The sequence below is a fragment of the Gouania willdenowi genome, chromosome 22 (genome assembly GCF_900634775.1).
Source record: "Gouania willdenowi chromosome 22, fGouWil2.1, whole genome shotgun sequence".
Classification (NCBI taxonomy): domain Eukaryota; kingdom Metazoa; phylum Chordata; class Actinopteri; order Blenniiformes; family Gobiesocidae; genus Gouania; species Gouania willdenowi.
The window spans coordinates 18108041-18394691 of NC_041065.1; the positions used below are offsets into that span (position 1 = coordinate 18108041).

The 286651-nt window shown below is 38.2% G+C and overlaps 18 protein-coding genes across 38 annotated transcripts in view; 11 read left to right on the top strand and 7 right to left on the bottom strand.

Annotated features, from left to right (window-relative positions):
• Window positions 1–37461: 37461 nt before the first annotated feature.
• LOC114456702 (probable G-protein coupled receptor 151) lies at window positions 37462–39163 on the top strand. The gene has a single exon (XM_028438643.1). The coding sequence runs from the start codon at window positions 37625–37627 to the stop codon at window positions 38744–38746; it is 1122 nt and encodes a 373-aa protein (XP_028294444.1). The 5' UTR covers window positions 37462–37624; the 3' UTR covers window positions 38747–39163.
• Window positions 39164–41517: 2354 nt separating this feature from the next.
• On the bottom strand, window positions 41518–46722 carry LOC114455870 (uncharacterized protein K02A2.6-like). Its single transcript, XM_028437169.1, has 5 exons — window positions 46545–46722; window positions 43691–45315; window positions 42051–43036; window positions 41909–42001; window positions 41518–41851 (listed from the first exon to the last, which is right to left on the bottom strand). Exons 1-5 carry the CDS (start codon window positions 46720–46722, stop codon window positions 41518–41520), a joined length of 3216 nt encoding a protein of 1071 aa, XP_028292970.1.
• An 8295-nt stretch (window positions 46723–55017) lies between these two features.
• On the top strand, window positions 55018–63315 carry mavs (mitochondrial antiviral signaling protein). 2 transcript variants are annotated; one of them, XM_028438958.1, is made up of 6 exons: window positions 55018–55111; window positions 57196–57318; window positions 58293–58473; window positions 60157–60887; window positions 62012–62089; window positions 62197–63315. In XM_028438958.1, exons 2-6 carry the CDS (start codon window positions 57196–57198, stop codon window positions 62908–62910), a joined length of 1827 nt encoding a protein of 608 aa, XP_028294759.1. In that variant the 5' UTR covers window positions 55018–55111; the 3' UTR covers window positions 62911–63315. The 2 variants fall into 2 exon arrangements, with proteins under 2 accessions (XP_028294759.1, XP_028294761.1); XM_028438960.1 differs by having other exon boundaries at window positions 58293–58464; window positions 62197–63314.
• A 3934-nt stretch (window positions 63316–67249) lies between these two features.
• pank2 (pantothenate kinase 2) lies at window positions 67250–74770 on the top strand. Of its 2 annotated transcripts, XM_028438699.1 has the most exons (7): window positions 67250–67646; window positions 69043–69395; window positions 70478–70731; window positions 71659–71835; window positions 71928–72051; window positions 73104–73229; window positions 73321–74770. In XM_028438699.1, the coding sequence occupies exons 1-7, from the start codon at window positions 67460–67462 to the stop codon at window positions 73369–73371; spliced, it is 1272 nt and encodes a 423-aa protein (XP_028294500.1). In that variant the 5' UTR covers window positions 67250–67459; the 3' UTR covers window positions 73372–74770. The 2 variants fall into 2 exon arrangements, with proteins under 2 accessions (XP_028294500.1, XP_028294501.1); XM_028438700.1 differs by lacking the exon at window positions 67250–67646 and having other exon boundaries at window positions 69383–69514.
• Window positions 74771–75853: 1083 nt separating this feature from the next.
• On the top strand, window positions 75854–99401 carry loxl3b (lysyl oxidase-like 3b). Of its 3 annotated transcripts, XM_028438109.1 has the most exons (15): window positions 75854–76095; window positions 79064–79384; window positions 79503–79666; window positions 81292–81509; window positions 89020–89227; window positions 89940–90120; window positions 91547–91701; window positions 92503–92673; window positions 93757–93912; window positions 95021–95180; window positions 95913–96156; window positions 96822–96937; window positions 97079–97215; window positions 98436–98547; window positions 98626–99401. In XM_028438109.1, the coding sequence occupies exons 2-15, from the start codon at window positions 79072–79074 to the stop codon at window positions 98697–98699; spliced, it is 2409 nt and encodes an 802-aa protein (XP_028293910.1). In that variant the 5' UTR covers window positions 75854–76095; window positions 79064–79071; the 3' UTR covers window positions 98700–99401. The 3 variants fall into 3 exon arrangements, with proteins under 3 accessions (XP_028293910.1, XP_028293908.1, XP_028293909.1); XM_028438107.1 differs by lacking the exon at window positions 93757–93912; XM_028438108.1 differs by lacking the exon at window positions 92503–92673.
• Window positions 99402–100845: 1444 nt separating this feature from the next.
• On the bottom strand, window positions 100846–103345 carry mrps26 (mitochondrial ribosomal protein S26). The gene is made up of 4 exons (XM_028438025.1): window positions 103016–103345; window positions 102154–102300; window positions 101953–102076; window positions 100846–101244 (listed from the first exon to the last, which is right to left on the bottom strand). Exons 1-4 carry the CDS (start codon window positions 103234–103236, stop codon window positions 101113–101115), a joined length of 624 nt encoding a protein of 207 aa, XP_028293826.1. The 5' UTR covers window positions 103237–103345; the 3' UTR covers window positions 100846–101112.
• A 2306-nt stretch (window positions 103346–105651) lies between these two features.
• On the top strand, window positions 105652–119702 carry ganc (glucosidase, alpha; neutral C). The gene is made up of 25 exons (XM_028438026.1): window positions 105652–105827; window positions 106128–106190; window positions 107940–108042; window positions 108655–108782; window positions 108877–109053; window positions 109174–109177; window positions 109261–109327; window positions 110188–110284; window positions 110354–110537; window positions 110740–110884; window positions 111932–112167; window positions 112239–112365; window positions 112448–112527; window positions 112780–112923; window positions 113967–114063; window positions 114164–114265; window positions 114436–114610; window positions 115281–115349; window positions 116153–116217; window positions 116308–116384; window positions 116458–116532; window positions 116903–117016; window positions 118136–118248; window positions 118343–118446; window positions 119042–119702. The coding sequence occupies exons 1-25, from the start codon at window positions 105790–105792 to the stop codon at window positions 119161–119163; spliced, it is 2706 nt and encodes a 901-aa protein (XP_028293827.1). The 5' UTR covers window positions 105652–105789; the 3' UTR covers window positions 119164–119702.
• A 1033-nt stretch (window positions 119703–120735) lies between these two features.
• capn3a (calpain 3a, (p94)) lies at window positions 120736–136517 on the top strand. Its single transcript, XM_028437750.1, has 21 exons — window positions 120736–121663; window positions 121800–121869; window positions 122394–122512; window positions 122808–122941; window positions 123084–123252; window positions 124294–124377; window positions 124465–124559; window positions 124645–124722; window positions 124813–124973; window positions 125804–125973; window positions 126735–126746; window positions 126895–127103; window positions 128890–128926; window positions 129836–129913; window positions 130050–130107; window positions 131908–131972; window positions 132192–132260; window positions 132397–132475; window positions 133463–133579; window positions 134697–134755; window positions 135991–136517. Exons 1-21 carry the CDS (start codon window positions 121412–121414, stop codon window positions 136015–136017), a joined length of 2142 nt encoding a protein of 713 aa, XP_028293551.1. The 5' UTR covers window positions 120736–121411; the 3' UTR covers window positions 136018–136517.
• Window positions 136518–150523: 14006 nt separating this feature from the next.
• On the bottom strand, window positions 150524–169290 carry znf106a (zinc finger protein 106a). 3 transcript variants are annotated; one of them, XM_028437229.1, is made up of 22 exons: window positions 168962–169290; window positions 167153–167235; window positions 166459–166520; window positions 163402–163596; window positions 161179–162930; window positions 160619–161045; window positions 160475–160544; window positions 160238–160392; window positions 159956–160016; window positions 159086–159364; window positions 157223–157928; window positions 156844–156884; window positions 156480–156625; window positions 156188–156322; window positions 155424–155540; window positions 155107–155298; window positions 154869–154931; window positions 153870–153989; window positions 153711–153782; window positions 152997–153068; window positions 152384–152530; window positions 150524–151612 (listed from the first exon to the last, which is right to left on the bottom strand). In XM_028437229.1, exons 2-22 carry the CDS (start codon window positions 167204–167206, stop codon window positions 151556–151558), a joined length of 4923 nt encoding a protein of 1640 aa, XP_028293030.1. In that variant the 5' UTR covers window positions 167207–167235; window positions 168962–169290; the 3' UTR covers window positions 150524–151555. The 3 variants fall into 3 exon arrangements, with proteins under 3 accessions (XP_028293030.1, XP_028293029.1, XP_028293027.1); XM_028437228.1 differs by having other exon boundaries at window positions 168877–169290; XM_028437226.1 differs by lacking the exon at window positions 168962–169290 and having other exon boundaries at window positions 167153–167894.
• Window positions 169291–170396: 1106 nt separating this feature from the next.
• On the bottom strand, window positions 170397–178227 carry pacc1 (proton activated chloride channel 1). Its single transcript, XM_028437230.1, has 9 exons — window positions 178179–178227; window positions 177462–177597; window positions 176103–176211; window positions 175738–175947; window positions 172238–172392; window positions 172020–172162; window positions 171781–171922; window positions 171598–171705; window positions 170397–171108 (listed from the first exon to the last, which is right to left on the bottom strand). The coding sequence occupies exons 2-9, from the start codon at window positions 177495–177497 to the stop codon at window positions 171022–171024; spliced, it is 990 nt and encodes a 329-aa protein (XP_028293031.1). The 5' UTR covers window positions 177498–177597; window positions 178179–178227; the 3' UTR covers window positions 170397–171021.
• A 1749-nt stretch (window positions 178228–179976) lies between these two features.
• nenf (neudesin neurotrophic factor) lies at window positions 179977–184040 on the top strand. Its single transcript, XM_028437231.1, has 4 exons — window positions 179977–180182; window positions 180261–180321; window positions 181390–181493; window positions 183102–184040. Exons 1-4 carry the CDS (start codon window positions 180042–180044, stop codon window positions 183276–183278), a joined length of 483 nt encoding a protein of 160 aa, XP_028293032.1. The 5' UTR covers window positions 179977–180041; the 3' UTR covers window positions 183279–184040.
• An 815-nt stretch (window positions 184041–184855) lies between these two features.
• On the top strand, window positions 184856–197350 carry ezra (ezrin a). Its single transcript, XM_028437637.1, has 13 exons — window positions 184856–185056; window positions 187062–187145; window positions 188544–188639; window positions 189125–189399; window positions 190602–190685; window positions 190917–191063; window positions 191243–191339; window positions 191939–192102; window positions 193066–193196; window positions 194428–194588; window positions 194824–194916; window positions 195392–195652; window positions 196773–197350. Exons 1-13 carry the CDS (start codon window positions 185045–185047, stop codon window positions 196935–196937), a joined length of 1770 nt encoding a protein of 589 aa, XP_028293438.1. The 5' UTR covers window positions 184856–185044; the 3' UTR covers window positions 196938–197350.
• Window positions 197351–199810: 2460 nt separating this feature from the next.
• kcnk3b (potassium channel, subfamily K, member 3b) lies at window positions 199811–207608 on the top strand. The gene is made up of 2 exons (XM_028437844.1): window positions 199811–200220; window positions 206262–207608. The coding sequence occupies exons 1-2, from the start codon at window positions 199938–199940 to the stop codon at window positions 207149–207151; spliced, it is 1173 nt and encodes a 390-aa protein (XP_028293645.1). The 5' UTR covers window positions 199811–199937; the 3' UTR covers window positions 207152–207608.
• A 6070-nt stretch (window positions 207609–213678) lies between these two features.
• marc1 (mitochondrial amidoxime reducing component 1) lies at window positions 213679–219360 on the top strand. 2 transcript variants are annotated; one of them, XM_028437845.1, is made up of 7 exons: window positions 213679–214454; window positions 216259–216429; window positions 216643–216805; window positions 216893–217036; window positions 217201–217262; window positions 217393–217464; window positions 218810–219360. In XM_028437845.1, the coding sequence occupies exons 1-7, from the start codon at window positions 214216–214218 to the stop codon at window positions 218934–218936; spliced, it is 978 nt and encodes a 325-aa protein (XP_028293646.1). In that variant the 5' UTR covers window positions 213679–214215; the 3' UTR covers window positions 218937–219360. The 2 variants fall into 2 exon arrangements, with proteins under 2 accessions (XP_028293646.1, XP_028293647.1); XM_028437846.1 differs by having other exon boundaries at window positions 216896–217036.
• A 1067-nt stretch (window positions 219361–220427) lies between these two features.
• LOC114456214 (RNA polymerase II-associated protein 3) lies at window positions 220428–232403 on the bottom strand. The gene is made up of 18 exons (XM_028437843.1): window positions 232252–232403; window positions 230509–230561; window positions 228829–228904; window positions 228393–228550; window positions 228194–228274; window positions 228047–228106; window positions 227521–227730; window positions 227229–227429; window positions 227083–227137; window positions 226924–227014; window positions 226714–226855; window positions 225410–225514; window positions 224360–224468; window positions 224110–224284; window positions 223963–224037; window positions 221832–221934; window positions 220936–221000; window positions 220428–220863 (listed from the first exon to the last, which is right to left on the bottom strand). Exons 1-18 carry the CDS (start codon window positions 232277–232279, stop codon window positions 220722–220724), a joined length of 1929 nt encoding a protein of 642 aa, XP_028293644.1. The 5' UTR covers window positions 232280–232403; the 3' UTR covers window positions 220428–220721.
• A 7098-nt stretch (window positions 232404–239501) lies between these two features.
• Window positions 239502–249261, top strand: alms1 (ALMS1 centrosome and basal body associated protein). Of its 2 annotated transcripts, none has more exons than XM_028437289.1 (13): window positions 239502–239708; window positions 240569–240684; window positions 241085–242069; window positions 242850–242957; window positions 243989–244144; window positions 245206–245828; window positions 245913–246057; window positions 246183–246398; window positions 246470–246726; window positions 247485–247656; window positions 247728–247785; window positions 248614–248713; window positions 248807–249261. In XM_028437289.1, exons 1-13 carry the CDS (start codon window positions 239507–239509, stop codon window positions 248849–248851), a joined length of 3183 nt encoding a protein of 1060 aa, XP_028293090.1. In that variant the 5' UTR covers window positions 239502–239506; the 3' UTR covers window positions 248852–249261. The 2 variants fall into 2 exon arrangements, with proteins under 2 accessions (XP_028293090.1, XP_028293091.1); XM_028437290.1 differs by having other exon boundaries at window positions 245913–246024.
• Window positions 249262–249285: 24 nt separating this feature from the next.
• On the bottom strand, window positions 249286–282419 carry dctn1b (dynactin 1b). 12 transcript variants are annotated; one of them, XM_028437284.1, is made up of 31 exons: window positions 282288–282419; window positions 273406–273648; window positions 272379–272457; window positions 271446–271477; window positions 270920–270940; window positions 267572–267589; window positions 265683–265703; window positions 265058–265228; window positions 264197–264394; window positions 263913–264117; window positions 263718–263796; window positions 263238–263397; window positions 263044–263148; window positions 262067–262258; window positions 261858–261974; window positions 261288–261440; window positions 260185–260345; window positions 258968–259136; window positions 258017–258085; window positions 257244–257456; window positions 256996–257157; window positions 255645–255776; window positions 255432–255560; window positions 254646–254788; window positions 254280–254440; window positions 254174–254185; window positions 253793–253914; window positions 253035–253221; window positions 251949–252022; window positions 251780–251869; window positions 249286–251063 (listed from the first exon to the last, which is right to left on the bottom strand). In XM_028437284.1, the coding sequence occupies exons 2-31, from the start codon at window positions 273631–273633 to the stop codon at window positions 250926–250928; spliced, it is 3741 nt and encodes a 1246-aa protein (XP_028293085.1). In that variant the 5' UTR covers window positions 273634–273648; window positions 282288–282419; the 3' UTR covers window positions 249286–250925. The 12 variants fall into 12 exon arrangements, with proteins under 12 accessions (XP_028293085.1, XP_028293078.1, XP_028293077.1 ...); XM_028437277.1 differs by lacking the exon at window positions 282288–282419 and adding an exon at window positions 278000–278370 and having other exon boundaries at window positions 265058–265225; XM_028437276.1 differs by lacking the exon at window positions 282288–282419 and adding an exon at window positions 278000–278370.
• Window positions 282420–284786: 2367 nt separating this feature from the next.
• Window positions 284787–286651, bottom strand: part of nat8 (N-acetyltransferase 8) — a 2836-nt gene continuing 971 nt past the window's right edge. Inside the window, exon 2 of one of the 2 annotated variants that reach the window (XM_028438505.1) lies at window positions 284787–285713. In XM_028438505.1, the coding sequence (XP_028294306.1) occupies window positions 285035–285709 (675 nt within the window). In that variant the 5' untranslated portion in view covers window positions 285710–285713 and the 3' untranslated portion in view covers window positions 284787–285034. Of the gene's footprint in view, window positions 285717–286651 lie in introns of both variants that reach the window. The other variant, XM_028438506.1, reaches the window with a different exon arrangement.

The window sequence follows — 286651 nt, forward strand, 5'->3', positions numbered from 1 at the left end:
TTGATAATGATACATTTGAAATCATCATGAAATAAAAGTCATAATGAAAATTAAAAAAAATTCAGAATTATGATAAAAGTCATAATAGCAGTACTACTACTGCTTTGTACTGCTTTGCACCACTGTTTTTCTTTTTTTTCATGGCTTTTTATTGGTTTAAATTATTCTGGTTTTAGTTCTCAGGGTGCACTGTGGTGTAGTGGGTAGCATGTTTACCATACAGCAAAAAGGTCCCGGGTTCAATCTATGGGGTGGACACTTGGGTCCTTTCTGTGTGGAGTTTGCATGTTCTCCCCGAGCTGTATGGTTTCCTCCCACATTCCAAAAACATAACTGTTGGGTTGTTGTTTTTCAAATTTGTTTTTGTTCTTTTTTTTTTGGCATCCAATGCTGTGAGCAAAATAGAAATTAAATTGTGCAAGGAAATATGTTTCTTTACTGTGCACATGATAATAAACACTTTGAATCTTGAAATGGAGTCTCTAAATTGCCCATTGGAGTGAATGGTGGTGTGAGTGGTTGTTTGTCTGTGTTGTCCTGCAATGGACTGGCACCCAGCCCATGGTGTACCCCTGCCTAGCCCATTGAGAGCTGTAGATAGGCACCAGCAGACCACCGTGACCCTGAGAGAAGGAGAAGGTCAGAAAATGGATGGATGGTTTTAGTTCTCCTTTGGGTCTATGTGTTCCTCCACAGATCTTCATCTTGTCTCTCCCAGGTGAAGCCCATCTTCCTGACTAGCATGCACTACTTCAAGTGTGAGTGGCATCTGTTTGCTGGAGTAATGTCAACCATCTCTGTCATTATGCTTTGTGTGTCTTTTGGGTTTGCATAATTTTCCCCTATCTTTTTTTCATCATCAAACATTAGGAATTTATTTTGTATCCTTTTCTTGAATGCCTGTTCCTTTTTTCCTTCTCAACAATCCCATTACTCACACTCTGACACTTTTTTTTTTTGTAAGATTACCTCAGACTCATCGATACCGCCTGTTTACCTATGGAATGTTAATTTACAACTTTAATACATTTTCTAAAAATTACAACTGTTTCCTGAAAATATTAATAAGAAACCTTTAAGATGGACTCTGGACATGTTCTTCACCTCTGACTTCACAAACTCTGACAGATTTATTCTTAAACACACAGAATCTCTTTATTCTCTATGGACTGAAGTATTTGGCCACACCTGTTTTCAAGGCTTTGGGTCCCTTATTTCTAGTAATATGCAGTCTTATGCTTCAGCGTACCAAGCATTTTGGACAATTCTATGCATCTATCTTTGTGGGAACCGTTTAGGGAAGAACCGTAGTTATTAGTATGAATGTGGTGTGTGAGTGAGTGATGGTGATGATCAGAGGGGCCTCGCTTCTGTCAGTCTGTACCAGGGCAGCTGTGGCTACATTAGTAGCTTATCACCACTAAGTGCGGAGTGAAAGAATGATGCCATGTAAAGCACTTTAAGTCACCAAAATAATTTATTTATTGTCAGATTCTGTTTGGTTTGTGTTTAGCACTTTTGTTCTGTCTTTGTTTATTCTGTGTTCTAGTGTAACTCTTGTCTCTGTGTTCTAGGGATTCCTGCTTGTGGCTCCACCCCCAGTGATGTCTGTGTGCTTGGTTTGTGACTGATTAGCTCCCTCATGTTTCCACCCAGGTGTGGCCCATTCCCAAATAAAGCATCCCTCACTATTTAGCTGAGTGCTTGGACACAGTATGACTGCTGGATCATTGTTTATGTTGTGTGTTGTCAAGCCTCCTCGTGTCCTGCTGCGTTTTGGTCCTTGCTCCCTGTACCTCCTGTCTTGTTGGATTTAAGTTACGTTTTTGGAATAAACACGAACTGGTTCTAAGAAGGCTACTCCTGCATTCTGCCAGCATTTGGGTCCACACCATCCACAAACCGTGACATTTATTTATCAGCATGGCAAATCAAGGACCATAAACACATGGTTTAATGAGTTCTGAGTGGCCTGCACATAGCTTGACAGCCCGTCGAGCACCTTTAGGATGAAGAATGGAGATTGTGGGGCAGGCCTTCTTGTTCAACATTAGTGCCAAGATCTGGATATCAGGATATCCCAGGTCCATGCTTTCATTTCAATTCAAAAGTTATTTGTGATTTTTTTTGTCCTAATATATCTACATGAATTTTTCACTATATGAATGTGTCTAGTTTGGTTTTAAAGAGAACAATAAACAACATTTTTGGACGTTTCCTCTGTGTGGGCAATAAAATGAAAGTTTTTATAAGAGTTTTGGTGATCTAGTTCTGAATAGTAAGAAAATGAGTATGCATGATTTTATTATTCAAAAGCCTCAAAGAACTTCAATCTCAACAACTTTTTGTTTTCTCAGTTCCAACAGGCTGCTGCTGTCCAATCAGGAGCCAGCTTTTTTTCCCCAATTCAGCTTGTGAATGAAATATCTCCAAATGTGCTGGTTTTTTAAAAGATTAGTCTTTCTTTTAGAAGCTTTCTTGGTGCTATTTTGACAGAAGCACTTGAGATTTTCCACTTGGCTAAAGACTAAACACAAGGCACTGAAGACCAGACAAGAGGGAGGAGTGTAGGGTCTGTGAACAAATGTTTGTATCTGTGTGGGTTGGTGTGGCGACGTGAGTGATCGTAATGTATGTGTACGTAAACCTATGTAAGGAAATAGTTGATTTTTGTCTATATTCCAAATTCAATGCCTCCCTCGATGTGACGTTGTGTCTTACTGACTACTGGGAGCAGCTGTTGTTCATTTTACCACAGATTTGCATATAGTAAAACAATCCTATTTGGGTATTTTATAATTATCTGTAATTATTTTAAGCTGACCTCACCCCTCACTTTTACTAGCTCTATCAAAAAAATTAAGCAAATACATTACATCTTGACAAAGCGAATCTATTTTTTTTTAAACCTTGTAAATCCATTGCGTGATTTTAATTAAAAACCAATGTACAGTGTGGTCACAATATTATGGATTGCTGTTCCGTCTCCATAATGAATTGCATGAAAATACCAGTGATGAGGACATTGAATTAATTATTTTCCAAAATACATTTCAAAGATGGAATATAAATGTAAGGGAGCAAAATTTAGAGACAGAGGTGGCAAGAGTAATGTTCAAATAATAAGTCCATGTTAGCAAAGCCAAAAAATATTTTTTTAAAACCTAACAGAAAAAAATAAGGATAAATGACAAACTGCGGAAGGATGACATTAAAGACAATGCACCACCAGACACTCAGGGACAATGTAGGACAATTTTAATAATAATCGGCCTTTATTGTCATATATGTACAGGTAAATACACAAAATTTGTTCTCAGCAATTGACCCATCCCTGAGGAGCAGTGGTCAGCCACGATGCGTTGCCCGGGGAGCAGTTGGGGGTTAAGGGACTTGCTCAACATCCCACAGTGTTGGCCCGGGTGAGACTCAAACCGGCGACCCTCCGATTTCAAGCCCGCTTCCTTAACCACTAGGCCACCATTCCCCTAATTTTCACAATTTTGGACAATGTGGGACATATTTGCACAATTTTGGACACTCTGGGATAATTTGGGACAATACAGGAAAATTTTTGACTTTCTGGGACAATGTGGGACACTCTGGGACAATGTGGGACAATTTTGGACACTCTGGGGCCATACCAGCCTGTCATTGCCCGATCCCGTTAGCTCTCAGAAGCTATGCATGTCTGGGCCTGGTTAGTAGGTGGATGGGAGACCACTGAGAATTCCAGGTGCCACAGTGGGATGGCAGTCACCCCACTGGTATCTGTCCTTGGGCAAGACACTTTACTCATGTTGCCTAGTATGAATGTAGTGTGGTGGTGGTCGGAGGGGCCAATGGCGCACCTTGGCAGTCTGCCCCAGGGCAGCTGTGGCTACAATAGTAGTTTACCACCACTAAGTGTGGAGTGAAAGAATAATTCTGTAAAGTGACTTTGAGTGTCCCAAAAAGCGCTATATAAATTGATGCATTATGGGACAATTGTAGACTTTCTAAGACAATGAGAGACACTATGGGACAATGTGCCGCATACCACAAGAAACTGACAGATGGCAGAAAAAACTAGCGTATGGCAGAAAAAATAAGTGCTGCTACAGAAGCCACTTCATGGTTCTCGACCATACTTTGTCTGCACATGCTGTCATCGGTCAATTCAACAAGCAGTGCAATCTTTCTAAGACAGCAATGTATGTTTTGTTATTGCAATTAAATACTTTTTTTTTATTGCATAATTGTGACCATCACCATCCCTCCCTAAGTAAGGGTAAGAAACACTTTGTTAAAGGGAGAATATAAAAAGAGAGGGCAGTGTTACACCTACATCCATTCATTTTCTGACCCGCACGCTCCTTTTTTCAGGGTCTCGGGGGTCTGCTGGTGCCTGTCTCCAGCTCATTGGGCATTACAGGTACATCTCAAAAAATTAGAACATCAGGAAAATGTTCAATATTTTTTGTCACTCATTACAGAAAGTCAAACCCATATGATATAGGCTCATGACACATAGAGTGAAATATATCAAGCCTTTATTTTTTGAAATGTTGATGATTTTATGGCTTACAGAAAATGAAAACCCAAAATTCAGTGTCTCGGAAAATTAGAATATTACATAAGATCAATAAAAAAAAGGATATTTAAAACAAAAATGTAAAGCTTCTGGAAATTATGTTCATTTCTATGCACTCAATACTTGGTTGGGCCTCCTTTTCCATGAATTACTGCATCAATGCGGTGTGGCATGGAGGCGACCAACCTGTGGCACTGCTCGTAAAATCAGTGTTTATAATGCTGTGTTTGCGGAGAAATGTGAATGTGTACACAAACTTTGCGGATATGTGTTCACAGTACAGAGCCAGAGAATATCCGGACGCCCCTCCCCCTCTCATGTCTGGTCTAACCCGCGTTCAAAATAAAATTAAAATAAACATTTTGCAACACTAAATAATGCACGCACACACTGAAGCTTTGTGCAAGCAGTCAAAAAAGTTTCAGGTCGAACAGAAATTCTCTCCACACATACGCGCACAACTAGTCTGAGGGGCTTCATACGATTCGCTTCAAACTTGGCCAGAACACTTAGAACCCACTGAAGATGAAACACCATCAAGGAAGTTGCGTATCTCTAACGGTTTGGTCGTTGCGCTGCCGCAATTTTGCAATGCTAATTTTTGTGTAATTATAAAATCCCTATAACTCTGACACACATCCTAAATGCACTAATCCTGTAGTTAATAGAGATGAGGAGGAGAAGAAAGTGATTTAGCAGTTTAACACTCCGTTGAGTGTTTGAAACAGCTGACTGACTCCAATGCTGCTGCTGCTGTGATAAACACACACCGTGGAGCAGCGTTTGTCAGACTCACAATCACAATAGCCACTTAAATCGCTATGTGTTTTACTGTAATGTGCAGTTTTTTGTCTAAAAACAATAACAAGAGTGTGTAGATAGCAAAAGAAATTTGCTTTGGTGATCACTGAGAAAAGTCTGCATCTACAGACACGCCCACTCATGCATTTGAAGTCCGCGCAGACGTAAAATCTGGCCTGGCGGACTTCGTTTTGAGGGTGTTTGCCCGAGTATGTGTGAGCCTTAAGCCATCTTACTACAGATCCATACATGCTTTCCAGCCGAACAAGGAAAACACCTTAAAAGAGAGCCATTGGATGTCTTTTACCTTATAAAAGAAGTTGGCGTTGCATGAATAAAACACTTTGCTGAGTAATCGCTACGTCACAGTTTGTCAAACATGTCAACCTCCACAAGTGTGAGTTTAGAATACTTTTATACTATACTATTGCAGCTTCTTAATCTCCTCTCAATCCTGCAAAGGGTACATATAACAGTCATAGGCCATAAGTAGATATACAGTAAGTAGTTATATGAATGTCTGAATATATATAAGAAAAGTGTAAACATATAGATATATATATATATCCTATAATAATAAATGGCATATTGGTTGAGGAAGTGGGCTTGTAATTGGAGGGTCACCAATCGCCAACTTGGGCCTATTGAGCTATTCCCTTAACCCAAAAACCCTAACTGCTTTTGTTGTGTCGCTTTGTAAAAAGACGTCTGCTAAATGAAATTGTAATCTTTGTAATATTTCTAATTAAAAGACCAGGAGAAGACCAACCAAAACAAACAACGACCCAGGGACTTGGGCTATTTTGTATCCACTATACTTACTGTGCCACCACAGCCTAAACAAACACGACACTGATTGTAGATGAACTAAAAGACAATTATAATAATACTTTTTACGTCTTCTCTACACTTTCACCCATAGGCTGCCACAGTGTAGCTCTCGTGGACTTGTCAAACCCCCTGAACAACTTCTGACCACAAGCAACTTATTAGCACTTCTCTTTAAAAATGTAATTATTACTGGGTGAAATCATTTGAATGATGTCGGATTGAGATGTAAAAAAGTTTGAGTTCGTAGAGGTCTCGATTTCTCTAGCTCTGCATGTAATGAGAAAAGAGTGAATACATCTCCTTTAATGTTGGATTAATGCAATGGTTTTATTTTTATTAACATTTGTGTATCTATATATAGTATACACTTCTATTATTTCTTATTTTCTTATTTTTAACATGTAAAAGCCAATTGAAAGGCTAAACAGTTATTTCTTCCTTATGGACATCTTTCTTTAATTTTGCTGCAATAAACAACTAAATTGTCTAGGGTATTTAACTCGGACTTTCAGTCGTTTATTGTTTAATTTTACTGCACTATAGATACTGGGACATTCAGACAGGATTGGAAGCAGACAGCGCCCTCTGTGGGCTTAAATCTGAATAACAAATTTCAGTTCATCAGCATCAATATGAGAGAAGTACTTTTGTGATGCCCTCAGGGCGAGAAGTAAAAAAAAAAATCATACATGCATAAAAATGAAAAGCATTGAACCATTTAATATTATGAGGGAGGAAATGTATCTATCAAAGCAATTTTAGTTGCAAAATGATTAGCAAATAAGTGTATACTGTAAAATGTTTAATATCGGAAAAAAGTAAATGTCTCTACTTTCCACTGTGTGTTTGCTCACTAAACTTTACTTTTTGTTACCCACCATTGGTCCATTGCTTACGTCATCTGTCTGTCATCAGGATGACAGTAAATAGTTAAAGTATCCCAAAGTACATTAACCATGGTGAACAGGTTTTATAAATATGAGATTTATTTTAGTTTTTCTGTAGTGTTTTCTGCCATTTCTTCTTCCAACACAGAAAAACTTGTATATTTATTTCCAAGTTGTTATGAAGCAAAAACCTCTTCCTGCCTCCAGACAAGGGGCCAAACTGTTTAACCATTTTTTTGACAAAGGAATCTGCCAAATTAAGATCTTATCCCAGCCAATCACTCAGACGACAGGGAGATTTCTGCAGAAAGACCCATGAAGAGATCAACTGTGAGCGAGGGGCCCCATCAAAGAGAGATTCTTCATCTATTCTGAGAGCCAAGCTGTCAATCATCCCCTGATCAGACCCTGATTCCTATCAGACCCTGACACCGACAGCTGTTACATAACCACGGCTAATCCGTGTGTAAGAGGCTGTGATTGAACACGCACACATAGACACACAATGAGCTTCAAGCAGCTGTTGAGCACACACACTCTCCTTGGAGCCAAGAGAAACAGATATCTATGCCTGTGATGGATCCAGTTCAAGCACCGGAGTGCAAATGGCCTACTTAGAGTTTAAACTGAGTAATTAGAAACCTAATCAGGCCTCACTGTCTCTGCCCTGATGAACGGAATGAAAAGCAGCGCTCCTGTCCTCCTGTGTGACACTCCCAACCTGACCCACATTTACACACTCTAAAAACAGCTGTGACTGTCTGTAAATGCACCTCACACCTTGGAGTGTGCAGAGTTAGAGACACAACAGCTTCAAATACAAGAAACTCAAAGACATAGATTGAAGATGCTCAGCTCTAAGTTACGGCTTTCAGCCTTTTTTGGATGAGAAGAACAGTTACGATTGAAACACTGCCAATTCTACATAGACTTTAACGTTTCGTTAAGGGTTTCTGCAGCTCCTGAATCAGAGCTGAAGACAAACTGGGCAGGTTAACAGTCCACCAGGGTTCACACACATTAGGCACTTATTGACTGATTGCATTTTATCCCTTAACTGAGAACTTTCCCCAGAAACCACAGCCCTTACCAAAGCTTTTGAAAGAGTTCAGGGCTTTGCGGGTTTTGACCAATGTCTGATTGGATGAAGTGAGGTTTCAGATCGTTTGACCGTTCTACAGCATGACTGGGCTTCTGCGACCGGCAACTTTAAAGTTTAACGGCTGATCACAGAATGCCTGGCGTCTCCAGGGATTCTCCACATGGTGAGTGAGGAGGAAACTGACCAGCACAACAAAGGCCTTGAACCCCTGTCATGTTCAAAGTACATCCATTAGTCATTCATTGTTTATTATAGTAAAGGTGAAATTAGTGGATTTCTCACACTACTGTTTCTTACATGCAAACAGTAACTGTGGGACGTCAGAGCTTGGTTGAAATCCAGAAACAAGCAGCCCTGCCTCTTTGTCTTCCTGTGTGATAACAAACATGAACTTAAAGCGCCAAGAACTATTGTCGGGCAGCGGTTCAGAACAGAGGTCAGGCCACCAGTAAGTAAAAAGTTTAAATAATGTATCCTTTCCCACAATACTTTTATTCAGACTTGCACTCCTGAAATACCTGTGCACAAACACAAACCTGTAAGGGGCAAAGTTTTCCACTTTATGAATGTACAAAGTGCATAGGGTTATCTAAAAGCATCTTGCATATATAAAAAAGTGTATTTACTGTATATAAATATTACATTTACAGTATACACACTTACACACACATCAGACAACTGAAAAGGTCAAAAAGGTTAAAGGTTGAAGCAGAGGTGATTTTTTTCCCCGACGACACCTGAAAGCAGCGCAGCGCTCCCTGATGCGGCGGTTTGGTTCACAAACGCAGCACGGCCTCTTGCTTCGGAGCAGCTGCAAAAGAGCTGCATGTTTTTCTTGGTGGTCTCAGTAATATGGTGTCGATTTACTAGCTCTGTGGACGCAGCTTTCCTCTTTGTAACGCCTAATCAGAGACTTAGAGGCCTCCGTCCGGTTTATATTTTAATTATCTGCTAAACTGCGGCTGAGGGCCATGTGGGAAAAAGCCGAGGACTGACCCCAACAGCTGCCGACAGGAATATTGTTCATCCTCTTCCTTATCAACTCATGACAAACACAAATTAAATCAGACAAACTTGGCCCTTAGTACAAAGTCTTCCAAATGTAAGACCAGTCTGCGTACAGTAAGAGGAAAACCACTTCTAGCTTTTATGGAAGATGCTGTCGATGAACTGCTGCATGATGGGTACCTGACAATCATTTGATCAGCTGATGTCGCAATGATTCTGACTTACAGCTGCTACCCACAGCATAGTAGATGCCTCACAGATCAATGAATCAAATTTCATTTACTCCAAAAAGAAAGGAAAAAGATGAAAATTGCCAGTTGAAAGTTTGTTTTCTTCTCCACAGTAAACGCTCTTTTACAGCTCATTGCATTGTGGGATGTGGAGTACTGTAAAGGGATGCATAGAAATGTTTTTAGTTCATTATTGCTGTGATTTCTTGTGTTTCTTTGCCAGACAAGAAACAGTTTTGTTGCAGTCTTTTACCGACGTTCTCCAAGTAAAAACAATTCTATGAACCCGTCTCCTCATCCCACAGTGCAATGTGTGAAAAGTGGCAATTTATTGATCAATGAGGCGTGTACTATTGATTTATCAGATAAAAAATGTTGGTGTCCGACAGCTTTAATTAAACCGCAAAAACACTAGATATTTTGCTTATGATGTCAATTTATTTTAATATTTCACTTTACCTTTACATTCAAGCACGTTGAGGCATAATGAAAGGTTTCCTTCTCATTAGGTAAGCCGTTGACTCTGCTTTGGGGTCCCCTAGTGGCTTATGGAGCTCTATACAATTGCATGTAGCACGCCTATAGGCAGAAACGCCTATGGTAAGCGACAGGAAACAGTACATTTTAACTGAAAAACCAAAGTTTTCAATTGACCCCATTGTTTTCCCTATCACCTTCATTCAGCAGAAAACATATACATATACATTACTGCAGAGCCCAAACACACCATAAGAGCTACAGGTGATCTCAGCCTCTCGATGTGGCTCACATGTTCCTGTTTTAACACATTAGATATGAGGAACAACGTGGGATTTATTACTGAAGAATTGTTTCATGGAGCTTCAATTTACAGCTCACAAACCCCAAAGAATCCCCAGGTGCCACAGTAAGGAGCTCATCGGCATCCCTGGGTCATATTCAGTCAACCACGATACCATTTTAAAAAACATTTCTGTGCACTTTCTCAGAATTTTCCACTAAATCCATCCGATTGCATGTACTCTACGTGCATGTGTGTTTCCACAGATTCTCCATCATCACTGAAAGTAACCAAGGGGATGTGGGTTAACGTTGGTCCCTTTATAGAGTCAACCATCAACTCTATAAACATGCACGTACGGTACAATGTATCATAATTACAATCGAGTAATCAATCCAGAGTGTCCATTCCATTTTAAGTGAGAGCATGATGACATTTGTCACACTTTTTCTTCTCACTGAGATCAAAATGTGAGGAGACAAAGAGCAGGAGAAGGAGGAATCTCTGGTCTCCAGCTCAGAGAAAGCTCTCTCCTGCTGTCTGCTCGTCTGTGCTGAATATTAAGTGTCGGCCCGATGATTTGTCCTTGTGTTTGTCCTCCGCTGATACTTCCTCTCTGGGCGTCACATCCCCCATGAAGAGGCTAATCTGCCCACAGCAGGGCTTCTCTGGATGAAGAGCTGAGAAAAACACACACACCCGCTATTGTCCCCAAGAGTCAATACAGCCATTACATCCACTGTGGCTCCCAAAATCTCATGAATACAAAACGGTGAGAGGTGCTTTAACAGGTGTGTGTTTTTAATGTCAGCTCTTGTCTGAATAATGAAGGAAAATGTAAGCATTTGTATTGTTATTGTCAATAATCTGCCCTTTTTTTGCACTGAAAATGACATCCTATTAGCCATTAGCACAGAACTGGTCACCTTTAATATACTGTAAGTGTAACATCTGGAAAAAAATTTTGTCAGCTATTTATTTAATTATTTCCTTCTTAATACTCTGTGCTCAGATCTGTTCTAGATCAAGGGTTTTCATTCTTTAGGGTGAATCAATGACAAAATGGAATATTAGATAATATTGCATATCATCAGAAAGTGGAGGAACATGTATTTTACAGTGAACACTGCAAGTAAATGCATAGTGCAAGTTAAGAAACGAGAAAAGAACACGTTCAGTCTGGCCCTTCTTGTACAGAGTGTTGGTGTTATCAGTGCATAGTTTGTTATGGGGGTTATAGTTCTCCTCTATCTTAAACCCTGGACATTCACAGGAATGGGGTGTGGCCTATTCCTCCAGGAATCGATCATCATCTCCTTCGTCTTTGAAAAATTGACAAAATTCCAATACGTTGTTTTCCGTACAAAAACCTAGTCCTCATTTGTTCTAAAACATGTCATTATCTGGTTTTTATATATGAGATTGGCATTTTGACTTGGTGCAGGATTACAATTCAAGATGATTAATATTAGCTTTTGCTTATATCTGATCTCTGATCATTTTCAAGACTTAATTTCCATTATTAACTGATACCGACATATACAAGATCCGCCCTCACCCAACCAAATTTTAGGTCACTTTATACTGTATATTTCCATCAAATTTACATGAAAGCCTATTTTCAATGCTTTTGTTTCATAAATCTTGTTCCTTCACATATACTGTACAATTGCCTGCATCTATGCGATGGTGATGGTGGTTCTGAATTACTGGTGTGTGCATATTGGCAGCATGCTTTTACCATCTGTGGCTGCAGCTGTATAGCTGTATACCTAGAGTACAGTGTGCCTTGACTGTTTTGTAAATGAAAAACAGTTCCTGTAAAGCACATATAAATGGAAAATAAGCCACAAAGTAAGACCACATCACATTATTATAAAGAGCTAGACATGGGCAACTTTGTCAAGTTCTTTACGGCCCCCGCCGTAAACGTACAAAAGGACCCCCAAAAACACCTAAAATTACAGAAAAATACACAAAAGGACACTAAAAATAAATTCAGTTTATTCCAAAAACATACACAAGGTGTGGGGGAAGAAAAATGAACAAACATGACAACAAAAACTGGCAAAAAGACTCCAAAACAACAACAAAAGACAAACAATGAGAGGAACATACCCCCAAATGACTTCAAACACACGCAAAGCAACAACAAAAATACAAAATACTACTTTAAAAATATACAAAATTACAACAAAAATAGATAAGATCACTCAAAAACACACAAAACAACAAAAATAACTAAATTATGCTAAATGACAACAAAAATTTAGAAAATGGATTGGAAGTGACCAACCCCGTATTAGAAAAATTAACAAATTCCCTGTTTTATTTATAATTATTTAATGATGTCATAAAAATGAATATAATTTGTGTACAAAACAGAGATTGCATGAACAGCTACACCAAATTTGTTCGACACTTGATAAACACTTGGTCCTTATAAGTGCGTTTATTGTGTTAAAAAAAAAAAAAACAATCAAGGTGTTTTTCTGTCATGCTTGACTAAAACAGCTCCTCAGAGCAGCCATGCAGCTCTATCTAACACACAGAGCTAATTCAGTGGAACAAAAGACAGGAGCCGATGTAAAGAGGAGCGAATTTAACGGACTCTGCCTGTGTTTGATGTCCACAGGGAAGGAAGAAATCATGTAAGCCCCCTGTAATTTACTGTTTGGGGTTGCCTGGGTAGAGTTAATTCCCATGAGGACCCTGTCCCAGTGTTTTTATAAAGTCTGGATTTGCAAAGCTGCTCTTGTTGACCCCCAGCAGGTCACAGGGCAGAGGAGCAGCGTGACCCTCAATATTGGAGTCTGTGTGTGATCAGACAAATCCACAGGAAGGACTTCTATGCACAATGCGTGAGGAAACATATATATGGAAACACCTTTGTGAGCTTTAGTCTGCAGTAAATACACCTTAATCCACATTAATCACAAGTAATCAAAAACAATTAAAAATACAACAGTTGTCTCAGCATTAATAATTCTGATTAATAGTTTATTTGTGTAAAATATAAACAGTGAATGTTGCAGTGTTTTATTATATATTTTAACCCTCTTTTTTGCCTCTTTATACTTTATTATTGGCTTTTTTTCTTTAACATTAAAAAAAACATGTATATATATAATTTAACAATATTATTCGTTTTGCTCAAGGCAGTATTTAATTTTAGTTATTTGTATTTGTTGCACTGCATTGTTTGCATAACAGGCCATTTAAATGTGATTCATTCTGTAAAATTATTTGAAAAAAAGTTACATTTTGAATCTTTAAAAAGAGGTCTTTCAAGTACTTTCAGTGTAGAATAGAATTGAAAAGCGCATGTAATAGCTATACATGACAATCATTTGAGGATGTTCATTTTGACTTTGCGGAATGTTATTGCAGATATACTATACGTCATTCCAACAAAGTGAAACTATAAACCGTTTCCCACTCAGGTCAACAGGGGGTATGTCATCAGCGGAATCTCAAACATTACTTTGACTTGGCAGAATGAAAATTACACATATCTAAAACAATTTGTTAAAATTCCTGTAGTATTTTCAACTCCCTTTAATTAAAGATGTCTCTTTTGTTCATTTTAGATATTTAAAATTCTGTTTTGCCTTGACGAAATGACGTTTGAGATGTAGGATAAGCATGTTTAGGCATTAATTGTTAGAAGGACTTGCCATGAGAACCACATTTCACTTGTTTAACAGACAAAGAAAGAGTAATTCCATAACCAACATGGGTCACATGATGCCCCAAAGATCCTTGAGTGTACTTCCAATATAGCTCGGTTCTTGGAAAGATAATAACTAAATAAAATAATTAAATACAAGGTCAAACATGTCCCAATGATCCATTTCACGGGCGACCATGGCTCAGTGGGTTGACAATATCTCAGTGGTAGAGTGGGTCGAATCCTGCTCTATCCAAGTCATTGTCATTGTGTCCTTGGGCAAGGCACTTTACCCACATTGCCTCATATGAATAGGTACGAATTGTGCTTGAATGTTGGCGTCGGTGCAAAATGGCAGCCACGCATTATCAAATCAAACTTTATTTATATAGCACATTGAATGCAAGAGGCAACACAATGTGCTTCACAGTCAAAAACAAGTCATCTCAATGATGACTTGCAAATTAAAAATACGATATACAAATTCAGCATAAAAGCTCAATATGTACATAAAAGATTAAATGATCCGCATTAGGTCACGCAAGTAGGTCACACAATATATGCACACAAACAAACACACACTGAAAGCAGGCATCAACATCTAACCATAAAATGTTGCAAAATGGAGAGTTTTCAATTTGCTTTTAAAAGTGTTTCACGTGGGAGCTGCTCTCAGATCTGCAAGTAGGGTGTTCCATTTACTAGGGGCATAAAAACAGAAAGCAGATAAAAGGCCACTACCTGTAGACCTGAGAGTTCTATCTGGTATAAAACTCATCAGCATAACTCTCATGTATGGAGGAGCAAGGCTATTCAGTGCCTTATTAACAAGTATTAAATCCTACTTTGTACTGGAAGCCAGTGGAGGAATCTGAGTACAGGACTGATGTGTTCACATTATAGCTTACCACCACCGGTATGATTGGTGTGAATGAATAATGGTTTCTGTAACGCGCTTTGAGTCTCCTTATTTATACATAAATCCTGATTATTATTATTTGTCTAGCTTTTTCAAACCACAACCTGTCCGTGTTCACCTTACTGCAAAGAAGAAAGACCATCTGTTTCACTCTGAGGGGGTCCAGACGTGCCGGAGAAGTCCCGGCGGTGCTTATACTGTCATGGTCAACCCCTGACCGCTCCAGGAGAAAAGGAAGGTCAGGATTACAAGGGTCTGTTTGCTCTCCTGAGCCCTCAGTAAACTTCAACCTGCCCTCCAAACTGACACAGTGACACACTGACCGCTGCTATTGATGCGTCGGTGTGAGACAACACCACCAAGAACAATGTCAAATTCCATCTCATTGTCATTGGGGGAGAGCGGAGAAGTTTATTAAAGGTATTAGCATCTGCAAACAGAGCCATTTGGTCCAATGAATCAAAATAAGTGCAAAGAAACACAAAGAAAAGACGAGGAAGGGGAAGAATCATTACAAAGCTGTTCTGGATGGTTTTCCCAGTCTGTATTGGTCAGTAAGGCTTCAAAGCAGGAAGACAGACGTGAATAGGTAAATGTTGGTCGACACATGATAGGAAGACATTAAGGAACACATTTCCAGTATAGCATTAGGACATACTGTACCTCTAAGGCGTATTTGTGTATGCAGTATAATGACTCATTAAATGAAGCCGTTACAAGAACACGCCATCTGTTTGAAGGAGGGACACACCAGAAAAACAGTAGATTATATATTTAGTCCTGCATCGCATCACATCTAATCCTCTCAAATCAATGCAATATGATTCAAATTAGCTCAATTAAAAGTAGAAATTGTGAAAAATGTAAGTAAAGGATATCTTGACCTGCAAATCATAAACACTAGAGATGTCCAGTAGTAACTTTTTCACAATCTCTGGTATTGACCAACACTTAATTTCTGATTTACCATAAAAACCAATACTGATATAAACATAAACCCCCTACCCCCAATCTAATTTTAAATCACATGATATATCTCCATGGAATTAACATGTGATGTGATAATTCCCTAAAATCTGTACCAAACCTGAGTTATGGAGTTATTTAATATAAACTCATATTTTGCTAATGATACGTCATAAACAATGCTCTCAGATAACTGAACACAAACACAAACATTTGAAGAAAGTCAATTACTTTTCTGTCAATAAGCATCCGGACCTTCAATAGTTGTAATTTCCCTTCAGAAAATACAAACAAGAATACATGATGAATATTTTCTGTTAGTTAATTAGAGCAAAAAGCTATCATCGGTCGTAGATTAATAAGGCTTCTAGATAACTGCACTTGTAGTTCATTTTTTGTCCAGGCATACTGATAATAAACAATACCTGTAGTGAATTTCATTTGCAAGCTCTATCATAAGGTCAAATAGAGGTTTTAAAAGTCATTGTGGAGCAATCAGGAACGGATACAACCTGATCAAAAACCATTTTGCTCAACCTAGACTGGTAGTGATGTTGGGCGGGCCCTTGCTTTAGCAGTGCTGATGGCTCCATGACACGCACTTCTCTAGCCGACTTTCCTACTGTAAATCGTTTTAATGCCTTCCCCAACACCATAAAAATGGAACAAAAAAGTAAAATCAGAGAACCTAAATCAAAAACTGCACCGGAATCCACAATTTCACATCACGTCTGGGCGAAAATGGCTGCTCCCCATGGATTGTATTTTAAGGTATAAAATTGTTTGTTTTTTAAACAAATGTATTCATATTTTATTAATGAAACAATAAACATGACTAGTACAGATAACCTTTAAGTAATAGTAGATGAAAAGTCTTTAGTGAGTTTGTCTACCTGACCTATGACCAATTAGACCCTGATTAGAAAATGTTCAGATGAACAGATTGCGCTTGGTTAAACTCTTCTTTGTTGATAAAATGAAGGTAACTTGTGAGCTTGCAGGTTTGTAATTGCCTGGACAAAAGGTAACCAACGGCCTTAATACGGCAAAAATGATGATGACGACGAAGCAGCAGACATAAACAGCTTTAATCTGCCGATGAGATCCCCTATAATCTGAATTTCTGCAGTGGCCAGAGTCAAAGCCAAAGGCGTTTGTCCGTTTGCATTCATTGACGGGATCTTTGTGGCTTATTTGTCAACACGACTTGTATAGCTTTGATAATCTCCCCTCCTCGCCCATAGACTGATAGATAATTGATCCTTGTTCAAACAGCCTCTATTTGGGCCACAGTTGCCTTTGAATGCCAAACGAGTCATTTGGCCTTGTCCTCCCTCAGCCGTCTAATCCGATAAACGAATGGGAATGAGTGTCGTCCTCTGCTGATGTCAACCTTTCATTCTGCCATTTATCTCAGATTGTTTACTGATGAGGCCCTCACAGTGATCGAGGTCGCTCCTGGAGGTGGACGCTTTGTCAGAATAAAAAGAACGTCAGCCTTTGCTTAAAGAAACTGTCTTAATAAACCCCAAAGAGTCACAGCTGCAACTTAAAATACCGGGGTGTGTGTTGTGTATGTCAGCAGGTGGGGAGAGAAAGAGATATAGCCTGTTTTTTAACAGTTTAAAATAAGAGCAGGTTTGAGTAGGGTTAAAGGCTAAATTTGAGCTAGGCCTCTATAGCTACCAAACTTGTACTCGTATATTTTTAAGGAGAAACAATGTTTTCAGGCTGTAAATGAAACAATTTCACAGGACTTCAATAAAAAGTCACAGTGTGTAACTTTTGGCCACTCGGGGCGCTTAACATAAAAGTTACAGGTCTAGCCACAAGCGCCGCAGCGCTGTCGCAAAAATCAACAAACAGTCAGTCGGGCCAGCCTCCCTTGTCTTTTGGTTGTGTATGCAGACAGTAGTTGACCTGTAACTTCGGGATAAGGATCCGTCGGGCTGGGGTGCCGCGTCGGTGGCTCTCCCCCCTACTCCCAGGCCTCGTCGCCGTCGTCGGCCCCCTTCGCCAGGGGTCAGCACCACCTTTGGGGTAGACGGGGCACAAGCGACCCGGCGTGCAGTGTCCGGTACCGGGCGGAAGGCGCGTCGGTGGGGGCTGACGGGTCTCGGCGGCCTCCTCAGAAGCAGTTTTAAATGTTTTGCTTGCCTCGGCCATGACCAGGAGTCAATCAGGTGGAAAAATAGCAGCAAAAGCCTGAGCTTAGCTCCATAAGTATATCAGAGCCTGCGGTCACGTGACTGCCGTAAAGTGAAACTTTCTCCAGGCATTCTCCAGGTCACATGACCTGGTGAAAGACGGTCCATCTCCTCCAAACTTACATGGTCGGTATTTCAAGAGGGAAGCCCCGCTAGGAGCAATGATACTATCAAGCTCTGTATCTTGGCCTGAGGAATCATTTAAAATCACTCATATGGGACAACTCTTTAGGTCACAAAGTCCATGGTGTGGCTTTAAGTTTATACCAATACCAATTGTCAAGCTAACCAAGCTAAAGCGGATATGCTATGGAACGTCAAATAGCTAATGTTCTGGCTCCAACAGCAGGCCAAAAGAAACAGCATATAATGATTTGTTGTTAAAATTTGTAATTTTTGAGTCTCTTTCAGTTAGACGGAGGTGTAAGGAGTACTGATTTATCATACATACTCAAAGAAAAAGTACTGCTACTTTACTTGATTGAAATTGTACTCAAGTACATGTACAACTAAGTCATACATGAAATACTCCAGTACAAGTAAGAGGTACAGTAGCTCAAGTCTTGCACAATTGGAACTTCATTCATTTTTCACAAAGGCCTCTGCATGAAATAAAAAGGTTTGTCAAAATGTAAAATTATTTTTTTCTCTAAATAAAGTAACACCAATGAATTCAATTCAAAATGAAAAAATGATCATGCTCTATATAGCGACATTTAGGAACTATGAAACTGAGAAAGTAACAGGCATTCAATGCTGTTTGTGGCGACGTGCATTACATTTAATCTGGTTGGTCGGCTATGACGTGTTGCCATTGATCGTTGTCTGGTCATTTGATTTCTTTGTAGTTTCACAATGTGCGTTGATCATTTTAAAACAAACATTTACAATTTCACTCAGTAACGGTTGGGTGTACAAATGTAATGAATTACTTTTGTAATTACATTAATCCTTATTTAATTAACGAGACAAGGCATATGTAATTGTGGCGCGCATTTCACACACAAAGCAACTCAATGTGCTTCGCATGATCAAAAAGTGCAACAGAAAACATTCAACAGCTTAAAAGTCATTAAGAACATTAAAATTAGCAGTGAAAACATTTAAAATCCTCAACAAACACTTCACATTAAGAGAGCAACATGACCAAAAATCTCCCTCTCAATCATACGCAGTAGAGAAAAAGAGTGCCTTTAACTTTGATTTAAAAATGTTCGCATTGGATGCTGACTTAAGTCACACAACACCTTTCACTTAACAATTTTTTACTTCATTATGTACCAGTATGTTTTTCTCTTTTTCTTTCTTTCGTGTTTATTATTTTTATTTGTATTATTTCTTGAGCTTGGTCATTTCCGCCTGGGATAAATAAAGTATTTCTGATTCTAATTCTGATTTACTTCTTTTAAAACATACTTAAGTACGAGTAAAATTACTGATTTAGAAATAGAATTTTAAAAAAAGTACTCGTAAAAGCAACTTAATTACAGTAACCTCTGCAGCTAGATAGACACTGTACTGTAACACTATACACACAGTCGTATACTAGTTAGATGGTGGACAATCGTGTTAAACAACCAATAATATACTATATAGTCTATTGAAAAAGTGCAGGAGAAACTATGCATTGATATTACATGGGGACCTAATTTTTCATGTATACTTACCCACTGCAGAGAGCTTATGATAATGTGTTCTGTGTGCCAATGTTTCCGCTACTTTTACGGTGAAGAGGATAGGTCAGTCAGTGATCAACTCAGGCCCAGAGCAACACAATTTTATTTGTACGGCGCGACATGAGGGAGTGACATTTAACTTGTTATTATTTCCTGGAACAGATTGATGATAAATTGTCCATTATTTTTCCTTAAAAGTGAAAGATAAGACTGCAGTCATTTGCCCCTGAGCCAGAGTGGCACCTCTATGCAAAAAACGACAGCCAATTATGGAGGCCTAGTTTGGGATAATGACTTTACAATGAATCTTTTGATTGAAATGTAGCTGGGTTGGCCTTGGGCAAAGTGCAAAACAACAGGAAAAAAAAAAAAAAACAGGGAAGGGAAATGAATGGAAAAGTTGCAGAAACAATGAGCACCATAGGACTGTGTCTCCTGGTCTCCCCTCCTGTCACTCCTCTTTAGAAACAGCTAGAAGAGAAAGACAGAGATATGCATATATTGATGAAAAAATATTAAGCTGCAGAGCGCTTGCAGCAAACATAAATTAGCATATTCAGGGTAAATATGCAGACTATTTACGATAATAAGACGGGATTATTCAATTCAATGAATGTTAAATAGATGAGGAAATGGTATGTGTCTTATCTAGTCAAAGCTCCTATTCATTTTAATCTCTTCCCAATTGAACTCTTCATTTTATTCTCTCTGATTTATTGTTCTCATTTCCAGCCGACGATGGCACCCATGGGTCCTGGGAGATTTCCTCCAGTCACGTGGTTTAAGTGGCGTTCACCTTATTCTTGGTGGAAATGGAGAAAGTCGACGTCACCCCGAGGCCAGCATCATGATAAGCACCTTTTCATTATGCACAGAGGCAGATGCACAACTAGATTAACACATCAGGGCAGAACGTACAAGTCATCTAGATTAAATTTTTTTTAAAAAAAACAGCTTTATTTTCACTTCATAAACAAAGCACATTTGGTTTATTATTGTGCGCATTAAAACTTAAGCATAAACAGTTTGACCTCGTCCGTGTGTGTGTGTGTGTGTGTTTTGGAGTAATAAAAAATATGAAATGTGTGAATGTATTCATGTCTGCTTCAGGCTGTCTTTTTTTTTTTTTTTTTTCTTTAAATATACTACAGATTAAAAAAAATCATAAAATGGCACTTTTAGACTGATTACAATGTGCAATTTAGGTGAAGCATTCTTAGAGGAGTTTGTGTCCTCATAGCACCAGCACATAGTTGGCTTATTGTTACAGATGCAGCAGATTTGAATATGAATAAATGAAAACTGCAGAGTTTATTTTTCTAAATGAATTTAGTTTTTAATAACTGAAATTAAAAAGAAGAAATAGGTAGATTTAAATGAAAAATGCTTTGATTTGCGCAACTTTGATCACAATAGAGGCAACAAAGAAGTGACCGATCTTAAGGTCATAGAATAATGACCCATTCGAGCATCGATATACCGTGAAGGTTTTTGTGTGTTTGTGAAGTAGTTTTTGATGTATTTTTTGTGTCTTTTGGAGTCATATTGTGGATTTTTTTATTGTATGTGAATGTTTTGGATTTTTCTGTCATCTGGTGTCATTTATTGTATTTTTGTAGTTGTTTTTGTGTATTTTTCTACCATAGCGTGCATATTTGTTGTCCTTTTGTTTGTTTTTGGAGTGATTTTGTGTAGTTTTGTTGTCATTTTGTGTCTTTTTGGAGCCAAAACTTTGTATATAATATGGGAGCTGCCACATGTGGCCACCAGTTACCCATGTCTGTCTGCCTTATAATATATAAGTTATCTTGTCTTAGATTTACAGCGTTGCCCTCAGTATTTAGAGGCAGGTTAAACACTTATTCATAACAGAAATGGACTTAATTTGGGTTCTCTGAGAATGGTTTGGTGAGTAGTGTATGTTTTTCAGCATTTAGTGAGCTGTGCTCCGTGAAAATGTACATTTGGAATATTTTTGAAGCATCTTTCATCCATCCATCCATCCATATCAGAATCAGAATCAACTTTATTGGCCATATAATCTATGTTATACACATGAGGAATTTGACTTGTTGAACTATATATACCAAATGTGGCGTTAACCAAGGGTTGCAGTAAACCTTCCCAAGTAGATAGAAAGAAAAAAATAGGGTATTATTAGTATATAAGACCACATGTTTACATTTATTATAATTCCAAAATAATATGACAATATTCACAATGTGTAAAAAAAAAAAAAAAAACACATTTTCTTTGCCACCGGCAGTTTTCCTCTTATTAGACACAAGTGGCATGACTCATTTTAATATTCTTAAAATTATTAATCCTTTTCTTTATTTCTACTTCCACATTTAACCCTCACAACTTACTGAAATGTTTATATTTCTTTAATTCTGCACGATCTGTGTAAGAGCTATCATCTTTTATCAGTTTAAAAAATCAACAAGTTGTGCTGGAGAGGTGCCAGGGCACTTCTCCAGCACTGCCGAGGTGCCCTTGAGCAAGGCACCGAACCCCAACACTGCTCCCTTCATTGTAAAGCGTACCCAGAAAAGCGCTATAGAAAACTGATGAATAATAATAATAATAATAATAATAATAAAGATTAGGGATCACTGACACACATTGAAATGTGTTTAGTAATTTTGGTAAAAGTGACTGATTCAACCATGTGCATCAATATTGCTATCTTGATGTAATATGTGTGATCACTTTGTATGTTTTAGTAAAGTGCAATTGGTTTGTGGGTATAATAAAGATACACTAAGAGGTTTTACATTGAGAATACAGTTGTAAATACCAAAAAACATGAACCAAAAACAAATTAGCGATGATCATAAATAATGGAATAAATGTTTTAAATGTCTATTAATGCTGCTCTAGGTTTAATCCCAGGTGAGGGATTAAATACACTGCATTAATGAAGTCTCAGTTTTTGCACATAGTCCAGAAAACACACAAACCAATGTCTCCATCTAGTGGAGCAGCTCCCAGGGTCTCACCACACACACACACACACACACGCACACACACACACACACACACACAGACACACACACACACACACAAACACAAACACATACACAGCTGGTACTTTTTCAGAACCTTCTAGAAGCTCAACCATGGAAATTGGTTTGACAAGTTTGACTAATCCTTCTATTCTGCTCGTCCATCACTATTTACAGCAGGCATCACAACAGGAACTGCTTCTGTAGCAGGTGAACAGAGAATGACAGCCTAATGTCCAGTGAGAGCATCAAACCAATGATCTATCCGCCACTTTACATTTCACACATCAGGTTAAGACCACATGTGTCAAACTCAAGGCCCGGGGGCCAAAGCCGGCCATTTAGAGCATCTAATTTGGCCCAGAGCAGACAGTAAAAATGAAGGAAAAACATGAAGTATTGTGTGAATCACCAAATAATCCAGTTGTAAATATTTAAAATTCACATGAATGCATCATTTTTAATTGCAAATTGTGGAATGAACTCTCAATTATTTTTTTTTTTATAAATCTTGCAATTTCTCATAGAAAATTCCTCTAGATTGGTGGAAAAATGAAGAACTTTTGAAGTGAAATTCCGACAGGGACTGATATTAAAAACTATAGGGCACAATTAATGTTAAAATGCTTCTTTTTCCCACTTTAAATCTGCAGCCCAATTGAGATCAAACTGGTCCATATACGGCCCCAGCACTAAAATGAGTTTGATACCCCTGGGTTAGATGGTTAAATGAATAATTAAAAAAAAAAAAATAAAGAAAAAAAAATTAGAAATTGTAACAAAAAATTGATACATTATTCAAAATTGATCAATAATAATAATAATAATAATAAATTCCTTAATTAAACATAATAACTTATTGTGTTGTGGTGTGGAAAATTTAAGTACTGTTAAAGAATGATCAATTCATTTTCTCAATTCGATTTTGCTCATTTTAATTCTAAAAAAACACATTATGATAAAGCTGAGGTTATCGGGACAAACAGACTTTGAACATATATGTTATATTATCAAAGTTACAAATATATGTTTTATTATTATCATTATTATTATTATTATTATTATTATTATTATTCCCCCGTTTGCCGCATGGTGGCGCTCCTCTACAAGCATTTGCACTTTAGCCACACCTTTGTTGCAGGTCATTCTCATATAGACATAAACTCTATTTATTAGCTACAGATTGATAGTAGTAGATCAGATAGGATTCCCTCTCAGTTATTGATTACACAGGACACATGTAGGAGCAAGAAGAAGAATTATTGTTAGATTTAAATTCATGCATGCAAATCTCTTTCCCTGCATGTATAAATCCTCCCTGAGGAGGAATGAGGTAAAACACCTGTTACAGCCACCTGAGCCTTATATCACACACAACCTTCTAATCACTAGCTCAGTTCTGCAAAGGCTACTGGATCTGATTAGAATCAGATTAATTATACCAACACGTTCACATGCAAATGAATGGAAACAAATTTTTCGAAAACAAAACAGTATGAGGTCATCTCATAAGCAAGGCATAACACTGCATTAAAATTAATCCTATAACAATCCCCAAAGTCAATTTCACAGCACATAGTAATGCATAAAAAGTTAAAAACATTGATGAGCTGAGAGCAGCAGTGCCAAACCTAAGCAATTTGGCGCCCTAGGCCAGATTTTAGGTGGCGCTCCTTTGCACCGCAATGAATTATATCCTCACAAAAGAACACAAATATCTTTTCCGTGACCATTTATTTGATTTTTAATAAAGAACTCAATCAAAGCAGCTACCTTTAAAGCAATATGCATGCAATAATGAATAAAAATAGATGTAAAAATCAACACCAAAAATTTAGATATATGATAAAACTGCAAACAAGTGAATTCAGTTACATTATATCTACAAAATGAATAAGGCACTGCACAAAATAAGATAATACAGACACAAGTAATAACACAACAAATTAGGATTACTGCCTATAATAACTATATTATAATTTATTTTATCCCTCGCAGAGTTTATAACTGTAAACTTAAATCCTTAAAAGTTAACTGTATTAAATATATATAATAATTTATGTGATTATTATTCTTTTATAGGCTTTGCAATATAGTGCAGTGAAATTAATGTGTCAATTCATGTTTTACGTATCAACAACTTCTAATATTATACGATAAAATACAAGAAGAATACAGAGACTTTATGGAAAGTCATTGTAAATCTGAATTAGGTCTGCTTATATGTAGTTATAAAATGTATGTATCTGTTCAATAAATATCTGCATTTAGAAGCGCACTACAATCGCCATAAGATCTCACTGAGCCTGTTTTTAATCCCTTTGCAGGCATTTCAGTTATGAACTAATAGTTTAAGTCAGTAGTTAAAAGTTGGGAAAAAATGTTCAAGCAAGAGAAGGAAATTTTCATTCCAAAAATATGATAAAAAATACATCAAATGAATAGTAAATGGTTGTTGGCTTCATCATCGTCATCAAGAAAAGGTCAGGTGAATGTGCCGTGTTTCCATTAGCCAGTTACCATCAAATGGAAGCTATCTTTAGAAAGTGTCACTCCCACCTATCAGTCGGGTCCCTGACCTCCAGCCCATGCTGTGCTCATCACAAGTAAATGATGTGAGTGAGTGGAGGCAGCGACAATCACTGGTGTATTAATCAAATGCAAAGGAATAAAGAAACGGAGACATGAGCCATTTTACTCCCAGCTGATAAAAAGTCCATCAGCAGCATTAAGACCACTTTGTCTCAGTCTGAGGTTGGTGTGTTTGTTTTTAGTTACTTGTACACATTCACTGATTAACCTTTTTTATGCACGGTGAGTACACTAGTCATACTCAACCGCCCCATGATGCATTGCAAGCCAGCGGAATGTAAAATTGTCCCGTGACTGACTTGAAGCTAAAAATCTCATTTCACCTTTTCAAATTAAAAGCATATCTTCTTCTTGTCTTTCGTTAGTTTTGTAACGCTTTTGTAAATAGGGCTCTTGTTTTGAAGTTATCAGGAAGTTTACTCAGTTGTAAAATGGCGGGTCTTCGCAAATCTCTGAAATGTCGGCATGAAATCAGTTTCCGTGGGTTTATGGATCAAATGACCACATGATATTCTACTTGGTCACTTTATTGCTTAAAATGCTTTTAGAACTTTCAAAGGTACAGAATCAACGCAGATATTTAGCCTCGGTGTGCTTCAAGTTTTTGTCGGTGTCGGTTTCGAAATGCATCTTGGGAAACTTGGAAGTATACCTCAGTGGGAACGCTCATCAGCGTTCATCAACCTAATCATACGAACAGTATAGTCATTGAGTCTGTAGTGTATAGAACGGAGTATGCCATCTCGAACACAGCCATTGTGTAGATTTCCCTCAGGTGTTGCTCATCTCTCTGATTACCTTCCTGCACTGTGATCATATCCTGTATGCTTGTCAGTTCAGTATGCTAGTTTATACCTTTGGTCATCTTCATTTTTTTATTTATTTTTTATTCAGTTTATTTCCGACATGGTTACATTCACTTTTTTTTTTTTTTTTTTACATTTTTTTTTTTTTTTTTGTACATGCCGAAAAAGGAGACGAGAGAAGCAGTTTGCTTATCTGGGTCCCGTCCCCTGTTTTACCATCGCAAATTTACATGGGTTTACATGTCTCTCTGGTCAAACATTCTTGAGTTGTTCTGAACAGTCCTTTTTTGTGTATTCTCATCTGTAGTCATCTGCACTTTGTACTTTTATTTGTTCACTAGTTTGCTCCTCCTCTTCTCTCCTTCCTCACCCTATGACAAGTGCAATGAATCTATTGCAGACAACGGAAGAACACTGCTGGGAACGCTGGTACCTGTTTGATATTGAAGTGCTCGCTTGATTTGGTCAGAAGTGGCAAAAAGCAATCAAAATTTAAATCTTTCAAGAAATTATTTGACGCTACTCTCTCATTCTTCGTTTTTTATTCACTCCCAAATGCCATTCATAGAAGTTTGAATGTTAATATGACTAAAAATCTTTTCGTTGACTCTGCAACAGATGAAATGAGAATTTGGCGAGGGGAATGGATGGATCCAAACAGACGGAGGGAGCATCCATCAACTGCATCAGTGAACCAGCGCAGACTGCTTGTAATGCGTCTTAGAAGAGATGTTAAAAAATAAATCTAGATCCATAAACCTTTATTTATCTCTAAAGGGCAATTCAGTTTGACAGATTCATTCATTTCCCAGGCTGAGGAATAAATAAACAAAAACGATTTTTAAATAACAGCAACTAGAATAAAGAATATGTCTCACTATGACCTGACAGTGAAAGCAACACAAGAGCTTTTTTTTTAATCATTTTTCACATTAAAAGGACAAAGAAATGAAAGAATAGGCACAGATATAATGTGAAAGCGCCGCTCTGAGGACATTAAGGTGAATTAACTGCGTAGGATGTGGTCAGGGTAATTGATGACGTGATTTGTGTCTTTACCAAATGTTTTTTTCCCCACAGTGAACTTAAGCCTTTGCGTGGGATTCCAATAATCCATTTACAACAGGTTGTTAAGGTCGTTAGAGTACAGCAGATTGGTTTAGGCCAGGCAATGGTTCCCAACTAGGGGTTTGAGTACGCTAACGGATACATGAGTCATTGCACAGGGTACGTGGCAACATTTATTGAATTATTGTTTAAGAAAACGCAATTTCCAAAAAGTGCATAACTGAATATGTTTCTATTTCATCAATACTTATTTGCTACACAACTATATAAAGTCCCTATGTCAATAATTTTTTACATCAGTGTTAAATAAAACTGCGCACTTTAAATAGTGCTTCTACTCAGTATTTTTTTTTATTATCATCACGCCTATCTTAAAATAACTTCAACTGAAATAAAATAACTAAAATGGAGCCAGGACTGGGAGAATGACTATATATGCATTGTAATGCATAACAGAGTAAATGTACTAGTCATGTGTATAACATATAGTGTGTTAAATATATTACCAATAACCAAAATATTGCATATTGCAAAAAAAAAATACACATTACATGCAGGCTTTTGAATGGTTTTAAAAAGAATCCACGGGGAGCAGCCGTATTCAGCTGGATGTGACGTCAAGTTGTTGATTCCTGTGAAGTGTTTACATAAAATTTCTCAGATTTTGTTTTAATAAATTGTCACTGTAGAGGTTTTCTCAGTACTTTCTTTCATATATATATATATATATATAAGTACACCAGTAATTGCCTTAAAGTGTGCACAGGGCAGGGTTCAGATAAGGCCTGTTGGTGCAGATTACAAAGTCATGTTACATCAAGAGTAGCTACTCAAAGTAAGAACAGGGAAAAAAAAGGTTGGTATCCACTGATTTAGGATATGTATTCACTTAATTGAATGGGGCCCTATTAGCCTTAAAGGTGCAGTCCGCACCAAACTTTTCAAAGTCCCTCCCTCAGAGGGGCAACCAAGCTAACGCTAGTCCGACAGCAACATCACAGTTATAAAACATGGACTGTTAAAAGCATATTACTGCAGCGCTTCTCTCTGTCTATGTGCACACACCTCAGCAGCAGCAACAACACAGTGTCACTTACAGCAGCCCATACAGAGGCTGCTCCGTGCACACAAACAAACACATGCACCACAGAGTTCTAGTGTAACAATTACAAATCAAACATAATGTAAATCAAGCAGCAGTAATTACCTTTCAACCAGAAAAGTTGCTAATTCCATGTTCTACTCCTCCAGACCATACACTTTAAAAAAAAAAAAAGACGGCGCTTCAGCCACGGAAAAGGGGCAGTGTCTATGAGAAACAGCTGTCAAATTGTCCATCAAACACAATCCTGGCTCTGATTGGTTGTTTTTGCTCGGTCGCGGTGCATTCTGGCAATCTGCCAAAGGCTGCATGACCAGCAGGGGGACTCAATGAGTCTGTTTTTTTTTACACAAACTACGAGTTTCATGTAAAGCTGTCCATACATGGTGACAGCTTTAGCAAATATGACAAAAAGTCACTTTTATAAGAGTTGCAGACTGCAGCTTTAAGAGAAATATAATAAAGAAATCCAAACTATGATGTCAGGATGACTGAAAATGATTTGATATATAATTACAAATAGCTTTATAGGGCAGGAAGAACAAATTTAATATCCATACCATGTCTTTTAAACCCAAGATGTATATTAAAATTACAAAAGATGGGAAAAATAAGTGCAATGATCTCATAAAAGTAAAAGTAAATGTTAGTATTAATGTTCTGTGGCAGTTTGCTGTATCGCACAGTCGTGCAGTCAAGTCTAATGCTGTGCATCCAGGCAGTCGCTTGGATTAGTCTCAGCTGAAGATATCTCCCCCACACTAACAGTTAGACTACGCCTGACATTAATTATGTGGCGTGTAGCAGGTGGGCGTCTGCTCCTTTTCCAAAGGGAGTCATTACGCCCTTCACTTTATAAAGACAATGAAGTCTCCTGCAGTTCACTGCAAAGCCCAAACTGCTTTTCCACACAAGTAAATTGTCTCCTGTCTGAAGAGCACTGCTCGTTAGTAAGTCCATCCACAGGTTGTCGTGGTAACAGTTTGGCCAACACTAAGGGGAGGGCTCTGTTTGATGGAAGGAAGTTGGACCTGAAAGGAGACTTTATGAAAAAACATGGCCACCGCACGCTCCCTGTACCCTGAACAATCACCTGTTACACCTGGAAAGGCTTTGGTTATTCTCATCCCTGTTTTAGCATAAAAACTTTCCTTCATTGAGGTAATATAGGTCTGCTCGTTCTGATCCCTGTGGTGGAAAAAGCATGGCCTACTTCATCTTTGTGTCTTCCTGAGAAATCTCCAAAGGCGACATCAGTGCATTTCATTTAGATTTTAACCCAGCTCTGGGTTTTTGTTCATGTGCTTTCACACATCTATATTATTCCCATTTACTGAGATTCTTTCTGTCCCTTTCCAGCTCTGTAAAAGCCTGGGGGGGAATGTGAGGGATCTGACTCTCACACTAAAGTGCTTCAATCTTGGCCTGAGTGGTGGATGCAGGATGGGGAAAACTCATGCATTTCTCCTGTTTGACTGAAACATTCACAATACAATTTTAATAGTAGTAGTGTGTGTGGTGTGTGTGTGTGTGTGTGTGTGTAGTGTGTGTGGTGTGTGTGTGCGTGTGTGTGTGTGTGTGTGTATGTGTGGTGTGTGTGTGTATATGTGTGTGTGTGTGTGTGTGTGTGTGTGGTGAAGAGGCACTTCGTATATACTTAAATCTGACCAATGTCCTCAAAATGCACACTAGAGTTAAAAACTACAAATGTCTGGAGGCAAGAGATAGAAAGCCCCTGAACAGGGAAGGAAAAATAAAATAAAATTAAATAAAATAAAAAAGAGGAGGGGGGTAAGGAGAAAAACATGAATGAATAAACAAAGAGAGGAAGAAAGGGCAACTGGGGTTGGGATCCTAGGCCCCCTTGCTATTATTATTATCCATCCATGCATTTTTTAGACCTGCTTTGTCTTATTTCAGGGTCGCAGGGATTATTATTTTGATTATTATTCTTCAATCCTTTAAGACTTCAACCCTTTCCTCCTACCTCTCTCTTATTGAAATGCTTGGAAACTGGACATCAAACTGGATTTCTCAACACTCATTTTGTTATACAGCTTTCAAAAGATATAAATCATTGTCAGGGCTCTAACTTTAAGATGCTTTCTGAGGTTAAGCAGCTTCGTTTTCTCTTCTTACCACTGCACACACTAAACAACTTTCCATATTAGACTTGGATAGGTTTCAATATGTATTCCAACACATAACTTCTTTTTATTTTAGTGTTGTAGCTGCTGTCAGAGATTCCTCGTAAAATGCCATTCATTGCTTTCATATTCAGTTAAAAATATAATAAATACATTTCATAATTAAACATGATATTAACGTGTAATTGTGAAATGTATTTTCATATCTTTTTAACTGAATGTGAAAACTATGAATGGCGTTTTACGAGAATCTCTGACGGCAGCTACAAGTAGGCTTTGTAAAGCCCACCTATTCAGTCACACAGGGAGTTGTACCATCGTTATTTTTACTGTGGAAAAGATATAGATCCATAAATCAGAGGAAGCACAAGTGCGATTACGGAAATATCTACTGAGTTTTCACACTTACATGGTGTTCATTGAGCGTTAGGTGGGGGTACACCCTGGACTAGGCGCCAGTCGCTAAATGCTTGTTCATGTGGATCTTGTTGGGTCCTTTTTCTTACTATGGACTTTATATTTTGTTAAGCACACTGAGATGACTTTGCTGTAATTTGCTCTATATAAATAAAGTTGAGTTGAGGGCAACAAATGAATTAATAATCATTATGAAGTTTTAAATGGATATTACAAAACCAGCTCAGTGCAGTTCATATTATTACTATTGTCAGTGCTTCTACGTCTGTAAATGTGTATTCTAATCATCCCATGTCCTATATAGCATGTTACAGGCCTTTGCCATGTGCTCCAATCAAGAGGGTCTTTGTAAAGTACAGTCATGTTCATTTGAGTGTTTCACAGAGTTCCCACTAAATACATATATGTTGGTATTCTCGGCAGCGGTGCATAGTCCACTTATCCATTATTACTGCACAATGTGAGGGCAGCACCCCTGCATGTGCTCTTACATCATCCCTCTAAATACCACCAGAGTAGTTTTTCAACAATCACACCCATGGAACCGTCAGTTCATTAAGACCAAAGCTCGAGAGTCCCTGTAGTCTCACATCTATCCATCCATACCTCGCACTGTACTTCATCCTCACATCTTTCTAACCTCATAATGTGACGGTGGCACCGGTCTCCTAGCAACTGGCCCTCACAGTGAAGGTGACAGCTTATGAGTGGGCACCCCCCACCTCTTCTCAAGCAACCCCCACCATGCCCATCACCATCCTAAGTCAAGTAAACAGACCTCGCACTGCGGTGAAATCTACTCCAGTGTTTTAGGGTCACCACATCAGCCTGATGTCACCCACACTTCAATCAACGAACCATTAAGTGACAACACCTGCTATAGAAAGGTACACATATGATCACTAAAGTGCACTACGCCTGCACGCAGAATGTCAAGAAAAGAAGGAAAACATCATATCTGAAGAAAAACGCTTTTAAAACCAATCTTTTGATGCTTCTTTCACAAGCTTTATTAACTTCATTCTGTCTGTTGGGTTGGCATCAACCTTACACTGAATCATAATCAGGACTCACACTAACCTCATTAGGAGGATTTGCTTTCAGCCATGCTGTGCCTGATTCACATTAAGTGGTAAGGTCAAGATCTGCATTAATAGAAACCCTCTCATTTCCCCCGATAAGCGACAAGAAGAACATGAAGAAACGGGTGAAAGAGCAAGAACAAGAGGTGGGTGGCCTTCCAGCAGGTGGCAAGAGGACGGTGATAGATATAAATAAACTAGAGGTTGATGGGGGAAAATCACTGCAAATTATGATGAAAGAAAACCAGAGATTGTTTGAAGACTCTTTAAAGATATATAATGAGTTTGAAGTTGGAAAAAATGAAATGAAAGATTGGTGAAAACAAGTGGTATTTACAGCTTTGGGACAAATGAGGCACAAAGTTACAAACACTAAAAAACAAAAAGGACGACATTGAGTTTTTGTGCTTCAAGGAGACGATAAGGACACCGTCCATCCATGATGTGCCACACACAATCAACACCGTACAATACAAAAAAGTAAAACAATGTGAAAGAAATTAGAGAGAAAATAAATATTGGTACCTCCAATCTTCAATATCTCTCTCTCTATATATATATATATATATATATATATATATATATATATATATAACAGAGCACCTTGATAAAAAAATGGGCTACTGGAACAAGACTGAAATGGGCGAGATGCGATAACAGGGCTCTGTTGGAATTTGCCTTAAGGAAGGAGGCCGAGGTCTAGTGAGCGTGAGAGCCACTATCTGGAATGAAACATCCCAGATCCATAAGTACATCAAGAACAAGGCTCCAACAGATGCTCAGTAAATGTCTCAGACAATGGGGAACAGAAGATGAGGTGCCGGAGGTTCCGTCATGGGAGGACAAGCCCCTACATGGGATGTACCACTGAAACATAACTGAAGTGGCGGATATCAGGAAATCGTACCAATGGCTAGACAGAGCTGGACTGAAGGACAGCACAGAGGCACTCATCATGGCCACACAGGAGCAGGCCTTGAGCACCAGAGCAATAGAGGCCTAGATCTACCACACCAGACAAGACCCCAGGTGTAGACTGTGCAAAGAGGCCCCTGAGACAATCCAGCACATAACGGCAGAGTGTAAGATGCTGGCAGAGAAAGCTTACATGGAGCGCCATAACCAACACCTCCAAAGGTGGTAGAAAATGACCGAACTAAGATCCTGTGGGACTTCCAGATACAGATGACAGAATGGTAATTACGAACCAACCATTGTGGTGGCGGACAAAGAGCAGAGGAAAGCCGTTGTGGTTGACATAGCAATACAGAGTTACTGCAACATCAGAAAAAGGAACACGAGAAACTAGAAAAATACCAGGGGCTCAGAGAAGAGCTAGAGAAGGCCTGGAGGGTGAAGGCATCAGTGGTGCCCATGGTCATCGGGGCACTTGGGGCAGTGACCCCCAAACTGGAAGAGTGTCTACAGCAGATCCCAGGACATACATCAGACATCTCGGTCCAGAAAAGTGCAGTGCAAGGAAGAGCAAAGATACTGCGCAGAACCTCAAGCTCCCAGGCCTCTGGTAGAGGACCCAAGCTTGAAGGAAAGAGAACGCCCGAGCTGGGTGAGGAAGAGTTATTATATATGTATATATATATATATATTTTTTTAATAACATCCTAGTAACAAGGACACCCTTACCTCCCACTCCCACCCCAATATATGAGAGCTATAGATTTCTTTATAAGAAGAGAACCAAAGATAAGAAAATTAAAAAAATACAAAAAGGTATGTATACAGTATATATATATATATATATATATATATATATATATATATATATATATATATATATATATATATATATATATATATATATATAACAATAAAACAAACAATATTAGCTTTTGTCTGCTGGAAAAAGTATATTCTTATATCTTATCTTAAGTATTCTTATATTAAAAGAGCTTGGAGCTTGTAGTGCCATACAATCCCCCCAGAACACTACGGTCTCAAAATGCTGGACTACTCGTTGTTCCATTTGTCTCTAAAAGTAGTATAGGAGGAAGAGCTTTCAGTTATCAGGCCCCACTTCTCTGGAACCATCTACCAACAACGGTTCGGGGAGCAGACACCCTCTCTACCTTTAAGGTTAGGCTCAAAACATTCCTCTTTGGTAAAGCTTTTAGTTAGGAACCAGCTCATAGCTCATAGTTAAGATGCAATAGGCATAGACTGCCGGTGGGGGGGTCTTGTATGCTCGGTTGGAGAGAGGTTGGAGAGGGCGTTAAGAGAGAGGTCATTTAGGTTAGAGAGGGACCGGAGAGGGTCCCATTCCTCTCTCAAACACTCCCTCTATGTCTGCTTCTTCCCTTGTGTGTTTGCTCCTGTACTCCTTCTGGCTTTTGTCTTGCAGGTCTGTGGGATCCTCAGTGTGGAGTTATAGAGTCTCAACAACTCTGTCTACACCCTTTCCTCTGCACACACCCAACACAGCATGACGTGGATGGCTGTTCATCATGGGAATGGGATCCACACAAGGTTCCTGCTGCTTAACAGAAGGTTTTCCTTGCCGCCATGATGAATTCATGTTGGGTGTGGGATACATATGTATGTGTATATACGTATATATGCATATGTGTGTATCCATAAAATGAAGAGTCCGTCCTTAAGACTGTTCTACTGTAAAGTGTCTTGAGATACCATTGGTTATGATTTGGCGCTATACAAATAAAAGATTGATTGATTGATTGATTGATTGATTGATTGATTGATTGATTGATTGATTGATTGATTGATTGATTGAATGGGTTTACTCAACAATCTGTCTTGGCAGAGAAATACTTCTCTCACAGACTTGAGCATTACATAGAGGCGTAGGGAGAACATGGGGTTGAGGTGAACCTGCCTCTATCAGCTGTTTTTGAAGGACATTGCTAACCATGGATACACTGTTTTCAAGCTTGTTTCAATGTAAGATGTAAAGGTTTTGTGAATCCTTGAGAAATTCTTCAAGCTCCATCAGCCCCTTCTCCATCCACCTGAGAAGGTTCCTCCATCTGCAGCTCCACCGAGCAGCCTGTGTTTTCTTTATCTGCTTTGACTTTATGACTGACGAAGCCACGCTGCTTTTTTTCCCTGTTTCTTTTCTTTGGTGAATCTTCAGACCTTTCCTAATAAGCTGCACCTGTGTCTCCTCATCCCTCACCCTCAGGGGACATCTCATCTTGGACCCTTCACACACCTCTAATGTGGTCTTTGTGACACCAACCGTCTGGCGATAGGGTTTTCATTTATTTTGAGGCTCTCTTCTTTGACTGATCTTCTTTGTTATTGAGACTGAAAGGAACGAAACCTCCACAATGGTCCGTTTCTGTTTCTGTGCAACCTTCTTAGTTTTAGGTCTCAACTTCCCTCAAAGACATTGACTTACTTCTGATTAGGTCATTTAAATTCATATTACACACCTTCACACCAACCTTTCCCTACCTTAAATGTATTCAAAGAATATTTAAGCAAAATTGTATCAATCATTACCCTACACCCACAAAAATGTAAACTCACATCACACGGTGTTTTGTAAGGAAATAAAAAACACTATTACATTTTGAATGAATAAATTGGAAAAAGAGCACAAACCTCCACCAAGCACCAAATATTTCTTTATCAGATAATGGGAGTTATCTGGATCAGTGATCCTGGTCATGGTACCATGATCATAAAGGCTTGGAAGAATTTTATATCCTTATTAATAATTATACAGTAGGTCATCGTTCAATATGGGCACCCCCATTTTTTCCCTGAAAAATTTCAATGAAATGTACAATCCAGATTAAACTAAAGGTTTAGGAGTATTAAAACGTGCGCAAACGTCACTCCACGCGCTAATAAGGGGTACAAATATGGAAAGCCAACGAGGTCACAAACATGTGAATTCTAACACAAATAGATAAATAAATGTGCTGCTGAAAATACGACCTTCTTGGCGGCGTCATAAGTCTGAAATAAAAAAAAAAGTGAATGTATGTGAGGAAGCCGACTGCATCAGGAGTTGGACATTGTGAGCTGCAATCTGAGGAGATAAAAGCAGGCAACACCAAAATGACCCAACATGGCAACGCCCATCCCCAAACATCCAGCAGACAGTATGATTACACTTATTTTTGGGGAAAATCTTATATTTTTCATTAACACTTTCTGTAATCCTGTCTTAATGTGCACTTAGTTTACACTTTGGTCTAGCTGCCTGTCCGCCAGGTGAAAACCAAACTTAATGTTGCTAAATAACTGCTCTAAACGGATACGTTTAATAACCTTTAAACCTAACACATCTCATAGTTTCATACCTGACTCCAACAGTATAGAGAAGGTGTCTTCCTTCCTTTGAAGTCAAACTTATAACTTTTTTTTTAAACTGAGAAATGTTTCCAATACGGTGTTTAGGTCTTTAGGGGCTTATATAAGCTAAAAGGATCTTGAGTAAAGTGGTGCACATGTAGACAATCTCTGAGTAGGTATTATGGAGTCATTACAGACACTTTTCAGCACTTTTTTTTTGCAGCGTTTCCCACCTTTAAGAACATTACTGTCACTGTCTGACAGATAGAAGTTTACAAAAAGGCATAAACAGCTTCCTGAGTGTTCCTAACTTCATCTCTATTGTACAAGTCAGAGTTAGAATGGATTGAAACGACCTACACTGGTGAGCCATAACATTAGGAACACTGAAAGGAAAGGTGAATAACTCTGGCATAGCAGCATGTGAACATGAAAAAGCTGCCCACCATTTGCACCACCATGTTAATGGAGTCAGAGGCGGAGCTTGAGGGTGGTGACCGGGCTCGTCTGGTACCTGATTGGACACCTCAGAGGATGATTCACAGGTCAGTGAAAGGTGGTCAGAGTTAATAAGAAACAGAAGGAAAGCATCTATCGAGAGTTTGATGTATAGTCAAGAGAATCTGTGTAATCTACACTGATGTTATCCCATAGCTCAAAAGCACAACACTGATAAAATAATGACAGTAACTTAGGTCTTTATGATGAACTCACAAGAATTCACACGTGAGATCCAATAGTGTCCATGTTTGGGAAACACACCTCCTCGTGGCTTATGGTCACACCTTTTTAAAACTAACCCAGTTGTGCCACAGTTTAGAATAACAATCCACATGATGATCTACATGGTTTAACTGGTGTGTGTATTATTTGACCTGGGAAGGAAGTAAACCAATAGACAATTATGCTCTGGGAACTTTAGATTTCACATTGTCGGTGTAAAAATTGTTGTTTTTCATATTATGTGATATATTATATCATTTATATTATAGTAATGATTTCAGTATTATCGGAATTCATATTCTTCATTTCCCATTCAAGCATCCAGTGCAAAATGTTTTTTTCTCGAGTTGTAATGAGCTTTATTCAGAGGCATCACTGTGAGCAAGATAAGAAATAAATGATATTACATGGGATGAATTTTCCCTGTGTGAACATGGAGAAGGTTTTTCCTTCCAGGATCCCGCTGTGTTCTAGTTGCTCTGGCTGCAGCCTGGAGCCACACATGTAATGACGTGAGTGGTTGACGACGTTAAATGGCAGCACCTGAAATAGCGCATCTGCCAGCCCCACATGCTCCTCACACACTGCAGACGCGATCACGACCCTGTGGATAGGTTTCAGCACCGCTGCGTGTCCGGCCAGCGCATGACTCCATCTCCAACCATCTCCAATCTGATTGTTCTGGAGGGAAAAAGGTGCTTTTTTTTAAAAAAAAAAAACTTGTTGGCTGAATTTTCACTTGCAGTTGTTCAACTTTTGGGGTAAGAAATGGATCTAAGCCAACCAGCAAATGTCTCCTTTTTTGATTTTGTTGGAGGGATTCAACTTCTCCGCGGAGAGGAGGTCAGGACGGCCATGCCCGTGATCCTGGTCGGGGTGTGCGTCTCCGGAGCCATCGGGAACTTGCTTGTTTTGCTCATTTTGTTGCGTGAGTTCAGGAACGGGAGAGGGTCTGAGGTGAAAGCCCTTCTTGCCTCCTTGGCTTGCACGGACTTGGTGATCCTGCTGCTTTGCGCACCGGTGCGCGCGGTCACCTACTACAAGCAGACTTGGACATTGGGTAGCTTCGTCTGCAGCACCACCGACTGGTTCCAACACTCGTGCGTAATGGCGAAGACTTTCATCCTCGCTGCCACCATCAGAGCCCGGCACACGCTGGTCCCCAGCACCGCCTCGGGCTCCCACTACAGCCCGGTGTGGATCCACGGAGCCCTGCTGTTTATTTGGATAGTCTCCATGATGTTCCCCATCCCTCAGATGCTTTACGCCGCTGTGGTGCCGGATGGCCGCGACTTTCTCTGCGTCTCCGTGGTGCCTCAGTGCGCGTCTGACTTCATGAGTTTGTTCTATAAGATCTACCCAACGGTTGCCTTCCTGGTTCCCATCATCCTCACGCTCGGGTTCTACACTAAAGCCCTGCACGCGGCGGTGAACCAAGCACCCAGTCCTCAGCACCAGAGCAAGGTGATCCTGGTCCTACTGTGTCTGAGTGGGGCGATGGGGCTCACGCTGCTGCCCGAGTGGGGCACATTCACCTGGATCAGACTCGGGTACTCCAGACCCCCCGTGGGGCTGATGCTCTTTGCGCAAGTTCTCCTTTACGCATGCAGCTCCGTGTCTCCAGTCATCCTGATGACCATGTACGACGACGTGCGCCAGGGGTTGATCACCCTCTGGTTCATCGCGACCTGCAGGAGCACGAAGCACGTCCCGTGTAAACCGTGCCCGAAAACGGAGGGAAACGGGGCGGAGGTGCAGGGCACAGTGGCCAACGCTGACTGTGATGACAAGGATAAGCTCCCGGAGCTGGAGCACTTCTGGACCGGGCGCAGGAACACTCGTGTGGAGGACGACCAGGACCCGGTGCCCTGGGAGAGGGACGACAAATAAAAAAAAAAATTAAAAAGGTTTTATAAAACCGCCTAAAATCCATCTCGTTCTGGACTTGTTTCTATAGTTTGTTGACCCTCATGGATCAATGCCCTGTTTCCTGTCGTGAACTTGATTAGATGTCAAATAATAGTACACTGATGTTTTGATGTCACAAGTTTTTATTCTATTGGTATTGATGATCAGCAAAAATTTGTACAGAAGAAACCACTGTAAATAGCACCTCGATTTCCCCCCTGCTGTGAGTGTTTGCACGTGATGCATTGCACACAAACTTGTACAAAAACTTTATAAGAATAAAATGTATCAAACACAAGTTTTTTTTAGGGGGAAATACAACAGCATAAACAACATTTAGCGTCAAAAATGTCGAAATCGACATTCGAGTCGAATAGACGATGAGTTGTTTTTCTGAAAATTGGCAAAGATAATAATTCATGTTTTAAATATATATACTGATATTGTATTGTCACACATGTTCAGTTCTATTGTTGCTGACACAAAGTCATTTTCCTTAAAGATGTGTACTGAAGAAGCTTTTGTAAATACCCCGATGACACCCTGCTGTGATTGTGTACGTGACATACATTAAATGTATATTAAAATACTGTCCCGTGTGCTCTGCTCTCATCTCATTTAATCACGGATCAAGTGGAGTCTAATGTCTGCATTTAATGCAGGAGGTCCAGGAATGACATTCATTGCACATGCAAATGCACGCACACACACACACACACACACACATACAGATAGAGACACAGAGAAATCATTTCCACATAATGTTTTTATTATAATCCAGCTACACAGCATGAAGGTCATGTCAATCATTCAATGACTGTTTGCAAGCTCATATTCTCATATATATATATATATATATATATATATATATATAGAATGATTGTCAGGCATGTTTTTAGGACTGTGAATAGGCCTGTATAAGATGAAATGATATGCAGACGAGTATAAGGAATCAGAGGACAATTTGGTTGCCACATATACGATAAAACGCATTTTAAACACACGCTTGTGGAGGTCAACATGTTGTGATAACAGGAACAAGATACAGTATGCATAGATGAGATAATCAATCCATCACGAAGTTCACTTAGCCTAAAATATGAAGATGACACCTTAAAACGATTTCTCTACATTTCTTCTCAACAGAAGCAAACCAAAGTTTGACACTCACTTTCCATCAAACCACATGACCAGCATCAGAAAGCTAACCTTTCTGAGGCTGTGAGAAGAAACTGGCTTTCAGTGGTCTATGTGTTTATGAGTGAAGCAGTGGCCGCCTGTGGCTCCGGCTCCCTGGCAGATTTGACATTTTGGTGCGTCTGAGTGAAAAGAAAGGTTACAGGTTGAAGAGGAGAATAAAATAAACCTCTAAAGCTCTTCACCGTGATTGTGCTTCAGCGCATTATTTATTCATTGACGTAGGGCGACCGTGGCTCAGGTGGTAGAGGGTTGTCTTCTGATCGAGAGGTTGGGGGTTAGATCCCAGTACCTGACTACGTGTCGAAGTGTCCTTGGGCAAGACACTGAACCCAAAGTTGCTCCCAGTGGTCGACTAGCGCCTTGTATGGCAGTCCTGTCCCACTGGTGTGTGAATGTGAGAGTGAATGGGTGAATGAGCTGATATGTAAAGCGCTTTGAGACTGCTTCAGTGTGGTGATAAAGCGCTATATAAATCTAGTCCATTTTTACCATTTACAATGGACGGCGTCTCCAGATGTCCGATCTCAGGTCACTTGGTTTTTATTGGTTTTTGATGCAGATGTGACCTGAGGTACTTTAATTTAAAATAATCACTAACCAAAAAAATAACTAAAGCACTAATAAAACCAAAGGACACGGAGATACATTTGTAAATAAAAAGCAGAGACAGTGCTTTTAATATATACAATTCAAGGTTTATTTAAAGGACCAGGAATAAGCTTAAAATATTAAAGTATTTATTTCTAAGAAGTAACAGTGTAGGTTAAAATGGCCATATTAAAAATACAATTTAAAAGGTAAAACCTTGCAGCCCCTGTGCCAGAACCAAACAAAATCTGAAAAAAAGGCAGATAAATATTAGAAAAGAACCAAACCAGAATGGCTGGAGAGGAGGAAGCCCCACCCCAAACAAAACAGACAATGCTAATCACAAACACACTAAATAACAAAAATCCCAAGTGCAAAACAGAAAACGGGCCAATTCCTCCTCCCAAGCACACCCAAGGGAAAAAAAGACTAAAAGACCCAGGGACTGCTAAACATAACTGGTGCAGAGGTAAGGATTTCTAAAAAAAAGATACCAAATGATACAAAAATAAACTCCAATTCAACCAAAAAGAAACCCTAAAAATGAACCCTAAACAAAACAGTAGCAGGCTAAAATCTGCAATTAAAATGGAAACAAACGTTAAAACCCAAATACAACAAATACAAAGTATTAAAACGCTTGTCCCACCTTAAAGTTGCAATAAAAACGGGGGAAATTAGCTGCCACCGGAGTTCTACAGAAGCTCTAAAACCAGAAAGGCAAGTTAAGAACAGAATAAAAATGCTCAAATGAGGGAGAAGTTAAAAGCACACCTGTCACCAGCCAGCAGCAGTCAAGACTGATCGCCAGGTGCAGGGGAGACTTAATTAGGCCACTTCCACCATGAGGCAGGAAGTGGCACTATTGGTGAAGGGGGCCCCCTGCTGTCTGCTACAATCTGTCCCCAGTTTGTCATCACCGTCCCGGTGATGCCATGGCTAGTCCCAGGGCCTAAAATAAGCACTCACCATACTACTGGCACCACTGACCCGGGAAGCAGCAGCCCCACCTGACCTATGAGATGCCGTGACAGGGAGATGGTGCCTGTTCGGGTGCTGACCCGCTGTGGCCCGGGTTGTCCTCCTAGGGCCTTCTGGGAGCTGATGCGGAGGCTGACTTGAAGAACCTCCTGAGGGCTCAGAGACAGGCGGGTTATTAGAATGAAGGGGGGTACCTGCTTGTAAGGGCTCAGTGGAAGTGGTTGCCTCTCCAAGGGGTGGCCTGGTGACCACATAGAAACTCTCTTCCTCATTCTCCTCCGTCTCGCGCTGGACCTCGGGAGGCTGCGTGTTTGGGCTCTGAGGGCAGAGGTGGTCGGGCACAGGTTTCAACATGGAGCGATGAACAGTTCTTACCCTCTGGGGGTTTCCAATGGGTGCCACAGAGTAGACTGGTCCACCAGAACTTGGGGCTTGCACCACCACATGGATTTCTGGGCTCCACACATCCTGGATCTTCGAGCGGCCCCGTCTGCTGTGGTCGTGGAGGTATACAAACTGCTTCTCTTGTAGATCAGAGGATTTTACCCCAGCGTCATGCCGCTCCTTCCGGCGGGCCGCTGCCGCTTTCAGCCGTTGTTGTGCCCCCTCAAACGCCACCTGTAGTCTCTTCCGGTGCTCCTGAACCCAGTCCTCCACTCTACCCTCACTGGCCTCGGGAACCCGGCCAAGGAGGAAGTCGATGGGAAGATACGGTTCCTGCCCAAACATAAGGAGATGTGGAGACTCACCGGTGGACTGATGGATGGTAGTATTGTAGGCGAATGTGACTTGTGGGAGGTATTTGGACCAGTTCCGTTTCTTCTCGAGGGGCAGAGTTCTTAGCAGGTCGTGGAGCGTCCTGTTAAAGCGTTCACACTGACCATTTCCTTCAGGGTGATAGGGGGTGGTACGTGTCTTTTGGGTGCCATAGAGGTTGCAGAGCTGGCTGATGAGAGCGCTTTCAAAGTTCCTGCCCTGATCTGAATGCAGCCGTGTCGGGACACCGAACTTATAAAACCACTCCTGCACCAAGATGTGAGCCACAGTCGACGCTCGCTGGTCCCTCGTAGCAACAGCCTGTGTAAACTTGGAAAAGACGTCCGTCATTACGAGTACATTTTCTGTACCGTCTTGTGAAGGTTCAAGTAAGGTAAAGTCAATGGCTAACACTTCATTGGGTCTGGACGCCAGCAGATGACCCATGGCCACTTTAGTGCGAGGAACTGAGGCCTTTGCGAGAGTACAGCGCTCACAACTTTGGCCCCAATCCTTAATGTCCCTGTGCATAAGGGGCCAGTAGCATCTCTGCCTTACCAAATCTGTAGTTCTTTCCAGGCCTTGATGGCCATGTCCATGGTGCAGCTGCTGAAGTACCTCCTCTTTTAGACAGGCTGGTAGAAGCAGCTGGTACCGGTCCTCGCCTCCATCAGACCTCTGTGTGTGGCGATACAGTACCCCGTTCATCTCCTGTAGCCGGTCCCACTGTCGACACAACTCCAGCACCTGAGGGGAGAGATTAGCTCTGTCAGCCCGATCCGGGCGTCTCTGGTTACGCCAGAATGTTAAAAACGTCCCTAGTACTGTGTCAGCTTGTTGTAAGGCCATCAACTCCTCTGCTGAATGGGATGGAAAGGCAGAGATGGCGGCTTGGGTTGCCTGGAGGACAGAGTTAAAAGGTACAGGTCTCGGAAGCGTTGGTGGAATGGCTGTACCAGGCAGGTATTGCTCCAGTGTCTCTGACGCTGGCCACCTCGACAGAGCATCAGCATTACCATTTGTTCTGCCTGACCTGTAACGTATGGTGAATTCAAACGACGCTAGTTGGGCTGCCCACCGCTGTTCTGTTGCCCCCAGTTTTGCCGTTTCCAAGTGACTAAGAGGGTTATTGTCTGTCCATACTGTGCATTTTTGGCCAAGGAGGTAGTCACGAAATTTCTCAGTCATTGCCCATTTTAATGCCAGAAACTCTAATTTCATGGAGCTATAATTTGACATGTTTCTCTCCGTTGGTCTGAGGCCTCGACTGGCGTACGCTATTGGCCGCACTTTACCCTCATGCTCTTGTGAGAGCACGGCTCCGAGCCCATCGAAGCTAGCATCAATTTCCAAAATGAATGGCAGGGAAAAGTTTGCATAAGCAAGAACAGGCGCACTCACCAAGGTAGCTTTGAGGTCATTGAAGCTCTTTTCGCATTCACCTGTCCAGCTGGCTGCCAGAAGTTGCTGCTTGGATCGCCCTTGTACTCTCTGCATTTCCGCAATCAGCTGATGGAGAGGGCCTGCCATCTTTGCAAAGCCATTGACGAACCGCCGATAGTAGCTGGCAAAGCCTAAAAAGGATCTCAATTCCGTTGTAGTGGTAGGACGAGGCCAGCCAGCTACTGCGGTAATTTTGTCGGGGTCTGTGGACACTCCATCGGCAGAAATCACATGGCCAAGGTATTTCACTTCCTTTTTGAAGAAGTCACATTTTGACAGCTTTACCTTGAGGCCTTCTCGTTGCAGCCGGCTCAAAACAGCACCCAGACGCTGGAGGTGGTCATCTATAGAGGTGGAATAAACAACAACATCGTCAAGGTATAAAAGCAAAGATTGGCAGTGCTGGGATCCAAACATTCTCTCCATTAGCCTTTGGAAAGTGCTAGGTGCATTGCATAAGCCGAATGGCATCCTGTTGAACTTGAATAAACCAAACGGTGTGCAAAACGCAGTTTTCATTTTGTCGTGCTCGGCCACCGGGACTTGATTATAGCCGCTAGCAAGGTCTATGGTTGAAAACCATTTTGCACCGGACAATGCATCCAGCGACTCCTCAATCCTGGGTAATGGAAAGGCATCTCTGCGTGTTTTGCTGTTGAGCTGTCTGTAGTCAACACAGAGGCGTATGGTGCCATCCTTCTTCTTGACAATCACAATAGGAGAGGCGTAGGGGCTACTACTCTCCCGGATCACCTGACTATCTAGTAGTTGTCGTATGTGGGCCTTAACTGCCTCATACTCTGAGGGGGGTATTCTCCTAAACCTCTGTCTGACGGGTGCATTATCGAGCAATGGGATCTCATGAGTAATGAGGTTTGTACAACCCAAATCACCTTCGCTAGTGGAAAACACGGAGCTGTACTGCCTGAGTAGACTCCTCACCTTGTCCTGCTCATTTGGAGGTAAAACGGACAGATCTAGACCATCTAAAGGGCTAGGCTGGGTACTCTCTGTACCTATCTGAGAGGAAATTGTGGCTCTCACCTGCTCGTTAGGGGACCCCACTATCTCAGTGACACCCTCTGGTAGACTCACAATGTCAGCTGGACTCAACATGCCTATGGGGATGCGTGGGTGGAGCGCAGCATCTGTGGTGCCTACATTTAACACTGGGATGTACGCCGTGCCTTGATGTACCGCGACCATAGCAGAGGCTATGACCACACCTGCTGGAATAGAACGCATACTGGTCAATGGTTCAAAAAGGCCAGACTCTAAGGGACCAAACCTGCCTTGAGGACATATAGTCGGGACAATCTTAACTGTACCTGCAGGAATGCACACCGGTCTCCGACCTCGTACCCTCACCATGCCTATTTTAGGGCTCTCTCCCTCTACCTGGGCTCTCTGACAGTGCTGAAACGCATTAAACCAGGGGGAAGCGGCTCCTGTCACCACAGGGAGTTCGAACAGTGAGGGGCCATGCTGCTGGAAAAGCTCATTGTAACATTCTCGGATTACATTCATGCCCAAAATGCCTGGGACCTTAGGTTGGGGCAAATTGTTGGGAGGATCTCGCACCACTAAAACACAACGACCTGGTACAACCTTGTCGAGTACCTCAACATCTGCCTCCAAATAGCCAATATAAGGTATGTGAAACCCATTAGCTGCGTGGAGCTCAAGCCAATGGCAGGAGTTTAACTTTTCCTTGAAGTTGCAGGCAAAAAAGCTTTCAGTGATGGTTGTTACCATAGATCCTGTGTCAAGGAGACATTCCAATTCCACCCCACCCAGACTCACTGTTACAGTGGGACAAGTTCCTATGAGTTTTGAGACTGTAATGTTGCTTCTAAAGCTAGGGCCAGAGGAGCCAGTGTCATTCCCTTCTGCCATGTGGCTCTGCAACACAGAAGGAATTAGTTTTCCGTCTGCTGACTAGCTGATGTGGCCTGCCCCTGTTGAGGACAGGGGGGCCCCGTGCTCTGGCTATGCTGTGGCTGGCGACAGTTTCGGGCAATGTGACCGGGCCGTTGACATTGTCTACAAATAAGTGGGCCACCTCGATTAAAACTAGGGGGTCTGTTACTTTGTAACTGCAACATATTTTGGGTTAGCAGGTTTATCTGCTCCTGTTGTTTAAACAACAATTCTTTAAGCTCAGCTAGGTCACCCTGAGATGTAACTGGGACACTCCCAGTCCCCCTCGCCTGAGAGCACTGAACGGCACAAAATGATGGTACGGACAGACTGCGCCCCCTTGGGTCTGAAGGTTGGCCCTCTTGCTCCCACCTAATTGCTTCACGTCTCACATCTAAAAGAGTGTAACCAGGGTGTAACCGAACAAGCCTCTTTAATTCCCTACGTAAAGATGGGTCAAGTACATGCTCAACAAATTGGTCTCTTAACAGAACAGCTGAATCCTGAAACACACCTGGAGCACTTTTGGTAACCTTTTCCATTAAACAAAATAGAGCATGTGAATACTCTTGAAGTGTTTCGCCTTCCAGCTGTTTTCTAGAAAAGAAATTCTCTTGAAGCGCAACGTATGATTTTGAACACCCATACAGTTCCTGCAAAATTCTCAGAATAGTTTCAGGATTTTCCCGCTCGGCTTCAGGCCTGTACCTAATTTCTTCCTTTGCTTCTCCCTCAATATGATCATAAATAAAATAAGCCTGGTCAAGTGGCGAAAGGTACCTAGCCCGCATACTAGCCCGTACCTCCTCGACCCAGTCATTAATTCCAATGCCCGTACTCCCTCTAAAAGTGGGGCATTTACGCTCCCGAGGAATGTAAAGAATACGTTCACCGGTAGTAGAGTGTCCATGGCCAGAGGTGCGTCGAGTAGGGTTACCAGCAGAGTTCCGAGAGGAAGAACCCTCACCAGGGTCCTCCTGAGCAGCTGCTCGCTCCTGTCGTAAAAGTTCATTGTCCGTTTGTAGTCGTTTCACCAGATCCCTCAATTCCTGAGCTTCAGCGGCATCCATGTCTACTTCAGATGGAGATGAGAGCAGAAGCAGAATCAACCAAGTAGTCACAGGGTAGGTTCAGGTAGATGCCAGGCCACGGTCCAACGCCGGGCCTGCTACTGTTTTGTATTTAGCTACTAAGCCCACGGCCTATGCACTACTGCACCAATAATTTACACAATTAAAAACACATGTCTCTGTTACAAAGTCCTGTCGACAACGCCACGATTGTGACCTGAGGTACTTTAATTTAAAATAATCACTAACCAAAAAAATAACTAAAGCACTAATAAAACCAAAGGACACGGAGATACATTTGTAAATAAAAAGCAGAGACAGTGCTTTTAATATATACAATTCAAGGTTTATTTAAAGGACCAGGAATAAGCTTAAAATATTAAAGTATTTATTTCTAAGAAGTAACAGTGTAGGTTAAAATGGCCATATTAAAAATACAATTTAAAAGGTAAAACCTTGCAGCCCCTGTGCCAGAACCAAACAAAATCTGAAAAAAAGGCAGATAAATATTAGAAAAGAACCAAACCAGAATGGCTGGAGAGGAGGAAGCCCCACCCCAAACAAAACAGACAATGCTAATCACAAACACACTAAATAACAAAAATCCCAAGTGCAAAACAGAAAACGGGCCAATTCCTCCTCCCAAGCACACCCAAGGAAAAAAAAGACTAAAAGACCCAGGGACTGCTAAACATAACTGGTGCAGAGGTAAGGATTTCTAAAAAAAAGATACCAAATGATACAAAAATAAACTCCAATTCAACCAAAAAGAAACCCTAAAAATGAACCCTAAACAAAACAGTAGCAGGCTAAAATCTGCAATTAAAATGGAAACAAACGTTAAAACCCAAATACAACAAATACAAAGTATTAAAACGCTTGTCCCACCTTAAAGTTGCAATAAAAACGGGGGAAATTAGCTGCCACCGGAGTTCTACAGAAGCTCTAAAACCAGAAAGGCAAGTTAAGAACAGAATAAAAATGCTCAAATGAGGGAGAAGTTAAAAGCACACCTGTCACCAGCCAGCAGCAGTCAAGACTGATCGCCAGGTGCAGGGGAGACTTAATTAGGCCACTTCCACCATGAGGCAGGAAGTGGCACTATTGGTGAAGGGGGCCCCCTGCTGTCTGCTACACAGAGGATCTTGGTGGTCTTAAAGTTGTCCCTCACTAAATCCATTGAATAAATCAGAATCAGACACCCTGAAAAACATCTTTAATGAAAATAAAACCCAATTACCTCCAATGTATTACTGCTCTACATTAATGTTGTCCTCTGAATCACACTTGCAACAAGCCTATTGGTGTATACCCTGCATGTCCTCTGCACTAAGTCCAGCATAATGGAGTCATCATAAGGAGGGAAAGTATCAAGGATGGTGAAGTTTAATGGATTTTAACCCGTTTCTTGGATGTTATGAAGTTAAATCTAAGAAGACCTTACATTAAACAGATTTTACTGTTCCACTTACCAGGAGAAAAGCAATGGCACTTTGAAAACGATGCCACTATTAGCCATCGTATTACAGATTTGCACATACCTTCAGCTGAACAAAGAGGACACCTTAAAACAGGTGAGTTCACGCTACCATGGAAACCACTGCATGCCATTAACCTCATCAAACCAGTTGGAATTACATGAATGGAGAACTTGAGTAATCACAACGTCATGCTTGTCTAACATGTCAACCTACAGTTTACATTTGCAGCCTCTAAATCACCTCTCATTCCTACTAATAAAGTTCATAAATAGTCTTTCAATTGAGTTGTTTTTATTACTCTTTAAGTCCAGGGTGCCACGCCACTTCCACATCATTTCAGGAATACATTTGATGTTTCCAAAAACCTTGATGGTGATAACAAATGACGTCATAATGTTCTTCTGCTGATGAAAACATGCGTATTAAACCAGCGCTGCTCTAGCCAATCACATTTACTCTGACTAAACCAAGACTTTTTTTTCCAGATGGTGTGCTGCATCCATAGCAAAAGGTCTGTAGAGCAGAATTCTTTATTTTTCCAGCATCGGTTGGATAAAGTTCATCGCTAGTCCAAACAAATGATTTGGCGTGTCTAGCTCGATTGTCAATCACATCACCTGGGGGAGTTAGTTGAGCTATGGACTGTCTGAGTCCAGCCAAGCTGTAGCTGTTATCAACCATTCATAACTCCAGTTATTACCAGACTTAGCTGTTGTCTGTTATGTTTTTTTTTTCTCCTTTTTCTTACTTTTATTTGAAAAAAGAATGTCAGCTCTAATACTGTATACAGTATATATAGGCTCATTTTCATCACCTTCATTCAAAACACACACACGGACACTGTCTGAACCCATCACAATTATCACACAACACCCACTTGTTCACTCTGTGTGAAACAGACTCAAATCAACCTTAGAAATTACTGTACATGTTTTTAGACTGTGAATGGAAACCCACAGAAACATATGGGAGAACATGCAAACTCCACAAAGAAAAAGCAGTGAATGTTAAGGTACATCTAGCCTGGTGTCGAAATCCTTCTGACAAGCATGGAAAATAATAAATGTCACACTGGTCCGTGAAGCATCAGCTGTTTCAGGCTCGCTTCATCCGCAGCTGTGAAACAACCAGGCAGGTAGAATGCACAGCCATTACATGATGACATTTATCACCACCCACCTGCTGAGCCCCTCCACATGATACACTGTCAGAAATAGGGTTAGGGTAGTAACAACAGGTTGGTTCTACTCTATTGTATCCTCCGGGGATGATTACAAACCTCATTAATGGTGAAATTGCTGATTAAAACACAAAACAGTTCAGCTTTTTTTTTTTTTTTTTTTTTTTTTTGTATAATGAGTGGTTTCCCTTCATAGCTTTGGAGTTCATTCAGGTTGTGCAGTAAAAATTGGGTTGTAGCTGAGCATCTTCAAAACATCCCTATGACCAAGTCAGGCATCGACTACCTCCCCTCAGAAGGCATCAATATTCTCCTTTGGTCCTAGCAGGGTGACAGTGCACTTCAATGGCATAGAGGGTAGCAGGGTCTAAATGTCAGAGGGTTAATTAATACGGGACCACCAGTGACTTTCTAACCGCCATCAAATCATTTATATCTAATCAGGAGCCACAGGAAGCAAAGCAGAGGAATCCAGTTATAATAACACCAACCATACCAAAAAAAAAAATGTCATTATTTAGTTCATTATTCCTATTTCTTCACAGCTTCATTGACAGATTGTTGAAGCAAGCTTTACTCATTCATTCAGCAGTGTTTTAAGAAGCAATACTCATACGGATTCTGACGTTGCACTTTGCAGGAAATGAGAAATGGAACTTTAAAAATGCCAGTGGGCATAGCATTGGGATCAATTTGAAGCATCTAGGTTCATGCATGCTAGGAGCACACCTAAAAATAGGGAAGTCTACACTACAACCAGAACTATTGAATGCTTCTAACCAAGGGGTCTGCAACCTTTATTCTCAAAGGAGCCATTTTGCCTAATCTCGTCTGGAATAAAATCCTTCCGAGCCGAAAAAAATATCTTCTCAGTGAAGACAATACACTTTATAAAATTCTATACAGTTGAAATAGTATCAAATAATTTTATGAGTTAATGGATTTGAAGGGCTACAAAAAATAACTTGAATTTGATACACGTGATCATGTGATGTCACATGCTAATTGCTAATTTCTTGCAACACATCAAGCATGCATATTAAGCCGCATGTTGGCAATTAAATAGATCTTTCCCCACACAAATAAAGTTTCTATTTTCTTCCAGAATAGTCTTTTTGTTGGTTTAGATATCCTACCAGGGATTTAAAACCCAGGGTTAACCACAGGTGTAAGGAAAATTGATGGTCTGTAGAGTTTGCATGAGTTGAAGTAAGAAGGTGTCAGAGTTATTGCACAATGTGATTTTTTTTTAGGTTAACCAATTGTTTGATCATCATTTTATTTGAAATGAATGCCATTAATCATCAATACCCTTTGTAAGAAATAAAAATTCATTATTTTAGTATTTTTTTTAAAGCTACATATTGCTACTCCTGTGCATTAGCTTACCATTTAATAACCTTGTTGGTTACTTCCTCATCAGCAGCTTTTATAGGTCTAGATTGAACTCTGACTAGGGATCTAACCTATTACCCCCTGGTGATGTTAGCTTTCAAGCATCAAGACCTTAAGTACGCACAGTTCAAGCTGCCAGGCCCTCGGAGCACTCAACAAATGATCGGGTCCAGGTTTTTTCTCTCTAACACAAAGCGACGTATGTCTCTTTGCCGCTTCCACGCTTGCTCAAGCTGAAGAAAATGCAGCTGTGGCCGTCAAATGACTCCAACATGAAAGCCGATCTAATGTACTAGAAATGTAGCATGTGGCAGTAACCACAAGAAGCCACAACATTAGGGAGTGTTGTATTACAGCTGCCCTATATTGGGCTTCACATTATAGAAAAGAGATGAAAAGTAATCCAGCTGCCTGTGGCAGATAACGTCTATAGGTCATTTACTGCATGTCTGACTTATAGAGAGACAACGTTGGCTACATATATCAAAGAAGGAACGTTCTAACTTTGAGTTTAAATATGGGTTAAGGAGTAATTTATTGCTCTGGAAAGATGTGAATAAAGTGCTCAGGTGTGACCATCTAATAAAGTCCTTCTGTGGGCAGTGTGGACTATGTTTGGTGGATACACAACATCCATAATCAGCTGTTGGGAAACTCAGAGTTAAAAAGACCCGATGTCACGCAGCTGCATTGCAGTTCTGTGGTTTCAATGCTAAAGTGCTCCGAAAAAAGTCTATTTAATTGAGATGTACTTGGTGTTTTTCCTCTTCACTCAACCGTAATGAATTGTCACTGCTGCCCCTGAGCGACCGTCAGGTCTTTGTTAGGCTCTGTGTGCTCCTGCCTTTACAAAAACTACTACATGTTAAGTTGAGGGTTTGTTTATTCAGACGGGGTTTTTCAGAAAATGTCTCTCTCCTGACATGTGTCGACTGTCAACTTGGTTTTTCAGCTCAACTATGTGAAGTTGATGTTTTGATATCGTTCATTCAGAAAAGGTTTTTCAGGGGATTTGAAAGATTTTCTGAATAAGCAAAACCTCAACTTAACATACTGTTACAAAAGAAGACAAAATGATTCTTGCTGGAACTAAAAACAACTGCATTTGAAGTTTTGTCTGGTTGTTGTCCTGAGCAAAAACAAGGCAATGTACTGCTAAAAATGTCAGCTTTCTCATTGGGAAACATCTGTGTGCCCTTTGGATCACTTTGTCTGGCGCTAGGTCTCGGTGTTCTAGCTTGAGCTTAAAAAGAAACGATGACGATGACGATGATGGGAAGCTTGGCTGAAGCTCATTTTTCCTATTCAGAAGTGGCAATCACTTGAAACGGATCAATCACGTTGTGTCGCAGACAGAACCACTGACCTACATTCAGCCTGAGTGAAAGAGGAAAAAAAGAAAGGAGCAAACACAAAGAGGAAAGCTGTTATTATCATCATACGACTGAAGGTCATGACTAAGCAACAAGAATTTAAAAAATAGCATCTCTTCACTCTTTTTTACATCACAAGACCTGAATATGAAATGCAGAATACAGACAAATTAAAACAAATGTAATAGAAGAATGTCAGAATAATTTTGGGCAAATCAAGGAAAAAGTCAAAATGTCATGATTAAAGTCGAAAAACAGGATTAAAGTTGAAATTTTGATAATGCACTCAAAATACAATATCGTGATGAAAGTCGAAGGTTCTAAGAGGGTCCAGCTGCAGAACCTCCACGCTCAAGGTTTGTTATTAAAGTCCAATCTACGGAAGCGGACTAGGGCTAATTCACCACATACGACAACAGTCTCCATCAAAACTGGCCCTAATCTGTTGCCGTAGCTTTTCAATAGCCACAGACGGGACTGAATGCTCCTCCTCTTCCAAAATTGACTGTTTTTTTCTTCTGAACAGATTAAGTTTTTGGTAATATCTCTTCAAAGTCCTTAAAGAGATTAAAACGCTAAAAAAGAAATAATCTGTTATTTAAACCCAACTTTGAAGTGTAGTTTAACTCATTCATCGATATATGGCATTTTGTAGACTGCCACGATCTGCTGTTTGTTGTCATATGGTGAATCTGCCCTCGTCAGTTCAGTAGAATTGACTTCATTAGCAGACCTTCAACTTTTATCACGATGTTGTATTTTGAGTTCATTTTCAAAATTTCGACTTTAATCTTGACAATAAATTTGAAATTTGTTCTCAAAATTTCAACTTTAAATATTCTCGACATTTTGACTTTATTCTTGATTTGCCCAAAATTATTTTTCCAATCAAAATTAAGCCTAAACAATTCCTCCAGTGCTATAGATTTTCCACAAATATGGTGTAAAAGCCATTGAAAAGACGTCTTTGCCCTATTAAAAGTGAAAGGTGTAAAGCCGTCGTTTTCTTAATTAAACGTCTCATTATAGTCTAAATATGGTTGAAAAGTGAAAGGTTGTAGTACTATGCACTCAAGATTCATTTGGTTTATTAATTAATTGATTACTATGGACTACTATGAAATTTCAATGACTACATTGGGGCAAAATTTGGACCAAATTTGATGGTTAAAAAAAGGCAGTAGCTATCCGTACAGTTGACGTATCAATATACCGACATTCTATCCGTACCCCTATTTGGCCAGTTTAGGTCACTTGATAGGTCAGTCATTGGTCAGTTTAGGTCACGTGACTGAGAGTAAACCTTACCCTAACCCTAAAAATTGTTGCGATATATATCAACCCTAACCCTAAGACGCTACGTACGTGTAGCACCAATAGCACCGGGGGCTGTTCGTACGGCAACAGTACAAATACACTTTCTTTAAAAAAACAACAATTTCAATGGCTAATTAAGGGCTAAAATCAGACTACGATGGACGGACCAATAATAATGTAATTTCAACGACTATTTGGTTCTAAATTTGGACCAATATTGACAGTCCAATACCCCCCCCCCACACACACACACAACTTCAACGACTATTTTTGGGCCAAATTGAGGCTAAGACGGACTAACCTGATTTTGCCCAAAAAAGAACGGGGCAAAATGATGTTGGGTGTTTGGTGGGTTGGATTGCTGGTTAATAACTTTGCTGGTTTGGTGACATCACATGGCAAAGGCTGCCGAAGTATGATATAAATACAGATAGAGGGGTGCTCACGTAGAGTCCTAGAGACACCCTGTCCTGCATGTTTTAGTTGCGACTGGTCCACCACACCTGAGTGTAAATGGTAGCTGCATGGCGACACCATCATTAGATTCAGGTGTGTTGGATCAGAGCGATTCACAGCACCATCATCTCATGTCAATTCAAAAGTTGAGATAGTGACGTTAAAATGAATGATGCCGGAGTGGGAAGTTTCATATAAACTGCAGAAAATATCAAGTCAAATCAGATTTAGGGGATAAACATCTGTCTTCATTGGTTGGTGTTATTAAAATAAAAGATGAGGTCAGTACAGGAGCTATTAGCCTATGTTGTGTAATTATTTATTTAGAAAGAAGCTGGAGAAACCATTAATCATTTGAGTTGGTTATTATCATGCTGTGCTGCAAACACAAAACTGCTTTACAGCTAGTGCTTTAAATAAGATTATTCACACAGGTTTAAATACAAGCGGCTCTGTTAGGGAGTGAGTAAACAGCGCCACCTACTGATAGTCACTGGGTTGGTTATTGTGAAGCACTTTTTTATAAAGTAACAAACACACACACACACACACACACACACACACACACACAAGCCAATTTATTATTATTATTATTATTATTATTATTATTATTATTATTACTAAATGTAATAATTATAATATAATAATATATATAGTATAATAATAAGTAATCATGTGTCTGTCTGTCTATCTATCTATCTATCTATCTATCTATCTATCTATCTATCTATCTATCTATCTATCTATCTATCACACCTTTTAAGATTAGGTCTGACTAATTAACATGTCCCAACCATTGCACTGAATTTGCTACTGGTGTCAGATATCACAGCACACCTCCAAAAAAACAGTGGAATCCATGCCTCTATATATATGTATATATATATGTATTTTTTTTTTTTAATTGAAAGAAGCACAATCATCCCTCTTCTTTTTTTTCTCTTTCTCTCTCTCCAAATGAAGAGGATTAGGATCGAGGATTAGAGACAGATGTAAACCAGAGATCTAGATCCAGCTGGAGCTCAGTACAATGCGCCGTGACGTCCCATTGGTTATTAGTTTGATTGACATGATTCTGGACCAATCAGAGTGAAGCACAGTGAGCCGCGAACTTCCCTGCGCAGATGTGAGGGCGCAGGTTTCAGTGAGAGCAGGAAAAGCTCAGAGAGCGTCACGCACTTTAAAAGGTAAGCAGTGAAAGTAATGTATTATCTATTGTTACCACAATGTTGCACTTAAATAACACTTTTGTTTAGGACTTACGTCCCTGCGTCACGCGTGGCTGCTCGTGTTCGGTGCAGACTTCTCCGTTTGTCTTCGACGATATTCCGATAATATTTCCCCACAGAACACAAGTTTCATCTTGTGTTGTTGTGTTTTAAACACTGCTAACTTAATCTAACTTGTAAAATACCACAGTAAATGCTACTGAAATTAGCTATGTGTTCTGCATTCAAATAATGATTAAGCAGTTATGTGTAATTAGCCCTTTAATGCTACATTTCCAAACATAAACATGATTTAGACGTATTTGTTGCTAGTGATTCTTCAATAAGTGCTTCAAAAGTTTTGGTGTATGTATCCTTTGTTAAAGTAATGCATCCAAATGTTGATAATGTGTTAAAAATTGTGGTTCCACACTTAGATGTTTAGTTATTTCCTCATTCCTGTGTACATTTTATTTGCTTTCACTTTTTTCAGCTTTTCCTTCCAGCCTTGATAGAAAAACATGGAGCTGTGAGCCTGGTGACGTTTTCACTGACCTGGATGTGATTTGATCCAGTCTCGGTGAAAACCAGGACCGTCTATGATAATATGTCACTTTAGAGGTCATTCATGTATAGCCAAGCTCTGTCTAACTCGTCCTTGTGTCAAGGTGCCTTTTCTCTGCTTTCTCACACCACCACCACCTTGTTAATCTGCAATCTCTCATCACGTCACAGTTTGATGCATGCCTGAAAGTTACGTTCTCTCACGTAGATCCATTGGATTGCTCTGTAAAGGCTGTGGTTTATCTACCTATCAGGCTGCATGTGGCCTCTGGGAGCTAATAGAGGAGAACTTTGCTCTTTGATTCCTGCCAGGGACTTTCTCTCCCTACCTTTTGAGACGCAGACCGTGACCGCCTTTGTTTGGTTTACACTAAACTTTGTTGTGCTGCTCCATTTGGCGCAGTGGCGGCGTATCCGCAGACGTATACCTGACAACAGATTACTGAAGATGGCTGTTTAGGTGAAAACAAATGGAAAGGTTTAACAGTGTGCTCAACACAAGAAATGTGGAGAATCCGTGTATCATTCGTACATTCGTTTACGTAGCAGAAACATGAGAAAGGAAAAAAAAATACTCATCGTTTGAGATTTGTTTCCAAAACCAAAATGAAAAAAAACGGAAAACGCCTTGTTTTTCAAATTCAAGCTCTTTTGCTTCGGTACGAAAAACGAACACCTTTATTCACTTTCTCCATTACCGATTGGCCAAAGTACGTGACCCGGAAGTGTACTCTCATCCGACGCTAACGGCTATGCTAACAGCAGTTCGGCATGACAAGATCGGTGCTTCCAACTGTGCATCCGAAACGTTCGCTGTAGCTGGTGTTGGGCACAGAACCTCCTCACGGACCTTTCGGAGGATTTAGAGACTCCTAAGTGTTGCAAAGCGAAAAGATATCTCGGAATGTGTAACACTTCACTTTCGGGTCACGTACTTTGGCAAATCGGTAATGGAGAAAACGAATAAAGGTGTTCGTTTTCCGTTTTTCGTTTTCTGTTCCGAAGTGATAGCGCTCGAATTTGAAAAACAAGGCATTTTCCATTTTTTCATTTTGGTTTTGGAAACAAACATCAAATAATGAGTGGGATTTTTTTTTCTTCGTTTTTCATGTTTTTGTTACATAATGTTGAACGACTGACACACGGATTGTGGAGCCAACTTTCAGTTTTGACACCCTGTGTAAATTTCCTGCAACCTTGACACATGACAAAGTGTGATTTGATGTCTTTGTGATTGGGGAGTTTAGGGGAATCCCATTAAGATGCTCCTCTCAGCTGAAGGATGATCGTTACTTTTACTTTCAATTTCACTGAATCAAAAGTCTCATTCTTCTGTATCATGTTTGTTCTGAGGAAGTCACAGAAAGGGAGGAGGAAAAATCTGCCGTTGTCATGGCATGCAGCCAAAGTGCCATCCAATCTGTGTGCTGTGCTGTATAATCCTGGCAATCCCTGTCAGGAGTAATCGTTCCTAACCCGTGTGTCCACTGACTTTCCAGATGTCGTTCATCGGTGACAAGCTGTACAATGGATACCTGCGGAACAACATGTCAACTATTGTCAACCGGGTGAATCCCCTGCAGATAATTAACTATCTGCCATGCTTGACTAGTCATGACCGGGTAGGTTTTTCCAGCAATGGGAATTTATGGAAACTCTTTACCATTCATTTTGTTCGTCCACCTTATTCCTGGGGCTACTACTTCCAAGTTATAGCTGCAACACATTCTGTGGTTGATTAGTATGAATTCATTCATCTTTTGACCTGCTTATTCCTCATCAGGGTTGCAGGGTTTTTTTTCTTCTGTAATGCAACATAAATATTGAAATCTAATGTGCAGCTAGCGTGTGTGACGAGTGTCATTTCAGTCTTTAATCACTAAATAATTGTGTCCAAGCTTTATTCAAAGTTTGTTCGAATAATAACTCTAAGCCTCACCTACAAGTTAGACTGCACCTATTAATTTAGGGTGCTTCGATACCTTTTAATCATATTTACATCTTAATAAATGTATATACAAATGGTTATTCCTTTACACTGCCACATATTACTTGTTTGTTCTCAATATGTCCCAGGAAAAAACAATCATTTTTGAAGATATAAATGTTAAGTTTGATCAATTCTATGCCCTAATTTTAGCCTTTCCATGATTAAAACGACTCATATTAATGTATATAAATCACTTATTTCATAAGGTGTAAAGCATTCCCTGCAAATTTCATGTTGAGCAATATTGATACATCTAGCCCATGATGTAATCGAATGTTCTGTTGTTGTTTAGTATTTAAAACATTGACCAGAAACTACCGTAATCACATATTTCACTCATTAATGACCCCTCATTTAGAGTGTTCCTTCCTTCTGCAACCTGGAAGGAAAAACATTCTTTTAATACATACTGAATGTAAAAGAAGTATTGTGTTACATTAATTGGTATGTATGGTGTCTTTGCTGCCATATTCATGGTTAAATTTGGCAAAAAGATTGCGATTTTTGATCAACATCTCAAGAATGACACTTGTTTTGGTGGATTATTGAGTGTGGTTGGATTATATTCACAAACTTACAAGCAAAATGCCCATCTTGCACTTTTAGGAGAGCATCATAGTCAAAACGGAGACACGCGGCAAGTATGACGGCATGTCGTGTCTCCTGGACTGCCTGAAGCGGAGAGAGCACTGGCCGGAGCAGTTGATAAACGCAATGGAAGAGTGCGAGCAGACGACCATCGCCGCCGAGCTCAGAGCCGAGTACAACGCTCTGCGAGGTATTGACAGTGAGTCACCTGCACGTCGAGCACATGCTGTCATCTGTAAATTGGAAATCATCAGAAATAATTAGTTAATGTGTGTACAGAGTGAGGGAATATTGGCTCAAAGTGAGGAAGAGTAAGAATTTAATGTAATCTCTCTTCAAAAAATGTAAAATTGCACATTGTGCAGAATGATTCCCCCCAAGAAAATCTAAGAAAATGGTGTTTAAAAGTTGTAAAGCTGTGATTACGAGTGTAGGTCTATTTTAGGCTGAAGCGTGAGTTCGGTGCGTGTTGTGTCTTGGAGCTAATCTCAGAGGCGTTCTCAGGCGAGCTGCTGTGCTGCTGTCATTTTAAGCTGATTGTATCATCAATTTTTAGACACTGTCCCGTTGTTGGTGATCCTTGAACCACAGCACACTGAGTGAGGAGCTGTTTGGTATTTTTTAATTTATTTTAAAGGTAAAGAAAATCCCCGTCTTTATATCTGCTCATTTTTCCTTCCATTTTTAAATAAATACCATTTTCCATCTCAGAATATCATTTCTAAAGAAAATGTTCTTTATTGTTTAAGTGTGCTAATAAAAAAAAAAATATTAACATCCTAATGACTAAAAAATCCAAATTTTAACAGAAATACTAGACAGGCCATTATTCATTTTTCATTTCAAGCTCCTCAATGCACCAACTCCCTAAAAACATGACAGGTACGACCCAAAATCTGCCCTCCTCTACCATTTAGTCCCGCGTTGCAAAGGAACGACAAGGTTTAAAAAATGTAATGTATTTTATTTTTTGTTGACCTCCGGCTATTTTATTTTGAAAAATCTTTGTACTTTTTTTTTTTTTTACAGTTTTTCGCAGTCACTTTGGTGCTTTTCTCAGATCAGAATGAAAATTCTCGTCACTATTAGTTCAACCTCCACAACATTTAGTCGTTTGTGTACATCATGGTAGCAATTTCTCCTTCCTCTGAACAATTTACAAATGCGTTTGGACGTGTATCAGTTGCTTTCATACAATTCTCTGCTGTTTTATAACATTATCATTTGCTCATGTCATGCGAGTCAAAATGAACTATACTTATGGATGCTGAATAGTCATTTCCAATAAAACTAATAGTCTTTATGTCATTGCTTGAGTCATTACATACAAAATTGTTGAACTATAATTATCAAATTCTGCCAAGCAAATTTAATACTTTTCTTTATCATTTTTTCTTGGAAATGTGATGATATCCATTGTTATTAGATGAAAAACAGAAACGTCTGGATGTGTCAGAATGATTTACTTATGTTCACTAGTTACAATATGTACTGTTTCAGTATATTGTTTCTTATGTTTGTTCTAAATAAGTGACTGTAGTGTATTTTTCTTTTGCACAATGCTGTAAAATTGCAAAGAGCATATACAGTAAAATTGTGAAACATACATATTCAGTGTCTTGTACTCACTTACTCCCCTAACTACAGCTAATGTGTAATTTTACTGTAGTTTTTAAATGACTGCACAAGTAGTGTATAGTGCTGTCTTTTCAGGTAGTGTCACCGAGTTCTGACCTTTTTTTTTTTTTTTGTCATTGGAAAACAAGCTAGTCCTGGTAATATTAAATGAAATGTTGTGCAGTTCCGGGGGGAGCTCGTCCTTTGCAGCTGTTTAATCGTATGTCATCATTGCGGCTTAAAATATTAGCACTGTCTCCCTCAGCCCCAGAGTCCAGCTCCCCGCCAACCACCGTGGTCAGGGCACACGTGCACCCTGTGCCATCTGGCAGTCAGCAATCCGTTCACCTGGCTGATGCTCCTGCAGCTCCTACAGAGCCATCTGCCCCAGCTCCGCCTCCTCTGGAAGCCCCTGCGGAGCCGCAACCCCGTCCGAGTGCAGTGAACCCACTTCCCAAAGCGGTTCCCCTAACTGAGTCCACTGTCGAGCCTCCACAGTCTGCACCGACTGAAGTCCCGCCTCCTCCATCAACTCCACCTCTCGCCGCCGAGCCTCCACAGTCTGCACCTACTGAAGTCCCGCCTCCTCTATCGACTCCACCCCCTTTACTTGCTCAGGCCACCAAAACACCGACGGAAAGCACTTCTTCCCAGGAGCCGGAGGAGAACTCAGAGTCAATGATCTACGACGTCTCCATTGATGCCGACGTAATCCCTGATCCAAGAAATGCTGTTCCACAGGAACGTCCTGTGGAAGCCTGTGAAACCAAAGAATTAGCAGAACCAGCAGTTTTCCAACCAGTAGCCACTACAGAGGAGAGTTCACCTCGGTGTTCAACTCCAGTTGAGGAAATCTCTAATGTGACCAATGGTCCACCCTTGGTTACAGCGACCCCGGAGAAGCTTCCAGTCCAAGAAACCGGTCCTCCTCTGGACAAAGTCCTTGGTGCTGCTGAGCTGCTGCCCGACACGACGTTTGAACCACCGGCTGCAGAGGTGAGACGAATATAAGCGTATTTGTTTGACTTTTCTTTTTTTTTGTGGTTAATTGCTTAGAATTGCCAGCTATAAAGTAGGGCTGGGCGATTTTTAAGAAAAATTCAAGTTTCGATTGGAATTTCGATTTTTTTTTTTCAGTGCAATTATTGCTGTGATTGTCCTCAAGAGTTAAAATGCATAAAACAATCCCAAATTAAAAAGTAATTGATGCTCTTTCATTAATTTCAAGCTTTAACCCAGGTTTAAGCAAAAGTGCAACAGCAACTTCACAGTAGCTTAAATTATGTGATTAAGAAATCAGATAACTACATATTTTATAACATATAACATTACAATTAGAAAAGAATAAACTTTTCCTTTAGCATCTCAGCATAGTGCGAGTAAAACATTAAACATGCCTGTGGCACACATATAGCCTACTCAAAGGGCTGGCTCACATCGCGCTTTATTCATTTTTTAAAACTTGATTTTGCAAAATAAAAATTGTTTTTATCTACAAATTCGATAAATTGATTAAATTGATTTTTTTTTTTGCCCAGCTCTACTATAGTGTTACTTACTGTTTTTATTAGTCAAAGTTTAAACCTAAAAAACTCATATGCATCTCAAATAATATGCATTAAATCCTATGCATTCCCTTGTTGCATTTGTCTCAAGTTTGGTCAAAAATCTTGTCTCGTTGATGACGTGAATTAATTTTCAGCATAAAGTTTGGTCGTGTGACTGACAGTCAGAAGATGATGTTTAAAAAAAGTTTTTTGGGGGGAATACTAGTAACAGTTGATACTAGTATAGTTAATTAAACGTCAGAGAATATTGATTTGGCATATTGGACATCAACTGACAAAAATATCACACATCCCTACTTTAGAGCATATCAAATGACACAATTAAATACAAATTTACCATCAGAATGTTCATATTTAATATTTTGTATTAAAAAAAAAAGAACAAAAAAGCTTTAAATCTTGCAATAATTACATCAATTGTCAAGTGTCAACCACAAATGTGTGGTTTGTATTTGACGGATGTTAAATTACTTGGTTTTTTGTTTCTGTTTGAAGTCTTTCACATGGGTTATGGGATTAATTTCTTATTTTCTCTGTCATTTTACTTTTTAGAATGTCAATGGAGTCCACAGCAGCAGCCCAGCACGGAGGGAAACCACAGTGTGTGCAGAGCCTGATACACGTACAACTGTAAATACTTTACGACTATAAAACCTATAATAATGTTTAGGTTTGGTCAATTTACGTGCTTTCTCATAGATTACTTGTAAACCCTCATATTTTCCTTGTACCTACAGGTCATTAAAAGCAGCCCACAGAGGGACATCAGGGCGTCTGTGGAGCCTGATCCTGTTGTATGTGTCCTTACTGATGATGGAAGCACCGTGTGTCTGAGCAAGCCGACTGAACTCGTCAGCATCCATCCCCCAATCCATCCCCATCCATACTCCAATAATGCGGCCCCTGCACCCAGCACACCGCTCCTGCCATTCTCCGGTAACATTTCCAGTCTGGAGATAAGCGACTGTGTAAAGCCCGCCTGCTCCACTGTCAGCCCCTCTGGTGTGGATACTGATCAAACGCGGCCATGCCAGGAGAACGGCGTCGCTCCTGCGCACAACGATCCAGATGAAAACAGCGATGAGTCATGGTGTGAGAGCCTAGAGAATCCAGAGGTGCTGACACACGTGATACAAGTGTCGGAAGACGCGCCGATCTTCAACCTGGACGTCCAGACATCAGCAGCTCACACTCAAATCTTCAACGGCGACGTGACCAAAGAGGCTCCGCCTTCTTCCACAGATGCTGCAGATGAACCTGCCGTAAACTCAAAAACCGCTGTGAGCTACCAAGCCTGTGATTCTGCACCTGAGCTGCAGAAAACTCAGGACTCGGAGGAGAAAAGCATTCCTGTGACCACCGTCGCTCGGTCCACTAACACTAAATATGTTCTGACTGCTGTGGGGGTGGGGGCTTGTGCCCTACTGATGGCATGGCGGTTTAAGAATTAGAGCAATTTGATAGCTTTGATGAGCAAAAAACAAAAACGTTAGCTTAAATGTATCAAAACTTGGATTGTAAGGGTGCCTTACTGTAGTCACTGCACTGGGCTGGTTTGCCGCTGTGGTTTAATCATTAGCTGATAAGCCCAACCTTGGATTTTGTCATTAGCGTGCTTTTATGTTCCAATTATTTAACGCGTACTGTGGCTGATTGCTTTATGAGGGCTTTTTGTGACTGTGGTGGTTCTTCAGGTGGTTCATGCATATGATGCAGATGCATGACTTTTAAAAGATACTCAGAAGAGTTATTTGTATGTCTGCTGAGAGGCAGAGTTTGACTTTTTTTTTTTTTCAGTGCAATTTATGCTGTGATCGTCCTCAAGAGTTAAAATGCATAAAACAATCCCAAATTAAAAAGTAATTGATGCTCTTTCATTCAACAATTTCAAGCTTTAACCCAGGTTTAATAAAAGTGCAACAGCAACTTCACAGTAGCTTAAATTATGTGATTAAGAAAACAGATAACTACATATTTTATAACATATAACATTACAATTAAAAAAGAATAAACTTTTCCTTTAGCATCTCAGCATAGTGCGAATAAAGCGTTAAACATGCCTGTGGCACACATATAGCCTACTCAAAGGGTAAACAAAGGGCTGGCTCACATCGCGCTTTATTTTTTTAAACTTGAATTTGCCAAATAAAAAATATTTTTATCTACAAATTCGATAAATTGATTAAATCGATTTTTTTTGCCCAGCGCTACTATAGTGTTACTTACTGTTTTTATTAGTCAAAGTTTAAACCTAAAAAACTTATATGCATCTCAAATAATATTCATTAAATCCTATGCATTCCCTCGTTGCATTTGTCTCAAGTTTGGTCAAAAATCTTCTAAAAAAAATATCTTACATGGACCATTTTCCCTTTATTGCTGTTTAAAGATTAGCCTTATTTACAATTGATTTATTTGTTTGTAGTAAAACTGACAGTTAAATTTGGACAGAAATGTGCAGATTGTTTTGTATGATCTCAGATTTGTTTTAATGGGTTTGTACGTTTCAAATGTATCACTCTCTATCAACATTTCCGTTATCATTCATCAAAGACTATATTTCATGTAACCTCAGCATGCATGATCATAATCTACCTTTTTTCTTTTTACGAAGCAATGCACAGCTTTAATCTGTCCTCCCTGTCAGCTGCTTTATATGCTCACATTAAAAAAAATTATATAGAATCAACTTTACCTTGAATTTAAAACAGATGCTGGGAAACCGTAATTAATTAGTTGATGACATGTGAATTAATTTTCACCATAAAGTTTGGTCGTGTGACTGATATTCAGAAGATGCATGACTTTTAAAAGATACTCAGAAGAGTTATTTGTATGTCAGCTGAGAGGCAGAGTTTGACTATTGGGTGTCCCACAGTATTTTGTCTTCGACATCATTTTATTTTTAGTTATTGTCTGAAGTGATCAGCCATAATCTTATGACCACTGTTAAAAAAGAATTGAATAACTTATATATTTTTAATCATGATAGCTCAAAGTGGGATGTAAGGCAGAAAGTGACCAGGCCGTACTTAAAGTACGACGATGCACACGTTTGACAAGGAACAAGATGATGAATAAGGGACATAAAGGACTTTGCGAGAGCAGCTATAAAACTGCAGCTTTTGTGAGGTATTGCTGGTCTAAAATGGCGAGTATCTATAAAAGCAGGTGCTACGAGGGTAAAACAGCAAGGCATGGCTGTTTGTTTGGTATGGTGTGTGTGGAAGAAGGACAATCAGCATTTTGCCGTAGTGCAAACTGCATTTTTTTTATGTTAGCGAGGAACGTTAATGTTAAACCATGAGCTGTATTTATTTGTACATATTTAGATTTACATTAGAAATGTATCTTAATAATTGAATGATATCAAATCCTTCCAAAGCACGTTGAAATTTTGGAAAAACATGTTTTTTTGAATGTTGCACTAGTAATTGTATATTTTAAATTGAATTCCATTTAAGTTGATCTCTATTTTTTTATAATTCCAATGACAAGTTCTCATTTTCTGTTAGTGGCATTTTATAGACGATCTACTCATGTTCTACAGGTAAAAATATTTCTTTTTGCTCTTTTTATTTTTAATCCTCATTCACTTCAGTAGAATTTTGTGTTCACATGTCTTACATTTAGAAAGATGATATGTCAATATATATATTTTATTCATAGATGATGGATTTGAGTGTGAACAGCATTGCCAGTGCTGTAAAAAAAAATCATTTGGATGGATTTGCACATTCTAAGAGGATGTAAGCTCTTCAGGTATGGAGATCATGTTTGTTTGTATTATGTTTTCAGTGTAAAATGTAAACTCCGTTATGCTTCTTTGTTCTGCACTATCCCAAACTAAGCACTTCAGCACTCACCCAAATAAAACTAAAATTGATTTTAAAAGTGCCGGTATGTTCTTTTATATGAAATGCATTAAGAAATACATCAAATTGACTTTTTTGGATGCAAATTTGCAGCTTTTCTTTACCAATCACAATAAACTGTTAAGAGCTATAGCACTTCTTTGATGTAGTGAATGCTTATCATATTCATAATAAATTCAATGTAATAAAGATTACATTTTGTGGAGATCGTGATTGTACTATGATGATATAATAATAAATAAATATAGAGCTTTTAGGAAATGAAAAAACAAAATTCAGAGCTCCCTTGATGACTTGTAATTTGTGTTATACAAATAAAGTTGAATGGAATTGTCAGGTTATAGATTTACGTAATGAGTAAAAGTCAAGATCTTTATGGAAAACAAGAACATAATGTTTTTGTTCTTAAAACCTCACATTTGTGTTTGTATTTATTTTTTTTAAGAAAGAAAAACAAAACAGTAAATATTTAAATGATATCATAGCATAGTGTCAAGTTGTAATCATTTAAAAAAATAAAAATAAAATATAAATATATGTTCGTTTTCAATAGATTGCTCCTCTGATTGACTGTGTGCAGGGCCGTTTAGAGAGTTACGACATCTCCGTTCACGCCAATCAATGGACCGTTTTTTTACAGCAATGGCGGTTCATGGAGCCTCACAATAGTTCCCGGAAGTGAGCAGCGCAATGGCGCTAAAGTAGATGAGACGGTTTGTGATGCAGTTTTGAATAGTAAGACGTTTAAATAATCACATTATTATTATTATTATCATTATTATTATTATTATTATTATAAGCGTATCTAAAATCATTAACGTGTACATTAAAGCGTGCTAGTGGAATATACCCCTCTAAACTAGTACATTAAGGGATCATTAGCAGATAACAGATGAGGCTAGGAAATGCTAACGTTACTGGATAAAGTTATTTTTTTTAAAAGTGTAAATGACGTGTTTAAATATAATTACCTCACAGATTTTTTTTTTAATAGTTAAAATCCTGATTTATTTTGAGATTTTTCCTGCTGACTTTGGCTAACAATTTCTTTCTCCTCTTTGGTTTGGTTGGGAAGCCATACATTTTGACTTATTTTTGGAGCGATTGGAGCATCCCCATTCAGCACAGCAATCCATGGTGGCGACTACGTGCAAGGACGCGACGTATGAAAGATACAGACCAACTGTATGACAAGTTATTGACGTTTCTGACTTTGTTAGACATTTATTTAATGAATTAATCTTGGTACATACGTACATAGTAAACATCTAATGTATGTATGTTGTCTAATGTTTTTATATATGTAATGTATAAACATAATAAATGTGTTTTCAATGTGTCCTGTCTGGATGTGGTGTGTTTTTTAATTACAATTCAGATTTCTGCACATGCAAGCCAAAGATAAATGTTTGCCTTTTGCAAAACAAAAAGTAGACAATGAAGTTAATCTGAATTTGTAAATATTATGTATTCATGTATATATAGTGTTCTGAAGGGTAGGGTTGCATACAAATTGTAAACGTAAAGAAAGATTGAATTCAATCTATTTGCAATGGCACAATACATATTAACATGGTTTTTAACCAAAGTAATGTTGGCGTCAAAAAAGCAGGTAAGCTAGCTGTTTACACTAGTCTTTAAAACAAACTTACGCTAGGAAAAAAACTATTTATGGAAATACATAAACATATATTGTATATACACATACATATGACGGTATACTGTATACATATTGTAAATCAATGCAGTTTTTGACGACAAATTACCAAAATTCCAAGTTACGCCACTCGGAATCAATGGATTCGAATTCCCCGTCAATAACTTTCGGGAACTATTTGAGTCCACGTGAATCACGTCATGGTCAAATTTCCGGTGTCGTAACTCTTTCTGTAAACGGCATTGGCTGTGTGGCCTTTCAATCATCCATTAGTACCGCCCACCCCCTTTTACGGAGAGTACAAGACTAAAGGACGCTCCTCCACTCAGCCGTCTGTTAATAATAACAATAACCTAGCCACTTAGCCGGTTAATTACTTCAGATTTCAGTCGAAGAACCAAGGCAACGATTTATGTTTCGAACTGAATTAATCTACTGGTTTTAACTAGGTTATAACTGGCCATTTTGATGGCGTTCAATGGCCACCAGTTTGACGATGATATTCTTGATGAAGACGGGACGCCTTCTAAGCAGCTGCGACCTGACAAAGAGATGCCCGAGAGCGCTGCATCCGCGGGAAGAGCTTCATCCCCCCGCCGAACGTCTAACTCAATGTCGAGGCTTCGGAAGGACTCGATGAAAAAGACTAGGCCGCGTAGGTGTTGACGCGGAGAGCGTGGGCTACGTGTATTTACTGGATGGAAAAAGAAGAAGCCTAGGATATATTTAATAATATAACGCCATTTGACATTCTGTTGTAAAACATTTGCAGGATAATTTGGACACATTATATGGGTGTGTTGTGAACATTTTATTGGATTTATACTTGATGAGGTTTGACAAGTGGTTTAGCATTGATATGAATTGTAATACGGGCGATATGTGGCGACAGGAAATAGCCAGAATCTATTTTTGCAACAAGATGGCGTTGACGGTACACACTGTACTAGTGGCTTTGTAGGAAAATGTGGTTGTTAGTTATATTAGGATTAGCAGGGAAACATCATCTTGAACCAAACATCGTCTCAAAGCAAAAGCAGTGCCATAGTCATTTTTTATATGGTTCATTATGTTACAGTTAATGCTCAGTCATTTTCTGGGCTTCACCCAGAATTAAATATAAACGTTTTTATTGATTAAATCAAAGCTGGGATTTGGAGATTAGCTAGGAAGCTAAGTGTGTCCCCTCCTACAGCCTCTGGCCCCCATCCACAGCAACATGTCATTTATTCATGAGCCACAGGTGGATGTTTGTTTACATCACCTGATAGGTGTTGTTTAATCCTAATGTTCATCACAGGGACTTTTATACAGTGACATGTCAGCATGTCAAGTGAACCTTTCAATTAGGAATGTCACACATAGTAATAGTAATTTATGATCAACCCAGTTTAATGTCATGGGGGTTGAACCAAAACTAATTATTTTGCAATTGTATCAATAGTTTGCCCAAGTTGTTATTTTTTTTAAATAGATGTATATGTTACAACCCAGATGTTCCACATGATCTTCCCACATGTGCTAAGCATTCTGTCATAACCTGGACTTATGTGTGGGCCTGATTTAATGCTATGACAGCACTGCGCCCCGATTTACACAGCATATTTAATGGTAGTAGATTGTTAATCTGGTAAATAATTGAAATTTTATCCATTAAAGCTGTGTTAAAGTTAGATTGTAAGACTCATTTTGTATCTTTAATTAAAAAAAAGTTAAGTGTAAACCTTGTAGTGATATTTAAGGTATGATACGTAGTGCAATATAAAGTTTTATTTTTTTTAAAGACTGAAAGTACAGTCTCTATTCAAAAAAACAATATAACTAAAAAGTAACCAATGCACATTGTTGCATTTTAAGAGGAAACCCAAAAAATGTGCAAAAACCTAAAAAAAATATATATACAGTATATATGTGTTAAAAAAAAATAGTAGAAAATTGCTCCATCATTTGAACCAGTTCTTCTCATCATTTACTGCAATAATTCTCTTTTTGTCCAAAGTATTATTGAAAAAAATTCAGCTACTTACATTTGTTTTTGTCGCCCAATGTAGCATTCCCATGGTTCGGGATGGACATTGGTGGCACTCTAGTGAAACTTGTATACTTTGAACCCAAAGACATCACGGCAGAGGAGGAGCAGGAGGAGGTGGATAATCTAAAGAGCATTCGACGCTATCTGACGTCCAACATTGCCTACGGGAAAACTGGCCACCGGGACGTGCACTTGGAGCTGCAGGACCTGACGCTGTGCGGCAGGACGGGAAACCTGCACTTCATCCGCTTCCCCACGCAGGACCTGCCAGCCTTCCTGCAGATGGCTCGGAACAAGCACTTCTCCAGCCTCCACACCACACTCTGCGCCACAGGAGGGGGAGCGTACAAGTTTGAGTCCGACTTTCGTACAGTGCGTCTTAAGACTTCTGTTTATCAAGTAGTGTGTGATATCAGTGTATCGAAAAAGGTTAGGATAGAGATGGAAAGAAAAGATCACGAGTGCAGTCAAGCAGTTTCAGCCTTAGTGAAGTAAGTTGAGAGAACTTTAGCTTAACATAAAACTCATAAAACATCCCAAAACTGTTTTGATTAATATGTTTGTAAACTTGTTAAAATGTTATTTTTACTTGTTTATTCCGTATTGCAAGAGATGTGTATAACTGATTAGTCCTTTGAAAAGAATTGCTCTTCTTAATGTTTTACACCCTAAAGGATAGGGGTGTGCCAAATTATCGATAAGGCGATTAGGGGTGTCATGATTCGATATTGATATCGGTCCCATATCAGCCAGATAAAGAATATTTGATTTTATCGGACTACGTCTAAAATCTCCGATGTGTTTTATTCAGTTTTTCTCATACCTACTCTTGTTGACTATTGTTCTCTGTTTGAGTAACATCACTTGATCAAGCCTTTTCTAACATTGCACACTACAAATTAAGTAATAAAAAATATGTATGATTCATGCTGATATTGTATCGTAAAAGTTGTATCGGAACATCCCTAACGACGTTAGGTTTCATCTCGCAATACTTCATTGATTCACTGGCGCCAAGTGTATATATACATATATATATATATATATATATATATATATTTTTTTTTTTTTTATTAAAAAAATAAAATAAAATTATTGCAACATACAAAGACATGATATACATATATATGTACATATATATATACATACATGATACACAGATAATGCAGTACATACACAGGTGTGTGTCAATGTGCAGTATACACTTTGTTTTACTTGGCTGTCATTCATGTAAAATTGATTGACACTGTTTTGTATTCCAATGAAATGGATTTAGTGCAGGAGATAAATTCAGAATTTCTTCAGTGACAGATATCGTGATGTATCGTGGATGACATTTCCTGCGATATATCTTGATCTTCGCCGTGTCGCGATATCATCAATAACCAGCCCAACTAAAGGATATGTTTGCTTACTTAAAAGCTTTTTCTTTTTTTGTTTGTTTCTAAAAAAAGATGGCGGACCTGCAGCTTCACAAGTTGGACGAGTTGGACTGCTTGATCCGCGGCGTGCTATACATTGACTCGGTGATGTCACGCGGCCTCTCCGAGTGCTACTACTTTGAAAACCCCACAGACCCCGATCACTGCATCCAGAAGCCCTACACACTGGAGAACCCTTATCCTCTGCTGCTAGTCAATATAGGGTCCGGGGTCAGTATTCTGGCCGTTTACTCGGAGAACAACTACAAGCGTGTGACGGGGACCAGGTGAGAGCTAGTAGGTCTTCTGAGGGTCACACTTTTAAAAAATCAGTGGGCAAGAAATAGCTTTTAGTGCTTTTATTTGACACTTTTGTGGTGAAATTATTACAAAACTGTTCAGGATGTTTGTGAACAATCTAAATGGAAACTTTCCTTCTTTATCCCCAAATTTACCCTAACGTGCTTAGGAGCTTAATGTGTGTGTACTAGTTCACATTATTTGACACTTAGAAAATAAATCTCTTTATTTGTTAATGGATAATATGTATCAAGTCGTGTAATTTCTTAGATCGTCTAAATCCACTCTGTTTATATAAATTCATTAGGAAATGTTCCCTAAAACTATATATAAACTAAGGGTGTAAATTTAAAGATTTGGGTTAGTTATCTTATCGATTCAAAAAAAAAAAATCCAAATTGATTTTTTTTTTAAAATAATGTTTTTTAACAAAAAAAAATGTTAATTGTGCAAACATGCATAGCACTTAAACGCCCAGTCATTAGGTGTCAGCGAATTACATCAGACCTAGTTAAACAACCTCACTCCATCCTCAATGCATTTTAGCTTGGAAGATGATTGCACTTTATTTCCATGAAACATACTGGGCACTTTCATAGATGTATGTGGTCACTTTTAAGGAATTTATGAAATTATCAGAGTCAGAATCTGTTGTAGAAGTGAAAGTTAAACTTTTTTGACAGTTTGATAAACATTCCACTTGTTTTTGATATTGTTCTTGAATTACAGTTAGTCACCATTTACTTGTTCTCGCAAGTTTAAAAAAATGAAATAAAAAGCACACCCCTAATGAAAGATGTATATTACATCACCTTCTGCAATGGGTTTTTAGCTATTTCTTTTTGCCCATTTCCTCCAATTCAAATCTTTTTGCACGGTTGATGCTTTTGTCTAATGTGTGTGTGTGTATCCAGCCTCGGGGGCGGGACCTTCCTCGGCCTATGCTGCCTGCTGACTGGTTGCTCCACCTTTGAGGAGGCTCTGAAAATGGCCTCTGATGGGGAGAGCACCCGGGTGGACAAGCTGGTCCGGGACATTTACGGAGGGGACTACGAGAGGTTCGGGCTGCCTGGCTGGGCCGTGGCCTCGAGGTGCGTACTTCTTCAATTAACACATGCTAAATATGCAGCTTAAATCAAATGAGACTCGCACAAATAAACACATCTCTCTCTCTTTTCTGTAGCTTTGGAAACATGATGTCCAAAGAAAAAAGGGAGTCGGTGTCTAAAGAGGACCTGGCCAGGGCAACACTGGTCACCATCACTAATAACATCGGCTCCATCACCAGGATGTGTGCTCTCAATGAGGTCAGTCAGTCACAGAGGGACTGTAGTGTGATGAGCTTTTCATTGAACCAGATTAAGATATGATCATCACCGCTGGCAAACAGCCGACAGTTCTAACCTGAAGTGTGTCAGACAATAAAGAGTCATTAGCTATTTTGTGATTAATGAACATACAGCAGAAATAAATCTGTCCCCTGTATTTATTGTTTCCTCTGTGCCTTCAGCCTCTTTATGGTGCTGCCTTGTGGCGTCTTGATCAAGCAGCATTGTACAGGGCTATGAAGGCTCAGACGGCCTCACCTGCATTCACGACACGTTTTATCTTTCCCCACAAAAAATATGTAGAAATGCAACAGAAGGAAGATTTTTAGATGACATTTACAAAGTGTGTCTGTTGTGGACCTCAGCAATGATGGGGTCAGTTACGTTTTTCAGTTACAGTCACATTTTCAATTACAATTCAGTTACAATTACAGTGACCAGCATTTTGTTCAATTACAGTTATTTTTTATCCTCAGAAAGTCATTTACAATTACATTCTTAATTACATAAGTTCAATTACAATTAATTACTATTACTGAGTATGAAAAACAAACAAAAGTTAACCTTCCTCTTGTGATAACGGGTCCTAAATCAGCTGTAAAATACATTACAAAAATAATATCTATCATCTAATTTTTTAGTGTGGGCGTTGAGCTTTTCTTGTGTCAGTAAACCCCTCGATTTCATTTCTTTTAATGGTAAAATGTGGGAAAGCTTGATATGAAGCATTATTTTGATAATTGTTAGCTACATAAGTATAGAACTGTACATAAATGGTAACGTGATTCGCTAGTTTTGTGTTAATTTGTAATAAAATGTTTTTAGAATTTTCATGGCAATTACAAAGTCAATTATCTGAACTCAATTACAATTTAATTACAATTAGGACAGCAACAGATTTTTACATTTACAGTTATAATTACACCATAATCATAATTACAATTATAATTGACCCTAACCCTGGATCTCAGTTTTCATCTGTCATTTGTTATTTTATTGCCTTCTAATTTTTTGTGTTTCCTGTATTGAAGAACATTGAACGGGTGGTGTTTGTTGGGAACTTCCTGAGAGTGAACACGCTCTCTATGAAGCTGCTGGCATACGCCATGGACTACTGGTCAAAAGGTCAACTCAAGGCGCTCTTTCTCCAGCACGAGGTACAACATCTCTCTGAGGCCACACCCACGTCTATGCTTGAACGGGCTCCATCACCTCTGAATGCGTTTTTGTGTCTTTGTGTTCATCCAGGGTTACTTTGGTGCAGTCGGAGCCCTGCTGGAGCTTCTCCATCCATCCTAACTTCATCTAAAGATGCTCTCCTCAACCTGCTGCACACACCTCTAGCACTTTAAAGATCACCAAATCAATCCATAGGTACATTTAGCAAAACGATGAGCCTCGTTATTCTTTGGAAAATCTGTGAGCAATAATCACTTTTCCCACTCGTGGATTGTCTGCCTTCAGCTGTTAATGCTGCATACAGAAAATCTGACTTCGTGTGAATCGTTATGAGCCTCATTTAGTTTAAAAAAAAAAAATGTCACCAGGATTGCCTGAAAAACCTTTAAATGCACTTGATAGAAAGTAAATTGTTAAATACTTTGAGAACCAAGCAATGGAGATTTCAATCTATCCAAATATTCTCTGTAATAAGTTGAACACTTGCACTTTGACTTTTATGGAATCTTCAAAGTACGATTTGATTAGTGAGGTGTTGCAGTACCTCCATGCAACCACGAGGTGGCAGCAGTGTTTCCCTTTGCTGTAGTGTGCAGGAGGTCAGTTTTCAACTAAACAATGTTAATGCAAAGGTAGTATAATTCAGTGCATCATCTAAGAGATTGTTGTTGTCCACTTTTAATTATATTTTTACTATTTTGACGAGTCTTAACCGTTTTAAAAAGCACAAAAATACCCAATGTATGTTGGTAATTACGTTATTAGCCTCTAAGGGTTAAACGGTTTGCTTTTATTCAGATGAAATCTGTCCAACACCTGGTTTTCTTGTTAAGATAAATCACTTAAGTCACTATCTCACTATCAATGACTGAAAGTAAGGAGTTGATAACTAATTATGACTGAACAGATTATTGTCTCTCCGTGAGCTGTTACTCGTGTCTTAAACATTGCTTTATGACTGTTTTTGCTTGAATGAGCCTCAACTATGGTACGGTTACAATGAACCTATTAGTATTGAGTTTAACCTGTTCTAAGAGCAAACTATGGTTTGACAAAAAAAAAAATGCAGGAGGTCTTTTTTTTTGTCTTCTTCCTTTTCCAAAACTGTTCTTTCATGGAGAATCTCGTATTATTTTTCCTCTAGTGGAGGTGTCGAAATGCTTGAACCCAGAACTACAAAACTACGATTCTGTTACATGAAACCGATCCGTCCCATTTTATCGCTACCTACCTGTTCACTAATAGATTTCAGGGACCATCGGGAATCGGACTGAAGAACAGCACCGACTTATGCGCACATACACACACGGTGTACACACTCTTTAAAGCACTGGACACTTCTCCCAGGAGCGTTGATTGTAATGAAAAGTGCCTGTTATGTTTTTGTATGAATGGGATCTTGTGCGACAGCGTTGTGACAATCTAATGCAAAAGTTACTTTACAAAGCAAAACTTTGTACTTTTTTGTGATATGGCATTTTTAATTGAACTTTGCTATTAAATATGAGCTTCTCACATCCCTGTGACTCCTTGGGTTTCATTTGGAAGGATAAAAGTGAGATTGGGGTAGAAGGAAAAACAGGTTTTAGTCCCTGCTTGTATAAATGATCACTGAAAGGTTTAAAAGAAGTTACTTAGTGCAGCAGATTATTATAAACATAGTTCACTTTGGTATAAAAGCATGAAATTTGGCACAGATACTCTCTAATGGCCACTATTTTGGAAAAATGTGCTGGCCTCTCAAAAATTCAATATGGTGGCCATTTTTCAAGATGGCCACCATTGCTATTCAATGGTAACCTTGCCTGCAAGATGGATTCTCCTGGTGTTCACAAACACAAGAATCCATCTTGTACTGTTCCCGCCTTTGCCAGATTCCTGGTTGACACCAGAGATTTTTATTATTTTTTTTTTTTTAAATCTAAAATGTGTTTTTTTGTTTTGTTTTGTTTTTTAATCATTTTTGTTATACTATGTTACAAATACAGAGTAGGAAGGATTAGTGCACAAAGTGACAAGATGCACCAGCTCTGATATTTTTATTCTGCACTTTATTTGAACTAGACTTATATTTGGGGAAAGTAAATGTATAGAATAAAGTTGTTTGAGATTGTGTGTGGTGTTTTGATTTGATAAAGAATAATAATCATTTAAGCTCTTTGTGCTTTCTGCCTCCTCTTGCACTGTATATTTATTTCTGAGACATTATGTGTTGTTTTTTCAATTGTGCAAAATAGATAAATAGAAATAAATACAAAAAAAAAGTAGAATTTTAATCAGTATTTTTATTTTTATTATTACTGGATGTTTCAGGTGATCCCAGGGTTGAAAAACACTGCACTCGTTGAATTTGACTTTAAAATAAAAATAAAAAACATATAAAAAAAAATATATTATTGTAACTTGTTATTGCTTCAATGCAAAATATATATATAATACCATTTGTAATTTTAAAAAAAAAGTTTCATATGTTGAGTTTAACTAAAATGAGAATCATCTTTGTTATTATGGAAACACATTCTGCTTTCATAATCATACAATCATGAAAGTGTCTTCCCACGGAACAAGCCCCGCCCCTTCTCTTCTTCCTCCTCCTCCTCTTCCTCACCACTGGTACAGCTGGCAATTTACGGAGCCCGGGCAGCACGCGCTTTGCTTAATTGGCTGCTGTGTTAATTGAATCTGACTTTAATGGATGCCATGTCGAGATCCAAAAACCAGTAAATACTTGTTTATTCGAGTTTTATTTGACGTGTTTGTGTCCGAACATCTGGATTTTTCTCCTCCAGAGGCAGCTCCACACATTCTCTGCCCGTTATAACCTCCTCAAACTGGGATTACAAGGTAAGATTAGCTTCTTCTGCTTCTGCTGCTGCTTCTTCTTCTTCTTCTTCAAATCGAAGTAAGGGGTTAGCTGTTAAAAACACTTCAAATTAAACAGACTTTGACTCTAGAATTGTGTGTAATTGAAAGAAGCCCTCTGTGCTGAGACCCTTTCCCTGCTCACACAGTGACATGGTTGGAATACACACGTTAGGAATGTTTTGTAACAGGTAAAACAAACAGTGGGATTGAAAGAAAGTCTGTGCACTCATGGAAAACCTCCAACCTGGTATGATGTCCATTCTGGATTCTTTACTATACTCCACAAGATGTGTAGCAGTGATTTCCTCTCTTCATACTGACTTTTAAATAGGTCATTGAAAAAAAAAATGGGGAAAAAATCCTTATTTTCCTCTACTTAATGTGTAAAATCTCAGATTCTGAATTATATATCTCTATTTATTGATATGAAGAATAATAGATCAAAAGAGAGCAAGGCATAGATATTTTTTCACCCTATCTTAGGAAACTGGTGGCCCACGGGCCACATGTGGCTCTCTGTAGTGTTTTGTACAGCCCCCACCAAAATTAAATACATTAAATGACTCCAGAAACACAAAAAGAACAATAAAAAAACAACGATAAAAAGACTCAAAATTACTCCCAAGACACACAAAAAGAAAGGACTATGTAACAAATGACTCCAGACATACAAAAGAACACACAAAACACACTAAATAAGTTCAGACATATTAAAGGCAAGCAAAACGACTCCAAAAACATACTTGAGAAAAATTAAAAAAGAGACACACAAGGAAAACAAATAAAAACACAAAATTACTGCAAAAAAACAACTACAAATTGACTTAAAAATATTAAACAACAACAGAAATAGACAAAAGAACAACAAAAATACAGAAAACATCAAAAACTACAGAATGACTCAAAATACACTCAAAAAGGAAAACACTAAGAAAGCCCAAAATAGACATCTTAAAGACATAAAATGACTCCAAAAACATACTTAAGAAAAACAAAAAGACACAAAATAACTACAAAATGACTCAAAAATACTAAACAACAAAAGAAATAGACAAAAGAACAACAAAAATACATAAAACAACATCAAAAACTACAGAATGACTCAAAAAAACATACAAAACAACATAAAAAATAGTCAAAATGATCCTGAAACACACAAAAATCCTATTTTGAATTAATGTATAGATTGTTAATATTCAAAAAAGCTGCCATGAATGTTAACAATGTGACCTTCAGACCAGACCTTTACATTTCTGTGTCCTCCACAGTGATTAAAGTTGCACATTTCTCTCCTTTGCTGCCTCCTCTCTTTGGACATACAGACACGTGTCCTTTCATTCAGTTTCCGAGAATGAACCTTTAGTTCGTGGTTTCTGTACAAACACGTCACACTACTGTATTTGTGTCTCTGGACGAACAGCCCCGCCCCCTGCTTGCTAAAAGCTCGGAAGGTTATCAAAAGCAGGCCTGTGCATCTTTCCAGTGACAAACCAGAATGGCCAAGGCAACATTTTGTTGTGGAAAGTCAGAATGACTTAAATACGAGTCTACGGCAGCTCATGCATTCAAATTGAATATTTGCTGGAAAATTTTTGTCAAAGGTTGACAACCTGGGAAGAATTTCTCACACAAATACACACATCAGATCTACGTGAACAGTGGCCAGATGGTTTGAATCAGACTGCTGGAGCAGCTCAGCTTCCATATGCTGAGCATATTTTCAGCTTTGGTTTGAGCTCCAGATATGACGAGAGAAGGCTTTCAGCTGTACGGGCTGTGCTTTGAACTTCACCACTGCTGGTGTATCGTTTAAACTGGTCCCAGGGTTTAAAGAAAATGAGATTTTCCATTAGGGGAATTAGACAGTAAAAAGTTTACTTTCTTTTTGGTTTTTAAGCAAGTTTGAGAAGTACTTTCATTTATAAACAACATTTGATCTCTTAGATCTCAAGGCCCCAAGGTGGACACAAGTCTTTTTTTGTGTGGATTTTTCATATTTGATACCACTTATTTAAATATTTATTTACCCATGCATAGTTTTTGGCCTGGGAGGAAGCTGAGGAGAACAAGTAAACTCCACACACAAAGATGTGACATCACTACTAATATAATGGAAAATCAAATACTGTCTGTACTGTACTTTTTTATACCCATGAACTTTTATATTGATGCGCTGTTATACTGATGAACTTTTTATTCCGACAGACTTTTACCGTATCTTATGTAGGGGTGTGAAAAAAAAAATCGATTTAACGACAAATCGCAATTTTTTGGGTGCCGATTTTCAAATTGATTTTATTTTTTTTAAATTGATTTAAAAAAAATTTTTTTTTTTTAATTTTTCTAATATTCAATCAATATTTTTCACATTTTTGCGGACGTGTGTTTTCTACTACTGGAGACATACTTAGTGGAGCAGTCTAACTACTGAGTATGTTGACCAGCTCCTGTTCCTACATACTGTAAAAACCTTGAAAATTGTGCCAGATCCGCACCTCCACTCCAGTAGATGGCGCTGTAGATATAATAATAATAATAATAAATAGGATGTTTTGAAGCAAACAGTTTTGACTCAATTTGTCCTGTGAATGATCAATATCTTCTGATGAACATATATAGCAACTTCATTTTTCATCTCTACGTTTAATTTTGATAATAACTGGTTAGAATATCGCAATATATTGTGATATCGTGACCCAAGTATCGTGATACGTATTGTATTGCAACATCCTTGCCAATACTAACCCTAATCTTATGTTGTTTTTAGGATTGTGTCTGTTTAGCTTAAATCTTTGAAGTGTAGCTGAATGTTGTTGGGAGGGGCATGAGCAATTTTGTTGTACTTGTGCATTTACAATAAAAGGAGTCTATTCTATTCTTTCCTCGCCAGGAAACCAACGCGACATCCAGAATCTCAATCTGCACGTTTTCTTTCCTTTGTGTGCAGATTTATAAATGGAGCAGTTAACACGCGGCCTCCTGTTAGTGTTGTTGTTTCCCTGCTGCCTGACCCAAACCACAGCATCAAATACCACCTCAGCCACGCCCACATCATCCCCCCAGCCCCGCACTGACAGGCTGAAGGTCAGATTGACTGGATTCCCTCGGAAACACAATGAGGGGCGAGTAGAGCTGTTTCACAAAGGAGAGTGGGGAACCATCTGCGACGATGACTTCTCCATAGTGAACGCTCACGTGCTTTGTCGACAGCTAGGCTTCGTGGAGGCCACGGGATGGACGCACAGCGCCAAATATGGCAAAGGCTCAGGTAAGAGGGAAATCACTGTTGCGTCACATAATAAACTTCCTGCTGTTAGAAGTACGAGTAGATGGCACTTAATACATCTTTTAGTCAGGTTGTTGAGAATCTGCTCTTGTCCTTGCAGGAAAAATCTGGTTGGACAATGTTTTGTGCAGCGGAAGCGAGAAAAGTATCGAGCAGTGCAAGTCTCGCGGCTGGGGCAACAGCGACTGCACCCACGACGAAGATGCCGGCGTCGTGTGCAAAGACGAGCGGATCCCCGGCTTTGTGGACTCAAACGTCATTGATGTAAGTACCAGAATAATAAAGAAGAGAAAGTTCTGTAGTTAAATTGTGCTGAAGGTGGTGATTATGACAAATTAAAGCTTTTTTTATTGGTTTATAAACTGATGCGCACACACACACACACACACACACACACACACACACACAGTGCTGTTTAGCTGTTCCATCTCTGAGCCTGTTCAAACTATTAAAATGTGTTGGCCTGGTCAGCGGAGGATGTTGCTATATCACCCAATTACATGAGATAAAGGAGGCAGGTAGACGTGTTAAAGTTTACAACCACAGCTACTGTGAGTTGGTCTAAAGTTGGCAATTAGATATGTTTAGTAAAGCACCGAAAATTTGGTCATCAAATTTTTATGGCCGAAAATGTAACCTGGCAAGAGCCGAATTGATGTATAGCCCTACCTCTAACAGGAGTTCTCCACATCGATCTGGGTCTGGCGAATCCTTTCGGAACCAGAGAGGGACATGAACAGAATGCTTGAAGGTGATTGGGTGAAGAACCTGTCCACTGTGATTTGTATTAGCCAATCACACGGTAACAAATGAGACACTGCTCCCGCTTTGCTGTCTTTACCGTCCAAAAATGCACAAAGGGTCTCTTGCGGTTGCTCTTTCAAAAAGGAAACGCTGGATTCTTCTAAAACTGAATTTATAGCAGCTTCCACACGTTCATCCTCCTGCGTCGACATCTATTCTATTTTGATTCAGAGCTATGCTAATAGCGGTAGCCCAGATAGTTCCTCTCCCTGCAACTGCGCATGCGCCAGTTTTGCTTTGGCGCTTCTGCCTTTGTTACACCCGGATATCCCGCCCTAAACCACAACACTGCCTCATGATTGGTTCTAACCGTTTCAGTTTGGTTTCAAAAGGCAAAGGAGCAGCACAAGATGGATTCTGGTGTTTGTGAACACCAGGAGAATCCATCTTGCTGGCAAGGTTACCGAAATTGGCCCAAAAGTAAATTTTTGGTTTTCTACCAATACACTTTAATTCACTGAAACAACCCAGCAGAAACAGGTTGTTGTGATGATGCAAGCAAGCACCGCGGCCAGTGCTCGCTTGTCTGGAAACGGGTCAACGTGCCCGCCGTATTTCAACATATCTGGGCACTATGTTGTCTTCTAAGCAGAGATTGAGACGAAGCACAGCGTGAAAAGTGGGATTTATGTTTGTGTCGTGACGATGCTGGAGCTACGTAACGTGCAGCCTTCTGTGTTGACACAGACTCCTACGCCGCAGCAGTGGGTCCAAAAAAATCCAAACTACGCATCAGCAGCATGAATTATCAGCACACATTTCTCTGCACTTTATTGCGCCTGTACTTGGTCCGCGTTATAAAGATCATTACCTGAGAACCTGCTGACGGGTTCAGGAACAGATTTCACTATAACGAAGCTTGAATGCTCTTTGTGTTTTTTCAGCAGTTCAGTCAGTTATAGACCTGTACATAATTATTTAATGTATGCCTGGGGTTAAGATAAAGATTTTATTTTGTTTTTAATTGTGCTTTGTTGGAATATGTGCTAAATAAATATTTTCACATGTGTTTATTTGATTTATTCTTTGAAGCATTAATATTAATTTATACAATTACAATGCTAGATGAACTCTCTTTCTGCCAGGCACATGTAGATGAGAACAAGATTGAGGAGGTCCGACTCCAGCCTGTGGTTGTGGCAGCAAAGAAGAAGCTGCCCATAACGGAGGGAGTGGTGGAGGTGAAGTACAAAGATGGCTGGGCACAGGTCTGCGACTTAGGGTGGACGATCAAAAACACCCGGGTGCTCTGCGGCATGCTGGGATTCCCACACGAGAGGAAAGTCAACAAGAACTTCTACAAGTGAGTGAAATACTCCACTTCAAACTGCATATTATTTAATTTAATGATGGATTATTGCATGTATTATTCCAATAGCAAGTGCACACAACATACGAGAAAATAAATCTGCACATTGTATTGTTTCAAAAATTAAAATAAGGTGTAGCAGCTTATATGGATTAGCGTAACCAATTAAAAGTTTCCTATGCTGTTTTAATATTTTAAAGATGCTTATCTTGGGAGAGCTGACTACAGTGTCACAATTCACATCTTAATTGGAAAGTGGATGTCAAAGGAACGCTGCTAGATATGTCTTTTTAGTGTTTAATGAAATATAATGTTTATTCAAATACACAATTAAGCTCATGGTAAGACCTTTTATTCATGTAAAATGATAATATAATATATAGATATATTCAATTCTATCTCTGTCTTACACACACACCATGGTGACCACCCCCAAACCAGCAAAGACAAGGTTGTTAACAAAACTCTATAGACTCGTTATTATGCATGTATGAGTTTGACTGAATACAATGAGTCATTGTTATATTTTACTAAGTTGAGCATTTTTACACTTCAGCCTAAAATTTCCCCAAATACTAATAAGGGAAGATGTGTCTCTAATAATCTTTAATACTAATGCAATTGTATAAATTCAAACTGTTTTCTAACTTTTTCTTAATCTTTTCTCTTTTAATGTATTATAATAATTATTATTATTATTATTACAAACATCCCAAAACATTTAATTCCACAAGCTATCATCATCTAGACAGTACAGACAGTTTTTCTGACTGCTTGAATTTTTAGCTCTTCTGCCAATAAATATCCTTTCCCTTTTTATTCACACTTTCATCCAATTTTTGTCCTCCCATTAATGTTTTCTTTTCCTTTTCCTTCAAATAACCTACTTTTCGCCCAATAAGTAACTTTCTTTTCCAATAAATATACAGTTTCCTTTTTACCCTATATTTTGCCTATTCAGAATTAGAAGTACTTTCTATTCCAAATTGTCAAACAAGTTGAATTTATGATTCACAATGAATATCAATACTGTAAAAATAAAATAGTAACCTAAATGCAAATCCTCATGGTTGAAGTTTTGTTTCAGACGTTTCTGATTATTCAATTTCTTTGCAACATCCTTGTTCTATTCAGCATTTAAACCTATCAACACTTCCAAACAATAGGTTTCTGTTCAGCAGATGGAAACATTACAGTGTTTACTGCAGTCCAAAAAAAAAAAGTGTCTGTTGACTTTCTCCTCACGCTGCAGGGTTAAAATGTTTGTGCAAACCTCTGATTGCTTTTCCTGGTTTCTAATTTTCTTCTCTGTGGTGAAGTTGGTGATTTTTAAAGTGAGGTCACATATTTTGGAGAAAGCTGTGGAGTCATGGCTGACTGCCTGTGGAGATGAAAGCCATTGCTCAGCTTTTATTTGGAAATGTGAGGAAATGACAAACATCCTGTGAGGTTTCAGATTTATATGACCACAATCTGAGAGAAACTTTTGTATTGGTAGATTATTTTTATTCACTTGTGAACAAGAAACCAAACAGCTTGAACTCCTCCAACCTTGAACACCCCTCAGTCATCCTATTGCACAATGAGCTTTGAATGATCTTTGTAAAATTAAGTCCATCATAGCAATGGAAAACCAAATAGTCCGGATGCACAACTATCTGACTCCATCCAGCGCTTAATTCAGATCTTCAGTGTTCTTCCCAGTGGTACAGGAGGAAGTGTTTGTTTTCTCTCAGGCGTGTGTGAAGCCTGAGGCTCTGGGGTTTGGTCTGAGGTCGAGAAAAAAAGAGGGCGTCGAGTGTTCAGGTAATGTACAGCAGTGAGTGGATGGAAGCCAACCAGCACACAGTGTACTGTGGAGACAGTCTGAGTGTAGTCAGGCAGTCTGTCGTCTGTTAGACATAACTCAGCACTTCTTATAGGTGTGACAGCCCCCATCAGTCCTTTAGAAAGACTGTGACCCAAAAAAAATGCAATTGTTGTAAATGTTTTGAATTCATTAATTATAATATTTTGCCGTTTCTGCATCAATTGATGGCCAACTTTGTGATCTATTTCTTCGTATTCTTTATTCTTTGTCTCAAACTTCACGACAGAAGCAACATCAAAACAATGTAATACATAAGTTCTAATCATTATACAGAGAAAAACAAACAAGAAATAGCTTTAACACAAATTGTACATACAATACTAGTGCAGTGCCCATAAGAAGTATGTATGATTATAGAAGAGTGGGAGGTTCAGTATCTTTTCATGGATGGACAAATGAGGTTGTGTTTGAAGATGGGACGTCAGGGACATTTAGGCTTGTTCTGAAATGTGTAGTGATAACTATTGTGTTTTCATATATTTTGGCTTTTAGCAAGGACACTATAGGGAGTTGAACCCCATCTATTCCGATTCCAGTTTGTTTTCCTCGCGGATCCGGATCTCCTCAGACCGGAACAGACTTGGTCCGGACTCGTTTATTGTCATTAATCCACGACAGTCAGTTTAGATGCACACAGAATTTGTAAAGCATTTCTGAAATAATTTATTAATGGTATCATTGCACCCCAAACAATTCCGACGTTGCACACCCTTGAGCCAAGCAGCAGCCATGTTGAAACTCTCAGCTCTGTCTGATCCTGATCTGCAGAGACATGAGACACACACAGACAGAGATTCCTTGCTTTTATAGATAGAAGGATGTATCTTTCAGTTTGAGAAGAGACAGGATGAAGCAACAGCTTAAAAGCTTTAAAATAAAAGCCATACAATTACCTTTTAGTGGATAAAAGCAGTTTCAACCCAAAAACTTAAAATAAATAAAGTAAAAAGTGCAAGTGAATAAAAATAAATAAACCCAAATACACTTACTTAGAAAATGCAAAATAGTTTTTTTTTTAACTTTGGAAAGATATGGCCTTTTTGAGGGTCAAACCCATGATTTGAGAACCTCCGCTTTAATCGATCCAGATCCTGGTTTTGCTGGATACACACACCTTTCCGTGAGGAAAAAGCAAATGCATTGAAATGTGACCAAATTCTTTATATCAGAAATACATAAAGGGAAGTCCTAATGTTAACTGGTGGTGACTGTGGACACAAAGAACTTGAAGCAACTCCCATATTTCGATAAGTGTTTGGTAAAAAAACATGAACAATGTTTATTCTCCAATATTGTTTTTTTTTATTCCTTAAGACTTCCTAATCTTGCTGGTGTAGTTTAATTGAGTCGTCCCAAACCATTGGGCAGTGAACCATTTAGTCTCAGGCCGCAAATGATAAGTTAAGTTTTGGAAAAAAAAAGGTTGGTATTTTCTTTTTGTTTGTGCTTTGGGTATATTGTTTTAAAAACAAAATAGGTGCACAACCAACTATGGGAACTATAACCTTAAATGGAAATATATTGCTACTAAAATGAAATGAAGGTAAGATTGTCAAAGCGAGTATTGAATTATACTGTATTACAGTAAAATAACCTGTAATATATAACAGTAACAAAACAGAAAAAAAATATCGTTATCAAACATGAAATCTTTGTATACTTGTTTTCTGTACCTGCTTATCCCGTATGGATAGGATTTGTTCACAGTTCATTAAGGGGCTTCCTTTTAAAATAGACCACTGTATTTATTAGGTAATTTATTTCTGTCAATAAATATAAAAAGATTTGTTGTTTTTTTACTATGACTTATTAGCTTTTTTAGTCATGATAACGCTATCTCACAGCTCCATAATCCCCATCGTATCCTCATTAGCAGGAATTCTGTAACATGATATATAGTCGAGCCTCGAGGAATGTTGGAAATGTTCTTCACTGCTGACCCTGGCATACCTGTGTGTGTGTGAGCGTGTGTGTATGTGTGTGTGCGTCTAGCCTATGTGTCTTTGTGTAGCTTCTCTTCTGTATGTGATGGAATCTGGCTGTCTCACTTTTCCAGACGTCAAAAAAGGCGAGCGGCCGAGAAGGTTCCCAAGCCAAAGGTTAATGTTTCAGCCGGTGGAAGGTACTCTATCGGAGGACAACTCACCGTCCACCGCCGCTGTTTGTGCTGCGGTTCTGACAGTGGGTTTCCTGTCTGTAGCTAGTCAACGCTCCCTGTTCACTGTAGTGTAATCTGTAGCATGCGTATGGCTGTAGTTTAGTTTTGCTGAGCACTCTTTCTATCATGTTATTGGACTCATGTATACAGTAGATCTGCTATCATGCCATAGATTGCTGCTTACACTTAATAGTAGCGCATTTAATGTCAGTTTAACAAAATCAAATTTTCTGTGCCCGATAGCTGTCCCTACAAATATGCAGCTGGGAAAGATAATAATATTTATACAAAAAGTACACAAAACGACAATAGAAATGCACAAAAATATACAAAAAGGCTCCAAAAACACACAAAATGACTCCAAAAAAACATATAGCACAGAAAAATACACCAAATAACAACAAAAATATGAAAATGACTCAAAATGCACAAAACTAAATATTTATACATACAATGACAACAGAAATGCACAAAACTACATAAAAAAGATACGAAAATACACAAAATGACTCCAGAATCACATTACAATGGCAACGAAAACAATAATTATACAAAACAAAGCACAAAAAGACAACAAAGATACAAAAATACACATAATGACTCCAAAAAACATACATTACAGAAAAATACACCAAACAAAAAAATATATGAAAATGAGTTAAAAAAAAAAAACACACTTAGCATGCGAATGTCCCTTAGAATTAAACCAGGAAAATTGCACACACTATTTTACTTTGCACCCGCAAATATAGCCCTTTATAACACTACAGAGTACAGAGTATGTACACCTCTTTGTACATCCAACCTTCAAACACATACTCATTTGGCCATAATTGACAACTTTACTTAAGCTCCTCCCACTATATGAATACACACTTAAGACAGGCACTGTACTAGTATGTTTAATTAGAGATGTTCGATATCAGCGTTTTGCCTATATCCGATATACCGATATTATCCAACACAGAATGTCGGATTTCTGATATATACATAGACAGCCCCCCCCCCAAACTGAAACAGTTGCATGATTTATTTTAAGAATAACCACAGTTTACATGTCTCATCTGTATTAAAAGTGCATAAGGTTGCCAGGTTGGGTTTTAACAGTTAGGAAAGAGGTCCATGTAGGTTTAACAGTTATTACACTACACATTGCTGTAGAAGTATGCAGTGTCGGGAGTAGCTCCAAAGCAGGATTAAATGTTATGCATCAGTGGTTCCCTCCTTCACAGTTTAATCAGACTTTGGAGATTTAACAGATGCCAAATGATATTAGTCTCAACAGGAGCCAAAAAAAAAAAAGTTTGTTAAAGTCTGCAGAATCCGTCATGAACACAAACCACAATGTTTTAATGCTGCGTCACACAGCGAGTGAAGGCTCAAGTTTGCACTGACACAATAGTAGAAGCATAGCATACTAATGTAGTCACGTGTTCTGGGTGGTTTCCCGGTATTTTGTATAGTTTTTAACTCAATTTGCGAGTACCCGTATCTGGCAACACAGATAATCTGTACTAACCTCATGTCAGTGAGCGTGTTTCCTTCCTGCCACACTGTGTCCAAAAGTATATGAACACAAACCATTCATAGAGCACTGACACATGAATGTGAAATGTGTCCACATACATTTGGTCTAAAGATGTATTTGTTACAGTAAATGTGTCTATTCCAGCTAATACGTGATCACAATAATAGTGCGTGACACGTAACAGCCGTGCTGACTGTTGCACATCTTTCTGTTTTGTGTTACTTGTTGTTAGTGTGACTTTACTTCATATGAAGTTTTTTCTCACTGTGTCTTAATGGTTTCATCCTAACTGTGCAGTCTAACCCGTCTTTGCCTTGCAGGAAGGCACCCAAAGCTAACGCTAACTCTAAGTCTAAACAGAGCAACCCTGGCAAAAGGTAACCTGGACTAAAGACAAGCATACGCTGAACACTAAATTAGGATAACGATCCTAAAACTGTTGGAGCAGAAGGATTTTAAATAGTTCCAGAAATTAAATGAAAAATGTAAAACTTACTTGGATGGAGTGGTAGCTGACTTAAAAAATAGGTTTTTAGCCTATTCTTTCTAATTAACTGAACCCCAATCTAGTTATTTTACAATTATATCACAGGCACCAACTTATCTTATCAGTCAGTGATTTTATATTCTGTGTATCTTAATGAAAAATCTTTTTTTACTTTCTTTTTGGTTCAAAGCTGTGTCCCAAATCAAGAGGCAAATGTTTTAAAAAAATAGATAATGTGGTCCCTGTGATCTCACTGTAGTCAAAACTAAACTGGAATTCACTAAGATGTCATTGGTGTCTGAAGGAGTCCAGAAAGTTCAGACAGTGTGTGTTGGTCTAAGGGGATGTGTTTTAAAATTTAAAGTCAGAGGAGAATTACCAAATTCTAAATCTATGAACCTTTCCAAAGCCTGGATTAATGCACTTAAAGTGTAACAACATCTGATTATTTATAAAGCGATGTTGTGACAGTTTATGTTGTATCAAGTGTCTGTGTCTTTAAGAAGTGAGCGGGCCTTGATTGGCAAATGGGGATCACCTGGGCCTTGTGTTCCACCTCCTCAGGCACCGGTCATTATACTCACTGGTTTGACTCTGGCTGCTTGCTGGCTCCTAAATTGGCTGTACCTGATTTAATTTCAACACACATAATCCTATGGTCACACACACCCAACCTTACACCACTGATCATACTGACAACCATACTTGTTATGGTTAAACACCCCTTATTTATAATAATAAACTGGTTAAAACTGGAGCTGTCATTTCCCTCCTTTGCCATAACTCCTAAGCCAGGTTTTGACAAATTGGGGGCTTGTCAGGAAAGTCAGTGAAAGTCAGGAAGCACACACCAGTGCCTGGAGTGGTGTAGACCACCAGGCCCAGGAAAGTGTGTCTGAACTTTTTAAACAAACTATTTAAACTCAAACTGTGGTTTGAACCATTTTTCAAGAAAAGGAATAAGAAGTTTCAGTGAAAATGTAAAGTAACACCTCAATAGTTTGTTTCCAGAATTTTTTTTCTGCTCTTGTAGTAGCTTAAAAAATATTTAAAAAAAAAAAAAATGTTTCTAAATGTTATTTAATCAACGTTTAGTCACAAATTGCCCCAAAATATAAGTTGCAATTAGATCTGTTATTGAGTTTACAATATATTTAATGTGGTTCAATCCATAATAAATGCATTGAAAAATAAATGGACATTTTCCAGTAGTGTCCAAATGGAGGTATCGGATCAGCTGTGCTTTATCAAAAATATGACAATTCAGTGTCACTGCAGTGACTATAGTCCTTAAACGCATCACACTAAGCGCGCTGATTCTGATTTATAACACAGCTGTTACAGTCCTCAAACCTTATCATTCTTACAAAAACGTATTCCTTAAATCCTTTTGTGTAGCCATTGTTTTACATTTGAAACTAAGTCATCTGTGTTTCTTTTTCTGTCTGTGCTTGATCTCAGGTTGTTTCTGGAGCGTCAGAAGAGCTACTTCCACGTCCACTCTGTCGCCTGCACGGGCACCGAGGTCCACCTGGCTGCCTGTCCCTTAGAGTTCAGCAAACCAAACTCCACGTCCACCTGTGTGGGTGGCTCGCCGGCGGTCATCAGCTGCATGCCGGGGCCGCTCTTCATGCAAAACAGCAGTTTGAAGAAGAAGCTTAAGATTTCGGTAAAGTAAACCTGAAGCGTGGAGTGAACTGTCTAATAATGGGTTACATTAGGGAAGCTTATCTTTAACCCAGCGGAAGGGAGGATTCACATTTGTTAAGCTCAGAAATCAACAAATAAATAGTCGTATTAACCAGATGTATGTGTATTTGTTTAATGGCTAATGCTTTGTACATTTTGTTTTACTTACATATGTGAGGCTTGGCAAAAATATGACCAAATTTATCAAGCATTACTTTTTCAAAAGAGGTTTAAGTCAAACTACCATGAGCTTTTAATGTCAGATTTCTTATTTTTCCATTATTACAAAGCAGAGTTGTCAGACTCATTTTAGTTCAAGGGCCACACTTTGATGAGTTTGATGTGAAGTTAGTCTGACATTGTTAAGAAAATGTCGATTTTCAACAGTTTTGTGCATTAATTTTAACACTTCATGTGTAAAATTCCGATTATTTATAATTTATAGTTGTTGAGGTGCAACACATTCAGTGTAAGCTAATGATGAGTGTTTTCCCTGCAGATTTCACTTTAATATGAGTTGTCCTGCAGGCTGAATACGATGCTTTGGTGGATCAGATTTTGCCCTCAAGTCCCAATTGACAATGTCCATGAATGACCCTGGCTACGCAGTGTTTATCATTAAGTAAAATAATTTAAATAATATTCCTAAAGAACCTTTATATGAGCAAATGGTGTTTCTCTTTGCCCTGTAGACTAATGTGAGGTTAAAGGGCGGGGCGCGGCTGGGCGAGGGCCGTGTGGAGGTGCTGAAGGACAGCGAGTGGGGAACCGTGTGCGACGACCGCTGGAACCTGCCGTCGGCCAGCGTCGTGTGCCGGGAGCTCGGCTTTGGCAGTGCCAAGGAAGCGTTTACCGGTGCCCGTATGGGACAAGGTGACGAATGAACTGATATTAACATCTAAAAGAGCTGCTCTCAACCTTTCATGTTTCAGCAGGCTCCTCTGAACTTTAGGGTGCATTAGGCAACAGTAGCAAGGTATTTAAGCCACCTGAAGTTGGGCCTTTTTAGCATTTTTGCTTTAAAATATCTGCTTACAGCATGACTGCATGAACTGTGTACTCTAATGCATGTTTTGGTGTTTTCCAATTGCCTCTTTACTGTGCAAATCAGCTACGCACCAAGAATCAAGAAAACTATTCCCATTTTGCTGCATTCCCATTATCCTCCATCTACATTCTACACCCATCACCCTGTTCAGCATTAGCTTTAGGTTATTTCAGCTCCAATAAACACCAACAAATCAATTAAAGTTATTATATCTACTTCAAATAACAAGGTCACCAAAGTGCTTTCCAATAAAATGAGCATTTTTGCTACAGTCAAAAAGCTGGTGCTGGTAAAATCATCGATAGTCTGTTGAGATACTTTAGAAAAAGTCAAATTATTATTGTGGAAAAAGATATGTTAATGTCTTCATATCTCTTAAAATACCCTATTCTGGGAAACTCAACTTCACAAGTCAATATTTTGCAGAATGTATAGCACACATAATATGTTGGTGACCAGCTTTATAGAAGACATCTTCAGCCGTCTTGGCTTTTATCTAGCAGGTCATCTGAACTACTCTCAACATGGACAATTTTCAAATAATTAGTGGAATGTTCGGCATGTGGCATAAGATAAAAGAAGAAGAGCTTAACATGTAACAGCCAGTGAACATGGTTATTATGGTATTAATATACCATAATACCCATGTCTATCAGCAGGCCAAGTCAAGTGATGATCAGCATGTTATTCTGCTCTCCTTCAAAGCAACACTGCCCAGTGGTCACGGTGTTGTAGCCAACCTGTGTTTATCCTATTCAGCTTCAACCATTCTAATAAATATACGATAACCATTTGTGTAAATCAGGGCAGACATTTATTGTAACTTAATATTTCATTATTTGATTATTGTTCACATTGTTTGTCTCTGTCTAAATGTTTTGTTGATTGGAAGCGGTAAGAATGTGAAAGTCTTGTTTTCTCTTTTTTCTTGTCTTGTAACCTCATGTTTTTGTTTCTCTTATTTTGTCATGTTTTCTCTTCTCTTTTGCCTTTTTCATCTTTATCTCAGGTTTTGTTATTTCTTGACTTGTTTCCTCTCGTCTTGTCGTCTGTTCCCTTGTTTGTCTTGTCTCATTTTCTGTTTTTGCTTGTCTAGGTTTGGTGTCTTGTCTTGTTTATCTTTTACTATTTTCTCTTTTTTTTTTGGTGTTGGTATTTCTTGTCTTGTTTTCATTCTTGTCATTTTGTCTTGTCCTCTTATGTTTTTTCCTACCTTTCTTTGACCACGCTGGTGTCATTTCTTTCATCTAGGAATGGGTCCGATCTACATGAACGAGGTGAAGTGCGTCGGACATGAGAAGTCCATCTGGAGCTGCCCGTTCCGAAACATCACCTCTGAGGACTGTCAGCACATGGAGGACGCTGCCGTTCGCTGCAACATTCCTTACATGGGCCTAGAGAACAAGGTCGGAACTTTCCTTCTCAAATCTACATCAAATGTACCAAAATTTTATATTGGACTTAGAAAAGCAGTGCAAGATGTTGTGTTGGCGAAATCAGTTCCAAATATTAATAATGTGTTTCTTTTTTTGTTTGAAAATAGCAGGATAGGGAGGTGGGGGGGAGGGGGGGGATACAATCTTCTTTGCATGACTTTCTTTCACCCTGTTTCCACAAGAATGTGAAATTCCTATAAAAAATAAGTTTCACATCATTTCCGCAAATGTCACTGCTGTTAGAAAAAAACGTTTAGATTTGCTCCAAACTTTAAGACATTGGCCAGATAAACTACAGTTAAACCTTCAAATGTTGATGTTTAATTCAAGTTTTTTTTTCTGAAAGCATTGAACAGCAAGTATCTGTTTGTAGGATGCTCAGTTGTGCAACTGTAACATCAATTTCTCGCAGCTAGAAGAAATCCAGACCTGTATCCTTCACAAGCTGGAACTGCTTATCTTGAATAACATAAGCATGATAGAGAACAGATGGATGGTGATCTGTTTTTAATACTGTACACGAGATAGAATATATGCTGCAGGTGTCTCCTAAAACGCTAATATCAGTCCTTCATTCAAAACCCTCATATCAAACCACAGCTGTATGTGGTCCATGGACTTTAAAGAGTTTGGCATGCCTGATCTATTAGATGTTTTTAATTAAAATGACAAAACACCCCAGCAGATCTTCTGGTGTACAAAAACAGAAACACTCTCCAATCTAGCCCTTGTGTATCTGTAATCTGCCTCTAACCCAGCGGTCCCGCACAGATCCGTATCACAGGAGGTCGAACCCAAAATGAGGGCCGTGTGGAGGTGCTGAGTGCGGACCCCAACGGGACGCTGAGCTGGGGTCTGATCTGTGGGGAGGGCTGGAGCACCAAGGAGGCCATGGTGGCCTGCAGACAGCTGGGCTTGGGCTACGCTAACCAAGGCTTGCAAGTAGGTTACTAACCCGACCAGGCCAGCTTCCTGTACCAGAGGGGGTCTTTACAATCGTGTGCAAAGATCACACATTACAATAGAGAGTCATACTGTCATGTTGTGGTTGTTACTTGTGGTCTTCACTTTTTAAAATTCAGATGTATATACGTTTTTTTGTTCTTCATGCTGGACATGGAATTTTTAAAAACCTTCGATTTGGGCATGACCTCTCCCCTGACCTGGAGTTGGCAGTCCATCCATTTCTGAATGAGAACCATTAGTAAATTCAGAAATATGACGTGCTTATGTTTGTACTACTGGACTTTCTAATATTTCATTCCGTTAGACTATAAAGGTCAGATAAAAAACATACTTGTTGCATGGGTTCATCACAACAGGCTTGTGGAAAAAAGAAAGCAGAACTTTATTGTATTTTCTGCTTTCGATTAAAGATTATAAGCAACATTCTGACTTTGGCTTTAAATTTAACGTTTTGTCATTCAGTGGTTATAGGCTCAAACCTCAGTCTTTTGCACTTTAGGTCTCGTTATGAGCTTTTTGTCACCCCTTTGTTTTGATTCAGGCATACTGAAAAACGTCATAAAATAATTTAGTTCCTGAAGAACTGAATGAAGCGTCTCTGTCGGCACATACAGTACTCTGCTTTAATTGTCTTAAAAAGTGACCACTGGGAGCCTGATGCATGTTCAAATATACATAAAATGCCTTTTCTGTAGCTTAACTCTATGTTCCTATTTGAACATGCAGGCACGCATCTATGACAGTGTATGATTTTTCTATTTAATGAACAATTCTTTGATCTGCATTTGCTGCTGCTAACACTTTTAGCCTGATCTTTATAGGCAGACTAAAACTGCCACATTTAAAATGTGCAATAATATTCCAAACCACTCACCATTAGAAGCAAATGATGACCTCATCTGGAAACCATGTTTCCTACATCTGGAAAACTAACCCTCTCCTTTACTGCTCCGACAACCCAAATATAAGTGTTTGTAGTTATTTTGTTTAGTTCAGGCAGGTCAGAGACAGAACAGGAAGTGTGTCCCCTCACTGACTCCCTGCAGGGCGTCTCTGCAGATCCGGATAGTGGGCGGCCGGAGCAATTATGAGGGCCGGGTGGAGGTTCGGGTTGGGTCCAAGTGGGGCACAGTGTGCAGCACAGGCTGGACCACAAAAGAAGCCATGGTGGTTTGCAGGCAGCTAGGGCTCGGCTACTCCATGCATGCCATCACTGTAAGTAGGAGCGTAAACAAAGAGAACACACACACAATAAAAATGAATTAATTTAGGTTCAGTTCAGTACAGCTATGGGAGAAAAGTGAAGCTATGTAAAGGTAAGTTAGACTAAGTAGGCTAATGCCAAATAAAGTCATGCTAAATCAAAATAAATTAAGAGAAGTCCGACAAAATTAGTTTAAGTAATGAGATATTAGTCAGTAAAGCTACTAAATTAAACTAAGGCATTGTTAGGCTAAGTAACACCAAGGAATTTAAGGCAAGGTTAGACTATCGTATGCTAAGTTAAATTATTCTAAGTAATCGTAATCCACAATAAGCAAGGTTTAGTATTTATGAATGGTTTATGATGTAAATCCACGCAAAGCTTGTTTTTTTAGCCAATGTTAATAAGGCTAAATTAGAATGGGCTACAAAGTACAGCTGAATTAGATCAGTAAAGCAAGGCTAATCTTTCCCAAACAGTCTAATTTAAGATAGATAATTCCTAAAAAAAAATGTAATAAATTAAAGTTAAGTAATAAGGCTAATTCACGCTAACGCTGGCTAAGTAGGGCTGATATAACTAAAGAAGCCTTAGCAGAATATGACTTGGTTATACTAAATGAGAGTAAGATCAACTGTAGCCACAGTAAGGCTAGGTAAACAAGGGTAAAATATGCTAAATTAAGTTGAAATAGGTTGGGTCATGTCTTCAAGACTAATGGTTTAAATTAACTTGGATCATTTGAAATTTTTTTGGTGAGATTACCATAAGTGTTTGTTCATTTTAAACTGAGTTACATACACTCACATAATAGCAAGTGGCACAATATTTTACACGGTTATATGTACGTCTGACATTTAAGATTGGTTTACAACAAATATCTGGTTAATGTAGTAAAAGGATGATATTTTAATGTTTGTTTTTTTATAAAAGTCCTTCAGTACTTAAAAACTGTGTAACCCTGTCTGGTCTCAACCAACAGCCAAACATGAGTCACACCAACATCTGTTTTAGAGCAGCCACATCGAGTCGTCTGCTGCTCCGTGCAGGAATGTTTACCAGCTGCTTAATGCAGATCGATGTGTTTCTCTGTTTGTTTGCTGTCTAACCCTCACCAAGGAAACCTGGTACTGGGACAGCAGTAATGTGACCGATATGGTGATGAGCGGTGTGAAATGCACAGGAAGCGAGTTGTCTCTGAGCCAGTGCCAGCATCACAAAACCATCAGCTGCCAGAAAGCGGCGGCAAAGTTTTCAGCGGGAGTCATCTGCTCAGAGAGTGAGTGACGCAGAAAAATCATCAGGGATTTAGGCTGCGTGACGTCACAAAAACGTGGAGGAAAGCTTCTATTGAGCCCAAACAACACATGTAATCACTATTTCAACAAAAAAAAAAAAAGAGCAGAAACTGGTTTAAGGTGCAAATGACTAGACAAAGGCAACACAATAGTTTTAGACCAGTTTACAACTGTTAGTTGCAAATCTTGTCACATCTTTAACATATGATTACATATAAAACAGCATTATCTTTGTTGTTCTTACATATTACCCATAAATATACAAGATTAGTCTATCTGAGCATAAACCATTCATCTTAACATCTGCAGGCTTCCACACTAGGGGTGTGCATAGCCATGAATCTGACAATATTTGCATGTCACGATACAATAATCCCGGTACTAAACAATACGATATTCTGTACATTGCGATGTATCATCTGCGTCTTAGAAGCGCAGGAAAATCTTTGTGCTGCAACAACAGTTACTTTTTTAACAGATGTTGATTAATCTTTGACATGCCAATTCGGGATCTAGTTTTTTAATTAAACATGATTTTAAAAAAAATTGATTTGGACATTTTTTGGATCAATGCCATAATCGCGTGGTGAAATATTGCGATATATCGCCAAATCGATTTTTTATTACACCCTTATTTCACTCTAATACTGAAACAAAATGGAAAAAAGTGATGTGTATTTAGCTGACTCCATCTCGCCTGTTTGTGCCCCCAGCTGTCTCAGACCTGGTCCTGAACGCCTCCCTGGTCCAGCAGACTGTTTACATTGAGGATCGACCCCTGCACATGCTCTACTGCGCTGCTGAAGAGGACTGCCTGTCCAAATCCGCCGCTAAGGCCAACTGGCCGTACGGACACCGACGCCTCCTCCGCTTCTCCTCACAGATCCACAACATTGGACGGGCGGACTTTAAACCCAAGGCTGGGCGACACTCCTGGGTGTGGCATGCTTGTCATGCGTACGTTAACTTCATTCTACTCACTTTTTATCCCCCGCCGCAAATTGTGGAAGTGGGATATAGGTTTGAGCTCCATCCGTCCGAGTTAAAGTGGACAGCTTTCCTCAGAAACTGTTGAAGATACGATAACCAGATTCGGTGTGTGGCTTCAGGGTATCAATACCTTGATGGAGTTCGAAAATGAGAAGTGCAAAATATTTTTTTAGTTATTGCCTTTGTTCTGTTTTTTTTTTATTCTGTTCAAGGTATCTACAAAGGGGACAGCTTTTCTTAGAAATTGTTTAAGATAATTAGTAATTTTATATTGTGATGTGATAATATTTTCTTATGTATACATCTAAGTTCTTAGATTTAGGACATTTAGGAAAAGGTTGTTGGTTATAATGACAACCAGTCTGGTGGGGGATGTTGATGACTGTCTTTTTGTTGTCATTAAAAACACTTGATATTTTAATACAAAGAAGAGTTGAAACTTGGATTTGTTTGAAGTACAGACAATGTCAGACAAAGATTTCCAAAAATTATAGGTTTTTGGTTTATGTATGAAGTAAAATCATATAAAATAGGATTTAAGATGTGCTTTTTGTATTTCTCGTGGGGCTTTGATCATTTCTAACAATGGTTTAACAGAAAAACAATAAAGGATTATTCCTCTGTATTTACAGCCACTACCACAGCATGGATATCTTTACCCACTACGACCTGCTCAACGCTAACGGTACAAAAGTGGCTGAAGGACACAAAGCCAGTTTCTGTTTGGAGGACACCGACTGTCACGAGGGTGAGTTTGATGATTCAAACCAGAGGCGAAACAAAACACAACTCACAAGCTGTCTTTATTTGTATGAGGTGCAGGTTTTACCTTCCAAAAATAATCAACACATATAAAATGTGTTGTCATCCATGACATGTCATGTTGCAGGTGTTTCCAAACGATACGAGTGCGCCAACTTTGGCGATCAGGGCATCACTGTGGGCTGCTGGGATTTGTACCGACACGACATCGACTGTCAGTGGATCGACATCACCGACGTCAAACCTGGAAACTACATCATGCAGGTGGGCGGGTGAACCAGTGGAAACCACAGAGCTGATGTTAAAGCACTACAAGTGTAAGGAATGGATAATATAGTAAGGATTCTCAACACATAGTCAGGTTTTCAAACCATTAAAAAATACAGACATCGAATCCTTCCGGTGTCAAACGCTCCTCAGAGTGAGTAAAGTTAAGCTTTAGAAAAATCAGTGTTCCCATCACATCTTCATATTCCTGCTCCCATAGAAGGTCTATGGTGAAATAGCATTTCAGTCTGATGTTTTAGTTTTTAATGATGTGTCGGCCAGTTTCTTGGACGTTATTACGGTCTTGGTGTTCCTATAATTACAATGGACAGATTTGACCAGGAAACACAAATTACGCCCATCATTTGTACGCCACTATGAGCCATTTTACTGCAGATCCACGTATGCCTTTCAGCTGTACAGGGAAAACACCTTAGATTAGGTTTGTCTACGTTACCATGGGAACCAGCACAAGTCTTCAACCTCTTAAAACCAGTTGGAGTTACATGAATGGAGCATTTCCTTAAGTAATCACTACGTCACAGTTTGTCAAACATGTCGACCTCCACATGCGTGCGTTTAAAGTGAGTTTTATTGCATATGCAGTGTCTGAATCACCTCCTACTAACAACATTTACATATACATACATAGTCTTTCAGATGAGCTGTGTTCATTTAGGTTGAGTGTTTCCTTCAAGCAAACAATAAAATATTTGGGATCCATATGTTTGTGACTAAATGCTTTGGTATTGAGCAGACTATTATTCATTTATCTACATAAATACCTGAAATATCATCTTGTTTGCTCAAATACTTTGACGTTGACCAAGGACTCAATAATGATGATTAATATTAAAAACATAAATGACAATCATTTTTAAAATCTTACAAGAAAATAGCAATAAACCACAACCATCAAACAATTATATTTATATATATTTAAAAAAATTGTCAGGAAAAAAGCAGTGTAATTTATATTTAAAAATGATTTCAATAGAAAAAAAAATGTAAATCTTTTAGCGCATTAGGCTAGCTAACATTGGACTCACTGATAAGTAAAATAGTGAATTATTTTAAATCAGGAAAAATTACATTTAGTGTAAAATGATGGATTTTTGCAATGAAAACTAGAGTAGGAATAATGTTATTCAAAATAAGTTGTTGATAAAGACAAAAACTGCTGCTGATAATTTAAATCTAATGTCCAATTTCTCCAGGTCGTGATCAACCCAAACCAGGAAGTTGCCGAGAGCGACTTCACCAACAACGCCATGAAGTGTAACTGCAAGTATGACGGCCATCGCATCTGGCTCCATAACTGCCACATCGGTAAGCAGTGAGAAACACATTACGCACCTCGTTGTTCACTTTAAGGTGATTTGCATGTTTCATTGTGTTCTCCATCAGGTGATGCGTTCAGCGAGGAGGCTGAGCGCAGGTTTGAAAAATACCCCGGACAGCTGAACAACAAGATCTCCTAATTAATAAACATTTTAGCACCAAATGTAGGAATTCAATTACAAGCGATCAGAAAAGACCAACACGAGCCTTTGTTTATTTCATAGTTTTTAATACTTGAATATTCAAGTGCAGATCATGTATTTCATCTAGTCTTTCTTTTCTAAATCTTTAAGTTGTCTGTGTGATAAAAAAGAGACTTCTAATGAATGTCTTGTTTTTAAAACTCTAAAATTTTAGCATAACCATTTTTAGAGGCACACACACACGCACACACACAGCTTCATACTGGGACGATGTGCATTCTTTAACTATTACTAGTTGTTAAAAGCTCATCCCATGAATGCACTGTATTTATTGTCATTATTTAGGTTTTTTAATAATCAAAGTGCTTTGGATACACTGCAGTCTTTTGTGTGTAGTGATAAATGAATTGTTTGGTGCAGACATTGAGATTCACGTGAAAAGTATAAGTTACTTCAGAGGTGGCAACTGGCTGCCTGCGGCCCTTGCGCTAAATGTGTGTGGCCCCCAAAACAAATTTAAATTCAGGAAGATTATGTGACACGTCACGGCTCATCAAATGTCAACATATCATGCAGTTATTTATTTATGTTAAAGGAAGTGGCTGAGAAAACCTCAGAAATTATTTTCATTTTTAATTGTTAACCTAAAATTTATTAAAAATGTTTTTGTAAAAAAAAAAAGAAGAAAATATATTTTATGAGGAATACCTTACAGTACACACAATAACTCACAGACCAAAGCTTTGTGTTCTCCTGTGTCAATGCACAGATTGATCATTATTCTAAATGCTGACATGAATGTTGTTAATGTGGCCCTCAGATCAGACAGTTATATTTTGGTGCCCCCCCCCCCCCCCCCCCCCCACTGCGCTCAGAGTTGCCCCTCTCTGAGGTTCTTATTCAGTATGTGTATGTACTGATGAAACACCTCCTGCTGATCCAAATAAAAAAGGGAATGAGGATTTTCTGTCTGATGTCACGTGTATCCATGTAATTACCTCATAAACACACCATAGGTTTTGTTGAATATTAAGAGAGTTCAGTTATTGAAGCCGAAAACAACAAACTCCAGCTTTAAAGAATCACAGCTTTTTTTGTGAAATCTGTTTATAGCTAATATTTCAATTGTATTAGTTTCTCATCTATCATTACTTCAATTAATCATCTTAAGGATTAAAACCTAAATCACAAAACGGGTCAAACCATATGTTAAATGCAATATTGAATTGATTAAGACTTGTTAGAGCCCAATATCTTACAAAACACAAATTACTAAAAAAAAAAGTAAAACTTTTTTTTTTCAATGATGTATCATAAGTGCTGAGTCCAAAATGTAATAAAACATTTATTTTTACAAAAAGTAAAAACTTCAGTCAAGGATTTATTCATTAAAAGGCTGATTGCTTGAGTGTAGTCTGTTTTTATGTTTTGGGCTCAGTATCTATATATACTGTATATAACCAGTTAACATTTTGGGTTTATTTTTTTTTTATGATACAGGATGAGCGTTTTTGTTACATTATTGACTAGTTATTACATTTCAGGTTTTATTTTTTTTTTAAAACAATTCGGATTTCGTTACATATTGGGCTCTAATGAGCCTTATGTGGCTACAATAGTAGCTTACCACCACTAAGTGTGGAGTGAAAGAATAATCCCTTAATTCTGTAAAGTGACTGAGTGTCTAAAAAAGTGCTACATAAAATTGGTGGATTATTATATTTTGGGTTTTATAACATTCTTTTTTTTAATAACAATTTGGCTCTTGTTACATTTTGAGTTGTTACATATCAGGCTCTAACAAGGCTGCAAACGTCCCGACAAATAAAACAGATGAAAGGTTGAATGGCAAACACTATGTAAAGCATGGTGCCATCTTCTTTTTTGCATTTTAAATTATTTTTTCATGTTGGACCTTTAATTATATCTGATCATGTGTTAAAGACAGTCCACTATAGTGGATTAGCTGATTACTTAGCCACACAACGTATACTATATTGGCATGTGGCTTTGGTGACATTATATCCATTGTATGCATGACAGCCTGTTCATCTACTGGGACTTTCACCCACAACCATTTCATACCTGAGCAGAAAATATTAGAGCTGCTGTTATACAGAACAGGAATGACAAAGCACAAAGCTTATTGTTCACATTATTATTTTTTTTTTTTTACAAGTGAAGGCTATCAGTAAGCACTTTGTTGAAACAAAAACAATGAAAACATGGAAAATAAAGGCCCCACGTCTACGTCACATGACTGATCCTTTCAAATGACACAATTACTGCTCAGTTTGCAGAAAGGTAGAAAAAAAATCCCGTCTTCAGTGAGTTAGACCATCCCACTCAGCTGAGGGACAGCAGCACGTCTTCTGTTGATCATGTATTAACCTCATGTAAAATCGCTGTGTCACTGCAGCATGGTCTGTTTCACCACTCGTCCCTCCGTGTCCACGGCAAAGTTGTAGTTCTTAGGATTGTTCAGAGCTTCCTCGATGCGCTCGTCTAAGTTCTCCAAGGTGATGAAGTTCTTCGCGTCCTCCTGAACAGACACAAATCAAACATGTCAGTTTAAGTATCTATTAGAGGCTCACACCTGCATTTATGTACTCATATTTAGACCTAATCATAAATTATGATGAATAAAAAGACCTCAGAGCATCCATTTACTCTAATAAATGCCATAAATGGGGTGGAAGTTATACATTTATGTATCTAAGTACTATATAAGTTCACTCATATCTATAAAACAAACATTTATTTTAATTATTTAAAAAATATGGATTTAATTTTCATTTATTTATTTTTTTAAAGAAAGGGAAAAGCTCTCTAACATAATACCTATTGGACATTTTGGCATTTGAACAAAAAATATATATATATTTTTTTTTTGTGATTTTATCTAGAGAGCCTCGTTTTGTGTTTTTGTGATGAGGTAGGTGTATATAAGCTTTTACTTCAACCTACACCCGTTTGGCTGATTAGTTAGACAATTTAGTGTTGTTTTTTGAAAACTGCCGAAAAAATAAAAATCAAATTCAACAGCTCCATTGTTTTATTATAAAAGGGAGGTCACCAAGACAAATTCCTCGTGTGTATTCATACACTCGGTCAATAAAGTTGATTCTGATTTAAAGAGTTTCCTTTGGTCGCGGTTTTTTTTTTTTTACATTTTATTTTACTATAAAGAGTTGGTGGTTCTGAAAGCAGAAGTGATTTTTAAGTTTAACAACAGGAACAGTTTTCAAACCTGGAGTTGGATGATCTCCTTTTCTTTTTCTTTGATGAATTCTTGCTGCTTCTGCTCACGCTGAATGATTTCTTCCATCATCTTCTGCTCAGCTTCCTCCTTTTCCCTCTGGACTCTCAGTATCCTGGCAACACACAGCACACATGTTTAAATAAACACAGATTTAATATCTTTATATTCTTTTTTTTGTTTCACTCTCACCTCTCTTGAAGTAAGCGCTGGTTCTCCTGGTCGTTCCAGGCCATCAGAGCGCGGTGCTCCTCGGCCTCCTGCCTCGTCTTCTCCGCTGCCTGAGAGCCCTTCTCCACCTCGTATTTCTTCCTCAGCACCTCCTCCTTAAACTCAAAGCTGACACACACAGGACAGCAGGGAGATTATGACACAGGCTTCAGTAATATCACACTGTAGCCACTAGATGGCAAATATTACACATCTATAACAGTTCTTAGTAAGAAATGCAAAGAAAAATAAGGATAAATTCACTTCAAACTTTTGGCTGTAGCCTTTTGTTGCACTCGATATAATCTTAGTCAATATAAAATCTACTTGTTAGTTTAGGAGAAAAATAGATATCTCGTATTCCTATAATTTATATATTTGTGAGTGGTACAAAAATATTTATTCTGAACATATTTGTTGACTACTGTCATTAACGAGGCCTTATGTTATCTGCCTGAAGAGGAAAGTTATGGCCAAGAGGAAAACTTTGAATTACAGAATAACTGAGGTACTTAATATGCAACTAAAATGAATCTTATCCATTAAATACAGTAAATCGATATTAATCCAATAATGTGCAGTCCAAATACAATATTCAGATTAGATTCATTGTCATTGTACACACAATAAAATGCAGTTTTGCAGTAAACCAGAAACTGCATACATGTGAGAGTTTGATGTTTAAAAAGTATAAATAAGTAAAAAGAAAAGAAAAAATTGTAATGTAAATAATAATGATCTGATTAATTTATGGATTAAGAAACAATCATTATCTGTTTATAATATATAATAAGAACTTGCTGATATCCAATATCACTTGTTATATGTTGGTGTATTGGATTACCGGAGCGCCCTGAAGATGAGCTGGTACTCCTGGGTTCTCTCCTTCAACACTACCATCTCCACCGGGTCCACGGGTGGAGGCATTTTGATTCGCCCCTCTTTGGATTTGGCCTTCGGGTCTGTCCGGGACTTTCTGCCGCGGACGGCCTGCAGCAGCACCGGGCTGCGGGCCGACAACAGCCCAGAGGAGCGAGCACTACTCCTACCGATAGCCTGGAACATGTCGGACACAGAGCTAGGAATAACAGCAGAGTAGAGGTTTAACGGTTCCACACTCGGGTTTCACATTGAACATCGACGGCAGCCATTACTACGACCTCTACTCACCGGATGTGATTCAGTAGGGTAATACGTCACTTCCTCTCAACAGCTCGTTTCACAAATTCAGGTATATTATTTGTAAATACTGTTTGTACATTGTGAATATTTCTGTAAAACTAAAAACTAAAAAAACAATTCAGACCAATTTTGAATAATTTGTATCCTCGAAAATTACTTTTTTGTTGTTGCCACAAACCTTTATTTTCTACTTAAATAATCGTTTGTTTTTTTTTCTCATTTTGCATAATTGAATCCTAGTTTTTATTTTATTTATTTCAGTAGAGTAGAGTTGATTAAAAAAATTACTTTTTCAAAATTAATTCCTAATATTTGAAAAAATATATATAAAGTGTGTCTAATCCAAATATGCTGTTTGAACTTATTGGATTCTTGTTATTTGAAACAGCAAAAAAAATAATCTTATGACTATGGATGTGTTGTCCTGATCATGTTTTTTTTTTTTTTTTTTTCAGGTTAAATTACAGCACAACTACAAATACAGAACAGTACTTCCAAAAGTAGTAGGGCGACTGTTCCAAGATAGAGCATTTTTTCTACAAAACAACTCGTTATTACAAGCATGAACACAATGGAATAGAAAAGGATTAGGAACATAATTACAGTATATTTAAAATTTACTATCTCTTTAAAAACAACTAAGACTACTTTAAATTAAAAAAAAAAAAAATGATGAAAAAAATTATTGGCTATTAAAGAACACTTTGTTCTATATGTTTGTAAAGCAGAGGTTCTCAATTGGTGGGTCGGGACTCTAAAGTGGGTTGCACAAATTTAATTTTTTTTTTTTATTTATTTATTTTTTTAATGCTTTTATTATGAGATTTTTTTATTTTATCTAACAGTAAAATACAGAGTATGGTATGTACAGTAGTCCAATTTTAAAATATCTAACTACTGCGAAGATTAGATTTTTCACGAAATTAGAATTTGTATTAAATATTTGGATTTTTCAAAAAAAAAAAAAAAATCAACATTGTTAAAAACTATGAACATTTTTAAATAGTCAATTTTAACCACAAAACATACTTTTCGATACCGTCTTATTGGAGGATTGTTGGGAGTTTGCAAAAAGGGAGGGAAAAGCGCATTTCCTGAGACATATTTGTCAGCTGGCTGGTAACGTGGGTTTGGAGAACGGGAGTGTTGCTGAGCTAATGTGGTCCCCTGTCCCATTCTGGCTTTTGCCAGAGCCGGACGTTCAATTGGGCATGCTGGGGCTGGATAAGAGTTTTGTTTGTGGCCAAGTAAATGAATTTGTGGCTCTAAATAAAGAAACGGCCTGTCACATTTTTACAGATGGGTCTAAGGATCCGAGATCAGGAAAAGCCGGTCTTGGAGTCTACATTATGAATTATGAAATTGAGAAAAGTATGCGTGTATCTGATTATGTATCTGTGTTCACGACTGAGTTGTTAGCCATTAGGTGGGCTTTAGATTGGATTGAACGAAATAAACCTGAGATGTCGTATATATATTCGGATTCCATGGCTGCCTTGCAGGCAATTTCTGACCATCCCTCCGGGGCTAGGATAGATACTGTGGTAGAGATTTTGTGTTGCCTTCACCGGATAGAGTTGATGGGGTCTAGTATTGTTTTTTCCTGGATCCCATCTCATGCAGGTATTGTGGGGAATGAAGCTGCTGATAGGCTAGCAAAGAAGGCTCTTCTTGAGACGGAAATTGAATATGTGGTCCGATTGGGGAAGGCTGAGTGTGTCAGTGTTTTCAAAGCTACTGTGTATCAGCAATGGCAAAGGGAGTGGGAGAATGAGTCTAGAGGGAGGCATTATTTTAAGTGTCAACCTTGTGTGCAGGGCACTAGACTCCTGTGGGCAACTTGCCGATCAAATCAAGTTAAGATAACCAGATTAAGACTGGGGCATTGTGGACTAGCTGCATATTTAAATCGAATAGGCAAACATCCGGATGGATTATGTCAGTGTGGTCAATTTGAGACTATTTCCCACGTTCTATTGGCCTGTGGATGCTATTCTGCTGAAAGGGGAACGTTATTTAAAGAACTTTCAACTCTTGGGCTGACAGTGTTTTCAATAAAGTCAATATTTGCATCAAGAGCAGAGTCGATTTTAATAGATAAGGCAGTCGTGAGATATCTCCAATCTTCCAACCTCTATTTGAGAATCTAAAATGGAGTGACTCTAAGTGAACAGAAGAGGGCAGCATTACGCTTCTTTTAGTGTACAGCCTGCCGGAAACCATTAGAAGAAGAAGAAGAAGATACCGTCTTATTGTGAAAATCCCTACCAGAAGTGTGTCTCGATGTGTCTTCCAGTAGCTTTGTTTTGGTTCTATCATTTCCTGCACAGCTTTGCGTTCAGTCTTTGAACTTTTAAAGCTTTTAAAGCTTTATCAGCACATGAAGGACAGTCTGTGGCTGTCAGTAGACACACAGACTACTGACAGCTGTTTGAAATGACGGACTCTAGTCGGAACCAGCCTGTCGTCGTTAGGTATTAAATATAGGCTCATTACTTTTTGGAATGACCTTTAACATTTCCCCAGTCCACGTGACAAAAATAGCTGCATCTTGGTTAAAAAGCTGAATTTCAATATATATATATATATATATATATATATATATATACATACATATATATGGTTAAAAAGCTGAATTTCAATATATTTAAGTGTTTTTTTTTTTGTTTTGTTTTTTTAATTTATTTATTTTACAATGAAATGTGAAATTCTGAACTGTAATAATAAGTTTAGCTTTACATTTAATGACACATGTTACACTTTTTCCATTGTAGTGTAATCCCTGAAGATGAAGGAAAAGAAAAGTTCAAGAAAAGTCAGAATGTGGCTTTTTACAGGTATGTTGTTATTTATTTTTTTTTAATTTTTTATCATCATCAAATGTGTGGAACAAGCCTTCATATCAATCTGTGGCGTCTAATCTTCAATGTTGAAAGACTATTTCAAGATAACAACAAATCCACGGAAGGGGTTCAAATTAAATGGTGGTACGTGGGGGTACACCCTGGACAGGGCGCCAGTCCATCACAGGACAAACTAACAGAAAGAATGAAGATGATCACTCAGACACGACAGGCAATTCAATGTTTCCACCTAACCTAATACAGATGTGCTTGGATGGTCAGAGGAAATGCAAGTATAGGGAGAACAGGCAAACTCCACACAGGACCGTATTGCTGTGAGCTAGAAGTGCTGACCACTAGGCCGCTGTGCTACCAGGAGAGAAAACTACATTATTCATCTCAAAGGGAGACTCATAGTATACAGAGCTACACTGTTGCACCATAATGTAAGTTGTAGGGGTGTCCCGATCCGATGTCAGCCAGAAAACGAATATCTGATTTTATCGGACTGCATCTAAAATCTCCGATGTATATTATAGGCCGTAGCTATGGGTACGTTAAACGTATCTATAGACTGCCACTGTATGGATACATAGCACCCCTCATTGGCCAGTTTAGGTCACGTGATAAGTGCGCCACGTGACTTAAAGTTCAGTCATTTGTATTTTAGTTCATATTTATTTTTAGCTACCCCGCTAACACTTTTATTTTAGCCCTAACTCTATCCCTAACCCTAACTCTATCCATAACCCTGAAATGTTTATTTTTGTCGGAAATGTATTTATAAAGGTGGAATTTGATGTGTTAAATATGTTAAAATGAAAAAAATAAATCGTCAAATGTGGGATTTGAACCCACGTTAGTGGTGTGTGCGGCGCCTAGACCACTCGACTATCCCGGTGTCATGGTCTGAGTTCACATCGTACTGAGATTGTATATGCGCATATGCGCACTTTCGAAAAATTTATTTTTGCTAAAAAAACAAAATAATTAATTTTTGTTTATTTTGGTTTTTAAAGTGAACGGACACGTGTTTTATTTGTTTGTTGTATTATGTTAGGGTTAGGTTAGGGTTATAATCTCAGCACGGAGGTAAACTCAGACCGTGACACAGACACATTGCTCTTATGTAGAAAAGCTCCAGAAACTTACCTCCAGACACTTTCTATATTATATTTATTTAATTGTGGAATATTGTAGATATTATGTTGAAGGTTAAAATGTATGTAACCAATTGGTTAATAATAAATGAGTCAGTTTTTCTCGTCCCTACTGTTGCTGACTATTGTTCTCTGAGTAACATCACTTGATCAAGACGTTTTGAACATTCCACACTACAAAATAAGTAATAAAAGTATGAAGGATTGGTGCTGATATCGTACCGTTTCGATACCGGTATCGACCAATACGCAAGGCTGCAATATCGGTATCGTATCAGAAGTGAAAAAGTTGTATCGGGACATCCCTAGTAATTTGCTCATTGTTGTTTTTCTTTTGGTATGTTGTTGTTTCTGTTTTGTTTTGTTTTTGTTTTTTTCTAATTCATGTCTCACCTAAAGTTTTCACGTTTTGCACTATTATTATATTATGTTAATATTTTTATTTTTGTTTCTTACTGTCTGCTCTTTTTATTGTGTTCAATAAAGGTCTATTCTCTTCTATTGTATTTTATAAAGCTTTAGACTTTGGATTGTCGTTGTTTCTGCTGCGTGTGAATGAATAAAAATGCTTATTATCTTTAAGGCGACAGATGGAGAGTCCAAACGTGCAGCACCGAGCCCTGTTGGACTCGTTGGTGCTGACAGAGAAAGGAGCACAGTTTGAGCTGCTGGAGTGTGAAACACAGGTTAGTATTAATCAAACACAATGTAGGTCAGAGCTGAATGTTGAATGTTATTTTGTTCTTTTATTTATTTATTTTTTTCACGAGTGCGTAGTGGCATTATTGTTTGCTCGAGGTCCGTGGATACCTTGAATACAAAAAGGATCAATGACTTTTCTGGTGCCTCGAAGCCTCGTTTTATTTTTTATTTTAGCGGTTACAACTTTTTTATTATTTTTTAATTTTTTGTTCTGCACTATGTCTGCATTCACCGTCCTAGGTTGATACTACATGTAGTGTAATCTTTGAGCGACAAATATGCATGTTTTTTTTTTCTTTTTCTACTTCATACATTATGTAATAAATAAATGTTTATATATATATATATATATATATAAAGGAAACAAGCTTGTTGGTATTAATAATGATTGGTCTTATTCTAGATGCTGTATATTTAGAATTAAGCTTTAATTAAGCAAAAGTATATTATATCCGGTTACTAGACTACTCAATGGAATATTCAATAGATTACTTGATTACCAATATACTCGATAGCTGCAGTCCTGCATGATTGTTTAAAATGAAATACACTGACGATGATGATGTACAAACACTGATGTTTCTCCCTTGTTGCAGAGCCGACTGCTCGTGTCTCTATTTCCTTGCAAAGACGACATCATAAGGATCCTGATGGATGAGCTGCAGCCTGTTAAAGCTCGGTACCGTGTTCCAGATGTGATCCTCAGGGAGCCACAGTGTGAACAGTAAGAGCTGAGTCAGCACCAGTGTGTGGGTACATCCTTTATTGAGCTGCAGCGGTTTGAAACTAACTGAACCGTTGTTAATTCCACGTTGCAGATTGAGGGTATTGAGCCAAAGAAAGGACTCCGTTACCCTCTCCTGGTCCTCAGGGGGCCATCAGGTCCGTGTTTGGTCTTTTCCTTTCCGACTAGAAATCCTCTGTGAACAAGGAGTGGTGGCAACGTTCAATTCCAGAGGAAAGCTGTGGTTTGAGAGGCTTCAGGATCCACCAAGGTGAGGTTTCCTCAGTCATGTTACACATCGTTAAAATAGCTAATTATTACACCGGAGCATTAACGTAATTATTGCTGTTGCAATTCTTTGTTTATCCATTGGGGCCATGTGTACAAGCAGTGAGGTGAGTCACCTAAATACTCACTAAAGACTTCGTGATTTCTAACTTTCGTCTGTAATGATTTGCTTTTATATTTTTTGTCGCAGCCGCTCAATGATTCCAGTTCCTCGTGGAGGGAGGAGTTTAGGGGTTGTGTGGATATCAAAGCTAACGGTTCGTCATTTTTGTTTGATGATAAAAGAAAAACTGGTCATCTGATCTGTTTTAGCAAAGGTTCTCAACTCATGAATCTGGGTCGCAATAAAAAAAATGAGGAAAAAAGCTTGTTATTGTCAGTGTACATTTTTGATTTGTAGTTGATTTAGTATGCTCATTTTCATTTACTTTCCCTAATTCCATGTATTTATTAGATTTTAAACGTCCTGAAATCATGCCAATTGAATTAGCTATTGTTAATAACTTGGTTCATTTGTGTGCTCACGTGTATTTTTGGAGTTATTGTGTGTTTTTATGTCCTTGTGTGTGTTTTTTGAGGATCATTTAGTATGTGCTTTTTTTTTTTTCAGTTTGAGTATTTTTTGTTGTTGTTTTGTGTGTTTTTGTGTTACGTTTAATCGTGATTTTTCTTTGATTTAAATACTATTGTTGTCCCTAATAATTAGTATGTTTTTTCATTTTTAGTGTTTTTTATGTTGTTTTGTTTGTTTTTGTTGTCGTTAAATTGTATTTTTCTTTAATTTGAATATCATTGCTGTCCTTTTGTGTGTGTTTTGGAGTAATTTACTCTGTTTTTCTTTCATTTCGAGTGGTTTTTGTTGTTGTTTTGTGTGTTTTTGTTGTCGTTTTATAGTAATTTCTTTACTTCAATATTATTGTTGTCCTTTTGTGTGTTTTTTAGGTCATTTTGAGTGTTTTCGTTGTTGTTTTGTATGTTTTTGTTGTAGTTTAATGTTATTTTTCTTTCCTTTAAGTATCATTGTTGTCCTTTTGTGTGCTGGGCTGGATGTGATCTTCACTCATTTGACCAATCAAACGTTGATAAGCGGCTACATCTGCTGAGTTATTATCAGTAGGTCCCAGCAGCATCGGAGCAGACCTGAGTCTTCACGGTTTCAGCCATGTTTACGGTCTACCAGAGCACTGTGACAACCTGCAGCTCAGAGACACAAGGTCAGTCACGTCTGTCTGTTGCCTTTTTTTTCCTTCTTACCTTTTCCTCACAGTTTTTGCCCCTTGCAGGGACGGCGAGCCTTACCGGATGTATAACTTGGATGTTTTTGCCTACGAGCTGCACAGTCGCCTCGGCCTCTATGGCTCTGTGCCCCTGGTGTTGGCTCACACGGCGGACAGGACTCTGGGAGTGTTTTGGCTCAACTCCTCAGATACTTTTGTAAATGTGGAATACTCCCCGGCAGAACAACAGGTACCTGCTGAAGCACTCAGCTCAGTTTGACACAATCCGTTCCTGATATGAATATGTGCTGATACTTATTATATTACTTGAAAATTGTAATTGTTAGAATCATTGATAGGATTTTTTCTAAAGCCGCTCACTTCAGTGACTATAAATACTTTAATTAAATAAACCAGTTGAAGTGATTTCCAACTCACTCCCTCGTTGTTAGGACGACCAAACCCCGCCCCTCAAAAGAAGAAGGATGCAGTCTCAAACCGACATCCACTTCCTGTCAGAGAGCGGCGTGATGGACTGCACCGTCCTGCTCGGTCCCAGTCCACAGCAGCTCTTCTGTCAGTACGCTCAACTGACAGGTTGTACCCCATTATTATTAAATATCATGAGTACACCTTATATTTAATGTGTATAGAGCAATGGCAACTAGAAATGTAAGCCTTGTTGTTGTGTTTTCCTGGTAATTTGTCTATTTAATTAGCATTGTAGATACTTTGTTCACTTAGGGGAAGAATTCTACTGTCCACATGTTACCTTTAAAACAAAAAAAGGCCATTAAAAGTTAAAGTTATATATTCTATTTAATTAGTTAGAAATTCAAACACCTTCAATCCGCTCACGTATTCCAGCCCGTCCTATCATAAATGAGGAGGCTGTTTTCACACAGGGTAAGTCCAAGACTGAGAACACCTTGTTTTGGCTCTTTTTGCATTCACACTGCACTTTTGGAATCGCTCCAAACTGACAGGAAATCCTCCTCATTTACAGAGCTGCTTGTATTTGATGCTATAATCAGAGAAGCACCTCACGCTGTTCCATAACCAAATGAAAATGGTATCAAGTATTTATTATTAATAAAGTTTTATTTCTTTACGTAATATAAAAAGTGTTACAATGATAAATTAAAAGTCAAGAAGTCCAGTTCATGTAATTTAAATACATTTTCTTCATTTTTTAATCAAAATCAGGCCAAGGGTCCAGTTAATGTCAGTGATGGATGCACTTATATGTCTGTGCAGGGATGTTTGTGAAGCCCTTGTCATTATGTAAATCATAAAACGTAGATCTTTGATGGCATATTTACTGAGGGACATCACTGTTAAAGACTGTACAAGCTAATGAAAGGTGAAATAATTGTTGGACGGTAATTTTGCTCTGACTAGTGACTGCTGGTGTTGTGGTGAAACTTGTGTTTATTTTAACTAATGAGCACAAACCGCAAACATCTTGAACTCTGTTATATTTTTGTTCTGGTGCACAGGGGAGTTTAGCTCTTTTTTTCCCACCACAATATTACACAGTGTTACTCGATGAACGGTTTTTGGAAAACTATTTAATAGTCAACAGCTGCAGAATATGGTTGACATGTTTAAAAGCTGTCTTTGTGTATTTCCCTGCTGGGTCAGGACATCAGGCCTTTCCTCCACTGTTTGCTCTCGGGTACCATCAGTGCCGCTGGAACTACAACGACGAAGCCGACGTGAAGGACGTGGACGCAGGGTTTGACCTCCATGGCATCCCTTATGACGTCATCTGGCTGGACATCGAGCACACGGACGGGAAGCGGTATTTTACCTGGGATCCGGTTCATTTCCCAAAGCCGGCGGCTCTGCAGCGCCACCTAGAGAAGAAGAAGAGGAAGGTCAGGGTTTAAACCCTGCAGGATGGATTTCACCTTCTGCTTTTTAATGTTTGTTTTTTTGTGTCTTACAGCTGGTTGTTATAAGTGACCCCCACATTAAGGTTGACCCTGATTGGTCACTCTACCGTGAGGCTAGAGACGGAGAACATTTTGTAAAGGACAGGGTTGGACAGATCTATGAGGGCACATGTTGGCCTGGTAATGTTTATCAAACCTACATATGAAGAAAAAAAAATGCAAACCTTAACTTTTTTTGTCCTGCATGTTTTCTTAATGACAGGCAAGTCTTCCTACCTAGATTTCAGCAGTCCAACAACTCGAGCCTGGTACTCCAGATGCTTCAGCTTGGAAAAATACAAGGTGCTCCATCAGAATGGGAAGATTACATCCCCCTTATAAATTGTAATTTGAATTAAAAAAAAACAAAAATAAACAATTATGTAAAATGAATTTGATGAAATCTGAATAAGTCCATGTGCAGATGATTCCCACAGTTTCTTTATCATCACTCTGTGCTGTTAAATAAAATGTTTTATCATAATTACTGTAGTTCCACATCACCCATGATGACAGAATTCCATGAAAGTATTTTTGTTGTTGTTTGTGTTGCAGGGGTCGACACCATCAATGTTTGTGTGGAATGACATGAACGAACCCTCTGTGTTTAACGGACCCGAGCAGACGATGCCAAAGGACGCGGTGCATTATGGGGGCTGGGAGCACCGTGACCTACACAACCTGTATGGATTTTACCAGGTTAAGATCTAATGATGGATCCGACCCTGCAGGACTCGTCTCTAGTCCATCACCGACACACACACACACACATTTACTCCTATGGTCAATTTAAAGAGTAATTAATCCCACTCACTGTTGATGAATAATAAAACAATGCCACCTCCTAGACAAGTCATGGACAACCAGAGGCCTGCGGACTACATGCGGCCCTCGGTTTGATTTGGTTTGGTCCTCAAAACAAATGCACAAAATGACTCCAGACATACAAAACAACAAGAAAATAACAGAAAAATACCAAATACCTGCATTACCAGATTCAGCAACATGTTCTATCCCAGTACAATACGGTTACTGAACACATAAGAGGTGTTCAGTCAATTCAGACAATTTGTAATTGTTACATAACTGTTAATATATTCATCATGTTTATTTATAGTCTTAAGGGCTCCACTTGTAAATGCACTCACAGTATCTATCGTTCTTTTTATTTTCTCTGTATCTAGCAAAGATATCCTGCAAAAATAAAAGCATTTTTTTTTCTATTCTAAAAGGAAATCCCACAAAACAACAACAAAAGAAACAAAACAGTTAAAATACAGAAAACAATGACAAAAAAACTCCTCCAAAAACAAAGAACGTGTTTGAATAAAACACACACACCTACAAAACGATGACAAAAACACTCAAAACAGCATCAAAACTCACAAAAATCACTCCAAAAGCACACACAACAAAACAAAAAAACATAAAATGAATCTAAAAACCCACAAAACCATACAAAAAAAACTAAAACCCACAAAATTAAAACCCAAATACAAAAAAAAAAGAAAATCAAAGGAAAATATTCCCAACAACAATAAAAGCACACTAAACAACAAAAACACACACACATCCTTTGTTTTATTCCCTGTGTTAATGCTCAGGTTGATCATTATTCTAAATTCTTTCATGAATCTTGATGATGTGACCCTTTGGTCAGACAATCACATTTTTGTGGCCCACTGTTATCAAATGTCTGTCCTTGAGGATAAACTGCAGTTAAAATGTGTATTTCCTCTCAGCACATGGCCACAGCAGATGCTTTAATTACTCGCTCCGGAGGCTTGGAGAGACCGTTCGTCCTCTCACGTTCCTTCTTTGCTGGCTCACAAAGATTTGGTGAGGTTTCTCTCATTCTCTTCCATTGTTTTTTAACACACGTTCTTATTTACTCTTCTGATTTTCCGTCTGTGAATCATGGACTGTCTGTGGAGATCAGGAGCGATCTGGACGGGAGACAACGTAGCGACTTGGGAATATCTGAAGATCTCAATCCCGATGCTTTTGTCTCTGAGCCTGTCGGGAATGGCTTTTTGTGGAGGTGAGAGAGAAACTTTTTCACAGTGATTTATGACTGAAAAAGCTGATCCCACTGCACTGTATTCCTATCAAAGTTCCTGATCAGCATCAGATTATTTAAGGTCCATTTTTATTTCATTATCCCAGTGTGAAAGCATTGTTCACTTTTGATCTACATTCCCATGTTTCCAGCTGACATCGGTGGATTTGTTCAGGATCCTGATCCAGAGTTGCTGGTGCGCTGGTACCAGGCCGCCGCCCTGCAACCTTTCTTCCGAGGTCACTCTGCAAAGGAGACGAAGCGTCGGGAGCCCTGGCTGTTTGGGGAGGAGGTCACAGCGGTGATCCGCTCTGTGATTCAGGAGAGGTATTGGGGAAGCTTTATCATCTCCATTGATATTTCAATCAATTCATTCCCATAACTTGAAAACACCTTAAAATGTGGCTCAATCAAGAAAAATCTTCTAATTGTGTATTTATTCCATGAAAAGATGGTGCTGTTTGGCCTTTTTGATATAAGTCAAACAAAAAAGTGCATCTTAAAACTTAATGAAGACGACAGTTTTAGTCCACTTTCTTGAAATAATTTAAAAGCAAATTAAAAAGGTGAGAATTGTAGAAAACAGTAAGTAAATACTGCAAAAAAAGTGCTTTAATAGATTAATACCAAACTATTACTGATACTATTGTAAATAGGTAGTACTTGAGAAAATGTTCTTTTTAACTTAATCTCCAAAGTGTTTTTTTTTTTTTTTTTGCTTAATGATGGATGAAAAAGTGTCCACACAGTCCAATTATAGGTCCCAACCTATAAGTTGCCACCCTTTGAACTAAACGGTTGAGACGCTGCTTTGGCTTTTTGAGCAATTTGGATATTTTTTCAGGCCAAAAACATTAACCTTATATAAACTACAGTTGTTAATCCAATGATACCAAGTTAAAGGCTGTCTAAACTAACCCTGGAGGGCTGCAGTCCTGCTGGTTTCACCTGTCTGGCTGAATCTGATGGTGTTGTTAGTAACTACCTGTGTTCACAGGTACTGTCTGCTGCCTTATTGGTACACACTGTTCTATCAGGCTCACATCTCCGGCTTACCTCCTCTCAGGTTTGTGTCACTGTCACACCTTCCTCATGTAATTAGCTGTTTCTGCTACTAGAAGTCAGTGTTTAGTCTGGAAAATGACATCATCATACAATCATTGCACAGTATAATTACATATCACGATGCATCGATTCTGTGTTTTTTGACATGTATTGCGTAGATTACAATGCACTTAATTGGTAAACTTTCCGCCTCTAATAGCACAAAAAAGTCCAGCTTTGGTCAAGGAGGGTCAGTGTCCTTATTTTAGAAGTCTTTATGCTTTAATACACCTTATCGTAGCAAATTGCCCTTTTATCAGCTCTTCTGCCGACACACTCATAGTTGGATACCCAAAAGTGGGGCGTGAACCCGTTTTTAGTGCATAGTAGTCATTTGCGTGGTCAAAATGAAATAAAAAGACCTATGCTTTTATTTTGAAAGGGATGCAATAATGCAACAGTACTGTCTTGATACACATTATATTGCTGTGATGTATCCCAGTATTTTACTTTTTCATGAGGTAATAACAAGAAAAGTTTCATTTGTTAGCATTTTCTTATTAGATATGTTTGATTTAAAGTGTAATATAGAAGACCTGTACTTTACTCAGTGGTTTAGTGATGTTTAGACTTGTTTTTTGTTTGTTTGTGCACGAGAGTAGAAAGTTAGCTATTTGAGTGTAACAGGGAATACGTATTTTCCTTTCTAGCGTCAATATTTAGGCATCATCTCTGTTATAAACTGCTCCATGTTTATTCAGCTTGACGTGCAAAATAAAAGGTTGTGGGTCATTAAAAACACTAACTGTGGTTAAAACTCCACAGGCCTCTGTGGGTGGAGTTTCCAAAAGAGCAGAGTGTCTTCTCTGTGGACGACCAATACATGATAGGTGATTGACAGCTATTATAATCTAGCATTATAACACAAATGTTGATAAAAGCTGCTGGTTATTACCTTAACAGTCTTGTGTTTGGTGTAGGGGGAGCGCTGCTGGCCTGTCCTGTAACAGCACCGGGAGTTAAAGAGGTTAAAGTCGTGCTTCCAGGGCGTGATGAGGTAAGAATCATCCATTGCTTAATGAATTTCATTAATGTTACACGTCACTTTAGGTTATGGAACCTTGTCTTAGATCTGGTACGAGGTGCGTTCTGCACAGGCGTTCACAGGAGGCCAGGTTCTGAGTTTCCCCGTCACCCTGGACACAGTGAGTGCTCATGGTTTGATCTGATGACCTTTAAGGGTGTACTCACACTGGCAACCAGGGCCGTTCCTAACCAGCTCTGTACATGTGTGAAACCATGGGGGGCCATTGTCTGGCCTGCGTAGGTGTGAACTGCACCGCAGGGGGTTTAACGGCCCGATGGTCCTGCTGGAAGAGGTGGTCCAAACACCGTGGCCGCGCATGCGCACGCACAACTCGACTCGACCCGCGCGCAAAATGTGATGACGTTGGTACAGGGACAGGGAGGGGGGGGGGGGATTCCTGCTGTGAGCCCGGAACGGCCCCAGTTGCCAGTGTGAGTACACCCTAAGATTCTAACGGTAAAAAATGCTCAAATGTTTCCTTTGTGCAGGTTCCAGTGTTTCAGCGCGGAGGCTCGGTGATTTGCAGATCTGCAGCCAGTGGCTCCTGTACAGCCGAGCTCCAACAGAACCCACAATGCATCACTGTGGCTTTAAACTCTCAGGTAACACATGCACACTCACAGCTTTTTTAATCTAATATCATTTTCTTGTTGATGTTCACTGTCGTAAAAGAAAAAAAAAACATCTCTAGAATTAAAAGTTAAGCACCATTTTGTTTTACTTCCGCTTTTACAATTCGGATCTATAAAACAAACAATACACATCATTAGATATAAACAAATACATATTGATGTGACACATGCAGACACATAATGCACATACACTGCATTAAAATACAACATTATGATTATAGGGAGTTTTAAATGTGCACACAAATACAAAATATATACATTTGGATTCTTGAGAGAAGGAAACCAACAAATACAACCAGGATGTTAAGATCAATTGATGTTATTTTGACCAATATCTATTATTTATTTATTTATTTTTCCCTTCTTTTTTCCTTTTTGTATTTGTATTTAGTTTTCTTGCTTGCTTGCTCTTTGTGTCTTTGGCTGCTGTAATGTGTGAATGTCCCCACTGTGGGTTAAAATAAAGTATAATCTAATCTAATAAATGCTAGAAGTGCTATAATACATGATGGATTGACACTGATGATGCACAATGCCTAAATGCACATCAATTGGTAAAACAAAAATAAAGTAACGGTTGCTCCGAGGTCGTAAATTTGATGGACGGACAGAAAAAAAGCATTACCAGGATGCTGAATAAATCCAGAGCAGTTTGTACAAGGCTAGTAGCAGTTTTTTCTTTGTTTGTTTGATGAGCTCAGACTGGGTAATTCCCATATTTCAGTCTGTCCGTTCAATGGAGCTTCTTCTCTGTAAAGCCTCCTTATATCTGTTTTGTGTTTTTGTTTTTTCATTAAACTCCTGCATCAAAGCTGGGCCTCATCCTTTAAGGACGACAGAATTTGCATATTTGAGCTCCAACTCAGTGAAAGATATTTTTCTGACATCCTGCCGTGGTGATACTTTTCTGGCTTCTTATGTTGAGTTTTAAGTTCCTGCTTCTAGACTGTCTGTCTGATGTAAGGTAGTCTTTGATAATACTGCCTGTCTGGTCAATGCAGTACGTTATGTACAGTCCTTTTAAATATACATGAGGACATGTGGCATAATTGAGCTTCTGATTTGTTGAAGTTGTCATTCTCTCTGCAGGGATCCGCTAACGGTGAGTTGTACCTGGATGACGGTCACTCCTTCAGATACCGCGACACAAAGGCCTTCAGTCTGCGCAGGTTCAGCATGATGTCAGGAAGTCTGCTCTGCCAGTGAGCCTCACATCCAAATCGTTTGTTAAAGTTTGAGATAATCTGAGCTGATTTAAACACACTGATGTGTTTTGTTTTTTGTTTTGTTTTTCAGAGCGGCCTCTGAAAAAGGAACGTTTGACTGTGATAACGTCGTACAGACAGTGATCGTCCTCGGGCTCAGAGGAGAACCGTCCACTGTGACCGTACGTCAGTCAGGTGAGAAACACCAGACCAAATACAACATCCATCAAAGTCAGAGATTAGTGAGAGTGAAGAACATTAAAATACATTATTCTTGACAAGGAGAATACATTTGAATGTGATATGGAATGGGGCTGACAACCTTTGACCTTTAGTAAGATGGGATACGCTCTAGCAACACTGATCAGCATAAAATATGACAGACGGATGAATGTGTGCACATTCATTTTCTGATCAAGTCTAATTTTCTGTTTTCCTAAATTTCATGCCATCATCTTGTTGCTCTTGGATTATTATCAACAAAATACAGTCCCATTACTGTTGTGAATTATACTTAGCTTCAAAGCAAGATGGACAATAATGCGGTGATGTGAGCTCGTAGGATATCAGAAATACATTAATATTTCAATTCTAAGCCTCTCAGATAAAATCAACTGTGATTTTCTCCATTTAAGGAGATTTACCTTTGTTTTTGGCTTTGAGTTATAAACCAAAAACCATAAAATATAGTTTAAAACGGCTTAAAAATGTATTTTATTACTTCAATCTTTCTGAGGAAACGTCATCAAAAAGATTTAAATCGATCTTAAGTGACTTTTCTGATCCCCAGGTGCTAAGGACAGTGCCTGTGCTGCGTTCGAGTTCTCAAAGACGAGCCGTGTGCTGAGTGTTAGCGGCCTGAACCTCAGTGTGATGAAGGACTGGGAGATCCAGATATCAGGTTCATTGTGAATATTTATGTTAGCACACCAGGGAACAGAAAATCAAGTTCACATGTCTTTAAGATGATCATTTTAATTAATCCAAGTGTGAAATTTGATTTTTAAATACATATTTTTTTAAATCAAACAAAAATCAATTAGCGGATGCCTTTTTAAACTGTGTTGTCAGACAGAGAAGAAAGTATTTATCTGTGATGATGATGTTTATAGTGAGTTTCACCCATTGACCTACAGCTCATCTGTAAAAACTGAAATTCTTCTTTATAATTGGCGTGAAAAAAACTAAAAGCTAATGCGACAAAGTGCTTTTTGGTGTCCGTGTGTAGTGAGACCTCTTCTTCATCCTCACACGTGCTGCAAAAAACAAACAAAAAACACAAAAAGCCTGATCTGTGCGAGAAAGTACAAGAAAATCCATGAAATAAAGATGGGAATGAGCAGAAACGCAGTTTAACAGTTAGTCATTAGTTATTTGATCATCTGTTTTAAAGAACTAATGCTCACGTGTACATTAAATGTTTTTAAAAATGTTTATTTCTGAAAATGTTACTGGTATTTTCATTATTTTGTCAAAATTAAGGCATTCATTTGACATTTTTAATAGTATAAACATTTTAATACTTTTGGCACTCAATTGTAATGGTCCATTATGAGTGTTGTAAACTTAATTTCAGTCTTTATTGTTTAATATGAATGTTATGTTGAGGATTGACCAGCAGATGACACTATCTGTATATAAATCTAGAGGCCAAGAAAGATTAGTTTCTACATCCCTAGACTGAACTCTATCCAATATATAAATATTATTAAACACACACAGACACACACACAACTTTTTCTATTGGTCAGTCTAAAGCATACAGAAGACAAAGTGGCCCCAAGGGCAAAGTAAAATATTCAAGGTGTTAGTGGAAAAGCTGAATAAATATATTGTTGTACAACAGAAAAAAATGTGAATTTATGCGGTCGAAAGACAGTGCTGTAGGGAAAACAAGAGGAACAGTCAAGAAAAGATGGACGGATAGAAGTGAATATAAATGATAAAATAAAGAATTAATCAATAATTCAAAATTCAAACCAAATCACGTCATCATCTGGACATTCTTAAAAAAAATTGAAAATCTCATCCATACATGAACTTTGCGTAACACGTTTTTTGACAATAACAGTTTACACAGTTTACACAGCCCAGATTTAAGACATGGAAATGTTGTTTTTCAACAATATTAGCATGGCTACGTTTTTCAGTAATAAGGTAATTGAGACTCCTCCCCTCAAAATAAAACAATACCACTTGTACCATCGACGATATATCTTCTGACGTTTTATCAATATCTATCCTTATTAATAACACAAGGAAGGTAATGTACTTCATTTTAATAAAAAGACAGCTTTTTAAAAAGAGAACTCATTTTATATGTTCTTTTCTTATTGTTGTTCTGCTATGTGGTCTTTATTTATCACATGTTCAATACATCATCACTACATATATATCATAAAAGTGAAGCAGGCTCTAATTGTAATAATTTATTGATCTAATGTAGATTTTGGGATGTAGTAAAATAACAACGCTAGCATTTGTTACAAAGAAATTATTGCAATTTCACTTTTAATATGAACTGAACTTTGTTTGACACATGTTTTTTAAAGTTAAATGTTATTTTACAATTTACTCGTCCATACTTTGTGACAGAAATAGATTCTCGTACCCATTCCTTATCTCAAACTACATTTTTGTTAAGCTCATCAAGCCTCCAAAACGTTAGAATAAGTCAGTTTTCCACAAAGCGAGGCTAAAAAAAAACACTGCTCCTCTCGGGAGCTTTGACTGCCTCTTTATGCTGAGACTGCTCAAAGCTGAACTCCATTGATTGTAGGTTTAAAGGGACTGAATGCCTTCTGCTGAGGCAGGGCATCCACTGACCACTCTTTACATGCACCGCTGGCCTTTGTGTCGCCCTACAATGATGGCATGGCCATGGAGAAGCCTTTGTCCGGCCTGGCCAATAGGAGCACAACCAATAGGTGTTGTGTGTGTGCGTGTTTGTGTGTTTACGTGGGAATGTGTGTGAGGTGAGCGTCTCTTTCATGCAGAGTGTGACGAAGAGTAAGGGGGACGTCACGAAAAACAAGAGCCAATCAGATATTAGTTGTTTGGATTTATGCCAGGGCCTTTTGGCTTGAGAGACTTAAAGAGACAAGTGGCAAAACACTGGTTTTTTTCCCCAAAAAACTCGAGGAAAGTCAGTTGAGACGACATGCCGTACACACCGTCTGGATTTTTCTGTGACCGGTTAATCCGGGAACGGGAGAGAAGAGATGGGGAAGGCTCCCTGAACAAGCCAGTGCGCTTTAACAGCCAGGAATTCAGCAGCCTGAGGCAAGAGTGCCTTCAGAAGAAGACCCTGTTTGAGGACGAGTCCTTCCCGGCCACCGTGGAGTCTTTGGGCTTCAAGGAGCTCGGCCACAAATCCAACAAGGTTAAGAATATCGTCTGGAAGAGGCCGAAGGTAGGAGACGGTCGGGGATTGACGGGGACGCCTTTATGATTTGAGCCTTGTGTAGATGAACCAAGAAGAAGCTGCGAACATCCTGGATGAATAATTGTTGAGCTGAAATCCTGTGTTTTTGTTTGTTTATCTACAGGAAATCTGCGAGAACCCTCAGTTTATTGTCGAAGGAGCCAGTCGGACGGACATTTGTCAGGGAGATCTTGGTAAATTCATTAGTAAAATTCATGCTTTTGACATGTTGAACAGGGATATTAAGGTTCTTTATATGCTGTTAAAATGATCAAATGTACACAATCCGGATACAGCTCCCACATAGAAGTGACCAAACCTCTGCTCCATCCCCTGCTCATGGCCTCTGTCTGTATTGTTTTTCCTCGTTTAGAACGGAATCCCACCAGCAGCATTTCTCATTGTTGGTTGTCTCTGACAGCAAATAAAGAGGGAACCAACGGGACAAAGGTTCAGGCTGTTACACATTTTAACACAGTCCCCTAATATATATACACACCTGGACCATCTGTAAGCAGTGTAGTCAGCAAAGTTCAGACATCTCCCCCACCTTACGACCAAAAATTGCATCACAGGTGACGTCTTTGATGGTGTTTCATCACCAAAACAAGCTTCACCAGCTCTGAATAAGTCTTTGTTGATCTAAAACACAAATATCCAAACAGAAGATTTCAGAAATCCATCAGATAAATGTTGTTTGATGCTTGTTTTTTTTTAGGTGACTGTTGGTTACTGGCTGCCATCGCCTGCCTCACCCTGAATGAGAAGCTTTTGTTTCGAGTGGTTCCTCAGGAGCAAAGTTTCTCCGAGGGCTATGGGGGCATCTTCCACTTCCAGGTAAGACTTCTGAGATGCAGAAATATGTAGTAACAAACCACATCCAAATTGAAAACAAACATGGGTATGGGTTGGCTTACGAACCACCAAAAAGGGGATAAAAGTTGTTGTACAAACAAAAAGGAGACACTTTGTTGAAGATATGTGGAAATGATTCTTCTCTTTATTCAAATGTTTTATCATCAGGATAAACATGTTCTTTAAACACGACGTGTAACGTAACATAGAAGTGTAGAGAAGTTGATAAACTGTTGGTTTCCCACATTATTAAGACTTTGTCCTCGTGTGTTCTCAGTTCTGGCGCTATGGCGACTGGGTCGACGTTGTCATTGACGACCGCATCCCAACTTTGAACAACCAGCTGGTCTTCACTAAGTCCGCCGAGAGGAACGAGTTCTGGAGCGCTCTGCTGGAAAAGGCCTACGCCAAGTAACTCGCCCTGATAATTAATTTACATTTATATTTGATAGGATTTTTTTCTAATCCAGCCAACCTGGGAACAAAAAGAGCAGAATGTGATTGATTGATGCTGTATAAAAGCTGATGTGACATCCCAGCTGTCTGCTTCCAGGCTGCATGGCTCCTACGAGGCCCTGAAGGGTGGAAACACCACGGAGGCCATGGAGGACTTCACAGGTGGAGTGACTGAGTTTTATGAGTTGAAGGAAGCTCCCAAAGAGCTCTACAAGATCATGAAGAAAGCCCTGGACAGAGGCTCACTCATGGGCTGCTCCATCGACGTAAGGGACGGGACACATTCATTCATTGCAACGTATTTGCAGGGGTTCTCAACCTTGTGATCAGGGCCCCATTTGTGGTCGCGAGATACTGGGAAGGGGTCACCAGATGCCTTCAAGAAACTAAGAATATTTTTTTCATCACTTTTTCTTGTCATATTTTTTTGCTCCTTTTAATGTATTTTTGCTGCATTTCTCCCCTTTCTGCCACTTCTCCATCACATTTCAATGCCTTTTCTGCACATTTTATCCACTTTCAAGACATTTTCAGCACTTATAAACCCTTCCCACCACTTTTCCCATCTAATGTCACATATGTTGACCCCTTATTGTAATTTTTAATCTCCTCTCACCATTCATCATGCTTATTTTTGCCAATTTAACCACATTCAGTATTTTTATGCCCATTATTTGCCAGTTTAAACTAATTGTTCCTACTTCACCCCAACCCCCCATGCCAATATTGACACTTTGAACCCTTTTTACCACTTTTTCTGTCCTTTTTTGGCCACTGAAATTTGCAACTTTTAACCTATTTCTGTGGTTTTTAAAACCACCTTTTACCACTTTGAGCCCATTTTATTTCTGATTAAAACAAGGATTTATATCTTTAAAATTACTATATACTATGGCCCAAATAATAATACATTTCCTGGATAACAGTGGATAATATTCAGATAAATAAATAAATGTGGTTATCACAGATTCATAGAACAATGGACCATCATTTTGCTGACTTTATGGATGGACCCCAAAAAGTTCTCCCCTTTATTCCCCCTTATAGATGTCCCTGTCTCCACATGACTGTTCTGTAATGTTCATGTCTGTGCTCAACCACGTTCAGGTACAGTGGGCGTCCCCGCTCTCTGGCACCTTGATTTTGGGGGTCAAGGGCTGAAAAGGTCGAGAACCACTGCTCTAACAAACCCTGAAAAGGGTCATGGATATGAATTAAGAGTGTTTTTAAGACAGTATATTGCATAGATGTCTCTTAAATGCTGATAATTGAGTGTAATATTGAGAATTTCCCTTTCAACAACACAGTCTTTGGTCCCTGCTCGTTTTGAGACTCGGACGTTGACGGGACTGGTGAAGGGTCACGCCTACTCTGTGACCGCTGTGGAGGAGGTAAACTATCATCACATTAATTCTTTGAGGAACTTTTTTTAACCTGGGACTCTTCATGCAGAGTTTTTTCCTTGTCTTTTAATCCAGTGTAAGCCGTCACAGCAAAAGGACTCTAAAGTTCGCCTGGTGCGTCTCAGAAACCCGTGGGGTCAGGTGGAATGGAACGGCCCCTGGAGCGACAAGTAAGAGATCAGAGGGAGTTTCTCTCACTTCCTGCAACACTTTACCTGAATAAATAGTGACTTCCTGCATGTTTCTGCGCCGCAGCTCGAAGGAGTGGGGCGTGCTCTCCAAGTCTGAGAAGGAGAAGCTGCAGCATCAGAGTGCAGAGGATGGAGAGTTCTGGTAAATGTCACACATTTATATATTTAAATGCACAGCTCATCTACAAACCGATTCTTTCCTCTGTCGTCTCGGTTACTCGCTTCGTTCCAGGATGTCGTTCGAGGATTTTAAGAAGAACTACACAAAAATCGAGATCTGTAACCTGACACCAGATGCCCTGGAGGATGATAAGATTCATAAATGGACGGTTTCAGTGAATGAGGGCCGATGGGTGCGAGGCTGCTCCGCGGGAGGCTGCAGGAACTATCCAGGTACTGCAACTAACACTCAAATCAACAATGTGCACAACTAGGATTCATATATTTAACAAGGTACCGGCAATGCTTGTTTTTTTTAAAACAGAAGAAAAAACAAGTGCACAACTGTTTTTTTCTTTTCTTTTATATATATCTTTTCTTTTGCGTTTATATTCATTTGTTTTTTTTATTCTCAGATTCCTGTACTAACTGTATTTAGTTAGTTTTTAAGGAAATATTAAAATCACAAGTTAGTAGGGCTGCTTTCTGCTTTGGTCAAGTCTGACTTAATTACAGTTTATGAACGTCAAACCCATTCTTACCTAAAACCTTAATAACACATTAAATCATGTCTAAAATTAAGTCTAGTTTATTGTGGTCAAATTCACTTATCTCAAGTCTATCTTAACATAACTTAAGCCTGCATCTGTCTGATTTTAAGTTTTACGTCAAGTCTGTCTCAACCTAACTCTAGTTAATTTGTGAAACAAATAATCTAAGCCTGACTTAAGTAAAACTTCCAGTTTTACTTAAACCAAGTTCATTTACCATAAATGTATGTTTTATTTACCTAAAATCTTCACAACGAAGCTCAGCTTGATTTAAGATAAAGTTTATCTGAAGTTAGTTTGAACTCTAACATTAATAAAGTTTAATGAATGTTTCCTGTTGAGGTTAGATCAAGTTTGAATAACTTTTAAGTATATGCCTTATTATATTTTGTCAATTATTTATTTTTTTCCTTTATTAGTTCAAGTCAACTAAAGATGCGTCGTATTTAAAAAATATTTGCTGTAACTAAGCGTGGATCATCAAAGTTTTGTGAAAAATCGTTTGCGTTTCAGACACTTTCTGGACCAACCCTCAGTACCGCCTCCGCCTGCTGGAGGAAGACGACGACCCCGAGGACAACGAGGTGGGCTGCACCTTCGTGGTGGCGCTGATGCAGAAGAACAGACGGAAAGAGCGGAAGATGGGAGCCAACCTCTTCACCATCGGATTCGCCATTTACGAGGTTTGATTACAAGCATTTTACTGCTTTTTTTTTTTTTTTTTCCCAGTGATGGTAATTTACATTTTATATTTTAAGCCAATGAAATGTAGGTAAATACTAAAGTAGTAATTAGATAGTGTATGTGCTAGTAATTTTACATAGGTTTCATAGCTGTTTCCTGCTTTGCTTTTTACTGATGTTCTTTCTTTTTTCTGATTTGTATTGCTTTGTTTTAATCACTATTTTTGCTACTGTTGTTTTAACTTGAAAAGTGTCTTTGAGTGTCTTGAAAGCGCTTTTAAATAAAATGTATTATAATTATTATAAGTAAATAAGTATGAGTGAGTGAATGAAATATGTGACTGAAGTACATTGTTTTTAACGTCCAACAAATTACAGCATTTCATTTTCTTTTCTTTTATTTCTTTCTTTTTTAAAAAAAAAATTAAAAAAAAATTAAAATATAGAGATGATTTATTATTCTCCAAAGGGAATCTTGGTGTCACAGCAGTGCAAGAACCATAGCAACAGAAGCTAAAAAGAGAGAAATTAGTTAAAAAACTAATAAATGATAAGGAAATTGAATTCTGGTGAATGAAAAGTTAAATATTTTTGCTAAGACGAGCGTGTATCAGAACAGGATGTGAACAACTTGATGGTGGTTGGACTTGGAACAATTGCTTTTGATGCTGTGAATAATTTAATTCTCTAATATTCTTTATAACTAATGAGGAAATAGTTCTAAGAAGACAAACAGTGATGTTGTTTTTGTCTCTCTGCAGGTTCCAAAGGAGGTAAAAAAAAAAGCTGCTGTCGACGCTCTGCACTGTTTGGTTTTAAATGTCCAACATGAAGATTTTACCATCAACATTTAATTTTAAATCTAAAATGTCAGGATTCCGGAACCTACCACCGACTTTGTCTATTCATCCCTGATTCCAGATGCACGGAAACAAGCAGCACATGCAGAAAGACTTCTTTGTTCTCAACTCCTCCAAGGCTCGCTGCAAGTCCTACATCAACCTGCGCGAGGTGACTCAGCGTTTCCGCCTGAGCCCGGGAGAGTACGTCATCGTCCCTTCTACGTACGAGCCTCACCAGGAGGGAGAGTTCATCCTGCGAGTGTTCTCTGAAAAGAAGAACACCTCAGAGTGAGTGGGTGAGGGCACTCAGGGTTACTGCAGCCATAGATCTACCATGTGATACCATACGCACGCTGAGCTTTTAGTCCTGATCCTGTTAAAGATGACTTCTACTCTATGAAAATAGATCTGTTTCGCCATATATATATATATATATATGTGTATCCTGATTTTAAAACAGACAGCAAGGCTTGATACTTTTCTAAGACATTAGACAGCAGCACACTCATTTCATGAGAGCAGATTCTAAGTTAATATGGGTTTGAAGCCCTTTTTGATCCATTTAGGTCCATCCACTAATGGAAAATATGGATAGATTCATCATTTAAACTGGACAGAGCGTGAAAAATATGTAAGTAGATTTGTGTCTTTATTATTCAGTCAAAAAAAAAAAAACTTCAATAAAAAAAAAATCATTTCATTGAAAAAACCTTTTCAATCAAAAAAAGTTTACTTCAATCAAAAATAAATATTTCCAATCAAAGAAAAAGCATTTTAACACTTTTTTCTTTCCTTTTTTTTAATTGAAATATTTTATTTTTTGATTGAATAATAAAGACACAAATGTACTACCCACAATGTGGCTGAAATACAAAAAAGATGAATTCAATACAAAAAAAAAAAAACATTTCTATCAAGAAAAGAGAAAATTTCAAGTCAAAGACAAAAAGTTTTCAAATGCAATTATTTGGGTTTGAATTTTTTTCTTTGATTGAAAATATTTATTTTTGATTGAAGTGATTTTCTTTTCATTGAAAACTTTTTTTTGAGTTGAATAATAAAGACACAAATCTACCTCCACAGAAAAAGAGAGGCTGGTAGTTTGTTGGATCCATTCCGCTACAGATCCTCATTAGGGTGAAGGAAAGAAATGAAATAAACAGGAATTTTAAATTCGAAACAAACAGAAAAACACAGTATCTAAAAAGTTTGTGTCGAGATAAACATGTGGACATTTTATACAAAGAGAAAACCTATTCATTTATTTAGGCCGTTGCTTTTTTCTATAAAAGAAAACATTAAAAATAAAAAAAAACCTTTTACCTAAGGTTATTAACATTTACAGATAATGGTAAATTAAGCCTATTTAAGCCTCCTTTACAAAACTACTGAATTCCCATTTTGGTCATATGTGTATATTAATATAACTGTTTAAGGTTAAATCATAATTTATGATAAAACTGGTCAAAGTTGGGCCGCAGGTTGAATATCTCTCTTATAAAGTGTTAAACCAACAGGATCAGGACTTAAAGCACAGGAAGTAGCTGTCGTTTGGTGTTTTTAACTGAATTTTTAATGATTGTCTGCATTTACTCTAACATAAATGATTGTTTGGTTTCCTAATGTTGGGTGGGAAAACAAAAAGCCAACCAAGAGCAAACAATGTTAACGGAGATTTGATTTGTAGAGCTGGAAGAAACCGCGCCCAGTTCGAAGCGGTTATGGAATCTTTTTTAGGACAACAAACTTCCGATTTGGGAACGATCTGGTAAACTTTCCCTATCATTCAATCCTGCATTCTCCATCCTCCTCTTCATCCTCCTCCTCATCCACCCCCTGCTGGCGTCGTCGTCTCTCCCAGATGGAGGCGGACCTGCTGTTATGAGTCGCTCACATGAGTTCGGGTCGTCAGTCGTTGTTAACTAACGCTGATGATCGTGATAGAAAGACTCCAGGTTTACATTTGCTTTCATTGCAAGCTAAAGAGAACTAAAGTTAATAGCATCAGAATAGCTGGTAAAGCGTGTGCTGATGTTGTTCCCATGGTAACTGTTGATTGTTGGTTTCCACTCAGGGAGATAGAGAACAGGATCGAGGCCGACCATCCGGTGGTGAGTGTGTTCACGGTTAATCTGAGTTAACAGGATGACTAAAAGTATTATTTACTCTAAACATGCTGTGCATCAATGTGAAAACATATATATATATATATATATACAGTACACTGAAATTATCAATGCAGTAAAGTCCAATATGTATTTTTAGTCAGTATAATCATGTTTAATTGCAAAGCAACGAAATATTAAATATACACACATTATGAACTTTTCTTTATGTATTTATTCAGATACGTCAAAATTTTAACATGAATTTTGAACCCTGGATTGGATTAGAAGTAGGCTTGGCTTAAATTGGAGGCTCTTACACACGGGCACAGTCAAATAAGTGGAAAACAGCTGCCAATGTTTACACGTTTATTTTGTGTGGTAATTGCATCAATTATAGGTGGTCATAATATTTCTGGCTGTTTATTATATTTAACTAAAAATAACAACTCTGAGCAATTAAAAAGTTTTGTTTCATTTTATTTATTGATGAACTTGAAATGGCAAATTAGAAAATAAACTTAATTTATTACCTTTATTATCATTTATTTAAACTAAATCTTTCTCACTATGGACTTGATATTTTTGTTAAGCCCACTGAGATGACTTTGTTGTAATTTGCGCTATTTAAATGAAGTTTAATTGAATATTTAAAATAAGAAGTGTAACTCAGAAATTGTTACATTGTATTTTAACATGGATGTTTACTATATATGATTTATTATATAGAGAGGGAAAAGAAATGCATGTGTCAGATATGAGTTGTTTTTAGGCGATCGTGTATAAAATGTCAAGCGTCCTATCAGGTGTGAGTTTAGTAATGAGACATAAACACTTTCAGTATTTGTCTACTTTGGTTTCACTCATCATCATTTCTCTGTCCTCTCCTACTTTGGGCTCTGGTGACGTCCTCAGCCGGCTCCAGCCTCGGTGGGGGAAGAGAGCGAAGAGGACCAGCAGTTCAGGACAATTTTTCAGGAAATAGCCGGCGACGTAAGTCAAGAGAGACACAGACACAGAGCTTTGAATAGTTACAGTTTACTCGGACAAAACTTGAAGCTAGGATTCTGCAAACCTTGATGTCCCATTATGATATTGGATGTTAACATGAACTTTGTCTGCTCTGCAGGAAATGGAAATAACGGCCAATGAACTGAAGAATGTTCTCAACCGAATCGTCACCAAACGTGAGTGAACCACATGGTTTCCTTTTGCCTCAAAACTGTCAAAACGGGCTTTTTTGTTCTTCTGTCTAATAACCAGATTTGTAAGGTTTACACAAGTATGAACTGAAATACTGAATTGATTTCTGCACATTTTTGGACCTGTTTAAGGTTAAACAATTCTGACTTATTAATGATTTATGTTCATTTTAAACAGAAGGAACTCAGTTCCCACCATCACAGACCAGAGTGTCATCAGCATATAGATGCAGACAAATATACTTAATCTAAAGGCCTTATAGTGAACAACAAAGGTCCTAAACTAGAGCTTTGGAGGACACCCTTTGTAATATTTAAAAAGAAGACATTAAATATCAGCAAGTAATAATATTACCAACATTTACAAGTGAAGTGATTAACTTTGATAACTGCTCAGAGCATAAATTAAACTGTTCATAGGACTTGCTGTTTTTAGGCCGGGTTACCTGACTCAAAACGCCACTCACTTTGTTGTTGTTCTTCTTCTTCCTCTTGTGTACACTTGTTAAAATCACTGAAGGATGTGTACGCATCGACGCTCGGAGCCCAATTTTTGATTTGGGGGGCCCAAAAAAAAAAACACGAAAGTCGATTTGTCATTTATTTGCGATCAAAAATTGGTGGTACCGAATCATTGGACACGTATGTGTCACGGGGGCGCCAGGGGGGGGCCCTGTTTTTCAAATGACTACTCCGTTAGTTCTTTTTTTGAAATGCCTCCCGAGGCCCCACCCCCCATTTCCGGTTACGATTATGCCTCGCACAATTCAATTACCACCCCCCTTTTTTCGGCATTTTTCCATTAAAGTCGTTTTCTCATTTATTTGTGAGTCAAATATTTCGACAGTTGGTGGTACCGAATCATTGACTCATACCAATATATGAATGGGGCCCATTACTCCGTATGTGCGACATTCCACGGGACCTGGCCGTAGTTCATCAGAACTTGTTAAAAGTTGATTAGACATTGCACATTAGATCTGACCACGACCAAAAATGAGGTAAATGTTTGAAAAGATGCAGTAGTTTGTACGTACAACAATTTCTTTGTCACAGTTTGACGCTATGAAAGAAAATAGTTCAAGTTTTCGGCCGATAATGACGCTTTTTGAGAGATTCAAAATATGTACACAAGTACAATTTAATTTAGGTCCTAAAAAAACCCCACAATGATGAGTACCAGTTTATTGCAGCCTATGAAATACATGCTTAAGATTCCATGGATGGATAGATGGAAATATTTGTGTCTGTGAACTGGCTCATCACACTGTACGTACTAAAGAAAGACATTAAGGAACAATATTCAAATATAATAAAGTTTGGCTTATTAATGGCATTTTGCTGCCATCTGCATTGGTTTGGTATCATGATAAACTCCTACTAAACCTCTGTGACCCCAGTGGACAGGTTGGGAACAGCAGCTACTTGTATTAAATAAAATAAATGCACATAATGTTTACGCTGTCACCAGCAGAGCTTATTGATTGCCCTTGTGTGATGGGGCTCGTACAGTATATCAGAGGTCGGCAACTGTCAGATCGTTAAATGTAAAATAACAATTAAAGAAAGACTAAATGCTTTCTTTTTTTTTCTGTAATAATGCTCAGATTGATCATTTTTATAAATGCTGACATAAATGGATCAGACAATCACATTTTTGTGGCCCCACTGTTTTTTTTGCCTATGGCTGATATGTATTATACATTGATCTACAAAAAAGTTTTACTTGGTCTGTGTGTGTAAAGTTTTGGCTGATGTGTGTGTGTGTGTGTTTTTTGCCTCCAGATAAGGACCTGAACACTGAGGGCTTCAGCCTGGAGAGCTGCAGGAGTATGATAGCTCTGATGGACGTATCCTTTGTATCGAGTGCATCGGGCTGGCTGTGTTTTCTGTCAGAGGCACAACCTGCTGAGACCCAAAGCGGGGTCGGTGACGGACACACACACACACACACACACGCACGCGGCGTAAACTCACTGAATGACCGACTGTGGGATGGAAATGTTTTTTTTTTTTTAGTCAGTCCAGATTGAATCTGTCACAGTTTGGGTCTTAACTGCATGTCTTAGATGGACGGCACCGGCAGACTCAACCTCCAGGAGTTCAGACATCTTTGGAATAAGATCAAACAGTGGCAGGTGGTATTGCATGTTCGCCACACTTTTTTTCCCCCCATTCATAAATATGACCTTTTTTTTTTAGCTGAGGTGAACAAACATGGAATGATTGTTTTATTCTTAAACAGCTTCTCACACTACATGTTCTCACCTTCAGGGAATCTTTAAACACTATAACGCCGACCAGTCCGGCACCATTAACAGCTACGAGATGAGGAACGCAGTCAATGATGCAGGTAACAACAACAACAACAACAACATACACAAATGCCACTAAAACTATCACAGGGTGACAAAATTATTCACATCTTTATCTTGTTTCATATTGATTTGAAATCATTTTTTTTATTTGTTTTTGTGTTTGCATAACAGTGTGGGAAACCTGACATTAACCTGAGATTAACTCACTGATGTAATAGATTATTAAAATGCAGATTAAGACAGATTGTATAGGAACCCCAAAAACCGTCTTTTCAGTTTTTGTAATAATTTTATTAATATCAGTAAACAATAACCATTTTTTTTAAAATAGCAATAGAATTTTTTTTTTTCCAAAACAACAAATAAATAAATAATGATAACCTCTAAAAACGTACAGAACCTTAGCAATATATGTTTTTTTTTTTGTTTTGTTTTTTAAAGAAAAGAAATTAAATTAAAATTTTGCCAAAATTATACATAGTTTAAGTCTGCTGGAATTAAAATAATAATAATTATAATAAAATCTTTATTTTAGATTTCAATATAGATTTGATCTGTATTATTATTGCTATATACTGTGATTCAAATAATAATTATACTAGTATAAAACTATATTTCACACCACATTTAAAACCATCTAAAGAACACAGATTGTGGTTGTAGCTTTAGTTTTTAAAGTTTTACAGAGAAAAAATAAACAGCATAGTACAGTTGTGTATGTATATATGTGTAGACTAGATATACAATCAAAAATAAAACTTCCTTTTGAAATGTGCACTCATATCTACACTAACCACACAAATACATAAAACACACAAACAAATATGAGCCACTCACCATCTGTGCTGATGAAAGTGATTTTTCTGTATTTAATTTAAACCTTAAACTCTGTTTAATGAAACTGTTGGATCTGCATTCAGTGTTATTGTTTTTTTTTTTTTTTTTTGCTTCTCCACAAACTCACCGCCTCAACTCGTCCTGTTCTTGTCACTGTACAGTCATGTGTCTTATGTCCCGCTCAGGCTTCCGTCTCAACAACCAGCTGTACGACATCATCACCATGCGCTACGCCAACGAGAACATGAACATCGACTTTGACAGCTTTGTCAGCTGTCTGGTGCGGCTCGAAGCCATGTTCAGTAAGTCAGTGCCTCCTGCACAACTATGAGATGGCTTTTCTGCACGGTTTTGGACCATTGCTTTGATCTCTTTCATGCCTTTGAGCTGTTTTCTCCGACATGACTCAAGAGTTATTCACGGATGATGTTTTGATAGGTTTACAGACCGAAACATGTGAGGAAACAGAAAACAGAAATATTGATTCATTATCCCACGCCACAAAGTGTGGAAGGGCGTTATAGGTTTGAGCTCCATCTATCCGTCCGAGTTAAACGGGACAGCTTTTCTTAGAAACCTTTTAAGATAGGATAACCAAATTTGGTGTGTGGCTTCAGGGTATCAATACCTTGATGGAGTTCGAAAATGAGAAGTGCGCAACTATTTTTCCCAGAGTTCTTTCCCTTGTGTTTTCAAGGTATCTTCAAAAGGCAGTGTTTCTTAGAGATCGTTTAAGATACCATAACCAAATTCGGTGTGTGGCTTCAGGGTATCAATACCTTGAATATTTTTTCCGGGGTTATTGTCCTTGTTTTGTTTTTTTAACTCTGTTCAAGGTATCATTAAAGAGGACAGATTTTCTTAGAAACCGTTTAAAAGAGGATAACTACATTCGGTGTGTGGCTTCAGGCTATCAATACCTTGATTGAGTTCGAAAATGAGAAGTGCGCAAATATTTTTCCCGGAGTTATTGCCCTTGTGATGTTTTTTTACTCTGAGGTATCTTAAAAGGGGACAGCTTTTCTTAGAAACCGTTTAAAATAGTAATTTTATATTCTGATGTGATAATATTTTCCTATATATACATCTAACTTCTTAGATTTAGGACATTTAGGAAAGGGTTGTGAGTTATCATGACAACCAATCTGGCGGGGGATGTTGATGACTGTTTTCTTGTTTTATTCTAAGAAGAAAAAAGACAAAAATCAGTGGTTATAAGTAGCTTTTATCAGACATTTGAGTTTTTTTTTTTACTCCAAGTTGGTGTGAATGTATTAATCTGAGGTCATGAGCTGCAGCTGTAAACCTTAATACAGCATAAGTGTGTGTTTTGAAGTGTCCTGGCGTGCTCTGCAGTGTGTGTGTGTTTTTTTTTTTTTGTTGCAGTGCGACTGTGATGTGTTTTTTTTTTTTTCTCAGGGGCGTTTCAGGCTTTTGATCAGGATGGTGAAGGCACCATCAGACTCAGCGTCCTGGAGGTACGACACTCTTGTCTTAAAATAAGGAACTACTGAACAGCTGGAAACAGGATAGTACAGTTGTGTGTATGTACTGGATATATACAATCAAAAATATAATTTTATAGGCTTATGAAGTTATATTTGTTTCATATTACAAAATGAAAATAATAATGTAAAAAAAAAAAACTACTGTATTTAAAAAAAAAACATCTAAAGAAAAATACAAAGTATTAGAACAGAAATGTGCCACACAAATACATAGAAAATATAGACAAAATAAATGAACTAATAAAGTCGAGAATGAATCATTACATAAGCTAAGTACAGTGGCTTTGTGGTGAAGGTGTTAGTGGGTTACAGGCTTTTCTACCTCAGCGGGAGATGAGAAAAAGACCTTGTAAGGTAAGGCTTTTATTTTTAAGAGGGACTTATTCATTCAGCCACATGTCAGAGGTAAGGCATAAAAATGGAAAAAATTTCGATTTTTTTTTTCTCTGAGATAAAGCTATCATAAGACCCTAAAAACTAGTTCAAATATGATGAGCACACTTAAACTTGAATAAAAATGCAGTTAGGCATGAAAAATGAGAAAATGTGAAAAACACCCAAATTTCAGAGGTAAGGCTATAGTAAGGCATAAAAATTGAAAAAAAAATGATTTTTTTTTTTCTGAGATAAAGCTATCATAAGACCCTAAAAACTAGTTCAAATATGATGAGCACACTTAAACTAGGCTGAAAATGCAGTTCGGCACGAAAAATGAAAAAATGTGAAAAACACCCACATGTCAGAGGTAAGGCATAAAAATGTTACAGTAATGTATTTGATAGTAATTATTATTATGAATCAAATGACATTTACACATTTTTTTAACTTTTAGTGAATAACTTAACTATAAAGTCACATTTTGGTTTTAGAAATGAACTTAATTAGGAAAAATATTACTGTAAACTCCTTTTTAATTGTTACTCTACTGTACAGTTTAAACTATTTAATTGTCGTATAATTATTTATTTGTAATCTTTTTTTTTACTGTGAAGTTTTTATGATTATAATAAAGTGTTGAGGTATTATTAATTGTTTTATTCCTGTTGAAGGATTACAGATGGTAAATCTGATGACGTTATTTTGCTTTTTTTTAAAAAAAAAAAAAAATGAATGAAAAATACATAAATGTAATGAGATGGACAGCTGCCTCTAGGTCCACAGATGTCTGATGTTGATGATGATGAGTTTCTTCTCTCCCTCTGCAGTGGCTCCAGCTAACCATGTATGCCTAGAGAGGCCCACCTCCTCCTGGGTGAGCTCCACATGAGGACCAGACCTGCCAGCCTTTACCTCAACCATCAGCGTGCCTCACCTTCCTCTTCCTTCTCTAATCGTTTGCTTTGTTTGGGTTTTTATGAAGAGACATCTTTACCGTAAACGTGTACCATCATTTTTCTCAGGCAGCAAAAACACACACAACCTCTTTTTTTTTTTTCCTCTGGCACGATACCTCAACTAAAACTCTGCACCAGTTCACTCTCCACTGCTGTTTCCTTCCTCTGTTGTCCAGCCCAGCAGCACGCATGTTATACCTACAGGAAAAGTCTTTCAGCTCAGCACGTGCACGGACAGGAATCAGAGACTGAACTGGAAACAGCAACGCTCCAGATTGAAAGTATATGGTGCATGAAGGCTTGGACTGCAGCTATTCTGTGAATTTATTCTTTTTCATAAGGTTTTGGTCAAATGAGTTTTTACCTATTTAACCTAAGAAATAAATATGTAGTTTTTATTTGTTGGGTTTTTTTTGTACACTGTGAGAAAAGATTTTGACGTCTGTAATAAGTCACTAATAACTAGTGAAATTATGAATAAAAACACCATAAAACAAATGGAGGTAAAGCTGCAGTGATGCACAAAAAAATGACAAAAGATTACCACATAAAGGAGGTTAGGCATGAAAATAACAAAAATTTTATTTATTCTAATCAAGGCTTTCGAAAGACCCTTAAAATTTACTAAAAGATGATGAATGGCTCAAAATGGAGGCACGGCTGCAGTAGAGGTAAGGCTATAGTGAGGCATAAAAATTGGAAAAAAAAAAAATTGATTTTTATTCTGAGATAAAGCTATCATAAGATGCTAAAAACTAGTTCAAATATGATGAGCACACTTAAACTAGGCTGAAAATGCAGTTAGGCATGAAAAATGAAAAAATGTGAAAAACACCCAAATTTCAGAGGTAAGGCTATAGTAAGGCATAAAAATTGAAAAAAAAATTGATTTTTTTTTTCTGAGATAAAGCTATCATAAGACCCTAAAAATTAGTTCAAATATGATGAGCACACTTAAACTAGGCTGAAAATGCAGTTAGGCACAAAAAATGAAAAAATGTGAAAAACACCCAAATGTCAGAGGTTAAGGCTATAGTGAGGCATAAAAATTGGGGGAAAAAAATTTATTTTTTTTTTCTGAGATAAAGCTATCATAAGACCCTAAAAACTAGTTCAAATATGATGAGCACACTTAAACTAGGCTGAAAATGCAGTTAGGCACAAAAAATGAAAAAATGTGAAAAACACCCAAATGTCAGAGGTAAGACTATAGTGAGGCATAAAAATTGAAAAAATAAATTTTTTTTTTTTTCTGAGATAAAGCTATCATAAGACCCTAAAAACTAGTTCAAATATGATGAGCACACTTAGACTAGGCTGAAAATGCAGTTAGGCACGAAAAATGAAAAAATGTGAAAAACCCCCAAATGTCAGAGGTAAGGCTATAGTGAGGCATAAAAATTGAAAAAAAAATTGATTTTTTTTTCTGAGATAAAGCTATCATAAGACCCTAAAAATTAGTTCAAATATGATGAGCACACTTAAACTAGGCTGAAAATGCAGTTAGGCATGAGAAATGAAAAAATGTGAAAAACACCCAAATGTCAGAGGTAAGGCTATAGTGAGGCATAAAAATTGAAAAACAAAATGATTTTTTTTTCTGAGATAAAGCTATCATAAGACCCTAAAAACTATTTCAAATATGATGAGCACACTTAAACTAGGCTGAAAATGCAGTTCGGCATGAAAAATGAAAAAATGTGAAAAACACCCAAATGTCAGAGGTAAGGCTATAGTGAGGCATAAAAATTGAAAAAAAAATTAGATTTTTTTTTTCTGGGATAAAGCTATCATATGACCCTAAAAACTACTTCAAATATGATGAGCACACTTAAACTAGGCTGAAAATGCAGTTTGGCACTAAAAATGAAAAAATGTGAAAAACACCCAAATGTCAGAGGTAAGGCTATAGTGAGGCATAAAAATTGAAAAAAAAATTGATTTTTATTCTGAGATAAAGCTATCATAAGATGCTAAAAACTAGTTCAAATATGATGAGCACACTTAAACTAGGCTGAAAATGCAGTTAGGCATGAAAAATGAAAAAATGTGAAAAACACCCAAATTTCAGAGGTAAGGCTATAGTAAGGCATAAAAATTGAAAAAAAAATTGATTTTTTTTTTCTGAGATAAAGCTATCATAAGACCCTAAAAATTAGTTCAAATATGATGAGCACACTTAAACTAGGCTGAAAATGCAGTTAGGCACAAAAAATGAAAAAATGTGAAAAACACCCAAATGTCAGAGGTAAGACTATAGTGAGGCATAAAAATTGAAAAAATAAATTTTTTTTTTTTTCTGAGATAAAGCTATCATAAGACCCTAAAAACTAGTTCAAATATGATGAGCACACTTAGACTAGGCTGAAAATGCAGTTAGGCACGAAAAATGAAAAAATGTGAAAAACCCCCAAATGTCAGAGGTAAGGCTATAGTGAGGCATAAAAATTGAAAAAAAAATTGATTTTTTTTTCTGAGATAAAGCTATCATAAGACCCTAAAAATTAGTTCAAATATGATGAGCACACTTAAACTTGAATAAAAATGCAGTTAGGCATGAAAAATGAAAAAATGTGAAAAACACCCAAATGTCAGAGGTAAGGCTATAGTGAGGCATAAAAATTAAAAAAAAAATGATTTTTTTTTTCTGAGACAAAGCTATCATATGACCCTAAAAACTAGTTCAAATATGATGAGCACACTTAAACTTGAATAAAAATGCAGTTAGGCATGAAAAATGAGAAAATGTGAAAAACACCCAAATTTCAGAGGTAAGGCTATAGTAAGGCATAAAAATTGAAAAAAAAATAAATGTATTTTTTTCTGAGATAAAGCTATCATAAGACCCTAAAAACTAGTTCAAATATGATGAGCACACTTAAACTAGGATGAAATTGTAGTTAGGCACGAAAAATGAGAAAATGTGAAAAACACCCAAATGTCAGAGGTAAGGCTATAGTGAGGCATAAAAATTGAAAAAAAAATGGATTTTTTTTTTGAGATAAAGCTATCATAAGACCCTAAAAATTAGTTCAAATATGATGAGCACACTTAAACTAGGACGAAATTGCAGTTAGTCATGAAAAATGAGAAAATGTGAAAAACACCCAAATGTCAGAGGTAAGGCTATAGTGAGGCATAAAAATTGAAAAAATTTTTTTTTAATTTTTTTCTGAGATAAAGCTATCATATGACCCTAAAAACTAGTTCAAATATGATGAGCACACTTAAACTAGGATGAAATTGCAGTTAGGCATGAAAAATGAAAAAATGTGAAAAACCCCCAAATGTCAGAGGTAAGGCTATAGTGAGGCATAAAAATTGAAAAAAAAATTTTTTAATTTTTTTCTGAGATAAAGCTATCATATGACCCTAAAAACTAGTTCAAATATGATGAGCACACTTAAACTAGGATGAAATTGCAGTTAGGCATGAAAAATGAAAAAATGTGAAAAACCCCCAAATGTCAGAGGTAAGGCTATAGTGAGGCATAAAAATTGAAAAAAAATTAGATTTTTTTTTTCTGGGATAAAGCTATCATATGACCCTAAAAACTACTTCAAATATGATGAGCACACTTAAACTTGAATAAAAATGCAGTTAGGCTTGAAAAATGAGAAAATGTGAAAAACACCCAAATTTCAGAGGTAAGGCTATAGTAAGGCATAAAAATTGAAAAAAAAAATGATTTTTTTTTTTCTGAGATAAGGCTATCATAAGACCCTAAAAACTAGTTCAAATATGATGAGCACACTTAAACTTGAATAAAAATGCAGTTAGGCATGAAAAATGAGAAAATGTGAAAAACACCCAAATTTCAGAGGTAAGGCTATAGTAAGGCATAAAAATTGAAAAAAAAATAAATGTATTTTTTTCTGAGATAAAGCTATCATAAGACCCTAAAAACTAGTTCAAATATGATGAGCACACTTAAACTAGGCTGAAAATGCAGTTCGGCACGAAAAATGAAAAAATGTGAAAAACACCCACATGTCAGAGGTAAGGCATAAAAATGTTACAGTAATGTATTTGATAGTAATTATTATTATGAATCAAATGACATTTACACATTTTTTTAGCTTTTAGTGAATAACTTAACTATAAAGTCACATTTTGGTTTTAGAAATGAACTTAATTAGAAAAAATATTACTGTAAACTCCTTTTTAATTGTTACTCTACTGTACAGTTTAAACTATTTAATTGTCGTATAATTATTTATTTGTAATCTTTTTTTTACTGTGAAGTTTTTATGATTATAATAAAGTGTTGAGGTATTATTAATTGTTTTATTCCTGTTGAAGGATTACAGATGGTAAATCTGATGACGTTATTTTGCTTTTTAAAAAATAAAAAATAAATGAATGAAAAATACATAAATGTAATGAGATGGACAGCTGCCTCTAGGTCCACAGATGTCTGATGTTGATGATGATGAGTTTCTTCTCTCCCTCTGCAGTGGCTCCAGCTAACCATGTATGCCTAGAGAGGCCCACCTCCTCCTAGGTGAGCTCCACATGAGGACCAGACCTGCCAGCCTTTACCTCAACCATCAGCGTGCCTCACCTTCCTCTTCCTTCTCTAATCGTTTGCTTTGTTTGGGTTTTTATGAAGAGACATCTTTACCGTAAACGTGTACCATCATTTTTCTCAGGCAGCAAAAACACACACAACCTCTTTTTTTTTTTCCTCTGGCACGATACCTCAACTAAAACTCTGCACCAGTTCACTCTCCACTGCTGTTTCCTTCCTCTGTTGTCCAGCCCAGCAGCACGCATGTTATACCTACAGGAAAAGTCTTTCAGCTCAGCACGTGCACGGACAGGAATCAGAGACTGAACTGGAAACAGCAACGCTCCAGATTGAAAGTATATGGTGCATGAAGGCTTGGACTGCAGCTATTCTGTGAATTTATTCTTTTTCATAAGGTTTTGGTCAAATGAGTTTTTACCTATTTAACCTAAGAAATAAATATGTAGTTTTTATTTGTTGGGTTTTTTTTGTACACTGTGAGAAAAGATTTTGACGTCTGTAATAAGTCACTAATAACTAGTGAAATTATGAATAAAAACACCATAAAACAAATGGAGGTAAAGCTGCAGTGATGCACAAAAAAATGACAAAAGATTACCACATAAAGGAGGTTAGGCATGAAAATAACAAAAATTTTATTTATTCTAATCAAGGCTTTCGAAAGACCCTTAAAATTTACTAAAAGATGATGAATGGCTCAAAATGGAGGCACGGCTGCAGTAGAGGTAAGGCTATAGTGAGGCATAAAAATTGGAAAAAAAAAAAATAGATTTTTTTTTTTCTGAGATAAAGCTATCATGACACCCTAAAAACTAGTTCAAATATGATGAGCACACTTAAACTAGGCTGAAAATGCAGTTTGGCACTAAAAATGAAAAAATGTGAAAAACACCCAAATGTCAGAGGTAAGGCTATAGTGAGGCATAAAAATTGAAAAAAAATTGATTTTTTTTTTCTGAGATAAAGCTATCATAAGACCCTAAAAACTAGTTCAAATATGATGAGCACACTTAAACTAGGTGGAAAATGCAGTTAGGCATGAAAAATGAGAAAATGTGAAAAACACCAAAATTTCAGAGGTAAGGCTATAGTAAGGCATAAAAATTGAAAAAAAAATTGATTTTTTTTTTCTGAGATAAAGCTATCATAAGACCCTAAAAACTAGTTCAAATATGATGAGCACACTTAAACTAGGTGGAAAATGCAGTTAGGCACAAAAAATGAAAAAATGTGAAAAACACCCAAATGTCAGAGGTTAAGGCTATAGTGAGGCATAAAAATTGGGGGAAAATTTTTTTTTTTTTTTTTCTGAGATAAAGCTATCATAAGACCCTAAAAACTAGTTCAAATATGATGAGCACACTTAAACTAGGCTGAAAATGCAGTTAGGCACAAAAAATGAAAAAATGTGAAAAACACCCAAATGTCAGAGGTAAGGCTATAGTGAGGCATAAAAATTGAAAAAATAAATATTTTTTTTTTTCAGAGATAAAGCTATCATTAGACCCTAAAAACTAGTTCAAATATGATGAGCACACTTAGACTAGGCTGAAAATGCAGTTAGGCACGAAAAATGAAAAAATGTGAAAAACCCCCAAATGTCAGAGGTAAGGCTATAGTGAGGCATAAAAATTGAAAAAAAAATTGATTTTTTTTTCTGAGATAAAGCTATCATAAGACCATAAAAATTAGTTCAAATATGATGAGCACACTTAAACTAGGCTGAAAATGCAGTTAGGCATGAAAAATGAAAAAATGTGAAAAACACCCAAATGTCAGAGGTAAGGCTATAGTGAGGCATAAAAATTGGGGAAAAAAAATTGATTTTTTTTTTTCTGAGATAAAGCTATCATAAGACCCTAAAAACTAGTTCAAATATGATGAGCACACTTAAACTAGGCTGAAAATGCAATTAGGCATGAAAAATGAAAAAATGTGAAAAACACCCAAATGTCAGAGGTAAGGCTATAGTGAGGCATAAAAATTGAAAAACAAAATGATTTTTTTTTCTGAGATAAAGCTATCATTAGACCCTAAAAACTAGTTCAAATATGATGAGCACACTTAAACTAGGCTGAAAATGCAGTTAGGCACGAAAAATAAAAAAATGTGAAAAACACCCAAATGTCAGAGGTAAGGCTATAGTGAGACATAAAAATTGAAAAAAAAAATTGATTTTTTTTCTGAGATAAAGCTATCATAAGATGCTAAAAACTAGTTCAAATATGATGAGCACACTTAAACTAGGCTGAAAATGCAGTTAGGCATGAAAAATGAAAAAATGTGAAAAACACCCACATGTCAGAGGTAAGGCTATAGTGAGGCACAAAAATTGAAAAAAAAATTGATTTTTTTTTCTGAGATAAAGCTATCATAAGACCCTAAAAATTAGTTCAAATATGATGAGCACACTTAAACTAGGCTGAAAATGCAGTTAGGCACAAAAAATGAAAAAATGTGAAAAACACCCAAATGTCAGAGGTTAAGGCTATAGTGAGGCATAAAAATTGGGGAAAATTTTTTTTTTTTTTTTTTCTGAGATAAAGCTATCATAAGACCCTAAAAACTAGTTCAAATATGATGAGCACACTTAAACTAAGCTGAAAATGCAGTTAGGCACAAAAAATGAAAAAATGTGAAAAACACCCAAATGTCAGAGGTAAGACTATAGTGAGGCATAAAAATTGAAAAAAAAAATATTTTTTTTTTTCTGAGATAAAGCTATCATAAGACCCTAAAAACTAGTTCAAATATGATGAGCACACTTAGGCTAGGCTGAAAATGCAGTTAGGCACGAAAAATGAAAAAATGTGAAAAACACCCAAATGTCAGAGGTAAGGCTATAGTGAGGCATAAAAATTGAAAAACAAAATGATTTTTTTTTCTGAGATAAAGCTATCATAAGACCCTAAAAACTAATTCAAATATGATGAGCACACTTAAACTAGGCTGAAAATGCAGTTAGGCACAAAAAATGAAAAAATGTGAAAAACACCCAAATGTCAGAGGTAAGACTATAGTGAGGCATAAAAATTGAAAAACAAATTGATTTTTTTTTTTCTGAGATAAAGCTATCATAAGATGCTAAAAACTAATTCAAATATGATGAGCACACATAAATTAGGCTGAAAATGCAGTTAGGCATGAAAAATGAAAAAATGTGAAAAACACCCAAATGTCAGAGGTAAGGCTATAGTGAGGCATAAAAATTTTTTTAAAAAAATTGATTTTTTTTTTCTGAGATAAGGCTATCATAAGACCCTAAAAACTAGTTCAAATATGATGAGCACACTTAAACTTGAATAAAAATGCAATTAGGCATGAAAAATGAAAAAATGTGAAAAACACCCAAATGTCAGAGGTAAGGCTATAGTGAGGCATAAAAATTGAAAAAAAAAATTGATTTTTTTCTCTGAGATAAAGCTATCATCACACCCTAAAAACTAGTTCAAATATGATGAGCACACTTAAACTAAGCTGAAAATGCAGTTGGGCATGAAAAATGAAAAAATGTGAAAAACACCCAAATGTCAGAGGTAAGGCTATAGTGAGGCATAAAAATTGAAAAAAAAATTGATTTTTTTTTCTGAGATAAAGCTATCATAAGACCCTAAAAATTAGTTCAAATATGATGAGCACACTTAAACTAGGCTGAAAATGCAGTTAGGCACAAAAAATGAAAAAATGTGAAAAACACCCAAATGTCAGAGGTAAGGCTATAGTGAGGCATAAAAATTGAAAAAAAAAATTGATTTTTTTCTCTGAGATAAAGCTATCATCACACCCTAAAAACTAGTTCAAATATGATGAGCACACTTAAACTAAGCTGAAAATGCAGTTGGGCATGAAAAATGAAAAAATTTGAAAAACACCCAAATGTCAGAGGTAAGGCTATAGTGAGGCATAAAAATTGAAAAAAAAATTGATTTTTTTTTCTGAGATAAAGCTATCATAAGACCCTAAAAACTAGTTCAAATATGATGAGCACACTTAAACTAGGCTGAAAATGTAGTTAGGCATGAAAAATGAAAAAATGTGAAAAACACCCAAATGTCAGAGGTAAGGCTATAGTGAGGCATAAAAATTGAAAAAAAAATTGATTTTTTTTTCTGAGATAAAGCTATCATAAGACCCTAAAAATTAGTTCAAATATGATGAGCACACTTAAACTAGGCTGAAAATGCAGTTAGGCACAAAAAATGAAAAAATGTGAAAAACACCCAAATGTCAGAGGTAAGGCTATAGTGAGGAATAAAAATTGAAAAAAAAAATTGATTTTTTTCTCTGAGATAAAGCTATCATCACACCCTAAAAACTAGTTCAAATATGATGAGCACACTTAAACTAAGCTGAAAATGCAGTTGGGCATAAAAAATGAAAAAATGTGAAAAACACCCAAATGTCAGAGGTAAGGCTATAGTGAGGCATAAAAATTGAAAAAAAAATTGATTTTTTTTTCTGAGATAAAGCTATCATAAGACCCTAAAAACTAGTTCAAATATGATGAGCACACTTAAACTTGAATAAAAATGCAATTAGGCATGAAAAATGAAAAAATGTGAAAAACACCCAAATTTCAGAGGTAAGGCTATAGTAAGGCATAAAAATTGAAAAAAAAATTGATTTTTTTTTCTGAGATAAAGCTATCATAAGACCCTAAAAATTAGTTCAAATATGATGAGCACACTTAAACTAGGCTGAAAATGCAGTTAGGCACAAAAAATGAAAAAATGTGAAAAACACCCAAATGTCAGAGGTAAGACTATAGTGAGGCATAAAAATTGAAAAAAAAAATATTTTTTTTTTTCTGAGATAAAGCTATCATAAGACCCTAAAAACTAGTTCAAATATGATGAGCACACTTAGACTAGGCTGAAAATGCAGTTAGGCACGAAAAATGAAAAAATGTGAAAAACACCCAAATGTCAGAGGTAAGGCTATAGTGAGGCACAAAAATTGAAAAAAAAAATGATTTTTTTTTCTGAGATAAAGCTATCATAAGACCCTAAAAATTAGTTCAAATATGATGAGCACACTTAAACTAGGCTGAAAATGCAGTTAGGCACAAAAAATGAAAAAATGTGAAAAACACCCAAATGTCAGAGGTAAGACTATAGTGAGGCATAAAAATTGAAAAAAAAAATATTTTTTTTTTCTGAGATAAAGCTATCATAAGACCCTAAAAACTAGTTCAAATATGATGAGCACACTTAGACTAGGCTGAAAATGCAGTTAGGCACGAAAAATGAAAAAATGTGAAAAACACCCAAATGTCAGAGGTAAGGCTATAGTGAGGCATAAAAATTGAAAAAAAAATTGATTTTTTTTTCTGAGATAAAGCTATCATAAGACCCTAAAAATTAGTTCAAATATGATGAGCACACTTAAACTAGGCTGAAAATGCAGTTAGGCATGAAAAATGAAGAAATGTGAAAAACACCCAAATGTCAGAGGTAAGGCTATAGTGAGGCATAAAAATTGAAAAACCAAATGATTTTTTTTTCTGAGATAAAGCTATCATAAGACCCTAAAAACTAATTCAAATATGATGAGCACACTTAAACTAGGCTGAAAATGCAGTTCGGCACGAAAAATGAAAAAATGTGAAAAACACCCAAATGTCAGAGGTAAGGCTATAGTGAGGCATAAAAATTGAAAAAAAAATTGATTATTTTTTCTGAGATAAAGCTATCATAAGACCCTAAAAACTAGTTCAAATATGATGAGCACACTTAAACTAGGCTGAAAATGCAGTTAGGCACAAAAAATGAAAAAATGTGAAAAACACCCAAATGTCAGAGGTAAGGCTATAGTGAGGCACAAAAATTGAAAAAAAAATTGATTTTTTTTTCTGAGATAAAGCTATCATAAGACCCTAAAAATTAGTTCAAATATGATGAGCACACTTAAACTAGGCTGAAAATGCAGTTAGGCACAAAAAATGAAAAAATGTGAAAAACACCCAAATGTCAGAGGTAAGACTATAGTGAGGCATAAAAATTGAAAAAAAAAATAGATTTTTTTTTTTCTGAGATAAAGCTATCATAAGACCCTAAAAACTAGTTCAAATATGATGAGCACACTTAAACTTGAATAAAAATGCAGTTAGGCATGAAAAATGAGAAAATGTGAAAAACACCCAAATTTCAGAGGTAAGGCTATAGTAAGGCATAAAAATTGAAAAAAAAATTGATTTTTTTGATAAGGCTATCATAAGACCCTAAAAACTAGTTCAAATATGATGAGCACACTTAAACTTGAATAAAAATGCAGTTAGGCATGAAAAATGAAAAAATGTGAAAAACACCCAAATGTCAGAGGTAAGGCTATAGTGAGGCATAAAAATTGAAAAACAAAATGATTTTTTTTTCTGAGATAAAGCTATCATAAGACCCTAAAAACTAGTTCAAATATGATGAGCACACTTAAACTAGGCTGAAAATGCAGTTAGGCATGAAAAATGAAAAAATGTGAAAAACACCCAAATTTCAGAGGTAAGGCTATAGTAAGGCATAAAAATTGAAAAAAAAATTGATTTTTTTTTTCTGAGATAAAGCTATCATAAGACCCTAAAAACTAGTTCAAATATGATGAGCACACTTAAACTTGAATAAAAATGCAGTTAGGCATGAAAAATGAAAAAATGTGAAAAACACCCAAATGTCAGAGGTAAGGCTATAGTAAGGAATAAAAATTGAAAAAAAAATAGATTTTTTTTTTTCTGAGATAAAGCTATCATAAGACCCTAAAAACTAGTTCAAATATGATGAGCACACTTAAACTAGGTGGAAAATGCAGTTAGGCATGAAAAATGAGAAAATGTGAAAAACACCCAAATTTCAGAGGTAAGGCTATAGTAAGGCATAAAAATTGAAAAAAAAATTGATTTTTTTTTCTGAGATAAAGCTATCATTAGACCCTAAAAACTAGTTCAAATATGATGAGCACACTTAAACTAGCCTAAAAATGCTGTTAGACACAAAAAATGAAAAAATGTGAAAAACACCCAAATGTCAGAGGTAAGGCTATAGTGAGGCACAAAAATTGAAAAAAAAATTGATTTTTTTTTTTCTGAGATAAAGCTATCATAAGACCCTAAAAATTAGTTCAAATATGATGAGCACACTTAAACTAGGCTGAAAATGCAGTTAGGCACAAAAAATGAAAAAATGTGAAAAACACCCAAATGTCAGAGGTAAGACTATAGTGAGGCATAAAAATTGAAAAACAAATTGATTTTTTTTTTTCTGAGATAAAGCTATCATAAGATGCTAAAAACTAATTCAAATATGATGAGCACACTTAAACTAGGCTGAAAATGCAGTTAGGCATGAAAAATGAAAAAATGTGAAAAACACCCAAATGTCAGAGGTAAGGCTATAGTGAGGCATAAAAATTGGGGAAAAAAAATTGATTTTTTTTTTCTGAGATAAAGCTATCATAAGACCCTAAAACTAGTTCAAATATGATGAGCACACTTAAACCAGGGGGAAAATACAGTTAGGCATGAAAAATGAAAAAATGTGAAAAACACCCAAATGTCAGAGGTAAGGCTATAGTGAGGCATAAAAATTGAAAAAAAAATTGATTTTTTTCTCTGAGATAAAGCTATCATCACACCCTAAAAACTAGTTCAAATATGATGAGCACACTTAAACTAGGTGGAAAATGCAGTTAGGCTTGAAAAATGAGAAAATGTGAAAAACACCCAAATTTCAGAGGTAAGGCTATAGTAAGGCATAAAAATTGAAAAAAAAATTGATTTTTTTTTTCTGAGATAAAGCTATCATAAGACCCTAAAAACTAGTTCAAATATGATGAGCACACTTAAACTTGAATAAAAATGCAGTTAGGCATGAAAAATGAGAAAATGTGAAAAACACCCAAATTTCAGAGGTAAGGCTATAGTAAGGCATAAAAATTGAAAAAAAAATTGATTTTTTTTTTCTGAGATAAAGCTATCATCACACCCTAAAAACTAGTTCAAATATGATGAGCACACTTAAACTAGGATGAAATTGCAGTTATGCATGAAAAATGAAAAAATTTGAAAAACACGCAAATGTCAGAGGTAAGGCATAAAAATGTTACAGTAATGTATTTGATAGTCATTATTACTATGAATCAAATGACATTTACACATTTTTTTAGCTTTTAGTGAATAACTTAACTATAAAGTCACATTTTGGTTTTAGAAATGAACTTAATTAGAAAAAATATTACTGTAAACTCCTTTTTAATTGTTACTCTACTGTACAGTTTAAACTATTTAATTGTCATATAATTATTTATTTGTAATCTTTTTTTTTACTGTGAAGTTTTTATGATTATAATAAAGTGTTGAGGTATTATTAATTGTTTTATTCCTGTTGAAGGATTACAGATGGTAAATCTGATGACGTTATTTTGCTTTTTAAAAAATAAAAAATAAATGAATGAAAAATACATAAATGTAATGAGATGGACAGCTGCTTCTAGGTCCACAGATGTCTGATGTTGATGATGATGAGTTTCTTCTCTCCCTCTGCAGTGGCTCCAGCTAACCATGTATGCCTAGAGAGGCCCACCTCCTCCTGGGTGAGCTCCACATGAGGACCAGACCTGCCAGCCTTTACCTCAACCATCAGCGTGCCTCACCTTCCTCTTCCTCCTGTAATCGTTTGCTTTGTTTGGGTTTTTATGAAGAGACATCTTTACCGTAAACGTGTACCATCATTTTTCTCAGGCAGCAAAAACACACACAACCTCTTTTTTTTTTCCTCTGGCACGATACCTCAACTAAAACTCTGCACCAGTTCACTCTCCACTGCTGTTTCCTTCCTCTGTTGTCCAGCCCAGCAGCACGCATGTTATACCTACAGGAAAAGTCTTTCAGCTCAGCACGTGCACGGACAGGAATCAGAGACTGAACTGGAAACAGCAACGCTCCAGATTGAAAGTATATGGTGCATGAAGGCTTGGACTGCAGCTATTCTGTGAATTTATTCTTTTTCATAAGGTTTTGGTCAAATGAGTTTTTACCTATTTAACCTAAGAAATAAATATGTAGTTTTTATTTGTTGGGTGTTTTTTTTTTGTACACTGTGAGAAAAGATTTTGACGTCTGTAATATGTCACTAAAAACTAGTGAAATTATGAATAAAGACACCATAAAACAAAGGTAAAACTATAGTAAGGCATAAAAATGGTTAATTGTGGAGGAAAAATTTTGAGGTTAGACCCTGACAACTAGTGTATTTACAACAAATGGAGGTAAAGCTGCAGTGATGCACAAAAAAAATGACAAAAGATTACCACATAAAGGAGGTTAGGCATGAAAATAACAAACATTTTATTTAATTCTAATCAAGGCTTTAGAAAGACCCTTAAAATTTGCTAGAAGATGATGAATGGCTCAAAATGGAGGCACGGCTGCAGTAAGGCATAAAATATGACAAACCAAATTTTGGTAGTAATGTGTAAATCTGAAAATATGGGGGGGAGGGGTACATTTTAGGCCTTAGTAAGTGCCTAAAAACTAGTACATTTATGACAAACACCTTGAAAACATATAAGGTTGTAGTAAGCCATAAATTGTTGTTTATGGTAGATTTTTGTTATAGTTTAGTTAGCTTTAAGCATTTTTCCAAAAGAAAAAAACAAACCACCTAAAGCCAAATGTTGAGGAAATCATGGTGTTTTTAAATTAAAAAAAAAAAAAGATAAATTGTTGTTCCTATACTTTGTCTCCCTTAATACAATCCCTCCTAAAATATATATAAAATACTGTTGGTGTATCCCATTTATTTATATATAAATATAAACTTTACAATGGCCAAGGCTATATATATATAGTGTATAATTACAAACAAATCTGGGGAGAAAGACACCAAAGACTGATAAACATTTTTATTAAATTGCACTTCTTGTAAAATATCTCTTCACAAATTTGACGCCAAATAAAAAAGTTGAAGAAACTCAGGGATGCCAGGTTGGACGTGAGCAGCTCGTCTGTCTCAGTCACAGATGATGAGTGGAGGAGGAGGAGGAGAGTTTGGAAGACGGCAACTTTGAGATTGTCTATGCGACTATAGTTTGCAAAAGGATTAAACATTAACACAAAACAAGTGTCTGAATGAAATGTTAAAACTTCTGAGAGGGTTGAAGGATGGCATGGGAGATGAATATAAACTCCTTTCTTACAAAAATCCTCCAATGTGCACCTCCTTGAAACGTCCTTCACCTACACACTTCATCCAAAAACCAACCAAGCCAATCCACACAGACACACACAGAACACACACACACACACACGCAGACTGTAGCGTCCTACTTTGGGTTCTGTTTTCACTGTTACAGTCAACCTCGTGCAATGACACACCACTAATTCCCTCCGCTTCTGTTTATCACCTGAACAAGCAACAAATAGTTTTTCTTAAAAAAATGAAAGAGAAAAAAACAAAAAAAAAAAACAAAAAAAAAATGCTTTTATTTGAAAACAAATCTGAAAAACATATTTCTTCACCGCATTTTCACACGGTTCGAAAACATTTAACTTGAATAAAAAGCTTCTTCAATGAAAAACAAACCAAAGAGAGAAAAACAAAAACAAACTAGGGGTTGCTCCAGATGACACATCATCACAAACTGCACAACAGTAAAAACATCTCTGAGCCCATGCCATCACGTCGTCCACCAATCAGGACGATGAAAACCGTTTTACGTCTAACGGAGCAGTCACTGAAAAACAGGCAAACCTGGAGTTTCTTCAAAGACTTTGGTCAGATAAAGAGGCCGCCGTGTCGCATCAGGAGGTAAACAACAACACAAAACAACAACACAAAAACAACACCACCAGCCACGACCGACTCCTCTGACCACGGGTTGTACACCGAACATCAAAGAATGGAGTTAGCGGTTAGCTCCTTAAGGCTCAGTGGGAGTTTCCTCTTCCTCAACGTGTTTCTGCATGTGCTGCTGCACCTGCAACCAAAACAAAAAGACCCACAATAGGAAATGAGTTAGTGTTGCACTAGTCAATAGGAATAGGAAAGGATTTAGAGTTTCACAGGATTCCTACAACTTTAGTCAAATTAAATACATGACTTTTTTTTTTATAACCATTTGAAATTCAATTTAAGACCAACTTCACAGTAAACATGATTAGAGTAAAACATGCCACATCAATTACATAGGGTTAGGGCACATATTTTTTCAGGCGTTCTCCCAAAGTAAACACAAAAATACACAAAATGACAGTAAAACACACAAAATGACAGTAAAACACACAAAAAAAGCAAAATGATCAAAATAACTTCAAAAACACAAAATGACTACAAAAATAAACAGAAATCTATAAAACAACAAAAATACAAAAATAAAAGCCATTAAGAAAAATCTTTGTTGGACAGGCAATTTTTGTTAATTTCCCATGTTGTTTGTACATTAAAAAAAATAAATGTTAGCATTTATTTTGAAATGTGATACTAATTACAATCGTAAAATCATACTTAGGTGTTCAAATTAGACTTTTGATTTCAAATTAGACTCACTGATTTAAGACATTTTAATGACAATTAAGGCCTTATTTTTTTAGATCCATGAATTTCATGCCTTTTTAAGACTTTTTAGGGACTGTTTTAGAAACACAAAACAAAAACATTGGGTTCTCATGACATGACAAGTTCCAGGGGTTAGACCAGATAAGAATGATTGGGAATCAAAACAAATGCATCTTCCTACTTCCTACTGTACCTGCTTGGTGCTGCTGCGTGAGATCAGCAACTCTTCACAGCTTTTCCAGCGACACTTGAGCGTCTTGGCGTTGGCGTCGATGTGATCGCTGGCGAGGTGCTGCTGCAGGTGCTGCGTACGGGCGAACACCAGCGAGCAGCCGTGCCACTGTCGACACACGCACAATGTCATTGTCAGAGAAACACACACACACACACAGGAAAACTTGTGTTGTGTTTTCAACACAAATAATATTAAAAATATAGTGTGTTTAACAAATGATAAGAGCAGAAATACAATCTTTATATTATCTATTTATTCATACGTTTTAATTTAAATATGGCTTGCTTACTTTTCAATCCCTCGTTTCTTTTCTTTCTCTCCTTTTTCCCTCATTCCTCTTTATTTGCTATTCTATGTAAATGTGTATTTAATGTGATGTTTTCTTAGAGGATTAATAAAGAACCACCTTCTCTTATCTTATCATAGAACTGGGATTACGAACAGAACAAAATCAAACATTTCTGGACAGAAAATCAGCTACAAATATTTCCTGGTAGGAAAATACGGTGTGTGTTTTTGAAGCTATTCAGATGTTTCTGTATTTATGACAGTATTTATGACTTTGTCGTACCCAGCAACGATGGCTCTGCATCAGATTCAGCTTCACGGCCTGAACGCTACCGTCATAGCATCCAGTGTAGATCTGCAACCAGTCAGAGGAAATATTCAGTGTCGAACTGGTGAAGCTACGAGGAACCAACGAGCCAAAGGAATAGAAGTGCTCTGACAACCGTCACTAATCTTCATCTACAGCTTTAAAGATTTGTTTGATTCAGTTACAAAATAATTTTCAGTTTTGGGTAAACCAAACCTTTTTTTTAACCTCTGGCTGTTCAGAACTTACCTTTGTACCATTTAAAGCAATTCATTGGACATGCACGACTTGATTTGCAATAAATAACTGGAAAGATTAGGGTGTTCTAGAACTTTTGACCGTACTGTACTTTTATTTTCTGCTGTTTTTTTAAAAAGCAAACCTTTAGGAACAAGGTCATATAGTAAAATGATATTTTTTTCTGAAAAGTTATCATTTAGCTTAACTTTTTAAACTTTCCTTCAGGAGCTGTTCAATTGGTTTTCACTGTCTGATGTTGTTTGGTGCATATTTCTACAACGATGTCATTTGAACAGAGTAGATTTATTAGAAATATGACATACTCCTGTGCAACATATAATCTATTATTATAAAAATAATCTTTTGTGTAACTTTTTTGTGTATCTAATCTCTCTAGATATCTATCCATGTCATTTAACTATGTAAAAAGATCAGCGTTGTGTTTCTCACCATGTTCCTGTTGACAGCCATGCACATCACCATGTCTCTGTGTCCACCGTAAACCTGCAGCTGCTCACCAGACTGTTGAGAGAGGAACCATGACAACATGCAATAAGGGAATATTACATGCGTCGATGCAGAGGTGTATGATGGATGATGATGTCATACCTGCTGGTCGTAGACGCGCACCAACTTGTCCATGCAGGCCGTTACCATGACGTTACCCAGGACGGCTACGACGGTGACTCCGTGGCTGTGGCCTTTGTAAACCTGCGTCAGCTTCCCGCTCTGCAGCGCAGAAACACACACCATGGTTGGGGTTAATTACATTTTTCAATTACATCTTCAATTATCCATGTCCAATTACAACTCAATTATGAGTATGTTGACCTGCATTTTGTCCAATTACATTTCAAATTCAAATAATTATTCTCCCTCTAAAAGTCAATTACAATTCCATTCTCAATTAATTTGACCCACGTCTTAAATCAGCTGTAAAATACACTAAAATATAGTATCTATTATTAAATTTGTTTCTCATCTCTTGGTTACTTTGTTAGGCTTCCTAATCCATGGAAATGTTGGTGTTAATGTTATTGGTGTGGGAGTCTGAGCCTCTTTTCTAGCAGTATAGCCCTTTATTTATTTATTTATTTATTCAACAGTAAAAAAGCCAAATATTTTTTCATGTTTATGCCTTACTATATACAGTCATATCAGTTTAAGTGAGCGCCTCACATTTTAACTAGTTCTTAAGGCTGCCAATTACAATTACAAAGTCAATTATCTGAACTCAATTACAAGGGAATTATGATTACAACAGCAACAGATTTTTAAAAATACAAATATAACTAGAATATTTGCATTTCCTGAAGAAATACAAGTGAGGATGCATGTGCTGGCCCACGTCGCACTGCAATAATGATGAAAGTTGGAAAAAATTGAAAATAGTTGAAAAAGTTTAAATTGGTTGAAAAAAGTTGAAAGGAAAAACCAGTAAAACAAGTTAGAAGTCAAATTTACACAGTAGTATGTGTTAAAAACCATTATGTCATAATTTTAATTAATTCTCAATTATGCCATTACATTTATAATTGAACAGAACCCTGGCTCTGACGACTGCTTTAAAACGAAACTTAAAAAAAAAATGTGGGAACGTCGACTCACGTGGATGTTGTGCACGTGCACACACTGATCGCTGGAGCCACTGAACACGAGGTCGTTCATCACCTGAGGACGGAGGACGGAGGACGAGGAAGAGGAAGAGAAAGAGGACGGAGGACGAGGAAGAGGAAGAGGAAGAGGAAGAAGAAGAAGAAGAAGAAGAAGATGAAGATGAAGATGACGTGGATGTTAAATTCAACTGACGGTTGTGAGATTTCTGCGTGTGGCAGCTTGTGCTGACCTTCATACACAGGACAGTTTTGCTGTGTCCCTCCAGGATGCGCAGCAGCAGTCCACTCGTAGCGTCCCTTACGCTGATGGTGTTGTCATAGGAACCAACGAGCAGGATCCGGCGCGCTCCTTCCTGTGACGAGGCCAGGCAGCTGACGGCCCGAGGCCCATGGCACTCAAACACGTCCATCGCCTTGTTCGTCTAAACAAAAGTTAAAAAGCACATACGAAAATAGATTAAAGTTTATTACAGTTCATACTTTTTTTAGTCCTGGTGTAAAATAAAGAGCTTGGCATTTCATTCATATTCTTTTCGCATTTCCTCACCTTGAGGTTAAAGGTCATGACGGTGCCGTTGCCGAGGCCAGCGTACAGCGTCCTCCAGCGGCTGTGGAGGCAGAGGACTCGATCCGCGACGGAAAACTGCTCCTCCAGTTCCTGTGTCTGTCGGAATCAAGAAACACGACCCAGGAGTGAGCTGAGGGGAATTTGTTCTTCCTTTCTCTCTAGATTCGGGGTTCTCAACAGGTCTCACCCTGGGACCCACATTTTGCCACAGTCATTAAATCATGACCCACCTTGTTTTTTAGAACTCAAGCAACCACATTTAGATTTTCAAAAATTGCTTTTGAAAACACACATATAATCTTTTTTAAAACATAAATCTATTTATTTTCCTGTGCAACATGCATTTCACAGCATGCCTGTCAAAAGACAAGTTTCTTTCAAAATAAAAGACAAGGCCAACATGAGAGACTTTGAGTATTTATTAATTTTTGACCAGCTGTCCGTGACCCCCCCCCATTACATGTCCGCAACCCACTTTTGGGTCCTGATCTACCAGTTGAGATTAGAATTGATGCTCTTGATATTATTCCATAAGTTGGTATCCTCAAACATCGAGTTTTTACACACGATTTGTGTCTTTTACTTTATTTTAATGTTACAAAAGTTGCTAAATAATCCAAATGTGATCTTTCTAAACATTGTGTTTGTCCTATTAGTTCTCGTTATTGAGTCATAATGAAAGAAACCTCAACGTCCTGTCGAGGATAAATAAAATATGGATAAAAATGTGTGTGTGTTGGAACCTTGAGGTTGTAGCAGCGGATGGTCTGATCGCTGGAGCCGGAGTAAAGGCGCTGCTGCAGAGACGGAGCAGCGGACACAAAGAGGCAGCTTACTTTGGAGGCGTGACCCTCAAACACACCAACACACCTACGAGTCTGCAAACACAAACACACACACACACGGTTGGTGTTAAAACAATCCACTTATCTTTGAACCGAGAATTGTTCAAGTTTCGTGACCCGGTTTTTGTAACATTAGAATTAAAAACTAAAGACCCTAATTTCCCTTGTAATCATCATCATCATCACTCACCACCAGGTCAAAGGCTTTGACGGTTCGGTCTCCTGAGCATGTGTACAGCAGCCTGTTGTGGATCTGCATGGCGTTCACCGCCTCCTGGTGACCTTCAAACGATCCCTCAGAGGGAATCTCATCCTCGCCATGATCAGACGACACATCTGGATTCAAAACCTACTTGTTTTAAGTCTTTACTTTTATCTAAATGTGTCATTTGTTTGAACAATCAATAAAAACAGTGTTTTAACACTTTACTGTTCTTGTTTTTAAATTTCACCCTGCACAAATAAAATGTAAGTTAACATCTGTGCACCGATACAGGGTTTAAAGCGTGCACTTAGTGTGACTTCATGGACAGCTTTGCATTAGCCGAGCGTACCTGAGGAGTTCTTGGGGATCCTGGTAGGAAACGGCATGTCGCTGTGGGGCGAAATTCAAGGTAAGTTTGTTGCAAAGACTTCGTTTGAGTTCAAGTATCGTATGTTCTCATTGAATAGTATGTGAAGGTTTCATTTATTCAGACAACTTTGATTTCCTGACACGTTTTCGACTGACAACTGCCAGTCTTTGTCAGAGGCGTCTGCTGATCGCTATGCGGAAGTCAAGGAAACATTAAAGCCAGGAGTCAGGATATCAAAGTGTGTTTCCTAAGGAACAGTTGTTTGAATAAATTCAACCTTAATATCAAAAAAGAAGACAAAAAGAATCTTGCTGGAATGTTTTCAATGAGCTACTGATCTGATTTGCATCTTCCTCACCTCTCTGAGGATTTACACAGATCTATGTCGCTGGTGGAGGAGACCTCGTTGCAGGCCAGGCTGTGCTGTTCCTCCATGGTGGAGGCTGATGAATGAGGAGCTGAAGGCTTCTCCTGGCTGATGGAGGTGATCTCCATGTTCTCCTCTGAAGGATCATCTGAAGCTCTGACAGGGAGCTTCGACTGTTTCTGGAAGCTTCGATCAATTCTTTCCAGTCTGACTTCCACTTTTCTCAGCGTGGCGTCCTTTACGCTGCTCTCCGCGTTGGTCTCGCCCTCCTCTGTTTGTAGACTGGACGTACTGACCTGAGAGCCTTCACTCGCTCTCCTGCGAGCTCGGAGCCGACTCGGCCTCGCGGTCTCGTCGTCCATCTCCGTGTCGCTGCTCTGAGGCAGCTCGCCACTCTGAGCCTTATTCAGCACTTTTCTCTTTTTCAGCTTCCTCACACGCTTCCCACTCTTCAGCTCGGCTGCAGAGGGCGGCTGAAAGCAGTGGAAATCTGCACTTTCACTGATTTCAGAGCTTCTCCTGCTGGTTGAGAGAAGCTTTCTCGAGGTTTGTGGACCAGCGCTGGTCGTCTGTAACAATGCTTCAGTTTCCTCAGTGGGCTCTTGCTCCTCTTCTTTAGTGAATGGAGGAACTTTAAAGTCTGTTTGGTGATGCTGAGGTTTATTTTCAGGAGATGGCTGAACATTAGGTTCAGTATCTGCAAATTCAGGAGAATAATAATTATATTTTGCACTCTAACATAATTATTTTAAACAACTTATCTTCTAATTGTATGACAAATGCTGCAAAAATCCACAGTTTTTATTATATAATCATGATTCATCAGATTTACAACATGAAACTTTAATTTGTGTTAAAATTGTGATGGGTAAGAATATGTGCAATTCCACTTTCAGGGAAAATACAGTTCAACAATACAACAATGTGTGTGAAGCCTTTTGAATGAAGCGTTAGAAAGTCTTTGCGCCTTCCTTAAAGCTTTTACATGTTAACAACAGTGTGAAGTAATTTGCTTATAAATTCTATATAGTATTTACTGTAGTTACCCAAACCTGGATGATTTACTCAGAGTGGGACAATACACTACGTTCACAATATGATACGATACACCCCATTAGTTTACAGGATTGATACAATAATTTTTAAGAAAATAAATTATAATAAGCTAATATATGGTTATTATAATCACGGCAACCTTTTAAAAAATCTCCAGTCTTCACGATAGACCAGGGGTGTCAAACTCATTTTAGTTCAAGAGCCAAATACAGACCAGTTCGATCACAAGTGGGCCGCAGGTTTTAGGTGGGAAAACAAACAATTTCAACATTAATGTGCTCAAGTTTGCACTTCAATTTATAAATTAGACCTAAAATATGGAAGGCATCAACAATATCTCAGCAATAAGTGACAAATACTTAAATGTCTTTTAATTTATTTATTTTTTGATTAAATTTTATTTGGTTTGGGAAATAATTGAAAAAATAAAATGCAGGATTATTTATTTATTATTATTTACAACTGAATTATTTGGTCATTTACACAACTATTCCTGTTTTCTCTGTGATTTTCACTTTCTCTTGCGGGCCGAATCGGAAGCCCTGAAGGGCTGGATTTGGCCCCCGGGCCTTGAGTTTGACACATATGCAACAGACTGTTAATGGTCCACACACTTCCTTTGCTGACCTGTGGGGGCAACAACATGTCTCTGCTGCAACTAATTTACTTCAAAAACAACAACAACAACAACAATGGAGGGTAGAGAGAGTCAGCATGTCAGAATCTGAAGGGATAAACAAGTTTGACAGGGTTGTAAAGTTTGTCTGAAGCAAAAGTGTTGGCATAGACTGGTGTTACCTGGAGCAGTGGCTGCAGTGCTGCTGTGAGTGCAGTGGCTTGTAAAGTCTGTGGGTTCTTGCTCTGTGCTGACGTGGACCGGGGACAGAGGCTCCTGCTTGATGTTTACATCCTTAAAAGAAAGACTGGAGGTGGGAGGAGACGTGCACTCTGAAACACGAGCAGGACTGAGGATGGTGGGAGATGAGAGCGTGACGGCTGAAGGGATGTGCGCTTCGGTTTCATCAAAATCCATCCTTTCTTCTTTTATATTAATCACAGGTGCTTCCTCCACGGTTTCTGTACAAAACAAACGCTGGAGTTCACTTCTCAATGGTTACAGTGGAGTGTAAAAACAAGCATTCTGCTACAACTATGGCTCACAGAAAATACATTTTCACTAAAATTATGTATGTAAATTAAATAATAGTAGTCAGCAATACAAACATGCACATTAGAGTGGTTACTTATTTTCAACAATTTTTTCCAGATCGCTTTTTGCCTTGTTCCAATCGACATTGTAAGCATCTATACCAAAAATGGAGTCAATCGCTGCACATTTAGAGGTGCCACGGGTTTTTACAATGTTGATTTTTTTTTCTATTTTCAGGAATAGTATTTGAACTGTTTTAATGCTCTTACTCATTTAGTATAAATACAGGGAGAAACTATTAACTACCATACTTACCTTTATATCGTTCAAGTTTGTGATATCTGTGAAAGTTACAAATTCTTTGGTTGAGCAATAAAAATACAGACGTTATGTCGGCTCAATGTTTGGTACAGCTGTTCAAAATATCAATAGGAACAAGGCAAACAATGAATATGGCAAGATTTGGAACACTTTCCTTATACCATTATAACCTCCCTAACGCAGATGTTTATATTTACCTTTCATTCCTTTGAGTAACTCAATCCTCTTGTTTCTCAGCGTGCTCATCTCTTCTGTCATCTGATAACACCGAAAACATAAAACACATTAGGAACTGTAGTTAAAATATTTTTTATACAAGCATGTTAGAGGATTATTTTTTATCAATGTGTCACCTTATCATCTCTATTTGAATAAACACTGCTTTCCTTACTGAGGTAGCCAGGGGAGGCTCCAGCAGCATGAATGGGTTCATATTGAGGATAAATGAAGATGAAATGTTATGCTCTTTGCAGACAGACCTGCTGTTTAACCAACATGAGGCGCTGCACTTCCACGTAAGCGGCTTCTAGTGCAGCCCGGGCCTGAATTAGGTTGGTGTCCACGCCCTGTAGGGAGCGGCTCAACTCCTCCTCCCGTAGAGACACCTTCAGCAGCTGGTCAATTTGTAATCGCTCTGTAAAAAGCCCAGAATTCAGAGATGAGCATCCAAACCACAAATTAACCAATACCTCAGCATCACATTAATAGTTACACACCTTTTTTGGATTTGAGCTTCCGTCGTTTGCTGTTGTGCTCGATGCACTGAGAATCTATGCTGTGAACTTCCTACAGAGAAAACAAAGAGTTGTGAATTTGAACAGATGTTCATCAACAAAATTTGAAAAAACAGTGAAACGTACTCGTACTGGTCTCCGTCTCTTTCCGGTTCCCAATACGTTGCACTGCTCCGTCCCTGAGCTGCTATCTCCAAGCACCAAGTCGATCTGCTGAAGAGCTTTGATTGACTTGTTTGACTCCATGGTTGTCTTGGATTCAGACTGAGCAGATATCTGCTCCAACTCTTGATCTGGATTCTCTTCCAGTTTTACTTGGACAGTAAACTGGGAAACTTTTGGTCCCTGCTCTTCTGAATTGAGAGCTTTCTTCTCAGATGTAAACAGAGAGTGTGTGGATGCAGGAGCGAGGCTGCTCTCTGACAAAGAGCGTTTTCGGGAAGAGCCCTGAGCAGAGACGTCTATCATGGAATCCCAATGGAAACCCTCCAGGAGAGGAATGTCTTCATCCGCCTGGCTTTGGTTCTCGCATGACACCATCTCAATCCCAAACCTGCAGACCAGCAAGTGTTGTTTTCAGTGGGTCACAGGAATTGCAGGAGAAAAAAATAATGTGCTCTATAGTGCCATCTAATATTCAGTGTAGGGCGATAATGTGGTACAATAATGTAGAATCCTAAACTTACCTTGGCATGCCTTTACCCTGGTCTTGCTTTTTCCGGACCTCTTGATAGACCTGATCCCAGTTCACGTTGCGCCGCGAACTGGAGGAGTTGATAAGCTGTCGAACCGTAGGCTTGAGCCCTGGATCCTTTTCCGAGTCGCTTCGTCGGGATTCGCTCAAGTTTCTCACTCTTCTTGCAATGTTCAGGTTGGGTTCATGGGCGACAGCTTTGCCCTTAGAGCCAAGTTTCATTACAATCAGAGGCAGGTCCAGTTTGGGCTGAGTGGCAGTGTTAGAGGCAGCTTGAGCTTCACTGATCTTGGAGGCATCGCTCTGCCCTGCCTCAGAAATCTGCATGGCCACATCTGGACTGGCTTTCTTTGCCAGTTCCTCTTTATTAACCCTTTCTAAGGCTGCAGGCTTGGAACTCTCTATAGTGGATGTGCTTACTTGCAAGGACTGGAGAAACTGGCTGTTGTCTGACGGTGACAAGAAAAGCTTTTCAGGCCTTTCTGGGTCAGTGTGCTGGGGTTTGGCAGCATTCTGTCGGAAGCTGTTTTCCTTGTTTAACTCAACATGAGCCAACGCCTGATCCTGTTTCTGTTTCTTCACGCTGTCCTCTGAGCCGTCCAGAGAGTCTTTCCTGTCTGGGTCAGCCTGCCTTGGCTTTTTCAGTGATTCCTGCCTTGACTTATGGGCTCCAACAGGGGCAGCCTTTACTTTGCTCTCCCTTCCTGATGGTTTGGACTGTTTTTCAACTAAACTGGACACTTTCTGGGTTTTATCGAGGGAAGACGTCTTCTGATCGGCTTGCATAAGTTTTCTTGTCTTCTGACTTAATGAGGAAGCTATATCTTGGCCATCTCTTTGAAAACCACAGCTTCTGCCATCTTCAGTTGTACTTGTATCATGTTTATGATGCTTTCCACAGTCGTCTGCACTTTGTCTACTTGAGGTCAGCTGCCCTGATTTCTTTGTGGATTGAAGCTGTTGAGTAAAGCCACAAGTTTCCTGTGTTTTGTTTTGCTTCCATGATTTGGAAGTGCTGGGGATTTTCTCTGAGGCATTAGTTTTGGTGTCAGATTCTGGTCCTTTAGTGGCAGGATAAGGTGACCAGCGACATGCTTTGTCAAGCTTCGAATTGCTGCCATTGGTCTTGGTACTCTTACTACTGCTGTGGTCGGATTTGCTTTCGATTGACTCTGCTTGCTGCTGTCTTTGTTGGTGACTGTCTGAATTTTGAAACTTCTGAAAAAATTGACCAAATATATCCGGCATGGATGGATACATGGAAGGGGATCCCATGAAGTTGTTTGGTCGCCCTCTTTGGGCATACTGGGAAATATTGTTTTGGCCGTAAAGCCCATTGCTACTGCCTCCGCTGCTGAGCCAAGGAAGTCGGTTTGGCCGATTCCCATTGGAACCCAGACTCCGGAAGTTATTGCCCTGAGAATCATTGTTATTGAAATTTCGACCACAAAACTCTCCATATCCCCATCTCTCTAGATTTGGTGGCTCCTGAGCATGCCATGTGGCACTTCTTCCCTGATTACTGTGGTAAAAAGGCCGCATTTGGTCTCCTGTTCTGTTGTTACTCCAGTTGCCATTGTTCCAAGAATTCCTCTGTCCAGAACCATGAAACGGTGGTGGCTGCTTGCTACTGTCCTGGCGATAGCGAGCTTTGGCTTCTCTTAACTTTTGCTCAAACGCCTGCTTTCGCTTTCGATCTTCCTCTTCTTTAGCCAGCTTCGCTGCTGCAGCTTCCTTCTCTTTTCTAAAGACAAATAGAGGAAAAAGCTGTATTTTATCTAAGGAGTCACCTATTTTCTACTTTCCTCCAGCATTCATGCGCTTAAAAGTTTGTAAGCTTTTAATTAGCAACGGCTCTATCAGTTAAGGCAGCAAACTGTTTGAACTATGTACGTGCAATGTGTTTTTTTAGACTGACACTTGACTCAAGCGATAAGTCGATGAAGCTGCAGCTAAAAGAGGTCTGTGAGACTATACGAGGTATTATTACACACAAAGGTTGGTTGAGCTGACCTTTATGACTATACCTGTACATCAAGAACAAAAAAGCACTTAAGAGTGTGGTTTAAAGAAAGATATCAACGTTTTCTTTTACTTGTTAAAAGCTCAAATGTCAAGTTGACAAAATAAAAGCATCTATATTTGTCGTTCCTAGAACATTTGCTCTTTGTTTTTTAATCAACAATATGTTTTAAAATAGAAAAAAATATCACACCTGATCTTTTCTTTCCTCCTTTCAATCAAGTCCACCAACTCCCGGTCAAAGTAGATCTCATCGTGGTCACTCCCGGCCTGCTTTTTATCAGAAGCCTCCACATTCTGCTTGTGCGAGGGACTGGATATGTGGCTGGCGTAGTCGGTCAGGCTCACCATCTTCACCTTGCACACTCGGCACTCATGGCCACAGTCCCTGGGAAGGGAAGGTGAGAGCGGTTGTTCAATCACTCCTTCAGGCATGATCAAGTCCGGTTCTGTTATTCCGTCTGCAGAGCCTGCAGCAAAGCAGTCTGGCTCTACTTTCTGTTATTTCAAAGCCTAAAAATAAAAATCAAGGAGAGGAGAATACTCAACAGTCCTTGAATAAAAATACTTGTCCGAATTCTCTATCTGTCACAGATCAGGAGGTAGCTAACTTGTAATTTTCTCTTGTCATTAAAAGGAAAGGCTTTGATCATCCTGATCTTGTATTTGGGTCCTCAGCAGGCCATTGGTGGCCGAGCAGGAGGAGCAGCCTGGATGGACACAGGCAGGGTGTTATTCTGGCTGTGGAGTCCAGCCATGCAGCACAGAGCTGGGACGAGTGCAGGCGAGCGAGGCACGGCGTCCTCAGCCTACCACGCTGTCATGATGGTGTCCACTGCGCTCTGAGACTCTTCACAAGGAAGTGACTATTTTAAACCTGACAGAGTGAGCCTGGGAGCAGTGATCTGGCCCCTGCCTGTGAAACTGGAGCTGCGTGCAGCTGCTCGCAGCCTCCACTACCAAACCTCTCCCAAGTATGTCATCCTGAGAGTGTGATTGGGGCAGCACTTAGTGTCTTTTTCAGAACTGTGTCATGACATGCTGCCATTTTCTGACCTCTCGTGCAGCTGGCATGCCTTTGATCAACAGGACTAGGTTACTTTTTAAATGTGTCCTTTCAGGGCTGCATCATCAGACATCAACACAGTGTCTTTATGTATGAACATATCTGAAATGTGTTTAAAAATGTCAGTGAAGTGCAAGCAGAATAAAAATAGAATAGAAAGGAAAAACTAAGCCTAAGTTTGACAGTAAAAACAGTTACACATTATTCAAGCCAGTGGCACCAATTATGAGGTGTGATGCGTGCGCAGCACTACTAGGAACTGTGTGAATGTGTTTTGTCTTGGGTGTTACTTCAACGTGAAGTTAGAAACCAGGGATGGAAAACTCTATCACAGCGGGGGTCACAGAAATGTGATTGTTTCTGATCTGAGGACCTAATTATCAACATTTATATCGGCATTAGAATAATTATTGATCTGAGCATTAATATGGGGGAGGGGAAGGGTTTTGTCTTTTTTTTGTCCGTTTTTAGTCATTATGTGTATTTTTGTTGTTTCTGTATTTTCCTTTAATTTTGTGTAATTTTGTTGACAGTTTGTGTGTCTTTGGAGCTACTTTGTGCAATTTGCTGTCGATTTGTGTGTTTTGGGACTTATTTTGTGTATTACCTTGGGCTTTATATTCCTTCCAACTTTTTGAAATACAATTTTGGGGAATTGTTTTGGGGCCGCACACAATTAGACCGGGGGCCACATTCCGCCAGTTGCCTATGTTTGTTATAAAATATGGCAGCGTGAAGTTTGTATTTGGGTAAATGTGTGGAAATTGGGGTTGTATTTTTTGCATTTTCAATATGAAAAAATTTGGGAAAACCACTGTTTTGGGCCATGATGAAAGTACCACGTAACTCAAATTTGCTAGCCAGTCCCTTAAGAAAAAGACTAAGGCCAATGGAGCAGTAGACGGACAACACTCTCAGTGTTGTATTGAAAACAGTAAAGATATGAAAGCTCTGTCACAAAACCCAGATGGGACACTGAGTCAGTCTGTGACAGCCTTTAAAGACGGGGAATGCTTCTACCATCTGCATTATGCTAATCATCAGGAAAACTAACTGCACGAGATTTTAGGTTTTCCTTTAGTACATTTCCTTTATTGCAATTGTTTTCCGACTAATCCCATCATTCACTCTAAAATTAGACTAAAATATATTCCTCTTTTTGAGAAAAACAGAAAAAGACAAGACAATCATTAAGATGTGTGTTGTTTCGTTAACGCAATAGAATATTTTTTACTTTGTTGCACATTTCGATTTATAACACTTCATCTGAATACCTCATCTAAATATTAAGAAACCCTTTTTTTTTTATATTTGTTCAACAACTAACTTGTGAACTGGTTTTAAATGTGATTAAGTTTGTCACAATCCATTGCACAGCTAAAAGGACAAGAAAAACACACATATGACAACAAAAACACACAAGACCACAAAAATACACAAAATGACTGAAAAATACGCAAAACTAGTACAAAAACATACAAAACAACAGGAAACAAAAACAAACTTAAAAAAACACAATAAATTTGTCCTTTCCTGTTGTAATGTTCAGATTTGTCCCAGCCAAGTTCAAATGTATTTTGTATTTATGTTGATATGTGGCCTTTGGAGCAAATACATTTTTGTGCCCCCCACTGAAAAGATGTCTATCTCAGACTGCTCTTTGCTCTTTTTAATGCTTATGTGAAACCAGATGGATAGGAATCATTAAAGCTACAGTGTTTGTACTGTATCAGATGGCTTCAAACAAGGCCATTGTTGCAGTTTATATAAAAAACAAAACAAAAAAAACAAAGAAAATATGCTTCATTCCAGGTTTGTCATCTTCACCAGCAGGACCGCATACCTTCAGTAATCTTCATGGGTGTCATAAGATAGCCTGCTTGCTTTCCAACGGTCTTGCCTGTTGTTCCGGAGATATTGTGTCTAAATATATGTGCAGCAGCTGCTCCTATAACCACTTACACTACAGATGGACACGTGCCTCATGTGCACACGTGCCTCGTGACCCAGATATGAAGCCTTGCAACCTCAAATAAAGTCAAACTTTTAGCAATTAAAATGAGCAGTGAGTAATATATTTAGATAAGATTCACTTAATTATGAAGAGAACTGTATTTACTCTTCATTAGGATACAAATAGCTGAAGCTAATGTGCATCCATGCAGTGATGTGACAAGTACTCACCGGCCTTTGAGATTCTCCAGCTCTCTATGGTGGAGCATACTTCTCATGTGCTCATCCATCTCCTGCAAACAGAGAAAGTTCAAGCTTCCTTAAAGACCATAAGTTCAAAAAGTAGTGATCAAATGGTGGTGCAAGACCTCCAAGTGGGTCGCGGACCTGTTTTCGAAAGGACATGATCATTTAAGTGAGCAAAAAGAAGCTTTTATTTTGAAGGTAATTCAATCTTGCACATTTGTCCCTTTTACAGTCTCACTTCTAACTGTAAAAGCAAGTAATTTGGTAATTAGTTTCCTTAAGAGGACACATTCCTCATTATTTTAATTATCTGGTTTTTCTTTCTTGAAAAAAAACAACAACATTCAAGCAATGTATATTCAATTATTTTAAAACAAAAATACTACATAATCTGATTCGATAGTAACTTTTGTAATGAATTGGGATGTAGTATAAACATTATTGAAAGTCTTATCTCATATCCGTAACAAAAGTAATAACAGAGAATTAACAGTTCTAATGAACAACTAATTAAGTCAACAACTCCTTTAGTGTAAAGCCTGGATTTCCAAACCGTTAGTTCAGAAGGATGACAATATTTTGTCATACATGTTTAATATATTCTGTCCTTTTGTGCAAATGCAGATAAAGCTTTACAATTTTAAAGTGTGGATCATAATTCATTGAGTATTTTTTTTACCTGCTTGGATGCATGGACTGTTTCACAAAGGATGCACTTCCTGTCTCTAGCCATTTTGAACACTGGTGTATCTCAGTCCATCACTGTCAGGAGACAAAAATGTATTCGAGAATACGACATGATAAGCAAAACACCACCTGCTCCTGATCACATGCACACGTACTTTCCCCAGTAGGTCAAATTTTTACTCGCCCTTTGTAGATTGTTGACGTGCTAACAATCCTGAAACTACTTAAGTCATAGCAATGTAAATACTTACTCATTTCACTTTATATGCTACTGTACTACAGCACAGATTCTAGCAGAGGTAAACCTGTAAACCAGTCTAATTTAAGACTGCTGATGGAGCAGCTCGACTGCTGCATCCAGCGTAGGCCATGTCTGTACGTGTTTAATAGCCACAAATGGAGTGAGAAACATATGCCATCGACCGCGTGGCTGGTCGTCACGCTTTTCAGTTGGCAAAGCAGAGGCAGTGTGAAAACAAAACTCTAATGCAGGCGCCTGGATCAATGGGCTTAGTCCACGCATGCTGAACTTTTGGCATCCTGTGCAGTATTCACAGCAACTGGCTAACATCCTAAAATAGTTCAAATGTGCCCCCTTATTTTGCTCTTGCATCTTTTCTATCAGAAACATTCTGAACTTTGACAGCATTGAAGTGTTGCCCGAGTTACCATTATAGGTGTTAGGGCTTGACTAGTGATCATGTTGTCTCGTGACAGAGCTGCTTATTTTTAACAAGAAATATTCTAAAAAAAAAAACCAAAAAAAAAAAAAAAAACCTGAAGGTTAATTCACATCTGTCACCTGAAAATGGTTTCTAACATAGTGAGGCTGATCAAAAAGTAGAGAATAATGTCAACTATACATACATTGTCAATAACGACAATATAAGACCTTGCTTCTGGACGAGTTATAATCACCAGATGAACAAATACACTGCTTTTTGTATGAGTGCTTTAGTTTTTTCCTCTCCACATCATAACACCAAACCAGGAGATAACAAATATGCTTCTTCAGTGCTTCCAAAATGTTGTTTTCCTCCATTAGCAAAAAAATCCCCTTCCTTGTGTTCTTATTGTCTCCTTACTACAAAACTCATGTAGTGGCATGTCTATATGTCAGCTGATTCACATGAGTTTGCCAAAGTATGAACTGTTACAGCTCAAACTATCTTTATTCTTATTCTTTCCTCCTCGAGAAAAAAACAAAAACTATAATTTCTTTGTTGTTGCAAAGTAGCCTATGTAACAAACTTTAGTCCAAGGCCAGATACCACAGCACATCTCCATCTAGTAGAGTGTAATTTTCAGGCATGTTTTACAGGTAAATAAATAATGATTTATAATAAATCATCAGCGTGTTAAAAACAGAGGTATTTGGGTCATCTTTACAGTTATCTGATTGGTTAACTGTGCTTGTTGTTGTTTTGCAGTATACTAGAAGTTATTATCGGTGTCTCATCCAACTGTTGTTGCAGACCATTACTGTATCTATTCTACACGAGTAAAGCAAACACAAACACTCTCAACATGCTTAAAATATATGAACAACAGCCTGAAGTTTGCATGTGTGCGCGTGCTAGCATGCTATGCTAGCATGCCAAAGCAGCGCTACACCAAAAAACTAGCTTAAATTATCACATTTTAACCTCATGTGGGAGTTTAAATAACAATAGTTGTTTTGTGCTCCGTGATTAATGACAAGTGGCTCTTGGTTACCTTTAAATCACCCACATTGCGCAGAAACGCTGCATTTTATCCTGTAAAAGCTATGCTAACAATAACAAACATCGTTGGCACCGACCGTGTAGCGTCCACCGAAACATTGTTGTGTACGGGGGGGAAAAAATCACCAAAGCACTATCAGTGCTAACCGAGAGTCTCTGAAAAGTTGGTGCTGGTGCGTTTGAGTAAATCTAGTACACGAAAAAGCAAATAGATATATTACAACTTCAAAATGGCATCTACAAAAGTTTTTTTTAAATTACAAAATACAAAACTGGATACAAATAAGCGCATACATTTTTTCTCTAAAACACGTATAATCGCCATATAGCTGTGGATAATAAAACAAAAAGAATCAACGTTTGTATTGTTTATATTTTCTAAATGCATGTATAACCCCCAAGATACCTTGCGCGAATGCCTACGCAATTTCCGCTGCACGCTGCGTCCCCATGGCAACAGAAAATTATCTTTTACAAAGTGCTCTTTAACTCGTACACAAAAATAGGAACAACAAAACTTATTTCAATTCAAACTAATAGAACACTTATTTTTCATTTAAAAGGACATATTGACTCAAACTTGTATTTATCCAACAACAAAAATAAATAAATAAAATCATCATAGTTTTCACGATAAACCTAAAATATTAATTCCATTCTTTAAGCGGTAAATATTTAATTTTACCCTACTATGATTGGAAATTAAAAGTCTCATTACATTAATTTTAAATTATAATATATTACATAAAAATAAATTACTTAGTAAAGAATTTTAAATACGTTGTCATATTGTGAACAGTGTATACTCCCATCCCTATTCAAATTTATAAAAGAAAAAACTTCTAGTAACTGTAGGGTTACCACCTTTCAGAAAATAAAATAAGTGACACCACAGCCCGATGAACACAACCCTAAAAAAAAGAAACATTTTGACATAGAACAGTGTTAGCCAAACTCAATTTCCCCATGTATCCCTTAGCTCATGTATATTATACATTATTTATTTTTGTCTGCAGGCTCATCTAAACTCTTTCCTGTGCATCGTTTAATATTAACCTTGAATTTAAGCCTTTTATTTATTTATTTCTGATGTTTTGCTTGTTTTAAAAATTCAATTTCACCTTTTTGGTGTATTTTAAAGAGTTGTGCCACAAACTATTATTGATGAATTTGAAAAAAAGTATGTGTGCATGTAAAAAAAAAAAAAAAAAGGAAATCTATGTTAAAAAAAATAAACTGAAATTTTTCTGTGTACCTCCTGAAAGGTGTTCGGGTATCCCTATTGGTACCCCTGTTTGGGAACCACTACAATATACAGAAATATCTGCAAATATTTTTAACCCAGGGAATATATACAGTATATATACTATAAATATTTAATTCATTCAAAAACGGGAATTAGATGTTTATTAAATACTCAGCAAGAGTTAACAATTTTAAACACAAATATGAATCTCTTGTTTTTTTTAAATGCTAAACATTTTTTTTTATTTTTACAAACAATACATTTTGTTGGTTAAAGTTTTAAAAAATTAAAAAATCAGATAGGGAACATTTTCAAAGCTCAAAAATGCACTTGAGTTGGACCACGGTTATTTACAATTCAAGTATATTTAAACAGCAGGGAATACAAAACATTTTTGAGCAAAATATCAAAAGTCAATATAAACCTGCCACAGTTTAGAAAAGCCCATTGTTAAGACAAAAAGTAGTTCTCTGAGATCCCTTTAGAATGTTAACAGTGCTTACATATAATATGAAAGTATCTCTTTGAACAAATAATTCTCTTTTAGAAGCCAAAGTAAAAAAAAATCCAGCAACATGTTCATCAGAATTCACATTTTCTCAGTTTCATCACAAAAACAACTAAAACTAATAATGAACAAAGCTCATAAGAGTTTTTCAGCAACATTTTCAGTGTTCAAACAAGTATGTTTTGAAATGCAACCACTTAATAAGCTTTAAAAGTGATAATCATCTTCCTACAGATACTTGGTAATAAAAAGCAATGACCTTAAAAAAAAAAAAAAAAGGAAAGTTGTGTAGTAATCAGTGACAGCGTTTCAACTTATTTGGTTTAGTTCGCCGTAATTTATTCTCTTCTGTCTTTTCCGCATCCTGATGATCCATTGGATGGTCAGTTAGCAAAATTAGCAGCTTTGAAAAGTGCCATGAAGACACCACAGAGGATGGCTATGGAGCTCCAGGGGTTTGCTGTCACGATCTGTTAGAATATGACAACAGTTGACCTTGTTAAATTGAAATTGACTGCATGCAAATGAGAGAACAAGCACTTTAATAATGGGTTAAAAGCGAAGTAGAGAGAATGTTTTAAATATAAAACTTGTTACTCCCAGCTTTTTCATAATGTGCTTGATCGTTGTTAACAAACCACATCCACTTTATTTCTGTTTTAAGAAATCAGTAAATAAAATAAATTAAAACAACAATAAAAAACACAACCCTTTACTATTATTATTTTAAACTTGTTCTGCGAGTAGTAGCCAGGAAATCCATTTAATACCAAAAATAAATGCTTTTAAGGGTAAATAATAAGGAGTGGACAGCTATTTTTTCTCTCCCTCATTAACAATTCAACCCTGACTTACAGGTTTAAACATTAGGTTTAGAAATCCTGATTTCCCATATTTTAATGTGAAATAAACCTTACAAATACTATATTATTAAATATAAACAATCTGATAGAACCTACCAGTCGGATTTCCTGTATGAACGGATCACGCCATTCAAAAACAGCAAAGAAGAGCTCGTTGAATTTTTCCGGATCAGGCCTTTTATCGTTAAACTTCACCACAGCAGACTGGAAGATGGAACACGAATGGTGTCAAATTTGACCTAAAATACCATCACAAAGGTGGAGTCAGACGTAGATTACCTCTTGGCGAAACTCAATGGCCTCGTTGCTTTTCCCAGAAGTTTTTACCAAAGACATTTTGACCCAAGTTCTGAATCCTCCAGAGAAAGTCCACATGGAGTAATTCCTCTCACACGCCTTCATGAACTCCGACTGGTTCGCACTGAAAAGTCAGTAGAAATGGTGTCACTCTGAATAGCAGCAACTCTGTGTGTAGCACTGCTTCCACTTCAGTCAATGATGATTCTTTATGCACGCACCTGTCAGTGAGGTCGCTAAACTTGGAAAACAGCATGTAAGTGATGGCACTGAAGTCCTCGTTGGTTTCATTTTGACTGAACTGCATGAAGATCAGCTCCTTGTTCTTGACGTCAGACGGACCTCGAACCACCACAGCTCGTTTCTGAAACACAGGAACTCAACGAGTAAAGCTGAAGCAGAACAAAAAAAAAAAAACAGTGGGCATCTAATGAAGGACCTCCGTCTGGTCAGTGAACGGCCCGGTGTATGTGACGTTGACGATCTTGCAGTCTCCTTCCTGAGGTTTACCGGGGTTGACCAGAGGAGGGATGTAGTCGTGGTAGTGATGTTGGCAGCTAAGCAGCACGGCTTTCCCGGGATACAGAGCGATGCCTGCTCCGAGGAGGAAAACAGACAATAAAAGCCAACACTTTAAAGCTTAAGTTTTAATATCATATGAAATGAAACAATAACAGTCGTAGGCTCAAACACAGGTACACAAAGATTCCTCCTGACAGTCAATTTAGAAAGAGTCTCAAACTCAGAGACACATAGAAAATATAGTGTAAGTTGTCTGCAATTGCAGTTATTGATTTTTATTTGCTTATCTTTTTTCTTTTTTACCTGAAAAATAATTAAAAATTGTTTTTGTTAAATCCTGGTAAATGAAGGGTAGTTTTAAATAATGTAATTACATTTATTTATTTTAGGAAAACTCTGTCCAATTACCATTACACATGAATTAACCTCATCTTAATATTGTAACTAATAAAATGTAAGTGTGACCATCTACTTCATTCGTTTTTTCTTTGACAACAGAATGTCATTCAACTTCTAATCAGCATCTTCTACAATTTTGTTATTGTTTAGTGTGTTATTGGAGTCATTGTTGTGCACTTTTTATTAGTTTTGTAGTCATTTTGTGTGTTTTTGTTGTCGTTTTTTGTTGGGGGTTTTTTAGTCATAAATATTGTATGGCCTATGTTACGAAGCTAGATAATTATATCCTGGATTAATCTTCGTTAGCGGGCTTCACCCAACCAAATAATCCCTGTCAGAGAGAAGCTGTCCTACAAAGGTCGATTTTTTTTTTCCCCCTGAAAGAAAATTACAATTACTAAATGTTTTAACCATGTCTTAAATCAGCTGTAAAATCAGAATCAGAATCAGAATCAGAATCAACTTTATTGGCCAGGGGTGAATGAATACACACGAGGAATTTCTTTTGGTGACCTGTGCTCTCTCAGGTAGTATAACATTAAATAATAACAATCAACTAGAATAAAGAAAAATAAATAAAATAGAGAAAAATAAAAAATAAATAAAAAAGAAGTATAAACATAAATATAAGAGTAGTTAGACTAATATGTGCAAACTAAATAAAAAATAACAAGATAATAATAATAGTAATAATAATAATAATAATAATAATAATAATAATAATGAAATAAATAAGAATACAATAATAATAATAAGATAATAGTGCAGTAGTGCATTGATGAGTAGTGCAAATAGGTGAACATTTAAATGAAAAAGTTATGTCCATGAACATTCACACTGAAACAATATTTGTCATCTAATTTGTTCTAATCTCTTGGTTACTTGTTAGTCTTAATCAAGGCTATAATTTTTTTATTTTTTTTTAAATCCTGCCCTTTACAAGGTACAGCAGACCATGATCATGCTGAACTAATTGTAATACCTTCTGGGTGTGGAGATTCACAAGGTATATGCACTATTGCATTTTAGGAATGCTCACCTAGAGAAGGCAACACCTAACCATGATTTACATGTTGGGATTAACCCACCTTTAGGAGGTAGAGCAGACAAGGATGACAGTTGAGCAAGTGAGAAAATAAAGAAATACAATAGGTCAGTGATTTTAAGGGTTGCACTGGACAATGTCAGCTTTAATTCCTCTTTAAAGTGGAATAAAAGTGAATTCCTCTTTAACCTGACCTTGTAAACGCTTAATTCCTAATGCTAATTTAATTCCGAATTAAACTTAATTCCGAATTAGGTGGCTGGTTCATTCCGTTTTTAATTCTGAATATTAAATATTTCCTATTCTCTTGTAAACAGTTAAACAAACACTTAAATCCGCTTTAAGTCGTTTTGCTCGTGTGACTTGTGGCGATGCCGCACTGGGTGAGGACATAATCCAACATGGCGGCCCGGAATAGAGCAGACACTATTTAATAAGAGCCTTAAAAGACATGGATATAATGAAAAGAGAGATAGACGGAGGCATTAAACATGCAGGATATTAACACCACACATGGAGATCAGCAAACAGAACAGGCTTCATCAGACAGGTAAATGGAGAAAATGTGTCCCCATACTGCTGCACAGGCTGTAATATCACCAAGTTTTTCCATGCAAACCTCAGTTCGGGAATTACTATTTCCATGAAAATACGAAGCAGAACACTTTAATTCGGAATTATTTATTTCGGAATAGCTAATTCCGAATTAGAAGACATCATGTAATCGTGGCCATTGGCAGCCCAGGCCAGGTGGTGCATGTGTGAAATCATAGGGAGCCCATTGTGAGGCTTGTGTAATTGTTAAATTCCTCATTAAAGAGACCTTGTTGGTCACATGTATTTTGTAGACAGGGACAAGGCTGGCCTGAGACCAGTGTGAGCGCTATGTGATATGTGTAAGCCACAGAGTTTTTATTGAATTTTCATGCCAATTACAAATACAAAGTCAATTATCTAAACTCAATTACAATTACAACAGCAGCACATTTTTTTCAAGTACAATTTCAATTATAATTATGCCATTAATGTAATTAATTATCAATTACGTGATTATTGGTGTTAGCGTTAGTGCAGCGTGCAGCAGGAGGGAATGCTGGCAGCGAATCGCAGACTCTGAATGCATAAAAGCGTGAGATTATTTATGATATTAATCCATTGGATGGGATGATAAACGGACAGTGCTCGGATCAGTTCCCCTTTATTACAGCACACACATTTTTCTATTCAAGTAGACCTATTTATCACACATACACTGGGATGAGAGCACATTGTTTCACTGTAGTATGTTCCTGCTGATGCGGTCAGCCTCACTAGCGTGTGAATGAATGAATGAACGAATGACTTCACCCATCCGCACATACGGAAACTGTTGATAGTACTCGCTAAGATCCTAGTCGGAACAAAACCTGGTCCCGACCAGGTTAGTCGTTCAGCCTAAGTTACCATGGTGATTTAGCTCCATAAGACAGCACACTGATTAAATCCCGGAAGTTAGCGCAATAAGAGGTAATCTTGCTTCGTAGCATTCCCCCTTTATGTTTTGGAGTCATTTTGCATATCTTTATTTTGTTTCTATATGTTTTGCAGTGAATGTTGTGATTTTGTGTATTTAGGTTGTATACTTTACAGTCATATTGTGTGTTTAATTTTTTGTATTTACCGGTAAGTTGTTGTTTTATGAGTCATATGTATCATATCTATAAGTCATTGTGTGTGTTTTTGTTTTTGCAGTCATTTTGTATTTATATATTTTGTATTATTTTTTCCTATTTTTGTTATTGCTTTATTTGTGTTCTGAATAATGTGTATTTTCATTTGTTGTTTTGTGTGTTTTTAGGATAATTTTGTTCCTTTTTGTTATTGTTTTGGGAGTCATGTTGTTCTGGGAGTCGTCTTGTGTATTTCTAAATGGTTGTTTAATTATACAAATACCTTGATTAAAATCTTTTAACTATAGAGTCACTTTTACCAACCTGGGGGTGAAAACGATTCGACCTCCTTGTAGGTGACAGACATGACAGGCCTCTTGACTTTGTCCAGAAAGTCAGAGATTGTCTGGTAGGCCAGGAACACAGCCACCCCCGTCAGCATCAGGTAGACGAAGATTAGCACCACCGTTAGGACGTTCTTAACACACATTTTGCTAAATCTTTTTGATTGACAACAGCCTCTGAGGTCATCGTCTACCGGAAGCAGAAAGCAGAAAAAACAAGGCTTAAATAAAGCCTTAAAACACAACTCTGACACCAACAAACCAAATTAGCAGCATTAATATATAATATATTAATAATAGATAATAGCTCATTAGAGTGAGCTGATAGATAAATGCATGAGGCACCTGGAGCATCGTTTTCATTGGGTTCTTCGTCTTCATTGGGCTCATGCAAAAGTCCTGGAGTCTCTGTGTCACCTTCATCGTCATCTTCACCACCATCCTCATCCTCGAACTGTGTGGTTGACAAAACAGTAACACATGCAGAATTGTTGACTGATTGGCCGCAACGTTATGGTGGAGTTCAGTTTCCTGCTGCCTGTGTCTTCTTCCCGTATCCCTGTTGTATTGCTTCTTATCTTTGTTTTGATTGTCAATGTAAAGTATCTTTGTGTTCTCAAAAAGCACTCCATAAAATAAATGAATCGTTATTATTATTATTTGGTACGTTACATTTTTAAACACTACTAAATGTCCCATCAAGGCTTTAAGTGATACGTAACTCATCATATGAATGCACTTTAGATGATCGCTCTAAAGCTGAACACTGAAACTTTGTGTCGATGAAGTGATTTATATCAACCTTTAGCCTCAGTATTTAGCCGTGATATCTATTTATGTGGGCATCGCCATTTGAGATTCCAGCTAACCGCATTCCATGTTGACATCAGACATGCAAACTCCACTACAGTCTATCATGAAATAGCAAATGAACAAAATCCACATAATATACTACACATCAGACTGTTACAGTTTTTTGTTGTTGTTGTTTTTTTTTTTTTTTAAATATTCCTAGTGAGTTGAAAAGTTCATAAGTACATAATATTGTCATTGTAATTTTTTTTGGACTATTTAATTTTAATCATGAACTCAGTGTATCGTCCCAGCCCTAAATAATACATTTACATTCTGATCATGGACATAGAGGCTGGCGTCAGGCTATACAAACTATCAACATGTCCCAAACAGAGTTTAAAAATTAATGAAAACATTAAACTATGATCCTTTTTTTTTTTTTTTAAGAAACTGTGTGATAAGCACGCAGAAATCGCTGAGGTGAGCTCAATAAAAAGCGAAATGGCAATTTTGAACTGGCGGTCTGCTGCTTAGTCACATGACAGCGAGACCGCCGGTGTTCTACGTCTCCTGGGTTCCAGCTTAAATGGTGACTCATTTCCGTGTTTTTGGTCTTCAGCTCCACATTGTTTAAGAAAAAGCCACACATTTAAATTGTGACGCTTTTAAGCCGTTATAAAGGTCAGAAAAATAGGAAAAGTCGTTGCTTTGAGTGGAATAATAGCTTCATTTTCTCCACGAGCAACGAACAGAACCGCAAGCCGCCACTGATTAACACGACAACAAGCACGCGCGAAACACTATACGTTGTCAGCGTAAAATAACAGAACTATTGCACATTTTCTCAAGTGAAGCCGTTCACCAAAGATAAGAAACACACATTGCACAGTAGTGTAGTAGTTGTGTTACCTCTTGGTATGGCCTCGACTTTACCTTTCGGCGCATTCCTCAGCGCTTCAGTCGGATCCCAGCACACCAACGGCTCTAAACAACAATGAACTCCCGCTGACTTTCACACACATGGAGTGACATGGAGAATCATTACCTGTTAAAAAAGGGTGATGTCGTCATCATTTGGCAACAACACTAAAAGTAGATGGAGGTACATTTATGTCTTTTATTATTCAATTAACAAAAAGGAGAAGAAAAAAAACAAAAAAACAAACAAAAAACTTTTCAATCAAAGAAAAAATATATTTGACAATAAAACTATTGCGTTTTCTTTAAAAGAAAAATGTTTTGTATGATTTTAGTTGTTGTTGTTGTCTGATTAAAAAAAAAAAAAAAAAAAGTAGTGTTTTTTTGGGGATTTAAAAATAATGATGTCCATAAAATGTACCGCAATATGACCCAACTACAAAAAAGATTACGTCAATCAAAAATATATTTTCAATGAAATATCTCGCTTCAATTTAAAAAAAAAAAAAAAAAACGAAAAGAAACAAAAACTTTTCAATCAGAGATAAAAGTGTACCAATAATTTTTGGGGGTATCAATTTTTTTTTTTTTTTTTTGCATCCAACACCATTTTCTTTAGAATAGAATGGAATAGAACAGAATACAATGCCTTTATTGTCATTACACACGAAGTACAACAAAATTAAGAGAAAACTCTCGTGATCTCACCCAGCTCACAGTGCCGGCCTCCACCTGTCAGTGGATCACCAACTTCCTGACTGACAGGAAGCAGCAAGTAAGGCTGGGAAGCATCACATCCACCACCCGGTCACTCAGCACTGGCGCCCCCCAGGGGTGTGTTCTCTCCCCACTGCTATTCTCCCTCTACACCAATGACTGCACCTCAGGGGACCCCTCTGTGAAAGTCCTGAAGTTTGCAGACGACACCACCGTCATCGGTCTCATCCGGGACGGGGACGAGTCTGCCTTTAGACGGGAGGTGGAACAGCTGGCTCTCTGGTGCAGTCAGAACCATCTGGAACTGAACCCGTTCAAGACCGTGGAGATGACAGTGGACTTCAGAAGAAATCCCCCCCCCCCCCCCCCCCCCCACTCCCCCCCTTACCATTTTAAATAGGGAATTGGCTACCGTGGACTCCTTCAGGTTCTTGGGATCCACAATCTCACAGGACCTGAAGTGGACCTCCCACATAGACACAACCAGAGAATGTACTTCCTGCGTCAGCTGAGGAAGTTCAACCTGCCCCATGAAGTTGCTGATCATGTTCTACACCTCCATCATTCAGTCTGTTCTGTGCACCTCCATCACTGTCTGGTTTGGATCTTCAACCAAACTAGACAGACACAGACTACAAAGGATAGTCAGGACTGCAGAAAAGATCATTGGTGTCGATCTGCCCTCCATCCAAGACTTATACCTGTCCAGGGTCAGAAAACGGGCAGGTAGCATCACTGCAGACCCCTCACACCCTGCACACAATCTGTTTAAACTCCTCCCCTCAGGCAGACGCTACAGATCACTGTACGCCAAAACTACCCGCCATAAAAACAGTTTCTTCCCCCATGCTGTCACTCTGATCAACACTAAACAGTCAAAGAGTGTCAGACCTGTTTCTGTGAAATAACCCTGGAACTAAACATAACAACCCTGGATCAATCTGTCACTGAGAATGTTCATGTACATACCTTTAATTTAAATGTTCTCCTGCACTACTTATCAATGCTCTACTGCACTATTTTCCTTTTATTATTATTATTATTATATTTTATTATTATCTTTCTTTTCTATTATTTTCCTTCTTTTTATCTTATTTTTTTATTTTTATTTTTTATTTTTTTTATACTATTATTATTATTATTATCTTGTTATTTTATCGAGTTTGCACATTCTAGTCTAACTACTGTTTATATTTATACTTATGTTTATACTTATTATCATCTTTTCTAGTTGATTGTTTATTATTGAATGTTTTCACTATTGGAGAGAGCACAGTTGACCGAGTCAAATTCCTCGTGTGTACAACATACACTTGGCGAATAAAGATGATTCTGATTCTGATTCTGATTCATGATACAAAAAAAAAAAAAAAAAAAAAATAGATAAGTGTATTTACAAAGGGAGTCACTTTGATTAAAAAGGCTTTTGTTTTGTTTTGTGAATTAGGTGAAGGTTTTTTATTTATTTTTTTTTGTAATCATAATAGGAGTTACGTTGCTAAAATATGTAAATAATGATACACATACATATATATTTTCACTTGCTGGACTGTTTAAACATGTAGTGGTATTAATGAAGGTACCAGGAGTTAAAACCAACATGTTTGGATAATGTTTACAAAATTCATTTTGGATGGTTTTTCTGCAACAAATCTTAAGAATTTAATTTATTTCACACTTTTTTTTTTTTTTTTTATTATATATACTATGGCGATAGTAAATTAAAGTTCCTGCGTGTTCTACAATACCACCTCTGACCTTAGAGGGCGCCATACACTTGAGGAACTACTTTTCTGTATGTGTTTTTTCATCAGCAGTGGGACTTAAAAGGAGTTTCTACAAACACTAAACATCATGGCAACATCTAGACTCTGCGTCCTCTTCTTAGTCTGTTCTGCTCTGTTTGCAGAGGAAGTGAAATTAGAAGAAAAACCTGCTGCAAAGCCCGTCAGACTGTTCACTGAGGACGAGCTGCAGAGATACGACGGAACGGAGGTAAAACCGTTGTTTAATAGACATTAATGCAGATTATATCACTGACTGACTCTATAACTCACTCTTTGCCTCCAACAGGAGCATCTTCCCATTTACATGGCAGTCAAAGGAGTGGTTTTTGATGTCACTCTAGGAAAAGGTAAAGTGCCTTTACATTATTTTTTTAATGCATTTTGCCACATTAAAAATTTGGTTTTACCAGGTTGGTTTCCATTAAAGATGTGTTCTTTCTTTATATCTTTGCGATGGTTTAACTAAAGTATCATCTATTGTTAGAAGTGTGTTAAAAAAAAATCCCCCTCATCATAAAAATAGACTTTTATTTATTTTTCTTAAAGGAAAAATGCTCACGACCCCATGTGAGACCGCCTATTAATAAAATGAGCTCTCCTGAAATGTCTACTAATAATAAAATCTAAATAAATTACTGATTAAAATAATATTTTTTTTAATTAAAAAAATAAATAAAAAAATTTCTAAATCGTTTGCACAATAAAAAAAAAAAAAAACAAACAAAACAATACACATCACAGAAATAGACAAACAGTGTAAGAAGAGGCAGAAAACTCAAAGAGCTTTAATACTTTTTCTTCGTTTTCACATCTCAATTGTATTTCTCTTTCCCAAAATATAAATCTAGTTCAAATAAAACTGCAGTGTAAAAATATCCAACATGGCGTATATTGTCACTTTGTGCACTAATCCTTACTACTCTGTATTTGTAACACACTATTACATACTGTATATGATTTTTTTTTTAACAAAACTAATTTTAGAGAAAAAATGTCTCTGGGGTCGCCAGAAATGTGTAATATAAAAATGGGTCATGAGCCAAAAAAGGTTGGGAACCACAGCATTAAGAACTCACCCACAAATTGACAACCTCTGGTTTATACACTATACATTATAGGTGGGAATTAAAGCTTGATATGTGTAAATACTAATACAACTTTTGTATTTAACTGCAAAAATATCAGCTTGTTGAATTATTTCCTAAATATAAGGCACGACTGAATAATTATTTTGAAGGCGAAGTCTTGTTTCTAATAAATATTTTTGTATTTTTCTTTCTGTCCAACTATGATGATGTTTTGAATGCTGGTGTTTATCAGTGATTAATTGTTATTATTGGGTCACACTTTGCCAAGCCTTGGGATTATGTTGACTTTCCAAAGATGAATTGTGAACGTGTTTGTTCTCTCTACAGAATATTACGGTAAAGATGCTCCTTACAACGCTCTGGCTGGGAAAGACTGCACCCGAGCTGTAGCCAAGATGTCCCTGGACCCAGAGGACCTGACATCAGACATGGTGGGTTTCACTCTCAACACCTTTCCTTTCACGCACAACATTGTTTGGAAAGCACAGATATGTGACACCTAGCTGCGCTCTAAGGTATCAGAACGTGAATGCACTGCATTTGAATGCTTTGCAAGGTACATTTAACACACATTGTTCTCATTGAAAGAAGAATGGTGTTACAACAGTGAGCACAGCTTTGGTATCAGCACTGAAACCCTCGTAAACGGCGATGTACATTAACATCTGTTGCCTTTTTTTTATTTCAAGTGTTTACGTGAAACTATATCTTGACTTTTTTCCTCCTACTTCCTGCATTTGTAGGTTAGAGAAATGCACTATGTTGTCTGAAAATAGGTTTTGCTTGATGATGTCATGATTCGATTAGCATACAGTACATGTGTTGCCATCATGCAACAGTTCTTTCAGCATGCAGTTGAAGGTTTTTTTTTAATCATTCAATTCACTTTCTCAAAGGAAAATGTTATTTTTTAAAGAAAGTGTCTATTTGTACAGTTGCCGTACGGACAACCCCCGGTCTTATTGGTACGGTTACCGAAGTACACGTATGTAGCGTCTTAGGGTTAGGGTTAGGTTAGGTTATAACCCCATAACGCAACAATTATTAGGGTTAAGGTTAGGGTTAGGGTTAGGTTTAGGGTAAGGGTAAGGGTTAGTCTTAGTCACGAGACCTAAACTGACCAGTGACTGACCCATCACGTGACCTAAACTAGCCAAATGGGGGCGCTGCGTACGGATAGAATGTCGGTATATTGATACGGCAACCGTACGAATAGCTACTGCCTTTTTTTAAAATGTATTTATTTCAAATGTACTCAAACAAAATTAGATATCAATGGCGAAATGACACGGAATATCCTCTCACAAGCATGATTTGGGAGAATATCACAAGTTTACAAGCTATTTTACCCAGTAAACGCGAGGTTGAATGCGTAGCAAATCTCTTGCAAAATCTTGCGATATTTTGCTGAATGCCGCAATTCTTCCTGAAATGGAAATTAATATATTACACAGACTAAACCCTCGTTTGGCTACATGTTTTTGGACAACAGCACGCATTTCAACAAAAATGTTCCTCGTAAAAAGGGCAGCTGAAAAATTGTGTCGCAAGTGTAGCCAACGGACGGACATGTCAAGTCTCGTCCATCACAGGACTTCAGCGTGAAATTCCTTCGCACATCTGAAGCATATTAAAGGTTAATAACAACAGTTAACCTGAATAACCATGTTAAACATGTTCGGTGTAATTTTAGGAGGTTTAATAGCTTAAAATGACATCTGGTTAGCATGACGAAAAGCCGATGACAATTGGAAGTGGGAAATTCCAAGATCTACAAGTGGACGGGACCTGGACAGTCCTCGCTGCAATTTTAACAATATAGGTATTATGTCTAAAGGAGATTCCCTAACGATTTCCCAATCACTTTAAAGCATTGTTTCCATAGTAACAAGATGCAGCAGAAGTCAGTGCTCACTGAAGATGTTCATGCGTGTAAGGAATACGTATTTGTTTTTTGAAAATCATGGACGGTGACCACATGATTAGCTCGTTAGTGCAAATGTCGGTGCAAATGAAACTGTCTGTTCTGACTTCTATAGACGGGGCTGACCAAAGAGGACATAGACTCCCTGGACAGTGTATTTGAGGGTACATATAAAGCCAAGTACCCCATCGTTGGCTACACTGCGGCTCGTATCCTCAACGAGGATGGAAGTCCAAACGAAGACTTCACTCCAGAGGAGCAGCCTCATTTCCAAACCAGAGATGAGTTTTAGCTTTTATTTATCCTCATTGCAGCCGTATTTATAGATGACTGTATGTGTCTAAATGACAAGAAGAAATGTGATCCAAACAAAATGTACTGTTCATTTTTTGTTTAACTGAAGGTTTTTGGGTTTATGGAAAATCAGAGAGAACTTCATTGTGCAAAGGAACTGTTGACACCATGTATATTTATAAAATCAACCTGCTTAGCTAAGATATGTCACCCAAACTTCACATCCAACTTTACATTACTTTCAATATATTTTATATCCAACTTTAACCAAACTTCACATTCAGCCAATGGCTTTTTGATGTCAAGTTCTCCCAAAGTTTCATATTTAACTTCACACATCCAACATCATCTCATATTCAATAATAATCTTTTTTTTTTTAGTTCAAGCCCATTTTTACATGAAGAAATATTTATGTTAAATGATAACTTCAACACAACTTGATAATGAATAATTATCTCGTTCATATCCGACTTCAGATATCATTCATTTCTCTAATTTACCAACTTAAGCCTAGCTTCAATATATCCGACTTTACATTTATTAACAATTACCTTATTTTGAAATTTTTGAATATATGAAATGTCTTTGTTGAAAGCCAATTTCAACCCAACTTCACATTTTGTCATTTTCAGTTCAACTTAACTTCTCATTCATCCATTTAGAGACACTGGTCACTCCAGACATGAGCAACATTTATCACAGTGGGCTGCAACAAGGGCCACGTTATCAACATTCATAGAATAGCATTTGTGTTATTTTGTCTATTGTTGTTGTCTTTTTGTTGTTGTTTTTTGTTTTTGAAGTTGAAGTCTTGATTTATTTTGTGTGTTCTCACATTTCGCGTATTGTTGTTTTCATTTCATTTTCTCTGTGTGGTTTTTTGTCATTTTGTGTTTTTTTTTCCTTATCAATTTGTGTGGTTTTGCAGTGTTTTTGTGTGATTTTGTTGTCGTTTGTGTGTGTGTGTTTTTTTTGTAGCGTTTATTTTGGGGGCCGCACAAACATAGATCGAGGGCCAAATGTGGACTGAGAGCCACGAGTTGCTTTCATATAGATCAACCAAACCTTTTGTTCATCTTAAAAACTACCTGTGTCTAATTAAACAGGACTGCATTTAAGTTTCAACCCATTTGATATCAAACCACAATCTTGCTTTGCGTCCAACAACACTGCAGTTTTCATTTTAACCTCCATGTTGTATAATTTAATTTTATTAAAGACAATTCCTTATTGATGTTGCATTAAACCGTGTTTTAGCTCCTCTTATTGTTCACAAGTATCAATAAAAGTATCTTGACAAAGTGTATCATGTTTGACTTTCTGCACTGATGCAAGAGGCTGTTTGATTTTGACTTTGATAAAAAAAAATGTAAAAAAACAACCTTTTAATGACAGTGCGTGACTCATTGACGTCCTCACCAAACTGGCAACATAAATAGTATATCCGGCCTATATAGCTGTGTGTGATGTGATCAAAGGTCGCTGCAGTTAAGGTGCTGAAGCAGGCGATTGTCATTGGGTGGAGCTGTGCATCATGACGCTGTGCAGGTAAAAATCAGTCCGCTTGCTGCCATAACCTCCCACGTCACTGAGTGCTCTGCTGCTGAGTTCAAAGGACAACAGCCCTGCCCTTGAGTCTTTCAGCTGGAGCTGAGACGTTCTCTTTATCAGGTGGAGATTCTGTCGAAACTCGGCCACTGCAGCCTCGGACAGCTTTGGAAACATCTTCTGCTGCTGGAGCTCGTCCAACAACCACTGCCAAGATGCCTAAAACGGTAAGATTTACATGGTTTATGTCAGATTTGAAGTGAATTCTTCATTTGGATTAAAAACGATTGTGGTGGGTTTGAAAGAGAATCTTGAGTTTTGTTGAAAAAACATCACCTTTAAATGTTTTTTAATCACTTTTTCTGAAAAACCGCCTTCAAGTGTTTTCTACTTCGTAAAGAGCCTTCTTTGCATTTACTCATTAACCAAACCTCGAGTTTGACCTTTGTTGCTCACATTCCTGAAGGAAAACGTGTATTAGGTGCTGAATTGTGCTGACTTTTTTAAGTGAAAAAGTCATAATCAGTGATTCCCAAATATTGGGAGTAAAAATCAGCTTCACTCGTGATTTTCCGGTTGATCTGCTCCTTTTCTTGCCGTGAGGTTTCCAACACTAAGCTAGTATTCATTCACACGTCCAAAACAATGGAAACTCTTGTGTGCGGACATTGATTCTTGATTGTTGGAAAAGTGACTTAGATATTCAGCATCAGTCAGGAGGAAAACTGATATGGAAAGCAGGTCAGCGGATTACAACAGCTGCTCTGTGCTTTATTTTATTGCTGCTCCAAGATGACATTTTCACTTTGGAGAATAAAGGACAATCAGAACAGAACCGAAAGTGTGGCTGTTACATGTGTGGAGGAGATGATTCTACTTAATGTGAAAAAAGCTGCAATTTTAATAGGAAATGCAGAAAATATAATAACATATTGCTCCAAAGAGTGTATTAGGATGATAAGAAATACTTTAACACAAAATATTATTTAAATTCAGGTCGTCACAGCTCTGAAACTTATTCCCAGGACTGATACTGAATTACATTAAAGATGCAACATTCTGTATGTGAGAAAAGTTAGATATATAATATAAATACTGCTCATGTCTTTATTACCGTACATACTTAACACCAACTTCCTCTTTTGGCCTTTCAAAACAAGATCTAAAGATAAAGGCTTGTGAAAAAAAGATTCTTAATCTCAAAGGGATTTTTCTGGTTATGTAAAGGTTTAATTAAAAAAAGCAATTCAACAGATACAGAAACTCCTGTTTAAATTGTAGGAATAGCAAACATAGCGTAATTAAAATATATTGAATATATTTTAATTTCTGTTGTCATAGAAAATTTCTTTCTGCCTATAATCATATGTACAATAACGACCACATTAATAAGTTGGATAAAAGATCATTAATGAACAAGAACTTGTGTCAACGGGTTATGCTTTGTTGAAGGATTATAGAAGTCTCATGTCTAAGTGACCATCTTCGAGTGCTTTTCGCTGTTTTTGTCTCGTTTTTTAATCAGCATTGTGTGTGTCTGAAGGCTCTGTGTGCGATCACGATGCTCAGCGAAACCAGATTTCTCTCAGAACAATATAAATGTGGCTGTTGGTAAGATATAAAACAGACACTTCAGAGCAAAGGACCCACTGTTTGTTTTTAGTCACTGTTAGGGTGTGATCAGAGACCTGAGAATACATCAGCGTCAGTGAGCTGAGAATAAATCTCCGCCTCTGTTGAGAAACATGGGAACAGGGTTTCTCCTTCCCAAGTTTCACTGGGTTTATCTTTATGACACCCGGGGCGTGCTCCATTATAACTTCATAAAACAATTGTGTAACCGCGGCAGAAGTCGGGCCTCATGTTTGTCACGCTGCCTGAAGCTCATCAAAGTAACAATTCTTAGTCTTGGTCTGATTCGGTTCATATTTGTTCTGCCATCGAAGCAAATGGATGTTAAGTGAGAAAAGCGAGCTGGGAAGGCAGCTTGGCACTCGAGGAGTATTGTTGCTATTTTAATCAGCGTAACCTTGTGGCACCTCGCAAGGATAGTCCAAAGGCCGATGAGATAGTGAGCAATTATGGTTTATGAATAATCCACCCTGCAGCTCTGCTTGAAAGGTTTCCCTCACATGTAGAAATCAGAACCATAGTGCCAAACGTTGGCCTGGTTACAGTGTGAGAATAAAGAATGATCTGACCTCTTGTGACTGTGCAACCCTTTCCCTGCAGGTCAACGTTCGCGTCACCACCATGGACGCAGAGCTGGAGTTCTCCTTCCACCCCAACACAACAGGAAAGCAGCTCTTTGAGCAGGTCTGACCCACGGTTCACCAAAACAGATGGAAAATCATTCAAGACACTGACATGCCAATTTATACAGTTTACCACTATTTATTTGCACATTTTTGCCATTTCTAATGAATCCAGGCAGGCACACTGGTAAATTACTACAGATTATATTACCTTCAAAGTGTTGCACTATTAAAATTAAAAAATAACTGAATAAAAGAATAATCTAATCTGATAATGTTGCTGCAATCCAATGTTGTTTATTCACTGGTTCATTTGTTGTGTTAGGGTGTGTATGTGTTGGTGTAGAGAAGGCAGGAATAGCGCAAAATCCTACTACTATTACGACGTACAACACAAACCCAAAATAGTGCAATCTCAAAAAAGACCAACGAAAGTGCTAACAACCAAAATTCGTAACATAAATGTAATCACAATGATAAAAACTCGAGTAACAAGCAAACTGAGACATAAACGCAATTTCTCATCTTCTGGTATGTGCACCATCCAAATCTGACCACTGTAGTGTTTGTGGTCTTCTCAGGAATAACATCATAATGTCCGGGAAACTGAATGATATGAACTGAATGCTATTCCTTAATAAACTTTGTATTGGAAAGGAGACGGGTGGAGTGTGATGTGATATCAACCTGATATGAAAACAAATTGACTGAAATCTTAGATAGCGATACTCGCATATAAAAGTATATTACAAATATATGATTTTAAAAGTTCCCCAAGACTCCCAAGATTTTTTTCGGACACAAATTAGTTATAAAGTTTCATTTTTTAGCTTTAGACCAATCAACTGAGGTGCATTTATGTGATTGGTTGCTGATCACTTTAAGTAGTGAGGGTAATCAGGGAGATGGGCAACATGTGAGACAACAGAGGGAAAGAGAGGGGGGTCTATTCATGCTCTCTGCACTTACACACAGACAGAACAGGGGGCGCCATACACAAGAGAGGACTCCCGAAGAATAGACTGAAACCCAGAAAAACAAAAGTAACAACAAAAATTAGAAAGTAAAATAATTTGTGATCAAAAACAAAACCTCAACTGAAAAATCCCTATTCCTACCGTGACTTAAACTCACAACTATTCATTCGAGCAGAAATAATTAACATGTTTTCTTAAATTTTTGGAAATGAGAATCAACAAATCAGTCAGTGCTGGACAGGTACAAGACAGGTACAATTTTGTAGTAACAATCAGCCTTCTTTACCGAGTAGTTGAAAATAGGTTACATTACAGAGAAAATATATTGATTGATATTAAAGCCTTTGCAACGAGTTTCTCGTGTTTGCGTCAGTATCATCTTGTTCAATTGCTAAAGGTTTGATTAATTAGGAATGTAATGATTGAGTGAAGTTTTGTTGACAACCTTTTGATGATTTCAGTCTTCTCTTGTCTCCCTGCAGGTGGCTCGGACCATTGGCCTTCGTGAGACTTGGTTTTTCGGGCTGCTTTTCGTTGATAGCAAGGGATTCCTCACGTGGCTGACCTATGACAAGAAGGTGATTGTTAGATGTGCAAAGTAAATGTTACGCAATTTACTTTTTGCACCCAGTCTTTAAGAATGGCTCTTGTGTTAAAAATTCCGATCCTCTTTGATGTTGATTTAGGTTTGCGTTGCATTCTAAAAAAATAAAATAAAAAAGTACCTCCTTTGTGTTTCACACTCCTGGTTATGCCTGGTGTTTTCTCTTTAGACCTTAGACTATCTTAGTTATCAAGTGAAATGAGTAACTTTCGGTAAATGATAGCGTTTCTACTCAATTCCTTTAAGTAAACCCTGAAGTTTTGAAATGAGCAGTATTTTGCAGCTTTTCCTGCATGCTTTGCAGTGTTTTGTTGCAAAACGATGCAACTTGCTGTTGCGAAACTGATTAGCTGGCTGATCGGTGATAACTACTTTCACTGCATTATCCTCCACTGTCACAAATTTCTGAACCTTCCCTTTTTCTGTCATCCCCTAATCTCGAGCATTTATCTTGTTCAGGTGATGGCTCAAGGCGTGAGGAGAGAGACGCCTTTGCAGTTCAAACTCAGGGCTAAGTTTTACCCCGAGGACGTGGTGGAAGAGCTGATCCAGGACGTCACAAGGAGGCTTATATTCCTGCAAGTAAAGGAGGACATCCTAACAGAGGAGATCTACTGTCCCCCAGAGACCGCCGTGCTTATGGCCTCCTACGCCATCCAGGCCAAGTATGGAGAGTACAGCAAGTTTGTACACCAGCAGGGCAACCTGTCCAACGAACGCCTGCTGCCCAAGAAGTGAGTCAAATAACAAAGAAACTCCAGCCAATACTGAAGAGTTTATTAAAGCTGGATAAGAAGAAGACTACTAAGACACTGAATACTGAATAAATAGAACTAAAAACTCAACATTACCCTTCATTTTCTGACCTGAATCACTGCTCATTGCTAACATTCCCATCCTTAGTTGTTTTCAAAGTTTGAAAATGTCATCTGGGCATCACAGGTTTTTGTCATATTTAATTCCGTAAAACAGGGGTGCCCAACTCTGTTCCTGGAGAGCCCCTGTCCTGCATCTTTTAGATGCTCCCCTGGTCCACCGCGCCTGTTTTTAAAGGGCAGTTTCTCATCAGGCTTTTTGTAGAGCTGCATGATGACAATATCATTAGATTCAGGTGTGTTGGAGCATGGATGACATCAATTCAGCTGAATAAAAGCTCTGTGGGACCAGATTTAAGCACCCTTGTTGTTAAATGTTGTGTATTTGCTGTTCTGTTTTAATATAGTGTGCGTTTTATGTAACTGCGTTGGACTGTGAGTGGAAATGAGCGATCACCAGAGGTGTAAAGAGTACTGATATATCCTGCTCAAGTAGAAGCGATGTTACTTGATTGAAATTGTACTCAAGTACACGTAAGTTATACATAAAATACTCAAGTACAAGTAAAAAGAAGCTTAATGGTACTCAAAATAAAAGTTACTAGTTACTTTCACTTTTATTTTTTACCTCACGTAAAAACCTAATTTATTTTCAACAAAGGCATATAAAACAAAATGTATTAACTGAGAAAATAACTGGCATTCAATGCTGTTTGTGTTGGTCGGCTACGATGTGATGCATTTGATTATTGTCTGGTCATTTCATTTTTTTGTAGTTTCACCATGTTTGTTGATCACTTTAAAACAAAAATAATAATAATTTACTCAGTAACGGTTGGGTTTGGGAATGTAACAAATTACTTTACTTCTTTTAAAATGTACTTAAGTACAAGTAAAATTACTGATTTAGAAATATACTCAAAAAAAGTACGAGTACCCATAAAAGCAACTCAATTACAGTAACGTGAGTACTAATCTAAAAATAACCAAAAGTACGCTCACTAAAATTTTGCAAACATTTATGCTTAAGACATATCAGTGTGTTTGCTTTAGCTCTGCGTGTGTGCACAGTTTACATTTTATTCTGGCGATGGCAGCTGATTGCTGGGCTTTCCCCTCAGAGTGCTGGATCAACACAATCTGTCCAAGGAGGAGTGGGAGGAGAGGATCCAGGTGTGGCACGGCGAGCATGGATCCATGCTGAAGTGAGTTACCTCACTCGCTTCGAGGAGATGATTTAGCCAAAAACTGTGAAACAAACTTGTGTCCTACCTGTTTAGATTTTAGGTTGTTAAGCTCATTATGACCCATTTAGACAAAACCTAAGGTTCCTAATTCTGCATTATTGCTTTCATTTTACCAGTAACACATAAAAATGAACTTGGTAATGGTAATGAACTGTCCTACATACCAAAATGTACGTGTAATCCAATCAGGGAGGAGGCCATGATTGAGTACCTCAAGATCGCTCAGGACCTGGAGATGTACGGCGTTAACTACTTTGAGATCAAGAATAAGAAGGGATCCGACCTACTGCTGGGAGTCGACGCTCTGGGGCTCAACATCTACGTGAAAGAAGACAAGTAAGTCTGTGATATGTAAAGATTCAGCTTTTTGAGAGTATTTCCAAGGCGTTTGGTCTTTGTTAAGCGTCTTTAAACATAAACCATTGGCATGGACCAATTAGGTTGGTTTTTGGTGTTAATTCTATCACAATCATATACATTTAAAATTAATTTTCCTCACTGCTATCTCTCCTCAGGCTGTCTCCAAAGATTGGCTTCCCCTGGAGTGAAATTAGAAACATATCATTCAACGAAAAGAAGTTCGTCATCAAGTCTCTCGACAAGAAAGCACCTGTAAGTGTTCCGTGGTCATTCAACAAGACAATGAAAGCGACAAAATCCTTTTCTAGAATGCAGATGTACAAAGGTGACTTGGGCAAAACCAACAGATGATCAGGAGAGAAAAAGAATCAGCATTATTCCTTTACGGACAGAATGAGACAGAAACCGCAACTACCAAGCTAGAGATACTTGCAAGCAGGCGAGCACACAGAAAAAGGACACACCTCCACTTTAAAAGCCTCTGTCACACCGACAGCACACCTCACTGCGGTCAGACCTCCCTCATACATACAACATTTACGTATTTGTAATTGTCGAATAGCTTTAGATAAAAAAAAAAAGACCTATTATTTAAAAATAAATAATAATTACACATTTGATAATACATCAATATTGTAATATTGTATAAAAATATTCCTAGTATTTATGATACCTCAAAGAAGTCATGAAAATAGCCAAATAATTGGAGATTATCTATCAACAGTTTGAAGAGAAGTCTTGTTTTTAATCATTTCCTGTTAACAGTGATGCAAACACTTGGAAAGCTGTGAATGTTTTTATTGTTATTATTATTATTAGAACATTAAATTCAACATGTTTACTTCACTCAGGAGTTTATATTCTACGTTCCACGGCTGGGCATCAACAAGCGCATCATGCAGCTGTGTACGGGGAACCACGAGCTGTACATGCGCCGCCGCAAACCCGACAGCATCGAGGTGCAGCAGATGAAGGCCCAGGCCAGAGAAGAGAGGCTGCAGAAGAAGATGGACAGGTGGGCCAAGTCTTCTTTACTTTCACTCATTTACATTAAACATGTTTGTCAGGTTGATTCCATTAGTTTCATTTTGCAACAGATTGTTTGAGTTTTCTTTGTTGGTAACACTTTACTTGAAGTTTTATGCATAAGGCTGACATTCTGCTGTCACTATCTGTCATTAGCATGACAAAGGTGTCATGAAGGCTGTCGTTAAGTGTCGTTCGCTAAATTATGACACCTTTGAAGCTATGTTGGCATTTTTAGGGTTAGGTGGAGGGATCTAGTGGCGTTAGTGTAAGGGTAAAGAAGGGTTAGGGTGACAAACAACACTCAATGACAGCCTTCATGACACCTTATTAGTGCTAATGACAGATGTCATGCATAAAACTTAGTGTTCATTTTTATTGTATGTTTTGCTTATTTTATTGTTTCAACTTTGTCAGTGGTTGCCTTCAGACACACAGGGACCAAACCCTAAACTATATCATCAGTGAAAATAAATAAATAAATAAATAAAAATGAAGGGAAATATATATATTGAATTTTTTAATTAGATTTTCTTAATAATTAATTTTAACAGAATGATTAGAATAGATGTACAAATGTAACAACTAATACAATTAGGTTTTATTGTTTAAAAAAAATATTTTTACATAATATATTTTGTGATAAAACAATCGAGGACAATCTTGTTGGGTTCTTTTTCTTACTATGGACTTTATATTTTGTTAAAACGCACTGAGATGACTTTGTTGTAATTTGCGCTATATAAATAAAGTTGAATTGACTGAAGTTGAGTTGAAAATATTCAAATCAACTGTAAGTAAAAATGACAAATGATATAGCTCACTTGTGTACAGGCTACAATGAATTAAAATGGACTGATGGTGTGGCGATAAAGTATTTGCTCAGACTTAGTCTAAAATATGAAATATTTCCTTGTAGAAAAAGTGTTGAAATATTGTCTCCTGTGTGCAGGGATCAGCTGGAGACTGAGAAGAAGAGGAGGGAAGCCATTGAGCAGGAGAAAGAGGCGATGGAGAGAGAGAAGCAGGAGCTGATGATGAAGCTCTACCAGTTTGAAGAGACGACCAAGAAAGCAGAAAGAGGTTTGAATATTATGAATCACAACCATAACTTCAGCTTATCAAATCATCATATCTGTTCTATTATTTATATTATTTCTATATTCACCTGGATCTAAAATCAAGTGTTGCAGAAGATGTCAAATCTCCTGTGTAGAAGAGCTTTACTTCCCCCTGTTGTTCATCTGTGAATTACAACTAGTTTCAGTTTATTACTAAATATACCCAAAGAAAACACTTCTATTTAATACAGACTTCTTAGACCTGACAATGCATAGCTCTGTGGATGTTTTAACCTTTTCAAACCATTAAACTGTACAGCTAGTTTAATAAATCTAAAATTCTATCAGAATATACATGTATAATAGTTCACAGCAGCAAAAGCACACAATTTCCATTGCTTGTGACTAACGCATAGGATTTTTAACCAATCCAATAGGTTTTAGTTTCTTCTATTTGTCTTTTTATTGAACATTCCTGCACCTCAGTTTGTCAGATAGTTCAATAATTCCCCTTTAACTCATGTTTCTCAATTTTACTAAAAAATCAATCGTAAAATAAGCGACAAAAGGGGTAAAAAGAACTACTTATACGAGGCTAAACCATCATTGCTAAAACGTGTGCGCTAAAACTGGATTTTTTAAAAAAAGAGCGAATAAATGTGTTTATTGATGTAAAAAAAAAAAAAAACCTTAATACTTTAATAAATCTTAATTGTTTAAAAAGTATTGAAACTTCTGCCTAAATGCAAATCATAGACAATCGATGACAAAAAAGTTATTGTCCTATAAAATTATTTACAAAAATGTTTTATTTATTACAGTTGTGAAAAGCTATGTTGGCATTTGCTGAGCTGACAAATTATTTCTGTGCATCTCTAGTCTGAGACATATTGGATACGAAATATACACATCGTTTTTAATTAATGTTTTGTCCAACAACTGTTTCCTGAAAGTTTGATTTTTATTTATTTTTTTAGTCATTTTTCTTTGTTTTCTAAATAAGTTTGGTGCACGGTCACCACTTTTTATCATTTATATTTTGTGTACTTCACAGTATGTGAACGTGTGCTAACTAAACTAAATCCCTCCTTTCGGTATGAATTGAGTTGCCGTGACTTTGAACTAACAACTGTAGAAACTGTTGATTTCAGACTCCAGAATTGGCAAAACTCCCAAAGTCAAACCGTGGTTTGTGTGTGTTTGTCACCGTGAAGCACTCATTGTTGCTCCTGTGTGCTAACTGTGTCCTGCAGAGCTCCAGGAGCAGCTGGACCGGGCCATTAGGCTGGAGGAGGAGAGGAAAAGGGTGCAGGAGGAGGCGGCCCGGCTGGAGGCGGAGAGGATGGAGGCTATCATGGCTAAGGAGGAGCTGGCCAGGCAGGCGGAGGAGCAGATGAAGAGCCAGGAGCAGCTGGTAAGAACACAGCATAAAACATCACTAAAGTCGATGCAGAAAATCCCCAGAATGTCGTTACATGTACTGAATACTGAACGATTCATAAATGGGAATGGATGGTTTATGATTCTTATGTTTTTTAACTACGTATCCAACATTTAAAGTCACATTTTTGGCTGTTTGGGAACAAGAAGTTTACATTATTTACTACATTGAAGTGGATGTTTTTTTTCTTCTCCTCACTCTCTTCCAGGCTGCAGAGCTGGCTGAGTACAGCATTAAGATCTCACTGCTGGAGGATGCCAGGAGAGAAAAGGAGGAGGAGGCCGAGATATGGCACAACAAAGTGAGCTTTTAACACAGCGACTCGTCACACTATAGAGGCAGAGGTCACAAGTTGTCAAACTGCAGCATTAATCTATTTCAGCGTTAACTATGCACATTTTCTCCTTCTATTGAGCACCAGCAGCGTGATTATTTAAAGATTTATACATTTTATCTGTTTAAATCACAGTGTAGTCACATGCTTTTCAATTAAGATTTGATCTTTTTTTCTTAACTTTAATTTAGTAAAAAGTTTTTAAAAAAAAAAAAAAAAAAAACTAACAGTCATTTTTAGAGACCAACAGTTCCCAGTTTGGTAGATAAATAAGCCAATATTGATTGACAAATTTGAATAAGCACATTTTATTATGCTCTCCTTTTACCTTTTTTCTTTAAACCAGATTTTAAATATAAATATATTTAAATATATTTATGTGTATTAAAGAAGGAACAATAACCTTTGTTTTCAACTCATGCTCATTCATCTATTATTACAGGCTGCTGAAGTGCAGGAGAGTCTGATCAAGACTAGGGAGGAGCTACACACCGTGACCAGCTCTAACTCCACTCCTGCAGCCGCACCCGGCGGCTCCTCCTCCTCCTCCTCCTCCTCAGACAGTGAGAGCGATCACGAGCACAGCGAGGAAAACAGCACCTACAGCGCCGAGCTGCAGTCACAGGGCATCAACAACCATCGCAGCGAGGAGGACCGCCTCACTGAGGCCGAGAAGAACGAACGTCTGCTGAGGCAGCTCAAGGTCAGTTGGAAAGTGCACAACAACACATGTGGAGCAAAACTTGAAGCATATAACTCTTAATACAAACTGCTGGATGCGGCACATGTTTATGTCAAGCTATAGCCTAAAGCAGGGGTGTCAAACTCATTTTAGTTCAGGGGCCAAATATGGACCAGTTTAATCACATGTGGGCCTCAGATTATATGGGGAAAACGGGTAACTTTATCATTCTTCTGCGCTAGTTTGCACTTTCACGTATAATAGTATTTAAAGTATGTAAGGCACAGACAATATCCGAGGAATAAGTGACAGAGTTCAATAGGGGTGGGAACCTCTGGGTACCTCACAATACGATACGCGATACAAAGCTCACGATAACAATTATCTCACGATATGGCGATACTGCGATTATCGATATATTGGTCAGAAATCAATCCATGATAATCTACGACATAACAAGAAAAGAAAAAAATATTAAGTGAAAAAATACAATTTTTATTTTATATCTCTGAAAGACAATACATTTAAAAAGTGTCCTATGAACAGTGACACTATTTTAGTGCAACATTTCTGTAAATAAGTGTCAACATACCAATGTAAACGAATAAGTATCTCCAATAGTGCTTTCTGTAAACAAAAAATAGGGTCTTTTTAACCAGTGACACCATTATAGTGCAATATTCCAGTAAACAATATATTGGTCCTTCAACAAACAGTGACAAAATTTCTGTGAAGACCTACCTGCAAATTTTAGTGAAAAAGCAGAAAAGGTTTTGAAAAAAAATTAAAAATCGATACTTAGCACAAGCATATCAATAATCGATCATGCGAAAAAATATTGCGATATATATTGCCGTATCAAACTTCCTTGATTTTGTGACCATTTTTTTAGAATAATTTTGAGAAAAATTGTAGGATTTTGAAAAAATGTTGAGTATTTACAACAATTTGATGCATTGAGATATCTACAACTGAATAAGTTGGCGAATTCACACAATGAGTCATGTTTTTGCTGTCATTTTTAACTTTCTCCTATGGGAGATCCGGATTTGGCCCCCGGGCTTTGAGATTGACAATATTGGCCTCAAGTATTTTGTGTAAATATCAACCTGTTGCTTTAAAAAGTGGACGTTCTCCTCAGGCCCTGAGCTCAGACCTGGAGAAAGCCAGAGATGACACCAAGAAGACCCAGATCGATCTGTTGCACGCCGATAACGTCCGAGCCGGCCGAGACAAGTACAAGACCCTTCGCCAGATCCGACAGGGCAACACCAAGCAGAGGATTGATGAGTTTGAGTGCTTGTAGGAAACCATGTATATGCTCAACGATCTCCCCAAAAAAAACCCACGCAGTAATTATAAATCAGACCCTGGAATTTGATGTTCTGTAGAGCTAAAAATTGTAAAGCATTGATCACAGTTTGACAAACTCTGAGGTGTCATACATGCTGGTCAGTGCTACCTGTAATAGCTTCCCCTGCAGGTCAGATTGGTCATGTCTGCTGTAGAAATGTACATCATGATGAAATATAATAAGACTGAACAAATATTTGCACTCCAAACTGAAGTGGCTTTTCTTACATTTCTATAATAATTATATTATGCTGCAACATCCATTAAAATAATTGGTGTATACATTGGCAACAAGTCAAAAAAAAAAAAAGGGCCGGCATGTGTTCCTCTGAACACAGGGTTGCATCTTCACGTGCTGAATTTCAATTCGTATTAAAATAAAACCAAAATAATTAAACAAATTGTTGCAATCGTTTTGTGTGTTTTTCCCCTTGGAGATAAACAAAAGGATGAAACTTGCCTGGCAAAAGACTATCTGTTGCCAGGCAGTACCAGACATCAAAGCACAACTTCAAAGTGCACAAGTTACGTGATGGAGAGCCTGGTAATGGGAAAGTGCATATGAAGTGTGTTATGTTAGTTAAACGTTATTCCAATATTTATTATATTTATCTTCTGAGAGTTTAAAAGGTTTGTGAACATTCAACAGAACCTTTTGTAGTTTTTTTTTGTCCCTCTGTGAGTGAGTGCCCTGCAGGAAGCACCCCTCTTAAATATAGAGGATTTTCACTGACGTAGCTTCTGGGCAGTAACCCGCCATGTTTGGCGACACTCTGAGATTAACACTGCGATGGATAAACCACAGAAAATCACCTTAAAATGCATTATAAATGCAAAGGCATACAGGGAAGGACTTGGTCCGCAGGTAAGGGCACAATATTTGGAAAAAGTTACACTTTATTGGTGGTGCAGATCCATACCTTGGATCAATGACGACCTGGAGATTCTTCCTTCTATTGCGTATCCTGATATCGTCAACTACCTGGTTTTCTCGCCAAGCCCATACACAGCGGACGACCTTAAATCTTATAAAAGTTTGGAGGCTTATAGCCAGATATTGTGTGGATGGGTGAGGGAGATGCAGTATCAAGTCATCAAAGACAGATGTGTTGTGAAGGCCAAATCAAGCAATGCAATAACGGTAAAAAGTCAGACCTTTTACCTGGAATACAATGAGTATTCCATTGTATTTTAGCTCTACATTTTAAGAACCGTGTTGCTACTGTAGCAGGCTAGTAAATGTGATTATATTTAAGTCAATAATGCCACATGCAGTGGCTTGATATTAATTATATTACAAAGTGTCTATTGATACAGAAACGTATCAATAGACCCCGGGACCATTGATACGGAAATGCACGTTTTCTGGATCTTTTCTACATAAGCGTAATGTGCCTGTGTTTACACCGTGTCAGGATGGCTGAGAGAACTAAGCGCCGGACTCAAAAATCCGCTGCTGTGGGTTTGAATGCTGCTTTTTTTCATTTTAACATATTTATCATGGTAAATTCTACCTTTACAAATACATAGACTGGAAAAAAAATAACATTTTAGGGTAATTCCTGGGTTAGGGTTACGGTTAAGGTTAAAAATACATAAAAATATTAACAGAAGATGAGGAGTTACAAAAGCTGGGATGCATATATTTTCTTTAAGGTAGGCTTATGTATGTGTTTTTTGTGTTTATATAGGCCTGTGTCATCATGATAATTGGCTCGTTATGCGATGTGGCTATGCTAGGCTAGCGCCGCTAAAAAAATAATAATAATAATAATACAGCTTAAATTGAAACATAAATGGGTATATGAAGCACATTCGTTTAATTAATATACTTACAGTTCATATACAAGTCAACGCATTGCATATTTACAATTAATTTCACGTTGCTTGTCTTCAAGTTAGACAAACTAGCCATAAACATTTCAGTCATTACTGAATAAATTACAATTTAAATGTAGGATAATTCATAATTAATATCATAAATTCAGTCAGGAAGAAATTAGATCCCCAAAATACACAACCTACCATTAACGAAATATCTACTGCAAACATACGAACACTTTGATTCTACGTTTGTTCGCCTCAGTGCTTGGATCCCTAATTTCCGTTTCCTTTTTCTGACGTATTCTGTAAAAGGTCATCTTTTCCTTCAGCCAGCCGTGGTTATGACAGCCAAATACTACGCAGGATTTGGACATTATACGATAAAAATCAGCCAGACTGAAAGTTCAGTGGTAAATAGCGGTTGTCAGGCAAATGATTACCCCTCTTAAAATGGCGGCGCGCGTTGCTAAGTTCTGACGTCACGCCAAAAGGTTCATATCGCCAATATGACGACTTCCGGGTTGATGATGGGTTGACGAGTCGACGCTTCGTGATAGCACATTTAAAACAACAAGAAATCCATCTTTAAGTGTATAAAGTGTGTTGTGTTAGTAAAACGTTAGTCCAATATTTATTATATTTACCCTCTGAGAGATTAAAAGGTTTGTAAACATCAACGGAACCTTTTGTAGTTTGTCCCTCGGTGAGTGAAGCACCCCTTTAAATATTGACACTCTGACAGGCAGGTGATCACTGGGTTGCTAGACAACCTGTGAAGCCGGTAGAGCCTGTCTGTTTAAAGAGCTGCAGGGTAAACACGAAGTGTCCCCCTGCCCAGGAGGTCAGCTCTCAGCTGCAGCATCTCCGCGGTGTGCGCAAAAGCGCGGGAGGTGCGTAAAAGCTCTCCAAAGGGGAGCGAAGGATCGCCCCGTGTGTCTTTGACTGTCTAAATATAAGTCGGTGACAAACCGGGACAGAAATACAGTAGCTACCCAACTGTGATGTGGAGGCGGTGCGGAGAAAGCAGCGCTGTCTCCGAAGTCCCTCTGTTGGATCCGGAGTCTGTCAGGAGAAGGTCGGAGATCGAATAACTGATCCAACCTCCTCGTCCTGCTCCTGCTTCACTAACATGAAGAGACAAAACGCGCGGACGCTCGCCCTCATCGTCAGCATCCTCACCTACCTGGTGGTCGGAGCGGCCGTGTTCGAGTCTCTGGAGTCCAAGCAGGAGAAAACCCACAAGAGGAAGCTGGAAGCGAGGAAGTACGAGTTAATGAGCAAGTTCAACCTGACCAAAGAGGGCTTCGAGGAGCTGGAGCTCGTGGTCCTGCACCTCAAACCTCACAAAGCGGGCGTGCAGTGGAGGTTCGCGGGCTCTTTCTACTTCGCCATCACTGTGATCACGACCATAGGTGAGCAACACTTTACCTGTGCAAGGAGGACTCCAACCTACAGCGGACTTTTCTTTATAATGTCATACTTATTCATAATAATAATAATTTAGCTTCATTTGAAAAATAAATAATTCAAATTATTGTTAAAACATAGTTGGGAAAAATAAGACCAAACGTCCTTAACAGACTTTTATAGCTGCCACATAATGCTGACACAGGGACACAGGATGCCCTATAGTCCAGTCCTAGAGAGTCCCTGTCCTGCATGTTTTAGATGCTCCTCTGGTCCACCACAACTACTTGTAAAGCGTAGCTCGTGTTATTTGGAGCCCAATATGTAACCACTCGAAATGTAACAAGACCCAAGTTTTATTTATTTATTTATTTTTTAAGTAATGAAACCCAAAATTTATTAATTGGTCAATGTAACAAAAGTGCTGAGCCAGAAATGTAATAAAACCTGAAATGTTACAACTGGTTAATAATGTAACACAATGCTGGGCTCAGCATTGTTTTACATTTTATATATAAGGTAACAAAAAAAGTTTCCAAAAATGTGTGTACACACACACACACCCCATAATGTCACAACTTGATCTATTTTACAGTTTTTAAATAACAACTTGTAACATTTTGGCTCAGCTTTTTGTTGCTTTACACCGTGTGTGGAGTGAAAGAATAACGCACATCAATGTAAAGAGCTTTGAGTGTCTATGAAAAGTACTTTATAAAATCCAATGCATTACTATTTAGTAGCACATGCTGAGCAGGTCAAAAGCTATAAAACCTAAACTGTCTCATCATGCAAAAGACAAAACAGACATATTCTATTATCTGCTGATATGTTATTGGACCCATCAGACATCCCAAAGGATGGCAATATTTTCTTATGAGAGTAATTAATTCATATTTAACACTGTGCAGCCATAAGATGATGATCACATGTCTTTGTCTATGGCCTCTTTACACCTTGATCCTAGATGGACTAATGCAGAGCAGGGACATTTCATACAAGTTGCAATTTTGAGAATACTCTGAACCAGTCAACCAAACCTTGTCCAAGATTTGAACCTGAGATATAAAGGTTTAATTTTACCTTTGGATTAAAAAGTTAAAAACTCATAAAAACATTAAGTTACAGCAGTTTTACATTTTTAAATTGTTGGATTGAATATTTTACACTATCAGTGTAATGTGCAGTTGCTAAACTTGGAACATTTACCTATAAATAAAACAAGACCTTGCTTTTTATACACAGGCAAATTCTTGTCAATCACTAAAACCTGGTACGTGACGCATTTGAAGGCCACGATCCACGAGTTAAGAACCTCTGACTTCACACCATGCAGTAAATTGTATGGATTGCTCATTGTGAAAGTAAACCACGCCAAATTAAAGTGTTCACACTATTAGTTTTCACCAGGATTAACCCTGGTGAAAACGGCCTTCGAGGACAACAGATTAAATACAGTAGTTAACTGTCTCCCGTAGGTAGAATGATAATCACTGTGACCTTTATTGAAGTTGTGATGTGTGGACTGTGATCTACTGATGATTGGTTGTACAAGTCCACGTAATTATTCATTTGTTTTACATGATTTATTTTAAAATTTAAAATAATTACAAAGGGAATAAAAAGAAAGTTGCACAATCTAGTTTACAGATAGGGAGTGGTTTATTAATTGCCACCAATACCATTAGTTATATTGTCACTGTGTATATATTGACTTTATAGATGGCAAAATGTTTGTTTAATTCATTGCGAGAATTTAATTCATCCTTTCAAATCATTTAGCATCCTCATAAATCAGACTCAATCTAATCAATCATTTTAGGTTTTTGGATTTAAAAAATTGAGATTCAATATTTTAACTGCTTTCCCATCATACCTACTGTTGCTGACTATTGTTCTCTGTTTGAGTAACATCACTTGATCAAGTCTTTTCTAATGTTCCACTCTACAAAATAAGTATTATTTTTTTATTTATAAAAAACATAATAAAAGTATGTATGATTCATGCTGATATCGTATCAGATCAATATCGGTATTGGCCGATACGCAAGGCTGCAATATTAGTGTCATCGAAAATGAAGAAGTTGTATCGGGACATCCCTAATCCTTATAGAAAGTTTATTGATATTGTGTAAGACAAACTCAGTAGAATTGCAGTGTGACCCATTCTCACTCTGAAGCATGTGATAACTTGTAAAGTGAAAGTGGATTGTACACACCTACCACAATTATATGTGCAAATACACCCTCTCACAGCAATCAGAATTAGAATCACAATCAACTTTATTGACCAAGTAATGTATGTTATACACACGAGGAATTTGACTTGGTGAACTGTGGCGGGTAGTTTTGGCGTACAGTGATCTGTAGCATCTGCCGGAGGGGAGGAGTTTAAACAGATTGTATGCAGGGTGTGAGGGGTCTGCAGTGATGCTACCTGCCCGTTTCCTGACCCTGGACAGGTATAAGTCTTGGATGGAGGGCAGATTGACACCAATGATCTTTTCTGCAGTCCTGACTATCCTTTGTAGTCTGTGTCTGTCTAGTTTGGTTGCAGATCCAAACCAGACAGTGATGGAGGTGCACAGAACAGACTGAATGATGGAGGTGTAGAACATGATCAGCAACTCCTGGGGCAGGTTGAACTTCCTCAGCTGACGCAGGAACTACATTCTCTGGTTGTGTATATGTGGGAGGTCCACTTCAGGTCCTGTGAGATTGTGGATCCCAGGAACCTGAAAGAGTCCACGGTAGCCACTTTGCTATTCAGAATGGTAAGGGAGGGAGTAGGGGGGGGATTTCTCCTGAAGTCCACTGTCATCTCCACAGTCTTGAGCGGGTTCAGTTCCAGATGGTTCTGACTGCACCAGAGAGCCAGCTGTTCCACCTCCCGTCTAAAGGCAGACTTGTCCCCATCCTGGATGAGACCGATGATGGTGGTGTCGTCTGCAAACTTCAGGACTTTCACAGAGGGGTCCCCTGAGGTGCAGTCATTGGTGTAGAGGGAGAATAGAAGTGAGGAGAGAACACACCCCTGGGGGGCGCCAGTGCTGAGTGACCGGGTGGTGGATGTGATGCTTCCCAGCCTTACTTGCTGCTTCCTGTCAGTCAGGAAGTTGGTGATCCACTGACACGTGGAAGTCGGCACTGTGAGCTGGGTGATCAGAGAGCCCCAAAGCTGCATGGGGAACAGAGTGATATGAATCCTTTGTTACAGTGTAGCAGTGGTCCAGTGTGTTAGCACCCCTGGTGGGGCACTTTATATGCGGTCTGTATTTAGGGAGTTTGTGGGTTAGTTTTGCTCTGTTAAAATCCCAGAGAATGATTAGCAGAGAGTCAGGATGTTTTTTCTCCACGTAACCATTGAGATTTTTAAATGAATGATGTAAACAGAATACGCATTATTCCCTGCTGTACTGAACCTAATTGTTGGAAACCTACAAAATTTTACTGAGTTTTACTGAGTTTATAGGTTCTTCACAGAAGAACCTATAATACAGGGACTAAAACCTGCAATTTTCTAATCTAAGGCAATGCAGTCACTGCACCAGCAATGAGCACCTCAGATGCATAAATAAATCTGCACAAAATCCTACCAATGTAAATACTGTAGCTAATTTCCACCAGCAAATAAGTAAGGATTTTTGTTATAGCTTTATAATTCTTCACCTGACTAGAATTATGACCAAAATGTATGAAAGCTAATGAGAATGGGATGTGAAGACATATTAACACCAGGTAAAAAATACAAGTTGATGGTATTTTTTTTAGACTAAATCCTCTACAGTAGGCTTGTTAAACTCAAAGTCTGCAGAACAATTTTTGATGAAAGTCAGAGAAAAGAATCCCTTAGTGCAGTTCCATATATCTAAAAGTGAATGCTTTACACCATGGGTTCTCAACTGGTTTCACCCTGGGACCCACATTTTGCCGCGGTCATTAAACTGTGACCCACTTTTTTTTTTGTTTTTAAGAATACAACCAACCAAATGTATTTTTTTCAAAAAATAGCTGTTGAAAACACACATATATACAGTAATCTTTTTTTTTAAACATAAATCTACATATTTTCCTGTGCAACATGTATTTCACAGCATGCCTAACAAAAGAAAATATTCCTTCAAAATAAAAGATAAGTCCAACATGAAAGACATTAAATATTTATTTTTCACCAGCTCTCTGCGACCCACCCAGTACAGGTCCGCGACCCACTTTTGGGTCCCGACCCACCAGTTGAGACTCACTGCTTTACACCTCAGCGTAGTCCAAGTAATTGAAATTTTATTTATTCATTAATTTTAAAAAAGAAGCACTTTTTTCCTTCTGATCTCTACATTATTTATGGGTCCACCTTAAAGTGGATTAACTCAGTTTCAATGGAGACTTTTGCACAAATGATACAAAATATACAAAGCAAAAAATACACAATGCATATACGTACAGAGGCATCCTGTAGGTCAAGCAGGTCCCCCGTCATGCTTTTGCAGTCTAACCACACTGAGATTAAAATACAGTCTACTTCTATACCCACAAACATGAGGGGGGAAATAAATAAATAAAATATATATGACATTTTGTAATAATAACAATAGCGATGGCTTGGATTTATATAGCGCTTTTTTCGAGGAGACTCAAAGCATGTATAGAAACTATCATTCATTCACACCAGTCATACCGGTGGGGGCATACTGGGGCATACTGACAGAAGCGTTTCTGTCAATTTGTGTCTACAGCCCCTTTGACCACCACCAACATTCATGCGCAATTCATACCCATTCATACGAGGCAATGAGGGTAATGTGCCTTGCCCAAGGACACAACAACAAGGACTTGGATAGAGTGGGATTCAACCCCCCAACCCTTTGGTTAATGGACGACCCACTCTACCACTGAGCCACGGTCGGCCATTGTATACAATGTTGAAAAAATAATTGATGTTGTGATGGATGAATGTACTTCATTGATTGCCAAAGCTAAAATGTGGGTGTCACAACAACTCAAGATAGTTAACAAAGAAATGATACATACATAGAATGTACATACTAGTGCAGTGCCCATAGGCCTGATAACAATACTGGTCATTTCAATCAGGTGTGTTGGAAGAGGGAAACATCTAAAACATGCTGGATAGGGGCCCTTGAGGACCAGGGTTGGGCACCCCTGCTGTAGGGAGTTGAACCCCATCTATTCCGATTCTAGTTTGTTGTCCTCGCGGATCCGGATCTCCTCAGACCGGAACAGCTGCAATAGTGAAAAACTATTTTTATTTGTATTATTATTTTATTATAATAAAATAATTATAAAATAATATTTATTATTATTTTATTATAATAAAAATAATTATAAAATAATATTTATTATTATTATTATTATTTCTCACCTTAGTTACAAACGTTTCTCAATGAGGACACCTGCTGGTCATTATTTACAGGGTGTTTTTTTTAGGATATTAGACCCACCTTAGTTGTTTTTAAAAGCTCTTTGTGCAGTCTCTCCTGTAGATTCTATGCAGCTTTCAACTTATCCTGAGTTACAATGACTACCTGTCAACATTGAGCTGTTTTGCGAAGGTGGACAATTTGATCAAATCATTTATGAATGGTATCATTGCAGTCCAAACAAATCCGACGTTGCACACCTTTGAACAAGCAGCAGCCATGTTGAAAGTCTCAGGTCAATCTGAGCCTGATTCACAGAGATATTTGAAGAACACTCAGACAGACAGACAGACAGAGATTCCTTGCATTATAGTTATATACAGTATATATATATATATATATATATATATATATATATATATAAACACACTTTCTTGTCAAAACACACACTTTTGGATAAGCCAGGGATTTCCTTCGAATTTACTTGGCGTTTTTAGTCCACTATTAAATATAAATATTGTCCTGTGTTTGTGTGGGAGTGTGAACCCATCCTCTCACTATTAGATGTAGTATTTTTCTTTTCTATAAATGTTTACATGAGGTGGAAAATTCAGGGTCATTTACTATGTCTGAGTAAAAACTGTCTGTGTAATCGTCTCCTCTCTCAGGTTATGGCCATGCAGCGCCCAGCACTGACTCAGGGAAAGTGTTCTGCATGTTCTACGCCCTCCTGGGGATCCCGCTCACCCTGGTCATGTTCCAGAGTCTGGGCGAGCGCATCAATACCTTCGTCAGATACCTGCTGCACCAAGCCAAGAAGTGCCTGGGTATGCATCACACCGAGGTCTCCATGGCAAACATGGTGACGGTGGGCTTCTTCTTCTGCGTGAGCACACTGTGCGTGGGCGCTGTGGCCTTCTCCCACAGTGAGGGATGGAGCTTCCTGCACGCTTTCTACTACTGCTTCATCACGCTCACTACCATCGGCTTCGGGGACTACGTGGCGCTGCAGAAGGACAATGCCTTGATGAACGAACCTCGATATGTGGCGTTTTGCTTTGTTTACATCCTCATGGGCTTGACGGTGATTGGAGCGTTCCTGAACCTGGTGGTGCTGCGTTTCCTGACCATGAACACTGAGGACGAGCGGAGGGACGCCAAGCAGAAGGCCTTGCTTTCTATCAGTAAACCTAGAGGTGAGGTGGCACGCCTGCTTCCCATCCAAACTTCGTCTTCCTCCATACCAGCAGTAGCAGATAACGCTGCCAAAGCTAAAGATTTAAAAGGTGTTTACACCGAGGTGCTGCATTTCCAGACTATCTGCTCCTGCTTGTGGTACAGGAGCAAAGAGAAGCTGCAGGATTCCTCCATGATCCCCCAAGAGCTGAGGATCTCTGACGCATACTTGCCTCAGAACAGTGACTGTCCTCACTACGTGGAGCCTGGGTCCACAGGCTGCGTTTGCAGTCCACGTCAGTGCACCAGCATAAGCTCCATAACAACAGGCCTACAGTTCTTCTCACCTTTCAGGGTGTTTAAGAGACGCAGCTCGGTTTAGCCTCATCACTGCAGCAGGTTTTTCTCTGCAGCGTAACATGTCTGCCAAGTGGACAGATGACACTTGGCAGGGCCTCACAGCTGAGATGCGACTTAAAAGTAGATGTTTGTGGTGCTAAAAAAATCTCAGTCTTGAAACGTGCAAAAGAAGAAAAGCACACACAGTACTGTAAACAGCAAAGTCTTACTCAAATATGTATGCAAGAAAGTAGAGCGTGCAATGCTTCTCCGCCATCAAGTCCTACACACGTGGTGAACTGGTGGAAGGAGATGAAAAGCTTTTGAGCTCTACAATGTGTTTGTTTCAGTCATCTCAGTTATTTTTGCCTCTTTTCTGATTTCTTATTGCCATATTTTTCACACTGAAACGTTTTCCTATCATCAGATGTATTTTGACGTTAGACAAAGATTTCTCCAAGGAACCTTAGAAATACACATATTAAAGAGTGAATGCTATATCTGAACCAGCCTGGCTCTTCTCAAACCTTATTGTGGCTTGCGTTGACTTTTCAATCTAATGCTTTGATGACTCACAATGACAATCTGTAGAGCGTAGGTGCACCAATATACTTGCTTTAGCCAGCATGGACCATCTGTTTAAGGTCATGTCACAACGATTCTTAAGACCTGTAAATTCAGACAATCAAAGAAGCTTTTAAACTTCAGTATTTTTGGCTTTTTTGCGCTTCATGGGTGGTTATACTGGTGTGTTTGGTGATTGTCCTGCAGAATGATGCTAGTGTGCTTAAACATCTCTAAAGGGATTCAAAGTATTGAGCAAAATTCATGTTCAGTTGCTGCAAGGTTTGGGAGTTTTAAAGAAGCAATAAAGCAGCCTCTGGCTCAAACACTGAAGCCTTGTACAGTTTCAAAGACCACACAGAAACAGTCCCAGACCATCACTACATAACGTATGTAATGTTATGTACCATAACAATCAAGAAAAACACCACAAGTGGGAAATGCTGTGAGGTCTTTGGCCAGTACTCAAATGCATGATTCAGGACACAGGAGCCAAGTTTAATAAATGTAATAAAGCGCTAAAAACCAGAAATCAGTCCAAAGATCAGGAAGCAGATATTCCAAAAAGGCAGAATCCCAGGATAATACAGGAGTTGGTAGACAGTAGAATGAATCAAGCTGGTACAAAAAGAGACTCGAGATGAACTGGGAACAGGTATAGGAACAATGAATCGAAACAAAACAATATCTACTAACCTATTGATAATTCATGTTTGTTTAAAATACTATTTAACTGATCAAAATTATTTTTAGTTATAGTCTGTCAGGTGAGTGGCCACAAATGAAATGTAGAAGTAGGTGTTAAAAGGGTTGAATAAACATAGACAGCAGATGAGGTGAAGAAAAAATGGACAGATAGAAAAAGAATAACAAAGGAAAGAAAATTGTTCTTAAGAATTAATTCATTCATTCATTCCAGAAATCTTGACTCAGCAGAAAATAGCCATTTTCTGTGTGGCTTTTGTTACTGCCTACATCTCCTCCTCCAGCAATAAATGCAGCCATCTGTAAGTAAAGCTGTGACCGTGTGACAACACCTGCCTGTCAAACAAACTGAATAATTGCACAAAAAGATCTCCAGCTTTGTAAATACCATTGCACGTGCTAAACTGATCTGTTTGCATCTCCTCCTCCCAATATTTTGTGCGTTGAGGCAGGGACGACGTTAAACAGTAAATCTTCCATACGTCCGTTTTAGAGGTGCTGTCAAATTTTCACACATTTTTACGCACACAAACTTTCAGTAAATCAAGCCTTTCATCTTTGGTTAGTAAGTATTTTCTTAACTACTCCACACATTAATTACATCTGATCCTTCATGTCCCACCCCTTCACACTAACTCTTTCTCAAAACAAACCACTGATTGGATACAATGGGTTATCGAGTTATTATTCTTGGACAAAAATGCCATGCATTTACTCATAATTCAAGACATTCTGCATGTTTTGCTTTGATTTAATTTGTTTTAGTTTGGTAAACAAAACAATATAACAATGGTTGACAAAATTTACCTAACCACCGTTGCACTACTTTGTACAATATTGTACTTTTAATTAAATTTACAAAAAGCATGATTATTTGAAAACCATAGAGGCTGCAGTTCGAGTGATGTCAGGGAAGAGGAGCATTTCTACTGGAGTAGAGCCGCTGCTCCTGCATCTGGTTAAGATACCCCCTGATCATGTATCATATTTGATTTCCTTTCATAAGAACATGCAACACTTCAGTATCACCACTCCCCATGTGATAATACGATCTCTTAAAATCAGCACATATCACCATTCTACTCACAGCCAGCAGCAGTAGATTAAAAACAGATCAAGAATGTCAACCCGTTCGTTATATTTAGACTGTAAATCTTAGTTTTTCCCTCCAGTTTTTTTTTATTTCATTCTAGTGCTTAGTAAAATCAACACAAATGCTTCAACTATTTATTGACTTACCCAAAATACATCAGCAGTGCAGACGCAAAGCTTGCCAAGTGTTTCATTAGCACTTTGGAGTGTGTGTGTGTGCGTGCGTGCTTGGTACAATGGTATAATTAGCTACGTGTCAATCACCATTTTTGCCACAATCTAACGAGAGCGGCTAATTGACAGGAGAAAAACATGAAACACCCACAGTTATCAAGTAAAGAGACATTTTGTGAACGTGTCTGATGTGACATCACTTGGGAATTGTTTTTTATTAACAAAAATATGTTGTTAATTAACCAAAAAGTCCCACAATGGATGTCAGAGAGTTATGCAACAGCTGGTGTGTTACATTCTTGACTTACACCAACAATTTCTCCATTGACCCTAAAGACATTATAATAAAAATGAGCAGTAAGGCTGTAAACGTTTTGTTCTCATTTCACTGTGTAAGTACAACACAACGCAATCAAAATGAATATGTTTTTTTAGTAATTATAATGAATGAATTGAAGCTGAAAGTAAAAAACATTACAAAAGAAAACCTGCAAGTACAAAGTGTGTATCCATGGGTGTGTGATTATGTAGGTACAGGAGATTAGAGGTTCATATTTCTGACTGCTAGGGGGAAGAAAATGTTCAGGTATCTGTTGGTTTGGTCACGTTAGAAGCAGTCGTGTGATTTATTACCATCCTGTGTTGCTTATCAACATGTGCTGTGTGAGAAAACCCTGCTGAAGGTATAGAAAAATGACCGTGTGGTCCAGATGGTGTCCCCCTGTGGGAAATCTGACTGCAGTCCAGTTCCGGCCCATCTACAGTAGGTTAGTCACGAGCTGAAGGATGACGAGGGCCTTCAAGACGATGCTGAAGGAGGGGTTTGTATGTATGACTCTATTAAGAGATGGACAACTATTAATCATAATGGGGGCCACAAAAATGTGATTCTCCGATCTGAGTAGGGCTGGGTAATATGGACCAAAAATCATATCTCAATATTTTCTCTCAAAATAGCGATATATACAATATATATTTTGATAAGTATTACCGTAAAATCAAATTGGGGTTAATTTGCAGATGCAAAATGTCACACAGGCACATTTATTACCAAACAGCTCCACAATATGTGCTTTTTTGCTTGTAAGGGACAGCATGTGTGAGTGAGTTCTGTAGTGTGGCTTGTTTAGGGGCAGGCCTGGGTTAGAACGCAATCAGCAATCTAACTGCATTTCATGCTGTGCTGAGAAGTAGCAAAAGCAGCAAATGTTTAAACAAGTGTTTTTATACAAAATAAGCTATAAAATAATAATGTATTGTTATAAGTGATATTGCAATTTTCTATATCGCCAAAATATGAAACTTGATATATCTTGAATCTCGATATGTTGCCCAGGCCTAGATCCGAGGGCCACAATATTAACATTTGTGTCATCATTTTTTAAGACCTCTCTGAAAATTAATACATATAAAAATAAAAAGTTTTTTTTTGTGTGTAAACATGCAAACAGCAGAAAAAAACTAATGTGAGTCCTTGCAGTGAATTTACAATGTGTATAATCATCTGCTTTTGGCTCTTCCCTTTAGGGGTTGCCCATCTACTCCTATCCTCTGCATCCTCTTCTCTCTCATGTCCACTCTCACTACATCCATAAATCTCCACTTTGGTCTTCCTCTAGGCCTCCTGCCGGGTAGTTCCGGGCGACATCCTTCTACCAAACATCATAGTCCGTGGAGCTGTCCATCATAGCATTCCCACCTCCACATTGAGCTCCTCCTTCACACCTAGAGCACATCTCACCACTGTCTTACAGCTCTCACACATGTCCTGCACCACTCTAACATACTTCTCTGCCACTCCAGACTTCCTCATACAATACCACAGCTCCTCTCTGGGAACATAAGGTTTCTCTAGATCTACAAAGACACAGTGCAGCTCCCTCTGACCTTCTTATGACCTTCTGTGTACTTCTCTGTCAACATCGTCAAAGCAAACACTGCATCTGTTCTATTCTTTGTATGAATTCTATAGCTTCCATTACTCTTTACCATAATTTCAATGAAAGACTCGTTAACTTTATTCCTCCGTTTCCACCATTCCTCAGGCATCCTCTCACTGTCTGAACAACCTTGTCAAAAACTCTACTGCCACCACCGCTAGACACTTCCATACCTCCAGAGGTACAGTACATCATCAGGACCGACTGCCTTTCCAGTCTTCATCCTCTTCAATGCCTGCTTCACTTCAAGCCTGACTAATCTGCGTTACTTCCCCTTTCACAACTGTCCAATCTTCCATCGTACCATCACACTTCCGGCATCTGTCATTTCCATCTCTATCCTTAAACACCCTAACTCGCTGCATGTCATTGCCATCTCTATACCTTGGCCTCGCCAACCTGTATAAGTCAGTCACTCCCTCTTTACTATCCTAACTAGCATACAAGTCATTATGCGCCCTTTCCACCTGGTTTTATGGACACAGAGAATATACACTTTTCTCCTCTGCTTCATGTCAACCAATTATCTAGCTTTCCCTGCCATCGTGCCAACATTCAAAGTTCGCACACAAGTCCTGGTCTTTTGCCTTTCCTCTTCTCTCTCTTCCTCCTCTCCTTCTTCGACCAACAGTAGTAATGTAAGTGTGAAAATAGGAATTATTCCATGCTAAAAACAATGAGTGCTGGTATTTTTTATCAGAACTTGTCAGTGCAACATCCAGCCAGTTTATGAGTTCTGGCCTTGTGCCCGTTAGTGCGCCTTCAGCCATTGGGCGTGAAGCACAGAGAAGCAACAGAAGGAGCATCGATTCCCTGTATTGACCCCCCTGTGGTCGGAGCATCTGCTGTTTTTATACTTCAGCCACAGACCTGAGTATCTGTGTCAAAGACAGAAATAGTTACGCTGAGAAGGTCGGTTGTGACGACAAGTCACTCATAAAAAATTTTTGGCAAATTAAGCAGAAGGTGGCTTGCTTAATTATGCTGTTAAAACTGCCCTCATGTACTTAGATTTCTTGCATTTTCAACACAGTTGGACTAATGTAATGCCAGACCAGAAAGAAGACAGAAGAAGAAGCCATACTGCCGAATGTTTTTTTTACAGGCCCGAATAAACATTCCAAAATTGGCCCATTAATACAGGTCTTTTTAACAAATGTCCTAGCACATTTTTCCTCATGCTTGATGATATGCCATACATTTGTAAGAGATTGAGGCAACATACACGGGGTATAATTTTGGTGACAGGTGACGTACAGTATATGCTTTTTCAAGCGATACATGGGATTTCACTCTATGAGCTCGACACGTGCGCCTACACGTCAGTGTTGCCGGACCCATCACTATCAAGTTTGACGATCTAACAAAATACAACATTTTCACATTTCCTCGCTTAACCCTTTTGTCTGCTTGAAAACGCATGTAGAACTGCTCCAAAGCTGTGATCCAACACAGAAACAATCATGCCGGAACCTTACCGATGTATGACTGCTGTTGTGTTTACAGCAGAAAAATCAGTTGATCATCCTTTCCTTTTTTCAGACTGCCTCCATTCAAAGTCAGTGGGAAAAGACACACTGTTTATCACAAACTATCCTATGTCCCGTAACGCAAAAACAAATCGTGGCATGCGCAGACTTCAAATACATAAAGATCTATTTGTTGTGTTAATACTACTTTCTATAATATCTCATTTTGTGTAGGGCCTTGTTTAATTTGTAGGCAGTGGCTATCTGTACGCTTGCCGTATCAATATACCGACCCTCAATGGCCATTTTAGGTCTTGTGACAGGTCAGTCATTGGCCAGTTTAGGTCACGTGACTAAGACTAAACCTAACCTAACCCTAAACCTATCCCAAGACGCTACGTACATGTACTTTGGTAAACATACCAATAGCACCAATTGGTACAGCCAAAAACATGGCAATAGTTCATTTCGTCTCGAAATTCGTGATTTTCATGTCTGCGTGCTTTTTGTAGACCTGCTGCTTTATCTCCAAAATGACGACTTCCGGGTTGATGACGCGATGGATGACGCGCCGTGAAAACCCTCTATTATAAGCGGATTCGGCATCTCGCTGCGCGCAAAGCATGCTGGTCCGGGTCAAAGGTCAGGACTACCCAGCTCCCGCCTAGCTCGTATCATAAAACGTAAACATGGCCGAGTCTGACAAAGATATTGAATATTTTGAGCGTTGTAAAGTGGATGTTTTAAAAGAATATTGTAATAGACGTGGACACGTTGTTACTGGGAAGAGGAAGTAAGAACTGGTGACCCTCGCTTGGGCATTGTCATTTCAAAAAGCGCCTATAGTTTTTACAAAACAGCAGGACCCGGGAATCGCGCATGCGTACTGATAATGCTGATTTGGCTTATTAGGTAACTCTTTAAATTGGGTTTTCTAAAAATAAAAGAAATGGTTAAGAAAAACACATTTAAGATATTGTGTAAGGATATAAATTGATATACTATGATGCTACCTATAGTTTTACTGACGTCACTAAATTTCTTAGGACCGTTTTTAAAAGACGAGATTTACTGACCGAGGGTCCATGAATGCCTCACGCCTGCAGGGGTCTTCTGTGTAGAAAAGTTCAGGGTCCACAAACGCCACAAACTAGCAGTCCAACATGGACGTGAAGGAACTGCTCCACAACAGAAAGGCCGTCCTACTGGCCGGTGGGGCCGGGGTGGTGGTGGTTCTGGGACTCGGTCTGGGTTATAAGTACCTGTGGAGGTCGGAGAAAGCCGTCCGTGTGGGCAAAGTGTCTCAGCTGCTGATCCATCCACTGAAGTCCGGGAAGGGTGCGTCCGTGTCCCGGGCAGAGTGTGTCAGGTTTGGCCTGAAGGCTGCACGTCTGCAGGACCGGTGAGTACCAAACACCTGTGCTAATGTAGAGGGACTAAAGAGCACCAGGAAAGACGAGCGACTCGGAAACTTTATACTTTTTAAAAAATTTTAATTACGTTATTTTATGTTAACTTTTTTATAGCAATAATTATGCTGTTCTACTTTGTTTTGATTCCATTAAAGTACTACGAATTTGTGAAAAATACAATTATTTAATATTGTTTATCTGTGAATTTGACTTGTGTACATTTCTTTTTAAAATACAATTTTCAGAATAATTATGTAATGCATACGTCCACACATGCACACACCCAACACAGCATAACGTGGATGGCTGTTCATCATAGGAATGGGATCCACACAAGGTTCCTGCTGCTTAACAGAAGGTTTTCCTTGCCGCCATGATGAATTCATGTTGGGTGTGGGATACATATGTTTGTGTATATACGTATATATTGTGGCAGCCATGGAGGGGAAGCCGTCTGCAAAGGATTGTGGGAGTGCACAGTGGTGTTCTGTTTAGCACTTTAGAATGGAATTGTGCACTTTGTTTAGCCATGTTCTGAAGTGGCTGATAAATGGTTATGATTTGGCGCTATACAAATAAAGATTGATTGATACATCAAAACTTATACACATTAATTATTTATGAATCAAATAAAATACGATACATTTCACATCATAATTTAATTAATGGTCTTGATAAATTGTAATTCTATTTAAATCTTATTAATGTTTGTGTTTATTTTAGCTGGAATGTTGGTCAAGTGTTTCCTTTAATACATATAGTTCCACATTTATTCTGAAGATTGTTTAATTTTAATATGAAATATTGCATTTCAAAGCATATTTACAATTGCATTTCTAAATGTATATCACCTTTAAATGTAACTGTACATTTGATATTAAATTAAAAACTATAAAACAACATTCAAAATGTAATTTTTTTTTAAAAACTTTGTAATTGGGTTTCAATTGAACTTTATTCATGAAGCCCCAATTACAACAATAAATCAGGGGGTTTATTTGAATTACTTTTTTTTTTTTTACATTTTAAAGTAAAATCATATTCTAGATAAAATGATATTCCTCTTGTATTCATGTTTATTTTGATTTTCAAATTGCTTAAGCAGCAAAAGTGCTTAAATCCTGCTTTAAATGCACTGATCAGCTACTGATAAGTAAAATAACACAGGATCACAGTATTTTACCTCTGAGTGAGAGGGACATAAGCTGCTTGATTGAGCTCAAGAGTAAATCTAGAAGAAAAAAAACCCCAGAATTTACTCAAATACTCACCAGCTGCTTCATCAGGACCTTTGACAACTGTACTTCTAGCTAACATGGTTAATATCTCCCTCAGAGGCTGTGTTTAAATCTCTTTTTGGTCTTTCTGGCATTTTCTAGCAAACATACAACTTAGTAGGCTTCTTATTGGTTTCTTTTTCATCAAATACTTCAAACCTCCCAGTGAAAATGTTCCTTTCTTCAGGTGAGACATAAATGTACAAGAAAAGTAAAGGATTATGAAAAGATGCCAGCTCAGTACGACATGTCAGAAACAAACAGTCTTTGTATATCTTTGTGCATAGCTTAAAAAAAAAAAAAAAAAAAATGGATAAAAATAAAACATGTAAATCTGGAATTTCTGGGTGAGTCAGACGGTTTCCGTGGCAACCTGTGATGTCAGCGCTCCTGTCTTTTATTTGGAGGAGTCTGTGGGAGCTCATTGTGCAGTTTTCAGAGTCCAGACGCTGATTAAACCACACATGTCTGAGGTGATGGTGTCAAAAAAAATGAAGTCCCTGCTTCTGATTGGCAGACACTGGATGGTGGTGACAGAGGACGGTCACATGGTGACAGCCAGGCAGGAGCCTCGGCTGGTGATGGTGTCTCTGACCTGTGAGGGGGGTCTGTTGTGTCTGAGTGGACCCAACATGGAGGAGCTCTGCTTCCCCATCGATCAGAGGGGAAACGCCGTCATCAACTGCAGGTCTCCTGACAAATACGGCCCTTAATATTTCTACTATACCAATCAAGCCATGCCTTAATTTCATCCAACCTGAAATCGATCAAACCTTAATTTATCCTTGAAATGATTCATCTGTAATTCAGTCTTTAATTCGTCCCTTAAAATATTAAGCTTTATATCAGTTGAATCTTTTTAAACGATGGGTTTTGTACAAATGAAGCTTCATTTACACAGAGTCTTTGGCGCCGACATCCAGGGCCGGGATTGTGGTGATAAAACATCCGAGTGGCTGACGTCGTATCTCGACGCCGGGAAAACCTTTCGTCTGGTGCACTTTGAGCGTGAGATGACGGGCAGGATGTCGGTAAAGATTGAGCCTCTCTTTCCACAGAACGAGGTAACTTTGTTGTTTTAACGTCACCTGATTGTTCAGACTATCTGGGATTCATCAGTACGCTCCCACTCTTTCCATCATCTGCTACAGCAGGTGGCCTACTCAGATGTTGGACCAGTGATGCTGCTCTCAGAGGCCTCTGTGAAGGATCTCAGCAGCCGGTTGGAGAAAGACGTGACGGTGGAGCGTTTCCGCCCCAACATCGTGATCAGCGACTGTGAGGCATATGACGAGGTGCCATCTTCACTTTTTCTCAACATATAAAGTACCACAAAATGTTCATCTGACTTCTTCCCTGCTTGCACTGGAATATTGTCATTTGGTCCTTTTCTTCCGAGTAAGAGCCATCTCCTTTCACTGTGACCAGTAAATGTATCCTCATCGCTTTACTTGTTCAGGACTCGTGGGAGGAGATTCAGATCGGCAGCGTGCGACTTCAGCGTGTGATGTCATGTGGAAGGTAATGCAGCGGATGTCTCCTCACACACGCAGCATCTAATGACCGAATCCCACTTTTTCAGCTTCTGGTGTTTGATTTCTGTGACAAATGATTTAAATACACACTTGTTTTGTTTTCTTGTCATTGCCAGATGTGTTCTCACCACAGTGGATCCAGAAACAGGAATAATCACCAGAAAGGAGCCTCTGGATACTCTGAAAAGGTGACGTCAGACACAGGCAGAGTTTGACATTCTTGCCGGGGGGGGGCAAAAGAAAAATATAGACTTTCTTTAGATTTGCACCAACCATAATGTTGTAACATACAATAATGCAAAAATGAACAGTAACATAATTAATAATGTTGACTCCAAAGATTTGTGTCGTTGAATGTTGTAAATTCATAATAAAATCAGGCCGGCGGCCACTTTCTGCTTCATTTTTGCTGCAGTACCATACACGAACTGCTGGGTGTGGTGTCGCTTCACTGTTTACATTGTGATGAATTGCGAAACAGCAGACGAACTAACCTCAAGTCTCAAAAGTGTGGAACCATTTTACACCTGAGGTAGAACCAGGCATGGACTGGGCATCTGGCATACCGGTGTCATGTACTGAGTTTGTATATGTGCATGTGCGCACCACAGGAAAATGAATTTTTGCTTAAAAAAAAAAAAAAAAAAAAAATTGTTTTGTTTTCAAAGTGAACGGACACGTGTTTTTGTTTGTTTATGGGATTAGGTTAGGGTTATAATCTCAGTGTGGAGGTAAACTCAGTACGTGACCCTCCTATTGAGCCACTCATCATTGGCTAGCAGTTTGTGGCCAGCGGCCATTAACACGCATTATTGGTCCATTGTTTTGTCATTGTCAATCAATCATTGGCTCAGAGACAGTGCTGTCAATCACTGCATGAGCCAAGCAGGGGTGGGATCTTATAGGCGTGACTGGCAAAATGTCTGCTTACTTTACCTAGAAGTCAGGGAAAAATGGACAGGAGGAAAAACGCACGAGGGACACTGACAGATAACGCTGCCAGGCAGCGCTGCTGCGGGGCCGACTCAGCAGCAGAGGCTAATGATGATAAAGTCTGTGACCGGCGATGAGTAAAGTGATAAAAAATAAAGAACCATAAAATGGTCCAAAAGTGGCAAAAACGTTGCAAGAAAAAAGTGAAAAGTGACTAAAATGGGCCAAAATAGTCAAGAGTAGCAAAAAGAGGAAACAGTTAATATGTAATAGCAAAATGTAGCAAACGATAGTGAAAAAGGGAAAAAATGTGGAACAGAAAGAGGAAAAGTATAGGGAAAAAAGGAAACTGTATATTTATTGGAAAGGAAAGGTACTTATTGGGCAAAAGGTTAGGTTATTTGAAGGAAATGGCAAAAAAAAAAAAAAAAGGTTAGAGGACAAAAATTTGATTAAAGTGTTAAAAAAAAAAAGGGGAAAAGGATATTTATTGACAGAAGAGCTAAAATCAAAGCAGTCAGAAAAACTGTCTAGATGACAGCTCGTGGGGTGTTTTTACCTTCCATTGCATTGACTCTGACGTCTGTCTTTGATCCTTAGCTACCGAATGTGCAAACCGTCTGAGAAGCACATCTACAAAACGTCTCCTCTGTTTGGACAGCTGCACGTCGTGAAGAAGACGGGGACTATTCAGGTTGGGGACGTGGTCTACAACATCACACACTGATTGGAAGGAGACGAAAACCTGATCGTTGTGTTGGAGTGGGAACTATGCCAGTTGAGGAAAGTACTTACAATAAAACGCTTTGTAGCAATAATCATGCACTTACTGTATATCAGCTTTGTTACAATTACTAATGTAATTATAAAAACAAGGAAATCTGTATTGCACACGTGGTTCTTATTAAACTGGTTGTATTTACTGTGATTATTACAGTAAATTAAGTTAATACATGTGTAGAACAAAGTAAATAGCTCAGCTTTTGTATAATTTCGTCAGTAAATATTTACTTTTTTTTTAATAAATATGCCCTCATATTAAATTGTAAAAAAATCTAACGTGAGATAAAGCTCATGCAAGTCCGTTTCTACCAGAGGAAGTGGATAGTATGTATACAGATAAGATAATTAAACATACAAACTGAAAGCAATGCTGCATCTGTCCCCAATTTTACATTTTTATTTATTTAAGTTTGCATCCAGAAAACCAACCGTAATTTTGGTAAGACCCAGTTTGAACTCTATTGCATTGAAAAAGCGAAGAGGGGGAAAAAAAAAAAAAACAACCTTTCAGACCGTTAAGAAAATTCCAATAGTCCTTGAATGTATCATGTAAAGTTGACTAGAAAAATAAGTTATAGTTTTATAGACTTTAATTTGTTTTAATCACGAAATAAAATGCATTTTTTTTTTAATTGACATTTAACAAAAAAAACTTTTTAATATCAAAACCTATTCATAAAATCTTTTAAAGGAACTACGATATAACTTAACTTTATTTTCTTATTGTTGGAATGAAAATATGTTGTTAAAACCCTGCATTTAAGCATCAAGGTCATGTAAGTTTAACTGCCACCAACAGTCCTCAACACCAAGACATTGTCCAACATTTTACATTTATGTGAGATGAAACAAAGATGAAATATCAGACAAAAATGCAGCAAAACAGCAGCTGTCTGGAGCTGGGCTGCTCTATGGAGATGGTGGAAGACATAAAATCTATTTTCCCTCAACTTTTGTTACACTTTCTGATGACCAGGGGGAATTAATTAGTTTAAATTCACCAAAGCGATGAATGAATGTGCATCTGTTAATCCTGACTGGGATCAAGCTAAAGTGCAGTTCTACTCAGGATGGTTAAACAGAAACAGACCTTTAAAACTTTCACAACAAACTTGTGCAAATAAATAATGGCAATTAAAAGATTTAAAGAAAATGTTTGAAATCCCAGTCCAGGGATGGATGCACTGCTGCCACCTAGAGGTAATTTCCACTGAAAACTTTATAACTTGTTAAAAATCCAAGCACAGACAATGCATGAGATCAAAAGCTACCAGTGGATTATGGTTGAACAGAATGGGACGGACAATGAATGCCTAAACACAGCCAAGTAATGAACAGATTACTGACACACATTTATAACTAGGGTGTTTTTTGTTGGTGGGTGTTCATTTAGGGCTGTTTAGAGCCTGATAAAATAAATGAAAATGTTTTTTTTTGTGTTTTTATGTCAACATGTCTGAAAGTTTCAATTCTCAGGAGGTAAAAACTGTATTACATCCTGTAGCCAGTCAATCACCATGTTTTCAGATGCATTTGTTCACTTTTGTGACCAAATCTCCACAACCAAAAATTTAATTTAACTCTTCACAGAAAGGTTTATGTTAAACACCCACTCAACAAAAAAAAAAAGCTGCACTGAAACATCAAAGCAGGTCGATGGAGGAACCAGCATCAGATTTCACCTCACCGCCTGTTTTTAAATGAGATTGGCTGATTTTACACACGTGGATCACTTTGAATTCCAAGCATTCCCCAGTCGGTTGGTAAACCGCTCCCTGTCCATGTTTTTATGCTCCGGGATGTGTTTGTAGGTGCAGTCTGGCTCAGTGCAGCCCGTCGTCCTCCAGAAGAAGCATTCTTTGCTCGCGTTGCTATAAAGGCAAACATTAGGTTTATGGTTAATTTCTCAGTCACTGGTGAACCTTGACTATAGGTTTTCTTACCCGATTCCTGTGTGGACTTTATAGGGATGTCTGACGGTCAACGGAGCGCCGTCAACAACCACTCCCTAAAACAGATCAGAGGTTTAACTTAAAGGGAAATCTTACAGACCCTTTCCAAAAAATTAGAATATCATGGAAAAGTTGTTTAATTTTCATAATTCCATTCAAAAAGTGAAACTTTCATAGATTATAGATGCAGGGCCCACAATTTAAATGATTTAAAGTATCTATTTGTTTATTTTTACATAATTTGGGCTTCCAGCTCATAAAACACACAAAAACAGGAATTAAAAAAATTAGAATACTGTGAAGAAATCACCATTTACTTCTCAGTTTTTGCAGAAAAAAAAGAGGAGGAGGAGGACTGGACTGTTAGCCAGTGGTCCATGGTCTTCTTTTATGATGAAAGTAAAGTGTGTCTTTCATTCTGGAAACAAGGTCCAAGGGTTTGGAGGAAGACGTGTGAGGAACAGAACAGAACATTGCACCCCAAATCATGACTGACTGGATATTTCACACTGGACCTCAAGCAGCTTGGGTTCTGTTCCTCACACGTCTTCCTCCAAACCCTTGGACCTTGATTCCAGAATGAAAGACAATCTGAGAAGTACATGTTGATTTCTTCACAGTATTCTATTGTTTTGAATTCCTGTTTCCGTGGGTTTTATGAGCTGGAAGCCCAAATTATGTAAAAATAAACAAATAAATACTTGAAATCATTTAAATTGTGGGCCCTGAATCTATAATCTATGAAAGTTTCACTTTTTGACTAGAATTATGGAAATGAAACAACTTTTCCATGATATTCTAATTGTTTGGAAAGAGTCTGTATGTCATGACAAACGCAGTGCTCATCATCATTACGCTATGTTGTATCATTCAAAGAAAACCCATACATTAAGGTACTGGATGGCTCGCTCACAGTCTTCCTTCCTGCTGAAGTTCACCAAGGCACACTCCTGGTCCAGCAGCATCTTAATGCTGTAAACCGTCCCAGCTCTATGAGAGGAAACCAGTTTCAGTGCACGATCAGTGATTCATTTTAATCATCAACTGAACTCTCAGATACAACGAGCAGCTGGGATTAAGACATCCAGTATGTCGTAGGACTTCAAATGCTTCTTGGATTAAAGAAGTCAATAACAACCCTCTAATGATAATCCAGAGCTGTCAGACTCATTTTGGTTCAGGGCTCAGTTTGATCTCAAGCAGGCCAGAAAAATCTTTTTTAAGGCGGTATTTTTTCATCATTATTATGCCACACACAAAATAAGTGAAGTAATTTACAATATCCAAGCAATAAGTTACACATATCATAACCACCAGGGCTGCGACTTCCTTAAACAATTTTCTTAATTGTTATATTATGTCATTTCATTTGTGGTAATTGTTTAAAATTATTTGCATGACATTACAAGGCTTTGGAAAAATTAGGAGTTCTTGCAACAAGTTGCGATAAATTTGTTATAAAGTTTGACAACTATTCATTACATTTTAGAAACAACCATTTATCAACAATTTTCAGGGGACCATTTCACCCTAATTATTAATTTCTACAAAACAAAATATGGCTAATGAATGGGCTTTATGCACAGTGAGACGTGACGTATTTCCGGTTGAAAATAAGACCGATGAAGTGTTTCCCGTTATCACTTTTGGACAAACAAAACAGTGGAGAAGTGAGCCGTCACACTTTTGAAACGTGTTTTTCACAGTTTCATTTTATTGTTGTTGTTTCTCTACACGATGACATCCAAAAGGAGGAGATAGCACACCAACATACCACTGTTGTGTTCCTAGGTGTACAGCTTCAGCTTGATGTGACTCTGATTTGAGTTTTTTTACGTTCCCACAAGAGGATGAGCTGCGAAAAAAGGGGATCAACAACATCCGGAGAGATAAACCCTAACACCGACATGAAGGAGCGATCAAATGCACTACAATATTGACTCCATTCCTGCACCTCTTCCTGGTGTTTGGGAACGAAGAGAATGACTAGATTTTCCCTTTGAGGACCCCGAGGAGGAAATGGATATACCAAGTCCTGACCACGACTAGATGGAGGAGATGACCATCAGCAACAAGTTTGGTTTTATACAAAGTAAGAAATGCTATCAAAACATAGCTGTAGCTATTAACGTAGCATTAGCGCCTAGCTAAACATAAAACAAGTGGCGCAACTCTGAATAAACGGGAAAAACGGTCAGTGAAAGAGTTGCAAGAGATTAAAATGAAAACTATAGTCATTTGTTATAATACAGTAGGATTAGGAACCGGAAGTTCTTTCACGGTCTTCACTCAAACATGGAAGTGAAGCGTGCATGTAGCCCATTTGTTTTGCTGTTTTTGTTTGACTTGTTTTTTTTTTTTAAATGATCGTAAATATCAGAATTTTCCGAAAATCTTCTCTTTCTTTTCCCTGACACCAAACTCGAGCACCCCTGCTCAGAAACATGTATCGAGTCTGCAATTTAACCTTTTTTTTTTACTTGCAACTGAACTGTTTAATGTCTAAAGCCATGTGTCAGGAAGTTCAGAACTGGACACCCATCTGTCTGATAGTTTAAGATGTAGTTGTAACGATATAACAATACATTTTATTTAGTACATTCAGGTGAGTGATAAAAGCACTAACATTTTAGACACCAAATGTAGTTTCAATTAAGAAAAAAATATGTAATTCTTTTTAAAGCAATGTGAAAATAAATATAAAAATAAAAGTGATATATCATAGAAAAAACATTGATTGCAGCCATAAAAATTATAGAGATATTTAATGATGTAAATGTGTTTGCCTAAAAATAAAGATTTATTTATTTTTTAATTCTAGGTAAACACGTTAGGATAGAAACCAAAGTTTGAATCTATTTTTAGACAATAAAACTTAACACTGCTGCTTTCCAAACAATAATTGTGACATTCCCATTTCACTGCCTCAGTCGTGTTCCAATAAACACGTGTAAAGCTAGAAAAGCGACACACATGGATGGTAGTTTTTACTCAAATATGAACAAGCATTAACTTTACCTGCTGAAGAGCTCACGGAGCTTCATGTAGGTCATAGATGGTCTCAGAGTTCCCACCCAAACAGGGAAAACATCCCTTTAATCACAACAGGAGATAAATTAATAATGTTTAAGTTTGACTGTATCCTGCATCAAAACGCGAGCTTACGTTTTAGCTAAACTCTTTGGTTGAGGCATCGACTGAGCTTTGGATCGTGTTTCTTCTGGACCGCCAAACTTCCTGTCGCGCTGCGTTCGAAGACGGTTCGATTTTAGAACCGTCCACTCTCCATCGTCATCCTCTACCTCCTGCACCGCTGGCTGATCTGCCTCGTCGCTGTTTCCTAACGAGATGTCGAGCTTGTGTAAAAACCATGGTCACTCTCACTGTTATGGAAGCATACGGAACAATAGTTTACCTTGTGGGAGTGGTTTATTTTCACCAATGAAGAGCGCTTCCAAGGCGGCCTCCAGTGACGCGTGAGTTTGTAAAGCATCGGAGCTCTGCGACCAGCTGAAGCCCATTTCCTGAGAGAAAAGTGCACAAATCTTACACACTTATTCTACTGTTGCAACATGTGCATGCGGAGGCGTAAAGAGTGCGTACAACTTAGTAAGTTATACATAAAATACTCAAGTAAAAGTAGCTCAATTATATAGTATATATAGTAAAAATTACTAGTTACTTTCGTTGCCCTGGTAATACATTTTTGCCTTGCATACAGTAAACATCTCATGTAATAACCTTAAAAAGGAAAAGACAAATTCTTGCACAATTGGAACTGAATTTATTTTCCATAAAGGCATCTGTATAAAATAAAAGGTTTGTCAAAATAAAATAACAAAATACAAAATAATAACAGAATTAATTCAAAGTAAAAAAAATTACCAGGTTCTAAGTATAGCTAAATTTATGAACTCTAAATCAGTGCCATGATCAGAAATGGAACAATTAAGATCATATACATCATGTTCAATGTGCTTCATAAACTATGAAGAGTCCAGGAAATGGAAATTAAAAAATAAATACAAAAGATAATATTTTACTCAGAAACGGTTGGGTGTAGAAATATACCAAATTATTTATTTTAAAACGTAGTTAAGTACAAGTAAAATGACCGATTTAGACCGATTAGTACCCATAGAGGCAACTCATTTACAGTAACATAAGTACTTGTAATCCATTACTTTCACCTCTGCACACAAACCTTTAGGAAATAAGACCCAATGTGTTTTCACTCTCTTTGGAAGCAAAGAGCTGTTGAATATAATGATGCCTTCAAGGTGTGTTTGAATTTATTTATTTTTTAACCTCAGCTTTTCTGACACAGAAGCAACATGGCCAGTGGCCGCCCCCTGGGTAAACATTGGGTCACTAGTAGAATATCCCTGCTGTAAACTCCCATGTCTTTTGTTTTGTTCCAGTGAAAATGTGAACTTCAAAATTGTAACTAAGGAGCTCCTCCTACCATGAGGTGTAGCTCGTGTGCTCGTTTGAGCTCCTGTGCAGCTTCAACACTAGAGCTCTCCAGCTTCAGCACTTCTTTATAGACCAGTGAGGCTTCATAATATCTCTGGTGGGAGAAGAGTGGAGATAAAGGCATTAACGGTGCAGCCCGTGAATAGATTCATACACAGTGGGGAAAGCTCTTCCAGATGTTTTGTTATTCTTTCAGTCTCTAGCTTCTATCAGTCGACTCACAATAACTAAACTTCTAACTTCTTCACTTCTAAAACTATGGGATGGAGAAACAGGATTCATGTTTCAGATGATCAATGACCCTGATAATGCTTTTAAATTATATTCATTTACTAGTTTAATTCAATGTGGCTGATGTTTAAGAGGATTTTTACCATTACCAAGTGTAGGGTTTGAATTGTCCAGGACAAATTTCAAAAGGAGATTTTTAATCTTAATGAGTATTTTCCAAGTTCAATTGATGTATATATTATTAAAGGAAAACATGGCGAGAGGTCAAACAAATTTCAAAAAACTGTTTTATCGGACTCTGAATGTGTATCACTAGACGTGGAGCGGAACTATGGAATAGCTCAAATGAAAATATTATGGCCTGTACGAATTTTGAACACTTTAAAAAATTATATAAGAAGGGCATGCTAAAAAACTAAATATATTATAGATTTATATATTAAAAAAATATAAAGAAAGAAAATATTCTGGTTTGTTTTTTCCATTACTTTTTGTTAAAAACAAACAAACGATAAAAAAGAAAATATTCTGGTTTATTTTTCGATTACTTTTTGTTTAAAGGACCATAAAAAATAAAAAATAAAATATTCTGGTTTATGTTTTCCAATTCTTTTTGTTTTCAAATGAACAAAAGATTAAAAAAAATATGTATGTATACGTTTGTATAGTAGTCTTACATATTAAAACACCAAATGTGAAGTTTAAAATGTTATTTTGTGATGGCACCTATAAGTTCCTTCAACTTCTGCCTACTCCTTTTGAGCACTTTCTCCTTTGAATACGTGTTACGTATTGTACATAAAATGTGTTTTTTTATGTTGCTCAAATAAATAAATAAAATTTATCTATTTAACAGATGACTGAATACAACACAGGTCCTTGAATGTGCACAAAAATGACACAAATACTCAAAGGAAAACAATGACGAGAAGAAGAATATCTCCACTGAGGTTGACATCAGCCACAATGACGTGAACTCAAAAGCCTTTAACCACTGCACAATTAAATCCAATCTATCTGATTTTAACGAGACAAATTGCTTCCACAAAGGTGGTGATTTACCTTCAGGCCAAAGAGAGCTTTCCCCTTTCTAAATAAACCTTTGATCCAGGTCGGCTGCATGAAGAGTGCTACGTCTGCATCACTGAGAGCATTTTCATACTGCTCTAACCTTTCATAGCACAGGGACCGGTTCCCAAATAACCTGAAACAGAACAACAAAGGTTGGTATCGTCTGTGTCTGTTGGATTCTTGATTTAATCGTGCTCTTACTTATATTCTGTGGGGTTGAATTTAATGGCGTCCGTAAAGTACGTCACTGCCATCTCAAACTGACCCAGCGCAGCCAAGCGATTCCCTAGACCTGGTGGAGAGGAGACTTTTCAGTTCATCTATTTAAGATCAAAGAATCAAACGTGTGACTTTTCTCACCGGCCAGCTCGATGCTTCTTCTAGCAAATTCCTCTGTAGGAGGATCCACCGATCTCTGTTACACAGGTGTTTTACTCAGATCCACTAAACAATGCAGCAGCAACAACAACAAAAAAGGTTTCCAACACTAGAAAAAAAGGTCTTACCTCTTTGGTGATTGTGTGCGTCTCCTCCTCTTTATGAACTTCAGCTTTTTTTAACATCTTTGTATTTTTTTGGTCATTCTTCTGAACTTCAGGTGGTTTATCTATCTCTCTTTTCTTCACTTTAGGAAGCTTTTTATTACTCTTCTTTTCAGGTACACTTTTACCCGAAGAGGCCTCACCGGATAATTTTAAATCGAATTCCTGAAACACATAAAGGTAAAAAAGTGGTTTACAAACGGCGACACATCAATGAAGACTTGAGTTGTGTCTAAACTTTGAAGTTTCCACCAACCTGTTCCTCCATTACATCTTTCTTCTTTTTATCCACAGCTTTCAATGTATCATTATTTCCACTGCTTTCAGCAGCACTGAGAGGCACAGTTTGAATTGGGAATTCATGAGAATTCGTATTAGACTCATTAGATTCAGCTTTACTATCAATTGTTGGGTTTTCTAATGGAGTTTCTAGGGGTTTAGGCATCAATACAGACTCTTCCTCTTCCTGAAATGAGAAAATAAGAGCATCTTAATATATGTCATCTAAAAAAAAAAAAGTCCAAATGTTGAAGTTAGTATCAAGATTTTCTTATATGCAATATTGTTTATCTCAATATAGCTTTTTTTCCAAGCTTGTTTTGCACTAAAATACATTATAAGTGCTATTTTCCCCAATCTTTCCCAACTGTCTACTTCACAAAAAAATCAAAAATGCTAAAAACATGAGTATTTTTATTGATATATATATAAAGGCTGAAGGTTTAGTAAAACAAAAATGTCAAAAACAAGGTTTGCAGAGGATGTAACGAGCTCAGACTTACAGGCACGTCATCATCTTTTTCCCTGTTTTCTTTTTCTGACCGCTTCTTTTCTTTCTTACGCTGTAACAAAAATGAAATAGATTATTGTGAAAATAATACGACAAAAGAAATTGTTGAATCGACAACTGTTAAGTTTTTAACGCTGACCATTTTTTTACGCTTGTTCCTTTCGGTTCTGTTCTTACGTTGCTCCTCCTCTCTCTGTTTTTTATAAATTTCCTCTGCCTCCTGGAAAACACAATATAATTTGTTAAAAAAAAAAAACCAAACGTCCATAAAAAAATGCTACAAAAGGGACTTTGGGTAACTTTAAATGTCAATAGATGTGTTACAGTAAAATATTTACCTGATCCGTCAGCTCTTTAATTTGTATACTTGGCGATCGAGGTCTATTATCCAAAAATGGGGAACACCAGTCATCATCGTAGTCATCATCATCATCATCATCATCATATTCATCCGAATAAATGAGGTTGTCTTCAAGGGGTCTTGCAAAATTGAAGCCTTTACGCCAAAGTGAAACAGAAACAAAATGCTCGTCAGGTGCTTTTATTCTGAAAGAGCTACTAAATGTAGATCTCCTAGAGTTGAAAAGGCTTTATTTATGCTTAGTCATATATTGAACTGCTTTTTCTAATCTGGTGTGTTACAGCAGGAAGATACTAATCATTGCAGCCCTAATAACATAATATTAGTTGTATCTTTTTTTATGCACTTCTGAGTTAACGCCCATACAGTTACTTACTTGCACACGCACACACGCACACTTGTAGAGGTCTTACCAAAAAAGTTAGGCGCGAAAACATTAAGGAAGGACCCCATAGGAGCTTGTCCATTAAGGTAATCCACCATTGATTCCTGAAAGATAAAAAAAGAAGAGACATTTCTGTATATTTTGACCACAAAAATGAACATTTTGTTCACATATATCCAAGATTTAAGAGATTTCACAAATGACATTTACCAAATTTCCACAGTGAAAAGAGAGTTTGGGGGTTTTAGAAGAGGATTTACTTTATCATTAGACTGATTTGTAATAAATTGTGGTTTTAAGGGCTTTAATTAAGAACCGAGATCTGTAGTGATTACTCAACCTGCTGGCCTGGGAACTTAAAAGAAAAAATGAGTACAAACCTGCAGGGCTACAACGACCTTATCGATGCGCTATAAAAATAAATACTGCCCACTGGACGTATGTTTACATAGCTGAGCGATAAGTCAGTTCTCATTGGGCAAACACCAGCACATGAAACACTCAGCAGCCACTACATTGTGAAGAAAATACATTTCCATTGAGTTGGAACTGCTCAAAAGCCTAAGAAGCAACATATTTACCAGTAAAAACCTAAGGTAAAAGTTGACAAACATGCCATTGTTTAAAAAATTCTGATCCCAGTTTGTACATGAAGTGTTCCCCATACGATGAAGTGTCATTACAGTCTGTTTACTTCATTCTACATCAATAAAAATAAAGGTGGACATTGGAAAATGTTCACACTTTGGATGAAGCCTTGAAATAAATCTGATAAAATAAAGAAAATATTTGTTTTTCTGCCTAACCTTAAAAAAAAACTTTTAAAAGTTTGACTTCCAACATCAATAGTGAGTATAGTGATACTTTAAAACTAATAAAAGGCCTTTTTTAAATCAATAATTACTGACATAGTGTTTTATTTATTTATCAACAAATACAGGGGCATTTTTCAATTTGATACCAGCTTTACTCGTTGTCATATCAATTAGTGATAGACCGATACATCGGCCAACCGATATTATCGGCTGATTTTTGCGTTTTTTTACTTGTATCGGCATCGGCCGATGTGGGCTGCTGCGTTCGCCGATCCACATTATTTACAGAGAGCAGAAATATTTTTTACCTGTTCTTATTCTACATCACCTGTTTTTAATATTTGTTAAATATTAAAAACTTGTCATTCTACATGACCTTTGTTAATTTCAATAAATTTTAATTTTTTTAAATTGAGACTCGTATCATTTGTTATCATCATTGTGTATTTTTTTATGATGTAAATTGAGGGAGCAAAAGTAGTATCGGTTCAAGAGAATCGGCTGTCCGTCATCGGCTAAAGCAATCAGTATCGGCCCTAATATCAATGAATGTGAGGTTATCGTCCATCTGTGGTCATCGTGACCGTCAGAATACCTTTTTTTTTTTTTTGCTAGATAAACAAAAACAACTGTCTGAACAGGGGATAGCATTTATGACACTATTTACACGCTTATCACTGATCACGGAACAACACAAGCACGATTCCACCCGACTGTCTTTCATGACGTACAGTAGGTGGAGCTCCAGCTGTAAAATAAAGAATGTGAAAGCTAAAGTGGAATATAGCCGTCATCGTGCTGTGGATCTGAGATGACGATATAACTGCAGGTTTGCCACTAAGCGGATCACCTGCAACCAGACTGGCCTGTTATGTGGCTCCAATCATACTCACGTGTGTGTGTATCAGCCTGGAGTTTTGTGGCATCCTGACAGCCACACTGCCACCTAACAAATAAGAAAAAATCGTAGGTCACTTTATCTCTCTAGTCCGCACCTATTGAGCTTTCCTAGGATTGTCTATTTTAATGAGTTGGGCTTTTGTTACTTTGAATATCTTTATTATGTTGCTACTTTTTAAAAACATGTGTTCTTAATATTTTAAAGTCTTTTTCGGTTTTAGCGTCCTGTTTATGTTGCAGCATCGCAAACCTTTGATAAGACATCCTAGAGGGGGCCGTAACATGATTGGGGGGCTTGTCCAGGATCACTTATGTTATGGTCCCCTTCTAGGATGTCCATCCAAGGCTTGTGACACAGAAATTGAGCACAACATACCAAAGAACTAAACCCCAAACAAGGCATGTAAGTGTACCAAATTAATGTCAACTATCACTTTAAGGGAAGCTAACCACATTGAAGTGTTCCCGGACAAGCCCCCAATTACAAACCAGTTTTGTGGACAGCAGTAATGCATTAGTGAGATTGCTTGATTAGGACTTTTGTGTTACTTGAAAGGTAAAGAAATTAGAGCTTTAGTAGTAGCGACAAATACACAGACACACAGGTCTTAAGATATAAAAAAGAGACTAAAATTTAACATGAAAAAGGCCAAGGCTGCGTCCGAATAGTCCCTCCTATCTTTTTTCCTATCCAGGAAATCCACAGGGTTAAGGAAAGGTGTTAGGAGAGGAGTTAGGAAAAGGTGATCACGTTTGTTTTGACGATCAGACGGACTTCCGCTAGGCTAGGTGACGTAATAATCAGACGGCCGCGTCTCCTTTCCTCAGTTTAAAGAAAACTTGAACACTTCTTTATCATGACCACCACTTACACACTTCTGGGGGTTAAAGAACAGTGGATAGGAAAGGAGATAGGAGGGACTATTTGGACGCAGTACATGTCTAAGGGCAATCTAGTCTACTTAGTAGGGATGCACAATTAATCGAATTTGAATCGTGATCACGATTTTGGTGGCCACGATTAAATTAACCTGATCGTTGGCAATATTTACATTTAAAATACGGGCTCTGCACTCTGTAATAGTGTAAATATTAATTTAGCCTTTGGTACATTTTAAATTCTTCGTTTTTTAATTATTATTATTATTATAATTCAATTTTAAAGCTTAATTTCGCACTGTAAACTGTACACAGTTGTTTGTTTAAAAACTGTGCCATAAAAATGCAGCTTTTGTTCCTCATATGATAAATAATTGTGATTATAATCGTGAATACAATATTGATCAAAAATAATTGTGATGATCATTTTGGCCATAGTCGTGCAGCCCTACTACTTATAGCACTATTACTTGTTGAGTCATATTTCTATCTCAACTTTCCTGAAACCAGTGTAATTGCTAGAAGCATTTAGTAAGAATCCAAATCTATCCATTATTCATCTTATTTTTAGTTTATTAATGACAGACCTCTACAGCCCCGCCTCCTTTAATAACGAAACATGAGTGACAGTCTTAATATCCAATCAAAAATCTCAGCCAGAATGAAAGTCGAGAATTTTAAGTTTTTAAAAGTAAAATATTACGATTTAAAGTTATTTACCGTTATTTCAGGAAACGGGAAACAAAATGGATTGATATAATCGAGTATGTAGTGTGAGGTTGGGATGGATTAAAGGATCATGTTCCGCTAAAACGAAACTAAACACTCACAAACAGACACACACACACACAGCCTACCTTTGGGTGAGCACTTCTTTCGAGGCATTGTGTTGACTGCTTTCCAAGCTTTGTGAGCTTCTTTTGTTATTATTTTGTGTGCTGTTTAAAGTGCAGCCAGCTGAGTACTGCTCTTCTCTCTCTGAACTGAAACTCACTTCTTTTCTTCTGGTGTTTTATTGAAGTTAGCGCCATCACGTATGTGCTCACTACTGCCCCCACACGGATTTACTGAGCTCGTGCAATGCATTTAAATTTTAAAATGTATTTTCACACAAAGCTTTGAATGTGATAGTCAGATAAACATTTAATAATTTTTTTTTTAGATATAGAACTTTTCCACCAAAAAATTTATTTAGCATTTTCTTCATTTATATTATAATCTATTTCGTTTAATTAAAAAAAGTATTAGCACACTTTTATAAACATCAGTTATAAGAACAAAGGATAGTGACAAAGCCCGTCTACTGTAAAAAATTGGAAAAAGTAGAACAGTGAGAAAATAAATTCTGGGAATTATATGTAAACTTCAATAAGTAACAGAAAAAAGTACATTATTGTGCTCTCTCTCTCTCTCGCTATATATATATATATATATGATCATTAATTAGCAATAAATAAGTAGATATAGATACACTTTTTTTTTTACTGTAAATTAAGTTCAATGTGATATTCATTTGCCAACATTTTTATTGATGTGATTGTCATCCATCTTACCAGATTCATTGTACATTCATTTGCTTTAGTTCCCCTAACCCTTTTGATTTTGTAATTTGATTTTAAAAAAATAAATCAAAAAATACATTTTACTGGGTTTTTGCACTGTCCCTAATTTAAAACGCTATGTTCTAAGTTGGGTTGTGTTTTCATGATTACGTATTTTAGAGGTTCAAATTACATCAGTAATTTATTTTTTTTCTATTATCTATATAATAATAATTATAATCAGTAGATAAACAGGTGTGACGATGTCAAAAAAAACAAAACAAAAAAACATTTCACATTAGCCATTCAATCAAATTTGGTTCAACTTTTCTCAGAATCTCGCGAAGTCTCGCGAGACTTCGTTGAAAAGTTGAACTTATTTCCTAGCAACGCTTCCTGGCTTGAAGGGACGCGGCAGTGGAGGCGCGCTCAGTTGGACTGTCAACAACAGAAGCAATGCTATGGAGCCTCCACAGGTAGTATATACAGCTTTAACTTTAACAGAGCTAAAATTTGAGATTTTCGTCGGTTTTAAAATGATGTTATTATACAAAGTAGCTGCTCAATGCAGAGTATGCGGCTGCTAGACATTAGTCGCTAACAAGCTAACTGCTACTATTCAAAAACAGCGATGCACTGTATGTGATATCTGTATTATGCCGCATATTTATTTCATTTATTACAGTGCATATTTCATAGTTGGTGTTAAAATAGACCTGAAATGTTAATACAACATTTAAAGAGTAGTGGGTGTCAACTTTGTCTAAAATTGAGCTAATTTTAACCTGTTGCTCCCATTTTGCTCACAATAACTGAGGCTTAAACTGATTTATAAATATAAAAACGGTAATATAAAGGCTGCTGCAATACTCAGTTCATTTATGTTACCTGCCAACTTTCAGTGTAAACTTCTACTCCTCTAAGCCAACGTTAGCATTGAGAGGAAAATAAATTATGTAGGTATTTATTGGAGCACAATAATAGTTAATTAAATGTCTTTGGTTGACTGAGTGTAGCAATGCTGTCGCTCTGCGTTATTACATACATAGTAGGGGATTTTGGAAAATAATCTAATTGTGATTTTTTTTTTTTTTTTTTCCCACAAATCAATCTGTTTCATAATAAACAGTTTCAGATTTATTTAAACTTTAAATAAATACAAAATATACATACAGCAAACAAATCTGTGGCTTTACGTCTAACTTCACGTTTCATGAAACATGTAAACATGTGGACTGCACTTCTTAAACACTCTCTGAACTTAGGACAGTCTATAGATAAATAAAATAAACAGATATTAAAAAAGGGCTGGTGATGGTCACAATTGTGCAATAAAATATATTTGATTTATTTTATTATTTTATGATATCGCGTTATCGCAAATGCAATCAGTCGTTCAGCCTTAATACATAGCCCCCCAAGCCCTCTTGTAACATGTAATGTTATACATTTATGTTTTATTTTGTCAAATTAACTGCACTTAACCCATCCCTTGAGGAGCAGTGGGCAGCCATGCTGTGGCGCCCAGGGAGCAGTTGGAGGTTAAGGGACTTGCTCAACATCCCACAGTGATGGGCCGAGTGAGATTCGAACCGGTGACCCTCTGATTACAAGCCCGTTGTCGGTACCGATGCCGAGTCTTTCTGAAAGAAAGCCTTAAACATTTCTGAATCGTCAGTTGAGCCACTGTGCATTTCATATTCTAACTACAGTAAGGACAAATGTACTCTGCACTTGTAATCATAGTTGTGCAACTGCATTGTTCACATTTTGTTCAATAGACAGATCACTTGTAAAAAGTCAAGGCAACAACAGCTAGAAAGAATTGTATTTTTTTTTTTTTTTTTTTAAATCTCTGAAAAAGTGCCTATATTTAATGTTGTTTGTATGCTCAGTGAATTAAAAAAAGGTGTGGTTTTGAATGATAATAATAATTGTTTTCTTGACAGGAGGCTTCATCCTCTTCACCACCTGCAGATGTTGATGTGACGTCGCAGGCAGGACTAACAACAATCACCCATGTGGGAGTTCAGAGTCAAAGCAATGGCAGTGTCAATCAGAGGCAGCTCAGAGTGGAAACTGACAACTTACAGCTTCACCAGCCAGGGACGCTCCTTCTGCAACTAGGTGATAAAAAAAAAACAAAAAAACAACACTATTACTGTGGTATCTTTTATTTGCTCCGAACAACAGAAAAGGTTTTGTTTCCTTTAGTGTGTGTTGGTTTGGATAATAATTGATAGTAAAAATCAAACTCGCAGGCACAGTCGATTAGAGATAATTAAAACCATAAATAGAAGTTAGGAGGAATAAGACGATCACTGTTACAACTTGCTTAAATTAACCAGCATGATGTTTTTTGCATCATCAGGTTTTCAGGACAGTAATTTGTCTCCAGCACTCGCTTTGCTGCCGGACAACACCAGAGCTCAACATAACTTCACTGAATATTCTTTATTTCAACAAAGTGACACAGACTTTGCCCCTTTAAGGTGAGGAATATGTTGTCCTTTGAAAATCTTCAGTTTTTTTTGTTTTGTTTTGAAATTTAGCAACTTATTAATATAGTTTGTCATTTTCACATTTCAAGGCCTTACCCTGATGTTTCCAATGCCTCGGAGAGATTTACATTTCCACCCCAAGATCTCAGCAAATCTTTGTCCCAGCACCCTCTGGATCAGGAAACCATCCTTTCTGAGGAGCATGCACACAGTTTGTCTTCTCCTTCTCAGCAGAAGGACCAAAGCAGACTAGAAGAAAAGGTTCAGACTCCACTGAGATCTACTAAAGTTGATGCAGACAGCAGTATCACATACCAAAAGAAATTGGTTTCAGATTTCTTTAGAGAGGCTGGTAAAGATGAAACATTGTTTCTAAGTAAGGATGTTTCTGCCCATCAACTTCTGGCCCTCCTGGAGAAAGAGCTCAGCCTGCCCAGTACCACCAGCAGTGCCGTGTCCTCTGGCTCAGAGACCTCTATTAGGAGCACGGGATCTTTGACAGAGGAGTGGAAAACTAATAACATTGGCAAGCTTGGCACTAGTAGAAGCATGTTGACAAGAGAAGGACCATCAGGTAAAGCTTCTAACGCCCAGCAGGCGACACAACAAACTGACAGAGAGCAGATCTACGATCCTTCAGCAGAGGTTTGCAACATCACAACAGGCTCTCGCAACCCTCAGCCTGACGACAGCAGTGAAGCCTTACGCAGAGAGCTGCTCTCTGAAGCAGAGAGGCACAGCACAGATGGAGCAGAACATAGGAAACAAGTGCCAAAACCACCTCCACCAGCAGATCATTTTGACACTCCTTATCCTGGAGAGCATAGATCTTTAGTTGGAGTGGCTTACACAGGCCCAAATTCAACAAGAGTTGAACAGATTCAGAGAGAGCACGATCTTTGGTCCTCAGGCAACCAAACGGGCATTGATGGCTCCTACCTTGGTTTCCTCCCACAATCTCAATCCACTCCAGGGGTTTTAAAAGCTCCATCCAAATCCAGTGCCAAGGCTAAATTTAGCCAACTTTCAGACATACAGTCCAACACACAAAGCACAAATCAGTCGAGTCCAGGGACTCCTGTTCAGCCAGCTGATCTTGTACCAGATGTTCATCACACTGACTCGGCTCATCAACAACAGGAGCAAGCCGCAGCAGAAGTCCAGTCACTGCCAGTCCTCAGCTATATGCAGAAAGTTGATGCTTGGAAAGTCAATCAGAGTTCAGGAAAACCCTCACTGTTTGACAGTCTGGCACTCCAGGGTTTTTCTGGCATCTCCCCAAAGAAGAAAGCCTATGATGCTGTTTCTGATTCGTTGAACCAAATCCTGAGTCAGCAGGCAAGACGTTTGCAACAGCCTCTCGTTTCCAGCCCACCCACCCAGGATCTGCCACAGAGCTCCTCTAAGACCCTTTCCGGATCCTCATCTCCAAGAAGAGGGGAAGCAGTGGGTAGCGATCCCAGTGAGAGGGAGAATACTGGCTCGGCAGCGCTGGAGTCACAGTCTTCTCTTAGAACAGTGGTTGTGTCGATCCACAAAGATCAGCAAACAGACAAACATCCAGTAGAACAGGAGGTCAAGACCAAAGATCTCGTGAGCATTGGCCACTTCAGCGATGTGTCTCCTGATCCAGTTCGGACCTTTTCAGACTCTCAGGATAGTTACAGTGGAGTTAAAAACCAAACTTCAATTGGAGCTTCTTCTGTTGTCAGCCTGGAGATCGACAATTATGTTCCTCACTGGACATCCAAACTAACAACATCACCACCGCGTCGCAGGCCTCCAGAGCTCAACATCGATGAAAGAATACCAGTAAGTGAACGCCTCTCAGCTTTGAACAAACTGAGATTTTTTGAAAAATGTAGTATGCTTATTCTTTTTGAACAGTTATTAGATTCGAGCTGGATATTTATAATAAAACATGTTTTTTCAGGTCTATCTGCATAATTTGGGTATTGACCAGTCTCCTTCAACAATCCTAACTCCATTTGCCCCCATCGGACCAATCAGAGAGCCTGAATTTTCTCCCACTGATATCTGTACACTTACAGGATCCATCGCAACACCAACAGAGAGTCCTCAAGCCTCCCAAGGTATCTAATGCTTACTTAATATTCAGAGTTGTAGATATCGAATTATTGAGAGTATTGGGTTGAAGAAATAATATATTTGCTTAAAGTACATTGTGGTTTCTTTATATAAATATAATTGTTCCAAAGTGTAATTTGTATTTTTTGGTTATAGTTAATTGAAAAGTAGGGATGTAACGATTCACTCAACTCCCGATATGTTTTGATTCACGATACTGGGTTCACGATACGTTCTCTCACGATTTATTTTACAAAATGGGACTGTAGATAAATGATGACTGAAAAATATTCCTTTATTTCTTTCGGAAAAAAACTAGAAAATACTGTATTATTTTCCTTTTTATTTTTCATTGTCAAAAGAATCCCTTGATAAACTATTCAAAACAATGCAATTTAACTAAAAATAAATCCTGAATGACATAAATAAAGGAATAATACAAATGAAGACGAAGCCTATTAATTTAAATTCTGGTTCTATAGTAAACAATGCAAAACTGCATAATAGTTATTTTTCTTTTTAAAAGTGCAACTGAAAATGTATTTTGTGCCTCAACAATTAGATTTAAAAAAAAACAGTCATTGCACTGTAATTACACCAGATATTTGTTTCGACCAGCAGAGGGCGCTGGTAACCCAGTGGCCGGTTAGCATGCAGCTATTCTTGCAGTGAAGAAGAGATGCTATGCGCTAGCAGACAGAGCTATTAGAAAAACGTGACTTTTACAGATATCCAAGTAATATTACAGATATTCTTTTGGTGCTAAAGGGGTAAGGAATCATTTATGAACATGTTCAAGAGTAGTAGGCTATTCCGCCCACCGCCTACGTGTCTGGACAAGAGAAGGATAAATATATAGCGCCCTCTGCTGTTTAAAAAAGTACTGCAATTCAATTTTCAGAGTATCAATATGAATCGTGATACCTATGAATCGATTTTTAACTGTCTTACGATTAATCGTTACATCCCTATTGAAAAGAAAAAAACACTGTCTTGATTTTTCAGGTAACAATCCCCACAAAGAAGACAGCGTTTTGTCAGTGAACTCCAACACCTCTCCTCCAATCAGCGTGGACAGTCTTGGCCCAGCCGTGTCTGTCTCTGGTCGTACCAGGTGGACGTCCCCTCCATCAAAACTACCAGCTCTGGAGAGTGAGAACGAAGTGCCATCCTACGGTCAGTCTGAAGAAGATTCCCAGTCCTCCGTTTTAAATATAAGTCAGCAGCTGAGAAAGTCAGATTTGGATTTATTGGTCCCTGCCACAAAAACTCAGGTGAAGGACCATTCAGTGGTACATTTGAGTCAAAGTTCAGATGAAGCTGGACAAGATTCTTTTGTTGGCTCTAAGGCTATGACGGAGTTACGGAATCTCGTGATGCAAGCTGACTCGCTGTTGTTGACCGAGTCTTTTTCAGCGTTCTCTCCACCACAGCGGCCTCACACAGAAGATGGTGCATCCGTCTCAGTGAAGAATAAAACAAACAAGCTCCAGGATTCTTTATTTTCCACCTCCCTCAATGCAGGAGCTCCTTCTTCACTGCTGTGGACGAGTTCTCCCTCAGACTCCATGTTGACCTCTGACAAACAGAGGCAAGGCTCTATTGGACAGGAGAGTTTGAACCTCGATTTTCCGCCCACACAAGCTCAAGTTCCTGCATCAACTGCAGCTTCATACCAAGGAGCAGTAGACAGCGGCCCCACAGGGACATCCTTAGTCCTGTCTAAGTCTGTCCTGCGTACTGAGCCTGAGGGCTGCAGCGCTGCACCACCCGACCAAGCTCCAAACCAGACGTCACTTATCCAGCCTTCACAGCAGCTCAGCTCTCCTGTAAGCTCAGCAGATGACAAGGTCAATGAGGATGAGGATGAGGATGATGAGGAGGATGAGGATGAGGATGAGGATGAGGATGAGGATGAGGATGAGGATGAGGATGAGGATGAGGATGAGGAGGAGGAGGAGGAGGAGGAGGAGGAGATGGAGATGACGACAATGCCTGCAGATCCTGCTCAGAGTGTCACCTCCTCAGCTGCTGTCCAGGGAGACACTGATCAGGAAGTAATGAGTGAGGGCAGCAGCCAGAGCTCGCTGGCTCTCAGAGTGGCCAAACTACTGCAGGACGAGTCTCCTGCCACCATGATGTCCAGTACACCCAGTCTCACTGACAACGAGCGCAAAGCCAGCGGTAAAGATTTCCCTCTGTTGCTACATTTAGGTTCAAAATTGCGGATTAGGGCCAATTTTCATTGAGAAAATAATTTCAGGCAAATCAAGAATAAAATCGAGATTAAAGTTTCAATTTAGAGAATAAAGTTTATATATAATGTTGAGATTAAAGTACCGTGATAAAAGTCGAAGGTTTGCTCTTCAAGTCAAATCTACGAAAGCTGACTAGGGCCAATTTACCATATTCGACAACGGTCTCCATCAAAACTGTCCCTAAACTGTTTCCGTAGCTCCTCAATAGCCAATTACGGGACTGAATGCTCCACTTCTTCCAAACTTGACTGTTTTTTCTTCTGAACAGATTCAGTTTTTGGCAATAGATCCTAAGTCCTTAAAGAGATTACAACGCTGTGTTTTATGAGCTAAAAAAGAAATAATCTCTTTGTTATTAAACCCAACTTTGAAGTATAGTTTAATGCATTCATCGATACACGATCTGCTGTTTGTTGTCATATGGTGAATTGGCGATATGACGATCTTGTGTTTTGAGTTCTTTTTCAAAACTTTGACTTTAATCTAATTTCTCAACTTTATTCTTGAAATTTCAACTTTAATCTCGACATTTTGGCTTTATTCTTGATTTAACCCAAATTATTTTCTCCCTCAAAATTGGCCTTATTCCTCTTCCGTATAAAATGTCTGCCACAATCAATTGCATAAGTGTAAACTTAATTCCAAAAGCCTTTAGTAACATGATATGGCTCATTATTAGCTGTGCAGCTCATTGAAGATCTTTAAATTTTGCCTGCATTAAAATGAAACGTGTAATCTTAGTTAGTGTCCATTCATGTGTGAGTGGTTGTGTTTCTGCTGCTGCAGAGGGGATTAAACTGAAGATATCTGGGGAGCAGTTCGGACCTTTACACCTGGATGAAAAAGACAAAAGTAAAATTGAAGAGATTAAGAGAGAACTGCTGTTTAAAAACCCACTGAAGGTAAAGTATTAACTTCCACATCTACTGTAGCAAGTGACTATGATTAGAAAAGTGTTTTTAATAGTGATTTGTTTTGATTTTCGATTTTAAAATGTGGCACATTGTGAATAACCCTCCCACTGATAAATGTTTGCAAGTTTTTATTTCTCATTAAAAACACAGTTACATGTGTCTTTCTGATGTTCTTTTTACATCTATGCACATGAACAGGATCCTGATTGAGGTAACTGGTGTGTCAAATCTAAGCTGTCAACAAATCCAAGCCAATGACTTGGAGGAAAAAAAGGTCCCCAGTTACTGGGTCCACTGGTTGCAGTGCAAATATTATACTGGTGTTGTTATTGCGGTGGAATAATCAACCCATGTGACAGTTTGAGACGGACTTGTATTTTCTATTTAGAGTCTGCCGAGCACGGACACAGAGAGCAGTTCCACCTCCAGTTCCAGAGTCCGGAGCCTGCATGGACCTTCTTCATCTGCTGAAACATATGCAGCCAAAAGACCTGGAAATGTGTTTCTGAGCCAGCCTCAGCAAAGCCCCATCGTGGATCTGACTGAGACTTCCACGCAGGTCCAAACACAACTTCAAACTGATCTGGAGGACATAGTATGTGAGATCGCCTCCCGAGAGGGAGTGAGGATCCCAACAAAAAACCCTAGGGCCCTCACATCCATCACCATCGCCACATGCAGACGCTCTGCCTCCTCTTCACCGTCCACCTCACCCACAGCCTTCAGTTTAACCCCAGAGCTGCTACACCTAACAGAACTGTCCTCAGACCAACCCACAGCGGCTCACATACAGCTTCAAAGCAAAGAAGAACGAAGTACACAGACAAACGGACTGTTTGGACCTCCTCTGACCACAGAAGATCAGAATGTGACCTCTCTGTCAGCAGTAGAAGGTTTGACAAGGCAGGAGACAGTTGGAGGTCAGTCTGCTCCATCCTCACAGGTTTCAGATGGAGAACATGTCCAGAACGAAAGAGCTCAGGCTTCCAGAAACATAGAAAAAACAACCCAAACACACCAATCCTCCTCAGCCACGGCAGGCCACGTCTCGCACGTCCATCTCACTCTGTCCCCCAAACATCATCAAACACTGACCTCTGACCTCTCCAGAAGTCCAAACGTGGCTCCTCTGCTCCCACACAGAGACTCTGTCCCTCCCAGACATTCCTCATCAAGAGGCAGCAGTCCAGATGAGGGTGTGGGCTCGTCCAGCCCTCAGGAGTGGTCCGACGCTCGAGAGCCTGCACGGCTGCAGGCGTCAGGAAGGACCACCATGTTTCAAAGCGCTGCACCTCTGAGAACAGCGACCGGAATGTCAACAATCCCCCACAGAGCTGAGAAATCACTGAGAGGCCCCGCAGCTGAAACACCAGGTAGGCTAATTGTGGTCAATTACATTTTTGTTCAATTACAACTCAATTATGATTACGATGACCAATTAAAATTACAATTATTATTTATACCCTGAAAGTAATTTATAATTACGTTCCCAATTACTAAAGAACAATTACAATTTATCACAATTACTGAGCCTTTAATAAATAGCCCCATAAAACGTAAGCTTCCTCTTGTGTTAGCTTCCTGTTAGCATCTCTTATGATAACTGGTCACTTTTCACCCATGTCTTAAATCAGCCATAAAATACACTAAAATATTATAAATCATCCAATTAGTTTTTCATCTTTTATTTCCTTGTAAGGCCTAATTATACATGAAAAAATAGGTTTTAATATTTTTTTCTGTCAGTATAGCCCTGGATTAAATTTGTTTTAAGGGTAAAATGATCCTAAAGAGAACTGACAGGTAGTTGGAAAAGTTGACATGAAACATATTTTAATGATTGATAATTATGTATGTGTAAGAAATAGAACTGTAAAAATGGTTCCACAGTTTTGTTTTTATTTCAATTGTAAATGACAGTTTTCATAGAATTTTTCAATGCCAATCGTATTCACAAAGTCAATTATCTGAACTCAATTACAATTCAATCACGATTACAACAGTAACACATTTTTACAGTTACAATTACGCCGTAATTATAATTCATTATCAGTTACACGATTACTATTATAACTGACCCCAACCCTGGTTGATTTATATTGTTTTTATTTAAATAGATCTTAGTCAAACAACTCTTCTCCCTTCTTTCACAGTTCCACTTCTGCCGTACAAACCTCGTGGCAGTGAGCAGCTCTTCTACGTCCCTCAGACAGAAGCTGACGTGTCTTCTACAGAAACCACCATGGAGAGCTCCCACTCAGGTGCGTCTAAGGCCCAGTGTCAAACTCAAGGCCCCGGGGCCAAATCCGGCCGTTTTGAGCATCCAAATCGGCCCGCAGGAGAAAGGAAAAATGACTGAGAACACATGAGCCTTTGTGTAAATGAGCAAATGATTTAGTTGTGGATATGTCAGTAGGGTTTCAAAGGGGCGCAAAATATCTGGCAAATTTCCACGGGAACTTAAGCTCAGGAATTTCGGCAATATTTAAAAAATAGAAACTTTTAATGGGAATCATTTCTTGAAATTAAGCAGAAATTGGGAGTCATTTTAAATCACTGTATCATATCCAAACAAATAAATAAATATTGGCATCTTTGCAAAATAATACACTTTAAAAAAAACACGCAACATTTCAGCAGTTTTATTTCGAAGTAGAACATTACAATTATTCAAGTGGGCAATATTTGCATTTTTCTCATGCTTGTAGAACACGAGGGAAGTCATTTTTGTGTTTGAAGAAACCACATTTTCAAAAACCTGCTGACAATCCTCAAATAATTTGACAAAATTTCCCCAAATACAAAGTATCACAAGTGTTAAAATTGTTTTTTTTCCCCCCACCTCTGCGGCCCACCGGAGATCAAACTTATCTGTATTTGGCTCCTGAATTCAAATTTGTTTGACACCTCTGATCTAAGGGTTTAAGGCTCATCAAAGCACATACAGTATATTGCATTTAAGCAGTGTCTAATTGGGATGAATGATGTATATTAAATCAGTGCTGTAATGCAAAGTTTTGAAATCAAGTGTCTTTAAACTATTTTCACTCAGCAGATCTTATCCAGTTGTAGACCAACGTGGAGTTTCTGCTCTCAATACACTCTTCCCTGTGCGGTTAGCAGCTGCTCCTTTGTAACACACACCAGCAGCCACCCCCTTAATTATTCATGTTCAGGGGCTCAGTGGAACAAAGAGCAGGCTGAGGCCCCCGTGGAGTCCGAGGGAGAGGGACCATCCACGTCCCCAGCGGAGAAACACAACTCACACTTACCTTTGTTCACCTCTGAACAGGCTCTGACGACGCAGTGCCGCCTCGCTTCAGCAGCGACGTCCTGGGTCATCGAGACCCGGGGCTGGACCGTGGAGTCACCATCAGACACACAGAGGGAATCTACAGTAAGAGGCTGAAAACAACCACCTTTAAAATGCAGGATCCACCAAGCAGAGGTGAGCTGAACACAGACAGACCCCAATTCACTGCTGATGGTGTCAGGAATCACAGCTAAAAGGAACGTTTCTGTTGGAATGCTAAAAACTCACCACTTTAATGCATTTACATAGATGTACCTATCACAGCCTGTCACATGTGTTTAAAAGCAGAATGTTGGATGTTGTAATCAATCACAGGTTGTTCCTCATATCCTTCCATTCATCTTACAATTTACCACCATAGTGTTCATTCTTTTATACAGCGCTGGATCTTTACTGGCTGTCCATGTGTGTGTTTTCTCTGCTTGGTTCTTAAGTTAAAAGAAAATAAAACAAGAAAAACCTTTACTTTAACTTTGAAGGAGCTGTATTATTTGTTCACAGTTTTTGACAGTTCTGAAGTTCAGTTTTACAAACTAACAACAAAAATAGTAGATTTTCAAGACTTTTTTGAAAATGAAAAACTGCTGTTATTTATGTTTTTACCTTCTATTTGTCATGAATTTAGGAGTGTTGTTTGCTATAATACTACTATAGTACTAATAATAGTACATTAGTAGTATTTTTCCTATTTCTATTTTTCTGGTGTCAGGTAAACTGCTTTGTATTTTAATTTAATAGAGTTATATACTGTATAGGGCTGGACGATATCAAGATTCTACATATATCAAGTTTTCTATTTTGGCGAAAATGACAATATAACCTATATTAATATATATATATATATATATTTTTTTTTTTTTTTTCTTTTTTAACCTATTTTGTATTACATTACTTGTTTTAGTATAGCATGAAAATCACAGTTTGATGGATTTCTGAGTGCATCCCTTAGGGGAGAAAAAGACATGAGTAGCACATATTGTGCAGCTGTTTGTTAATAAATGAGTCTGTGTGGCATTTTGCATCAGCAAATTTAACCTAGAATTGTCTTTCTAATCAGACTTTATTGAGATATGAGTTTTGGTCCATATTGCCCAGCCCTAGTCGTGTATTATTATATGACGGCGATGCTGAGTTTTAAAACCAGAGCTGCTAAGAATGAGTTTTGTTCCCACTTTGTTTTGTTGTCTCCTCATTAGATGCAGCTGTAGCAGAGGATGAAACCTCTTCAACCAGCGTTTCTTCAGAGATCCACCAGGAAGCCCTGAGCAGGGACCAGGGAACCAGCCCCATCCCAGAACCAGCCTCACAGCAGAGCCGGCTGGATCTGCTCTGGCAGAAGTTCTGTGAGCAGTGGGCGGCGGAACAGTCGCGTCCAACCAGTGACAGAGAGGCGTCGCTGCTGGAGCGACTGGAGCGTCTGTCTCGCCTCATCAACAGATCGAGTGCTGGACGATTGCGCGATAGACGGGAGGAGGATGGTTCTGAACCATGGAGCAGAGGTGGGACACAGCACAGGAGGACAACGAGGAACACGGAGGTTCAAGGAAACAAAGGGTTAAAACTGAGGCTCCATAAGGAGGAAACATCCCAGTCCACGTCCTCCAGCATTTCCCAGTCTACAGACGCTCGGTCCTCCATGTCCACTGTGGACACGGCTCGACTGATTCGGGCCTATGGAGCTCACAAAGTGCAGCACCTTAAGAGCAGCTCCAGCCTCCGTAAACTGTACAGCATCATCAACAAGCAGAGAGAGGAGGAGGAAAGTAGGAGCAATGATGACATCATCACCATCGCCCCGTCAGAGAGCACCAACAAATCCGTACGTACAGAAACACATTTACTGTGAAGTGATTTATTCACTTTAAACATGTTTTGGTAAGAAATGAACATGTTGTAATAACAGGCTGTGGTGGATTCCACGTCATCGACCAGTACCTACGAGGTCCCGGCTCACCGCGGTCCCTCCACGATGCTGCTGACGGCAAAGAGAGCCGTCAACAAAAGCATCCAAGCAGGTGAATGGAAAAAAAATGTCAGTCAAGATAAAGGTAATTGAGTTGTAATTGAACATGGATAGTTGAAGACGTAAATGTGATTGACCCAAACCCTGGTTGAGATCATTGATTATTTATGCTGACACATGATTTACTTCAGTCGTCTGTTTTCACCTCAGGTGATCTAGAGCTCGTGAGTAACGGGACAAGGCGACACACCCGCGATGTTGGGACAACTTTCCCTTCACCGGCTACATCCCGAGCGTCAGAGCAGAGTTCAACGCCTCCTTCCAGCGTAACGAGAGGTAGAGGAGCGCGTAGGAGTCCGTCCAAGTCTCAAAGTGTCCACAGACAGAGGAAGAACAAGAGGAGTCCTGGGAAAGCGTATCCTGCAGGTGTGACATTTAAACAACATTCATCCTTAGGTAAAGTGATGACATCACTGATCCTGATGGGAATCTTTCAGGTGTTTCCTGGTTCATCCGGGCGGACTATCTGAGGTCAGATGCCAGGAAGGAGAACAGGGAGGAGGACGAGGAACGGCCCACTCACACCATGAACGGAGCCTGGTTTGAGCCGTACAGCCCAGTGGGTTCCTGGAGAGAACCACTCAGACAGAAGCAGATCCATCAGGACATCAACGAGCAACATCACCATCATCATCATCCTCCAGACCAAAGAACCAAACCAGTGTCCACTGGTCTGAGCCCAGTATCACTCCAGGTCAGATTTTTTTTTTTTAATTTAGTCTAAGAAACCACATGCATTTTATTTTACAAAAAATATTCAAAAATGTAGCAGAAATTAAGAGTATTAAGTTATTAGACTGCAATAGATAAATGATAAAATAAATGATTTACGTAGGTATGTGAAGTGAAGTGGAACAAAGAACAAACTATCAATAGCTGACTTTAAAAAATACATTTCCTTTTTCCATCCATCCATTTTCATACCCGCTTATTCCCGTTTAACAGGGGTCTGCTGGTGCCAATATCCGGCTCTCATAGGGCGCTGGGCGGGGGTACACCCTGGACAGGGCGCCAGTCCATCACAGCATTTCCTTTTTTGTTTTCTAAAGTTTTTTGTCACAAAATGCAAACAATGATTTGTTATTTCCTGCATTTTGGACTAATGCACTTTTACATTAGTTTTTTATGCAGGTGATTAGTTTAATTTAGTTTTTGAGTTTTGGTTTTTTATGAAATATGTTACTTGCATTATGGTCAGTTTAACTTAGTTTTTTTGATTTATTATGAAATATGGCGTTACTTGCTCTCTTGTTAATTCAATAAATGAGAAAATGTTATTTTTCCGGATTATTTGGGGGACAATGGGCACAATTTCTTAAACAAATTTGGACGGTAGTTTAATGCACTTCTTGAACACATTTTTCTAAGAAACTTTTTTTAGTATTTGATTTTGTTTAGTTTAATTTTAGAATAAATTCCTGTATTTCTTTAAAACTCCTTGTGTTCCTGCAGGAGGCGCTGGAGACACAACGGCCAGATTTCATCCTCCACTCCAGGCAGAGGCTGAAGCGTTTGGCTCTGCGGGCGGAGGAGAGACGACAACAGATGCCTTTTAGCCTTTTAGAGAGAGAACAACTACTTCTCCACAGGATGGGAGGATGGGAAAGGCTGCCAAAGCCTGCAGGTACCCACTGGTCTGACCCCAGAACCATCCAATCATGCAGTGTTTAGTTCACACTTTTTGTGTGTGTGTAGGCTGTGATTCGCTGAGGAGGGCCGTCCCCAGGAAGGAGATGATCCAGAGGTCCAAGCAGTACGTCTTACTTTTACACTTTACATTATTATTATTTAAAAGGTTACCTCATTCAGATGTAGCTTACGCTTAAACTTGTAAATATGCAGTAGGAACTACTAGCCGGTAAATAAAGCCCTATTAAACTGTGTCAAACAATAACGAGGAATAAATATGTTATTTCTGGTAAAGATAGCAGCTCTAACAAATGGTAAAATGATCATGAGCAGCACTACGGGGCAGAAAGTGTAGTAAATATTTAGACGTATACGTAAAATTTTTTGCTACCTTAAATTTTCCTACTGTGATAAATAATTCTAACCCTAACAATTAAAGGAAAGATTCTTACCTTTTTCCAACATGACGGATGCGCATGCGCAGTTAGCTTCTATTGCATGTCCAGTGCTCCAGGGGCTGGCCGTGTTGCGCCAAAGTCTGTGACCCGAAAAAATCCTGTTCAACGGTTTATCGCGTACGGTGAAATGAGCACGAGTCATGGGTGCAAATCGTTCAATGAGATTTATGTAAGAGCAGAATGACTGGCTGTGTAATGAATTAGTTCACCACTAGAGGGCAGTCTTACAAAGGCATGGAGGCTCCTAACTGTTGTGACGCTGTTTTTAAATTGTGACAATTTGCGTACCCCACTTTGGGAACCTAGGCATTAGAGGATTAACAATAACCACTAAATAAATAATCTTATCAATACCACAGGATTTTTAATCAATCTTCATGTGTTTATACTATTGAAGTGATGTATTGCTTTATAAAACCTGGAAGTCGTGAAAATGGATTAAATAGACACTCATAATGTGTAATTGTTCACATCTGTGATTGTGTTTCCTTCAGGATTTACGAGAACCTTCCGGAGGTTCAGAGGAGGAGAGAAGAAGAAAAGAGGAAAGCAGAGTATCGATGGAATCGACTCAACGCCCAACTTTACAACAAGGTACGACCGTAGAGTGTTTGAAAGTGTTCAGATTAACTCAGGTTAATCCAGTTTCAGGGAAATTATGATCGATGAAACATTTGTGTTTTTCAGAGAATCACAAACCGAGTCCTGGGGAAAAAGTTGGCGTGGCACTGAATAATCAACTCTTCTTCTAATGAAGTCATTGATCGTCTGCTCTGTATGTAGTTAAAGTGGAACTAAAACACAAACACACTTTTTTTTTTCTGATGAATACATTTGTATTTGGGTATTAAGTAGTGCTATTTATGCTGACACATGATTTAAAAATATTTTGAATGACTACATATGCAAAATTAAAATGTTAAAAGCTCGGATCAATCGACAACACTTTTTAATACCCAAATTTAAATGTATTCAGTAGAAAAAAGTGAGTTTGGGCTTTAGTTCCACTTAAAACAAAGTATATGTTTCACTTCTAGATCGTGATGGAACATCAAGGACTGATTGTTAAAACCTTTTTAATAGATGGTGTAAAAGGATCAAACGTGTGGGTTTTACTGTTAAAAATAAACAGTGTATTTTTACTGATTGAAGTCATTGAGCCGCTGCACAGACTGAGATGATGTGTTTATTGGTGGAGCAGAGCAGGAAGCAGCATTCATCCATCAGCGTCTCTCAGAGAGAAAACAGCTACATCAACAATAAACAGACCCGTTAAAGTAAAACTTCAAGTCTTTACAGAACGATGTAAACATAATGAATAAATAAATCTGGATTTGTTCCGTTAAAAACAGAGGCAAATCTGCCACCAACAGTCTGACTGCAACATAGTGTTTTTAATTTCAAAATAAGGCAAGAAGAAGTGATCTGTAAATAGATTAAATTACATTAAATACTCACATATAATCCAAACTGTGTTTGCACACGTGAGGAACACCCAGCTGTGACTGAGGAAGTAATAATTTACAACTCACGGTTTAATAAATACTCAATGTAAGATAAAAAACCACCAACCCAGTAAACGGTAATGGTTTAGTAAACGGGTTAACCTGAACCCAGCTTTCCTTAGCTGTTGAACATAAGCCTGTGTTTCTCATCTGATTTTACAAAAACTATGTAACTTCCTTTACCTCATTAACATAAACTAGTTGTTCAACTGATTAGCTTTAGCTAGCATTCCTCAACTAGTGAATGACAAAACTAATTCATGTTGAGTTTTACTCTACTGGGTAATGTAAGTCTGAATAAATAATGGAAACATATATATATATATATTTTAAATAAACCAGCTTTCCTCAGGTTATCATGCTGCCATGCATGTTAAGATTGCATGACAGGTGTGGCTACAATAGTAGCTTACCACCACTGTGTGTTGAGTGAAAGAATAATGCACATCAATGCAAAGCGCTTTGAGTGTCTGTGAAAAAGTGCTATAAAAATCCAATGCATTAATATTATTATGTTATTTTATATGTGGGTAACACTTTCTAGTTGAGCTTAGCATGAATCGGCTAAACTAAGCTGGTTAACTCAAACCTGTGGCCTTTTTTTCCTTCCATTTCAGCTTGATCAGATGTCATTGATTAAACTGCAGTACTTAATGCCTACTATGGTAAAACCAACTCATTGCTGGTTCACATAATCAGCAGCAGGTTAAATAACTACTATAATGATGCCTGATTAACATCACACACACATATCATGTTCAGCAGGAGCAGAGTGCATTCATGAATGAGTGAATTAGTCTTTTACACGTTTTATAAACTGGCCAAAGAAATCAAATGAGCTGCAAGAATTTAGTGCATGATAAACCAGGCTGGGCCAAAAAGCTGCCGTACGTGTGCTTCCATCTGGCAGAGTCAAAATCCTAATGATGAGCGGTCTTACATTTAAAAATAAATACGATAAAATTCCATTTATCGGCTTAAATTGCCTCAAATTTCTCATCAGTTTGGTGTAAAACTCCTATGTTTTTGTTAATGTTATATCAATATTACATTTTATTCAGGTTTAATCACATGATCTACTCTCTGATCCAATACTTAGCGATAAGGAAATGATTAATTAACTCATTAAAAGCCCAGTGAGTTTCAGTTAATACATAAAGACGTTAAACATCAAAAACAAGAGATAAGTTGAGAAACGAGTGCTGTCTCTTTACTTTTGAGATGCTTCTTCTTCCGCTCGCTGTCGCACCTTCAGTTGGTCTCCACGAAGGAGGCGGGGTTAGGCTGCAGTGGGCGGAGCTTTAAGTCTGCAGCAGACTGTGAATGCGCTGTAGCTGAGTGTGTGACAGGACGAGGCGATGGATCTGCTCCTGACCGTGGCCGCACGGCACCATCACACGACCAACCAGCACCGGCTCGCTCTGCTGCTCCTCTTTAGCCTGTGCACACACGCACACGCACACAAAATTCAGTGTGAACGTTGTTACTTTGACCTCAGCACAATCCAAATAACTCCTTAAACCACATATGTCAAACTCAAGGCCCGGGGGCCAAATTCGGCCCGCAGGAGACAGTAAAAATGACAGAGAAAACATGAATTTTTGTATAAATTAGCAAATAATCCAGTTGTAGATATCTCAAATTCATCAATTTAATCAAGCTAAAATATTTTTAGAGGCTTCAATTGCAAACTGTGGAAAGAACTCTCAATTATTATTATTATTATATTAAATCAGATGAAATCATAGGTTATGCCTCATAGATCAATCATACATTATTTACTCAAAAAAAAAGAAAAAAAAATTAAAATGTGACACTTAAAAGTTTGTTTTCATCTCCACTGTAAACACTTTGCGCATTGCATTGTGGGATGTGGAGTCCCTGAAATAGTGTTTTTTTTTTACTTTATTCTCACTGTGATTTTTTCAGATTTCTTCACCAGTGATTATTTTGAAACCTTTTTTGTTCTAGTTTGTTCTCGGTATTCCCTGTAATATCATAATAAAGTATGTAAGTCACACTGATTGTGTTTGAGATCTACTACAGTTTAATAAGTGAAGCTACAGAATGCGCTGGAATGAAAGTGCTTTGGTGGTAATAAAAGGCTTCATAAATAATGTCTGTTTGCATTTTAAACCAGCTTCAATCATCCTACCTTAACAAATGAGTTTGAGGGAAATGTGGCAAAATCCGACGTGACTCTAGCTCCAGGCTGCTGGTTGACCACGTGCTCGGCTACTTCGCCCTGAAGTGTTGGAGAGTGATTACGTTAACAAAGATGTTGAAGTAATGTTCTGTGAATTAAAAGGTTGATCTGTGGGTACCTTCAGTCGGTCCAGAGTGTCACTGAGTGACTGAAGTCTGGCCGTCTGCTCCAACAGCTGTGCTGCTGCTGTCACTGCAGGAGGTAAAAAAAATAGCATTTTATAGCTGTTAAACACACTGCGGCCCTCATTTATCAACCGTTCATACGTTCAGATCTAAGCGTATGATGCGCGTTTGACCATATTCACGCAATCTTCGGTATTTATGAATTTTGACGTGAGAGTACGCTACGAGCAGATCTCACGTCAGCTCTGAGCTTGTGTACGAAAATCTAAAGTGTGTGAATTTGTGGTTCAGCACAGTCAAATGTGAGTGAAATGTAAATAGTTCCTTAAACTTCTACAAATGCACTGCAGTAATCAATAATGTGATTAATTATGAATTATAGGTGACATTGGCTGAAGGCATAACAAACACATACAAGGGACATTTAGTCATTTTTAAGGCTTTTTTAAAGAATTTCAATTGTTAATTTCTTTTAATGTGATATTCATTGCTTAAAGCGTGCGGACTGAATCTGATATAAACGTCATATTTGTGTGTGTGTCTCCAGGATCTCTGAAATTGTTTGCAGCGCGCACAGGGGGGCAGACGTCAACTGTTCGGTAGCATGTTCTCTTCCACAGAGCGTTTATAAATGTGATTCTTTAATTCCAGTTTTCACACTGTCAAAAAGCACTTCGTTTTGCTCCACCTCGGATGTGAGAATACCAATTTTAATCTCAGTGGGCGGGGCCTCCGAAACAAGAGGGCGAAACACGTTCATGACTATCAAATTCAGCCGCCGCATTTATCAACACCCGATCATTTTTACGCTGGCATTGGTCAGATACGAATGTTTCATGAATCACACGTTGGTCCTGTCGTATGACCAAATGTGCACTCAGGTTTGCACCTGTTTTCTCACAAGGTTGATAATTGAGGCCTTAAATAAATCTCAGCAAAAAACTGATTTTGTGCCACTTCATCGTATTCATAGATAAAATAAAATGTTAGTTTCAACACGTTAGAGTTTTTATAGTACAGGTGACAGCTGTCAGGGGTTGCTATGTATGCAGCCAAAGAGCTGCTCTTGTCTGGCCCACCTGGAGACTTCCCGGTGACGTCTACCACTTTGACGTTGGCGCTCATCTGCAGCAGCGTCTCCAGCAGCTGGTCAGTCTTACGGTAGAGGGCGCTAGAGAGAACCTCAGGCTGGCCTCCATCTCGGCACGGAAGCTTGGAGACGCGGAGAGGAGGAAGAGCTGCGAGCTGAGCGCGCATCTTCTCCGCCTGTGAGGGGGAAACGCATCGGAAAACCACGTGAGGGATTCACAACATTGTACATGTTCCTTGCCGTCCACTCTCTAAATAGTCATCACAACTAATATATAGAAAATATATTTTAAATATTTTATACCCATGCATTTTTATATTAATGAAATTCTTATTCCCACAGCCTTTTACCGTACCTTATCTCGTTTTTATGATGATTGTGTCTGTTTGGCTTGAATGTTTGAAGTGTAGTTGTTGTTGGGAGGGTCATCTGCAATTTCATTGTACTTGTGCAGTGACAATAAAAGGATTCTATCTATTCTATCTCCTTCGTCAGTTTATTTCCAAGCTAAGATCATTTTCCTAATATCTACTAAGCATAGTTTAAACAATATGCATGTGCACTCGTGAAATATTTATCCATATCTACTGCATCCACTAAGCTGACTGTTTACCACAGAGAACCATCATTTGTCTGAGCATAGCATAGCATAGCATAGCATAGCATAGCATAGCATAGCATAGCATAGCATAGCATAGCATAGCATAGCATAGCTGTGGCTGAAGAAGGGCAGACGTTCTCTTGTACCTTCAGCCTGTTGTTTTCGTTCTTAAGTCGTTTAATGCAGAGTCTTTGTGCATCGATCTGCTGAGTCAGCAGAGGAGAGTCGATCACCTGCAAACCGGAAGTTGACCCAGACATGATGGTCGCTGCACAGAGAGAGAGAGAGTAGACTTTACACGGATCATCATGATAAATGTATTAAGTTAAACCCTTTTATTTCTTCATTTTAGCATTTTTCATGCCTTTTCTGTGCCAGAAATGAGCTCAAATCTGTGAAACTGAAAAACTTCACACACAATATCCTACTTTAAAAGGGTCAAGCGTTGATTAAAAAACCACACAAACAAACATGCACATCTTAGTTTAACTTCTATGGAACAGACGCTCGTGCAGACGTGCAGATACCTTTTTGTTCCTCTGCAGAGTGAGGAGAAGGATTAGGAGAGAGTCAGTGAGAAGCTTTAGCTTTGATTTATGCACACATTTGAAATAAAGTAACACTGACGCTCACCTCCCGCCATCCCCGTGACGATGGAGGCGACGCCCGATGATCCTCTCAGTCCGTCACCACCCAACTTAGACTGACTGTTCATCCTCAGCTTCAGCTCAGATTTCTCTGACTCCAGTTGGTCGATGTCGGCCTGCAGAGCGTCCATCGTCTCCTCAAACTCCCTGCACATATAGAGGACGATGCATCAGAAAACCGCTGTTTTTTCTCTATATATTTTTTTCCCTTTTTTTCTTGAGAGAAAAAAGAAGAAAAAAAGAGTAAAAGAAGAAAAAGAAAGAAAAAAATCAAAAAAGGAGAAAATTTAAAAATAATTTAAAAAAAGAGAGCCGCTTTGGTTTCCCCGCCCTTTGAAGGCCTCGCTCTTACTTCTCTTTCTTCTTCAGCAGCGTCTGAGCTTCATCCAGACGAGTCTGGATCTTCTCCACACGTTCGTCTGCGTCTTTGGACGAACTGTCCAGTTTCTTCTCCAGGAGGCTGAGGCGGACGTTGGCCTCGCTAAGCTCCTCCCCCTGAACACACAGACACGCCAACAGGAGGCACTGAAACCTTTCTGCACTGATGAAATGAAAACTGGAACAATTCTGTTCAATTCACTGAATTGAAAACAGCAGATATGCTCACTGATCAACAGGGTTAAAAAAAAAAAAAAAAAGTTTAATAATTCACAATTCAATTAGCAAATTAAACATTTGTACAAATTGTAAAATAAAACGTAAATCATTTTCTTAAATCACTTAATATTGTCCTACCCTGACTCCCTCTTCCCTGTTCCCTTCCCTCTCACCAAAGTGTAACACTGCCCTCTTTATATTCTCCCTTTAATAAAGTATTTCTTACCCTTCCTTAGGGAGGGCTGGTGATGGTCACAATTATGCAATAAAATAAATACATTTTATTTAATTGTAATAATAAAACAGGCATACCTTAGACAGCAGGTGCAAAAAATATAAAAATAACAATAAAAAAAAATCACTTAATGTATTTTATAAATTAATATTCAATAATTCTATCATACAATTAATAATTCTTGAAATTCTTTAATAAAAATATTTTACTTCTGACTATACTGAAATAATAACAATTTTTAAATTCACATTTTACAACTTTCAGCTTCGTCACGTTTATTGTGAATGTCTGGCGCGTTTTTCCCACCTTGATCTTCAGCGACTTCTTCAGCTCCTTGATGACCGTCTCTCTGTCCTCCAGCTTCAAACCAAGACCTTCTGCGTCAGTGATTTCTGCTCGCAGAGCCGCAGCTCGCACTTCTACAGGCGGAGGATTCTGGGAGGACACAGTTTGTGCTTCACGTTAACCCCTCAGCGCGTTCTGTCACATTGAGAGCCGAGCACACACATACACACACACCTTCCCCTGAGGCTTCTCAGAGTCGTACTCTCCCTCCTGCATGGCGGTCGCCATCTTGTTCATGGTTGCTATGACGATGCAGCATGATTGTCGCAGACAGTCGTAGGGGTTGGTGCCCTGCGAGCCGTAGATCTGGGAATGCACAGGTGTGTTAAACAGGTGCTTGGAAACGTCGTGAAAGCATCAATTTGTGTGTAAGGTTTTGTTGGTGATGAATGTGTCGTCATTGGTTGTGTGTCCATTACAGATTATTGCAAAATAAAAGCGCTATTTCTAAAGTTTCAACAAAGTATAATTGTGCTTTGAAAGTGTTTCCATTGAAGGTATTTTTTGAGCAGGAGCCTCGTAACTCCTGTGAAATCTCATCCCGCGCGACTTCACAGCAGGAAGTTGAACGCTCAAACACTCCTTATAATACTCTGTATTCCTTTGTTGTTTTATTGTCTAATGTGGCACTAATCATTTTAGTATAATGCTGAGAAATGTTTATTGAGAGAAAAGGTAAACATTTTCTATTTAATCTCACAAACTTTTATAGATTACTTTAATAATATTCATGCCTTTTGTGTGTGTGTGTGTGTGTGTGTGTGTGTGTATGCATACGTATGTTTGTGAGTGTATGTATGTATACAAGTATGTATGTTTTTACTTTATTGTATTCATTTATTTTATTGTATTCATTTATTTTTACTAGTTTTTGTGTCTGGGTACTATGAGTGCAATGCTAACATTTAAAATGCATAATCATAACATCAAGCTGTACTTGTGTACCTGTATGTGCCTAAAAGTTGAAATGAAAAGATAAGTGGTCATGTGATCAGATACGTCCCGTCATGTGACCAGGTACGCTTTTACAATACATTTCAATATGGAAATCTCTGAAATACCTCCTCATGAAATCGTAAAGACTTTTTAGTGATTTTTCAGTGTTTTTCTTTTTTTAATTCAGATGTTTCCATGACTACTTTGTATTTTTAAATTTTGCGCATTTCCAAGGGTGATGGAAACCCAGTTATTGGCTTAATTAATAAGTACCTGAGAAGTGAGAACAAAAAACCTTATTTATCTGAAATGGACCAAAGAGAGCAGTATAATAACGATATTTTAGGAATTTCTAAAATGGCAGTTGGAAGATTGTACAGTGATGATTTGTTGTGAAAGGTAAACAATACGTTACAGTAATGAGAACCTCTCGATAAAACAGCAAGAAATCATCTCAGAGATTCTTGGTGATGCCTTAAATATTTATATCTGAGCTCATGTTTAAACAGCCTCTCAATGAACTATAATGAATGTAGAGTCAGATTGTCTCATTGTCTGAGGATTTGTATTTGAACTGAAGCATCAGTACTTGTTCTCCAGCCTTGAATGCCACGTCCTCCAGTTTGACAGCCGACAGCCCTTCCTGCTCCCCCAGAGGTGAAACCATCTGAGCGCCGGCTGCCGCCACTTCCTGCAGCACTGCCACCACCCACGTCAGGTGCTTCCTGCAGTCTGACAGAGTGTCGCACACCTGCCAGGACGACACGAGGACGACTTCATCAACCCTTGCTCTAACAAAAGGATGCAGCACGTGTGGAGACGTTAACGCGTACGTACATGCTGTCCAAAGCGCAGCGCTAGCGGGATGCCGGGAGCGTCGGTCCCGGGCATCCTGCGGCGGATCTTCTTACAGAACTGACGGATGTCGCTGCAGGACGTCTCCAGGTCCTTCAACAGCACGGCAAGGTCAGCCTTCTCCTGACCGGCATGCAGGAACGCACGCAGACGCCCCACCTCCACGGCCATGCAGTCCAAAGCACTCTGGGTAAACTGCACAAGAGCAGAAGATTGTCATAAACCAGAAAGAATTCAGTGATTGATCTGAAGGACTAAACTATTCATCATCACAGCTAACCATAAAGATGTAAAATGCAAAGTGAAATGCCTGGAAACAAAATTATTTCTGAATTGGGAACTCATTTTACTGTACACTTCACCACATTCCTTTATTCTGAAAAAGTTATGAGACAAAACAACAGTTTGTCAAACCAACAATGCTACACTCAAATATATTGATTACTTATTTATTATTCTACAGTATTTATTGAAATAAAATATCTATATATTCCCAAACCTTTAAAGTGGTGGATAATCTTTACATTTTATTCCACTTCATAACCTCACCCCCTGCATTTAAGGTAAGGTTTATATTTTCAAAGAGTTTCTGGGTCGAGCTTTCACTAAATTCTAAGGTTTTTTGAAGACGTGTCTCTTCACTGTCTGTCCTGAAATATGATATGATGGACTTTTCTAGGTACTAATCTATGATGAGCTCTATACGTAATAGTTACACGATTGAGGCTGAATGCGTTTCTCACGCTCTCACTTACCCTGATGTGATCAGCCAGCTGCACAGTGCAGTCTTCGTCCTGCTCCATTAAATGGATGCTGTACAGTTGCTGGAATGGGACACACATCATTAAAGTCACTTTTTTTTTTTTTTTTTTTAAGGATTTTTTTTGGCTCTAGTGGCCTTTATATGACAGGTGCTTGACAGGAAGGGGGTGAGAGAGAGCAGGGAATGACACGCAGGAAAGGGTCCCAGGCCGGGAATCGAACCTGGACCCGCTGAGGGGAGGAACTACAGCCTCCGTACATGGGGCGGGCGCTCAACCCACTGAGCTACACACCTTTTACTTAATTATTTAATTTACAGCCCAGAATTAAATAAAGATACAGAAAACAAATACCGTATTTTTCGGACTATAAGGCACACTATCAATGAATGGGTCTGACTGGGTCTAGTTTCATACATAAGGCGCACCGGACTATAAGGTGCACCGGTTTGTTATAATTATTATTATTATTAAGATGCATTAAGTTAAACAAAATAGTCAGATAAGTCAAACTTTATTCAACTCATTAACAATAACTCTCAACATTGTTCAGGTTTAACACATAAAATACAGAACAATACACTCACTTCTTCAGTTCAGTATGTTGAAGCACAGTACAGTACATATCACTCCACGAGGTGCCTGACTACGGTAACAGTGTTTCCTGTTCCATACTCTTTTTTCTCTCTGCTGCTGTAACTCTGAACCATCTCAATAAAGGATATTAATGGGCTACAGGAGCAGAGGTGATGCTTATATATATATATATATATATATATATATATACACATACACCTTATACTCTTTATTAGTCAGCATCTGTCTAAGCTGAGTCATTCGATCTGAGATCATGTGCGCTCATGGGAGTGATGCAATAAAACTTGTTTAGAGTGTTTTCCTCGTCCATTGTATTCATTCGTGTGTGTGTGTGCGCGTGTGTGTTACCTGGTAGTACTTAATAGCCTTAGTTAGCGGCTCCACATTGACGGTCTCGTCCAGTTGGTCTTTGTGCAGCAGGTCGATGAGGAAGTCCAGTGATCGTTCATGGACACTCATCTCTGGATACAGAGAGCCCACTTTCTTATAGACGTCCACGCCACACTGAGCCAGAGCACTAAACACACACACACACACACACACACACACACACACACACAATCTTCATATTTTCAACACTTTCAGATCAGCAGTGATAGTGTCTTATTGTGATGTGATCATCAACATTTGGCCGATAAGATTCCAGCAGTTATTGACCTAAAAAAACATCTACGAGTTTTACATTAAAGAATATTAAAGATTTTAAAGAGTCTATATTTAGGAAGGTAAAAAATAATAATTAAAGTAGTTGATTTTTTTTTTAAATATAGGACTTTAATAAATTACTAAATTGTATAATAAGGCATAAAGAAATGGTTAAATTATGGGGAAAAAAAAACTTTAAATAAAGCTTCATTAAGTCACTAAAAACTAAAAAAAACCCTAGCTTTTATCATGATTTGTTTTAATTGAACTATGTTTTTGTAAATATAAAAATATACATATTTAAAATAAAATTCAAGGCCTGGAGTCTAAATGGTTGAGGCTTTACACAGTTCATACAGAGTTGCTGGATTATTTCCTTTTAGATCCAGATTAAATGTTTTGCTGTTCTGATGTTGAGCATCACTGTAGTCACATAAGTTGAGGAAACCCCGGAAAAAAAACCCCCACATTTCGGTCACACTCAGGAAAACCTTCACGGAAAAACTTCTAAAATGTTTTTTTCTGAGAAAAATAAGAAAAGGGTGACAGCAGAAAGTGCATTAAAGAAATGATTTTGGCAAATATAACTAAATGCATCACTGTAGCCTCACAGCTTGTTTGTATATAAATATCTGTAGTATATTTGTATAAATATTCTTAGTATTATCTATCTTACTTTTTTTTTACTACTGTAATGTGTGTATCTAATCCTTATTTTTACCAGTCTTTTATTATTTATGCACTTATTTAACGTTTATTCTTTTATTTGTGATATTTTCTTGAGCGGCTGTAACAAAAGCAACTTCCCCCTGGGATTAATAAAGGAATTCTGATTCTGACACTAGAACTATGAGAGGAGGTGAACACCTGTGTAAAAACCAAAGATGCCTTTAGACTTGTGTGAAATCTAATGAACGTACTGTTCATATTTGTGAAGCGTGGCCTGCAGCAGACTCAGAGAATAAACCAGGCCGGCCGCGAAGCTCAGCTGCTCTCCCACCGCGCCCTTTAACCCAGCCCGCTGCACACAGGCTTCATTCAGCTCAAACTTCTCCTGTGCCTGTTTGCTGATCAGCTCGGCCTGCAAACACACACACACACACACACACACAGTTAAAGGGGAGGTGAAAACCAACACAACAGTAAAATCAATTTACTGTCAACCAGGATTGGGGTCAATTGCATTTTTCGACTACAATAACGTCTTCAATTATCCATATTTTTCCCATTTCCCAAATTACAATTATTATTTTTCCCCTGAAAGTAAATTACAATTACATTCTCAATTACTAAAGGTCAATTACAATTAATCACAATTGGTGTGCCTGAGATAAAATACCCCCAAAAACATGACCTTCCTCTTGTGTTAGCTTTCTGTTAGCATCTCTTATGATAACGGGTCAGTTCAGACTCATGTCTTAAATCAGCTGTAAAATGCACTAAAATATTATCTTTTTAAAAAAATATATATAATCTAATTATTTATATTTTTTCAAATGGTAAAATGATCCTCAAGACAACTGACAGGTAGGTGGGAAAAGTTGATATGAAACACATTTTAATAATTTTTAAGTACAGATGTGTAAGCCATAGAACTGCAACATTGTTCCCCAGTTTTGCGTTCAATTACATTGTAATTGACAGGTATTTTTATATATATAATTTCCATGTCAATAACAATTACAAAGTAAATTATCTGAAACAATATTTTCCTGACAGTAGGGCCACTTTAGCTTTGGAAAAAACTTGGTTGAATGTGTTATGGGAGAAAAAAAAAAGTAAAAATTGACAGCCAACCACCACATATAATCTGGTATAAAATCTAACCTAACATGAGAGAGTTTACACTTTTTGTCAATCAGATACTTATTTATCAATTCATGTCCGATAAGTTACAGGATCAAAAACAGGCTCCTGTTATTCAGAGGAAGATTTTTAGATGATGCCATTTTAATGCATTTACTGCGATTAAACATCAAAATAATTAAAGGAGCACAGGCAGAGACTCATCTCGTCTTTGTACCTTACAGATGAGTCTGGGCATGAGAAGCAGCACCAGGATGCAGTCGTGGTCGCCGCCATGACGAAGGAAGGACTCGGGCATGAAGGCCGTCAGCAGGGAAACGTGGCGGTTGGCCTGACTCACCTCCATCTTCCTCAGCTCCATCTCTATGGCCTGAAGCAACACCACCACCACCACACAAAACACTCCAGATTTTAGACAAAACAGTGCTTTAAAAGATACTCATGCAAAATGTTTGGAACTTTACTTTAAAATGAAAAGGAACCAATAATAAAACTGCTATTCATATGATTCACGATGTACTGTTGTAAATCAGATCATTATTCCCCAAAACGTCCCCAAATTAAATAATAATTGGTCACAAAATCAAGGAAATTTAAGAACCTGCAGGGACTGATATGATTCACTTTAGTGCTTAGGTGTCAGTGCCTTACGTACTTTAAATACTTTTATAGGTGGAAGTGCAAACTCGGTGCTCGTTTTATCGCCTATGATCTGTGGCCCACTTGTGATTAAACTGCTCCATATTTGGCCCCTGAATTATATGGAATGTGTGCTTATGGGTCGGACCTTGGCGTAGGCCTTCGTCTCTGCAAACTTAATCTTGAAGTCGAACATTTCCGCTGGCGCCTGCTGCTGTAGCTCTGCTGAGGCTTCCTGCTGACTGGTCAGCTCTCTGTTCACCTCCTGCAGGTGCCACACAGGAACAATCACCAACGTATAAAAAAAAACCAACAACACATCTCTGAGAAACCAAAGGAACGTCTTCCCGTTCGTACCTGCAGGTGAGCCGTCAGCTCGCGATACTTCTTAATGGTCTGCTGATAATCGGCCACTGTCTCCTGAGCAGCTTCCACGCGCTTCTCCGCCTCTCGGACCTGCGACGCTCCCAGATCCAGCATCTCCCTCAGCTCCAGCTCCGTCTCTCTGGCATTTTCCTGCAGCTCGTCGTTCATCTCGTTTATAGCTTCCTGCCAGAGGAGCACAAAAAGGAGCAAACCTAGTAGACCTCTGCATCATTATTTCAGTAATGCTAAAGTGTGCTATTTATTTATTGCCTTCAGAGCCAGTCAATGGGACCTGTTGGTGTGACAGCCCAATCTGAAGTTATTTCAGGGGCAAAAACATGCCATTATTGGCTGAGAAGTGCAGTTTTCATGTATTAAAACATAAGTCTCAATCAAGGCCTGGGGGCCAAATCCGGCCTTTTAAACCACCCAAATCGGCCAGCAGGAGAAAGTAAAAAAAAAAAACAGAAAAAACATCAATTATTGTGTATATTACCAAATAATTAAGTTGTAGCTCTCTCAGCCTTTCTAAACACACAAATTTAATGAAACTCCACAATATTTGGAGGATGGCATTTTTCCCATGCATGACTATTGTCATGTAAAATCTCAAATTCGTCAAAGAACTCAATTTTCCTCAAATTATTTCACATAATTACACCCAAAATACAAAAAAAGTGGTCACATCAATAAAATGTAAAATAGAAAACCCTGCAGACTGATATTTGTGACTTATTGCTTGGATATTGTTTGGCACCTTACATATTTTATACAACATTTATACGACATGAAAAGTGCACACTTGGGGGCATTAATGTTGAAATTGCTCATTTTCCAACCTAAAATCTGCTGCCCACTTGAAATCAAACTACTTTGTATTTGGCCCCTGAATTAAAATGAGCTGACACCCCTGTATTAAAGCATTAGTTTGACAAACCCAACTAAAATAATTCTCATTGTTCTCTCACCAGGTCGATCACTGTCTCTCTCAGCTCCCTGACTTTCTCCTCCAGGTCCAGGCTCCTCTCCGTCAGAGTTTCCACCATCTCCTCTGCTCCCAAAGCTGCATCCACCTGAGGCAGAGGACATCCATTTATCAGAAACGACAGCACTGTCAGCACAAACCGCTGCTCGCTCTCTCAAAAACACACATGGGCCTGACCTGCTCTTTCAGTTCGTCGATGGTTTTCTCTGCTGCCGTCATCTCCTCCTGCAGTTTCTCTTTCTGGCTGCGCAGAGAGTCCAGCTCACCGTTTTTCTTCTCCATCTGCTTTTGCAACTTCAGGTGCTCTTGTTTCTCTGATGCTGACAAGTCGCGCATCCTGATACACAAACATTGACCAAGCATGTTCATGTTCAATCAAAAAAGTGCAAATGTGTCACAATAGTTTCACTTTCCCTAAAAGTCAAACAATATGTGTGGCAGCTCAGACAAAACCTTTCATTTAAAGAAATCAAAAAGAAGAAACATTTTATGTCTTTGTAAGTAAAATACTGAAGAACATCTGTTTTTCAAAGTGTGAGAAGACATTTTGCTTCATTCATTTCCCTTAACCTAATAAGAAAAAAGTGAAGAGCCTTTTTTTACAGTATTCTCCTTAAAGCTAACATCTGGATGTCTTCTGTGTTACTACAAACCGACCTGACCAGGGCCTCCTTCAGCCTGCTGTTCTGCTCCTCAAGCTGTTTCACATGATAACTGGAGGCGGCACCGTCTGAACCTGAAGGAAACATCACAAATGGGTCCATGAAGCAACAGATAACAGAAGAATCTGCTGCTGGTTATGAAGATCATTCAAATGTCATGAGCTCTACTTTCTGCACGATTAAGTGGCACCTTTCTCCTCGATCTCATGCTTGAGGATCTCCAGGTCCATGGTGAGCTCATCCACTTTCTCCTTCAGCGAGTCCACCTCCAGCTGCAGAGACTCAGCTCGCTCCTCCGCCATCTCTTTGTCCAGAGTCGCCATCTCGATGGCGTCCGCCGTGTCCGACATCTCCTCCACATATCGCTCTTTCGCCTCCAGAGCTTCTTTGGCCTCCTGCAAAGCAGAGGGTGAGTCTAAATCTTTAAAATCCTCCTTTTTGGGAAGAAGGTGAAGTTGAATCTTCTCTTCTCACCCTCTTGGAGTCTTTGAGCTGCTTCTGTAGCTCGGCCTGCTGCTCCTGCATCTTGGTCCTCCACTCCTGGAGCTGCTCCAGCTGGATCTTGTGCTTCTCCAGTTCCTTCACTTTGGCTTTGTCCTCTGTCCGCTTCATCTTTAGGGTCTCCAGCTTCTCCTCTAGATCCTTCACCTGAGCTCGCAGTGCCTCCTCCTCCTGTAGACCAGCAAAGAAACAGGTTTTGGAGAATTTTGCTGCTGCAAAACAATACAACCAGCCAAGTTAAGGTCCCATCTCGAGAAAGGGCTCAACATGCTCATTATTAGTGCTTTTTCTTCTTCCTTTTCTGCATAATCACACCTGATTAAAGTGTCAGAGTTCTAAATCCAATCACACTACAGATGTGCAAAAACTAAACCAATTAAAGGCCTCACACATATGGCGACGTGCTAAAATGTTAGCAACACATCTATACCGAGTGCAGAAATCTCACACTGCATTACACAGTTGCACCTGAGTCTCCATGGCAACCTACTCCCGAGGGATGAACCAACTCATGTAAACAGCAGAACAACTTAATGTTGCAGTGAGATTCCATGGCTTCGAAATCCTGATCGAGGAACAATGACGACTATCGGATCCAAGATTAACTTCACATTTTGTTGCATTTTAGTCCTTGCACGACTTGCATCTCTTCAGAGGCTCCTCTTCCTCTCGTGCACAGGGATTCAGCTTGGTGACATGAACGCAAACTGACACGCGTGTCAAAAACGTGCATATTTCAAGGAGCTGAGGCTAAACAATGTCACATCAGATTTCACTGCGGCACTTCGCACATTATCATGAGTTTTTTTTGCCTCCTGAGCATCTGATGCTGACCTTACTGGAGACGGGGGCTGGAGGATTTCCAGGAGAGTGGAGGCTGGGAATAACCGGCGCTGCCAGCGGCGTCTGGGCCGGCGTGCTGGCTTCACTACTGCTCATCTCCCCGGCTGAGGCCGACGCAGAGCTGGAGCCTTTCCCTCCTGTGCTCGCAGGTCGACTCGACTGCTGAGGGACAAGAAATTCAATAAAATGTATCTATTATAATAATTTTAAGGAAGCTTGGGGGTCACATCCTCACTATGATTGCGTTAGGAATGTTTAACACAATCATTGTACCCATATCTCTGCCTAATAATAAATGACAAACCAATTTTTTTAAATTATTGTGCAATGTCCTTTCTTGCCAAGTGTCTTCCCTCTTTCTGTCTGTACTGTGCACAGGCCCATGTGTGTATATATCTTCTATTTTTTATTATGCTGTTTTATTTTATTTATCTGCTGCTGAAACTGTGCAAATTCCCAATCGTGGTACTAATAAAGGATATCTTATCTTATCTTAATTAAAATGATTAAATAAGCTGATTAATTTGTGTGATTTGTGACCTTGTGATGGTAAAATAAAAAAGATAAAAACAGTGTGTTTTCAAACCAGTCGCCCTGTCAATGTAACCTGGCTCACCTTTGGCCTTCTGGCCGTAGTCTGAGGAGAAGAGGGAGGAAGAAGAGGAAGAGCAAAGGAAGCAGGAAGCGAAGGAGAGGACACAAACAGGCAAGGGTTAATGTTTCAAGGCAGAGTTTATATTCACACACATACACACACACACACGGGTGAATGAGGCTGACCGAACCACAACATCCCCCTGGAGGCTTTTCTCTACTTTCCCTCTGTTGTTATGCAAACATCTCAGCTGCTCTTTTGTCTTCGTCTACAGATCCTCGCCTCCTCTCTCATCATCATCAGAGCAACAACACACATGCTGTGACTGGTTGTGCTGATCAATGGCTGCTCTGTGCCTCCGTCACACTCATCCGAGCTTGGTTCTGTTGCGCTCCATTCATTCACTGTTGGAATAATGGCCTGTCGTCGCTGACAGATTGTGCCGTACTTTGAAGTGTGCAAATGCATTCCCATATAATCTGCAGAGCACGGTATTAGACTCCGCTGAGGTGGGGAGTCATTTTACAGCAGCTCAGTTTGATCACTAAAGGCTAAATCTGAATACTTATGCTCAGAACGTTCCCTAAGAACAGGAAAATCAGACTATATCTCACAATTACAGAAAAACTCCATATGGTCTGATATGTCGACACACACTTTATTTTGCCACAGGACTGACCAAATCCAACACAGCACAACTAAATACAGCCATTCAAACTCTGCATAGTCACCTTTCATAACATCCTTTTAGTTACAGCACAATGGTTCTCAAACTCGTTTTGCTCAAGCACCCCCCGTTCTCTTATTTCTGAATCCAAGTACCCCGTTTATCTGGCTACAATATTTCGCTTGTTTTTAAAACACCTATAGAGGATAATGATGGAATGAATGAGTGATAACACACACTTTAAAGAATCCGTGTAAATAAGTGAAAATAAATAGTATTTAGTGCCTTCTGAATGGATTTATACCATTTCCTGTCATCTACCACCTGGTGTGGGATCAAGACTTATCCTTATATTTTCATTCATGTTCTAATAAAGATCAGTTTAATCATTTATTCTGATTATCATTTTAAACCAAAATTAGTTTCAAATTTTGTTTTCAAATCCCCATATTTTTCATGCTTTCATTTTGTTAATTTTCCATTCTCTGTCTATTAAGTACCCCCTGTAGCACAATCACATACCCCTAGGGCCTAGGGGTACACGTACCACCATTTGAGAAACACTGATATAGCACCGTTTTTCAACCTTGGGGTCGTGACCCACTGTGGGGTCGCTTGAAATTTAAATGGGGTCGCCTGAAGTGTCTAGTCATTGATTAAAAATGAAATTACTGATTAAAATATATATTTTTTTCAAATAAAAAGAACACAAAATATTAAACAAGTGCATGCTATACTTTCACAAAAATTAATGAGAAACAATAAACCAAGCTGGTGCATCTTGTCAATTTGTGCACCTATCCTGGCTACTCTATTTTTGTTACACATAATAACATAAAGAAAAATTTAATTAAAAATGAACTATAGAAGAAAAAAAAGGTATTTGGGGTTGCCAGAAATGAATGATATCAAAATGGGGTCAAGGTCCAAAAAAGGTTGGAAACCACTGATATAGCACATAAATAACACTTGCACATATGAACAGCTGAATGCTTCAACTGTAGATGGATTAATAAGCTTGACATGCTCCGACTGTGAAGCAGACATAGGCAAACAATCAAACCATGGCTTAGTTTTAACACTAAGAACATTAAATATCTGAGAAAATGATTTAGAAAAGAGTGTCATTTCTAAGAACTAAAGAGTAAACAATGTAGATGTCTACAGAGGCTCTGCCAGCACAACACATAGATGACATCCCAGACACATGGACACATGAAGAGGATCATTTGGAGTTTGGTACCTTCCGGGGAGCCGGAGTCTGCCTCATCATATTTGCAAGAGAAGAAGACACACACAAACAACGCAGTCAACGGGAGACACACACAGAGACACAAACACAGACACACACAACGGGGCGATCAAGCAGGCACAGATCCACAGAGGCCGGTTTAAGGACGAACAGACAGGCAGAAAGCTGAAGCAGAACAGTCAGGATCAGGCCACAGAGCTGCAGCGCTGCTAATGATCAAGGCAGTTTCTTCCAAGGATCCCCCTTCCTTATAGTCCTCCTTTAGGTCCTCTGTTACTCTCATAATCCAGAGCCCACAGCTAGTGCTTCCTCTGAGGATTCCTGCTCTAAATAAGTCTCTGCCCATGCAGGAGACGCCTCCCTCTCCTCCTCCCGTCTCATTGCTCCCGTATTCCTAGTGTAATTTGCTAAACCAGCCAATACCCTGCAGAGTTACATCACAACGCGCCCTCCTCCAGCACCACTGCTCACCCACTCATCGCCCTTTCTGCCACAGACAGACAGGGAGGGGTGAGACGGTGTGCGTGTGTGATGCCGTGACTCTGAGAGAAATCGGGATGTGAGGAGAGGATAGGGGGACGGAGGGGGAGGAGGAGGGCGGGAAAAACGAGCAGAGCCACTGATGCAAACCTCTGTTGTCACCTAGCAACGTAAGGACCTCCTCCAATAGGCTCGTTCTAACGCAGGAGACAAAACAAGGGCGTGTCCAACACCTGATGAGCCTAATTGTCCATTAAAAAATAATAGTCTCCTAAACACAAAAAGTGGACACAATGTTTTATTTTATTTTAAGCGCGTCAGTATTTTTTGTTGTTTTCTGTTTTTCTTGTTTAAAATAAGTAATTGGGAATTATTTATAAATGAATCTAAGTTTATAGGTAATAGATGTGAATTACTACAAATTACCATTAAAAATTTTTTATTTTAGCCCTTATTATTATTTATAAGGCCTCTAAAATAAGTCCAATAGTAATGGCCAGTGAGGGTTTCCTTCAAACGATTACCAATATTGACATGCCAGAATAATTCCTATTTTTCACACAGGAAACAGATCCGAGACCAATAAACAGAGAAATATTGTCTATGCAGCGATAAGATGACAGCACTAATCATCAGTGATGATTTACAGAGACTATAATCTATCAACACAAGCTGTAAACAGTAGAATCATTCTTTAATGAACACGTTTGTATGTGTTTCCAAAACTGTCACTGATCACTTTAGATGATTCTAATGTCTTCCAACATCAAATACAACAAATATATGACACGGTGCAGTGGAAAAGGATCTTACACGTAGAAAGTTATTAAATAGATAACTTTGCCCCTACAGGGCTTAGAGAGGTTTAAGCAGCTTTTGTAGGATCACTTTCTGCAGCATTAATCTTCCTCTCTACACCATCAGCTCAGCACAAATATAAAGGATTTAAATCTGTCAGGATATTCTGATTAGCGGCAAGTGTTAAATCTGAATTTCTCTCATACCATCGGCAAATGTCTGAACATAAAAATATGCTACAGGACAACAATGTTTGTAAACAGTAAATATTCTTTCCTTACTGCACATGATGATTAGAAAACAGATTACTAAAGGTTATTCAGGGAATATTAAATCCACAGGACTGGAGGCTGCTGAAGAGCAAGGAAAAGCATGTTATGTGTATCCATTACGGAGCAGCTGAGGGATTTGTCCTGTTCAAATATTAAACATTGCTTTGTAATCGCTTTCTCTCGTCTGTACAGGCTAAGTGACTTTATGAGAGGCAGAGAGGATGATGGGATGGGTGGGGATGTATCACCTTTCAGCTTTTCCAGCACAGGCAGGGAGGATAAATGCCTCAAGGGGACAAAATGGGAGTGAGATCACTGCTTTGCGAAGCATTAACTCCACATAACCCAGAAGTTGACAGATTGGACAAATAGTGATATTTAAAGAATGAAGAGTCAAACTCAAACACACAAATTGTGAGAGTTTAAGCCCCCCTGACATGTGGAGTTGTACCCGTGCAGAGAGAACCATCAAATCAGATCTGAGCTGACAGAAAATCTATACTCTGCAGTTCTCAGCTACCTTTCACTGTGAGCAGAGGAACGTCTGTCTGAATGAGTCAGCTTAGCTAACAGTGACTGTTACAGAGCTAGCATGGACTCACAATGATTCCTGCATTTACTACAGAAGGTGTTAGTCAGCAGAAACGCACCCTATCAGTATAGCAATTTGATCCCTTTGGAGAAACGTCAAGAATAGAAGATTAAATGTATCCTTTAGATAATTATAGAATCAGCCAGTGATGATCATCAGATTTTATATTCAGTTGACAAAATTCACAATTGTTGCGTTTATGTTGGGACTGGGCGATATGGACCAAAATTCATACTTTGATATTTTCTTTCAACATGATGATATACGATATAAATCTCAATATTTTTTTTGAACTAAAACAGTTTCAGCAGAAAGACAATTTGGGGTTACATTTGCTGATGAAAAATGCCACACAGCTGCACAATATGTGCCACTTTTGGCTTTTTCTCCACTAAGGGACAGCACGTGTGAGTGAGTTCTGTAGTGAGGATTGTTTAGGGGAAGGTCTGGGTTAGAACGCTCTCAGAAATCCATCTGACTGTTTCATGCTGTTCTGAGAAGTAGCGAAAGCAGTGACTCCTAAAATAAGTATTTTCAAACAAAATAAGCTATAAAATAAAAAAAAATACATCAATATGGGCAATATTGTAATGTTCTAAATTGCCAAAACAGAAACGTGATACATCTCAACTCTCGATATATCGCCTAATTTCTGTTATACTTAATGTCGTCTCTGTCCTCCTACATTGCTGCTCTCTGTGCCTTTTATTTGCCCCCTGATTGAAAAATAAAGTTGACTTAAATATTGTATAACATTCAGAAAGAACATGCAAACTCATTAAACCCACAAACAGGCCTCAGGCCCGCCCTGGGAATCAAACCCAGGTTCTCCTTGCTGGTTCAATCATAGTTATTTTATATCTAATGAGTCTTTGAGTTTAGCCTAGCTGAGGTATTATAACATTATTTCCACATGCTTCAATGTGCGAAGAAAGCAGACAGTTACAACGCAAAAAAAAAAAAAAATCAATCTGAGCAAGAGACAAAGTTATGGATCATACAACACATGTGAGCATCATCCCAGCTCACAAAACAGAGCACTGCCCTCAGTACAAAAGAGCAGAGGGTGGAGACGCAGGGTGCGGCCCTGTTGCCATGCAGTGGCAGGAGCCGAGCTATTCAGTCACCGTTACCATGGCCACCACGCTCAGCACCATAACATCAGCACTGTACTGAGGTGAGAGAAACATGCAGCACCTTTTTGGGCTTCAATCCTCGCTGCAAAGACACAGGAGGGAGGGATGGAGGGTGTGGGACAACGGCATGCCGTGGGAGTCAGTGGACGGCGAGATAGATTCACATCAAAATATTGTATACAGTTTCATTACAGCATGAACTCATTTAAACTGCATTAAAGTTTGCATTTGGGGAGGTGAGTGTCTTTTCTTATGGAGTTCCAAAAAATACAGAAACAGCCCCATCTTCTGGCCACATTATAGTATTATTGAAATCTTGCCATTTTCAACTGACTGTAAACTAATCATCATCATTAATTATTGTTGTAGCAATTAGTCATGCATTTCACTTGAATCTGTAAAAACATTAAAGATGGCACATTGGCAACAGCTGCTGGACAATGAGAAAAATGACAGTGTAGATTTAGCACAAAGAACAAAGAGCACACAAACATGCAAAATCTAGGTTAAATGTGTGTGTGCTGATGTCATATCTGCCTCCCATTTTTTTTTATTTTTTTTTTTTTTTACAACACAATGTAACTCACCGCTTTGGTAGACTTGGATGACTCCAGGATGTCTGACCACATAAAAAAGAAACACAAAGAACGTATGAGATATAATTTGATTTAAAAAAAAAAAAAAAAAAAAAAAAAAAACAAGTAGCACAATTTGAACTAAAAAAATATGTGACACTGTAAGATATAAAATACATAGCACAAGTTAAACAGAATGCATTGAACAGGACTGATTTTAAAAGTAATAGTAGAGCCTAAAACTGGAAATTAATTGTTTAAAAGCTATTTATTAAAAAAAATACAATAATAATAAATAAATAAATAATGATTAGTTATGATTTCAAAAGCAATCGCTGCACATAAGAAGTTTGTAGACCTTTTGTATAGAAAATATCTGTTTAATATCCTCGGTATTATCCTTATACAATCCTCTTCCTCTGGGTGGGGCTGTAACCTTAAAATTGAAGCCATTCCCTTTCATGTTGCTGTATAAACAAGTAGTGATATGTGTTGATGTTCAGGAAACTGATAATAAATGTCTTCTGGTACCAAAATTTAAAAAAATAAAAAATAAAAAAAACCTTCAATGCCAAAAAAATAGGCAAATTTTGAGGCATTTTAGGATTCATCTTTGCAATGTATCTTCTCTCAAATTAAGACTTGCTCTGTAGTGAGACACCCAAATATTTCATTTCGCTTAAGTCTTCACAGAACTACAAAAACACTGTGACATTATTGTTAACTGCTCTACATTCACACACACTTCACCCACTGGTGTGACTGTTTGACAACACAGCCTATCGATGGACTCAGGACTGTTTGCATTCCTGAACAATTGACATCACCCCTACACAACTATTACAACATCAATCCAGATCATAGTACCTGAGCGCTCCAGTTTTTCTGTTTTAGAAAAGTGACTAAGTTTAGCACCAAGCTCCGTGCGTGTATGTGTGTCGTTACCTCGTTTGGGGACTTTAGCGGTGCCAGGCTCAGGGGTTTCTGGAGAAGTGGTGTCGGCTCCATCGTCAACAAGCTGAATCTAAGACACAAAAACACACACAAGCTAAGTCACCTCATTAGACATTACTGCCTTGGACCACAAATGTTTTTTTTTTAATTTCATTAGTTTTTTTTTGGCACAGTTTAAAATACAACAAAACATAATAATATTAACAGTAGAAAGACATTAACAGAAATGAATACAGTTTAAAGTTTAGAGGCACGCCAGGGAAAACCCAAAAAACCCTCAAGAAGCTTAAAGAAGAGGGCTCACGATATAAAATTTAAACTTGAACTAATGAGAAGAAGAAAAAAAACCAATAATAATAATAATAATAATACCAAATAAAGAAATGTCAGGACAGCAAAACTTTGAAACGGAGCATAAAACAGGAAGAAAAAAAAAACATTACACCAAAAAGTCAAGCAAAAAAAAACCAACAAAAAAAATAGAAAAAATAGCAACCATTGTTTGGTTATTCATTAAGAAGTAAGTTTTTGATAGAATTCTTAACTCAGCATGGGGAAAGTTTGATCAGATGAGGAGGAAGTGAATTCCATATTCTTTGAATGTAATGCTAAATTGAGAAGTAGTGGTACGTGTTCAGGTAGGATAATTATGTAGTTGATTATTTGCTGCAAAATAATTGTTAAAAAATGGCGGGAGTGTTTTATTTAATTAACCATGTACAAATTGAGCATTTGAAGTTTGTTGGTTTGATAAATGTTAAGTATTCCAAGTTTTTACTCTTGGAGCCGAGAAAGTAATAATTCTCACTGTTCTTTTTGGCAAAGGAAAAATTAGCTCCAGTGTAGTTGAGTGAGTACTGGCCCAAACACTATTGGAATAACTAATTCTATATCTCTTCAGTAAGTTCAAAATGAATACCTAGCTCGTATTTTTTTTAAGATATTTTGGCTAATTCTGGTCCTGTATATTTTATTGTGTGTGCAGTGTTCCTTTTAAATAAACGGGCAGGTCCTTTACCTGGGACTGTCTCACAAATATCCCATGGTTCTCTTCGCAGGTGAAGTAGCGCTTGCCCTGCACCGTGCCGTCGTTCTTGCCCTTGGCCTCATCCAGGATGACCCCTACCCATTTCCCTGAGGCGAAGAGTGTGGTGCCGATGTATGCCACGGTGCCACGCTGCCCCTTCCCGATCACCTCCACCAGTGAGCCCACTTTGGCAGGACGAGCTCCTCCGTCAGAGCTCATTTTGCTGCTGCTGGTCTGTGAGTAGAGAACAGAACAAAGGTGAAATACTGCTGCAGAGTTTCAGGAAGAGTCCATGATCAGTTTCTGAACTCTGTCTCTTTTTCTCTCTCTCTTTTCTTCTAGCTTTCTATCTTTGGATGATTATTTTGCATTGCTTTCTCTCTGCGTTTCTCCAACCTCCCTCCGTCCCTCCCTCCCTTCTTTCTTCACAATCCCTTGAGTTTTGAATTAAATGCTTTTGGTAAATGTTCACAAACTGCAGCACGTTATAATCAAATAAACCACGTGGTGTCCTAGAAATGGAGGTGACTCAGCAAAAAGGTGAAAAGACAGTGGGCAGACTCTCCTTCAGCTTACTGTTAAACACTCAGTGTTTATGTGCGGCTGTTTGGACATTAAACACAGAAACATTACTGTAAAACTGGTTTGAACAAGGTGTGTGACTTGGAACATAATTACCTTCATTCAGGCTATGAATAAAGGAATTTAATCCCATTTTAGTTCATATCTCTAGTTAATGTCCTATCCTGGGAAATTAGAGATTCTTATACCTACGACATACTACTGCAACACATGAATACACTTTTCTTTTTACATCCAAACTCAATATTTTCATGATGAAGTTTGGTGTTTTTTCAGGTTCTTGTTTGGACTCCTTTCCTTGTCCCTAAGCAGGAACCATTAACTGCTTATTCAAATCTTCAGTCAGTAAATCCTCTGTTTTGAATTGTTTGTTACAGCACTTTAAAGAAAGTGCAGGCAGAAATCCAAAGTTGGTACAACTCTTTGCGTTGCTGAAAGCTTAAAACTTTAGCCGCATACTTTCCCTGCTTACAGAGTCAGCTCCACCAATCACAGCACACTTTCCGGTGTTTAGTATACGTTGGAATGCAGGACAATAAAGAAAGGTTTCTTTATTTTTACCTTAGAATCAGACAAAGAATGTAAAGGATTATAAAACAAGAAAACAGTCATCAACATCGCCCGCCATATTGGCTGTCATTATAACTCACAAACTTTTCCTAAATGTCCTAAATCTAAGAACTTAGATGTATATGTAAGAAAATATTATCACATCAGAATATAAAATTACTAACTATCTTAAATGGTTTCTAAGAAGAGCTGTCCCCTTTGAAGATACCTCGAACAGAGTAAACAAAACGGAACAAGGACAATAACTCCGGGAAAAATAATTACGCGCTTCTCATTTTCAAACTCCATCAATTTATTGATACCCTGAAGCCACACACCAAATTTGGTTATCCTATCTTAAACAGTTTCTGAGAAAAGCTGTCCACTTTAACTCGGACAGACGGACTCAAGGCCACACTTTGTGGCGGGGGATAATTAATTTAAACTTAAAGCCTGCAACGACCTGCAGACACGTTTAGTAGCACATTATTAGATGAAAGTATTTGTTCCTAATAAGTGTAAACAACTTTTCATCTAATAGTCAATAAACTAAAAAATAATTTACATTATATGCTCGGGTGTGAAAAATAAGATAAGGAGTACTAATAAGCATGCGGTGTCTTCTTCATAATAGGGCAACGTTTTGAGCTGGAAAGTGTGTGACTGACAGGAGTTTTGTGTCCATGTGGAAATATGTATGTTCTGGTACAGCATAAAAGCCGACATTAACTTGTAAACACAGTGAACCAAGAAAACTGGATTGTGGTTAGGAAGACCATGACTGTATTCAAGCACACCTTAAGTAGTCCTGAGGTGTAATTAGGGAGATTCAGCACACCTGCTGCACCACTAAATCTAACTATTGTCTGTGGCTGTTTTTGAAATGGCACACTCCACATTATGCACTACAAACTAAATCAGCATATACTGTCTATTTAATATATACTCTAAGTATGTTTAAGAGGATTAGGACGATGAAGTATACTTCCAAGTTTCCCAAGATGCATTTCGAACCTACAATGACAAAAAGCAGAAGCACATTGAGGCTAAATATCTCCGTAGATTTGCCACATTTGAAAGTTTTGAAAGCGTTTAAAGCGAGAAAGTGACCAAGTAGAATATCAACATGTGGTCATTTGATCCTTAAAACTCACGGAAATACATTTAATGCCGACATTTCAAAGATTTTCAGAGACCCGCTTTTGTGCTACTGAATAAACTTCTGATCAATCAAAAACTGATGGAGGACAAGAATAGATGCTTTTGTTTTGAAAAGGGGATGTTTGACTTTTAGCTTGAAGGCGGTCCCAGGACGATTTTACGTTCCGCTTGCAATGCATCATGGGGCAGTTCAGTATGACTATACATACTTCAAAAAAGTCCTGATATAGTATACATCCAGGTACTTCTTGCATCCTAATCTTCCCATACTATCTAATTGGAATGCACTACATACTCATTTTGACATCAGACTCAGTATGAATAGTATGTTAGTATTTCAAACACAGCCTATGACTCTACATTCAAGCACACCTTAAATAGTCCTGAGAGGTAATTAGGGAGATTCATCACACCTGCTGCACCACTAAGTCTAACAATCATCTATCTCTCTATCTTTAGGTATAGGTCTGTCTTTTCACTTGTATACTAATTGAACTCTTACAAACACTGCACGAAGCAGTCGTCAGACAACAGAGTGCTGCTAGTGAAGTTGTTTAACATTGCATGAAAGGACGGGACTCTCTTGCTTCAAGTGTAATTACAGCAGCTCATTATTCATAAACTATGGGAAGAGAGGCACTAGCGATGCTCACAAAGAGCTGTTTCGTCAACGTCACAGTCGAGACTTCAGGGGTCATATTCAGCTTCTATTTCAAAGCAGTAAAAATCACACCAAAGAGGCCTATTTATGGTTGAGAAGCGATTACGTCAGCTCCAGCTATTTTAAAAAACAAAACAAAAAAGAAAAACCAAGGTGAAATCAAACATCGACAAAAAGGCTCCTGCCTCCAGACGACACGCTGCAGCGATGCGTTCAATGACGGCCGTGACCCGTTTGCCATGTGCTAGGCAGAGGACCTGAGGTGGGGCATGCTGAATTATTTAGTGCAACTCAACTCTTACAACACACACGCAACGCTCATAACAATGCTTACAGAAAGAATTAGAAATACATCAACACTTCCTCGTCTACTGCTGCTTTGTTACAAGCTGGAGCTGATTTCAGCTGAAGTCCTCTCAAAATGTTGGTTTCCCCCCAGTTTGTCTACACATCAAACAAGTTATATACAAATGTTAGAGCCTGGTCCATCACAGCCAACTGTAAATGCTTAGCTTGTTATCAGGCTTTTTTGTAGAGCTGCATGACACAATCATTAGATTCAGGTGTGCCGGAGCAGGCAATCTATAATGAAGAAATTAAGATGTAGCCGCATTCCTATTTTTGAACAACGTACAAGCATGCAAATAACAGTTTCTGGACATAAATCTCAATCCGACTTCCCTGCTAACACTTCTTTCAACAAAAAGATGAACCATTTTGTGATTCTTGAGAAGTTTAGGATCACAGTGATGGTTTAACTCTTTTCTTCCAGGTCTGCAAGATTCAGACCTTTTGCTTTTATGCCGTGAGGTTGAAGTGGTCACTGCTACATCACTGTGCTGCCAGCTTTCTGATGGAAACTGCTGCGGTTTTCAACCACAAACCATGACTACTGCTGTGTAATAGGACCACTGCTCACCAACCGTTAGCTACAGAAGCCAAAAAAGTAAGAAACACAAAATAATTAAATTACAAGTTGTTTATTTTAAATGTAAAGAAAAAAATTGACAAATAAAACCAATTATCATTTGCTAACCCTGAACTGATTGATTTAGCAAACTGGGAACACAAAAAAGGAGAGCAAGACACATTTGAAAGACCACTAACTTTTTACCTTTCCTGGGGATTGTGCGTGATTTCACTTAGATTAAGGTTTGAATCACAGACAAGAAGAATTGTTGGCTAGTAAAAAGTGCTTCTTGGTGATTTAAAGAAACACGTCATCCCAAAGAGTTGATGTCATTCCTGTTGGTGACATAAAAGCTGCCAGACTCAGAGGGATGACAAACAGGAAGTCTTCCAGGATTCATTTATGGTCAGTCTATCCTCTGCTGATAAGAAAAAGAAGCCACATGTTCCAACAATCAAGCCCGTGGTCATCTTTCCTTTAGCTAGTTAACTTTTAACTTCATGGTGCTAACACTGAGAGGCATTAGCGTAAACTGAAAGGGAGAAATGTCACACTGAAGAGGATTAAAAATCAATACCGGGGTAGAAAAGGCCTGGGAAGAGATGACAGAGTGAGACTAATCAGAATCAGACACAACAATGGAGTACTGATCAGCATCAGCAGGCGATTTAAAACCATTTCAGCTGTGTGTGCCCGACTGTACAGCATCAGCACAAACTCACCCGTGGATACGTGCTCCTCCTAATCTGTGCCATGTTCGCTGTTCCTCCCAAAGTGACTACGGAAAGGTGTTATCAGGAGAGAATGAGCCAGACAGAAGGAGCAGCAGCATGAAGGGGGTTTGGTCACGGTGATGCTGCCGGAGAAGGAACGTCTTCCTTTCTGTCTCCTCCAACATTCACTTCATCCTGATTTCCTCAGTAGACTCAGAGCTTCCCAAAGTCCCTTCACCCCCTCCTTGACAATCAGCAACATCTGCCTGAGCTTCAGGCTCTGCCAGGAAGTTTTACATATAAGTTGTTGATCGTCCACCGTTAAATCAAGGGACCGGTTAGCTACGGCTGCTGTGAAGGCATCAGCCGGGAGTCAGCTCTGCTCTGTGCTGGTGTCTGAGCTGGATTCAGGAGGAGGGAGGGATGATGAGGACCAGACAGGTGCTGGGTCCTAAAGCCTTCTGCTTCCTCTCATAATAAAACTCTATTTTTAATGTAATGTAGGAGTGTGACAATATCTCGATACGGCAATATCTCGCGATATTTTTTCACACGATCGATTATTGATATGCTCGCGCCAAGTATTGATTTGAAAAATAATGATTTTATTTTTCTTTAAGATTTATTCTATTATTTTCAAAACCTTTTCTGCTTTTTCACTAAAATGTGCAGGTAGGTCTCCACAGAAATTTAGTCACTGTTTGTTGAAGGAACCAATGTATTGTGTACTGGAATATTGCACTATACTGGTGTCACTGGTAAGAAAAAAACCTATTTTTTGTTTACAGAAAGCACTAATGGAGATACTTATTTGTTTACATTGGTATGTTGACACTTATTTACAGAAATGTTGCACTAAAATAGTGTCACTGTTCATAAGACACTTTTCAATTTATTGTCTTTCAGAGATATAAAATAAAAACTGAATTTTTTTTACTTAATCTTTCTTTTTTTCTTATGTCATAGATTATTGTAGATTGATTTCTGAGCAATATATCGATAATTGCCGTATTGTCATATCGTGAGATAATCATTATCGTGAGCTTTGCATCGCGTATCGTATCGTGAGGTACCCAGAGGTTCCCACCCCTAATGTAATGCATTAACTAAACCAGTGCTTTCCAGCCTTTGGAGAGACACGTAAACTCCAGATACAAACCATGAGAAAATGCTGAGAAATTGCTTCCCACAAAAGCCTGATTTAGTGACAACCAATCCTTAATTCCAAATATTTAATTCAATACATTTACTGATATGTATGGATTACGGAAGTGGATTAAAGCCAATTTTGAAGGAGAAAACAATTTTGGGCAAATCAAGAATAAAGTCAAAATGTCAAAATTAAAGTCAAAATTTCAAAAATTAACTCAATACAATATCGTGAAAATAATAATATAATGCATTGGATTTTATATAGCTCTTTGATAGACACTCAAAGCACTTTACAGAATAAAGGCATTATTCTTTCACTCCACACTTAGTGGTGGTAAGCTACTATTGTAGCCACAACTGCCCTGGGGCAGACTGATGGACACGAGGCTGCCATGGTGAGCAAGTCAAAGGTTTGCTATCAAAGTCAAATCTACAGAAGCGGACAAGGGCTAATTTACCATATACAACAAGTCTCCATCAAAACTGGCCCTAATCTGTTTCCGTAGCTCCTCAATAGCCACAAACAGGAATGAATGGTCCACCTCTTCCAAACTTGACTGCTTTTTCCTCCTGAACAAATTAAGTTTTTGGCAAGACTCTTCAAAGTCGTTAAAGAGATTACAACGCCATGTTTATGCGCGACAAAGAAAAAAGAATCTCTTTGTTATTAAACCCATCTTTAAAGTATGGTTTAACGCGTTCATCGATACACAGTATTTTTGTAGACGGCCACAATCTGCTGTGTGTTGTCGTGTGAATGACCTTTGTCACGATATTGTATTTTGAGTTCATTCTCGAATTTTTTTTTACTTTGATCTTGTCTTTTCGACTTTATTCTTGATTTTCCCAAAATGATTTTCTCCATCAAAATTGGCACTAATCCTCTCCTGTGATATGTGTATGGAACATGGCACATAAGAGATAAGTGCTTGGTTTTACGAGTAAAAAACGACTTGTATCACTCGAATGATTAATATGTGAGAGAGAATGCTAGAAGGCTACTCAGTTATGTTTCCAATGTTTTGTTGGCAGCTTTGGTGAAACCTATGATGCTTATTTGAGTGTAGGATAATCCTTTGTAATTCAAGTGCACTAGTAGTCATTAGAAAAATCAAAAATCAGCACTATTTGGTAGATCACATGCGCATACACCAACTAAAAACTTACTCTTCAAGTGACGTCAATGCAGCAAACTAAACTAAAAAAGTAGAGTGGATTCACTCTGCTCACCCTGCACTGCAGTCTGTCACAACACTGTCACATTTCTCAAGAAAGTACTTTCTTCAGCTTTTTGTGTTACACATGGATGCAATACAGAAATGGTTTAGGGATGTGGTGAAGATAAAAATGTTAAACTTTTTCAGTTGTTGACTTGGCCAGTAAATTACCCAGCTCTGAATGCATTTAAGTATCTTTGGCAAAAAAAAAAAAAATAAATAAAATGAATAAATAAAAAATCCACCCAATAAATTTATGCCTCACAACTTTCAAGACAGCACACCGTCGTCAAAATTGGTTCAATATATTTTGTAGGTGTGTGAAAAAAAAAAAATCGATTTCACGATATATTGCAAGTTTTTTGAGTGCCAATTTTAAATCGATTATTTTTATGTATTTTTTTATTTAAAAAATTTATTTCTTTTTTAATTTTTTATTTCATTTTTTTGTTATTTAATCAATATTTTTGTGTATTTGTGCAATATTTCAGTGGTGATTACAATGCCGTCAATGAGATGCAATGGTTATTTCATGCACTTGATTTTATGATGGCAGTGTGTAATGCCTGGAATATTTATGTACATACACAGACATTTTATTTTCAAATAATCTGTTTAAATCAGTGTTTAAACTGACACAATAGGATACATTATATTTTTTCTTATTTCAGTGCATTGTCAGTAACTGTGCTTTTTCCTTAATGTTCTTACTTACAGCTGTTACAATGCATCATTATGTTGTCATGGTTACCTTGAGACCTCTACACAGTAGTTTCAGTGAAAAGATATGTGTTGCACTTTATTTTATGATGGCAGTGTGTACCCTGCATTTTCTTTTCTTTTTTTAGTGAAAATGTGCAAAAACACTCATAATAAATAATAAATAGGATGCTTAGAAGCAAATAGTTTTGATTCAAATTGTCCTCTGAATGATCAATATCTTCTGATGAACATATACTGTACAGCAACTTCATTTTTCATCTCTACATTGAATTTATCGTATCGTGACCCAAATATCGTGATACGTATCGTATTGCAACATCCTTGCCAATACTCACCCATAATTTTTTGTTAGTCAGTGTATGTCTAATTTTCCATTTGAATGGAATATTAACAACATCTGAAAACTATGACTGCATTTATGTATGACATGCACACTAATGATATGTAGGTCCTGGGGCCTTGTAGAAAACTGGGTCAAGTGTAGAAAACATGGGTATGCCTTAGATTTCAATCCTGTGTGGTGGTGAAGCATAGAACAAACAAAAGAATCATGTCACAGTGGCTCCAAATGTATAATAAAAATATATAATTGCTCCTGCTGTGTATTAAAGTCTATTGAAGAATCAAAATTTCAGCCTAGAAAATTGTGCTGATTATATGAAATGATTTTGTATTTTTTACAGATATATTATGTATTGCTGGATGTTGCTGCCACCTTAATAAATCAATAACCTGGGTGAGGCTGAACCCAGGCTAATCAGGACAATACATCACAGAACATTAAAAGAAACAAAACCCTAAAAATAGAAGGAGAAAAAGAAACACTTTTGTAATTTTAATAACAAAATAGGCATATTGAGCCTATAAGCTAGCTCAATAGCACCACCGCCTCTAATACAATATTGACTAAAAACGGTTTGTTATTTATACCACGATTTACTTTAGATTTGGCCGATTAAATGTGATTATGGAGCTGTAGTCGGTGTTAAATCGGTAAAGTGAGTGCTGCTATGTGCTGCTGTCATTAGAGACACTCCCTGGCCAGCTGTTAGCCACATTAGCCCTTAGCTTCAATTACTAATAAAAATCCATTTTTTTCCACCAAAATGACACTTCAACACTAAAATATAGATATCTATTAGTGTATGTTTACGCCTTGACTTCAAAGCTCCGTCAGTCAGACGTTAACAAGGTGGAAATCTTACCCAAACTGTCGATAAATCTGGCTAGCAGCACAGCTCCGTCCCTCCCTGCATCTATCCCCGGAGGTCTGAACGGAAAACCGGCCGGACGTGGCCGCAATACAGCCTCTCTCAGCCGGCCTGTGTGTGGGCGAGGGGCCGCTGAAACATGGAGGACTTCCAACAGGCACGACACATGGTTTAATTGATATGGAGTTAACAATTACCCAAAATTACAAGATGAGACCAAAATCAAGAAATTTTTAAGATTTCAACAAGAAAATATAGTGCATTTAGTTTCATAAGCATGGAAATGACATTTTGCACGTTTTGTGAAACACATGAATCAAAAATGTCCAATAAGAAAAAAAAAAAAGTGAACTAATTAATCATATACAGAAAAACAATTAACTGGTTCCTACTGTAGAAGCACAGTCCCCCCTACACACTTTTTTTTTTTTTTTTTGGTCATTGCATTTGCCCAAGAACCACTTGTGGGCCCCGACCCACCAGTTTAGAACATCTTGTTTACACCAATGAAAAGACACAAGATACCCTATTTGAAGGAATTTCACTAAATGTATGCATTAACATATAAACAAGATATATTTCAAATATTTTTTTATCAACATTTTAACTATGAAGTAATTGATTCAATTCTTCAAATTAATTTATTTCATCTTCCCCAGCCAATGTGGCAATGTGTTAGAGAGCTGTTGAAGATGCTTAAACTTTACCAAAGTGAACACAGCTGAGTTTGTCCCTTCACCTCTTGCAATGATTATAATTTTTGCCTGCTGGCAAACAAAATCAGAGGTTTAAGTCTCTGATGTGCTCAACAGTGGGTTTGTCTTTTTTCCCCTTTAACATCCAAGTCCATATATATTAAATTTATCTTATCCAGCTCGAGAATAAGACAAAAAACCCCAAAGCAAAACACTTGACACAGACTGACTTTTTTTTTTTTTTTTTTTTAAAGAACTCACTTCAAACACAGAGCCAGGATTACAATTTAAGGACTTTCATCACTTCAATTTCCCAAAAAAAATTGGTCCAGGACTGAACTGTTGCTCAGAAATTCACTACAGAATGTTATTTCTGAACACAGGTGTACCACAAGGCTGTGTTGTTAGCCCGGCACTTTTTTCATGCAGGAATATCATTGATAGCTGTCTAATAAACTGATCCTAATCATACTTTTTGTGCCACTCCAATAATGACAAAAACATTTTTTCCCATCATTACAATTATCGACTGATCGTTGTCTGTCATATTTTCTTAGTAATTAACTCTACGATCCAACGTTTTTCACACACAAAATCATGAATAATAACAAAGGCTAGAAAGATAGAAAGAAAAATAGTTAGGGCAGCACACACACAAAAAAAACCCTAAAATGCTAAGCAATTTTCCAAGTAGTACTATCAGCAGTATTACTATAGTATGATTGACAGTAGTACTTCACATTAAAGATCAGTTTGGATTCTGATAGCAAGTTGAAATGCAAATGTGTTATTGTTGACGGCAGGTTAGAAAACTCAGTGTTGCCACCCAACAAGTTTGGAAAAATCAGAGTTTTTTGCATCTTAGCTGGGCGATATTGACCAAAACTCATATCTCAATATTTTTTCTCAAAGTAGCAATATACAATATTAATCTTGTTGTTTTTAACTCAACAAAGTCTTACCAGAAAGACAATTCTGGGTTAAATTTGCTGATGAAAAATGCCACACAGGCATATTTATCAACAAACAGTTGCACAAGATGTGCCACTTTTGGCTTTTTCTCTTATAAGGACAGCACGTGTGAGTGAGTTCTGTAGCGTGGCTTGTTTAGGGGAAGGTCTGGGTTAGGATGCACTCAGCAATCCCTCTGACTACTGTTCATGCTGTTCTGAAAAGTAACAAAAGCAGCGCCTCCTAAAAACAAGTATTTTAATATAAAATAAGCTATAAAATTCATATCTCAGAAATATGGAAAATTTGGAAAGGAGCCTGTTTGACTGTACTCTATGAATAATATTAAATACTTGTATGATGTGATTTGTACTGTGTGATTGTGTAAAAAAAAATCAAAACAAGTAAAAAAAAAAAAAAAGATATATCTCAATATAGGTGATATTGTCATTTTCTATATCACCAAAATAGAAAACTTGATATATCTTGAATCTTGATATGTTGCCCAGCCCTAATATAAATTATATAACAATAATAATCTAGATAGAGATACAACTTTTTCATTTCTGATATGATACAGATATTGCAGACTTGCGTATCGCCTGATACCGATATTGATCTGACATCAGCATGAATCATACATAATTTTATTACTTTTTTTTCTTTCTTTAATAAAAAAAATAATAATTACTTATTGTGTAGTGTGGAATTTTAGAAAAGGTTTTATCAAGTGATGTCACTCAAACAGAGAACAATAGTCAGCAACAGTAGGTATGAGAAAAACTGACCCATTTAATATTAACTAATTGGTTACATAAAATTTAACCTTCAACATAATATCTACAATATTCTACATTTGAAAATAAATTGATAAAAAATAAATTGCAGAAAAAAAAAAAAAAGGAAATTTGAATCCGATATTCGTTTTCAGGCTGATATCGCTACCGGATCGGGACACCCCTAATTCTAGAGTTTAAAAAAGCCCAGCTTTCTTAAACAGGACCCTGAACATGGCAAAAATAAAACATTGAAGTGATAAAACGCAGCCAAAACTGTCATCCAGAAATGTTTAACAGTGATTTATGTCACTTTTGATTAATTTCTTTTATCTTGCTCAAAATTAAGTCTGTATTCAAACAATGTGAAGTTACAGATTTTGGCTACAGGGTCAGGGGGGCTGAACTCTCTGGTCTTCACGTAGCCCATGTGCTCGTACAGCTTCTGAGCGTCCGTCTGTACCACAGAGGTGTACAGCACCACCGCAGGGTAACCACGCTCACGGCTGTAATCGGCCACAGTCCGACACAGGTTCTTGGCGATGCCCATTCCCCGGTAGCTCCGGCGCACAGACAAACGTTTCAGCTCCAGACACTCAGGCGATTTCTCTGCAGGGAGACACGCCACCGTGCCGACCGCGCGCCCTTCGTCGTTCTCAGCCACCCAGAAGCACGAGTCCTTCTGCTTCAGGTAGGTCTCCCCGATGTCGTTCAGGTCTTTCCTGAGACACGTCTCGATGTAGCTGTTGAACATTTTGACGACCATCAGCCGGATCAGGGCCAGGACGAGGGTGATGGCCAGGACGGGAAGCAGGAAGGACTTGGAGCTCGCCATCAAAGCACAGAAGATGCACATGAGCACCATCTGCGTCAGTGGCTGTTTGAGAATGTGCACAAAGGAGGAGGGCACGTGCTCGCTCATCCCCAAGGTGAACAGCTCCTTCACCACCTCAGCGTCCTCATCACGATACTGACGGATCTGGATGTTAGTCATAGCTCTGCTTTTCAAACAAACAGGAGGGGAATCATTTAATTTGAATGACATTGGACAAAGATAAAGTGCATTTCTAATAATAGATTCAAGGTTAGTAAAGTACGTCAACAGTTTTCCAACATGCACAAACAACTAAAGGACATAAACAGGACAAAGGGATGTCAGTGCTCTGTACCAAATGCAGGAAAGGTTGCAGAAAAAAATCAAGACAGTGAGAATAAGTTGATGAGTAAATCAATTAAAAATTATACAATTAAAAGCAGTAAGTAAACAATAAGATATAGGAAATTAAATGAGCAAAAACATTTTTGTTCTTTTGTTTGTTTATGAAAACAAGTGGAAAGAGTTCCTTTTGTCAAAGCCACTAAAATTGCTCCAAAACAGGTCACTTTTGAAACCCCTACATACTGTAGCTGTAATAATAACAATAATTATGAATTATTCTCACCCCAAAGTTAACTAAAAATATTCACACTACATTTATCTCATCACAAACTTAAACTTTGCCAAAGGGAACACAGCTGAATTTGTCCCTTCACCTCTTGCAATGATTACCATTTTTTGCCTGCTGGCAAATAATAAAGTCAGAGGTTTAAGTCTCTCATTTCCCATGTGTTCATTAGTGGTTTTGTTGTTTTTTTCACCCTTTAACATTTAAGTCCATATATTAAATTAATCTTATCATCCAGCTTCAGCTTGAGAATAAGACACATTTAGAAAAAATGCTAACTTCTTTCTACAAAAAAACCCCCCCAAAACAAAACACTTGACACGGACTGACCTTTTTTTTTTTTTTACAGAATTTACTTCAAACACAAAGCCAGGATTACAATTTAAGGACTTTTATCACTTTTAATTTCCCAAAAATTGGTCCAGGACTGAACTGTTGCTCAGAAATTCACCATAAAATGTTAATTCTGAACACAGGTGTACCACAAGGCT

Coding starts and splice junctions, on each gene's coding strand:
- kcnk3b (XM_028437844.1), top strand. CDS start 199,938: ATGAAGAGACAAAACGCGCGGACGCTCGCCCTCATCGTCAGCATCCTC. Junction 200,221..206,261: donor CACTGTGATCACGACCATAG/GTGAGCAACACT, acceptor CTCCTCTCTCAG/GTTATGGCCATGCAGCGCCC.
- loxl3b (XM_028438109.1), top strand. CDS start 79,072: ATGGAGCAGTTAACACGCGGCCTCCTGTTAGTGTTGTTGTTTCCCTGC. Junction 90,121..91,546: donor CGGTGCCCGTATGGGACAAG/GTGACGAATGAA, acceptor TCTTTCATCTAG/GAATGGGTCCGATCTACATG. Junction 95,181..95,912: donor GGGAGTCATCTGCTCAGAGA/GTGAGTGACGCA, acceptor TTGTGCCCCCAG/CTGTCTCAGACCTGGTCCTG.
- LOC114455870 (XM_028437169.1), bottom strand. CDS start 46,722: ATGGATGCCGCTGAAGCTCAGGAATTGAGGGATCTGGTGAAACGACTA. Junction 45,316..46,544: donor CCATGGACACTCTACTACCG/GTGAACGTATTC, acceptor GTTGTGTTTTAG/TGGTGCGAGATCCTCCCAAC. Junction 42,002..42,050: donor TCTGATCTACAAGAGAAGCA/GTTTGTATACCT, acceptor TCGAAGATCCAG/GATGTGTGGAGCCCAGAAAT.
- pacc1 (XM_028437230.1), bottom strand. CDS start 177,497: ATGCGCCGAAAGGTAAAGTCGAGGCCATACCAAGAG. Junction 172,393..175,737: donor CGAATCGTTTTCACCCCCAG/GTTGGTAAAAGT, acceptor TCCTCGGAGCAG/GCATCGCTCTGTATCCCGGG. Junction 172,163..172,237: donor CGTTCACTGACCAGACGGAG/GTCCTTCATTAG, acceptor CCTGTGTTTCAG/AAACGAGCTGTGGTGGTTCG.
- nenf (XM_028437231.1), top strand. CDS start 180,042: ATGGCAACATCTAGACTCTGCGTCCTCTTCTTAGTCTGTTCTGCTCTG. Junction 180,322..181,389: donor TGATGTCACTCTAGGAAAAG/GTAAAGTGCCTT, acceptor TTCTCTCTACAG/AATATTACGGTAAAGATGCT. Junction 181,494..183,101: donor AGGACCTGACATCAGACATG/GTGGGTTTCACT, acceptor TGACTTCTATAG/ACGGGGCTGACCAAAGAGGA.
- LOC114456214 (XM_028437843.1), bottom strand. CDS start 232,279: ATGCCTCGAAAGAAGTGCTCACCCAAAG. Junction 228,107..228,193: donor GGAACAAGCGTAAAAAAATG/GTCAGCGTTAAA, acceptor TTTTTGTTACAG/CGTAAGAAAGAAAAGAAGCG. Junction 220,864..220,935: donor AAAGTCCACACAGGAATCGG/GTAAGAAAACCT, acceptor TTGCCTTTATAG/CAACGCGAGCAAAGAATGCT.
- capn3a (XM_028437750.1), top strand. CDS start 121,412: ATGCCGTACACACCGTCTGGATTTTTCTGTGACCGGTTAATCCGGGAA. Junction 128,927..129,835: donor TCGAGGCCGACCATCCGGTG/GTGAGTGTGTTC, acceptor TGACGTCCTCAG/CCGGCTCCAGCCTCGGTGGG. Junction 132,476..133,462: donor GAACGCAGTCAATGATGCAG/GTAACAACAACA, acceptor TGTCCCGCTCAG/GCTTCCGTCTCAACAACCAG.
- ezra (XM_028437637.1), top strand. Junction 192,103..193,065: donor CTGCAGAAGAAGATGGACAG/GTGGGCCAAGTC, acceptor TCCTGTGTGCAG/GGATCAGCTGGAGACTGAGA. Junction 194,917..195,391: donor CCGAGATATGGCACAACAAA/GTGAGCTTTTAA, acceptor CTATTATTACAG/GCTGCTGAAGTGCAGGAGAG.
- marc1 (XM_028437845.1), top strand. CDS start 214,216: ATGGACGTGAAGGAACTGCTCCACAACAGAAAGGCCGTCCTACTGGCC. Junction 216,430..216,642: donor AACGCCGTCATCAACTGCAG/GTCTCCTGACAA, acceptor TCATTTACACAG/AGTCTTTGGCGCCGACATCC. Junction 216,806..216,892: donor CTCTCTTTCCACAGAACGAG/GTAACTTTGTTG, acceptor CATCTGCTACAG/CAGGTGGCCTACTCAGATGT.
- mrps26 (XM_028438025.1), bottom strand. CDS start 103,236: ATGTTCCAGGCTATCGGTAGGAGTAGTGCTCGCTCCTCTGGGCTGTTG. Junction 102,301..103,015: donor CTCATCTTCAGGGCGCTCCG/GTAATCCAATAC, acceptor TGTGTGTGTCAG/CTTTGAGTTTAAGGAGGAGG. Junction 101,245..101,952: donor AGGAGATCATCCAACTCCAG/GTTTGAAAACTG, acceptor GTGTCTGTTCAG/GAGGACGCGAAGAACTTCAT.
- znf106a (XM_028437229.1), bottom strand. CDS start 167,206: ATGGCTAGAGACAGGAAGTGCATCCTTTGTGAAACAGTCCATGCATCC. Junction 162,931..163,401: donor AGGAGGAAAGAAAAGATCAG/GTGTGATATTTT, acceptor ATTTGTCTTTAG/AAAAGAGAAGGAAGCTGCAG. Junction 154,932..155,106: donor AAACTGTCCTGTGTATGAAG/GTCAGCACAAGC, acceptor CTCCGTCCTCAG/GTGATGAACGACCTCGTGTT.
- alms1 (XM_028437289.1), top strand. CDS start 239,507: ATGACGACAATGCCTGCAGATCCTGCTCAGAGTGTCACCTCCTCAGCT. Junction 242,958..243,988: donor CATGGAGAGCTCCCACTCAG/GTGCGTCTAAGG, acceptor ACCTCTGAACAG/GCTCTGACGACGCAGTGCCG. Junction 245,829..245,912: donor CAGAGAGCACCAACAAATCC/GTACGTACAGAA, acceptor TTGTAATAACAG/GCTGTGGTGGATTCCACGTC.
- mavs (XM_028438958.1), top strand. CDS start 57,196: ATGTCGTTCATCGGTGACAAGCTGTACAATGGATACCTGCGGAACAAC. Junction 60,888..62,011: donor TTGAACCACCGGCTGCAGAG/GTGAGACGAATA, acceptor TTTACTTTTTAG/AATGTCAATGGAGTCCACAG. Junction 62,090..62,196: donor AGCCTGATACACGTACAACT/GTAAATACTTTA, acceptor TTGTACCTACAG/GTCATTAAAAGCAGCCCACA.
- pank2 (XM_028438699.1), top strand. CDS start 67,460: ATGGCGTTCAATGGCCACCAGTTTGACGATGATATTCTTGATGAAGAC. Junction 70,732..71,658: donor AAGCGTGTGACGGGGACCAG/GTGAGAGCTAGT, acceptor GTGTGTATCCAG/CCTCGGGGGCGGGACCTTCC. Junction 73,230..73,320: donor CGCTCTTTCTCCAGCACGAG/GTACAACATCTC, acceptor GTGTTCATCCAG/GGTTACTTTGGTGCAGTCGG.
- dctn1b (XM_028437276.1), bottom strand. CDS start 278,032: ATGGCACAGATTAGGAGGAGCACGTATCCACGG. Junction 258,086..258,967: donor AGGCTATTAAGTACTACCAG/GTAACACACACG, acceptor GTCCCATTCCAG/CAACTGTACAGCATCCATTT. Junction 253,222..253,792: donor ACGAAAACAACAGGCTGAAG/GTACAAGAGAAC, acceptor TCCCCCTCACAG/GCGGAGAAGATGCGCGCTCA.
- ganc (XM_028438026.1), top strand. CDS start 105,790: ATGACGGACTCTAGTCGGAACCAGCCTGTCGTCGTTAG. Junction 105,828..106,127: donor AACCAGCCTGTCGTCGTTAG/GTATTAAATATA, acceptor TTTCCATTGTAG/TGTAATCCCTGAAGATGAAG. Junction 112,528..112,779: donor TCAGCTTGGAAAAATACAAG/GTGCTCCATCAG, acceptor TTTGTGTTGCAG/GGGTCGACACCATCAATGTT.
- LOC114456702 (XM_028438643.1), top strand. CDS start 37,625: ATGGATCTAAGCCAACCAGCAAATGTCTCCTTTTTTGATTTTGTTGGA.